Genomic DNA, 288,358 nt, shown 5'->3' on the forward strand with positions numbered 1-288,358 from the left:
CCATCACTAGGACTGTAACATTTCAAGACGACCCACTACTATCTTCTCAGGGCACCAAGGGATGACCTGTGCCAGTGTTGCCCGGATCCCAAGAACAAAGCAACACAAGTGCAACTTATGATCATTTTAGAAAAAAAAAAGACTTGCAGATTTAAAAGTAATGTCATTAGAAAGACATGTGGCTTTACAGACACCATATGAAACAAGTGCTTTGAAAACAAACACGTTCAGGTTTTTCAGCTAGACTGGAGATTTTAATTTTTTTTTAGAAAAACAATTTTCAGGAAAAAACATTACAATTTGGCAGAAGTACTCGGCAAATTCAACTTCATTAGCTTTTAATTTAACAGAACACTCAGAGACTTGATGCACATCACGGGTAACACACAAACAGCAGTTAATTTCGTGCACTTCCATCAAAAGATCAGGGAAATGAAGTACAGACCCTACACTGAAAACATGTTTAAGGAAATATATTTCTCAACACATATACTTCATATTTATATATTTTCAAATATGCTGAAAAGAAATCTGTTTCATTAAAGAAATCCTGAAATGCTAATCAAGAGGATAAAGACCCTTGTACATGTACAACTCCCCTTGTAGGAGCACTGTGCCTTCATAATTAGGGGAGAGACGACAATCTAGGCATCAGCCACTTTAAAAAGAGGTGCTCCAGATTTCAATGAGATACTTGAAACACAAACAGAAAAACACTGTAAACAAAAGGAATGAAAAGACCTCAAAAATAAATGCAAAAAAAGTGAATATGAAAAGCTTGGCAACGAATGATAACACAACAGATACCATTTCTGCACTGAAGACAACCATGCTCTCGGTGATCAACATTTTATATTGAGTGCAGATTAGAATTTCATCATGAAATAAATGCCTGTGAATTTCTAATCGACAGTATTTTAAAAGCATAGTGATTTGTTGCGTTGATCTAGACACAGTGCCTGCTGAGGTTTGTGAGGGATAGTTTTACTACATGGACAACCTACGACAGTGGAACTCCAACTACATTCCAAGTCCAGGCTTCGTTTTGATGAATAGCTGTTTCTGCTGGAGCGTGCAACTGCATTCCTTCGCAATCTCAGCCTTCAATTTCCCACACAAGACCCAAGATGAACATGTGCAATGATCATGAATGGGAAAGGTTGCAGACTTCACACACCATACCTAAAGCAAAATGACCAGGAGATGGGGGAGGTGAGTAAATAAAGAACTACTGTATGTACAAAACCAAAGGTAAAATACAGTTCTGACCAACTTCTCAGGTACATTTCATTTAATTTTCCAATATGGGCATTCCCAAAATATTGCACTAAATAGCAACTCCACGTACTGTAGCACGGAATGCTACGATACACCAATAATGTACAGCAAGGCATGAACAGGAATCAGAACCAGCCCCTACTGGCAGTTGACCTCACTTACAAAAGTACATTCAACTTCTAGCTGTGTTGGATATTCCATGTATACCATGCACAAAAGTGTTTTCAAAAGAAACTTCCATGTCCTACTAATTCGCCATCCACTCAGTCAGCCCCATCCACCTCTTCCTCCCACCTCAAATAATTTCAACGTGCCATCTTTCTCCCCTTTGGTTCCAACTGTATTTCTGCCAGGAAAATAGTTATTATCGACCAAAATTTGTTCCTTGAACAAGAAAAAATACTTCCATGGTCCCCCAAAGTATCCTGCAGACATAAATCCGCTAAATGGCATCAATTCATATAAGACCTAGGTAGTAAGGTAGGAAATAGTACAATAAATATATGTATTCAAACCGGAGTAAATCTGGCATCGGAATACAATTAAAGTTAAGAGTTTATTTGTATAATGGTTTTGTGGACTCAAACCCAAAATCAATCGGTTATGTTTTAATATTTTTTAAAAAAGGTCATTACTGTAGTTTTGAAAGGATTTGCATTATTGACAAATATTTATAGTAAATGGGGAAACATACATAGACTTATATTAACAAAAGTAACAAATCTAATTACAATACTTTCTGTATGAGTAATGTTACAGGCAGCATCTGGCATGAAATGAATCTGTATCAACTAAATCATCAGCTAAGGACAAAACTAGATCAAAAAATGTTATTCATTCAATCAGCACTGTACACAAACTGATATCATCCAATCACCACTGAACAGAAATCATCATCAACTAGTGTTGTACACAAAGCGACATCACCCAATCACCACCAGACAAAAATCAACATTGACCAACCAACGTTGGACATAACCCGACATCATCCAATCACTGCCAACATAAACCAGTATCATCCAATCAGCATTGGCCACAATCTGACATCATCCAATTACCACCAGACACAAACGGACAGCATCCAACCAGCGGACACACACCAATATCTAACCAGCATTAGACAAACAAGCATCATCCAATAAGAGTTGGATTCAAACCTGTATCTTCCAATCAGCGTCAGATGCAAATCAGTATCACCCAACCAGCATTGAACGCAAACCAATAAGGTGCACATTAATTTCTTGGGCCAGAAATGGATCATGGTTTGAGTTCTCATGTCAATACTCTGCTACACGTATTTATCCTCTTGTTTTGCATTTGTTGGCATCTGGAGTGAATGCAGTATTACATTTATAGCTCCATGGGTGAAACACTGGCAGAGACAATAGCACAAAACATTTGGCGTGTGAAATAACACAGAAAACCCAGCCTGCCCCATGTGTCCCTTGTTCCCTGCTCAGGTCCCACACTGTGCACAAACCCACAGTTACAGTAGAAAACACCTTCATGTTGCAAGTTTTCAGTTTCCTCCTCAGTTTAAAGCAATGTGACTGAGGGAAAGAGTTTATGAGTTGTGCTAGGAAACAGCAGTACTCAAAGATGAACCTCCTGTCCTGCAGAAATAAATGAAGAGGGAGAATCATCTGTGGATAACCTCCTTCCAGCTTTAGTTAGGTAATGTGGACCAAGGTTATCAGAACTGGTACCACTTCTTATCTTTACACTTTAACATCATCTGGAAAGAAAAGACAAAAATATTACTTCCAAAGAACAGACTGACAGGAGTTTATCTCTTCTCAGACATACACTTAACTATCAAAGGATCAAGATAGTAAAAGATTGGAACAAACAGATTTACTTCTGACCAGGTTTTCAAAGAATGGATTCAATTAGTACGATCTGATCTGGTTGTGCCAGTTTGAACCAGCAGTATAACCATTAACTGTACAGAGGGGTACTGGGCAGCAAAGCTTCCCTTCTGTCTGCCTTGTGACTTTTTTTCTAGCCTTTCCTTGCTATTGAGATGCCTGCCAACTGCTCCAAAAATCTCAGCAACATTTCTGAACAGAACACAAAAGACAAGCTTCTAGGGCATGTGTAACAAAGAATTGATTCCCTTTCTCAAAAAGTCGAGTTTTCTTATGGTACCAGATGAACTGCAATAACCTTGTCGAGTGCCTTGTGACATTTCATTCAATGGTCTCCCAATGAGTTTTACAAAACTATTCAGGGAATGTTCCAATCTAAAACAAAAGCTCAAACAACAGAGCACATTTACTAAAGGCAACTGATGGTGACACTGAATGCTGGGAGCCTATTTCCACTCTCCATTGAGGCAGGTGACAAATTAATTTTAGGGTAAAACCCATTAGTGGGAATAGGACCAGGAGGGTCTTGTTTTGGAATCACTTGATTGCGGGGCTCGGAATTTGGAAACACTACAATGGGATTCCATAGGTTTGACAGTACTGTGGTGGGAGTTCTGGCACTTCGCAGCATGGGAAGGGAATCCTGAAGTGGATCTTGGAATTTAACTGGACTGGGAGGCTTTGGAGATCTAGCAACAGAGCATGGGGGTGTGGGGGGAGGGAGGTTCCTGCGATTTGAGGGAAAGACAGGTGTGAATTGTTTAGTTTAGTTTAGAGATACAGCACTGAAACAGGCCCTTCGGCCCACCGAGTCTGTGCCGACCATCAACCACCCATTTATACTAATCCTACACTAATCCCATATTCCTACTGCATTCCCACCTGTCCCTATATTTCCCTACCACCTACCTATACTAGGGGCAATTTATAATGGCCAATTTACCTATCAACCTGCAAGTCTTTTGGCTTGTGGGAGGAAACCGGAGCACCTGGAGAAAACCCACGCAGACACGGGGAGAACTTGCAAACTCCACACAGGCAGTACCCAGAATTGAACCCGGGTCGCTGGAGCTGTGAGGCTGCGGTGCTAACCACTGCGCCTCAGCCTCAAAACCTCAGCCTATCCCAAAGCACTTTAAAGCCAATGAATTGCTTTTTGAAGTGTATTCACTGCTGTAAGGAAGGAAAATGCAGCAGCCAATTTGTGCACAGTAAGTAAAATGTCACAAACAACAATATGACCAGATGTTTTAGTGATGTCAATTGAGGGAGAAATATTGGCAGGGATACCAGGAGAATTCCTCTGCTCTTCAAAATAATGTTACGGACTCTTCTATGTTCATCCGAGAGGGCAGAAGGAGCTTCAGTTTAACATCTCATCTAAAAGCATCTCTGACAGTGCAGCACTCCCATAGTATGGCACTTAAATGTCAGCCTGGATGATGTGCTCAAGTCTCTGGAGTGGGACTTGAGTCCACAAACTTTTGACTCAGTGGTTAAGTGTGCCACCACTAAGCCATGACTATTTTGGCTCTGGGAAATGCTGACCCTCTTGAGCATCCTATCTCACTGTGATAATTGCACACTCTTGTGAACAATTAATTTTTCTATTTACAGGTTCATTTATTTCATCACAAATACTGCATATTCTCATAAGGAAAGATCTTGCACTTATAGAGCATTGTAACACACCTGAGGCAAATATAATAGCCAACTTACACACAGAAAAGGCTCACAATCAAACGAACAATTTGTTTTTGGTGCTGCTGATTGAGGGATGAATATTAGCTAGGACACTGGAGAATTCACAGCTTTTCTTTAAATAGTACCTCAGTAGGATATTTTATATCTAGGACAGACAGGACCTCAGTTTAAAGTCTCATCATGAAGATGTAGCACTTCCACAGTACTAAAGTGTTGGCCTTGATTATGGTCCTATGTCCTGGAGTGGGGCTTTAGCCTGCAACCTTCAGAGGTGAATGTGCTAACCACTGAGCCAAGCTGATACCAGTGTTGGTCAGAATGCTCAGATCTGATGGCTTTATGAAAAAGAGCAAAGAATTAAGACTTTAAGAAAACATCTTATCAAATCTTTCAGACAGCTCAAAGAACTTCAAATATAATTGACTGCAGTGTGGTAGTTGCTGTTTTGGCAGCAAAACCAAGTACCTGGACCCACTATTTAAACAGTTTAAGAACAAGTTAAAAGCTTTCTGGAGTATATTTCTTAAAAAGAAAGTTTGAATGGAAAAGTAATGCAAGGAACTTGCCAAAACCAGGAAAAGGTGCTGTACAATTCTCAGTTATTTGGTTGAAAACTACATTCCGTAGGAAGATGTTGGTCTACCAGTAGGCACTGCCATCTTTGATGGATTTCCGAGATTGGCTGCATGAACCTGTTGGTTGTGTCACTGAGCCAGAGCTCTCAGAAGCTCCTGCAGCTCCTTCAGGCTTTGGTGGAGTGCCCTGGAACCTCTTCAGGGACATCATACCCTGCCAGCTGATAGCAGATGACAATATGTTCTAACAATCAGTGTACACGACATTAAATTCCAAAATTCCAAAAACCCCAAATTCTACTCTTATGACACAAACAATGAGGACATTTTCTAAAATTCTTAGTCCTAGTCCATGGTAAAAGGCCAGATTGAGATACTTAAATATTCCTTCTTTGGTGCACAAGATACTGTATATAAAGGGAAGACAAAAACATAGGCCATAGTGACCTCAATTCCCAGTTTATTATCAATGATTTCCCTGGCCCCGATCAGAGGTAGAAACAAAGCTGTTTCACCTAACAGCGATTTTACCTCCATTACAGTCAAATGCCCAAAAGGGAAGCAATGATCAGCTCAGGAAACATTGGGTTTGTTGGAATCAAGGGCTGTGGGTGGGAGATCAAGCTGCCTTTATGAAACAGGTGGTCACTGAATGGGAACAATTGTTTTAAAGGAACACAGAGATATGAAACCCTGTTGCCACAAACATTTTAGTGCAAGCTGGACTGAGGCTTTACTCAGCAAGACAGAGGGAGCCTGACTGACACCACACAACTAAGAAACAAGTCCCTTCTTTTGGCATCACAGAGCAAATCACTAACACTTTAACATAGTTTGTGTAGTTACCCCAATATTTGCATTATTGTGGTTTGTACAAGCTGAGGATTTAACCTTTGAATTAGCACATTTATCCTGTTCATTAGCCTAGGTAAGTAATCTAACACTATTATTAACCTCAAAGACTGCTTTTAAGTACAATGACTAAGTTTGGCAAAGATATCAAATTTCTATGGGAGCAGCGGACATTACATGCTGATGAGTAATAAGTGGCATAAATTAGAAAAGCAGGGGTGGCTTATAATTAAATAAGATGCAGCAAGAAAAGATTTTGACCCATAATTTCTCAGTTTTGTACGGCAGATATTACCAGGGTTAGAGGGATAGTTGGGTGCAAGATGTTGAGACACAGATATCTGAGCACAAAATCGAGGCTGACACTTCAGTATTGAGGAAGTGCTACACTGTCAAGGTGATGCCTTTCGGATTAAACGTTCAACCGAAGCCTGTCTGCCCTCTCAGGTGGAGGTAAAAGAGCCCATGGCACTATTTTGAAGATATTAACATATATTAAAAGGGAGATGGAGACGTAGTGGTAATGGCACTGGACTAGTAATCCAGAGGTCCAAGCTAATGTCCTGGAAACATGGGTTCAAATCCCACCATGACAGCTAGTGGAATTTAAATTCAATTAATTAAGAAATTCAATGAATTAATTAAAAAAATCTGGAATTGAAAACGAGACCCAATAATGGCGCCATGAAACGATCGATTGTCGTAAAAACTCATCTGGTTCACTAATATCCTTTAGGGAAGGAAATCTGCTGTCCTTACCTGGTCTGGCTTACATGAGACTTCAGATGCACAGCAACGTGGTTGACTATTAACTGCCCTCAAATGGCAGTTCAAGGGCAATTAGGGATGGGCGACAAATTTGGCCTGCCAGCAATGCCCACATTCCATGAAAGAATTTTTAAAAAATCCCTCAATCAACACCACTAAAACAGGTTGCTTGCAAATTAGCTGCCACATTTCTTACATTAAACGACAGTGACTACACTTCAAAAAAGTATTTCATTGGCTGAAAAGCAATTTATAAAGCTCTGAGGTCATAAAAGGTGTGATATAAACCCAAGTTCTTTCTTTAAAAAACACAGGTCTAGGGAAGTAATGGACATCATTGGTGTGATCAACTGGGACACTGAATGTAGTTTCCTGCTGTGCACTGATGCAACACAATCAGAACAAACTGTTCTTTATCAATCTGCTTAAAATTAGAAGAGATTTTAAAAGGGATATTAAGTGCACGGCAAACTTCAATTTATGAAGAGAAAGTGTTATTTGCACCACAATATTCAGCTGAATGATGGACCATAATACAATTTACACCATTGCATTATATATTATGAGCAAACAAATAACATTTGCTGCATGGCTTTTCATGATGAAGATACTGTTCTGGATCTTATGCCATTCAGCTATTGAATGTTCAACCAATTATTATGCAGGGATAAGATAACCCAGGGGTACTAGACGGAGAAACCGTGATCCATGGAAAAGGCAACCGGTTTCTTGTGAAAGGTAGGACGAAAGAACTTGCATTTATATAGTGTCAAGTTCTTTTGAAGTGTAGTCACTTTTACAAGTTTTTGTTGCAAGCTAAGGAAACCAGAAGTTAGAGATAACATGAGAAGCCACTTGCTAGAAGTGGAACAGACCAGTGCCTAGTGTAGCTAAATCTGGGTAGATTCGATTCCTTACCTCATGAGCATGTTTAGAGAACGTGTCGGCACTGTATAACATGGCCGCTGTTCGTTCTTCCAGCTCACTCAGTTTCTGCCCTCTTTCGTCGAGTGCTATCCTGGCTCGTGCCAGCTCTCCCGCAACACCAGATGCTGCTCCTTTGACACCTTCAATTCCACCAGTCCCTGGGATATGCTGGGCCAGGCTCCTTGAGGGTTTTCCTGCTGCAGACTCACCAACTGGTATAAAGGAAAAGGAAATATATTGCAGAGAAAGTAAAATAGAGAAATAAGGTTTTGAAAATAATTAAAATTTCAGAAATTAAACTATAATATATTGTAAAGCATATTGCTAGTTTTTAGACTTAAATATCAAAAATGGTTTCTTTCTGCCTACTAAATTGCAGGAGTGTTAGTCCTAGAGAATGAAATGGTTCCCATTTCCGATGTCCACTGCCAAGAAATTCCAAATCAGTTAGAGGATGTGCGAGCTGGAATCACTGGCTACCTTTTCACTCTGCTCCAGCAATGTTCCTTAACACTGGCTTTAGAAAATCAATGGATCACTACACTATTGTAACATTTCCAAATGACACTTTAGTCACCCTATGGGACATTAATGAATGAGACAATATGCTGCCAAATTATAAGCAGTTTTGTGCTACGGATACCTACACCAAGAAATTGGGTTGATATTGCCTAATGCACCAATTTTGGGCCCGTAAAGCTGAGAATTAGGCAAAAGTAGTAAAACTTCTACTCGTCAGAATAGAGTCCATGCCCAAATGTGAAATGGCAACATCCCAAAGTAAATACATCTACCCAATACATCATCTGTTTGGGCAGAACTGGAATAGCCAGCATTCAGATCCAAGTACAATCAAAGCTGGACTCATCACAAGGCCACTCAAATAGAAATCCGAGATGTGAATTGATTGAAATATGAAACAATAAATGGAGAAAGCTCCAGCAGTCAGGGGCACTGACCAGCTGAACTGCCACAGGGAGTAGCAGAACTCCAGGGAAGACTGTTCTGGGTACCCTGTAGTCCATTCCATACATAAATCTATAGTAAAAAAAAATGGAGATACTATGTGCCCAGGGATTGTTGGTGTGCCAGATGTTGCCAGACCTGCTGAGTATTTCCAGCCCTGATTTATTTATTGCTCATTTTGCCAACTCCCAAGTTCTGCCCTTCACAAATTGCAACTTAGCCAAACTTAGCCACATTCTAATACCCTTGTGCTCTTCAACTTTCATTGCCTTTCTATCCCAGGGTTGCCCAACATTTTTGGGCGGAGGGCCGCATTCCAATTTTTGCCTGGCTAGGGGAGCCGGTGAGCAAATTTCAAAAGATAAAGGCATTAAAAATTTATCTTGCCAATAAAAACAAATGTGCATTTTTGTGAAGAAGTTTTAAATGTGAAGACTAATGTATTGACCTACTTGCTCGTCACTATATTGAAAACTGATTTAGTGACCTATCTGGCATTGTTTTTGTTTTATTAAGTAGTCAATCTCTGCCCGCACACTAGATGTAGCGATGCAGAGTATTCTGGATAGATGTCCACCTTTCAGGAGAGACCTCAATCTCTCGTCCCCTTCTCCCCGCGCTGTATATCTCACTCGCTCCCCCCTCTACGACCCTGCGAACTCCTCCATTCCTCTATGTGCACTCCACTCATCCTCAATGACTATATTTCTAAAGTAGTTCAGTGGCTGTGAAGTGCTTTGAGACATCCTGATATTATGTAAGTTTGCGCATAAATACAACTTGTTATTCTATTTCTGCACACATCTGCATTTCCCTTCAGTTTGCTCCATCCTCACTCACACAGCCTTCAGCTGTTTATATCCTACTTCACTGGACACCCTCCAGAAAATTTTCTGCTTTCCTTTTTTGAATGTCTGCTCAAAACTTACCACTTCAATCTTCCTTTCAGTTCCACTATTGGTGGCTGTGTCTTCAACTGCCGAGGCCTAAACTTTGGAATTCCCTCCTTAAAACTCTCTGCCTCTCTGCTGCTCGCTTCTCCTTTAAGACAACTATTTAAAACCTACCTCTTTGCCCAAGCTTTTACTCACCTGCCCTTATGTGGCTCAGCGCCAAAGAAATGGTAGTGAAGCTAAATGATTACTTTGTGTCTGTCTTCACTGAGGAAGATGCAAGAAATCTCCCAGAATTAGAGACACAAGTTACTAGGGAGAATGAGAAATTGAAGGAAATTAGTATTAGTAAGAAGGCTGCATTGGAGAAATTAATGGGGCTGAAGGTTGATAAGTCCCCAGGACCTGATATTCTACATCTCAGTGTTGAGAGATGTAGCTATGGAGATCATGGATGCATTGGTGATCAGCTTCCAAAATTCTATAGGTTCTGGAACAGTTCCTGCAGATTGAAAGGTAGCAAATGTCACCCCACTATTTAAGAACGGAGGGAGAGAGAAAACAGAGAACTACAGACTTGTTACATCAGTAGTAGGGAAAATGTTAGAATCTATTATAAGGGATGTGATAAATGGACACTTGGATAATAATGATCTGATTGGGAATAGTCAACATGGATTTATGAATGGGAAATCATGTTTGAAGAACCTGTTGGAGTTTTTGAGGGTTGCTAACAGAATTGATAAAGGGGAGTTGGTGGATGTAATATACTTGGATTTTTAGAAGGCTTTTGATAAAGTCCCCCACAGGAGGTTGGTTAGCAAAATTAAAGCACATGGGATAGGAGGTAATATACTGGCATGGATTAAGGATTGGTTAACAGGCAGAAAACAGAGAGTAGGAATAAACGGGTCATTCTCGCATTGGCAGGCTGTGACTAGTGCAGTACCACAAGGATCAGTACTTAGGTCCCAGCTGTTTACAAGATATATCAATGATTTGGATGTGGGGACCAAATGGAATATTTCCAAGTTTGCAGAGGACATTAAACTAGGTGGGAATGTGGTTTGTGAGGAGGATGCAAAGCCGCTTCATGAGGATTTGGACAGACTTAGTGAGCGGGCAAGAACATAGCAGATGGAATATGTGGGTGAGGTTATCCATTTTGGTAGGAGGAACAGGTGTGCGGAGCATTTCTTAAATGGTAAGAGATTAGAAAGTGTAGATGTACAAAGGGACCTGGGTGTCCTCATCAATACGTCACTGAAAGAGAACATGCAGGTGAAGCAAGCAATTAAGAAGGCTAATGGTATGTTAGCCTTTATTTCAAGAGGATTGCGGACTGCAGCGGTTCAAGAAGGCAGCTCACCACCATCTTCTCAAGGGCAATTAGGGATGGGCAATAAATGCTGGCCTGGCAAGCGTCACCCACATCCCATGAATGAATAAAAAAAAAATAATTTGAGTACAGGAGTTTCAAAGTCTTGCTTCAATTGTGTAGAACCTTGGTTAGACCGCACCTGGAGTACAATGTGCAGTTCTGGCCCCCTTACCTTAGGAAGGATTTTATTGCCATAAAGGGAGTGCAACAAAGCTTCGCCAGACTTGTTCCTGGGATGGTGGGACTGTCCTACGAAGATAGGTTGGGGAAACTGGGCCTGTATTCTCTGGAGTTTCGAAGAATGAGGTGATCTCATTGAAACCTACAAAATACTTAAAGGGATAGACGCAGGCAAGATGTTACCCCTGGTTGGAGAATCTAGAACCAGGGGACCAAATTTCAACATAAGGGGGAAGCCACTTAGGACTGTGATGCGGAGAAATTTCCTTATTCAGAGGAATTCTCTAGCCCTGAGGGCTGTGGAAGTTCAGTCATTGAGTATGTTTAAAGCAGAGATTGATAGATTTCTAAATACCAATGACATAAAGGGACATGGGGATAGCATGGGAAAAAGGCATTGAAATGGATGATCAACCATGATCATATCGATTGGCAAAGCAGGCTCGATGGGCTGAATGGCCTACTCCTGCTCCTATGTTCCTTCTTGTCCACTGCTCAGTGTGCAGTTGTCGTCCCTCTGTGAAGTGCTTAGTTTGCAATCTTAGTGCTATATTCGACCCCAGGATGAACTTCCGAGCACATATCCATGCCATCACCAAGACTGCCTATTTCCACTTCCATAACATCGCCCAATTCTTCCCCACCCTCAGCTTATCTGCTGCTGAAACCCTCATTCATGCCTTTGTTACCTCTAGACTTGATTATTACAATGCACTCCTGGCTGGCCTCCCATCTTCCACCCTCCATAAACTTAGTCATCCAAAATTCTGCTGCCTGTACCCCAACATTGCATCAAGTCCCATTCACCCATCAGCCAAGCTCACATCCCTCCAAGGCCTCACCCCATTCCATATCTGCAACCTTCTCTACCCAACAACCCTACACAACATCTTCTACGTCTCCAATTGCTCTTGCGTATCCGTGACTTTCATCGTTTCACCATTGGTGGCGGTCTCTTCAGCTGCCAAGGCCTAAGCTCTGCAATTCCCTTCCTAAAACTCTCCGCCTCTCTACTGCTCATTTCTCCTTTAAGATGTTCTTTAAAACCTACCTCTTTGCCCAAGCTCTTGGTCATCTGCCCTTATGCGGCTCAGTGATAACGCTCCTGCAAAGTGACTTGGGGTGTGTTAAAGGCACTATATTTTTATAAATTGTTGTTCCTTTGGGACAATATATTACTCTTGGGACATCTGTTAGTACCACCATGAGGAGGTTGATCAAACATACCCTGACTTTATAATATGTCCGATAACTATCAGAAAACAAACCGACAATGTTGCATTCTTACTTACTTACAAAGTAAGAATGCAACATTGTCGGTTTGTTTTCTGATAGTTATCGGACATATTATAAAGCCAGAGTATGTAAACACACCGAAGGGCAAAGTCTTGTCCCTAAATCAGAAGCAGCCACCCATATTACATATCTCGCCCCTTATTACCTTCGACCTCTCCAAATTTCATCATTTCCTTATTGCCCTGTGTTAATCATTGCCCTCCTATACACGATCCTACATGACTTCCCTTACTCTACAATCTCTTCACTCCCTACACTCTTGTTTTCTGGCCATCTTTGCAGTTCCCTTCAATCTACTCCACCTTTAGTCACAGAACCATCAGCTGCTGAGAACCCAGCCCCTTGTTCTGCTGGAGTTGATTTCGCAAATCACAGGTGGAGCCGATTTTCCACGGGGAGACTATGACATCTATTTTTCCTTTTTGTTCTTATTCATCCTGTTTTTATGCTATAAAACATCTGCAATGAAGCAGCCTGAGAGCAGGTACTTTGCTCACCAACGCTTCTCCAGCTTGCAAGCAAGGATGACACTGAGGCCTTAAACAATCCAGCGAAGGTCTAAGGACTGTGGTCATCCTGTCATTACGATGCTGTACTTACAAAGCTCTTCTCTGTCCAGTGACTGGGCACCACCACCAAACAAGCCTTTAAAGAACCCTCTGTTTGGAGCTTCTGGTGTTTCCACAGGAGTAAACAGTTCTCCTAGCATTTCCTGGAAGAAAGTGAAAGATTATTTATTTAGAAACTTTTTACAAAAACAGAGAACATACATTTGAAAAAACACTGCATTGCTAACTACACTCAGTGTCCTATGATACCACTTCATAGGGAAAAAGACCCTTCAATTCGTACTTGCCGTAATGATTGATCCTCACTCACTGCACACAATGTCTTATCTTGAGGTGAGCCTTTACTACTGAGTGGAGAAAGCAGCTTAGAGCTTTCTGAATCCTATTTGTGCAATGCTAAGTTTGGACTGAGTCCCTGAACACTATTAGTGCAGTGCAAGGCTTGGATCAAGTCCCTGAACAGTAAAATAATGACACGCACATCATATGCTAGTGGGTGGAAGGTGGTCAATGCACCCAGTGAAATACACACTTATAATCACTGTTTTAAGCCTTTCGTGGAGAAGCTTTACTATTTTTCCCAATTGGCTGCCATAATGTCAGGGGGATCAGTGGAGACCTCAAGCAGCATGGCTGCATTTTCCTTTGAAGATACAGTGACCGAATGAGAGAATCCTCTCAGAAAATTCTAGGTATAGTGATGTTGTCAAAACATTTAGCTGGGATTCCAGCTGCCTTGAGCTGACCTATTCGAGAGCCATGCGATCAAATCTCAAAGTAGGCACGAATAAGGCATTGCAGGCGGCAGTTAGCAGTGCCTACCACGGAGAAGGATCTGTGGCATTCAACAGGTGCTTGTAGTGACTGCTGGTCACGAGGCTCAGGTTGATCTAATACTAAGGAGCCCTGCCTAGACCATGATCCCGGATAACATCAGCAGAACAATTAAAACTTGATACGACAGTCCTACGACTAGGAAGACTTGAAAGTATGAATCAGTAAAACACTTCCCTGCAATGAGAAGACAACCGAACACGACCGCAAAAGAAAACGACAGTACAAGATCTGCCTAAATGCAAAGCTATTAAACATCTGAGCTAAAGCACGGCTATTCGACTCGAACAGACCCGACATGTGTCGGATTCGAGTCAGGTCGGGTCTCTCTTCCGGGTCCAGCATTCGGGCTTGGGTCGGGTTGGGCTGGACATGAACAGTGCTGCCTTGCTCCGGGAAGTAATCTTCAAATGAATATTCAGGACGTCAAGGCGGGAAGCGAGCAGTCCGGAATCCGCACTCTGCAGTAAAGCCTGGCTACCCGACCAAACCCAACTACATGTGTCAGGTTCGGGTCGGGCATTTAAAAAAATTCAAGGACTCGGGCCCAGGTCGGGTTGGCTGTTGTCGGGTTGGGCCCAGGTCGGGTTTTAATGTTAAACCTGAGCCAGGCTTTAATCTGAGTGACGGCAGATAATATGAATCGCTGCAAGTTAAACTGGATCTCCATATTACTGCCAGGAGCATGGAGTTGTTGCACATTTTTACGGGGCCTGAGCCAAGGGCCGCCTCTCCTGCTAGACGCTGGTGTCATTGGAGAATTTTGGCTTTTGTATGCAACAACAACAGCAACTTGCAATCAGGGAGCATCTTTAACATAGTCAAATGTCCCAAGATGCTGCATCGGAGCTTTATCAGTCAAAAAATTGACACTGAGCTACAAAAAACGATATTAGGATAGGTCACCAAAAGTTTGGTTAATGAGGTAGCTTTTTCAGAATCATCTTATAGGATGGGGGAGGAGTAGATGCACAGGCACAGGAAGGTTTGGGGAATGATTCCAGAGCTTAGGGCTCAGGCAGCTGAAGGCGAGACCACCAATGGTGTAGTGAAGGAAACTGGAGATGTACAAGCGGCCAGATTTGGAGATTTGTAGGGCAGAAAATCAAGTGCAGAGCTAAGCACTACTTGCTGATGCAGGGCTATTTCTGTATGAATTGGGTTATGGGAGATTTGTGAGCTGACCATTGACACCAGTCATCAGCAGCCTTTATTTTATGAAATGTCTCTCCTCACATCGCAGTGCCTGATAGAAATGCAACAAACTAACTGATTCATAAATCTGGAATGAGGCAGTAGGTGGTGTGGTTATATCATCTGCATATCAAAATCAGAATAATATTTTGAAGGGCACTGTCCAGTATGTATCTGATCCACTTTGATATAGGTAACTGAAGGTGAAGAAACATCATTGAGAACAGGCAATCTAATTTAAAGATGAGCTCCTGCAGCAAGATTTTCACTGTGTGGAAATGCAATGAACATGAATGATCCTCACCTGTAAATTCTCACATGTTCCCTGACTGTAGGTGATGCGCTGGATCTCTGTAGGGGAAACTAGATACAGAGCTTGCCCATTGTTGGTGAAACAGAAAGTGCGAGCTATTCGCATGTCCGTCAGTGGCAAATAATTGACATCCAGCAGTGGCCTTAGGCTTGGCAAGCTTCAAAAGAAAATCAGAATAATCTGGTTAAAAATGTAAGTATTCTATTACATTTCTATGTGTATTATATGCACGTCACATATATCTGCAACATATATGCATCACCTGTCACAGATAGACTATAACTACATACACATCACCTGTCGCAGATACACTGTACTATATACATGTTCTCTATAGCAGCTATCCCACATACACTGTTCTACCAGTACTAGATACACTGTACTATAAACACTACTACCTGCACCAGATGACATATTCCTGACATACATACCCAGCATGCACTAAGAGTCACAGTTAGAAAACCATGGCCATGTATGATTAACGGTGCTTAAAAATAAGGGCTTTCTTATTTCCCATTATGGGTTTCATCACTCATCAAGCTGCAATTGAGGTCACAGTGACAATCATACAAAACACATGATTTCATGTATGAATCTCGAGGCCTTGAATAAAAATAGTGACAACACAGCAATGACTATGGAAGAGAACTCTGTGGGCTCTATATAACACCTTCTCATTACAACAGTTGTTATTCAAGTAGTGCTGTATCACATTATCACGACCATCTGTGGAAAAGCTTATATTTTCAAACTGCAACGAAGAAGATCACTATCTTATAAATCTATTCACTGCAAATCCTAGAAACAGAGAGCATAGGCGACCATTCGGCCAAAATAAGTATCTGGCTATTTGAGTGTCCCTGAACTGATGGAAGATCATCGATATGAAATGTTAATTACGTCCTCTCTCCACAGGCACAGCCTGACCTCTGATTGTATAAAATAAAAACAGAAAATGCTGGAAACAGTCACCTTTGTATTCCATAGAGTTAAATTCGTAATAAGAAAAAAACAGCTTTCCAGTGATACTATCAGAACCACTTAATAATTCACATGATGTAGGTCTAATGAAGAGCGAATTATCAATGTACATTTATATACCTTTCGTATCCTCAGGATTATCCCAAGGTGCCCTAGTACTAACACACCCGAGGTCTCACTTAGTGGTCCAGATCCTACACCGTTCCATTGTTACCACCTTCCCGGCTGAGAGCAGGCAAGTCCCAGGACCCTTCACCAATGAATTACACAGGAAACTAAACCCAATATTCCATCCATCAGTGTTACTAAATCTCAGGTTCCTTTTCTGTACTATTGCAGTATCTTAAAACCCACACCATCCACCTCAACTCTGGTACCTCCTACCTACTAATGTAGTAAGAGATAACAATTAAATACACAGATAAAGGAACTTCCTTGAGGGCCAATCTCACCATAAAGCAACTCTAGGTGATTATGCTTAATAGAATATTCACAGATCTCTGGCGGCGTTGCTCAGTGAAAAACTGTATGCTCTAGGGTGTTATGGCATGTAACACACAAGGCATCATCAGGCTCACTGGTTTATAGGAATTTATGGAATTAGAACTGCTAGAAACTTAGCAGCAGCACAGTCATGATGGACCAAAGAGGCTTGTTCTGTGCTGTAATTTCCAAGAATTTTCCCTTCTGTAAATGCTGAGAGCGGAATGAGAATGTGTATGATTCAGGTCTCCTGTGATACGGGAGCCACTTAACGTGTGCATTGAGGGGGGGGGGGGAAAAAAAATCTGTATTTTAAAAGCATCTTTCAATCCTCAGGCTGTCCCAAAGTGCTTCACAACCAAAAAAGTACTTTTGAAATGCAGTTGCTGTTGTTTTGTAGGAAACACAGCAGCCAATTTACGCACAGCAAGGTCCCACAAACAGCAATGACATAAACAGGTAACCTGTTTTGGCAGTGTTTGTTGAGGGATGATTATTGGTCAACAAGCACTCAATACCACAGTTCAACTCATCGTCCAAAAGATGGCACCACAGCACTGATCATGTGTTTGAAGCCACAAGCTGCTGACTGGAAGGCGAGAATGCTTCAAATGAGCTGAGCTTTAAACCTACTGCACCAAAATCAGTAGCCACCAATACTGTCCAATAAAACTTCTCTGAATAAAAATTTCCAATATTCTTTCAAAAGGTTACCAAGGCCTTAACAGATTTCAGCTCATGGATACTATCACATATCCTGATATAACCAGTCCATTCGCGCTTAAGCAGAATGCGAGTTACCTGAATGTCATGATATGTCCATTGGCACAGAAGCATGCAAGGCAGATGCTTCCATTCAGTCCCACAATATCAGCACGAAGAACAAACGATGTTTCAGTTATGTTGTGTTTATAAATACAGTTTTGGGATGGCAGCGAGATGACCTTTGCCTGTTTTTCTGAACATATCACTGCATATTGGATTTCATTTATCTCCTGGGAGGATGAGGGGGAGACAGATACCGGCCTCAGTTTCCTACATTTATCTTTGTCCTCCTTCTCCTCTTGCACATTTGGTTCTCTCCAGGGTTCGTGTGCTGGGTTGATGAGGCTTCCTGTGGTGTCCAGAAATGCCATTCGCAAAATTGCCCCTTTTAGTCTCAATATAGTCCCTGTATAACATTTTTAAAAATACTGTAAAGGGCAATCGAGCTACATTACGGGAAACAAATTCAGCAACGTACACAGTAAAATTATGATGTTCAGTTACAGAGGCAAGCTACTTTTCTATCACGAAATGCACAAAATAAACTGTCAATCGTACATGACAGCAACAAGAACAGTAAAATACTGCAGATTCTAAAGAATCTCAGCAGGTCGGGTAGCGTCTGTGGAGAGGGGAAGGTAGCGTTACTGTTTCAAACAATTACCTTTGGTCAGGCAAAAAATAACTGACCTGAAACGGTAACCCCAAGTTCCTCTCTCCAAAGATAACTAGTATCCTTGGAAAACTGATAAGGTCACAATTTCCCAATGCTATAGAGCATGAACCTTAAGCAAGATGAGAAAGAGAGAGAGGGAAACCAGGGAATTATAAATCAGTTAGCTTAAAATCAGGAAATTACTAGAGTCTAAAATTAAGAATAGGGTGATGAACATCTTGAAAATTTTTAGCTGATCAGAGAGCCAGTGTGGATTTGTAAAGGTTAGGTCGTGCTTGACAAACCTGATTGAATGTTTTGAAGAGGTAAGTAAAGTAGTGGACAGGATGTTATTTATATGGACTTCCAGAAAACATTTGATAAAATCCCTCATAACAGACTGTTAGCTAAAGTTGAAGCTCATGGAATTGAAGACAAATTATTGACCTGGTTAGGAAATAGGCTGAGCAGCAGGAGACAGTCAGGATAATGGGCAGGTACTCCAATTGGCAGGGTGCGACTAGTGGTGGCCAGCAATGATCTGTGTGAGGGCTTCAACTATTCATTGTATTCATTAATGACTTAGATGATGAGATAAAAAGCCACGTATCCAAATTTGCTGAGTACACAAAGATAGGTGGCACTGTAAACAGTATAGATGGAAGCATAAATTTACAAAGAAATATTGATAGACTAGGTAAAGGGGCAAAACTGTCGCAAATGGATTTCAATGGTGGTTCTCTACTTTGGACCTAAAAAGGACAGAACAGGGTACTTTCTAAATGATGAAAAGCTAGAAACAGTAGAGGTACAAAGAGGCTTGGGCCCAGATACATAGATCATTAAAATGTCATGAACAGGTACAGAAAATAATCAAAAAGGCTAATGGCCTTTATATCTAGAGGACTAGAATACAAGGGGGTGGAAGCCATGCTACAGCTATACAAAAGCCCTGGTTAAACCACATCTGGGTTACTGAAAGCAGTCCTGGATACCCACGTTCCCTTCAAAATTTAGTTGCTGTGCACGGCCAGTTTTTTTTCACAGCATGCTCCCTTTAAACAGGCCATTCAGCCCAATAGATATGTGCCAGTTTTTATGCTCTACAGGAGCCTCCTCCTACCTTAATGACTTGCATTCATATAAGGTCTTTAACATAGCAAAATACCCTAAGGCACTTCATAGCATTAGGCCATTCAATTCTTTTACTCCACAATGTAACACGTGAAGCATGACTGTACAAGTGCTCTTACCACTGGGAGACACGATGACTGGCTGAGTAAGCCTCTGCTCTCCTCCAGGTGGCAGATTCAGTACTATGACCAGTACAGTGCCAAGTGTAGTCCCAACCCACAAACATGGCGAGGTGCACGTGTCCGCCTTTCGGGTGTAGGTCTCACAGAAGTGAAGAGCTGTGATCGCCTCTCGGGACTCCTTGTCGATGCTGGTAACGCTGGAACTGCGGGAACGGCTGAAAGAGTTGTCTCTCACATCTGATTTTGAAACATGAGAAGTAAAAATCCTTCATTCAAATAGACTAGAGCACAAATCAGGATATCAGCAGCTTAAATGATCGGGTCAATTAATAATTCAGAATTAGATATTTTATATTTCAAATAAATTTGTTCCCACTTAGTTGATTTGTTGACATAGAAAGCTATTAGTCAGATTAGTCAATCCACACATGCTGGGAAAACCTGATGGTAGTAAACATGGACCATTGCAACATCAATTCAGTCTCAAAAGGGCTGAAGTCATATTGCTTCTCATCCTCATTCTCCCCAAACAGCTCTCCCTTGATTTTTTATTGAGGGCTGGAAGGACAGAATATTGATGCATAATCTTCCCTGACAATGAGAGTTTAAGGGTTACATAGCTCCTTTTGGTGTCTGGAGTACAACTGGGTCATAAAGTTGTCAATTGATGGCTACTGGTTGGGGTCATTGCCTTTGCCAGTGTATAGGTGGGTCCCTGTTTCTGCTCCTGAGAGGTGATTTAGGAGACAGGGGTTAGGGATTGGGCTGAAGCAGCCTCTGAGAATGGGCTCCAGAGCGTGCAGAATTTTTCCAGTTTAATGCAAAGACACAACGTGACTTGTTCTGATTGGTATACATCCAACAGGTGTTTCACCATGCTTGTGTGGAGGTTGCTCCCTGTCATCGTCGACAGCAACTTTCATTTAAGTAGCAAACAACTTAAGGCTTTTTACAAATAGGCATTAGTTACATTGCAGGGGGGAGGGAAGAGGAGAGACAGACAGACAGGCACACAGAGACAGACAGACACAGACGGGGGAAGAGAGAGAGAGAGAGAGCACCTTTAAAAAAAAACATTTAAAAACAGCCCCGTACAAAGGTGACCAGAGATGCTTGTTTTCCCGGCATGGGGGATGATGGGGGATGACCGAGCTGTGGGGGGGAGGGGCAGCAACACCCCAATCTCTGGTGGACACTTACTCCATTGTATACAGCCTCTTCTGCTGGAGAAGCTACAAGTACCCTTTTCCCCTCAGGCGGTAAAGGCCCACTTCTTTTGCACTTGCCGCTGACCCTGTGAACTTTGGTGTGTGCAGGTCGGTGCACCATACCATCACCACCTCCCCTGCCTCATACTTCCCCAACACTCTGCCACCAACACACCCCCAACCTTGTGGATCCTCAGGACTCTGAAGTTTATGGCCACTGATTCCCCATCAATTCAGATTGAGAAGTGGTGCAGACTGGTAAAGGAGAAAATTGTTAGGGGTGTCCATAGTTAGATATGGATTAGGAAGATCTGACTTCATATGCAGCACCCTTTTGCATTATCAAAAATATTCAGTTGTGCAGTATCTATGCATATTTCCAGTTACACATTGTAGAAAGGAAATTACCATGCATCATTTCATAGGATTTTCAGTGCACAATAATACAGTGCCGTCTAACTATAGGAAATTAGATGAATCTTAACTCACTGACAAATAACTGGAAAAAACTGGAGATTTTTCAGTAAGGACCAATTGGTGATAGAAAATTAATATCCAAAATGAACATGCATGTTGATCAAAGATTGATTTAAAGCCTCAGTCCCATTATCAAGTTTTTCAGAAGCAGAACCTTACTAAAGAAATGTGCGTATAGAGAATTCACACTCCAAACATTGTTTTTAAGCTGCTTCTTTTCTTCATGGTGATGATTAAGGCGTTGGTTTCTGCTCTTTGACCCAAATCCAAGCTCTGTCATTGGCAGAGAGTGAAGAATGGAGGTCAGTGCTATATCTTTAAATGAGCCCCTCCCCGAACAAGTAAAATATAATCACATTTGGATAATAAGTATAACAGATGTTTCTTTCAAGAAGCCCTTTGCGCAGAAGGAAAATACTACCAGTGTACAGTTATACATCCACTGCCACACTGCACCATTACCCTGTAGTTATACACCCGCCACACTGCAAATAAACGAACACTTTTCCATCAATATGTAGTATTTTCAGCACCAACAGTAAACAAATCCTGGGAATCACATGGATAATCTAACTCTCAGAACAAAAAGTGATTGACTTTGTCCTAGAGGTGACTGCAGTCTGATCTGAGAAGCCAATTTAAGTTTTAATGGACCGCTTGCGAACTTTTAAAATTGAATGACTTTAAAGTTACCAGCATTCCCATTCACTGAAGTTAACATTCTAATTCAGCCTATTTCACGGAGCACAGAATAGGCAAGAGTCAGAGATCTGTAGTAGAAAAACACATATCATTCAGTGCTCTTTGAATGACATATTCCAATTTACTTTCTTCACTTCCTTTTGTTGGAACATATTTTAGCTTGAAGATTCTCCCACCTTTTGCTCAATTTCTGTTACCTGGGTCTTTTCATCAGATCAGAGTCCATGTACCCCAGTTCTTTACATTGTGGTTTAACAATTAACCAACAATTAATAAGTGATCAGAGTTTCTAAAAGCCCATCCTTAAAGTTTCCCTGCATTTGCTTTGTTGTCAGAGCATTAACAAAACTATGCAGTTACAGATTGATAGATATTTAACATCAGCCCATTATTAATCAGATAGATAACAGTCAGGAGGTGCTCAGAACACCAGGCTTCATTAGGAAGCGGGCAGACTTTATTTCAGTAGAGACATCTCTCAGGTACAGCAGCGCTGGTCTCTTTTGTTGTGCTATGCCTCTTCTTCTTCTTCTTTTGGGCCTCCTTATCTCGAGAGACAATGGATACGCGCCTGGAGGTGGTCAGTGGTTTGTGAAGCAGCGCCTGGAGTGGCTATAAAGGCCAATTCTGGAGTGACAGGCTCTTCCACAGGTGCTGCAGAGAAATTTGTTTGTTGGGGCCGTTGCACAGTTGGCTCTCCCCTTGCGCCTCTGTCTTTTTTCCTGCCAACTACTAAGTCATGCCTATACTGCCCAATATCTAACACAATAACATAACTCAGGGGTCTAACAGAGATCCCCCTTTGATCTCAGATATTCATGTGTCTCATACATGCCCTTAAAGTGAGGCCCTCCAATCTGTCTGAAGACACACTGACAATCATCAATCCAATGAGGAAAAACTTGTCTTTGTATAATTATATTAAATAATGGATATGCTCCATTTACCCACATTAGTGAGCTTGACTTAAATAACATTTTTAATTGCCCTCCTGCATTCTAACTTTTTAAGTCTGATGAAAACCTGGCTTAGCAATTTCTGTTTAAAAATCTGAACACTGTCTCACTGTTTATACAGTCCACTTGACCCTCGATATTCTTGTGCCTTATTAGTACGTTGGAGAGACAGCTGATGTTCCAGTTGCTCATTATATAAAAAATGGCCACTTAATTTAAAAAAAACACAACAGTCCTGCAAGGATAGTAATGATATCCTTCAATGAAACAAAAGCAGCGAATGCTGTAGCCTACTCGGCTCGTAATGCATTAGAGATACCATGGAGAAGATTATTGTTAGTGCATCAACTTCATCTCCTGAAATTAGACATGGGAGTTTGATTGTCCCCAAATTTCAGAATTCTTGATCCACCACTGTCAACATTACATAGTCACCCTGTAGATATACTACCACTGCAGTGATAGGGACTTGTATTCATTTGCTTATATTTTCATTTTGAAGTTACTTTAAAACCCAGTGCTTTAATCCAGTTTAATGCAGTGCCACCTGTTAATACTGACTGACTGATAATTCACAACCTGAAGCAACCTATTGAAATAAATGTAAACAGACAATGCAGAAAGACTCAAAGGTCAGGCAACATTTGTGGAAAGAGGAAGGTAGGATTAATGCTTCCTATCTCCACTGATGCTGTGTGACCCGCTACATATTATCAGCATTTTCTGTTTAGTTTCAGCACCTGCAGCCTTTTGCTTTTAGTCCTCTTGAAATAAATGCCCTGTTTCAGATATAAAGGTTGTCTTGTCCATAAATAGCTAACATAAGCATATGCTATGACTATCTCGCTGGATAATTCAAATACATAATAATTTAAAATGGCTGGCTGGAATTCTACTTTCAACCTGTAACCCAAGACCTAGGAGGAAGAGTCTGGAATATAACTGACAATTCATGAGCAAGCTGCTGCGCTAACAAAGCCTATAAACTATCCAAACTTTCAGTATAAGCCTTTAATCTTTGGGATTTTGGCAATGAAATGAGCAGAGAATAATGAAACAAAGGTTTCATCTCTCTGGTGGCTATAAGGACCCAAAATGGAGTTAGTTTGGGCACTCTCAATCTACTTCCATATAGTCACAAGTCCACATCGCAAACCAGCCCACACCTCACATGGACATTGTTATGAAGATGCTTCTATATTTTTTCTTAAGTTTTTTTTGAGGACTCATTTAAATAGTGGAGATGGATTCATTGGAAGTCTGAAGATTTTATAGAAGCTGGACTTTGTTTTGCTGTTGACAGTTCATTGAAAGGACACTGATGTTGCTTACAAACAACCTTGCTGGAAGTCATGTTCTTTAAGCTTAATAAACAACAGAAACGTTGGTGACCTGGGGAGGATGTTTCCAGAGAAGCCACATGTCAAGGTTTATGGAGGTCAGGAGGTTGACTTTCTGTTTTGGGGTTTTGGATATTGTTTTCAAGTCAGTTGGGGTGTGAACTGTTTTGAAGAAAGTTGGTTTTGCCTGCCAAGGAAAAAGGAACCACCCAGCTCACCTCTTTACTGCTTTGAAGAAACCCTGCAAAGAACCAGTGTGGGGAAAGCTAAAATCCCTGGTGCTGCATCTCTCCTGAGAAGCTGAAAAACCCTGTGATTCAAGTGTGCTGGCTGAAACCCCTGATACCACATGTCTGCTGGAAAGCCTACCAGATGGTTTCTCAACATCTCCAGAACGAATTGCTTCTGAAAAGATCCCAGCGACCTGTCTCTGTATACCCGGACACCAAACAAAAAAGGACAACTGACATCCTTCCATATCTTCTCTTTTTTTCCTCCAAGAATTAGCAAGTATTTGGCCAAAGTATTTTTTTTGTAACAGACCCCTGCAGAGAGAATTTCTGTATTTTTCAGTGTGTGTGTACAGGGAATTTAAAAAGGGAACTTACATATTTCAATCTGTGTGTTAATGCTTTGCTTTGTTACTGGTTAAGGCTTGTTAGATAATAAACTGATAATTTTGTTGTTCAAAGAAATCTGGTTGGTGTATTTTATTCTGAGATAAAGAGTAGAGTATATGACGGATCGAATCAGTAACTGGGTAAACATTTTTAAAAATATATGTTGCGACCTGCAGGGAAGTGGGACTAGAAAAGACAGTGCACTCCTCCCACCTCGGTCATAACAACATGCTGCTTTGGGAAATGAACAAGTTTACATTGTGGCTTAGGGTGCTTCTGTATCTGGGGTTTGACATCATTATTCAGCACTTTAGAATCATTATTTTGAACTGAGCTAAATGATCTTTTCTGTCTCCTTGACTTCCTAGATCCTTTGTTTCTGTTTGCTCTATACCTGATTCTGGAAGTACTTCCTGTTGATTTCTGATGCCCAAAGTGGAAAGCTGTTCCATTACAGCACTGACATTTCACCTTAACGAGGGGAGAAACAAAACCCTTTTTTTAAAAAAAGTTACTTCTAAGCCTTTCATATCTACAGTATAAAAAATAAAACCTGATTCCAAGGTGAAGATTATTACTTTTCTATGCAAGAACAGAGTAAGCCGTATAAATCTCCAACAGCTGGGCAACCAATAACTACTACATCACAGAAGACATGGCTAATCCTAGATGATAGAAGTGATTATAATATGCAAACATAGAGGGCATTTTGAATGGATGAGAAGGGAGACAAACAGGAAAGTTGAAGGTGAGTGCCTTGTGCATAAGGGACACTGGGATAAGATAGGCAAGCAGGCACTGCAGTAAAATAAAACAATAGTATGAAACTCTCCTGGTACACTGCGTTCAATGAGAAATGGGCCAGGCGAACATCTGGGGTTTGCTAAAGACCTATCAGGCGAATGACTAATCACCTGACAATAATAATAGAAGGGGTAGTGAGGAACATAAGCTAATACTGACATGAGACATTAACCATTCCTTCAACGAGGAATGTCCAAGGGGGAAAGGTGCTGAGCTTATCATAGTACATGACTGCTCCGAACTTTGGGTATCAAAGAGCCCACAAGCAGCAGTGTTTTCTTTAAAGACTTGGTTCCTGTGATTGAACCAAACAGCAGAAGTAGCTGAACCCTTGGTGATGGTAACTTACAACTGGAGTTGGGCAACACAAAGGTGGGTAACCAAGCCATTAGTATATAGCTTCAGGGGTATGAGGACTGAGCTGAGTAGCATGGGTGATGGGTTCCTCTCAAGAACCCATTGGAGGAGGATAAATGATCATTTCCACAAATATGGGGCCTAAATTTCCTTCTGGAGATGGGAAACGAACGCTGGGACGGTTTCCCGGTCCCAATCCTGCCCTGAGGGGAAATAAACAGTTAAAGGCCCCAATTTTCACAGTGGCGGACTGTTAATTGGCCAAAGGGCGAGTTGGGCAGCTAATTAGCGGCGCAGGGGCGGGAACTAAGACAGGACAGAAAGAGTGTGGACCCAATTTAAACCAACCCAGGCAGCCACAACTGTGGCTGGATTACACAAGCAGCAGGAAAGGCAGAGGACTGGAACCTGGAGCAGGGCTGCTCCTGTCTTTACTGATGCTGACCTGGAGGTCCTCAAGGCAGTGAGGGAGAGGAGGGAGGTCCTCTTTCCGGAGGATGGCAGAAGTCCATCCTCCCAGGTCTGGATCAAGAGTGCTGAGACTGAGCAGACAAAGCATGCCCCTGAGGAACTGGGTCCAGCACAGGAAGTAGTTCAATGAATTTATTTGCTCTGGCAAGGTGAATGCAGTGCCAGACCCTCAGGACAAGCCTCTGGGGTGTTCAACCTCCAGCAGACACTCCAGCTGAGGAACCAGAGGACACATGGTGCTCCAGAACATGGAAGGAATGTGTGCCCAGGGTATTTACTGACTGCTCAGCAAGGCTCAGAGCCACAGCGCTGTTGTGAACTTGCCAGCACTGATACATAAGGTTTATGAAGATGAGTCATTGGCATTGGCCATAGAGGCCAGCAGTGCCGTAACTCTCTTTTGTCCTTGCAGGAGAAATGGGCTCATAATGCCCAGGAAAGGGCGCAGACAAAAAGGGTCCCCATCCTTCACATTGTCACCACCATAGAAGAGGGAGATCACCAGGGTTGCTGACCATAAGCAAGATGAGGAAGGCAAGATGGGCACCCCTGGTGGAGAGGGTGAATAGAAACTAGAATGCAGAGATTAAGGGGGCACATTGCACTCTACCTCGCCTGACAGCATGTTAAAGACTCAGGTGCATTGGGAAGCCTCAGCACTGCACAGGATTCTTCTCTCAAAGGCTAGTTCTCATGATCTCTTCTGTCTCCAAAAGGTTCTGATGTCAAGGTGCAAAAACCTATTTATGTACCATCACTAGAGCAGACCACACAGCAAGCGCATCACACACTGCAAGTGCACCCTCCACCAGCTCAGACACAGTCACCTCGGTGGGGCTTCATGCATGCTTAGGTAGGGCAACACTGGGTGATGAGGTAGCGACAAGAGACAGAGGCAGCAGCAGCTGTGGGCAGTCCCCCTTGGCGGATGGAGGACAGGTACAGCCCTGCTCAGTTGGGCACAGATGCACAGCCTTGGGAGTCACAGGAAAGGAGGATCTACTTAGACCAGCAGCAACAGATGTGCTCCCACATGTCAGAGTTCCCTGAGGCAGTGCACAGTCAGGCTAAGAATGGAGGAATCCATTCAGCTCTGGTGCACCACTGTGGCTCAGGGCTTTGAGGTCATGAGCTCCTCCATGGAGAGTGTGGCCAACCTCATGGATGGCCAAAGGCAGCACACAGTGTGCATGCCACACTGTGTAGCCTTGACCAATCAGTGACACTGAGGTGCAGAGATGTCTGGAGGGGATGCCATTGCAACTCAGTTGATGCTCCCCTCCAGTCATCTGAAGCATTAGCCAGGGGCTTAGACAGTCACTGGGCACCATCATCAATGTTCTCCTTGGTCCTGCTGATTGAGGGACCATGTGTGCAGCAGGGCCTAGTGACAGAGGCTGCTCCCAACTTGAGGCCGATGCAGGAGTCACTCCACACCATTTAACAAGTGTCAAATCTTTTGTTTAATCAAATGCAGATAACACCAGTAATTGAAGTACTTATTCATTCACTGAGATTGATCAATAGGTAAACTCTCCCTCTGCTAATCACAAGATTTTGAGGTGTGAAACACCCATTTTATGTTCTCAAACTGCTTTGTGTTACGACTATGTATTTCTGTGAGCCTATGTTAAACATGTCACAGTCAGCTCAAAAGGTGCTTCTTTATGCAATGAGATTGCAGGCCACAATCCAAGGATCAATAAATGATGTGATTATGAAAACATTAAACCAGCTAAAATAATTATATGTTCTGCAATGAAAAGATTTGGGCTGAGACCTCTTATATTTAAGTCACCTTAAGCATCCAACAAAAACGTTTCAGCACAGACAATGTTGAAAGGTTATTGACCTGAAATGTTAACTCTGTTTCTCTCTCCACAGATCCTGCCAGACCTGAGTATTTTCAGCAGTTTCTGTTTTTATTATTTATTTATAATAAAAAGGGTGAATGAATTAAGGTGCATTTATATAGCACCTTTCACACCTTTAGGATGTCCCAACGGAAGTCACAGCCAAAGCATTATTTTTTTGAACTGTTATCAATGCTGCTGTGTAGGAAAACAGAGCCAATTTGCACAGCAAGTTCCCTCAAACAGCAAATGAGATGCAAGATCAGATCATGTGTTGTTCCAAGGAGTTGGCAGAGGATGAATGTTGGCCAAGATACTGGGAGAACTCACTGCTCTTCTTCAAATACCTAAATGAGCCAATGTAAGTCTTAGTCATTTGAAAAACAGCACCCTTGAGAATGCAGCACTCTCTTAGTACTGCAGTTGAGCGTCAACTTAGTGTCTTCCAGGTATGTATCCACCACCAACAACTTTATTTATCTACGCCTATAGCACAGTAAAATGTCCCAAAGCTGTTCACAGGAGTGTTATCAAACAAAATTTGACACCAACACAAAAGCAGATATTAGAACAAAATGACCAAATACTTGGTCAAGGAGGTAGGTCTTAAGCACCTTCTTTGGCCTCCTTATCTCGAGAGACAACGGGTAAGCGCCTGGAGGTGGTCAGTGGTGTGTGCAGCAGCGCCTGGAGTGGCTATAAAGGCCAATTCTAGAGTTACAGACTCTTCCACAGGTGCTGCAGAAAAATGTGTTTGTCGGGGCTGTTACACAGTTGGCTCTCCCCTTGCGCTTCTGTCTTTTTTCCTGCCAACTGCTAAGTCTCTTCGACTCGCCACACTTTAGTCCCACCTTTATGGCTGCCCGCCAACTCCGGCGAACGCTGGCAACTGACTCCCACGACTTGTGATCAATGTCACAGGACTTCATGTCGCGTTTGCAGACGTCTTTAAAGCGGAGACATGGACGGCCGGTGTGTCTGATACCAGTGGCGAGCTCGCTGTACATTGTGTCTTTGGGGATCCTGCCATCTTCCATGCGGCTCACATGGCCAAGCCATCTCAAGCGCCGTTGACTCAGTAGTGTGTATAAGCTGGGGATGTTGGCCGCCTCGAGGACTTCTGTGTTGGAGATACGGTCCTGCCACCTGATGCCAAGTATTCTCCGGAGGCAGCGAAGATGGAGAGAGTTGAGACGTCGCTCTTGGCTGACATACGTTGTCCAGGCCTCGCTGTCATAGAGCAAGGTACTGAGGACACAGGCTTGAAACACACGGACTTATGTGTTCCGTGTCAGTGCGCCATTTTCCCACACTCTCTTGGCCAGTCTGGACATAGCAGTGGAAGCCTTTCCCATGCGATTGTTGATTTCTGCATCGAGAGACAGGTTACTGGTGATAGTTGAGCCTAGGTAGGTGAACTCTTGAACCACTTCCAGAGCGTGGTCACCAATATTGATGGATGGGTCATTTCTGACGTCCTGTCCCATGATGTTCGTTTTCTTGAGGCTGATGGTTAGGCCAAATTCGTTGCAGGCAGCTGCAAACCTGTCGATGAGACTCTGCAGCCACTCTTCAGTGTGAGATGTTAAAGCAGCATCGTCAGCAAAGAGGAGTTCCCTGATGAGGACTTTCCGTACTTTGGACTTCGCTCTTAGACGGGCAAGGTTGAACAACCTGCCATCTGATCTTGTGTGGAGGAAAGTTCCTTCTTCTGAAGACTTGAACGTGTGCGAGAGTAGCAGGGAGAAAAAAATCCCAAAAAGTGTGGGTGCGACAACACAGCCCTGTTTCACGCCACTCAGGATAGGAAAGGGGTCTGATGAGGTGCCGCTATGTTGAATTGTGCCTTTCATATTGTCATGGAATGAGGTGATGATACTTAGTAGATTTGGTGGACATCCAATCTTTTCTAGTAGTCTGAAGAGACCACGTCTGCTGACGAGATCAAAGGCTTTGGTGAGATCAATGAAAGCAATGTTGAGGGGCATCTGTTGTTCGCGGCATTTCTCCTGTATCTGACAAAGGGAGAACAGCATGTCAATGGTCGATCTCTCTGCACGAAAGCCACACTGTGCCTCAGGGTAGACGCGCTCGGCCAGCTTCTGGAGCCTGTTTAAAGCGACTCGAGCAAAGACTTTCCCCACTATGCTGAGCAGTGAGATTCCGCGGTAGTTGTTGCAGTCACCGCGGTCACCTTCGTTTTTATAGACGGTGATGATATTGGCATCGCGCATGTCCTGTGGTACTGCTCTCTCGTCCCAGCACAGGCAAAGCAGTTCATGTAGTGCTGAGAGTATAGCAGGCTTGGCACTCTTGATTATTTCAGGGGCAATGCTGTCCTTTTCCCAGGGGCTTTTCCGCTGGCTAGAGAATCAATGGCATCACTGAGTTCCGATTTTGTTGGCTGTACGTCCAGCTCATCCATGACTGGTAGAGGCTGGGCTGCATTGAGGGCAGTCTCAGTGACATTTTCCCTGGAGAACAGTTCTCGGTAGTGCTCAACCCAGCGGTCCATTTGCTTGCATTGGTCAGTGATTATGTCCCCTGATTTAGATTTGAGGGGGGCAATCTTCCTGATGGCTGGCCCAAAAGCTCTCTTAATGCCATCATACATTTCTCTGATGTTTCCGGTGTCTGAGGCCAGCTGAATATGACTGTATAGGTGTTGCCAGTAGTCATTTGCGCAGCGCCTGGCTGTTCTTTGTGCAGTGCTTCTGGCTGCTTTAAGTGCTACGGATGTTAACTCGCTGGGGGCTTTCTTGTAGTTCAACAGTGCAATGCGCTTAGCGGCTATGACAGGTTCCAGCTCTTCAATATGAGATTGAAACCAGTCTGCATTCCTCTTCGCACGTTTGCCGTAGGTGGTCAAAGCTGACTCATAGATGGCGTCTCTGATGTGGGCCCACTTGGTCTCAGCATCCCGTGGGAGTGTTTTGAAGGGCTGTTAAAAGTGAATTTTAGAAATTTTTGTAACAGCTGTGGATGAGAAATTCTGCTCGCGTTGATGCGCAGGTGGCCCTTCTGCTTGGAATGATGCAACTTCTTTGGTCTGAGTCTAACCTTGCTGCACACCAGGGAGTGGTCGGTGTCGCAGTCTGCACTGTGGAAGCTGCGTGTGATTTGAACACTGTTTAAGGAGGCTCACCTTGTGACGATGAGGTCTAGCTGGTGCCAACGACGCGATCTTGGGTGCCTCCATGTGTGAAAGAACGAGTTGGTGATGTAGAGGTTATGATAGGTACACAGAGGAGGAAAGAGGGGTAGAGAAGTTGAGGAGTTTTGGAAGGGCCATCCAGAGCTTAGGGCCTAGGCACCTGAAGGCATGGCCATCAATGGTGGAGCAATTAAAGTCAGGGATGTGCAAGAGGCAAGAAGTGGCAGAGTGCAGATTTTTGAGTGTTGAAATGCTGGAGGAAATTACAAAGATAGGAAGGAGCAAGGCCCTGGAAGGATTTGAAAACAAAGGACGAAATTTTTTTCAAAAGACATTGCTTAACCAGGAGCCAACGTATGTCAGCAAGCAGAGGGGTGTTGGGTGAATAAGACTTGCTACGAGTTAGGCAAGGGCAGCAGAGATTTGGATGATCTCAAGTTTATGGAGGGTAGTATATGGGAGGCCAGGAGAGCACTGAAATATTCAAGTCTAGAGGTATCAAAAGCACAGATGAGGGTTTCAGCACATGAGCTGAGGCAGGGCGGAATCGGACGGTGTTATGGAGGTAGAAATAGATGGTCTTGGTGATGGCGTAGATGTAGTCAGAAGTTCATCTCAGGGTTAAATACGACACCAAGCTTGCAAATAGTCTGCTTCAGCCTCAGACGGTTTCCAAGGAGAAGGATGGAGTCGGTGGCCAGGGAATAGAGTTGGTGGCTTGGACCGAAAATAATGGCTTCGGTCTTCCCAGTATTTTTAGTTGGAGGAAATTTCTGCTCATCCAGCACTGGCTGTCAGACAGACGGTTTGACAATTTAGAGGAAGTGGAGAAGTTGGAGGAAAAGAATCAGCTGTAGTTCAGTGGGTAGCATATGCACTTCTGATCCGGTGGTCATGGGTTCAAGTTATACTCCAGAGACTGCAAGCACAAAATTAGTGCAGTAATGAGGTGTTATCTTTTGGATGAGACTTTAAACCAACACCCTGTTTGCTTTCCCAGGTGGCATTATTTCAAAGAAAAGCATGGCGTTCTTCCGAATGCCCTGGCTAATATTTATCCCTCAAACAATATCTCAAACAGATGTTTTTTTGTCAATATCTCATTGCTGTCTGTGGGACCTTGTGCACAAAAGGGTTGAACCATCTCGCTATGTTACAACAGTGACTACACTTCCAAAATATTTCCAGGTAAAGCAAGGGCTGATTTTAACTTTTGGCAGCGGTGGAAAACGGGCGATACTGGATTTGCTGTCACCCATTGAACATTCTGCTGGTGTTCCTGTTGCCACTGGTCAGGGATGTGCATGAGGCAGTCTCCTTGTGAAGATGAGTCACTATCAAGCTTACTACACTCCACTGTCTTCATCTGAAGGAAAGTAAACCACTAAATCTATCAAGGTCAATTCATGATTTGTATTCGACTTCTTCTCACCCGTGTTCCTCTTTGTAATTTTGCCGGTCCAGGCTCGGAAACTGCAACTCTGACACCAATATCGTTTCATAATTCAGCCAGTGAGAAGTGCAGATCTTGGACAGTGATGGCTGCATGATAAACAAAGGGCCAGTTTGCCTGGTAAGGGATAGGTGGCATCACAAGACCTCAAAAGCGCCATCTAAAATTTCAATGCTTAATCATTCATAATTTCAGTGATCTGCAGTCAGTGCTATATAGGAAAGATTAAGAAAAGGAGCCAACAGATAGGATGCTGCAGCAGCTGCTGCACATGAAAATAACTGTAAAAGCATTAGAGACTGTTTATAGTGATAGGTACCTGGCAACGTGTGCCAGGAAATCACGGAGGTGGTGTTAGGAAACACAGTGGACCAACAGCAGTAAGAACACAAGCCTCTGTTGGAGAAGGAAGTATTCAATGTGCAGGACTGCGAATATAACGTTGTTTCTGGCAATTGAATTGGAGGTGATGTGATCGAGTGACATAACTGGCAGCTGAGTGACAGATATCAGCAAATCTCACAGACGGAAGAGCGCCCTACAGAGGGACTTAACAACAGGAATAGAATTGCCACTTACTGTGCCCCAAAAAGAAATGAACTCTACAGCATTCAATTTGATCTCAGTATGTTGCTTATGAATGGACTTGGTTTTATTGCTTGGACAGGAAGAGCTGCAAAACTTAGATACTATTTAATTAAATCTGCTGTTGCTCTGGACCTCAGACAGAGGTTACTTGAGTTTATGACATGCGAGGGTAAGATCCTGTGCTGATGCCGTGTGTTAAATGGGCTGTTCTGATTTTCCATCCCCCCCCCATTGATCCTACTCATGAACCTGAAATTACAGGGCGTTCTGACAAGAATTTAAGATCTAGGGTGTATGTAGTGAGATAGTGAGTGACAACACTCTGACTTCATTCCAACCAGAGTTAATGGAATGACGACTTGAAGGACCTGCTTGTCGTAAGGACCCTGAATGAAATGAATTGGGGTAGACTGATCAGGTTTCTACTGGATACAAGCCCATAGCACAAAACGATCTTCAATTTAACAGTAAGTGACACCGAGGTGGTTACAGAAGCACAGCTCGAATGGAATTTGTTACACTAGTGTACTTAGAGATGCCAAACACCCACAATACCTCACTCAAGTAAGTGGCTATTATTACAAGAGAGCCTTGGGACTGTGATTGTTAGGAGGCTATTATGGGCCATTACATCGGAGCACAATCCTCTTCCGAATCGGATGATTGTCCATGTACATTTTCAAACCTGTTCACTTGATAGTGTTCAGCATTGGGAACTCTGACTGATTTCCCCCCTCTATCCCAGGGTCATTCGATAGTGATTGAGAGGGAGAGCTCTGGCTAATTGTCCTTTCATGGCCATGGGCATTTTAAAATTTATTCTCGAGATATGGACATCACTGGCAAGGCTAGCATTTATTGCTCATCCCTAGTTGCCCTGGAGAAGGTAGTGGTGGGCCTTCTTCCTGAACCGCTACAGCCTATTTGCTTAAGGCATTCCCACAATGCTGTTAGGTAGGGAGTCCTAGAAGGGACGACTATATATGTCTAAATCAGGGTGACGTGTGTGATTTGGAGGGAAACTTGGAGGTGATGGAGTTCCCATGTGCCTGTTGCCCTGGGGATTTTGGGTGGTGGAAGTCCTGAGGTTTGCGAGGTACTGCTGAAGCCTTGACTAGTTGCTACAGTGCATTCTGCTAATGCTATGGATGAACCAAAAAATGTGCTGCTCTGTATAGTGCAACTACTCATTGGTTAAACTTACTGAATCATAATGGGAGCCTGTTCTCTTCCTCTTTAAGCTCATTCTCGAATGGTTGGCGCTTACAGCTACATCAATGAAGAGAATTACACCCCTACTATAACCGTGGTAAGGAATGAGGTTTCATTCAAACTACAAGAGCTGTCTAAACTTATGAATCGGTGGATCAACTCCTACTAACCATTTGTTGTTTGCAGTTACACATACACTCACATAAATAAATGTAATCATACAAAGAACATTTCAACACCATGTATTTGTTGGGCTTTGTACTTACCTAAATCAGGCTTCAGTTCAGTCGGCAAGCTTAGTTTCCTTGACATCTTCGCTGAAAAAAACCCCACAGAAAGTTAGGTTTAGGCAACATGATACAAACTAGCACTAAAGTGTGGAGTCATAAACCAATATACTTCCTTCTCGATTCAAGACCACTTAATACATAACACGGGATTAACAGAAGCCAGTATTCCAAAATGACAGTTGCTGTACACATGCTCCTTTTAAGAGTTTGCCATAGAATACAAGGACAGTTCTCAGACATCGTTTTTGAAGCTCACCATAATCCCCCCGCACTGCCCCTCCATGGAATACAAGACAGCTCTAGCAGTAGCATTTGCAACACCAAAAGCAACTTGTAGCCTCTTTAACATTGTTAAACGTGCCAAGACCCTTAACAGGAGCAATTAGCAAAAAAAAATTGTTAACGAGCCAGAGAGATGTCAGGGCAGGTAAGTTTCAAGGAGTGCCTTAAAAGGAAAGAGAGAAGTATAGAGGCAAAGAGGTTGAGGGAAGGAACTCCAGAGCCTGGGGCTTAGACAGCTGAAGACATAGCCACCAAAGGTGGAGTGAAGAAAATCAGAGATGCGCAAGAGGCCAGAACTGGACAAGTGCAGAGATCTCGGAGGTAGGAAGGAGCGAGGTCATCGAGGGATTTGAAAACATGGATGAGAATTCTGAAGCTAAGGCATTGCAGAACCTGGAGCTAACGTAGGTCAGCAAGCATGGGGTGATGTGTGAACAGGACTTGGTGCGAGGCAGCAGAGTTTTGAATGAGCTCAAGTTTACAGAGGGTGCAAGGTGGGAGGCTGGCCAGAAAAGGTAACAAAGACATGGATGAGGGCATCAGCAGATGAGCCAAGGTAGGGGCGAAGACAGGCATTGCTACAGAGGAGAAAGTAGGTGTTCTCGGTGGAAAGGATATGAGACTGGAAGTTCAGCTCTGGGCCAAACAGGACACCAAGACTGCTAATGGTCTGGTTTAGCCTCAGCTAGAGGCCAGAGAGGGAGATGGAGCTGGTGATTAGGGAACAGAGTTTGTGTTGGGGAGCAACTACAATGTTTTTGATCTTCTCCATACTTAATTGCAGGAAATGTCTTCTCATCCAATGCTGAATGTCAGACAAGTAGGTTGGCAAATCGACAATAGTGGAGCGGTTGAGAGGGGTGGTGCTAAGGGTGTCGTCACTGTACATATAGAACTTGATGTTGCGTTTTCAGATGATGCCACCAAGGGACAGCAAGTAGATGAGAAATAGGAGCGGGACATGCACAGACCCTTGGGGGTTATCCAGGTAATGGCGTGGAAGTGGGAAAAGCAGCTATTGCAGGTGATTCTCTGGCTACGACTGAACAGGTAGGAATGGAACCAGGCCATGGCAGGACCAACCAGCTGGACTACACAGGAGAGGCATTAGAGGAGGATGATATGGCCAACCTGTCAAAGACTGCAGATAGGTTAAGGGGATGAGGAGGAATACTTTACCACTGTGACAGTTACACAGAATGTCATGTGACTTTGATGAGGGTTATTTCAGTGCTATGCCACAGGCAGGAACCAGATTGGAAGGATTCAAAAATGGAGTTGCAGGAAAGATGGATGCAGAATTGGGAGGCGACAATACATTCAAGGCGTTTTGAGAGGAAAGGGACGCTGGAGATGAGGTGGCAGTTTGCAAGTAGAGGGGTCGAGGAAATTTTCTTTTGGGTGGGGGAGGGATGACGATGACAGATTTGAAGGAGATGGGGATAGTACCTGAGGAGAGGGGACTGTTAACAGTATCAGCTAACATCGGACCCAGGAAGGGAAGTAGGATGATTCACAGTTTGGCGAGGAAAGGGTCGAGGGAGCAGGAGATGGGTTGCATAAACAAGATGAGCTTGGAGAGGACATTTGAGGAGATAGACGAGTTCAGGACAAGAAGTTGCTTAGCTTGGGGGCTAGGGGAAGCATCAGAGACAGCTGAACAGATGATCTCAATCTTACTGTCCAAGAAATCCAACAATTCCTCACACTTTTTGGGAGGAAAAGGTAGAGGGGGGCAGGGGTGAGTGATTTATGAAGACAGTTTATCATGGAGATGAAATGCCAGGAACTATCTTAGCATTCCACATTGATCCTGGAGTTTTGCAGAGGAGAGCAGGGTCCGAGCAATCAGATCTGGTAATGAATTGCTAAATCAATTGTCCACCATAAAAGTTTAAATATGCATTCCTTAGACTTTAAGGGACTCATCAATTCCCCTCCCATTGGAATACAAAGGCAGTTTTTCCAAGTTGTATTTGGAACTTAACAATCTCCCCATACCATTGAAATACAAGATAAATCTTGCAATTGCATTTGAAACTCACCAAGACCTATTTCCCCTTCCATTGAAATACAAGGTAGCTCTTGCTTTGGTATTTGCAACAAACCATAACCATCATCAATCCCCAATTGGCTAGAGTTGTATATTAATGACATCAATTTTTACATTTAAACCCGAAAAACATGGTGGGCCTAGCCAAGCAGCAATTGTTAAGGTGTCAGCTGTGATTCAGTTGGTAGCACTCATGCCAGAGTCAAAGGTTCGTGGGTTCAGGTCCCACTCCAGAACACAACCTAGACTGGCACTTCAGTGCAGCACTGAGGGATAGCTGCACTGTCTTTCCGATGAACTGTTAAACAGAGTTCCCCGTCTGCCCAATCAGGTGGATGTAAAAGATTCCATGGCACCTTTTGAAGCTGAGTTGTGGTTTTTCCTGGTGTTCTGGCCAGCATTTATCCCTCAACCAGTAACAAAAAAGCAAATTATTCTGTTATTTACCTCATTATTGTCGGGCTTTGCTGTGCATAAATTGGCTGTTTCAATTACCTACATTTCAAAATATTACATTGGTTGCCAAGTGTTTTGGTCCCGAGGACATAAAAGGCACTAGATAAATGCAGATCCTTTCTTTCTTTACTAAATAACATTAAATGGTTTCTTTTGAAATCTCACCTTTTAAAGGGAGTTCTTACCTGACTGACAACACATGTCATACTGTACATATTATACAGGAACTGTAACAGACCATGTGGCAGACAATTGCCATGTGTGTCCTGTTGACTTATATTAACAGAATCCTTAGCCTGGCCATGCCGGTGCCCAGATGCAATCAACATTTAGATCATTCATGGAAGCAATGGCAAATTAGTGAATTGGACAGAAAATCAAGCTAACAGAAAACAAATGATGCTGGCAAATAGAAAAGGCTTTGAGGATGGCTAAAGAACAAGGTTTCCTGCTGTTTAACCAAAAGATATCAAGAAGAAATTGTAATTCAAAATTTTCTGATGACAGCAAGCTATGTTTCGAAGTGACAAATACAAGAATCACGAGAACATAAGAAATAAGAGAAGTAAGCCAAATGGCCCCTCAAGCCTGCGCCGTCATTCAATAAGATCACTGCTGATCTTCCACCTCGACTCCACTTTCCTGTCCTATCCACATTTCCCTCAATTTCCTTACTGTTCAAAAATCTATAGATCTCAATCTTGAATACACTCAACAACTGAGCATCCACAGGTCTCTAGGGTAAAGAATTCCAAAGATTCACAACCGAGTAAAGAAATGTTTCCTCATCTCAGTCCTATGTTCCATCCTAATCCAAGTTACTCTAGTCAGGGGAAAGAGCTTCTTAGCGTCTACTCTGTTAAGCCCTCTAAGAACATAAGAACTCGGAGCAGGAGCAGGCAATTCAGCCCCTCGAGCCTGCTCCGCAATTCAATACGATCATGGCTGATCTCATCTTGGCCTCAACTCCACTTTCCTACCTGTTCTCCATAACCCTTCATCCCATTTCTAATTAAAAATCTATCTCCTCCTTAAATTTACTCAATGTCCCGGCATCCACCGCACTCTGGGGTAGTGAATTCCACAGATTCACGACCCTTTGAGAGAAGTAATTTCTCATCTTGGTTTTAAATCTGCTGCCCCTTATCCTAAAACTATGACCTCTCATTCCAGCCCCACAAGAGGAAACATCCTCTCTACCTCTACTTTCTCAATCCCCCTAATCATCTTATATACCTCAATTAGACCTCCTCTCATTCTTCTAAACTCTAGAGAATAAAGGCCTAAACTGCGCAATCTCTCTTCATAAGGCAAGCCCCCCATTGCTGGAATCAATCTAGTGAACCTCCTCTGAACTGCCTCCAATGTAACTACATCTTTTCTCAAGTAAGGGGACCAAAACTGTACACAATACTCCAGTTGCAGTCTCACTAATGCCTTGTACAGTTGCAGCAACACTTACATACTTTTATACTCTATTCCTTTCGCAATAAATGTCAAAATTCCATTTGCCTTCCTCATCACTTGCTGTACCTGCAAACTAGTTTTCTGCGATTCATGCATGAGGACACCCAGATCCCTCTGCACGAAGCACCCTGAAGTTTCTCTCCATTTAGATAATAATTTGCCTTTCTATTCTTCTGACCAAAATGGGTAACCTTACACTTATCCATGTTAAAAATCCATCTACAAAATTTTGGCCCATTTATCTAACCTATCTACTTCAACGCCAGGAACATCCGGAATAAGGTGGGTGAGCTTGCAGCATGGGTTGGTACCTGGGATCTCGATGTAGTGGCCATTTCGGAGACATGGGTAGAGCAGGGGCAGGAATGGATGTTGCAGGTTCCGGGATTTAGATGTTTCAGTAAGAACAGAGAAGATGGTAAAAGAGGGGGGGGTGTGGCATTGTTAATCAAGGAGAGTATTACAGCTACAGAAAGGACGTTTGAGGACTCGTCTACTGAGGTAGTATGGGCCGAGGTTAGAAACAGGAGAGGTGAGGTCACCCTGTTGGGAGTCTTTTATAGACCTCCAAATAGTTCCAGAGATGTAGAGGAAAGGATAGCGAAGATGATTCTCGACAGGGGCGAGAGTAACAGGGTAGTTGTTATGGGGGACTTTAACTTTCCAAATATCGACTGGAAATACTATAGTTCGAGTACTTTAGATGGGTCAGTTTTTGTCCAGTGTGCGCAGGAGGGTTTTCTGACACAGTATGTAGACAGGCCAACCAGGGGCGATGCCACATTGGATTTGGTACTGGGTAATGAACTCGGCCAGGTGTTAGATTTAGGTGTAGGTGAGCACTTTGGTGATAGTGATCACAATTCGGTTAGGTTTACCTTAGCGATGGGCAAGGACAGGTATATACCGCAGGGCAAGAATTATAGCTGGGGGAAAGGAAATTATGATGCGATTAGGCAAGATTTAGGATGCGTAGGATGGGGAAGGAAACTGCAGGGGATGGGAACAATCGAAATGTGGAGCTTATTCAAAGAGCAGCTACTGCGTGTCCTTGATAAGTATGTACCTGTGAGGCAGGGAGGAAGTTGTCGAGCGAGGGAGCCGTGGTTTACTAAAGAAGTTGAAGCGCTTGTCAAGAGGAAGAAGGAGGCTTATGTTCGGATGAGACGTGAAGGCTCAGTTAGGGCGCTTGAGAGTTACAAGCGAGCCAGGAAGGATCTAAAGGGAGAGATAAGAAGAACAAGGAGAGGACACGAGAAGTCATTGGCGGATAGGATCAGGGAAAACCCTAAGGCTTTCTATAGGTATATCAGGAATAAAAGAATGACTAGAGTTAGATTAGGGCCAATCAAGGATAGTAGTGGGAAGTTGTGTGTGGAATCAGAGGAGATAGGGAAAGCGTTAAATGAATATTTTGCGTCAGTATTTACAGTAGAGAAAGAAAATGTTGTCGAGGAGAATACTGAGATTCAGGCTACTAGGCTAGATGGGATTGAGGTTCACAAGGAGGAGGTGTTATCAATTTTGGAAAGTGTGAAAATAGATAAGTCCCCTAGGCCAGATGGGATTTATCCTAGGATTCTCTGGGAAGCTAGGGAGGAGATTGCAGAGCCTTTGTCCTTGATCATTATGTCGTCATTGTCGACAGGAATAGTGCCGGAAGACTGGAGGATAGCAAATGTTGTCCCCTTGTTCAAGAAGGGGAGTAGAGACAGCCCTGGTAATTATAGACCTGTGAGCCTTACTTCGGTTGTGGGTAAAATGTTGGAAAAGGTTATAAGAGACAGGATTTATAATCATCTTGAAAAGAATAAGTTAATTAGCGATAGTCAGCACGGTTTTGTGAAGGCTAGGTCGTGCCTCACAAACCTTATTGAGTTTTTCGAGAAGGTGACCAAACAGGTGGATGAGGGTAAAGCAGTGGATGTGGTGTATATGGATTTCAGTAAGGCGTTTGATAAGGTTCCCCACGGTAGGCTATTGCAGAAAATACGGAAGTATGGGGTTGAAGGTGATTTAGAGCTTTGGATCAGAAATTGGCTAGCTGAAAGAAGACAGAGGGTGGTGGTTGATGGCAAATGTTCATCCTGGAGTTTAGTTACTAGTGGTGTACCGCAAGGATCTGTTTTGGGGCCACTGCTGTTTGTCATTTTTATAAATGACCTGGAAGAGGGTGTAGAAGGGTGGGTTAGTAAATTTGCGGATGACACTAAGGTCGGTGGAGTTGTGGATAGTGCCGAAGGATGTTGTAGGGTACAGAGGGACATAGATAGGCTGCAGAGCTGGGCTGAGAGATGGCAAATGGAGTTTAATGCGTAAAAGTGCGAGGTGATTCACTTTGGAAGGAGTAACAGGAATGCAGAGTACTGGGCTAATGGGAAGATTCTTGGTAGTGTAGATGAACAGAGAGATCTTGGTGTCCAGGTGCATAAATCCCTGAAGGTTGCTACCCAGGTTAATAGGGCTGTTAAGAAGGCATATGGTGTGTTAGCTTTTATTAGTAGGGGGATCGAGTTTCGGAGCCACGATGTCATGCTGCAGCTGTACAAAACTCTGGTGAGACCGCACCTGGAGTATTGCGTGCAGTTCTGGTCACCGCATTATAGGAAGGATGTGGAAGCTATGGAAAGGGTGCAGAGGAGATTTACTAGGATGTTGCCTGGTATGGAGGGAAGGTCTTACGAGGAAAGGCTGAGGGACTTGAGGTTGTTTTCGTTGGAGAGGAGGAGGAGGAGAGGTGACTTAATAGAGCCCAAAAGAAGAAGAAGAAGATAGGGTGGATAGTGAGAGTCTTTTTCCTCGGATGGTGATGGCAAACACGAGGGGACATAGCTTTAAGTTGAGGGGTGATAGATATACGACAGATATCAGAGGTAGTTTCTTTACTCAGAGTAGTAGGGGCGTGGAACGCCCTGCCTGCAACAGTAGTAGACTCGCCAACTTTAAGGGCATTTAAGTGGTCATTGGATAGACATATGGATGAAAATGGAATAGTGTAGGTCAGATGGTTTCACAGGTCGGCGCAACATCGAGGGCCGAAGGGCCTGTACTGCGCTGTAATGTTCTAATTCTATCCATATCCATTTGTAAATTTCTTCATTGCAACTTACTGTCCCACCTATTTTAGCGTCATGTGCAAATTTGGCTATAGTACCTTCTAACCCTGCATCCAAGTCATTTATATATTTATATAATTTAAGTCATTTATAAGAATTTTCAACGAGATCACCTCTTATTCTTTGAAATTCCCGAGAATATAGACCCATTAATTCGGATCAATTATGTCAACAACAGGTCGATTTTAACATAGATCAATATAATGAACACAGATATAGAAGATATAAAATGTGCCTACACATAAATGTGCATTAGAAAAAGCAGAAAAAGGAATTGGGCGCCACCACGAGTTATTCACTAAAAGTTTCCAATCAATATGAAACATCCCAATAAGGCTAATAATGTACTGGAATGTTATTCAAGCCTTGTATACATCAGTTGGTGAGATCATATGCTATGTATAGTTTTGGGCACCCTAATATCAACATATGTTCACGATGATTCAGAGAAGAGCAATATGCATGATTCTGGAAGTTATGCCTCAATATAAACTAACAAACTGAAACCAGCTTTAGAGAAAAGGATGAAAGGAAATGTGATAATCTAGGGAGTCATTTAATGTATCTGCAGAGAAACTATATAACATTTTTGCATTTCCTGTTCTGTCACACTTCAGCTCACTCAAATTTGTGTCACATCTGCAATTCATTGGCTGAATTTTTTTTAACCTAAATAACCACTGACAAATCACAAGTACACACTATGAATCAACAAGCAGAATGAAAAGCACCAATCGTTACATTTGAAATATCAACGTTGAGGAACCAATCAGTAAAAGTTTGAATCGATCACATTAATGGGATCATTTGAAAATACTTTTCCCCTTCAGCCTGCCAAGATTTATAACAATTAAAAAGATTAAAAACATATTTTGCACATAAATATCTTTCAAAATGCTTTTGTATCAAGTATCTTAGGTTACTTGAAGGTGTCTCTTGTTAACACAATGTAAAACTAACTCCTCTGCCCTTCTTTCTCCCTATAACTCTGTACATAGGAACAGGAGTAGGCCATTCAGCCCCATGAGCCTGTCCCGCCATTCAATTCGATCATAGCTGATCTGTATCTTAATTCCATTTACCCACCTTGGTTCCAAATCCCTTAATACACTGAACTTGCATACATGTATCAAACTCAATTTTTAAATTTTCAATTGCATCTTCCTCCACTTGAAATACTTATGCATTTCCTGTAAAACGCACAACGCTCTCTGCCTCAACCATTATCAAACTACAGATATCCTCAATGGCTTTTTTGTGCTGCAAATTTCTATGGTACAATAGCTCATTTTGTGACTGAAATTCCCAGAATTTCCAAGCTTGGATCAGTCTAATATTCTCACGATCATACGGTGCAGAATTTTTGGATAATTTTGCACACCTGTGCATTCTTCTAACCTTTAGAACTGAACAATCACTGATAAGAAATGTATTTACTACCCCAGTGGCAGAGTCCAAATGCATCTTTGCAGCTGCATAATAATTTTTCAAATCATTTGAAAGCGAAGGGAAGATTAATTTGAGCTTACTTGAGATGCGATTTCAGACCGAATTTGGAAACCTGCACTTTTTTGTTTATATTTAAAAATCTAAGACACTTTCAGCTCTGGTACTTAAGGGAAATAATTTTTCAAGAACTCGCTTCAATGTCCCTTGACAGTAAAATCTGAAGACACTTTTTAAAATTCTTACACTGCTGCTGTGCATCTTGCTTCCACTTCTGCAACACAATTGCAAAACTCTCAAACTCTAGAATTATCCCCTCAGTGTTGCCAAACAAAGAATCTGCTCTGTGCTGCCACACCACAGGATGGTACTTTATTACTTAACTCCAAGCACCTCTCCGAAGTTGTAAAATCTCTAAGAATCCCACTGCAGTACTACCAAACCTTATGTCACCAATCCCCTGACAATGTTCTGCAATTCTTGGACCAGCCACCCAGTGCGACCAAGGCGTTGAACTTTTCCCAGTGGCAACACTTTCGCCAGAGTCAGGTGGTGAGTTTAAGTCCCATGCCAGAGGTGGATAACCCAGTGCAGTACTCAGGGGATCAATTAGGGCAAGACATTAAACAGAGGCCCTGTCTGCTTTCTCAGGTGGACATAAAATATCCCATGGCACTATTCAAAGAATAGCAGGGAGCTCTCACTGATGTCCTGGACAATATTTATCCCTCAATGAACAGCGTTAAAACAGATGATCTGATGATCATCACATTGCTTTCTGTGGGAGTTTGCTGACTGCAAATTGACTGCTTCGTTTCCTGCATTACAATGGCACTAACACTTCAAAAGTACCAAATTGGTTGTAAAGCACTTTGGGACATCCTGAGGTCATAAAAAGCGCTATATAAATTGAAGTTTTTCTTTCTCCCATATCCCAGGAAGCTCACTACCCCACTGTGCTAAATCCCCAAACCCTCCCAGGTGTGTTAAGTTCCAGGACCCCACTTCGATGATGGCAAACTTCAGAATTCCCCTCTTATTATGCTAAGTATCCGAACTCCCAACACAATCCTGTCCCAGTGTTTCCAAATTTCAAGTCCCCATCATGCAATACCATACCCGAAAGAGACGTCCCTTCCTAAATCCACTAATTACATAGCTAGCTTGAAAATGGCACACGCGGCCTATCATCTTACTGTATTTCCTAGGCTTCAAAATGAAAAGGAAATGGATAAAATCAATTACATAATGAAAAAACATAATATTTATTGAGGTCACTAATTTAGTTTTCACAGGAACAATGGACACTTGGATTTTGGCATTCTGCAAGTTGGCTTGGATTGGTTTTGCAGTCTGTGCAATAGGAGGAAAGAGGTACTTCTGTCTGGTTTTGGTTTGATGACTGTTCAAGTTCAGTCCAATACATAAGGAGTTCTAAAAACTTGCTGACATAAAATCTATGCCCTAGCCCAAATTCATCCAAATATTTTGATATGTCGTTGGTTGTCTCCAAAGTTACTGGCCTGAGAAAGTAACCAAGCCAACAAATTCAAATATAAGCAATTATATGTAATTTGCTTTGTTGTGTACGGCAACCAGTTACCTTTTGAATCTGGCGGAGAGTTAGTCAAAGCTAAATATTTAATGCATTAAGCGGAGTTGATCTGAGTGAAGTTCACTCAGAAACTTTCAAGAGCTAGGTCAGATTAGTTCTCACAATGGCAAGAAATGGATGGAAAAAGCCCTTTAAGTGCTATAAAAGAACATTCAATCTGGTTGCCGGTTCATGGCCAGGAATACAGCTACGGACCTATTGTGACTGATATCCCCTTTCAGCTGCTCACCAGCTTGCTTTTCTAGCAGGGATTGTTCAACAGGTCGTAATGCCAAGTAAAGTACACTTTCAACATACAGTTTCAATATTTATGAAAAGTGGTCCAAAAAAACATTATTTCAACATTTATTATGTATAATCCTTCTGAGAAAAATACTTCATGTCTTAAAGGAGAATCATCCCTGTAAAAAAAAAAGTAAAGTAATTCACATTAATGAACACTTCAACGTCCCTTGAGCAGAGAAGATACATTAAACATATAGATTTGGTGATACTGCAAAACCGCCTGTTCATTGAAATGAATGAGCAACAACTTATATTTATATAGCACCTTTACCATATTAAAACCTGCACAGGAGCATGTGAAACAGAAGAGAACAAGCCACATAAGGAGATAATAGGTCAGATAATCAAAAGCTTGGTCAAAGAGGTAGGTTTTAATAAGTGTCTTAAAGGAGGAAAGCGCAGTAGAGGGACGGAGAGGTGCAAGGGAAGAAATTCCAGAGCTTAGGTCCCAGGCAACTGAAGGCGGGCCACCAATGGTGGACTGGACTTGAACAGTCATCAAACCAAAACCAGACAGAAGTACCTCTTTCCTCCTATTGCGCAAATTAAATGGATTAAAATTGGGGATGCTCAAGAGGCCAGAACTAGAGCAGCACAGATATCTGGGAGAGTTTTAGGGCTGGAGGAGATTACAGATAGGGAGGGGCGAGGCCATGGAGTAATCTGAAAAGAAGAATGAACATTTTAAAATCAAGACATTGCTTGAACAGGAGCCAATGTAGGTCAGTGAGCACAGGGGCGATAGGTGAACGGGACTTGGTGGCAGTTAGGACATGGGCAGCAGAGTTTGGATGATCTCAAGTTTACAGAGGGTAGAGGAAATAAGAGCAACAGTAGGCCATTCGGCCCCTTGAGCCTGCTCCCAATTCAACTAGATCATGGCTGATCTTCTACCGCAACTTCATTTTCCCGCACTATCCCCATATATCCCGTGATATCTTTAATATCTAGAAATCTATTGATCTCTGTCTTGAACATACTCAATGACTGAGCCTCCACAGCCCTCTGGGGTAGAGAGTTCCTCTTCATCTTAGTCCTACATGGCCTACCTCTTATTCTGAGACTGTGTCCCCTGGTTCTTGACGCCCCCTCCTGCATGTGGGAGAATGTGGGAAACCAGACAGGAATGCATTGGAATAGTCGAGTCTAGAGGTAACAAAGGCATGAATAAGGGTTTCAGCAGATGAGCTGAGAAGGGTGAAGTCAGGTGATCTTAGGAGGTGGAAATAGGCAGTTTTAGCAATGGCGCAAATATGTGATCAGAAGCTCATCTTGAAGTCAACTATGACACGAAGGCTGCGAACAGACTGGTTTAATCTCAGACTATTGCCAGGGAGAGGGACAGAGTCAGTAAGCAAGGGATTGGAGTTTTGAGTTGGGACCGAAAATAATGGCTTCAAGTCTTCCCAATATTTAATTAGAGGAAATTTCTGCTCATCAAGCACTGGACGTCAGATAAGCAGCCTGACAATTTAGCAAGAGTGGAGCTAGGAGAGGTGGTGGTGAGGTAGAGCAAAATGGATGGTTAATGCTCCTGTTTTACTGACTTTAGACTAAGACACTGTCACCCCTAAAAGAAATATTTCAAGAACTCCAGTTGCTCTTGCTTTATTTTGCAATCTCAGCCTCTTACAACAAACACAGCTATATGACATACCATTTCCTCTAACTAACTGTGAGCAATTCCACAGGAAGTTCAATGGGAGATTCACTAGCATTATATACACAACAATTTTGAAGCGTTATTTTTAAAAAGATAAAACACTATGGAATATACAGATCTGGCCAGCGATGAGATTCCCTGTATTCTCAAGTGACTAATCATTTTATGATTTATACAAGAAATATTACAACTTACCACCACTGATATCCTGAGTGTAAACATAATTATTCAGTCTCCACTTGCATAGCTTATTTACCTGTGAGAACTAAGACTTGTATAAGTACTCAGAAAACTGCATTTTAGTTATTTGTGATTCGTATTTACATTTCTAACTCTATTGATTATTGACACTATAAAGAATTAGTGAAGCTCCCAGCATTGATCATGGGGAGTTAGGGAAGTGTTTTATAAGGTATGGAACATTTATGATCCGATGAAGAATGCATTATTTTTGTGCTATATTATTCAGCAAGATAGGGATACAATGAATGGCAGGTAAGAATAAATGAATGCAAAACACACTGCATATAACAATTTAAATAAATAGAGGATACAATTTTAAAGGGGGTGCAGGAGCATAAGGGGGTATTACGTGCAAAAATAATTGAAGGTGGAAGGCCAGGTTGAGAAAATGGTTCACAAAGCATATGGGATCCTGGGCTTTATAAATTGGGGCATGGAGTACAAAAGCAAAGAATTTATGGTGGACCTTTATACAACACTGATTCGATCTTAAATGGAGTATCGTGTCCACTTCGGAGTACCACACTTCAGAAAAGATATTAAGGCACTAGAGAGGGTGCAGAAAAGATTCACGAGAATGCTTCCAGGGATGAGGGCCTTCAGTTACATGAACAGATTGGAGATGCTGGGGCAGTTCCTGAAGAGAAGATTAGGAGGAGCTTTGGTAGAGGTGTTCAAAACCATGAGAGGTCTGGACAGAGTTGATAGAAAGTAACTGTCTCCATTGACATAAGGATTGAGAACCAGAGGGCATTGATTTAAGCCGATAGACAAAAGCACCAAATGCAACTTGAGAGAAAACCTTTTTACGCAGTGAGCGATTAGGATCTGGAATGCACTGCCTTTGAGTGCGGTGGAGGCAGATTCAATTGTGGCTTTCAAAGGGGAATTGGATAATTAGCTGGAGAGAAAAAATTTGCAGGGCTACAGGGAAAAGGCAGGAGAGTGGGACTAGGTGGGTTGCTCTTGCAGAGCCAGGACAGATATGATGGGCCGAATGGCTTCCTTCTGTGCTCTAAGTATTCTATGATAATGAGATTATAGAAAATATTACATAAACAATGTAAAGTGAATTCCATATCATTTTGAGAGGTTTAGAAATAGGGGAAATGTTGATTATCTTGAAATGTTGAAATCTTTGACTAAGCTTTTGTGCAAATACCTTCCTATGTGGCTTGGTGTCAAATTTTGTCCAATAATGCTCCTGTGAAGTGCCTTGGGATGTTTTATTATGTTAAGGTTGATATATAGATGCAAGTTGTCGTTTTGTTAAAACTGGCTCCCAGCTGATGACCAAGAATTGGCCGGGAGGACCAGAGGAAGACTGGAGGCAGTGGGAGCAGCTTGGGGAGCAGGATTGACGTGCATGCAGAACCAACATTGGCGCATGTAATGATGAGTTGAGGGGGCTGAGAGAGAAAATCACACAAAGAAGTTCAGAAAGGAAGGACATGGAGCCCCTTCATAAGCAAACTATAACTGAAGCTTCTAGTAGATTACCCAGCCTCAGATCAAAAACCATGGTTCACTTCAGAACAGAAAAGGTGAATTGTACACCTAACTGTAATTCTGAAATAAGTAGTTTTTCATGTGTAATTTTAAACTTACTTTGAGTGTTAGAAATTTCTTACTGAGAATACCAAGCAGGTAGAATAAAGTTTGAAGGCATAATGTGTTTGGAATGCTTTGACTGGATCATTTAAATAGCCTCCATCTAGGTTTCTTCTTTATCCGCGAGCGATTAAAAATTTGCTGAAGCAAAATAAGTTTTTATATGACCAAATGAATAGGAGGAAAATTTGGATACATTTATATATTTAGATAAATGTATATATAAAAATGTAGCTAAGGTATGATTGAATTATTGCACAGAAATGTTACAGGGAGTGACTGCACATTATGTGAAAAACTTTAATACATTAAAACTCTCAAGACTTTGTCAACATTTTCCATTATAAATTGCTACATCCATGTTTATAATGGAAACTGCTAATATAAACTTGTCAAGTTTCAATTACATCCTCCCTGCCAATGCAGCACCATTACACGTGAGCAAGTGCAAGAACAATGTGATAAGTTTACATGGCCAGTTTCCAGTACAGATGTGGACAAAGCAATTTATGATAAAAACATAAAAACAACAGACTGTATAAGATGGGGACTGAATTATACCCGTTTCCTGGTCCAATTATCTAACCCTCTAATGCCACTTGAACTCAAGACTACACTTGGTCTTGACTCCCTGTGTGCAATGCCAAAGGAGATCATCTAGAATATATTATTAGAGCCTGAACACTAAGCGCCGCATATCCAGCTGCAGCTTTCCAACAGACATATAGCTACTCACTGGGAAGCAGGAAGTGCTTTTCTGTTACCAGAATTTAACAATTTGGTTGTACTGCTAATTTTTTTACTCTTGCAACAATCAGTGCCCCAAGCCGTACAAGCTCGGAGCTGTGGCCGCTTCAGTTTCTACCAGAGAGATTCTCAGTGGAGGCCAACCACATTTACCATAGAAAGAGCTGAACCTCCCAAGTATCAAGCCATAATAATGTCTATCAATTGAACTGTTAAAATAAACACACATTGAAAATGTTATACCACTTGCGATATAAGAGAACACTCAATATATGCTAATAACTTGTAAAACCAGTAAGGGGAAACCAACAGTTGCATATGATTGCTTTCTACCAGGTATCTGTAAACTCATCTGCCTGCATACATCCTTAAAGAAAATAACATCTTTATTAATAGAATTATTTTGATACAAGAATTAAAACAGCAAGGTCTGGGAGATAAAGCAATTACAAATAGTTTATCTGATAATCAAACCTCTGATTTCAATCCGAGATTAGAGATCCCGATTTAATAAATACAATCAATCACAATCATGCACTGCACTCCCAGATCAGAAACAGCCCAAAGTACTGAGTGTGGATTAGAAAAGCTACCAAGCAAGGTGCTTTGATTGCTCATCTGCATTTTGGTTAGTACTTCAGAAAGAAAAGCATTAGTAAAATAGGGAATTATTACTTCATACCTATATCAGATACTACGGTCTTGGAAAATTTTCTGCTTTTGTTTTTCACTGGAAAAGCATAATATTTTATATGTGAATCAAACAAAAATTAATTCTGGAACAGAAGAAAAATCTGAGAACTGAAATGATATTGCACCATAATAATACTATACCCTTTTCTATAAAGTTAGGCAATTTTTGTTCATCTTCAGAATTGCATGAAGAGGTAGAACCTATACAGGAATATATTGACAATGTATTAAATACAAAACAGCACAAACATTTTACCTCCCTCTAACTTAATCTAGGTTTAAATATGTAAGGCACAACCGTGAGCTCATATCATACAGCCTGTGTCAGGACACTCCAGGGAGATATCCATGATTCTCCACATAGGGATGTACTTGAGTAGTTTAGAAATGAACCCCTCCCCATTTCCTCTCTCTCCCTGCATTATGTACAATACAAGTGCTTAGAACTTAGCTTCAGCGTTAGCACTAGCCAGCTAACATCCAGATACAGTAAATTACCCCTCAAATAAGCAGGGGTCTTTACAAGAAAAACACATGAAAATGAAACAAAAATAGGCTATGTTGAAATTGGTATTTTACCAGGGCATGAGGAATCTTTAATCACACTCACTTACTCCTCTCTTGAAGGCACTGGCTCCTTGCTGGTTAGAGTCCTGCAGGCATCATCTACTAACTCGTCCATTTGCCCATCATTCATGTGGGGACCTCAACAGGGAACATCCCCAACAGCATGTACCTCCAGTTATTTGAGGGGTGTCAGCAGCCAGCTTGATTCTGTCCTCACCTGATGTCTGCACACAAGCAACTTCATCAGAAGGGGCTGACTAACTATCAACAGTCCAGCCATAGGTGAGGTCCATTAACTCAACACAGACTGGGGATCAAACTTGGCTCCCTTGTGATCTGTGGATGGTTAACAGTCTTCACCAGCTCAGGAACAACATTTGTAAATCTAACTGCTTATCTGTAAAAAGGTAAATTTGTTTGTCAACTAAGGTCAGTTATTTTTCTAAATATAAAACTGCCAATAAACCTAAGTTTTCCCTTCCCTCTGCTACCAAATCAACAGCTGCATCAGAAGCAATGGGCGAATACTGTTGAAATTACTCTAAGGCCAATGCTGCTAATCTTGGTTACAGATCCTTGCAGCAAAGACTCTCACCAGGCAGATGCACCCAGGATACAGTAGCGTAATGGTTATGTTACTAGTTGTGTAATTTCAAATACAGCCTGCCCCTTGGCAGTTTGAGAATATGAATTCAGTTCAAAAAAACCCGGAAATAAAAGCTGGTATGAATAACAGTGACCATGAACTGTCAAGTGAACGAGTTCACGAATGTTTTTAGGGAAGGAAGCCTGTTGTCCTTACCAGGTATGGCCTTTATGTGTCCCGAGAATTAAAAAGTAATCTCTGTTGCATTATCTGCCCCATTACGGCACAATAACGTGAGAAGTGATTCCCTATTTGGGAGAGCTCTCTCCATTCACTCTACATCAACACTGAGGAAGAAAAGTTGCAATGTTGCAAATACAGGGCAAGTCGGAAAAAGATTGGTTAACCTGTCATTTCCATTTTCAGAAGCCAGTGGAGCAGTTATGCATTTCTGTCATTTACTATCTTTATTTATTATTTATTTAATGGCAAGAGTTCCAGCAAGACTCAACCCATCATGAACCAGTACACTGAACAGAAATGACATCAATATCAGAAACACCAACCTCCACTGAATCTCAGTAGATTTGAGCCTGGAAGTATAACAGAGTAACATATCCTTTCAGATTAGAGGTGGACTACTGCCTCTGCAGTTACATGCACATACGCTTTTTAAAATTTAGGATTAATCATAATCCAAAATTATGTTGCCAACACACAAGGAAAACTGTTTAGATTCAAACCTAGGCAGTAAAAATGGTTGCAAATTTGCAAAAACACTACAGGGATGGTGAAGGATAGGTAGGAAAGAGCTGGACTGTACAAGCTGGTTTAAGTTTTGTGCAGTGCAACATGCTCCAATACAGCCAAAGCAATATTTATACTTATTTCAGTTGAGACATTCAACAGCATTCCCTTGGTACCATTTAAAGAGCAGGGAAATTCTCCCATTTCCTGACCACTACTTTTTCTTCTTCGACCGACATCCAATGCTTATCTCATTGCTGCAACTCTTTGTGTGCACAAACTGGCTGCCGTGTTTGCCTACATAACAGTAATTCTAGTTCATAAGTACGTCATATGCTGTAAAGTGCATTGGAACGTCCTGAAAATATGAAAAGTGCTGTATAAATCTAAGATCTTTCTTTTAATGTATTGTACTAGCGTTAATCCTTAATACATGGAGAATGAATAAAAAACATTGCACAAAATAATTAATATGTAAGAGGGGATTACGAAGCTGTGGTTCTCAACCAGGATACGAGATAAAGAAAGAACACAGACAAGAAAAAAAGGAAGAACAGCAAGAAACTAGCAAGTGGAACTCAATGACAAAAAAAATTATTTATTCATACTTGGGGATCATCTGCTCCCCTACATAGTGAATCTGAAAATAAGCTATTTTACACTTAATACAGTGCCTGGTCTAGATAATTTGCATCTACAAGTCTTTCAGATGAGATGTTAATCCGAGGCCCCATCTGCTCTCTCAGATGGCTGGGTAAGATTCCATGGCACTATTCAAAGAAGAACAAGGGAGTTCTCCTTGGTGTTGTGGACATATTGATCTCTCAACCAACATCACTAAAACAGGTTATTTGGTCATTATCTCATTGCTGTGTGGGATGCTGCTGTGCACAAAACAATCACTGCATTTCCTACATTACATTGTTGACTACACTTCAAAAGTACTTCATTGGCTGTAAAGCACTTCAAGACTTCTAGAAAAATGCATCAGTACATGACAAATCCTTAAACTGCATTTACTCCCTCATCTCCTAAAGGCATTGACTCCTTCCTGGCTAGAGTCCTGCAAAAGCACATGCTTCCTTTAGGGGAATGAGGATTGAAATTAGTAAAGCTTCTATTTCCATTTTTCTAAATTTGCTGAAGATATTCTGGAGGACTGGAATTTAATGTGTTCTGCAGATGAAAATGCTGAACTTGCATTGTTAAAATACTTTGAACAAGGTGCTATGAAAAAGCACAAGAAAGAATTCCTATACTGGCGAGACCACCAAACTCAAACCAACAAACCCACCAACAGGGGTCTAGCACCACTGTATTTGTAACAAATAAAGGCAACCGGAGAGAGTAAAAGATGAGAGAAGGAACAACTGGCACGGATATGAGATCCAGGAGAATAGAACTACACCAAAAAACTGAAGTAAAATCCAATGCAACTTGATTCTTGGGACCCCAAAAAAAATAAAATCTTTAAAATATTGCAATATTTGAGGATCCTGAAGAATCCAATTCAATACTCCTTTTTCACCTGGTTCCACATACACCTACCCTCTGCTTCCTTTCCTTTTATCGTGATAAGAATCCATCTTCATTTCTTGCCATCAATACCTACTGACTTTAGTCTGTGAAGGATTCTCTCCTGAGGTACTTTATCCAAAGTTTTTGGGAATCTGGGTCCACTACACACACACACACTTTATCAATTGAAAAAATCCTTCACTCAACATGCAAAACAATAATTGTCCTTAAACACCAGCTAATTTCTAAAACTATTACAAAAAAAACAAATATCCTAAAACTTAAGCTGTTGTCAAAAACAACCTGCTATCCCGTCAAAACCTTTGCTACTGCTGCCGTGCTGGTGCATTAATCTATGCCCATTCCAGATAGGCTGCAGTCCAACCCCAGGACTTCCCAGGTCTAACTAGGCCACAATTCCTCCATTTATTTACCTCTTGCAGCTGATGATGGGACAGCAGTTGGGTGTGCACACATAATAGAACAAGTTAGGTTATTCCCAGAGATGGCAAATAAACAAAACCTAGAACCCAAGAGGACACAGACATGCAATGTGTGATATGGATGGAACGCATTATTAAGAAAACAAAAATATTTTGGATTTAGAGATCCGACCAGGCAGACAAGAACTCTGTTGCATCAAGGCCAAACAGTTGATTAGAAATAAGTATTTTCAAATAGGAAAAGATGACCAAAGAAAAACAATCACAACAATATGAAGCCTAAACTTTACAGTGCCTGATAAGTCCTAATAAGGAAACAGCTGGACACCATTACATAAGCAAAATACTGCAGATGCTGGAACCCCTCCCCTTTCAATATTCCAAAAGGAATGCTACCTCCGCAATACCCTGGTCTAATCCTCAGTTACTCCCAACAAATCACTCCCCTTCCTACAACACTTTTTCATGCAAGCGCAGGACACCAGCCCTTTTACCACCTCCTTTCTCACCGTCCAAGGCCCCAAACACTCCTTCCAAGGGAAACAGCAATTTACTTTACTTCTTCCAATTTAGTATACTGTATTTACTGCTCACAATGCGGTCTCCTCCACATCGGGGTGACCGCTTTGCGGAACACCTTTGTTCAGTTGATTTGACCCTGAGCTTCCAGTCACCTGACAATTCTCTACTTTACTCCCAATCTGCCCTCAGCCTCCTGCAGTGTTTTAATGAAGCTCAATGCAAGCTCGAGTAACAGCACCCCATCTTCTGACTCAGCACTTTACAGCTTTCTAGAGTCAACATTGAGTTCACTAATTTTAGATCATATCCTCTGCCCTCATTTTGATTCCTTTTTCTTCACTGGTTTGGTGTTCTTTCTCTTGTTTCTCTTTGCTTTCAGATAGCAGCTATTCATGATGCTGCCACTCACACCTCCTCTAGACACATCTTTTGTTTCTTTACTTGTCCCATTACCACTCCCTTTGGCCTTGCACCATACATTCTTTTGTCATTTAATCTCTCCTGCCCTCCACCTTATCAAAGAGCTTCCCTTTTGTTCTTTTAGTCAGCCTCCTCACTTTCACTCGCTCAAACCTTTACATTTCTAACTTTTCCCAGTTCCATTGAGAAGTCACAGACCTGAAACTTTAACTATGTTTCTCTCTCCACTGGTGCTGTCAGACCTGCTGAGTATTTCCAGCATTTTCTGTTTTTATTATAGCTGGACACCATTGGCAGAGAGAAGACAAGAATTGGTCAGACATCCATGGACACAATACATTCATGGCTGCATATATAGTGACACGACTATTCCCGGCCAGAATCGAGACCATTACGTAATTCCTTCATCACTGCTGTCAGTGACTGGAATTGATTTTATGCACGCAATTATGTCACTATTCCCCCATTCACTGCATTTGCTGGAGAAATTACCATACTTTTATTGGGAGAAGTTGCTGCAGTTTCAAGCAAAATTTCTGTTTGCTGCTGAGGTTTGAAGAGGTTCCCTTTAAATTGACTCAGTAAATAGACTTTGTTTGCTTTGCTGTAAAATACACTGTCTGCAAGTCCTGCCCCACCTCCAACTCATTGTCTGACAGTACTGTCAAAATAACATTTCATTCATAATCTACTTTTTTTCTCGCTCCCAAAAGAAGTAGCCTTTTAGTAAATGGATCAGGTGAAATTAATGAAAGAATAAATAACCTGAACCTGAAGCATTACTTGAACAGCTTAAACCAATTGGTTGCACAGAATTATGTAGGAAAATATATAAAATACACTAACTTTGTGGGTCATAGAAAGCAGACGACAAACAAATTTTAATTAATTTTATTGTAATTTAGGATGAAAACTCTGGGCAAAAACAATGCCTCAGACATTCCCCTCCTCTCCTCCTGTATATATTACTTGTTAATTAAGTTAATAAAGAGAACCCATCAACTGTAGGATACTCTACAAAACATTGCTCATTTTAATACCTCTTGTAGTTAAAAATGTCTTCAAGTAACTTTGTCACATCTCAAATCCACTTGGTAATAGTGCCATGCCATAACATCAGCTGAACAATTTGGTACAGCATCTGGTCACTGATTTTATGACATCACACCACAGCCTGTGGTATATCACCTTCCTATCACAGACCTTCTCTTTTGCTCTTTCCCCCACACTCCCCCCTTTCATTTGCTCAAAACCTACGCTTCACTGGTGTGGTAAATGCTTTGTCATATCGTGAGGAGGTTCAAACTATCTCTGCTGTTTTGCTTACAAAGGGAACCATAAAAGAACCACAGAATCTAGGGATTAATTCAGGGTCACACTGTTGTAAAGTGGTCACTTATGTTGGATTTTTCTTTTGCTCAACGGCAAATCACCATGAATTCAGCTTACCATGAAATGATGTGAAACTAGAATTCTGCCATTTACCTTCATATTACCCCTCAATTATGCACATCATGAAAATGTTAGGTGATGAGGTCTCGTGTAAAATAGTTTCAGTGAGCTCATGTGCACCACTGGATTCTGTCAACAGACAAGCTACTTCCACGTCTGTTCACTGCACCCTGCTCCTTCTCACATCTATTTGGGTAAGTCCCCCATCTTCAATTAATCCAGTTCCGTGAAAACAAAATCACCATAACTCATTGACACACTTACCTGATGTGGGAGACTTGCAGCGTTCATCTAGAGCTGTGGAACCCTCATTGATATCGCAGAGACCTGGTAAAGAAAATCAGCTTGTTACCACAAAGAACACAATGACGAGATAGCTTGCATTTATTTAACTCCTTCAAAGTAGTAAAAAGGCCCAAGTTGCTTCACAGAGGCATAATAAGACAAAAATGGAAAAAACAATGACTCAAGAAAACTCATTAAAATTACTATGGAAATTACTATGGGTCACGAAGAATAAGAATTTTATCAAGGTGCTGTGAGAATAAATGGGATACCTGAGCATCATAATGCCAACAGTTATGGAACATCTCGCTTTTGAGATGGAAAGCAGGTCAGAGAAGCCAGAGGAAATTCATAAGCCTATTACATCTCTTGGAAAAGGTCTCCCAATTTCATTGGAGTAAAATCTTGAAAGCCCCAAGTTAAATATTTTAGCTTTTCTATTCATAAGCCTGCCTAATGGACAGGGAGAACATTGAGTGAATGTACCAGAGGGAGAGACATCGATGAGAGGCTTAATGTACTTAGAGGGGTGAGGTTCCGATCAAAGCCCAGTCTCTCCCAATCAAGCCCATGCTTCCTGGGCATTAACTTAAAGTCTATTCTTGTGGTAAACTCTCGCATTGAAGCCCATCCTGCCAGTAGATTAACTCTTCTATCAAAGCCAACCTTCTTTAGTGCACTAACTATTCCATCAAAGCCCATCCCTCTGGTACATTACTTGTCCTCCTGAAGTCCATCCCTCCAGGACATTAACTCTCCTAAACCCCATGCCTATGGCAGGTAAGACCACTATGGTGGAGTTATGCCCCAATTCAATGGACAGGAAAATCTGCCATCTGCAATAAATGTTATGGCATCACTGAGGTGGCAATCTAGATCATATTTCCCATACACCTCAGAATCCTATGTAGCCACCACTAGCTGGAAATTGGTTTCTTAAAGTTAAAGATTCATGCCATTGTTTAACTTAATTGCATCATTCTGTTTGTAACGAAGACAATCACAGATAACGTTTGACTATCCCAAAGTAAATTATTTGTTCTCCAACACCTTCCATCCATGGAATTGGGTCATACACAAAAGAATATAACAATCCAGGCATTACACAATTCTGCATGGCAGATAATGCTGGGATCTTGCAACTTGGATGGTAGCCATGACCAATAAATAATCTCAATGCTTCTACACTGCACTTTGGGCAGAACACTTAAAAACTCTTTGGAAATTTCAATTCACAGTGAACTCCACGGGGCTAGATATTCAACTTGCTTCCAAGCACAAAACTAGTGTTGCTGATGAGATGTCAGTTAGTAACCACCCAATGTTCATCTCCAGTATCAAAAGAAATGAGAATCAGGCAATTTCTAGAGCAGGCAGCCAATCTATAATGTTAAATTGAAAGTCTAACCCAGTGTGCCAACGATCATTGTAAAGCAATGCTGGAATGTTTGTTTAAAAAAATGCATCTTCAGAACACTTCCAAAATATAGTATGGTGCATTTCCTATTTACTCTGTTGCATTCAGGTTTCTGGCTGTGAAACACACCTTACTCAAAATGGTGTATGCTCCTGGACTTTTCACTCATGCTTTGTGCTGCATGAATTCCTCAATCTCAATCGGCAGGACCTACCAACTGTAAGTCACTTCTACTCTTCTCAAGCAAATAATAAACTGACTAGTATGTGATAAGAAAAGATGCTAAATCCAACTACTTATAGCAGGCTACTATAATCAGTAAAGAAAACAGAATGCTAAGCCAGAGCCAGAAGATTGAGTTATGAGAGAAGATCGGGGAAACCTAGTCGCCTCAGTCTTGAAAGGTGTCTGAGATGGATACCTTATAGAGGTATACCAAATAAAAATAGAATGAACATAATTAAGATGCTAACTCTCTGCAATACTCTAATGACATGCAGTCCTCAGCTGAGGGTGGACACTTGGGCTATAATGATAACTTTAACCCTGGGTCATTGTTCTTTCCACGAGTAATTATTGACCAAAACGGGTGATGTTGCCACTTGGTTTATAACATGATTGACAGCAAACTTGAGCAAAATGTTAATGCTGATTCTCCTAAGTGGAAAATTCTACATTGAAGATTCAGCTGCCTATCTCAAAAACTACTCAACCTACTTACCACAAGTACCCTCTTATACAGCAAAGCTACTCAAGGGTATCTCCAGGCATTATGCAACCAATGCAGGCAGCTGTGACAGATAAACATATTCTTCATAACTTACTGTGTGTGCCAAGATAAAAGAGGCCCTTACAGATTGCACTGATTTCATCGGTTTATGCTACATATAATAACTTCAAAATCCAAACACTACGATAGAAATATGCATCAACAGTGAGATAACTTACTTAGATATGAAGAACGTAGTATTTTCACAGACTCAGAATACAAACTAGAAAGACCACACATGCAAGAAGTCACCGTCAGCATGCCTTAGGATGCAATGGAAAAAAAGAAAGAGCACAACACCAAAATAATCTTTTGGCTATAATAACCTGCAGAACAAAACGTAGAACACAGCAACAGATAATGCAAAAGCAAAATACTGCAGATGCTGGAAATCAAGCAAAAACAGAAAGTGCTAGAAATACTCAGCAGGTCAGGCAGCAACTGTGGACAGAGAAACATTTCAGGTTGCGACCTTTCATCAGAATTAAAAATCACAACCTGAAACATTAACTCTGTTTCTCTCTCCACAGATGCTGCCTGACCTGCTGAGTATTTCCAACAGATAATGTAATCTGTACCCAGAAAAGTAACTAAAATCAGACATCGCTGGGGACTATTTTCTCATGACTTTTTCATGACCCCAAAACTATATTCCTGATATGTAGGAAAATCACATGCTGTTGAAACAGAACTTAAGGCATAAAGATACAAATGTGCTAACAGTCATTCAGAAGAGTGCAATATACTTAACAAAAAAACCTTTAGGCCCTACAAGCTGTATTAGCAGATTAGCCTTCTCGTCAGATGTGTATTTAATGAGAAAATTAAAGGTTTATAATTTAAGTGATTGAATTATAAAAGGGCAGTATAAAATGGAATTAATATAGTGAGGAGGATCTCCACCAAATGCAAGTCGTTTTACAAAATGGCAACTTCTGAAAAACCTCCAAGCAATCAGTGAGTGGGGTACTTCCGATGGGGGAAAGAAATAACAGTGACAGAGAAATTAGACTAAAAACTTAGAGAGACCGAAACCACTGCATCTTAATAGGAGACAAACAAGGCTACAGGAAGAAAGAAAGTGGGATTAGTTTTGGTTTTCTCCAGCAAAGGCCAGTAGACATGTTGGGCCGAATGGCCTCCACTTCTGCTTTGCAAACTTCTATGGTCTATGCGGAGAAGCCAGGTTGCTATAAAGTTGGAGATGAGCTGAAGTTCTCAGCAGCGAATGACGATCCTGACAGCTGAGAAGTCGCAGCCAAGTCTGGACAACGTCATGGGAAGGGAGGATATAGATAGGAGGTGAAATTACGTCCAATCGTAATTGAGATGCAGAGTTTGGGCAGGCGGCAGAGAGACGTGTGGGGTGTGTAACAGGTTGTAATGGAAAGGGGAAATGACAGGGGCCTGGAAAGAGGAGTCAGATCTGGGAGTACCAATGGGGGGTGGGGGTGGGGGGGTGGATGAAGACAGTAAATAGTTGCATGGAATAGGAGTGCAAAATGGTGCTGGTAAAGCCTTGAATTTGAGCCAAAACATGGGTGGGTGAGCAATCAGATGGTGCCGGAGTGGAGCAATCCAGGGACAGCCCGCAGGCTGCACAAGAGTGCAGGCCCTGAGTGCAGTGTATGATGCCTGGTATGTTCCTGCTGCCAGGAAGTATGTAAGATTCTGATAATAAAGGTATAATAATTATAAAATATAATGTTACAATAATTAGAAAATAATCAAACTCCTGGCTATCTAGGATTGCTGGTAATGTACTCAAATCTCGCACTAAGAAATTTGCATATAATAAGCTGCAAGAAATTTGCTAGAATAAATTTTTAAAGAGGAAGAGGTGCAATGGAAAGTAATGACACAGACCTGGTGACACGGGAAATGAGCTGAAAATCTATGTTAGAAAGTACACTGTTTAATAAGGTCAGGAATATTACACCATGAAATCTGCAGGGATGTGTCCCTTTAAGGATCTGAAGTCTAAATCCTGTCAAGTAAACAAGGGATTAAGAGGCTACAGATATTCTGGCTCCAGTATGCGTTCTGAGAGAATTCCTTTGATTCTTTACACCTCCCCTTGAACTTATAAGGGACTCCTGAAATTTGTTAGCACTAGGTGGTTTAGGAATTTGACAGTACTGAAATCTGGTCCTGGGTGTGGCAGCACTATGGTGTGGGGTTCTGGAAATTTGGCAGCACTAGCAGTGAAGAGGAGGAAGACAAGCAGAAGGTCACGACAAACCCAGAGCTGGAATCTCTACTCCCACTTCCTCATCTCTGACCTTCCTCTCCAGGATTTTAAGTGCTTCTTCCTTAAAGGGGCAGATAGGGTGGAGGTAGTGGAGATCCATGCACTTGTCACAGCCCTCTCATTATGGGCTACCTTATCTTTGAAAATGAATGCTAAAAGAGTTAATCTGCTTCAGTTACCATGACATGCAGTAAAACCTCAGTGACAGCATGAAGCTCCTAATGAGGATGACAGTAGATATATGCGGCAAGCAATTACATACCACATAAGCCTTTTAGTGGAGTAAATGCATGCAAAGCTCTGAGTGAACGAACACTTCCAGGTGAAGACTTGCACAATTACCTATTTATTTTTGAACAAATGATAAATGGGTAACTTTATTAAAGGAATAGGAGCATGAGGGTATAATGATAATCAGGTGACTGTATCAAAGGAACGGAGCAAAAGCACAGAGGTAAACAAAGAATAGCAGAGAACACAATAAAGCACGTCTAATAAAGCCGTGTGTTGTTACTATGTATGTGAAACAGATCTGCAAATATGCTTGGTTATTCGGTTAACTTCCTCCCCTAAAGACTCTGCTTGTATCTTTATGAAATGTCAAAATGACCTGAAATGCAATGCAATGTTATCTCTGGGAAGTTAACATTGTTCAATGATCTTCGAAGATGTTTATTCTGCTCCTGCAATCTAAGGCGGCAACAGGTGATTGTGAAATTCCTGCAATAGTGAATCTTTAACACAAGATTTCTCCACTTCAATGTTAATGGTCCCTTCATCCTGAATTTCAACATTTCCCAATCCAAGAACAAAATTAACTCTTCCATACTGAGCGGTTACTGCATACGATCAGAACTTATTCGTATCACATTAAAAATAATTTGATTTCTCTCCAATAGATTCTTTACCCAACATGCTGAAAGGGCAACAGAATATGGAACTGCAAACAATTCAGTACAAGCACTAACTCATTCACCCAACCCTGCCTCACCTCCTCCCTTACCAGTTTCAATCAAACAACCCTGTCTCACCCTATCCCCGGAATCCCTCCAATACCCTACACTAAACCCATTCCAAGTGCTGACCACTCTTTCTGTGAAAAATTCCTTCCTGACATCTGCCCTAAACTCTCTTGTCCCTAGGTTTAACCTATGTTCTCTTGTTGCAATATCTTGGCCTACTTTAAAGTATGTGCTGGAGACTTAACTAACCTTTTCCATCCTACCTCTCCTCAATCCCCTCCTTTAAAAAACTAAGGCACTCCAGGCTCCCCTGTCCTCCTTTATAACTCAGTCCTCTGACACTAAAGGATCAGCCTTGTGCCTCCTCTTTGCAATGCTTCCATGGCTCCAATATTTCTGTGTCTTGTTGATCCAAAGTAAACTCAGTAATCAAGGTCTGTACATAATCAGGACACTGTACAGTCTCAGCACCACATATGCCCCTCATCCGCGCCGACCCAGTGATACAATTCAGCATTTTATTCATTTCATTTATTGCTACTCCACAGCAATGGTAAGCGTTGATTTATGAACAGTTACACATCATTTTCTGTTTTACCTTTAGCTAATTCTGTAGGATCATACAGCACAGAAGGTTGTCATTCAGCCTGTGCTTGCTCTATAAAGAGCTATCCATTTAGTGTCAGATGTCCAAATTTTGCCTTTTCAAGTATACACCACCCAGCATACTTGTTACACCTATATTTTTCCTTCCAGCGTGCGATATCTTGCATACCTGTATTGACTTTCATCTGCCACTGATTTGGGCAATGGCAGATTTTTCTCCCATTTTTCCTAGATTGCTTTGTCCAGTTGACTAAGGCTCCCCAACATCTGCGAATTTGACCAGTTTGCATGGTTTCACAGAATAGTACAGCACAAAAGGAGGCCATTCGACTCAGAGTTTGCACCTTTCCATCACCCCCTACCCACCGTCCCTCTTGCTCAAGATTTCTGATTCCAAATCATAATGCAGATTAGGAATCTTAGAAGCCTCAGCACCAATCCCTGGGGCATTTTACTCAGTTCCTGTTGCAAAATCTACAAGTACCCACTGGCTGATTTCCTTCAGCCAATTCCTTACCCACACCCATTAGCTTTAATTTCAGTTGGAGACTTTCATGATAAATCATTTAATGCACTGTTTTCAGACTAGTTGTTTGATCCTAGCCCCAGTGAATAAAAAGCAGACATTCCCTGAACTCAAGTCTGATGATAATGCTCCCTTTAAGAGACAACCTTTCTTTCACTAGCAGTTGTTGCTCAGCTCTTCATGCTGTCTTACAATATCTGGACATGTGCAATCAGCTCACTGCACTGGGCTTCTGCCTAATTAATGCTTTCACACTAAGGTTCCTTCTTGTGAAGACTGTACCTACATTTGACGAGCACATCAAGTCCATTTTAGCTCCAGCAAGTGTTACAAAAGTAAAAACATCAGTGCTTACCTCCCGAGGTTTGCCGTGTTTTGCGAGGGGACTTAGGTTGTCTCTGGTAAGGATCATTCGACCCGTATAGTTCAATTGTGCCCAGGTTTAGTAATACAGTTTTCTGAATGTAATCAACCATCGCAATGCCATTACAGTTCCCAAACACCAAACTAAAAGGAAGAAAAATGCATTATATTATTAAACAATATCTTCAGTCCGTTAGTAAATCTTACACTCAAATCTACATCCTTCCATGAAAATCCAGTGCTTTACGTGAATGTGTGCCTATAACCAGAATCGGCTAGAAAAGACAATAGAATATATTCTGACAATTCATATCAAAGGCATATCCCTTATTCTACCGTTACCATCAAGCCAAGGGACCAACCCTGCTTCACCAGAAGTGCAAAAGAACATGCCAGCAGCAGCAACAGGCATGCGTAAAAATAAGGTGCCAACTTGGAGAAGACACAACACAAGTGATCCCACAACCAATGGATCAGATCAAAGCTCTGCAGTCCTGCCACATCCAGTTGTGAATAATGGGGGACAATTAAACAACAAATGTGACAAACTGGTCCAATGAATAACCCCATCCTCAATGATGGTAGAACCCATGTTACAACCGAGGCAGGAGGAGTGCACTGTTCATTCTAGTCTCACCTCTCCACAGGTCACAACATATATTTAAATTTTCCCACTTACCAATACAGTCAGTCAGTCAATCACTTACTCTATTTTTCCCCAGAATAAAAGACATGAACCAAGCTTTTTTTAAATAAATAACAAAATTATCTGTTTATAAAACAAGTGTTAACCAGTAATGAAGTAAAGCATAAACACACAGATTGAAATATTAAAGTTCCCTTTTTACCTTAGCCCCTCACACATACAAATACACCGGTTAACCGGAAAAACAAAGCGATTTTTATTTTTAGAGCTCTATTACAGACAAAGAAAACACTTAGGCTGAATATTTGCTCATTCTTGAAGTAACAGATGAGATATGTTGCGTTCCAAAACTGGCATACAGTCTGGCCTCTGAGTACATGTAGACAGGTCACTGGGATCTTTTAGGACAGTTATTTTCAGATGTCGTTGAGAATAAATTCAGCAGGCTTTTCTTCAAAGACAGGAGACTAGATGAGTTGACACAGTGGACTTCTCAGGATTTTTCAGAGCACTGCTGGAAAGCTGAGCTGGGTTGTAGCCTTCTCTCCTCTCCTTGGAAGTTCTCTCCTCTCAACCTTTTGACTGCCATCAATCTTGACCTGTCACTTCTTCATAAACAACTTTGCCAGGTGTCCAAAGTTCTCTGTTGTTTATTGAGCTGGAAGTCAGGTGGTTTGCTGGAAAGGCTTTTCCTCACAAGATCTCTCACTGCCCCTTTTACAAAAACATTTCCAGGGACTGTTTTTCAAAGTCAAGAGGCCTTTACATGACCCACTCTGAAAACCCCAAAGTTTAACATTTCTTCAATCGTTTAAAAATGAATCCTCAAAAAATATAATTAACAAAACAAAGGCATTTTCATAACAACCAGCATATCAGTGCAAAAGACACAGCTGAAGCATTTGCAACCACCTTCAGCCAGAGTGCCAAGTAGATGATCCATCTTGGCCTCCTCCTGAGGTCACCACCATCACAGAAGCCAGTTTTCAGCCAATCCAATTCACTCCATGTGATATCAAGAAATGGCTGAGTGCACTGGCTACAACAAAAGCTATGGGCCCCGATCACATACTGGCTGTAGTGCTGCAGAGCTAGCCGCACTAGCCAAGCTGTTCCAGTAACACTGGCATCTATCCGACAAAGTCGACAATTGCCCAGATACATCCTGTCCACAAAAAGCAGCACAAATCCAATCTGGCCAATTCCCACCCCATCAGCTTACTCTTTAATCATCAGTGAAGTAATGGAAGATATTTTCGACAGCATTAACAAGCTGTACTCAGCCAGGACCACTTGGCTCCCGACCGCATCACAGCCTTGGACAAAAGAGCTGAAACCTAGAGGTGAGCTGAGGTGAGGTAAGTGACTGCCCTTGACATCAAGGCAGCATTTGTCCGAGTGTGACATTAAGGAGTCCTAGAAAAATGGAAGTCAATGGGAATCAGGGAAAAACCCATACACTGGCTGAAATCATACCTAGGTTGTTGGAGGTCAACCACCTCAGCTCCAGGACATCAATGAAGGAGTTCCTCAACCCAGGCCCAACCATCTTCAGCTGCTCTATCAATGACTTTCCCTCCATCAGGAGATCAGAAGTGGGGATGTTCCTTGATGATTGCAGTGTTCAGTTCCATTCACCACTCCTCAGATAACGAAGCAGTCCGTGTCCGCTTGCAGTAAGACCTGGACAACATTCAAGCTTGGGCTGTTAAGTGCCAAGTAACATTTGCGCCACACAAGTGCTAGGCAATGACCATCTCCAATAATAGTCTAACTATGTTCCCTTGGCATTCAACAGCATTACCATCACTGAATCACCATCATCAACATCCTTGGGGTTACCACTGACGAAAAACTTAACTGGACCAGCCACATAAATACTGTGGCTACAAGAGCAAGTCAGAGGCAGGGTATTCTGCGACCAATAAATGTTGACCTTGCCAACGACACCTATATTCCGTAAATGAAGAGACAAAAAATTATACAAGTATGCAGATCACATACAATGACACATATACATACACCTGTTTCCTCAATCAGTGATACATACATGAGAGGTAAGGCCAGCTACAACGAGGCAACATTGGAACCCTTTGAGATCCACAGTGGGGTCAAACAAGGCTGCACTCTGATGCAGACACTCTTGCATATTCTTCTTTTTGCTGCTGTCATATGCCTTCAGTTCATCTACAGAGGGTATCTACTTAAATACCAGTACTGACAAAAAGCTGTTCAGCTTTGCCCACCTGAGATCCAAGACAAAAGAGCACCATGTCATCATTTGAGAGTTGCTCTATGCCAATGATGCATTCCATATCAAGGAACACCTTCAGCAGCAAATGGACAGACTCTCTCACGTCTGTAAAGAGTTCAGTTTGATGATCAACATCAGCAAGACGAACATCACGGTCCAGGATGTTACCATACCACCATCAAAAGGCACTGATAATGTGACACTGGAGATTGTGAATAGCTTTACAAATCTAGGCTCCATAATTACCACCAATCTATCACTTGACACTGAAATCAACACACAAATTGCAAAATCTGCAGCTGTTCTATGTAAGCTGAGTAAGAAAGTGTGGAACATCAACAACCTGTCAGAGAACACCAAAATGCGAGTATACCAAGCCTGTGTCCTCAGTACACTACTCCAAAGTACAGAGACTGGACAATATTTGCTAGGCAGGAGAAAAAGCTGAACAATTTCCACCTTTGCTGTCTCAGACGTATCCTTGACATCACTTGGCAGGACAAGGTCACCAACTCAGGTCCTGGAGCATGTTAACTCCGTCAGCATACACTCATTATTAAGCCAACGACGTCTGCGATGGCTCGGCCACGTTCATCGGATGGCTGATGGCCATATACCCACAGATCTTCTGCATGGTGAATTGGCCACTGGGTCACCACCTGCTGGACAGCTATACCTCTGCTGCAAGGACATCTGCAAGTGAGATATGAAGATGACGGACTGTGACACAGCCAACTAGGAGACAGTTGCCGATGGCCAGGACCTCTCGAGGCTGACTGTTCAGAGGGGCGCCGGAAGAGGTGAGGAGAAATGGAAAGCTCAGTTGGCTGAGAAGGCGAACCAGAGAAAACAGAGACCAGCGAATCCTGCACCTTCCCAGCCCACTGCCTTTATCTGCGGCAAGTGCAACAGAGACTGCCATGCCAGAGTAGACCAAGGCGCAAACTATCATCTCATGAGATGGAAGGTTATCAGTTTTTTTTTCCTGGCAGATACACAAATAACAAGAGAGAGATAAGCAAACACAACACACAAACATCAATCTCCCATCGTGTTGCTCATAGATAACTTGCAGTCTGCAGGAAAAATGAGGTACGAAAATGGAGTTGCGCTTCACCTGGTCTGTTACTTCAAATTTACTACTTAAGAACTATCTGTGTGGAAATTGTCTAAATAGGTACATACAGATCAATCTGAGGTCACTTGTAAACTCTTGAAATCAATTAGAAGGTTCTTGTAGTTGCTTATAACTTCCCGCCTTTAGGGCAGAAGGACTCAGCATGAAACATAGCTTGTTTTGCATCTCTAACCAAGTGCAATACATAACCGTGATCAGAACTTGTCAGATGCTAATGCTCTAGTAGCATGTTAAGTGATGGTAGCCGATCAGCATTGAGGAGCTCCTGGGTCTGGGGTTGGTTGGACTGGTAAGAGCTGGCAAAAAAAGGTACTGGGGTGGGTGGAGAGTAGGAATCCAGACTGCATTTGAGCAGGAGATGCGGAAGCATTCAGGAAAGAAAGCTAAGCCCATTAGTAGCAGAACCCTGGGACTTGGGAAGAGGGTGCAGCAGAGACCAGAGTTGCAGCATGAATTGTGCTTCACCTGGTCTATTTCTTCAAATTTACTTCTTAAGAACTATCTATGGGGAAAATGTCTAAATAGGTAGATACAAGACAATTTCAGGTCAGCCAAAATCAATTAAAAGGTACTTGTGGTTTACAGCATGGAACTCGTTGCTCCTTCAGCCCAGAGGATCATTTGGGAGATGTAGCGCATGCACTGATTTGGATTTGACATGAGTCCATGACAGACCAGCAGGCCATCAGGATACAGATAATTCTTCATTCATTCATTCCAATGCAGGAAGGTCAAGGATGGAAGCTCTGTGAGCAAGACAGCAGCTCCCATGGGAAAAAATGGAAAGAATTGCCCATTTCTACAAACATTATTTCAGCAGTTGGTAGACAGTATTGCCGAGTTTACAGATTAAACTTTGTGATTTGTTTGCGCAATTATTCTGTTTTCATGTGTGTTTTTTTCAGGGGTTTAAAGTGTGAAGAATCAAAATATTTACTGATTTGATTGGGTTTTTTTTAAATGTGCTTTTTGATGAGTTGGTTCTCAGTCACGAAAGTCAACAGCATGTTAGGGGAGATCTTTCTGGTCTTTTACCAAGTGCAGTGGATTTCTGGAGCACAGCAAGTGGGTCAGAGTGCTCATCTGAAAAGGAAGCTGGGGCACAGACCCAGGATAATTTCCCCAATTAACGCTGTGTTTGTATTAACAGACTACATGTATATAATAGCTCATGCAACAAGATACCCCAGGGGCTTTACAACATCAATTTACATTTATATAGTGCCTCTAACACTGCAAGGCATTTCTTAGAAGGGATTACCAAACAAAATTTGACTCCAAGCTACATAAGATATTAGGTCAGATGACCTAAAGCTTGGTCAAAAAGGTAGGTTTTAAGGAGTGTCTTAAAAAGGCGGGGGGGGGGGGGGGGGGGGGGGGGGAGGGGAGGAGGGGAAAAAGAGAGAGAGAGAGAGAGATAGATAGATAAAGCAGCAGTTAGGAGTTAGGTCACAGATCAGCCATAATCTCACTGAATGGCAGAACAGGCCCGATGTGCTAAATGGCCTACCACTGTTGCTATCTAGAGGTTTAGGGAGAGAATTAGAGCTTTGGACCCAGACTGCTGAAGCCACAACCGCCAATGGTGGAGCAAAGAAAATTGGAGATGCACAGAGATCTCAGATGGTTGTAGGGGGTGGAAGAAATTACAGATTTAGGGAGGGGTGAGGATATGGAGGGATTTTAAAAATGATAATTTTAAAATTGAGGCTTTTCTGGATAGGAAGTCAATGTAGGTCAGCAAGCATAGGATTAATGGATGAGCAGGATGAGGTGAAATTTCGGATACAGGCAGCAGAGCTTTGGACGATCTGAAATTTACAGAGGGCACAAGATGGGAGGCTGAAATCGTTGAGTCTAGAGGTAACAAAGACATGAATGAGGGTTTCAGCAGCAAATAAGCTGAGGCAGGGGTGGAGACAGGCTACGTTATGTAGGTGAAAGTAGGTGTTGCTGATGGCACGGATATGGGGTCAGAAATTGAGCTCAGAGTCAAATAGGACACCAAGTCTGCGAACCATCTGGTTCAGCCTCAGACAGTGGCAAGGAAGGGAGATGGAATCGGTGGTTAGGTAATAAAGTTTGTGGCAGGGACCAAAGACACTGGCTTCTGTCCTCCCAATGTTTTTCTGCTCATCCAATACTGGGTGTCAATCAAGCAAAATCAGAGGCAGTGGAAGGGCTGAAAGGGGTGATGAGGTGGAGCTGGGCAGCATCACAGTACATGTGGAATCTGACGCTGTGTTTTCAGATGCTGAAGCCAAGGGGCAGCATGTAGATGAGAAATAGGAGGGGGCCATGGATAGATCCTGGTGCAAAAGCAGGAAGGGAAGCCGTTGCAGGTGATTTACGGGAGGAATAGACTCCAAGCAGAAAGTAAGGAAGAAAATGAGAGAGGGCTTTGAAGGTGTAGACAGAGGGGCCAGGAAGAGAGTACTGCAGTACAGGAGTGAGGTGGGTGAAAGCTCTGTCACTGAGAGGGAAAAGAAAAACATGGTATGCCAGCTACAGACCAAGACAGGGTATGGCAAAGACAGCCTCTGACAGGAACTACAGCAGGAACTAGCTTGATGGTGAGTCAACAGATTACCTCCCCAACCTGCACAAAAAATGGAAAAGTTGATATGTGGAACAATCGGTTAACGCGAGATTTAATGGAAAGAAAGCAGAAAATGTTCTCAACAGTACTGGAATATGTCACATTTTAACCACTAGAATTTAGAAAAAGTATGATGCAGCTTATTGTGCACAGATGACCAGAGTTTTAGTGACAGTAAGGCTGATACTCACAGTCCATATGATGAATTCACTGCCAGGCTGCTTATCTGCTGTGGAGGTTCGCCATTAACCCAAACCAACTGAATCACTACTTCAGCCTGATAGCCTGCCCCTTGTTTTAATGGTGTACTTTTAATTCTGGAGAAGGAAATGCACATTTGTTTAACATGCAACCTTTCAGAATTGCGTGAATTGCAAGTAAATTATTAATGTCTTATACACAATTCTCCATTGATTTAGTTTACACGAAGGGGCACAACCTCCAAATTGCAGCAAGTAATAACACAGTAAGGTTTAAATTTCCTCATCAGCCTTTCTGGGTTTTATCACCTCAAGGTGATGATTCCTTGCTCGGCCGTGGTTCCACAGGCACAGACTGGCCTCAACTACTTTTCCCAAGTCATGTGTGGGAGCCCAAATGGTTACTGCGGGAAGGCGTGGTGTTAGCTGAGCCTGACCCTGATCACACCCAAGGGCCATTCCGAACAGCAGTTGAAAAGAGGGAATCCCGGCTGGATTAAAAGGCTAAATGTAGTAGCCCTATCAAAAGCCCTGGATGGAGGTCAGCTCACTTAGCATAGACCAGGGATTGAATTTGGACCCTTTCTGACTCAGCTACATTTTTAAACTGGCTGATCCATGGTACATTTGCTTTCCAAGTACAAATTGCATGAAGGCTATTCTATGTTACTAGTGAGAGCTACACCAGCAATACTCAAATCATTTAAAGTATGAATTTCTGATTGAAGGAAGCAATTCAGTAATCAGAAAGGTGATTTTTTTTTCAATAAGAAGTTAGCCCTTGGGGTGTGATAGTGTGCATAGTGGTTTTGTTACTGGACTAGTAATCCAGAGAATGTGAACCCAAATCCCACCACTGCAGTTTGAGAATTTAAATTCAGTTTTAAAAATCTGGAATAAAAAACTGGCAACAGTAAAAGTGACTATGAAGCTGTTGGATTGTTGTAAAGATCAACCGGTTCACTAATGTCCTTTGGGGAAGAAAACCTGGAGTCCTTACCTGGGCCGGCCTCAGTGACTCCAGTCTCACAACAACATAGTTGACTCTTAATTGCCCTCTGAGGTGGCCAAGCAGTTGTATCAAACTTTCTATGGGCAACTAGGAGATGGGCAGGAAATGCTGGCCTTGGCAGCAAAGATAACACCCCAAAAACAATTTTTCAAATTCAACACTTTAAAAATGTTTTACAGTAAAAAAAAATGAGCCTGGCCAGAAATGTACAAGCAATATTACAACATACAGCAATATAAATATTGGCATCCCTTTTAACACTTCAATCAGATGATGCACAGGACACACACAGCTTGATAATTCTGAGAACAGCTGCCAGTCCTATTCACTGCACTCCAGCAATGCAAAATATTCATTAATTTACCAAGACTCATTTAATTTTGGCCACTCGTTAGATAAATCTGAAAAGGGAGAGGAAATTATGAAGATGTTGTTTAGCATTTAATCCCAGGTCCAAACGCCAACGACACTATTTTACATATCTGTAAATCCCTTTGACGTTACTTAACTAAAAATGAAAACTCAGAGGATGGCATTGGAAACCGTGTGATTGCCTTGGATTTATATGTATAACCTAACGCAATGAAAATATCACATTAACTGTGAAATTGTTTGATCTCAGCTTGTAAAACTTAGAAACATGATTAAATATCCATCCTATGTGCTGTTAGCAATGGGAATTCACTTCCCATTGCAATGTAGTGACTAATTTTTACAGATTTATTTATACCGTCTATAATAAAGTGCTATTCATAATCACAAAATGAACAGGTTAATTCACAAAGAAAATTCTGTTTCTGATAGAACTAACCTAGCTACAATAATTTGAGCCCACCAGTATTCCCATATTTGATGACTAAAGTAGCACCAATCCAGTAAATTCACGATCACTGCCATTTTGAATGGAGGAAGGGCTTGCACAACCAGTTTTAAAAGGTTCTCATTTCTCAATAGCAAAGTCTGACTTGAGGGATTAACCTTTTAGAAGAAAGTTATCACATCTCATATGGGTGAACCATTTAATTTGAGCTTAATTTGTGATGCGTTATGCTAATGATCAGTGGCAAGAGCTTACTGGCCCAGAATTTCCTAAAAACATGTTCTGTAGGAATGGCACAGTTTCTAAAGGTTTCAGTGATGGCTCCGCAGACGCAATGCAAATGACCCATGGAACTTTCACGTGCCATGAAAGCTAGCATAAAACACACACTTTGTTCTTTGCTGAAATTTATGCACTAGACTGATGGCACGTCAGAAATGCACCATTGCCTTGGCACAAGCTTTCAGGAAATTCTGGGACATTTAGGTTCTTGCCAATGATTATTTACATAATACAACATGAATTAACCTCAAATTAAACTGCTCGTCCATGAGATGATGCCTCCCCTTCTAAGTTAATCACTTCACCATCAGCGACTGTGCCTTCAGCCAAGGCACTAAAGATCTGTAATTCTCTCTCTGCCTCTCTTTCCTCCTTTAGGCACTCCTTAAAACCTATCTGTTTGCCTAAGCTTTTGGTCATCTGCCCTAATATATCATGTGGCTAGGTGTCAAACTTTGCTTGATAACACTCTTGTGAAGTGCCTTGGGACATTTTACTATTCTGAAAGTACTATATAAATACAAATTGCTGATGTTGCAAGTTTAATCCTTTTAAGTCAGACCTACCTACTGAGAAATTAGAATCCTTTAAAACTGACATTTGCAAGTTCATGGATCAAATATTTCATTAAAAAGAGATTTTAAATTTGGAAGCTCTTGCATTTCTACAGTACCTTACACATCCTGAATGAGTTCCAAAGTGCTTTACAGACAAGTCATTACTTCTGAAGTGCAGTCACTGCTAGATGTACAATTTGCATACAGAAAGGCTCCACAAACAACAAACAGGATGAATGACATTTCTTTTTGGCAAACTGGGCCTCTATTTAATACTGAAGACATCATCAACAGTGCAGTACTCCCTCAGTTACGACACTGACGTGTCAGCCTAGATTATGTGCTCAAATCTCTGGAGTGGCACTTCAACCCACAACCTAACTCGGAGGCTACAGCACTATTCAACTGAGCCAAAATGAAACACATGTAACACAATTGTGAGCATGGAAATTACAGTAAAATTGGCATAATATAGGTAAAGAACAACAGAGGTTAGTGATGTGATGGATACTATCACAGCAATTAGCTTTTTTGTTTTGAGGACAACTAACGCTTTTGGCATATTTTACAGTTCATGCTATTTCTACAGTTTCCCAGCTGTGGCTCAGTTGGCAGCACTCTCAAATCAGAAGGTTGGCAGTTGGAGTCCAACTCCAGGACATCAGAACAATTTAGGCTGACGCTCCAGTTCAGTACTGAGAGAGTGCTGCACTGTCAGAGGTGCTGCCTTTCAGATGACTTGTGAAACAGAGGCCCCATCTGCCCTCTCAGGTGGACGTAAAAGATCCTATGGTACTATTTTGAAGAGGAACAGGAGAATCCCCAGTGTCCTTGCCAACATTTATCCCTCATCAAACAACATCACAAAAACATGTCACATTGCTGTTTGTGGTAGTTTGCCGTGAGCAAATTAGCTGCCATGTTTCCTGTATTAAAATAATGACTACACTTCAAAAGTACTTCGTTGACTGTGAAGAGCTATGGGACATCTGGTGGTCATGAAAGGTGCTATATAAACGCAAAACTTTTTTTTGATCTTTACTCTTTTAATCCAGTATCAGGTGAAAAGAAATATAAGCAAGAGGCTCTATATCTCCTGTGTACATCTAAGTGTTAGCTGTGGTGCAGTGGCAGCACTCTCGCCTGTGAGCAAGGAAGTTATGGGCTCAAGTCCTACGCGAGAGGCCATCAGTCCAGTGCAGTACTTAGGAACTGCTGCATCAGAGGTGCGATCTTTCAGATGTGATGCTAAACTGAGGCACTGTCTGCCCTCTCATGTGAATCCCATGGCTTTGAAGAGGAGCAGGGGAGTTCTCCCCATTAGCCCTCAACCAACACCTAAACAGATCAGGCAGCATCTGAGGAGAGAGAGAACCTAAAATAGATCATCTGGTCGTTTATCTCATTGGTGTTTCTGGGCCTTGCTGTATACAAATTGGCTGTTGTGTTTCTTACCTTAAAGCAGTGACCACACTTCAAAAGTACTTAATTGGCTGTAAAATGCCTCTGGATGTCATGAAGACAATATACAAATGCAAGCCTTTTAAAAAAAAAACAATTTTACTGATCAGGTCAGACCCAACTTTCTTTTGTTAATTAATACTCACTTTAGACAGGGCACATTATCACGGAGACCATCTGATGAGGTGCTGCTTGTAGAGGGGTGAGGCTGAGAGTTTGCAGTCTGAGAGTTTGGCCCCTGGCATGATGTCCCCAACGACAGTATTTGATCAGTGTCCGGTGACTCAAGATCATTTATTTCGTAATGCAATCTGATTTCTAGCATCTGAACAGGAGAGAGAATAAAGAAAGAGTGCAACACTATTTCACAGCAGTAACGTACCCACTTAATATCCAGGGACCTAAATGGGTACTTTGATTTGACACAAGGAAACAAGATGGTATTATTAATCTAAATTCAGTTAATTAATATTCATTAACATTCTATCAGGCTAAATAGTCAAAGTACAGATGTCCGAAGGACAAGAATGAGTAAATAATTTAAGTCACATCACAAACAGCACGTAATGGAATGTAGCTTTTGAGGCATCATGATGAAAGGTAACTTAACTCTCCTAATGGTTAGCACAGTTTTAGGCAAGAACAGCAGAGTTCATAACACGAGTTCTAAACTGAGTGACAAAGAACAAAGGCACTGTGCATAAACATTACAACACCTTGGGCTCTCAACTTCTAAACTTAGATCCAGCAAGCTTGAATGCCTAAACTCGAGAGCAAGTCAGTTCCTCATAGGGAATTATCACATTAGTTTACAGTCCTGCAAATACTTCAGGGTAACTATGTACTTCTTTGATGCTCTGTGCCCCATTTTTGACAGCCTGCCATTGGTGCATCTTCAATTTTCAATGCTATTTAACAGTGGTGTTCAAAATTATGAAGGTTTTGGCAGGAGGGTCAGTAACCAGAGGACACATATTTAAGATAATTAGCAAAACAACCAAAGGTTGACATGAGAATTGGTTCTTATGCAAGGAGTTATGATGATCTGGAATGCACTGCCTGAAAGGGTGGTGGAAGTAAATCCAATAGCAAATTCAAAAAGGGAATGGGGCATATACTTAGAATTATAGAATGGTTACAGCCATTTGGCCTGTCATGTCCTTGCTGGCTCTCTGCCAGAGCAATTTAGCTAGTCCTGCTCCCCTTGCCCTTTCCCTGTAGCCCTGCACTTTTTTTTTTTAAAACTTGAAAAGCAAAAAATTGCAGGGCTATGGGGAAGGAATGGGGTGGGGCGGGGAGGTGGAACTATTTGGATAGCTCTTCCAACAGGTCAGCACAAGCACAATGGACTGAATGGCTTCCATCTGTGTTGAATGATTCTATGAACTACCTCCTAATTTCACTGTTAAGACCACTGCAAGGTTACAAGCTGACGCGCATGTGCTCATTATAAATACATTCAACTAATGTTACACCACAGTAAGAATGCAATATCTGCAAGTCACTTTAATAACTGTAGGTCATACCTGGATTGCCTCTGTTGTCACTTCTTGTCTGCTGAATTTGTAAACAATCACATGTGCTGATACTCCTGCCACACAAAGCATTCTGCTTTCAGGACACCACGTGATAATCTGAATGGCATATGGGTCTTCATCCACTATGTCTGTATTTGGTTTTTCCTCCTTATTCCGAGATTTTTCAAATACCTTGGATGTCTTCATCTTATACAAAACTTGTAAAGTTACTAATAAGCAAGGAAAATCAAAATGTGGAGGATAAGAATATTAAATCAAAACTTATAAAGGTAAACCAACAATGTATATTAAATACTGAGCACTTGCTCTTTATGACAAACTATAATAATTTTGGTCCTATTTGGTCCATCATTGAAAAGCCAGTAAATATCAAAAAACCAAACTGTTGCCCCCCAAAAGGCAAGTGCTTGTGCTCTAACCTCCCCCAAATGTTCAAATTTCCCATACTTTAAGCTTTTAAAAAACTGTTCAGCAGTAATGACCGAGGGAGAGTCTCCTGCATAGAAACAACCAGCTGAAGTACGAAGGGTGTGACAGCAAGACAAATTAAACCACTTTCACTTTGGAAGAAACATCAGATCTCAATAATTGAACCAATTTTTGTATGTTACCATAAAACTGTTAAAGGGAAATTTTGACTGTTTAAATTACATGGTCCTCCATATACTATGAGCAAGGACAAAAAACCAGGAGGATTTTTTCCAAAAATATTTTATTGGCACATTCCACAGCTACTACCTCTGAGCGTACCAAGTAATGGTCCGATGACCTATTTGTGGAGTTCTTTTCCCAAATAACCTGAAACTAAACCCATTCGGCTGTACTTGGTTGAGCCTTATGAAGAATTGCTATGAGGACAACCACTATACCCGTGGCAACAAATTTACTTTTCCTGTTCCTCCTTCTCCCTATCTATGGGTCATACTCGCAGAATAAATCCATTTCAGGAGTTAAACCCATCTACAAGTTGCACCAGAAGCTAACACAATGATCTGTTGGCAGTTAAGCCCAGATTCCAGTCTCAGTGCGCCACCGTCCAAGGGTAGGGAGGGTTGTACAACAATCAGCAGCTTATAAACTGAAGATGACTGCGGTTCATTCCTCCGAAATCCTATGAATTTAAACACCATGCTGAGGGGAGCAAAGGCGCAGTGGTAGTGTCACTGAACTAGTAATCCCAGTCTAATGCTCTGGAGACGCGAATTTAAATTCGATTAATTAATAAAAAACAGGAATTGAAAGCTAGTCTCAGTGATGGTGCCATGAAACTATCGATTGCCGCAAAAACCCATCTGGTTCACTAATGTCTTTTAGGGAAGGAAATTTGCCGTCTTTACCTGGTCAGGCCTACATTTGACTCCAGATCCACAGCAACATGGTTGACTCTTAACTGCCCTCTAAAGAGGTCTAGCAAGCCACTCAGTTGTAATGGGCAATTAGGGATGGGCAACAACTGCTGGTCTTACCAGCGACGCCCACATCACATGAAAGAATAAAGTAAACTATGAAAGCACTTTAATTGGGACACAGGACGTCAGGGCTCATCTACAAGAGTGATCTGATACATGGCAGCCAAAAATATCAAAACCAAAAAAAGCTCAGAAACTCAAAGTAACCCAATCGAATTCTTTCTCACTCCTTCTTGGCCTTCCACTTTTATGACAGCAACTTGGAACCTAACTTCTGGCAGATGCAAGCAGGAAAATCGATGGATGTGCATGCCTCATTTTACAACATGCTACTTTTTGGGACCAGAAAGAAAGTGCAATTAAGGCAACTGCAAGTCACTTTTCCCTTTAAATTTTTTTATTAAAATCAGACCCCCCCATAGAATTTCATGACTTTGAGTGATTCTGCTCCCATTGCGCACTTAGCACATAAAAAAACGTAGTTGGAAGCTTTACTCAGATTTTGAGGTAAAAATGCCCTAAGTCAGTCTTTGGAGTCAGACTGAGGCCTCAAAGTTAAAAAAACACAATGAACAATTCAATGAGGAAATGCAATCATGTTGTCAAATATATATTTTTGCATTTAGTTTGATTAAAGCCGTATTATAGACATTAAAAATGTCAGTTACTGAGAAAAAAATGGCAAATTAATCTTTTGCCCCCAAAAGCATTTGAATAATTCAATTGGTTTATCAATTAACCATATATTGGAAATTCCCATAAGGCTATCTATAGGTTTAATCTAATTTAGCATAACACAATCCTGGCTTGCCTGCGTGAAGGGGGATAGGCAAGTTCATCTGAGTCAGTATTATGACTTTGGTTTAACTCTAGAAATACAGTCTTCATATCAACTCCCTTCAATGAGATCCATGAGGGAAGAAAAATAGCATTTTAAGACACAGCAATAACTTGTCCCTTGGAGAACACTTCATCTGATATTTGAAGGAATCTATCTAACTTACTGGCTGAAGCATCCCAGAACTTCAATGATCCATCTGCATGCCTAAAGGCGGTGAGGGAAAAACAGGTTTTAGTTTCTTATTCACTTGCATTTTCTTCAAGCGTTTTAACAGAGGTACCTGAAATGCATATTGGCACTGACACAAAAATTTGTTATAGAATCCTTTCAACCTTTTTGTTGTAAACTTGCCTGTCTACCTTAATTCTTGCTATTATGCAAAAAGTTATATTTTTGAACCTAAATGAGGAAGCCTTACTCCTAAAGAGTGAACAAGTCTAATTTCACTTCAGGATGTCAAGAGCAAGCTTAAACCAAACTGGCCATGTTGTCAGACTGGTTAGGTTCTTGCTCTGGTTCAATTTGTTCTTAGGATGTGGATGCTACTGACAAGGCCACATTTACTGTTCATCTCTAGTTGCCCTGAAAATATGATAATGAGCCCAGTCCTTGTGCTGATGGTGGCTCCACAATGGTGTTAGGAAAGTAATTTTAGGATATTGTTCCAGATACTTAATTCTTTACAACCTGTTAGAGGTGCATAAAAGGTGCACCTGGAGGTGACTGCCAGGAAACTGATTCTGGTAAGGCAGATGATTTGAGGACGGTGATTAACACATGGGAATATGATATTATTGCTATCACAGAGACACGGTTGAGGAAAGGGCAGGACGGTCAGCTCAATATTCCAGGATACAGAATCTTCAGGTAGCGTGACAGGGGCAGGGGGGGGGGGGGGCGGTGGGGGGGATGTAAAAGGAGAGGTGGCATTGCACTATTGATCAAGGAGTCAATTACTGCAGTGAGGAGGGATGATATCTTAAAAGGTTCATCAAATGAGGCCATATGGGTGGACCTTAAAAACAAAAAGGGGGCAATCACTTGGCTGGGAGTGTACTACAGGTCTCCAAATAGTCAGGGAGAGATAGAGGAGCAGATATGTAGGCAAATCTGAGACAGGTGTAAAAATAATAGGGTAATAATAATAGGGGATTTCAACTTCCCCAATATTTTACTGGGATAGTCTGAGTGCAAAAGGCTTAAAGGGGGCAGAATTCAGGGATAGTGACCAAAACTTTGTAAGATTTAAGGTAGTTATGGAAAAGGACAAAGAGGGACCGGAAATAAAGGTACTGAATTGGGAGAAGGCCGATTTCAATATCATAAAACAGGATCTGGCCAAAGTGCACTGGGAGCAGCTACTTGTAGGAAAGTCTACATCAGACCAGTGGGAGTCATTCAAAAAGAAATGAGTGAGAGTTCAGGGACAATGTGTTCCCGTAAAGATGAAAGGTAGGACCAACAAATCCAGGGAATCCTGGATGTCAAGGGATAGTGAGGATTGGAAAAGAAAAAAAAGGAGGCTTATGGCAGATTCAGAGCGCTGAAAACAGCAGAGGCCCAAGAGGAGTATAGAAAGTGTAGGGGGGTACTTAAAAAAAGTAATCAGGAGAGCGAAGAGGGGGCATGAAAAAACACTGGTGGGCAATAGAAAGGAAAATCCCAAGACGTTTTTTAAGTATATTAAGGGCAAGAGGATAACCAGGGAAAGAGTAGGGCCAATTAAGGACCAAAGTGGCAATCTGTGTGTGGAGCCAGAGGACTTAGGTGAGGTTTTCAATGATTACTTTTCATCTGTGTTCACTATACAGAAGGACGATGTAGGTGTAGAGATCAGGGAGGGGGACTGTGATATACTCGCACAAATTAGCATTGAAAGGGAGGAGGTATTAGCGGTTTTAGCGGGCTTAAAAGTGGATAAATCCCCAGGCCCAGATGAGATGTATCCCAAGCTGCTATGTGAGGCAAGGGAGGAGATAGTAGGGGCTCTGACACAAATTTTCAAATCCTCTCTGGCCACAGGAGAGGTACCAGAGGATTGGAGGACAGCGAATGTGGTACCATTATTCAAGAAGGATAGCAGGGATAAACCAGGTAATTACAGGCCGGTGAGTCTAACATCAGTGGTAGGGAAACTACTGGAAAAAATTCTGAGGGACAGGATTAATCTCCACTTGGAGAGGCAGAGATTAATCAAGGATAGTCAGCACGGCTTTGTCAGGGGGAGATCATGTCGAACAAACTTGTTTGAATTTTTCGAGAAGGTGACTAGATGTGTAGATGAGGGTAAAGCAGTTGATGTAGTCTATTTTTTATATAATTTTTTTATTTTAGAGATACAGCACTGAAACAGGCCCTTCGGCCCACCGAGTCTGTGCCGACCATCAACCACCCATTTATACCAATACTACACTAATCCCATATTCCTACCACATCCCCACCTATCCCTATATTTCCCTACCACATACCTATACTAGTGGCAATTTATAATGGCCAATTTACCTACCGACCTGCAAGTCTTTTGGCTTGTGGGAGGAAACCGGAGCACCCGGAGAAAACCCACGCAGATACACGGACTTCAGTAAGGCTTTTGATAAGGTCCCGCATGGGAGATTGGTTAAGAAGGTAAGAGCCCATGGGATCCAGGGCAACTTGGCAAATTGGATCCAAAATTGGCTTAGTGGCAGGATGCAAAGGGTGATGGTCGAGGGTTGTATTTGCGATTGGAAGCCTGTGACCAGTGGTGTACCGCAGGGATCGGTGCTGGTACGCTTGCTGTTTGCAGTGTACATTAAATGATTTAGATGTGAATATAGGAAGTATGATCAGTAAGTTTGCAGATGACACGAAAATTGATGGTGTCGTAAATAGTGAGGAGAAAAGCCTTAGATTACAGGACGATATAGATCCTGTAATCTATATTACAGGTATAGATGGGCGCAGCAGTGGCAAATGGAATTTAATCCTGAGAAGTGTGAGGTGATGCATTTTGGGAGGACTAATAAGGCAAGGGAATATACAATGAATGGTGGGACCCTCGGAAGTACAGAGGGTCAGAGAAACCTTGGTCTACTTGTCCATAGTTCACTGAAGGCAGCAGCACAGGTAGACAAGGCGGTTAGGAAGGCATATGGGATACTTACTTTTATTAGCCGAGACACAGAATATAAGAGCAGGGAGGTTATGATGGAGCTGTATAAAATGGCAGTTAGGTCACAGCTGGAGTACTGTGTACAGTTCTGGGCACCACACTATAGGAAGGATGTGATTGCACTGGAGAGGGTGCAGAGGAGATTCACCAGGATGTTGCCTGGGCTGGAGCATTTCAGCTCTGAAGAGAGACTGGATAGGCTAGGTTTGTTTTCCTTAGAGCAGAGAAGGCTGAGGGGGGACCTGATTGAGGTATACAAAATTATGAGAGGCATAGATAGAGTAGATAGGAAGAAACTTTTTCCCTTAGCGGAGGTGTCAATAACCAGAGGGCATAGAGTTAAGATAAGGGACAGGAAGTTGAGAGGGGATTTGAGGAAAATGTTTTCACCCAGAGGGTGGCTGGAATCTGGAACACACTGCCTGAAGGGGTGGCAGAAGCAGGAACCCTCAACATTTAAGTATTTAGAGGAGCACTTGAAACACCATAGCATAAAAGGCTACGGGCCAGGTGCTGGAAAATGGGATTAGAATAGATAGGTGCCTGATAGCCTGCACGGATACAATGGGCCAAAGGGCCCGTTTCTGTGCTGTATAACTCTATGGTGAATGCTGGAGGTGCAGGAGCCACTGAGCAGGGAATCAAAAATTCAGCTTTTCAATGGTCCAGATCAATTTTTGGTTCAGCAAGTGCTTGTTAACTCTACACACAAGAGAGACTGTCCCATTCGAGAACATCTTGGGACAGAGTTCTAGACAGGGCTGATGGGTAAAACTGTCATTGGTATTTTAAATGGGAACTGGATGAAAAAGAATTTTTAGTAAGTAGGTACTTGGTCCAAATGGCCCATTCTTTCTTCAGAGGTTAGACCACTCTGTCTTGCCAAAATGCATTCAATTGTCTTGAACCTACATGCACGCATTCGCCTTGCCCAGAAACTTATTCCACAAGTCAATCACCATTTAGGCAAAAAGAAATCTTGCCACAGAATTCCTTCCTTTTAATTTGTATCCCGTTACTTAAACCCTTCATCATAGTAACTGTAGCTTAGTTCTGTCAATTACCTGCATATTCTTGGAAACAAATCAAATCATCTCAAAGTCTCCATTTCTCCAAAGAAAGTTAACCCAACCTCCTTAACTTTTCCTAGTTATTTGCATGCCTATTTTCTTGCCCTGTTCAGTTTCTTCTCATGGGCAAAGACCTCCTTCATGGGATTAGGTACAGAACTGCACACACAGGGACTCCACCCACCAAGGCACAATACAGCCTTTTAAGTTAGGAACATAGGAAGGAGCATATGAGGATTAGGCCATTTAGTCCATTGCACCTGCTCTGCCATTCAATTAGATCATGGTTGATCATCCACCTTATCACTTTCACGCACTATCCCCATATCCCTCGATGACATCAGTATTCAGAAATCTATTGATTTCTTTCTTGAACATGCTCGATGATTGAGCTGCCACAGTCCTCTGGGGTAGAGAATTCCAAAGATCTACCACCCTTTGAGTGAAGAAATTCCTCCTCATCGGAGTCTTAAATGGTCTACCCCTTATTTTGAGATCATGTCCCCTGGTTCTAGACTCACCAGCCAAGAGAAACATCCCATCTACATCCATCCTGTCACACCCTGCAAGAATTTTGTAAGTTAGAATGAGATCACCTCTCATTCTTCGAAACTCTAGAAAATACAGGCCCAGTCTCCTCGATCTCTCTTCATAAGACAATCCTGCCATCCCAGGGATTAGTCTGGTGAACTTCTGTTGCACTCCCTCTATGGCAAGTATATTCTTCCTTAGATAAGGAGACCAAACTTTACACAATACTCCAGGTGTAGTTTCACCAATGCTCTATATAATTGCAGCAAGACATCTTTACTCCTGTACTCAAAACCCCTTGCAGTGAAGGGCAACATACCATTTGCTTTCCTAATTGCTTGCTGCACCTGCTGTTAGTGACGCCTGAACAAGGACACCCAGGTCCCTTTGGACATCAACTCTTCCCAACCTCACCATTTAAGAAATACTCTGTCTTTGTGTTTTTTCCACCAAAGTGGATAACTTCACACTTATTCACATTATATTCCAACTGCCATGTTCTTGCCCACTCACTGAGCCTGTCCAAGTCCCCTTGAAGCCTCCTTGCATCCTCCTCACAGCATTCACACCTAGTTTTGTGTCATCAGCAAATTTGAAAATATTACATTTGGGCCCCCACATCCAAATCATTTACATAGATTGTGAACAGCTGTGGCCCTAGCACTGATCCTTGTAACAACCTGCCATCCTGAGAATGACCCATTTATTCCTACTCTGTTTTCTGTCTGTTAACCATCTGGACATCGTCCAGAGCGTCCGCGGCCACGGAGTGCGGTAAGTCCAGTGCAGAGAGGAAGGAGCAGCGGAACCCTAGGGTAATAAGACATAGTACAGAGGGGAAGCATTGAGGAAAAACCCCGAACACATAAAAAGCCACGACCCGGCCCCAGGTGACTCCATCGAGGAACGGCTCCTTGGCCACAACTTCAAAGCACCCACGGGAGATGTGCGGCTCGTAGTGAATCTGCAGCGCAATGTTGGTGAATTCCTGCTGGTACTGGTGCCAGAGGCTGTCGCCCACCTCGCAGAGGACGAGGATGAGCTTTCCCGGGGTAGATGGTGGGAACTGATGAAATGTTTTATTACCTGCACCCCCGTCCCCCCCACTTCGCAGCTCCCCCCTCCCAGCTCACCCCACCGCACCCTCTTCCCCCACCCCCCTCGCAACCCCTTCCCAGATCCCCCCCTCGCACCATCTTCCCCCTGCACCTCCTTCCCCTGCACCCCCCCCACCCCACTACAGCCCACTTCCCAGCTCCCCCTCTCACCCCCTTCCCTCCACCCCTCCCCCTTGCACCCCCTCCTCCCACCGGCATCCACCTATCCCTGAGCAGGGGCCCTAACAACCCCACTGCCTTGTGGGCGTCTCGGGAGCGTCCAAGGCTAAGGGAGTAAACCCCAACAGAAAATCCAGAGCAGAACCCCGTAGGCGGTCATGTGTCACCTTTGGCATGTTTCCGGCAGTTCCTGCAGCCATACCGGTGCCAAACATCGCGCTCTGCACTCCTTTGGACCCCATCAGAAAGACCGAGAAGGGGGTTTTGACCCCCTTGGGCAACTCAAAACCTCCATACATTCGCCCAGGCATGCGCCATGGAGAGGTCACTCCATAGTCGCCTCACAGCGACTAAAACAACGCAGAAGGCAGCAGTTACGGGTTATAAGCCCAGCTCAATTGGCGTAGAGATTGGGCACCACGGGTTGCCTTTGACGGTGGGAGAGGTCATCGCATCTCACTGGAGACCTACCGCCTGCCTCAAACCGGGCAGCCCCCGGTTAATAAGGTTCTGTCCCGCCACAGTCCACCTGCTTCAATGGGTGCTTGGAGCTCAGGGTCATTGCCCGAAAAGCGGACTGCAACACCGCACCAAACAGCACGAGAAAAGGAAAGAAGGTACCAGCCCTTCGTTTTGCAAGCTGGAACATCAGGACTGTGTGTCCTGGCCTGTCGGAAGACCTTACACAAATCAATGATTCTCGGAAGACCGCCATCATTAACAATGAGCTCAGTAGACTCAATGTGGACATTGCAGCACTTCAGGAGACAAGCCTCCCTGCGAGCGGATCTCTAAGAGAGCAAGACTACACCTTCTTCTGGCAGGGTAGGAATCCTGAAGAACCAAGACAGCATGGAGTGGGCTTCGCCATCAGAAACTCCTTGCTCAGCATGATACAGCCATCTTTAAATGGGTCAGAATGCATACTGTCCATCCGACTGCTCATTGCCTCTGGTCCAGTACACCGACTCAGCAGCTATGCTCCAACACTCTGCTCCCCACCTGAAGTTAAAGACCATTTCTACGAGGAACTCCATAATATCATCAGTAGCATCCCCAATACATAACAACTGTTCCTACTGGGGAGTTGAATGCCAGGGTTGGGGCCGACCATGACTCATGGCCCTCCTGCCTTGGGCGCTATGGCATTGGAAGGATGAATGAGAATGGACAGAGACTGCTTGAGTTGTGTACCTAGCACAACCTCTGCATCACCAACTCGTTCTTTCACACCAAACCCTGTCACCAGGTTTCTTGGAGGCACACAAGATCACGTCGTTGGCACCAGTTGGACTTCATTGTCACAAGGCGAGCCTCCTTAAACAGTGTTCAAATCACACGCAGCTTCCACAGTGCGGACTACGACACCGAATCAAACCAAAGAAGCTGCATCACTCCAAACAGAAGGGCTACCCGCGCATCAACACAAGCAGAATTTCTTATCCACAGCTATTACAAAAATTTCTAAATTCACTTGAAAAAGCCCTTCAAAACACTCCTACAGGGGATGCAGAGACCAAGTGGGCCCACATCAGAGACGCCATCTATGAGTCAGCTATGACTACCTATGGCAAACGTGTGAAGCAGAATGCAGATTGGTTTCAATCTCATTTTGAAGAGCTGGAACCTGTCATAGCTGCTAAGCGCATTGCACTGTTGAACTACAAGAAAGCCCCCAGCGAGTTAACATCCGTAGCACTTAAAACAGCCAGAAGCGCTGCGCAAATGACTACTGGCAACACCTATGCAGTCATATTCAGCTGGCCTCAGACACCGGAAACATCAGAGGAATGCATGATGGCAATAAGAGAGCTTTTGGGCCAACCATCAAGAAGATCGCCCCCTTCAAATCTAAATCAGGGGACACAATCACTGACCAACGCAAGCAAATGGACCGCTGGGTTGAGCACTACCTAGAACTGTACTCCAGGGAGAATGTTGTCACTGAGACCGCCCTCAATGCAGCCCAGCCTCTGCCAGTCATGGATGAGCTGGACGTACAGCCAACAAAATTGGAACTCAGCGATGCCACTGATTCTCTAGCCAGCGGAAAAGCCCCTGGGAAGGACGGCATTATCCCTGAAATAATCAAGAGTGCTAAGCCTGCTATACTGTCCGCACTCTACGAACTACTTTGCCTATGCTGGGACGAGGGAGCAGTACCACAGGACATGCGCGATGCCAATATCACCCTCTATAAAAACAAAGGTGACCGCTGTGACTGCAACAACTACTGTGGAATCTCCCTGCTCAGCATAGTGGGGAAAGTCTTCGCTCGAGTCACTTTAAACAGGCTCCAGAAGCTGGCTGAGCATGTCGACCCTGAAGTACAGTGTGGCTTTCGAGCAGAGAGATCGACCATTGACATGCTGTTCTCCCTTCGCCAGCTACAGGAGATATGTCGCAAACAGATGCCCCTCTACATTGCTTTCATTGATCTCACCAAAGCCTCTGACTTCATCAGACTACTAGAAAAGATCGGATGTCCACCAAAGCTACTCAGTATCATCACCTCATTCCACGACAATATGAAAGGCACAATTCAGCATAGCGGCACCTCATCAAACCTCTTTCCTATCCTGAGTGGCGTGAAACGGCTGTGTTCTCGCACCTATGCTGCTTGGGATTTTCTTCTCCCTGCTGCTCTCACATGCGTTCAAGTCTTCAGAAGGAGGAATTTTCCTCCACACAAGATCAGGTGGCAGGTTGTTCAACCTTGCCCGTCTTAGAGCGAAGACCAAAGTACGGAAAGTCCTCATCAGGGAACTCCTCTTTGCTGACGATGCTGCATTAACATCTCACACTGAAGAGTGGCTGCAGAGTCTCATCGACAGGTTTGCGGCTGCCTGCAACGAATTTGGCCTAACCATCAGCCTCAAGAAAACGATCATCATGGGACAGGACGTCAGAAATGCTTCATCCATCAATACCGGCGACCACGCTCTGGAAGTGGTTCAAGAGTTCACCTACCTAGGCTTAACTATCACCAGTAACCTGTCTCTCGATGCAAAAATCTCATTTATTGCCAAAAAATCTAACTTTCACTATTATGTAGATTAGAAACAACATGGGTTTCTGCTCCACTCAATTATCCTTCTTGCTCCGATATTGTGCCAGTCAAGTTTTCTGTATTTCCATATTTTTAAACCAGGTTCTCACCAATCCATATTCTAACTTCGAAAAGGCGTTTGATGCGGTGTCACACAACCAACTTGTGAACAAAGTTACAGCTCATGGAATAAAAGGGACAACAGCAACATGGGTATAAAATTGGCTGAGTGACAGGAAACAGAGGAGTGGTTAATGGATGTTTTTCAGGCTGGAAGAAGGTTTGTAGTGGAGTTCCCCAGGGTCAGTGTTGGGACCCTTGCTTTTCCTGATATATATTAATGACTTAGACCTTGGTGTACAGGGCACAGTTTTAAAGTTTGCAGATGATATGAAACTTGGAAGCATTGTGAACTGTGAGGAGGATAGTGTAGAACTTCAAAAGGACATAGACAAGTTGGTGGAATGGGCGGACAAGTGGCAGATGAAGTTCAATGTGGAGAAATGTGAAGTTATTCATTTTGGTAAGAAGAACATGGAGAGACAATATAAAATAAAGGGTACAACTCTAAAGGGGGTGCAGGAGCAGAGGGACCTGGGGGCATATGTGCGTAAGTCACTGAAGGTGGCAGGACAGGCTGAGAGAGCAGTTAATAAAGCATACTGTATCCTGGGCATAGAGTACAAGAGCAAGAAGGTTATGTTGAACTTGTATAAGACACTAGTTTGACCTTAGCTAGAGTATTGCGCCCAATTCTGGGCGCCACACTTTCGGAAGACTGTGAAGGCATTGGAGAGAGAGCACAGGAAAGATTCATGACAATGGTTCCAGGGATGAGGAACTTCAGTTATGAAGCTAAGTTGGAGAAGTTAGGACTGTTTTCCTTGGAGAAAAGAAGGCTGAGAAGAGATTTAATAGAGGTATTCAAAATCATGGGGGATCTGTAAAGAGTAGAGAAACAGTTTCAATGCATGAAACGACTGAAAACGAGAGGGCACAGATTTAAAGTAACTGGTAAAAGAAGCAGAAGCGACATGCAGAAAAATTTATTCATACAGCGAGTGGTTAAGTTCAGAAATGCGCTGCCTGTGTGTGGGGTGCAGGCAAATACAACTGAAGCATTCAAAAGGGAATAAGACTGTTATCTGCAAAGGAAGAATGTGCAGGGTTACGGAGAGAAGGCAGGGGAATGGCTCTAAGTGAATTGCTCATTCGGAGAGCCGGTGTGGACATGATGGGCTGAATGACCTCCTTCTGCACTGTAACAACTCTGATTCTGTAATATGGATTCTGGCGGCTTTTAGTTCAATTAGAATTATTCATGCAAGGCTTTGCCAAAGGTCTTCTGAAAAAATAAATAACCCACATAATATCAACTTTGCAACATTTCTAAACTAGAAGAGGTTTCTTAGCCTCCTGCTTCACCTTTCAAATCAACGTTGGCGGTTTCATTGACTCCTCCACCCTGCTCTTACAATTGATTCTGTTTTTCTCATTACTGATGTTAGGCTATTGGACTGCATTTGCCGAAGGCAGCCTTGTTGCTTTTAAATACACTCCCCACCTTCAAGCGCATATGGTGCTGTACGAAGGTGACCCCCACTTACACCCTAGAGCTCTAACCTCCTTTCTAATTACTTTTATTGCTCTTATACTGAAATAACATTTTTCTTTAAATCTCTCAAACAACTCAGAAGCTTTTAAGGGAAAATCAGGTGACCAAGAGAATACCCTGCTTTTCTTCAAGGATTATTAACTCAATACAGCAAAAGACTGGCAGATGACATTTCAAACAGCACCTCTGACAATGCAGCACTGCCTCGGTCAAGTGTCAGTTTGAAATGTGTGCTCATATGTCGAAGTTGGGCTTGAACCCACAACTTTACGACTCAGAGGTGACAGTGCTACCTGGCGAGCCAAGCTGCTGCGCATAGATGAGAGAGGAGACTGCTACGAACTAAAAATGAAAGGAGGTGAGCCAATTAAGTTTAGCACTGAATCCTGGGAGAGAATGAAAAGGCCGAAATGTGAAACTGTTAAGGTGGCAGAAGAGCTAAAAATTCCTAACTTCCTTCGGTGTCCTTGCTCCATTTCCTTGTCGTCCAGCAATTTGTTTTCCCTTCCTTATTCCCATTTTAAATGACATTCATCGATTTTGATAACTGTTCCTTCAGAGTTCACTTTTCCCTCCTGGATATGTATTTATCAACAAATATATTTCAGCAAAATATCTAGTTAGCTGAGTTCATCCTTCATTCCTTTGATTTGTCTTACAAATGGAAGAGCAGAGGAAAGGTGGGCGCTCTACACCAAGAAAAAATTCAATAACTGTAAATTCACCCTGGGTAGTAAGGGGATGAAAATATATCTTTTATGTGCAATCATATAAATAACTGGGAAAAAGGAAGAATGCACCCAAGAGGGGAATGCTTTAAATCAATTTTGGAGGTTGAGCTAAGTTACATATAAAAATAATTACAAACAAGAGGTTTTAGCAAGGGAAGAACAAGCTTAGTTGTAACTCAAGTGAACAAAGTGAAATAGTAGTACAAATATTATACACAAAGCCACCATTTTTCACTATCAATAAGGTATGTAACAACATTACCTTGCTTCAGTCACATAATATATCGCTCCAGTAAAGTGGCTGTATTACAGAGTGATGGGTGAACTTCTGCCATGTTTAGGCTGCAACGGGATCTTGGCAAACACCAAATCCATACTGTGTACCCCAAACTACCCTTGTGCAATGCCCCAGAGATATTTTTGTACTGCTGTATATAAGTCTGTGGCTTATTGGCTTAAAGTTCCCCAGAAAAAACACAAAAAAATTTCAGTCTCTGGGCATATCTCTGAGAGCGACGGGGAACAATGGGAGCAGAGCGGGGGGAAAGAGGAGCCCAGGAGAGCACACCAGAGAGTGCTGCAGGAAACAGCGGGAGCGGAGCATGAAGAGCCTAGGAGAGAGCGCGAGAGTTCACAGACAGGGAAACAGCAGGAGCAGAGTGGGACTAGCCGCTACCCGTCTGTAGGTTCAGAGCCGGCGCTTGGAAAGAAAAATCGAGGTCTGACAAGCAGGTAAGCGACTGGTTGGTGAGTATTTATTTATCTTAGCTAAACTAGGGAATAAACTGATGAGTCTTATCTTTCTTTTTTTAAAAGCAAGGTTGATTACTACTAGTAAGATGTATGAGGTATTACTAATATAATAAGGTTTATTAGCATTAGTAAGATTTATTACTAGCAGTAAGGTTTATTAGTATTAGTAAAGGTTTATTAGTAGTAATAAGGAAGGTTTATTAATAGTAGCAAGGTTATTAACTAACAGAGAAATGGCAGGGCTGCTCCAACCTTTACAGCGCACACTGTGCCACGACAGAACTCCAGGACACTTCTCGTGTCCTAGGTACCATATGTTCAGGAAGTGTCGTTAGTTGCAGCAGTTTCAGCTCCGAGTTTCAGAACTTGAGCAACAGTTGGCATCACTGCAGAGCATCAGTGAGGTTGACAGCTTTGTGGATAGCACATTTATAGATGTGGTCACCCCGCAGCTTAAGAGTATGCAGGCAGCGAGGGAATGGGTGACTGCCAGACAGTCAAGAAGAAACAGGCAGGTAATGCAGGAGACCCCTGAATGCATCTAACCCTCCAACTGGTATTCAGTTTTGAATACTGAGGGAAGTGATGGTTCATCTGGGGAAGTGCAACCAGAGCCAAGACCGAGAGAGAAAGCGAGAGTTTACTGACCAGTGGGAAATAGCAGGAGCAGAGCAGAGTTAGCTGCCGCTAGTCTGTAGGTTCAGAGCCAGCATTCGAAAAGAAAAATTCGGAAAGAAAAAATCACAGGGAAGCAGGTAGGTGACTAGCTGGTGATTATTTCCTATTTATCTTATTTAAACGAGACCATGGTATCACAGCTGGCTCAGCTGCACAGGGGGGCACAAAGAATACTGGAAGAGCAACAGTGATAGGAGATTTGATAGTCAGAGGAACAGACAGACGTTTCTGAGGCAGCAGATGCGAATCCAGGATGGTGTGTTGCGTCCCTGGTACCAGGGTCAAGGATGCTACTGAACAGCTGAAAAGCACCCTGAGGGGGGAGGCCGAACAGCCAGCTGTCATGGTCCACATTGCTACCAATGACATCGGTAGGAAGAGGGATGTGGTCCTGCAGAAAGAGTTTAGTGACTTAGGTAAGAAATTAACAAACAGGATCTCAAAAGTAGCAATCTTTGGATTACTCTCAGTACCATGCACAAGTAAATATAGAACTAGGAGAACCGTGCAGATGAATGCATGGCTAGAAATATGGTGCAGGAGGGAGGGCTTTAGATTCCTGAGACACTGGGACCAGTTCTAGAGAAGGTAGAACCTGTATGGGCCAGACAGGGTGCACCTGAACAGAGCTGGGCCAAATTTCCTTGCAAGGCGGTTTGCTAGTGCTATTGGGGAGGGTTTAAACTAACTTGGCAAGGGTGTGGGAACTAGGAGAAAATATCAGAGAGGAGTACCAAGGTGCACAGAATACTATAAGATAGATAGCACTAGAGTAGGCAGTAGTAAATTATTAGATGGGGTCAGAATAAGGGAAAACATAATGAAGTTTAAATCAGGGTTAATGTGCATGTATGTGAATGCACAGAGTGTTATTAATAAGATTGGTGAGTTACAGGCACAGATTGACATGTGGAAATATGATGTTATGGCTATAACAGACCTGGGTCAAAGAAGAGCAGGACTGGGTGTGAAATATTCCAGGATACAAGGTGTTCAGGAAAGACAAAAAAGGGGGAGGAGTGGCAGTATTGATTAAGGAGAGCATTGCTGTGCTGGAGAGAGGGGATTATCCCTGAGGGGTCAAGGATGGAATCTATTTGGCTAGAGTTAAAGAACAAAAAATGTGCAATTACATTGTTCAGTGTAGTCTATAGGCCACCAACTAGTGGAAATGAAGAAGAACAAGTTTGCAAGGAAATTACAGAGAGATGCAAGAAATATAGAGTAGTTATACAGGGAGACATTAATTATCTAAATGTAGACTGGGATAGTAGTCGTGTAAAGGGCAAAGAGGAGCAAGAGTTCTTAAAGCGTGTTCAGGAAAATTTTCTATAACAGTGTGCTTCCAGTCCAAGAGGGGAGGCACTGCTGGACTTGGTTCTTGGGAATGAGATAGGCCAAGTGGATCAAATGTCAGAACATTTAGGGGACAGTGATCATTGTATCATAAGGTTTAGGTTGGTTATGGAAAAGAACGAAGAACAATCTAGAGTTAAGAATAATTAAATGGAGGAAACCCAACTTCAAAGGGTAGAATGGACTGGGCTGAATAAATTGGAATCAAAAAGGTTGGAAGGAAACACAGTAGCTGAACAATGGGCTACCTTCAAAGAGATAGTGTGGGCACAGTCAAGGTATATTCCCTTGAAGGGGAAAGGTAGGGCAAATAAATCCAGAGCTCCCTGGATGACAAAAGAGATAGAGAAGAAAAAGTGTGCTTATGACAGATGTAAGGTAGATAATACAGTGGAGAACCAGACTGAATATAGAAGGTTCAGAGGGGAAATGAAAAGGCAAATAAGAAAAGCAAAGAGAGAGTAAGAAAAGAGATTGGCAGCTAACATAAAAGGGAATCCCAAAGTCTTCTACAGGCATATAAATAGTAAAGGGTGGTAAAAGGTGGAGTAGGGCCAATTAGGGACCGAAAGGGGGATTTACGCATGGAGACAAGGGAAATAGCAGAGGTATTTAATTAATACTTTTGCATCTTTCTTTACCAAGGAAGATGATGCTACCCAGGCCCAGTGAAAGAGGAGGTAATTCATACACTAGAAGGACTTAAAATTGATGAGGAGACGGTATTAGATAGGGTGTCTATATTTAAAGTTGATAAAGCACCAGGGTTGGATGAGATGCATCCAAGGATACTGAGGGAAGTGAGAGTGGAAATTGCACAGGAACTGGCCATAATTTTTCAGTCTTCCTTAGACTCAGGGGTGGTGCCAGAAGACTGGAGAATTGCAACTGTTACACCCTTGTTCAAAAAAGGATGTCGGGATAAGCCCAGAATCTACAGGCCGGCCAGTTTAACTTCAGTGGAGAAGCAACTTCTAGAAACAATATTCAGGACCAAATTAAGTCACACGGACAAATGTGGGTTAATTAAGGAAAGCCAGCACAGATTTGTTAAGGGAAAATCATGTTTAACTAACTTGCTGAAGAGGGAACAGAGAGGGTTGATGAGGGCAATGCAGTTGATGTGGTGTACATGAACTTCCAAAAGGCATCTAATACAGTGCCGCACAACAGACTTGTGAGCAAAATTATAGCTCATGGAATAAAAACGACAGTAGCAACATGGATACGAAATTGGCTGACTGACAGGAAAGGGGGGGTAGTGGTTAATGGATGTTCTTCGGGCTGGAAGAAGATTTGTAGTGGAGTTCCCAGGGTCACTGCTAGGACCCTTGCTCTTCCGGATATGTATTAATGAGCTCAACTTTGGTGTACAGGGCACAATTTCAAAGTTTGCAGATGATACAAAACTTTTAACAATGGTGAACTGTGAGGAGGATGGTGCAGAACTTCAAAAGGATATAGACTTGTTGGTGGAATCAGCATACAAGTGACAGATGAAGTTCAATGCAGAGAAATGTGGTAGGAAGAACATGAAGCAACAATATAACAGAAAGGGTACAACTCTAAAGGGGGTGCAAGAACAGAGGGACCTGGGGGTATATATGCATAAGTCATTGAAGGTGGCAGCACAGATTAAGCAGGTGGTTAATAAAGCATACAGTATCCTGGGCTTTATTAATAGGGGCATAGAGTATAAGAGTAAGGAGGTTATGTTAAATCTGTATAAGACACTAGATCGACCTCAGCTGGAGTACTGCGTCCAGTTCTGGTCACCACACTTTAGGAAAGATGTGAAGGCACTGGAGAGAGAACAGAAAACATTCACGAGAATAGTGCAGACACGATGGGCTGAATGGCCTCCTTCTGCTGTTATGCAGAATCGTACATTATGATTGGGGGCTCTGACTGGAGCAGTCGGTCATAACATATTAATTGGGTGGTCACTCGAGATTTGAATCACATATTAATTGGTTTCTCGACTGGGATTTGAATCATACCTTAATTGGGGGCTCGCTCACAGTTGAATCATATTTAAATCGGTGGCTCGTGTCTGGGATTAGAATCAGACTCATCTGAGGGGCTCGCATTTGGAATCATATTAAATACGCGTTCTGATTTGACATTTAAATTGGGGTCTTGCGTTTGGCATCACATTAATTGCTCTCGAGTCTGGGATCATATCAATTGGAAACTCTATTGTTGGGATCTAAATCTAATGTCAATTACAAAGAAATTAAGAGAGCCAGGTCTCTTGTATAATAAGGTACAGTCTATACCATTGCAATGGCATTAATGGTTGGAGCAGAGCTTTTGGGAAAGCAGAATGTTTCCCCGAATGACTTGATAACGTTAACGAAGAACAAATTAAAAGAATTGGCAGCGAAATTGGGGTTGGATTTGAAATCAGATGCTAAAAAAGTAGAGACAATTGACATAACAGCCGAACATCTGGAATTAGTAGAAGATGATGATGATACAGATGAAAGGCAATACGAGGAACAAGGAAGGGAATATGAGAGACATGAAGGTAGTAGGTCCAATAGTGATGAAGCGGTATACGCTAGGATTCCGTTAGAAACGAGAACACTTGAGGCAGAAAAAGAGTTAAGAGAACTTGAATTGGAAAAAGAGGAAAGAGAGAGAGAGCATTTCAGAGAGAAAGTGAAAGAGAAGAGAGGGAATTTAAGTTAAAAGAGATTGAACTTAGACAAAAGGGTAGACTTGAATCCAGGGAAAATTCGGGTCAGGAAGAATCTGAATTTAGATCAGGACCCAGCGAGAAGTTGTTTAAATTTATACAGGCTTGTCCTAAGTTCGAGGAAAGGGACGTAGAGACATTTTTCATATATTTTGAAAAAATAGCCAAACAGCTGAAATGGCCGAAAGAAAGCTGGACACTGCTTCTTCAGGGCAGATTGGTAGGCAGAGCTCATGAAGCTTATGCCATGCTTTCTGAAAAAAGACTTCTGCAGACAATGAGATGGCAAAAAAGGCTACTCTCGCTGTGTATGAGTTAGTCCCTAAAGTTTACTGTCAGAAGTTTAGGAATTTACAGAGATTGGCTGGGCAGACATATTTAGAATTTGAGAGGGTGAAGCAAATTAATTTTAACCGTTGGATACGGGCATAAAAGATAGAAACCACATATGAGGACCTTCGAGAATTGATTCTGTTAGAAGAGTTTAAAAATTCCATTCCTTCAGTAGTGAGAACTCATATGTATAAACTGAAAGTTTTGAAAGCTTGGCAAGCAGCAGAGATTGCTAATGATTTTGAGCTTGTGAATAAGCTAACCTATTTTGTCCGTCACCCCCATAAACCACAGAAGGATAGAAAGTGGGAGAATGAAAGGAAGGCAAGTAGCCAGGGACAAGAAGGAACAGCTGGGAATGCTTCAGGATCACCTCCTCAGGTCAGAAAGGAAGGTGCTGAGGGTAGAAGTGAGGTTTGCAACCCAAAGTGTTATCATTGCAACAAAACGGGTCATCTTCGTTCAGAGTGCTGGAAATTGCGAGGTAAACCCAAAGGACTTACTGGGGTATGCAAAGTTAGTGCAGAGGAAAAGCCTGACTGAGAGCATAGCAGACCAGGCTATAGCTTGAACGACAGCTGTGAATGTGAAACCAGATACTAAAGCTAAAAGGAGTGCAGAGGTTAAGAATAAAATACCTGAGAGTTATAATGAATTTTTGTCAAAGGGGAGAGTAACTCTGTATCCTGTAAGTGAGGCAGGAAAATCTATTATACTCAGGGACACAGGTGCAACCCAAACACTCTTGCTGGGGTAAGATATATGGTTTCAACCAGAGAGCGCCTTGAACGCTAAAGTTTTAGTTAATGGAATTTGCAGGGAGTGTATACCCATACCTTTGTATAAAGTACACCTAGAGAGAGAGTGACTTAATATCTAGGATTGTTACTGTAGGTGTTGTCCACAGTTTACCAGTAAAGGGAATTGGTCTACTCGTAGGAAATGATTTGGTTGGATCAAAAGTATCAGTTTCTCCTATGGTTACAGAGGAACCATGTGAAATTAAGGAAATGAAGCAATTACAGGAACAAGTTCCGGGAATATTTCCTGCGTGTGTAGTTACCCGAGCAATGGCTAAACAGAATCCATTGTCGGAGCTAAAAGGGGCACCACAAATAGGATAGCCAAGCATGTGAAATCTTATTTGGGGATTTAGATAATCCAAATGAGATGTTTAACAGATTGTCTATCATTGCAGCACAGCAAGCTGATCCAGAGATATACCGAATGGCACAAGCGGCTCTGTCAGAAGCCGAGGCAAAAGGAGTTCCAGAAGGCTATTTATATGGCAGACGGGGTTTTGAGGAGGAAATGGAGAGCACCTCATAGGCCTGCCGATGAAGACTGGACAGTTGTTGAACAGATAGTGGTACCACCAAAATACTGACAAGGATTATTAAGGTTAGCACACGACATTCCTTTTACAGGACATAGGGGAATTTGGAAGACCAAATCACACATAAGCAAACATTATTACTGGCCAGGTCTTACAAAGGATGTGAGACAATTTTGTCGAACATGCCACACCTGTCAAATGTTGGGAAAACCACAACCTACCATAAAACTAGGGGATGAAATATTAGTGTTGTTACCATTGCAGGGAGAACCATTAAAAGTGCGGGTCAGTGGTCCATATAGAGTAATCAAAAGAGTGGGTAAGGTAATTACTTGATTGACACCCCTGATCGTCAGAAGAACAACCGGTTGTGAGACATTAATATGCTCAAACCATACTGCTGCAGGGAAGAGGATAAGCCACTGCAGGTATGTCAGGTAATCGAGAAGGAAAAGGATAGTGAGGATGAGGCAGAAGTAGATTTAGGAAATTCTCCAATTGAATCTCCACCTATCCGATTAGCAAATACAGAACGGCTAGGAAAATTAAACAATAGGCTTTTACACTTGGAGGCAAAACAGCGTGAAGTCCTAACCAGGATTTTCACAACATTTCAAAAAGTTTGTAGGGATAAGCCAGGATGTACAATCTTAGCCACACATGATGTGGGTATAGGGGAACGATTCCTTTAATACAACGTCCTTGTCACTCGGGTCTAGACAGACAGGGCCAAGTGGAAGCAGAGGTAGAATGCATGATGAAGGGCAACTTAGTTGAACCTTGTCCAGACAGCTGGAATTCGCAGATGGTCTTGATAACTAAACCTGGTGGGTTAGCTCAAACTTGCATAGACTCTAGAAAAGTCACTGTGGTAAAGAAAGCAGACTCCTACCCAAATTTTCATTTAAAGGACTGTATGGACAGAGTAGGCAACACAATGCGTCTTAAAGAGACAGATGTGTTGGAGGGATACTGTCAAATTCCTTTGACACCCAGGGTATGAAAAAAATCAGCTTCTGTTACACCGGACAGGGTTTTCCAGCATCAAGCGATGCCACATAGAGGCCTGCTACCTGACCCGAACCCGATGACACGTGTTGGGTTCAGGCCCATCTTCAGGGTACGGCTTTCGGGCTCGGGTTAGGTCGGGCCGAGTCCGGGTCGAGTCGGGTCGGACATATATGCTAAGTGCTCTGCTGGTAAATATTGAAATTTTAAAAAAAACTTTTCGGGAAGAATGCAGTGTGCCTTTAAGGCTGGAAAAAGAGCTGTACTGCTTTAAGGCAGCAAGCTCTAAATACTGAGTCAAAGAATGCATTCTCGTTGCCTTGGATACAGCCAGAGACTGCGATTCAAAGAGTGCATTCTCGTTACCTTGGATACAGCCACTCAGACTGAGCATCGAGAGACACATTTGTTACAATTTAATTTTGAACTGGCTTATAGTGCAAACAGCCTGTTCTAACTGAGGACAGAGACAGACAGCTGTGTGTTCGCACCTGAAAGAAGAGCTCTCTGCCCATTTAAACTGAAGGAAGAGAATTTAGTCTGTTTATTTATTATTCTCTCTCAAAATTCTAAAAAATCAAGCCAAAACAGAGATCTCTAAAAACTTAAAATGAAGGAAGGAAAGTTAGACTGTGACAATCTTTCATCCCTCAAAAATTCTAAAGCCAGATTGATTCTATTAGATTAGATTTTAGATTAGAGATACAGCACTGAAACAGGCCCTTCGGCCCACCGAGTCTGTGCCGAACATCAACCACCCATTTATACTAATCCTGCACTAATCCCATATTCCCACCAAACATCCCCACCTGTCCCTATATTTCCCTACCACCTACCTATACTAGTGACAATTTATAATGGCCAATTTACCTATCAACCTGCAAGTCTTTTGGCTTGTGGGAGGAAACCGGAACACCCGGAGAAAACCCACGCAGACACAGGGAGAACTTGCAAATTCCACACAGGCAGTACCCGGAATCGAACCCGGGTCCCTGGAGCTGTGAGGCTACAGTGCTAACCACTGCGCCATTATTGAAAGTGATTGCGAGCTGTTGATGCAGTCATCGCTGGAAGAAAGGGGAGTTTGAAACTCCGGGTGTTGGACCGTTTTCCTTTCCTCATCGGACCCTGGAAGATTGCGCGTGGACTTTAACCAGAGGATTGTTCATCGGGAAGTGTAAATTTGCAAGAACTCCAATTTTTCTATTTTAAATGTTGTTTATATCTTCGTAGTGTTTAAGAATTTAGTTTCCCTAATTAAACAGTTAATTTGTTGATTTAAGGACACCTGGTTTGGTTAGCCTCCTTTGGGGGGTTAATACATGGTACAATTTGACTGGATCTTTCTTTAATTTGGAAAGTTTAAGATGATATGTTAGGCAATCTGTGAAGGGACGGGATTGAATTAACAGTGTGTTTCTCCCACCACAATCAGAATCATAAATTTTGATTGGGGGCTTTGACTAGAGTGGTCGGTCATAGCACTGTGCTGTAACAATTCTGAGATTCTGACAAATGTATTTCCAAATATTTCACTGGCCATGAACTGCTCCCTCAACCTGAGCATTCCCTTGCTATAGGTTTCACCTTAGACTCACAATAAGTAATGCCACAGGTGGTCTGCTATTGCATAATTTCATACCACAACCTCTGTCATTATCAAATCATATATTCCTAACATGAACAGTACATTGGTAGGTCTGATCATATATTTCATACACAGTCACTCTTTCACAATTGAAGACTATAGATTTTGAACTTTGCTGGGTTCAACCTTACCAGCGAAAGCTGTATAGATTCAGTAATTTTTGAAGTTACATTCCAATCATGCAAGGAAAACTAATTTGATAAAGGTATATCGTGATTTACTTTTCAATGGAATAATCACCAACATACCATGTACACTTTTATTGGTCTCAAGCTGATTGCAAGTAACATACAAATATATGTAACTTATCTGCTTCGGGCCTTTTTTTTAAAAAAAAGTATGCTTTATACTCAAAAGACAGAATAGTACTCAACATACTTAATATAACTTAAAAGGATAATGTAAGGCATATCTTGAGCAAGACTGACAGAGACAGAATGTTCCTTACTTACCCTGTAATAATTATCTCTGGGTAGCTCTGAGTGCCTAAACCCCAATTACCTCCGTTGATGGGCCATTCCTAGAAAATGTAATAAAAGTAAATGATAGGCACAAAAATATATTTTCTTTTGAATAAGATGCTCTTGCCACCAATCATACCATCCAGAAATTCAGCTAACCATTTAGAGTAGTCTTAGTGGGCAAGAGAGCTACACTCCTACATAAATCTCTCACCAATAACTGCCTATGACCTCGGAGAGCCAACTGCATAAATAATGGCAGCTTTGTTTCCAAACACAAGATCAAATATAAGCAACGGATCAAATAAAACAGGATTCAATAAGAGGATCTCTACAAACCAGCTCTTTGCTTAAAGGAGATTAGCAAAGGTCAATTCCTCCACAATTAAGTTTCCCAATTACAGCTTGGCATCTTCAGGAACATTCAAATTCTCTGCTTTGCCCTCTATCTTCAAGTAGTACACAAATAAAACATCTACAAACATGGTAGGAGGGCTGGAGTCCCCAAAATCTCAGTCAAGAAATAAAACTACTCTGAAGACACCCATGACTGAAACGTAATCATAGAAGTCTGCAGCTCAGGAGGAGGCCATTCACCCCATTTGATAAGGTGCTGCATAAGAGGCTTGTTACAAAAATGATTATGTCGAAAAGAGATAAGTAAAATGAAGCGCTGGAGACACAACAGATGGTCATTGCATTAATGCTGCAAGGATAGATATCTGTTCCTGCTTATAGAACTTATGTCATTGATATCTGCCAAGAAGCTATGTATTGCTCAAACACCCTTTTTCTCTCCAAATGGAAGCCATAAATGGATTAGGTGTAAATGTTCTATGCTATTTTAAGCCATACAATTTAAAGAGCAACCTAATTTTAGGAACAAATCGTTTAGCAAAGAAGAGAAGCTCTGAATATGTGAACTGTGAAGATGACAGTAATAATACCAGAAATGTACAGAGGTGTGCCTATTCACATAAGCAGCAGGATCAAAGAGGTCACAGTGAGCAGAGAGACACTATTCTCCCAAGAGGAACAATTTAATGGTACACGATACTCTAAACATGCGTGTGAGAGATTGAAAATACAGGGGAAATGTAGAGCAGTACAAACTATGAGGCTTTTACATTTCAAAAGACAAATTCAAAACCTTTTTACTGTATCCTTGCCGTTTCTGCTTTGCCCCAACAGAATAAAGTGCAGGAATTAAGTCAACAGGGCAGTCAGCAAAATACTCGCAGCAGGTAACAGGCGATTCATGTATATCCAAAGGGTATGGGTTCTCAAATATAGGATAGCTGGAAGACAAAAAAAAGCATCAACGAGTTTTAAAATAAATAGTGGCAACAAACTATTCATTAAAAGGAAAAAGTTAACTTCTGAAAAGTCCTACTATTGTAGGAGGAGTCAATTAACTTAAGTCACGAATTGGACAAAACAGGGTGCCCAGTAAATACCCCATAACACCCAGTTAAGCTAGAAAGAAGCATATTGTCAAGAATTTGCCCACAGATGATTGAGGTGTACCATTTTTTTTGCATTAATTATTCCTTTAACAAAATACATGGGTATTGTACCCAGTTCCAACCATTTCTATCGAGTTTCAGTGAGGCCTACAAAGTCCAAGATCACTTATGAGGCAGTTACATCAAAATATCCAGCTCTCAGCTGAACAATGGGTAGAAAATGAAGTCCATATTGCTGCATGAAATGTGACATCAAACCCATCACGTCAAATGATCATAATGAAATACGGCTGTTCAAAATTGGGAAAATCCCCCAACCAAGGATAAAGTCTGCAATGAAGGAGCTGCATCAGTTTGGATGTTATGTTTTTGTTAAAAGCCAGCAGGTTAGGTGGGGCTGAGTGTCATGGTGAGACAGTGGGTATATTGCACCACGGGATATGGTTAATATCCAAAAAGGAATATGATAGCTAATGGCCTTTGATTGCTCTAAAGTATTCTGTATTTAACTCCCATTTAAAGTTAAAAATGACTTTTTTCTCGAAAAGACATCTCCTTGCTCGAGTCCCCATTTCCTCAGGCCCTTAAGTTACCTCGGTCAGGCACCTCTTTTTGAGGAGCAATCATCTACAATCCTGCCATTACTGATTAAAAAGTTACTGTAAGGTGCGATGATCAGATATGGCAGGAATATGTATGTGCTTTGATTGAATGATTTTAATTTCAACTGAACTGCAATTATGTTGGCCCAGATTACTGCAAACGTCAGTTCCAGCACGAGTCTTACCCATTTTGTCCAAGATCTACAACTACTAAGTCCTTTTCCAGAAGGACAACAACTGCATACGGCTCCTGAAAATCTGCAGAAAATATGAAAAATAAATCGAACAAGTCAGAAATACATGCATACAACCTGAATGGTAAACTGGTCTTCAGACGAATTGGGCTTTTACAGCGCAGTGTAAATATTTGGGAATTTTAACAATTTCTAATGCACAGAAAAAACATCAAATACTAATTCTGTAATTTTTCACTAAAAGTAGAAAAGAATAGCCCTCATCAACTTATCTCCCCACTCCACAATTCTCCAGTATTCCAAACTTTTTTTTAGATTTAGAGCTACAGCACTGAAACAGGCCGTTCGGCCCACCGAGTCTGTGCCGACCATCAACCACCCATTTATACTAATCCTACACTAATCCCATATTCCCCTACCACCTACCTATACTAGGGGCAATTTATTATGGCCAATTTACCTATCAACCTGCAAGTCTTTTGGCTGTGGGAGGAAACCGGAGCACCCGGAGGAAACCCACGCAGACACGGAGAACTTGCAAACTCTGCACAGGCAGTACCCAGAATTGAACCCGGGTCACTGGAGCTGTGTGGCTGCGGTGCTAACCACTGCGCCACCCAAACTTTGAATTGTGATAAGTCGGGGAGTGCAGGTGGTCAAAAGAGCATGCAGTTCAGCCACAGTGGGAAAAATTGGGACTTAAATATTGACACTTTCATTGATATATTTTACTGTATTTTGAGTTTAATACTATTTTAATTGACTTGATTTTATCACTTCAATATTAAGCAGTATTTGAAGTTGCGTATTTGGCTCTTGGTGAGATTGTGAAGGGAAAAAAGAATGTTTGCAGTTGGACATACGTTTTGCTTCTACAGTTAATACATTTGTGAAATAAGACTTTTATTCTTACAAAGGTTTGGTGCTGGTGGGAGTTCCAGCGAACACCATCTACATTTGTTTAAAAATTAGGTACAAAGGAGTGTCAGTGCAGGAAACCCTCGATGTATGGAGAATGCAATTTGAGGGCCATCCTGGATTTTTTTTATTCGTTTGTGGGATGTGGGTGTCGCCCATCCCTAACTGCCCTTGAGAAGGTGGTGGTGAGCCGTCTTCTTGAACCCCTGCGGTCCCTGAGATGTAGGTACACCTACAGTGCTGTTAGGAAGGGAAGTCCACGATTTTGACCCAGTGACAGTGAAGGAACAGTGATATAGTTCCAAGTCAGGATGGTGTGTGGCTTGGAGGGGAACCTGCAGGCGATGGTGTTCCCATGCATCTGCTGTCCTTGTCCTTCCAGAAAGTAGAGGTCGTGGGTTTGGAAGGTGCTGTCAAAGAAGCCTTGGTGAGTTGCTGCCGTGCATCTTGTAGATGGTACACACTGCTGCCATTATGCTTTGATGGTGAAGGGAGTGAATGTTTGTGAATGGGGTGCCAATCAAGTGGGCAGCTCTGTCCTGGATGGTATCGAGCTTCTTGAGTGTTATTGGAGGTCCATGCATCCAAACAAGTGGAAAGTATTCCATCAAACTCCTGACTTGTGCCTTGCAGATGGTGGACCAGCATTGGGAGATAGGAGGCAAGTTACTCGCCACAGAATTCCTAGCCTCTGACCTTCTCTTGTAGCCACAGCATTTATGTGGCTGGTCCAGTTCAGTTTTAGGTCACTGGCAACCCTAACGATGTTGATAGTGGGGGATTCAGCGATGGCAATGCCATTGAACATCAAGGGTAGATGGTTAGATTCTCTCGTTTGAGATGGTCATTGCCTGGCACTTAAGTGGCAAGTAACATTCATGCCACTCATCAGCCCAAGCTTGGAAGTTGTCCATGTCTTGCTGCATCTGGACACAGGTTGCTTCAGTATCAGAGTTGTCACGAACGGTGCTGAACATTGTGCAATCAGCAGCAAACATCCCCACTTCTGACTTTATGATGGAGGGAAGGTTATTGATGAAGCAGCTGAAGATGGTTGGGCCTAGGACACTACCCTGAGGAACTCCTGCAGTGATGTCCTGGGACTGAGATGATAGAGCACAACCACAACCATCTTCCTTTCTGCCAGGTATGACTACAACCAGTGGAGAGTTCTCCCCTTGATTCCCATTGACTCTAGTTTTGCTAGGGCTCCTTGATGCCATACTCAGTCAAATGCTGCCTTGATGTCAAGGGTAGTCACTCTCACCTCACTTCTGGAGTTCAGCTCTTTTGTCCATGTTTGGACCAAGGCTACAATGAGGTCTGGAGCTGTGGCCCTGACGGAACCCAAACAGAGCATCAGGGAGTAGGTTATTGTTGAGCAAGTGCCGCTTGATAGCACTGTCGATGACCCCTTCCATTACTTTGTTAATGATCGAGAGTAGACCGATAGGGTGATAATTGGCCGGGCTGGATTTGTCCTGCTTTTTGTGGGCAATTTTCAACACTGCCAGGTAGATGCCAGTGTTGTAGCTGTACTGGAACAGCTTGGCAAAGGGCACGGCTAGTTCTGGAGCACAAGTCTTCAATACTTCAATAGGGCAGCACAGTGGCGCAGTGGTTAGCACCGCAGCCTCACAGCTCCAGCGACCCGGGTTCAATTCTGGGTACTGCCTGTGTGGAGTTTGCAAGTTCTCCCTGTGTCTGCGTGGGTTTTCTCCGGGTGCTCCGGTTTCCTCCCACAAGCCAAAAGACTTGCAGGGTGGTAGGTAAATTGGCCATTATAAATTGCCCCTAGTATAGGTAGGTGGTAGGGAAATATAGGGACAGGTGGGGATGTGGTAGGAATATGGGATTAGTGTAGGATTAGTGTAAATGGGTGGTTGATGGTCGGCACAGACTCGGTGGGCCGAAGGGCCTGTTTCAGTGCTGTATCTCTAAAACTAAAACTACTATTGCCAGAATGTTGTCAGGGCCCATTTCCTTGGCAGTTTTCAGTGCCTTCAGCCATTTCTAGATATCATGTGGAGTGAATCGGATTGGCTGAAGACTGGCATGTGAGATGCTGGGGACCTCAGGAGGAGGCCGAGATAGATCATCCACTCAGCATTTCTGGCTGAAGAGGGATGCAAATGCTTCAGCCTTGCCTTTTGCACTGATGTGCTGCGCTCCCCTATCATTAAGGATGGGGATATTTGTGCAGCCTCCTCCTCATGTTGGTTGTTTAATTGTCCACCATTTCCAACTGGATGTGGAAGGACTGCAGAGCTTAGATCAGATCTGTTGGCTGTGGGATCGCTTAGCCCTGTCTATGCTCAGTGTAACCGGGGCAGCACATTTGCAATGAAATGTCAGAACACTGAGCTGGAGAAGACCTCTGCTCAAGGAGCAATTGGCTGCACTGCAGCATAGATGTCTTCACTGTTTTCCCCTCTCAGTCTCTGCATGAGCAACTTCTCATGCTCGGTGATTTTAATCTCCATCTCAACTCATCATGCTCTCTCTCCTCTATGTTCACTGCCCTCCCACCTTTCCTTAATCTCTCCCTCCATATGAACCTCCCTACCCACATTCACAACCACCTCCTTGGCCTTGCTACTCCCATCATGTTAATCACAGATAAGGCCATCTCTGTTCACTTCCTCGTATCACGCTCTATCCATATTCCCTTCTACTTCCCAATCCTGCTTATTTCTGTGTCCATCTCTGGAAAAAAAAAACCGCCCAATTCACTTAGAATTGCACTTTCAAAATCCCAACTGTCTAGCCGTTGACTGGACTACATAAAGCACAATCAGGCCTTCCTCACATCCACTAAAACTATTCGCTATTCCAGGATCAACCTGGAATACAAAGATAACAGTCTTCTTAAACACTTCTCCCCCACACCCCCCGCCTCCTCCACCTCACCTCCAACAATAATTGCGAGGAGCACCAAGATTGAGACCACACATTCAGCTACCTCTCCGACTTCCCTCCCTTTCTGTAGCCCACCGCGTTAAACGTCCTCGAAGGTTGTCCCCACCCCTGCCCTTTATTGCATCTTTCTCTTGTTTCTCTTCCATCTCCCCTCATGCCCTCGAGTTCATCATATCCATGGGACCCACCTACTGCTCCCTCGATCCTACCCCCAATAAACTGACCATCCAAATTCCCTTCCTGGCCCCCATGTTAGCGAACGATCCTCTCCCCTCAGGTACTGTCCTCCTCTCATTCAAATCTGCCATCACCTGCTCCTCAAAAAAACAATTTTGATCCCTCTCCTTGCAAACTACCAACCCAGCTCCAATTTTCCTTTCCAAAGTCCTTGACTGTGCTGCTGCCTCCCAAATCCGCATCCATCTTTCCCAGAACTTCACGTTTGAATCCCTCGAATCAGGTTTCCACCCTGACACAGTACCAAAACATCTCCAATAAAAGTCACAAATGACATCCTGCAATTGCGACGGTGCTAAACTATCCCTCCCTCATCCTTCTTCAACCTGTCTGTAGCCTTTGACCACGCCAGCTTCCTCCAACGCCTTTCTACTTTTGTCAGCTGGGTGGTCGTCCAGCTCCACTTTTATCTACACAGTTGTAGCCAGAGAAACACCTGTAATAGTTTCTCTTTCCTGTTCCTGCACTGTTACCTTTGGTGTCCCCCAAGGATGTATCCTTGGCCCCTTATTTCTCTTATTTCTTGACTACATTAAAAAAAATGTACATGACCTTCTGATCAATGAACTCAATGAGTAGAATCAGAGTGCTGCAGTATAGCTCATGCTTGAAACCATTACTTTATGAACCAGGTGAAAACACTTTCCAAGACTGGTGAATCTAGGAATCTTTAGTTAACTGTAATAGCTAAAATACTGTACACATATCCAGTAATGCACTTACTTGAACTTCAGAGAGAACAAACCCGATGGGAATGATTCATAGGCAGTAATCTGATTCAGAGTTTGAGTAAAACAAGAGCAAAACGTCAGCACAGTATAACTGGCTGCTGAACCCTAAGGTGGCTTTTACTGAATTATGGGTATTTTTTTAAGTTACAAGCTGCTCTTAATGCAGGTACTGATAGCCAACAAATTCTTGTGTCATTGACGGGAGTTAACAGTTTAACCAGGGTGAGGGGATCACCATTGGGAGATGCCCGCACACTGCAATGGCTTTGGCCATGGCGAGGGGCACTCCCCTCAAGATGCTCCTTGGTCAGGTAGCTGGAGAAGTGTAGCCCACAAACATCTGCACACATGTCAATCAGCCCACCAAAAAGTAAACTTGGCTCTTGCAGAAGTTGCCTGTTACCAACAAGGCAACCATGCCAATTTAGACCCGAGCATGCTCACAAATGAATTATAATTTCAACCAGTGAAACAAACACTGTCTTTAGTGCTACCATAGGTAGATTATCCATTTGTCTTTGCCCCAAACTTAGCAATGAATGAATAGATTGCAATGAACTGCAAGTTCATCTGAAGGGAGAGAATTTATTTTGCAATTAATAATCTCAGGCAAAGCTACCCGTCCTTTATGATGTCAGCCGTAGCTCAGTGGTAGAACTATCAGGTTTCAGTCAGAGGTCATGTGTTTAAGCCCAACTCCAGAGACTTGAGCACATAATCTAGTCTGATACTCCAGTGCATTACAGTTGGAATGCTGCACTGTCGGAGGCGCCATCTTTCAGATGGGATGTCAAACCAAAGCCCACCTGACCCCTCAGGTGAACATAAATGATCACAGCACTACTAGAAGAATAGCAAGGCAGCTCTCCCTGATATGACCAATATTTATCCCTCAAGCCAGATCACTAAAATCAGCTTATCAGTTGATATCTCATTGATATCTGTATGAGTTGCTGTGTATAAAATGACTCCTGCCTTTCCCTACAACAGTGACAACACTTCAAAAAGTATGTATTGGTTCCAAAGTGTTTTGGGACATCCTCGGACTGCGAAAGGCACTACAGAAATGTAACTCCTTTACTTTCCTACATGAGTAGCTTGCATCTAGAATGTGCCATCAATTTGGATTCAGTTGCCATGTGTATACATTAAATGTGATTGATTTTTATTTTCGGGATTGGTTGGAAAAGGAGTGCAGAATACAAAGTTGTCGCAGCTGGTACAAACTAGTATCAGGAAAAACCTACCACTAGGATATGGCGTTTCACAGAGGGTGAGAAAATCAACAATTGGATAGTCCATTTCAAGTACTGCAGTGCTCTTCCCATGCATCACTGTTAAGCACGGTCTTCTGCCTACAGTATCATAGGACAAACCTCCTGAGAAAATGATGAAAGGATCTCTGGAAACAAAAATTATAATTATTAGTTTGAAACAAATTATGCCTTTAAGATTTTATTTTCTTTGCTAGTAATAGGAAACAGTGAAATCGCAAACTAATATTTTTGTGCAATCAGTAGCTAATAGCTACTGGAATGCCCCACTTTCAAAACAAGAAATGTGCACGTACCAGAATCCTTTTGACTCTGGAGTATGCATCACTTGAAATATGGACTGAATACCACAAACTGCAAAGTCAGGACAACACTGTTCATACAGCCATTTATACAAGAGGTCAAAACTATGTAACTATTAATTTTGCTCAGTCCCCTCTCCTTTCTCCCCATTAAGTTCCCCACAGGTGAACAGCTGTTGATGAGAGTATTACTTTTATTTTGGCTAGAATTTTTTAAATCTCAAAAACACCGAAAGACACATCATTTGACTCAAAACACAAGCAGCATTTGCACAATTTATCATGGTTTGCCCATGACAGTCAATACCTACAAATTACTACTAGATTGCCATTCTAACAATTGTATCACTAGTATTGAAGTGCCCAAGGCCTGATATGTCATTCAATTTAGAAACAAATTAACCCCAACAGAAGAATGAACAGGAGGCAAATCTGACTTGGCATTTCTAAGCAAACAAGGGAAACACTCAGATTTTCCAGTACTCAAATGCCAGTCAGGCAATGATTTAATCACACACATCCACATGTTAACAAAAGATGATACTGCAGAGGCCACAATGAAATCTACAAATTCTCTCCTTCTGTGAGCTACCACTACATTGATGGAACAGCGAGTTATTGGTAGCTGACTTTTTTTTTTATTTGTTCATGGAATAAGAGCATCACTGGAAAGGCCAGCATTTATTGCCCATCCCTAATTGCCCTTGAGGTGGTGGTGGTGTGCCACCTTCTTGAACTGCTGCAGTCCATGTGATATAGGTACACACACAGTGCTGTTCAGAAGGGAGTTTCAGGATTCTGACCCAGCAATGGCGAGTAACGGCAATGTAGTTCCAAATCAGGATGGTGAGTGGCTTGGAGGGGAACTTGCAGGTGGTGCTCCCTTGCGTCTGCCGCCCTTGGCCTACTAGGTGGTTGAAGTCGCGGGTTTGGAACATAGAAAGTAGGAGAAGTAGGCCATTCAGCCCCTGGAGCCTGCTCTGCCATTCAACTAGGTCATTGCCTCAATGCCATTTTCCCGCACCATCCCCATATCCCTTGATACCTTTAATATTTAGAAATTGATCAATTTCTATCTTGAACATACTCAATGATGGCAGTGCATCAACTACACAGTGCACACTGCTACCGCTGTATGACGATGGCGGAGGGATGAATGTTTACTGTGATGGTTGGGCTGCTGACCAAATCTTGAATGTTGTTAGACTTCTTGACTGTTGTCTCATCCACGCAACTGGAGAGTATTCCATCACACCTCTGATTTGTTCCTTGTAGAAGGTGGCAGGATTTGGGGAGTCAGGAGGCGTGTTCCTAACCTGCTCTAGTCGCCACAGCATATATATGACTGGTCCAGTTAAATTTTTGGTCAATGGTAACTCCCAGTTGACAGCTGGCGGCTGTATACCAACACAATGAATAGCTCCCTCACCTTATCTGTGGATGTAGGATGAATTAAATATCGTTCTCTGTTTGACTTGGCTTTATATCAGGATGACAATAGTGTGCTCTATACACGTTACTTATTGTGCAGGTAAAGAGATGGCAAAGAAGAATAGGGGACAAAACATTTAAATGTTCATTAATTTACCTTTTTGCACACATACTTTTCAAATATTTCACACTGAACTCAAATTTCTCCACAAACCCAACATGGACTTTGACACCGAATATTTCCAAGGACTTGAAGAAGCTGTGGCTAAGAGCACATGCTACTGTTGGAGAAAGCCCTGACGTCCAATAATTGTTGGGAAAGACAAAATGGAAAACTCTTACCTTTCTTCAGCACTAACGACTCAAAGTATAGAACGTTCACAGAAATGTTTTGGAAGAGCAGACTCAACACATACCCGGATTTACACGTTCTATATTCCACTTTTAGTATGGGTTTGCAGGGCTCCGGTTTTTTGCCATCTTTTGGCAGCTTTCCTGAAAGCAAAGTTTTGAATAACTGTCATGTTGATTAGTGCAGCCTGCTCCCCAAATCCAATGTGTACAATGAAAACACTATGCTCTTATGCAAGAACATGCACAGCTCCATACTGAAATCTAGCACAGCTAATGCACTGCAGCATTTGGTCATCCTTTCTTGTTAAGGAGGAATTAATTCCATCTGGGGAGTTGGTCATTCTATTTGAGAGCAAGACCCAAGAACTATTACTAAGCACAGTTTAACAGAGAATAAATAGTCGCTTGGTAGTACAGAACTTGAGTATTGCTGCAAAAAGAGAGATATGCTGTTGAAGCTTTTCGTCTTGCACTCATCAGGACAGGCAAAAGAATGCCAAATTTTGAAGGGAGCAATAATTTATGCTGCATAGAAAAGGGTGCTGACTGGTTGGCAAATAGACTCTGGGTGAGGCGTTGCCACAGAGAATACACCAGGGAACTATTGTCCCCCATGTTTTTGTTTAATTCAAATAAAAGACGAAAAGCCTGGACATGTTCCTTTTGACTGTAGAGGACATGTCCCTGTGCATGAATAGATGTAGCATCTAGCAAGCGTAAGTGAGCAACATTGCGAGCCCGACTGATAACCTTAAATTGGTTGCTAGCGTAATTCTGAGCACACTTGGGTCTGTTCAGTAAGTGCTGTTCAATCGCAGAATCTAACATTTGACATTGTGTTCTGAGTTTTGCGAGTATGGGCTGGTTGAGCATGGACAGTACCCTGCCTATTGCTAACAGCAGAGGGATGTGCTGTTTGATATGATCTGCCAGTCATTGCGACATATGGCCTACGTACCTGGCATCGCACCAGCACCGAAATTCATATAACCACATTACTCATTTATGTGGTAGGCAGAACATCTTTTTGGCTTGATGGCAGCATCCTGTTCGCGGAAAACATGTGTTGCTACTGCATAGCAGCAGTGTGAAACGGCTAGCTTCAGCTGTTGCTCAAATTTTTGAGATACCTTACCGTTCAGGGTAATTTGAGGTAGACTGGGCACTTTTCAGGTCCGAACGTGACGGCCTTTGTCCCATTTGTGAGTATGCGCGAAACACGATGAGCAATGACATGATTGGGGTAGCCATTAACCTGCAGGACAGCTTTGATGCACCCTACCTTGGCGTCAAGCTTGTATGGTGAGCAAATGGCTCAATCCCTATTTACCAGATTACCGATACTCAAGCTTATGCTTGCTAGAAGCTATATATATTCATACGCAGGGACCTGTCCTCAGCAGGCAAAAGGAACATGTCCAGGCTTTGCACCTTTTTTAATTAAACAAAAGTGTGGTGGACAATAATTCCCAGGTGCATTCTCTGTGGCAACACCTCAACCAAAATATACTTGCCAACCAATCAGCACCTTTTTCTCATGCAATATAAACTGTTGCTCCCTTTGAAATTTGGCATTCTTATAACTACCCTGATAAATGCAACATGAAAAGCTTTGACAGCTTTTTTCAGCAATACTCAAAATAGGGAATAGGAACAAATCTCTTTGTCTGATTTCCTAGCTGAGTAGGACCCATTGGGAGAGGTTACAGCTCATTCCATTCATGCAGTGCTCATATCCTAGGCCAATGTGCAGGGAGCTAGGTCCTTTTGAGGCCATCTGCAAAGTAGTATGCATGCTGTTACTGAGCATTGTTTTCTTGATTTGGCAGCTCAGGACAACATGCGCTGTGGCCAAGGAACTGCTGTTTTCCATCATGTTGTGACTCAACGTTTGCTCTGCAATATAGGCTATATTTAGGTTCTGGAAAAACAGGAAGGACACCCTAGGCTAGATTACAGTCCACACAACCAGAAATGCACATGCAACTCAAAGATAGAAACACAGCAAGCTGTAACCTATTAAAAGACTTAGTGTGAAAGAAAAATGAAGAGCTCATAAACATTGTACCAGTTAGAAACATCAACCAACAGGTCTAGACAGGCAATAAGCACAGATACCCAACCTCAATGAACTTAGGGGAAAGGTTTTTGTTTAAATTGAAGCTTCCAGCAACAGTCCTTTGAATAAGTTGAAGATGTTTTATAAACACAAAGAGCAAGAGGGTAACTAAGGAAAGAAGGCGGCCGATTAGAGACCAAAAAGATAACTGGTTTGTGGAGGGCTGAAGATGTGGGCACAGTCCTTACTGTGTACTTTGAGTCTGTCTTCACAAAAGAGGGTGACGATACAGAGATTGTAGCTAAGGAGTGTGAAATATTGGATCGGATAAACATTGTGAGGGAGGAACATTTGTTTTTTATTCGTTCACGGGATATGGGCATCGCTGGCAAAGCTAGCATTTATTGCCCATCCCTAATTGTCCTTCAGAAGGTTGTGATGAGCCACCTTCCTGAACTACTGCAGTTCATCTGGTGCAGGTAATCCCACAGTGATGTTAGGAAGGGAGTTCTAGGACTTTGATCCAGCAACAGTGAAGGAAGAGCAATATAGTTCCAAGTCAGGATAGTGTGTGGCTTGGAGGAGAACTTACAGGTAGTGGTGTTCCCATGCGTCTGTTGCCCTTGTCCTTCTAGGTCAGGGTTGCCCAACCTTTTCGCATGGGGGGGGGGCCACATTGCAACTTTTGTCTGACATGGGGGGGCCGATGAGACAATTTTGCAAAGATAAAGGCATTCAAATGTATTTTACTATTCATCAAAACAACAAAACTGCATTTCTGTGAAAAAGCTTTAAATGAGAAGAAAAATTTATTGACTTACTTTCTGGTCACTAATTTAGTGAGATACCTGGCAATGTTTTGCTTGCACACTTCTTGTAGTGATGCGGAGTATTCTGGATAGATGTAATTTGGTCAGAAGTGATCTTGATCACTCTCTGTGCACCCCCACCCCCCACCCCCACTCTCTCACTCGCTCTGACAGTTGCAGAGAGCGGCAGCACTCAGCAGTGGCGGATAATTTTTTTTAAAAGTCTCAAGTCAGTTTCACAGCTGACAGATCCTTATCCTCCCCAGGTGTCCGTGACTGGAGATGAGAAATTCCGCATTGTCAGACCGGCTTTTAAAAAAAGATCACAAGTCAGTTTCACAGTTGACAGATCCTGACATCGGTAACAGCAGTTTCTGAACTTCGAATGGATTCAGAGTTTTTTTTCAAAGGTCGCTGGAAAACCCCAAATCTGTTCGAAGTTCAGAAACTGCTGTTCCAAATGTCAGGATCTGTCAGCTGTGAAACGGACTTGCAATCTTTTTTAAAAGCCAGTCTGACAATGCGGAATTTCTCATCTCCAGTCACAAACCCCTGGGGAGGATGAGGAACAGCCCCGAGTACAGTTTACACCCACAGACCAGGTCGAAACCTTTGGTGGGCCAGATCCTGGACCGCAGACCATATGTTGGACAATCATGTTCTAGATGGTAGAGGTCGCGGGTTTGGAAGGTGCTGTCCAAGGAGCCTTGGTAAGTTGCTATTGTGCATCTTGTAGATCACACTGCTGCCACTCTGCATCAGTGGTGGAGGGAGTGAATGGTGAAGGTAATGGATGGAGCGATCAAGTAGACGGCTTTGTCCTGGATGAGGTCGAGCTTCTCGAGTGTTGTTGGAACTGCACCCATCCAGGCAAGTGGAGAGTATTCCATCACACTCCTGACCTGTGCCTTGTAGATGGCTTTGGGGATTCAGGTGGTAAGTTACTCGCCTCAGAACTCCTAGTCTCTGACCTGCTCTTGTAGTCACAGTATTTATATACGGCTGGTCCAGTTCTGCTTCTGGTCAATGGTAACCCCCAGGATTTAGCATCTTTGAGAGGATAAATCATCAGGCCAGGATAACGTGCATCTCAGGCTGCTAACAGAAGCAAGGGAGGGAATAGTGGGGATTCTGACCACCATTTTCCAATGCGCTCTGGCTACAGGCATGATGCTGGAGACTGGAGGACTGCTGATGTTGTACCATTGTTTGAAAAAAGAGCAAGGGATAGACCGAGTAATTATAGGCAGTCAGTCTAACCTCGGTGCTGAGCAAATTATTGTAAAAATTCTGAGGGACAGTATAAAAGTAAATTATTTAGAAAGGCACAAATTAATCAAGGGCAACCAGCATGGACGTCCAGAGAAAGTTGTGTCTGACTAACTTAATTGAATTTTTTAAGGAGGCAACGATGAGGGCAGCGAGTTTGATGGAGTCGTCATGGATTTCAGCAAAACTTTTGACAAGGTTCCACATGGCAGACAGGTCAGAAAAGTAAGAGCCCTTGGGATCCAAGGACAAGTGGGATCCAAAATTGGTTCAGTGGCAGGAAACAAAGGGTAATGGTCAACGGATGTTTGAGGCTTGGAAAGCTAATTTCTAGTAGAGCTCTGCAGGGCTCAATATTAGGTCCCTTGCTTTTCGTGTTATATATCAAATGATTTAGACTTAAATGTTGGGGGCATGAAGAAATTTGCAGATGATACAAATGAGGTGTCTGTTTGATATTGAGGAAGAATGCTGTAGATTGCAGGAAGATATCAATGGACTGGTCAGGTGCACAGAAAAGTGGCAAATGGAAATTAATCCAACGAAATGTGGGGTAATGCTTTTTGGGAGGGCAAATGAGTCATGGGAATATGGGATCCTATGTTTTATAAATAGAGGCATAAAGTACAAAAGCAAGGAAGTTATGATAAAACTTTATAAAACACTGGTTGGGTCTCAACTGGAGTATTATGTCCAATTCTGGGCATCATACTTTAGGAAGGATGTAAAGGCTTTCGAAAGGGTGCAGAAAAGATTTACAAGAATGATTTTGGGGTAAGGAATTTTAGTTACAAGGATAGACTGGAGAAGCTGGGGTTTTCTCCTTCGGGAAGATTGAAAGGAGATTCGATAGAAGTGTTCAAAATCACGAGGGGCCTGGACAGAGTAGATAGGGAGAAACTGCTCCCATTGGCAGAAGGGTCTGTAACCAGAGGACACTGATTTACAGTGAATGGCATAAGAACAAAAGACGACACGAGGAAAAACTTTTTTTTTTTAAACGCAGCGAGTGGTTAGGATCTGGAATGCACTGCCTGAGAGTGTGGAGGAGGCAGATTTGAGTGCTATGATCCAAAGGGAACTGTATAATTATCTGAAGAGAAAAAATTTGCAGGGCTACGGGAAAAAGTTGGGGGAAGTGGATCTAGCCGAGTTGCCATCAGAGACCTAGCATGGACACAACTGGATTGGAGAATTTTAGCTAAGATTGGATAGGCTGGGGTTGTTTTCTTTGGAACAAAGGAGGCCAAGGAGAGAATTAATTGAGGTGTCTAAAATTATATCGGGCCTAGGTAGAGTGCAGAGTGGATAGAAAGAACATATTTCCCTTAGCAGAGAGGTCAATAACAAGGGGGCATAGATTTCAAGTCATTGGCGGAAGGATTAGAGGCGAGTTGAGGGGAAACGTTTTCACGCAGAGGGTAATGGGGGTTTGGAACACACTGTCTGAAAGGGTGGTAGACGCAGAAACCCTCATCACATTTAAAAAATACTTGGATATGCACTTGAAATGCCATAACCTATTGGGCTCCAGACCAAGAACTAGAAGGTAGGATTAGGCTGGATAGCTCTTTTTTGGCTGCCACAGACACAACAGGCCAAAAGGCCTCCTTCTGTGTCATATATTTCCTATGCTCCTATGTCAGTAATACACATAAGGGGTTATAACCACATAAACAGGCTTACACTTACCATGTGGTGTAATAATCTGTGCAGGTCTGATAGGAGATTTTACATTCCAGATAGTAAGGCTGCCATCTGAATGGCTGCAAACAAACTGTTTTCCTTCATGATGCCAAGCCACAGAATGGATAGCCTGCATAAAAGAAACTTTGTACTCGTAAAGTGAATACTGCAACATTAACAAGAAAGAATGATGTTAATGACCATAATTATCTGCATCAATTTTGCATTTGCTCAGCTCAAAAAGAAACACTGAGTAACAACTTAATGCTAACAAAGAAGTTTAAATGTCTGAACTACTGGACCCTAATAGACCAGCATATGGGCAGCTGGAAACAGAGAAACAAGCTACCTTTCTCAGTACATGTTCCATCCCATCTCCATAACCTCCTCCAGCCACATGAACTCTGGCATCTCAAGCAACCCCCATGCCTTTTGCCTTGCCATTGGCGGCTGTGCCTTCAGCTGTCTAAATCTGCCAGCCTCTCTCCTCCTACAAGATCCTTCTTAAAACCTACCTCCTTGACCACGCTTTTGGTCACTCGCCCTAATAGCTCCTTTTTTGGCTCGATGTCAATTTCTGACATATTACGCCCCTGTAAAGATGTTTTACTATGTTAATGGTGCTACTGTGTAGATGCAAGTCATTGGGGTAAGGGGCAGGGGGGAATGGGTTGCAACAGAGAGTCTTACACTCAATTTTAATACTCCTATGAATATTTTTAAGAACCTTGGAAAGTTGCCAGTTTATTAATGGTAATGCTTTGAAAGGCATGAAATCGAATAAAACATTGGAGTAATACTCAAACTGACTTTTTCCTTTTGATTATATCCAAGTATATCATCTCCCTTATTAGAACAATTGGTATGTCTAAATGAAAATGATTGTGCCCAATGTACAATGGCAGGCAGTGAAGACCATAATTGAGGAAGCAGAGATTAGAATGGTACATATAGTGTTGAGACACATTAGTGCACTCCAGCAGTGCAGAGCGAAATTGATCGAAAATATGACCAGAAATACTGTAACACTATTTTATTCTCCTCAAAATTGGTTGCTGTAATGTTACTGCATCAGAAACCAGTAGCAATAGCTGAGATTTAATATCTTACGATGACAGAAGCATTGCAACATGCCACAGTTATGTTGCTGCCAATGAGTTCCTGCTTCTATGTCATTCTCTAACAGTGTCGTTCTATCTCTGCCTCTCAGAGGAGGGGGGAAATGTTTGAGGGGAATAGAGGAATGGTGGGAAATGGGCATGGCAGAGGAGGGAGGGGCTCGAACTCACCTTGTGCAGTGTGCCTGCTCTAAGCAGCTCCATAAAAGACAAAGTATTCAGAACAAAGACCTGGTGGACACTGAGTGCAAACTGAGCCATGGCCTAGTGGACCCAGGGGATAGACGAAGGAGGAGGAAGAGAACTAAGCGGCTCCAGAGCAGTCACACTGGGACAAACAGCATACTGCAGAGAATGGACAACTGAAACTGTGCAGCTGTGGAAGACCACAAGAGACCAAAAACAAGCCTCGGAATTGGAAAAATGTTATTAAAAATATATGCTGATGTATAAAACACTGATTAAAATGGAAAGTCTCAATGGCTGGACGACGCAAAGTACTATCTGGTTCTGCTCGGCTCAAAACTGCCGTCCCAGGACCATCCTAAAATGCGATGACAGTCCCGGTCTCTTTTCTCCACTCCAAACAGTCTTCTTCAATCCCTCTCCCATGACCTCCATCCTTACCTAAAACAAGTGCAAAGAGCTCATGGACATCTTTGTTTCTAAGATTAAGACCACCTGATCAGCTGCCTCCGCGACTTCCCTCCCTCCCGTAGCCCACAAGGCGAAACTTCCTCTAAATTCCTCCCTGCCTAGCCTGGAACTCGCATGATTTTCTCATTTATCTATCTTCCCTCATGCCCTCTCCGAGCTCATCTTGTCCATGAAACCCACCTCCTGCTCCCTCAACCCTATTCCTACTGAACAGCTGACCACCCAACACCCCCTCCTGGTTCCCATGTATTAACGGTTCTCTCTCTTCAGGTACTGTCCTCCTGTCTTTCAAATCTGCTGTCATCATCCCTCCTCTCAAAGAAAACCACCACTGACCCCACTTTCCTTGCAAACTACCACCCCTTCTCCAACCTCCTTTTCCTTTCCTTGAATGCGTTGTCACTTCCCAATTCCATGCCCATCTTTCCTGGAACACCATGCTGAATCCCTCCAATCAGGTTTCTGCCCCTGTCACAGTACTCAAACTGCTCTCATGAAAGTCACAAATAACATCCTACATGACTGTGACTAGGTTAAGCTATCTCTCCTGTTTGCAACCTTTGACATGGTTGACCAAACCATCTTGGAGGTAATACATTAGCATTGCTAGAAGATTGGTAAACAGACAGGAAGCAGGCAGTGGGCATAAAAGGGGCTTTTCAAGTTGTCAGGCAGCGAATAGTGGGGTGCTGCAAAGATCAGTGTGGGGGCCTCAGCTATTTACAATCTATATTAATGACTTGGATGAACAGACAGAGAGTAATGTATCTAAGTTTGCTGATGATACAAAGTTCGGTGAAAAGGTAAGCTGTGGGGAGGACAGAGAGGCTGCAGAGAGATATAGACAGGTTAAGTGAGTGGGCAACAAGATGGCAAATGGAGTATAATGTAGGGAAGTGTGAAGTTGTTCACTTTGGTTGTAAAAATAGAAAAGCAGAATATTTTTTAAAAAGGTGTGAAACTGGCAAGTGTTGATGTTCAGAGAGACTTGGGGGTACTCGTACAAGGAATACACAAAGTTAACATGCAGGTGCAGCAGGCTATTAGGAAGGCAAATGGCATGTTGGCCTTTATTGCAAGGGGTTTGGAGTACAGGAATAAAGTAGTCTTACTAAAATTGTACAGGGCTTTGGTGAGACCGCACCTGGAATACTGTGTGCAGTTTTAGTCTCCACATTTAAGAAAGGATATACTTGCACTGGAGGCAGTGCAGCGAAGATTTACTAAATTGGTCACTGGGATGAGAGGGTTGTCCTATGATGAGAGACTGAGTAAATCAGTCCTATATTCTCTGGAGTTTAGAAGAATGAGGGGCAATCTAATTGAGACAAACAACATTCTGAAAGGGCTCGATAGGGTAGAAGCTGAGAGATTGCCCGACCAGCAGAAACAATCTAGAATGTCGGGGCACAGTCTCAGGATAAGGGGCTGATCATTCAGGACTGAGAGGAGGAGAAATTACTACACTCAAAGGGTTGTGAATTGTTTGGAATTCTCTACCCCAGATGGTTGTGGATGCTCCATAGTTGAATACATTTAAGGCTGGAATAGATAAGATTTTTGGTCTCACAGGGAATCAAGGGATATGGGGAGCAGACAGGAAAACGGAATTGAAGCCCAAGATCAGCCATGATCGTGTTGAATGGCAGAGCAAGCTTGATGGATCATATGGTTTACTTCTGCGCCTATTTCTTCTGTTGTGTTCTCTGTGCCTCCAATTATGCAGAGACAACTATATGCATGCCCATCAGGACTTCTGTAACCACCCAGGCCTGGGCCAAATCCATCAAATGAATTATTTTTAACAATGCAGGTTTGCCTCCATAGAAAGAGGTTATTCAAAGTTGAACAGAACTGGAATGGTCTACCCTGATATTTATTGGCCCATTTTCTCTTGTAAGACCAGATGTGGTTACTTGATCCTGCACTGTTGTCAACTTTGCCAGTCTTCCTTCAACCTTCCCTGAAATCTTGGACAACATTCAAATAAAGCATCTCTACAAACACTGTTAAAGGCAAGGACATCCTATGTTCAATAAATTTGATGTTTGGCATTGAGGTTCAAAATTTCTGCTGTTAAAGTAATTCTTGGTGCAAGAATTAGTTCCTCATGTGTCTGAGAGGAACATGCATGTGACTGCTGCTATGATCACTGAAAAGAATCGAAAAGATGTCTTCAACTAGGCAGACATAAGGATAGTTTGCAGACTTACTCATGTGAAGGAAATGTAAACTTCCCAAATATCGAACAAGACTGGAAGGAATGCTACTCACCAATTATTCAATTCATGTGAATGTATTTGCATTCTGTTACAAGCATGTTTACCTCATCGTAGCTGTATCTGTACTCTCCTTTCTTTGACTTAAGGTCCCACAATACCAGAGTTCCAGATTCGAAACCAATTAAAAGCTGCAAGAGACAGAAAAGGAGAAAAGATGGGCCAACACTATAACTAACAAAAGTCCACCTCCAGTCCCTCGTTGAGCAAGTACATCATCGCAAAGACTAGGATCAAACCCTCACCCCAGCCACAGGAACACCTGGAGCATTGTATTCACCCCCAGTGCCCCCAGGCCAGCAGAGGTTCTAAGCACCTGAGGTTACCTCTAGATTACTATGCTGCCATACCAAGTTGCCAATGTACAGGCGAGGACAGACTGGGCCCTTGGACTGCCAATGTTCACTGCACAGGCCTACAGAATGAAGCATCAGCTGGCATCTTCTGAAGGGACCAAACCACAAATATAACACTAAAAGCCATTGAAAAATGGTCTCTGTCACTCTGCCAAACCCACCTCCAATAAAAGTTTTCTTGCTTTCTCTCCAACATATATGGTTAATATTAAAGGAGGTGAATGGGTATTGCACCTGGTTTTCAAACAGCATCTTAACTCCCATTTAGTTTCAACTCCAACCAAATGAGTTGAACAAACAGACACCAATGTTGAGATGCTATATTGGCAAAAACTGCCCTGCTCAGTGTGTTGTGTACTGAAAAAAAAATTCAGGATTACAAGGATACAGATAATTTGGAAATGAGGGAAGCTGAAATGATTTCCCATGAAGGATACAAAATTAAATTGTGCCGCTTTAATGGATAAGCACACGAAGGATATACTTAACAGCAGAGTTGGCTATCAATGACAATAATTTCAGTGATTAGACAAGAAATATATGCATGGTCAATTACTGATGACGGAAACAACTGGTGTAAACTTCATATACTGAAGTAGAACTGTGAATCAAAATTAATTAGCATAATGTACAACTGCTTTTTAGTGCACCATTAAAAGCCTGACTAAAGAGGAGCCTGGATCTAGCTGTTAATCTGAAGAGTGCTCATAATTCAGCAGTGGAACCTTTGGGAACAGTGGCCACAATCTGATTTAATGAGACAACCTGGATAGGAACAGCAATAAAGGGGAGAGGCAACAATTTATTACTTTAAAAAGGCAATTTTAAATTTAAAGACAATCACCTAGGAATTCTGCCATGGAATGTTTCAGTTAAGGAAGAATGGAACGTTCTTCAGCAATAAAGCAGTTTCCACTCATACAACAAATAGCGGCTGTGTACATATTAAAAGGCTGAGTAAACCCCTAGATCTAGCCATTCCCTCCCTGTGATAAACCAAAAACCCGGAAAGTTAACTCTGTTTCTTTCTCCATAGATGCTGCCAGACCTAGAGTATTTCCAGCATTTTCTGTTTTTACCCCAACTTGTCAAACAGGTTCACTAACTCATGAACGTTTATCTACCTTCTCATGGCAATGTAATCTTTAAGCACTGTAATAGTACATGCTCAAAAAAACACAGTCCAAGCTATCAAATAGCACTTTCTCTGTTTAAAAATAAAAGACTCACTCCACAGAAAGGTTGGTAGGCATGTCCCCTAATTAGAAAAATTAGAATTCTAAGAAAAATGGGTGAGTAGGGGGAAATTTAAGAAAATCCGAGTACTTTATTTCCCTCAAGATGGACAGCGATAGATTTTTGTTCAGTAAAGGTAGCAAGAAATATGGAGCTAAGGGCAGGTAAATTGAGTTAAGGTACAGATCAGCCATAATCTAATTGAATGTCTGAGCGGGTTTGAGGGGATGAATGACCTACTCCTGTTCCTATGTCCTTGAGAGTATTTTCTAGAGCTAACAGAAATATGACTTTCAGCTGTAGTTCAAAAATTGTGGAGGACTGAGGTCAGTGTGGCAGAGCTAATGGACTAGTTAAAAGGGATGAATGAGAATTAGGTTCCCTGCATCTGATGGTCCTGCACCCTTGGGTGTTGAGGGAGATTTAAGGTATTGGCTTTCATTACAAAAAAGGTGCTGAGGTATCTCAGGATTGGAAGCAGGCTCACACTACCGAAACGTAAACTTAGTGCCAGAAACTGCCCTGATTTTGAATAGAAAGAGTCTCCTTTCCGTCTAATAGCAATTGCGGATCCCAAGTGAAATTAATTAAAACTGTGGATTCCCTGTATAAAGCTGCCAATGCAAGTGAGTCCTCATAAGCTTGGTCTATGTAGAAAATAGCAATCATTATGACTACATATGCCATTAGTCATTGGGACTCATTACTTTACCCTTACCTGCAAGAGCACAAAAATGGTTTGAAAAATCAGGAACCAGGTGAAAGAAAGGAGGCAACAAAACAGGTGGCTCTAAGAAATACCAACGTTCGGGGTGTTCCAGCACCAGACCACTTTCTGTGGGATATGGGGGGAATAACTGCCTACAAGATGTTCTGTGTCATGATAATAAAACATTTAATGGTGGCCTCCGATGCAACCCTGCTCTCATACAGGCCAGAATCTGCTCCATCCCAGAGCACCAGCTGAGTTTTGCCCCAGAAAAAACAGACATGTATTTATACTGTGCCTTTCACCACCTCAGTAGGTCCCAAAGCGCTTTACAGGCAATGAAGTCCAGTCATTGTTGTAGTATAGGAAGCATGGCAGCCAACATGTGTACAGCAAGCTCCCACAAACAGCAATGTGACAAATGACCAAGTCGGTTTGTGATGTTGGCTGATTGATAAATATTGGCCAGCGATACCAGGGAGAATTCCTTTACTCTTCGTCGAACAGTGCTGTGCAATCTTTTAGGTCCACCTTAGAGAGCAGGCAGGGCCTCAGTTTAACATTTCATCTGAAGAGGAGAACAGTGGTTTGCAATTCCTGCTAGGCCTGAAGGGTTGGCCAGTGAAAATACACTGTGACACGACGTCATTATACAAAAAACATTACCAGTTAGGTATGTTTCCTCCCTCTGCATATCATGTCCTCTTCACAACTAACTAAGGTGGCACCTCAGGATGGGAGGCGCTTTGCGGGACACAAGCACTCCAGCTACGAGGGCTGACTTGCTAAACGAAGCACCTGTCACACTCACTGCCAGCTAAGTTCAAATATAATATTTGCTAAAGGTGTGTGGATTACCTCGTGTAGCCATATTAGTTTACATAGCTTGCAGTAACTCAAAATACTTTCAATAAACAACCTGCCGAGCTGCTGTTCAGTGACAGGCATACCAAACACCACAACGAGAGGAACAAACATTCATGAAACTGATGGAGTAATTCAGTAGCAGCCAAATAGCATATTAGATCCCTACATCCATCTCCAATGGAACTTTAACTCCAACTTATAACGGGGAGGATCAAAGGAAGGAATCCATTTCCTGGTCTAAATGAAAGTTGATACAACCTTAGGCAGGAAGGCTGTGCACTAAATACATGATTGATGCACCAAATTAGAAAGCTAATTGATCAGCATGTGCCCAAAGTGAATAACAGTGCAGTCTACCAGAACAGGTAAAGATTGACGAGAGGTTAGGAGATTTTTATTAAAAATGTGTTGTTGAAGCATGAGTGGCTTTGCCACTGGCAACATTTGTGGCAGGGTCAATTGCATTTTGTAAGGGAAAATTGAACAGTTGAAGTTAAACAAGATAAAAAAACTGGGGAAATCAAAAGGCTGTGTAGTAGTATTGGATTGCTCCAGCAAAGGGCATCACAAACATGATGGACCAAATAGACTCAATTCAACGCTGTAAAGGACTACAGCTTGAAGTGGGGGTGAGTTCCAGTATACTCTCTAGTGGGAGGGGGATGCTCCATTATACTTTGGGGGTGTATGATTTAATCAAATTATGCAACATGAATACAAAGTACCCGGCATGGGCTGGGTTTGTGTGTGAATTTGTGGCATCAACTTCAGTACACCAAATGCCATTCGTTCCTCATATACCAGTGGTGATTTGATTTTACTTGATTTTACAGTGCCGTATACATCCTGTTAGTCAGAAGTCAGCAATTTAGCCCCTTCAATGGTTTGTCCAGCTTCAGCAGCTTAGCTGTATGGACAGGATGGCACCAATTTTGCTGATCTCACTTCAGCCAGCATTACATTGGCTTCAATGCACCTAGGTTCACAAGAGGGCAAAAAAAAAATGCATCAACTCATCTTGCTGCTAGTCACAAAAACCTCTAAAATTGACCTCAGGAATTATTAGCTTGGATAAAAGTGTGTGTCTTTATGACTTACATGGTTTTCTTAAGAACTGTATGGAAAATGAAGTGTTTTCCTGAACCATTACATCTATATTTTTATATACATATTATGTAAACATAAATAAAAAGCACAGCTGTTCAGTAGTCCTAACTGGTCTCAGTTTGAATCATTTTCTGAAATAAAAGAACTTAGTAGGTTTCTCTTTCTTCTCTTTGGCCTCCTTGTCTCGAGAGACAATGGGTAAGCGCCTGGAGGTGGTCAGTGGTTTGTGAAGCAGCGCCTGGAGTGGCTATAAAGGCCAATTCTAGAGTGGCAGACACCTCCACAGGTGCTGCAGATAAAATTGGTTGTAGGGGCTGTTACATAGTTGGCTCTCCCCTTGCGCTTCTGTCTTTTTTCCTGCCAACTGCTAAGTCTCTTCGACTCGCCACACTTTGGTCCCGCCTTTATGGCTGCCCGCCAGCTCTGGCGATCACTGGCAACTGACTCCCACGACTTGTGATCAATGTCACAGCACTTCATGTCGCGTTTGCAGACGTCTTTAAAGCGGAGACATGGACGGCCGGTGGGTCTGATACCAGCGACAAGCTTGCTGTACAATGTATCCTTGGGGATCCTGCCATCTTCCATGCGGCTCACATGGCCAAGCCATCTCAAGCGCCGCTGGCTCAGTAGGGTGTATATGCTGGGGATGTTGGCCGCCTCGAGGACTTCGGTGTTGGAGATACGGTCCTGCCACCTGATGCCAAGGATTCTCCGGAGGCAGCGAAGATGGAATGAATTGAGATGTCGCTCTTGGCTGACGTACGTTGTCCAGGCCTCGCTGCCATAGAGCAAGGTACGGAGGACACAGGCTTGATGCACTTGGACTTTTGTGTTTCGTGTCAGTGCGCCATTTTCCCACACTCTCTTGGCCAGAATTTGGTTAGGCCAAATTCATTGCAGGAAGCCGCAATCCTGTCGACGAGTCTCTGCAGACACTCTTCAGTGTGAGATGTTAATGCAGCAACGTCAGCAAAGAGGAGTTCCCTGATGAGGACTTTCCGTACTTTGGTCTTCACTCTAAGACGGGCAAGGTTGAACAACCTGCCATCTGATCTTGTGTGGAGGAAAATTCCTTCTCCTGAAGACTTGAACGCATTTGAGAGCAGCAGGGAGAAGGTGATTCCAAACAGTGTAGGTGCGAGAACACAGCCCTGTTTCACGCCACTCAGGATAGGAAAGGGGACTGATGAGGTGCCGCTATGCTGAATTGTGCCTTTCATATTGTCATGGAATGAGGTGATGATACTGTGTAGCTTTGGTGGACATCCGATCTTTGCTAGTAGTCTGAAGAGACCACGTCTGCTGACGAGGTCAAAGGCTTTGATGAGATCAATGAAAGCAACGTAGAGGGGCATCTGTTGTTCGTGGCACTTCTCCTGTAGCTGGCGAAGGGAAAACAGCATGTCACACTGTGCCTCAGGGTAGACATGCTCAGCCAGCTTCTGGAGATTGTTTAAAGCGACTCGAGCGAAGACTTTCCCCACTATGCTGAGCAAAGAGATTCCACGGTAGTTGTTGCAGTCACCGCGGTCACCTTGGTTTTTATAGAGGGTGGTGATATTGGCATCACGCATGTCCTGTGGTACTGCTCCCTCATCCCAGCACAGGCAAATCAGTTTGTAGAGTGCCTGCTCGAAAGCCACACTGTGCCTCAGGGTAGACATGCTCAGCCAGCTTCTGGAGATTGTTTAAAGCGACTCGAGCGAAGACTTTCCCCACTATGCTGAGCAAAGAGATTCCACGGTAGTTGTTGCAGTCACCGCGGTCACCTTGGTTTTGAGAGAGGGTGGTGATATTGGCATCACGCATGTCCTGTGGTACTGCTCCCTCATCCCAGCACAGGCAAAGCAGTTTGTAGAGTGCTGAAAGTATAGCAGGCTTGGCACTCTTGATTATTTCAGTGGTAATGCCGTCCTTCCCAGAGGCTTTTCCACTGGCTAGAGAATCAATGGCATCACTGAGTTCCGATTTTGTTGGCTGTTCGTCCAGCTCATCCATGACTGGCAGAGACTGGGCTGCATTGAGGGCAGTCTCAGTGACAACATGCTCCCTGAAGTACAGTTCTAGGTAGTGCTCCACCCAGCAGTCCATTTGCTTGCGTTGGTCAGTGATTGTGTCCCCTGATTTAGACTTGAGGGGGGGGCGATCTTCCTGACGGTTGGCCCAAAAGCTCTCTTAATGCCATCATACATTTCTCTGATGTTTCCGGTGTCGGAGGCTAGCTGAATATGACTGCATAGGTGTTGCCAGTAGTCATTTGCGCAGCGCCTGGCTGTTTTTTGTGCAGCGATTCTGGCTGCTTTAAGTGCTACGAATGTTAACTCGCTGGGGGCTTTCTTGTCGTTCAACAGTGCAATGCGCTTAGCGGCTATGACAGGTTCCAGCTCTTCAAAGTGAGATTGAAACCAGTCTGCATTCTGCTTTACACGTTTGCCATAGGTGGTCATTGCTGACTCATAGATGGCGCCTCTGATGTGGGCCCACTTAGTCTCTGCATCCCCTGTAGGAGTGTTTTGAAGGGCTTTTTCAAGTGAATTTCGAACCTTATGTAACAGCTGTGGATAAGAAATTATGCTAGTGTTGATGCGCAGGGGGCCCTTCTGCTTGGAGTGATGCAGCTTCTTTGGTTTGAGTCTAACCTTGCACACCAAGGAGTGGTCGGTGTCGCAGTCCGCACCGTGGAAGCTGCGTGTGATTTGAACACTATTTAAGGAGGCTCGCCTTGTGACGATGAGGTCCAGCTGGTGCCAACGACCTGATCTTGGGTGCCTCCAAGAAACCTGGTCACAGGGTTCAGTGTGAAAGAACGAGTTGGTGATGCAGAGGTTGTGCTAGGTACACAACTCAAGCAGTCTCTGTCCATTCTCATTCATCCTTCCAATGCCATAGCGCCCAAGGTAGGAGGGCCATGAGTCATGGTCGGCCCCAACCCTGGCTTTAAAGTCCCCCAGCAGGAACAGATGTTCTGTATTGGGGATGCTACTAATGATATTATGGAGTTCCTCGTAGAACTGGTCTTTATCTTCATGTGGGGAGCAGAGTGTTGGAGCATAGATGCTGAATAGGTGTACTGGACCTGAGGCGGTGAAGAGTCAGATGGACAGTATGCGTTCTGAGCCATTTGAAGGTGGCTCGATCATGCTGAACAAAGAGTTTCTGATGGCGAAGCCCACTCCATGCTGTCTTGGTTCTTCAGGATCCCGACACTGTCAGAAGGTGGTGTAGTCTTGCTCTGTTAGGGATCCGCTCGCAGGGAAGCGTGTCTCCTGAAGTGCTGCAATGTCCACATTGAGCTTGTTGTTAATGACGGCGGTCAAATCGTTGATTTGTGTAAGGTCTTCCGACAGGCCAGGACACATAGTTCTGATGTTCCAGCTTGCAAAACGAAAGGCTGGTACCTTCTTTCCTTTTTTTGTCGTGGGAAGGGGGTGCAGGAGGAGGGGGGGAGGGGTGCAAGGGGGAGTGGTGCGGGGGGAGGGGATGGAGGGAAGGGGGTGCGAGGTGGGCTGCAGGGGGGTAGGCGATGGGGTGCAGGGGGAGTGTGAGGGGAAGATGGTGCGAAGGGGAGGGGGTGCATGGGAAGGGGGTGCGAGGGGGGAGCTGGTAAAGGGTATCTAGGGTGTTACGATGGCGTCCCCCACATATACAGCCTCGGTATAGTCGGCTGCCAGACCTTTGAAGATCTTTGAGATCAAGATTGGCATCTTGTTTTCCCTGCTTCCCTTGATGCTGATCCCCAGGCCCCCAACTTGGTGCTTGATGACCCTGACGTTTCGTTTCTTGTTGCTGATGGTCTCGGGGATTTGTTCCGGGAGCTCGGTCTAGGCATTGCAGATCCCGGTAGCTTTCAGACCTAGGGATCCCGGCTGAGGACTCTGCAAGCCGGCTCTGTTGGTGAGATCATTCCAGGCGGCGGGGTCCCCTGGCTGCTCGCAGCTCAGAATGTGATTCTCCTGGTTCAGAGTGGCCAGCACATGGTGCCAGCTGTCCCTGACTAAAACTTCCAACAGCCAGCTTCTCTGCAGCCTACTGACTAACGCCATCTTACTCACTATATTAATCTAACCTTTTCTCCCACAGATGTTGGTGGACTTGCTGTATATTTCAGCATATGCAGCACTGGCAAGTTACTTGACCAACATTCTAGCCAGGTTAGTAAGAAAAGCTGCAGACTAAGTTAGCTGAATAGTAGTTTCAGTTCAAACTTAAGATCACAATGTTCTGAAGTCCATCCTCCAGATTGTATTCAAACCATTTGAAAAACATACACAAAGGAAATACTCTTTATCCATGAAGTTTGCCCTTAAAGGATTAGTTTGCAATAAAAATTTATATATGCAACAGTTTTGAAGTTGTTTAAAATCATCTCGCTTCTCTCCCACAGACAGCTTATTTACGTCAAAAACAAAAACCTCTATTGACTCTACCTAAATATACATTTGAAATCCATCTATTAGCTTTCTGAAGAAACAAATGGAGCCACAAGCCTCTAAATTAACCGGAGGACAGAAAAGGTACAGAGGAATCCAGTAGCAGCAAGGTCAGGAACATTGAGGCCCTGTCAATTTTAACAGCAGGGCCTCATTTAAGTAACTTTTCACTGACTCCCGGCTAACACCCAGCCAGATTGACAGCCTGTACTGGTAAATTTAGCAGGAGACACTTAAGAATGATCTCCATCAGTCAGTGGAAGGAGGGCTTTGCAGGATATCTGAGGAGGGGTGGGTGGATGAGGGGGAGGCCCATGGACTCCTCAAGGGGCCTGGGGGAAGGTACTCCTGTTCCTCCTGGCCAACAAGGAACACTAAAAGGAGCAGATTTTTAATATTTACCTTGGCCAGTCATTGCCTTCTCCTACTTTGAATGTGCTGCCAGGCAACTAAAAGGGCAGGACTTTCCCTGATGTTCAATTAATTCTATGTCATGGCGGCGATTGTGCCTCAACTTTCAAATGCTAACTAGGCTTCTACCTGCTTTTTGCAGAAGCATGGTCAATGGCCTGATTTAGGGCAGTAAAAATTCAAACAGCCAGGAAAACAGCAGGTTGGAGTCAGGAGGTAGAATTTTAAATTTTAACCCCTCCCTTGCACCATTCCCACTCGGCAGGGGAGGGTTAAAATAAGCCCCAGTCAGTCAGAGGCTGAAGATAACTGTGCGCCTAGTTAAGTTGACAAACAACCCCATCCACTTTGGGAAGCTTGCTCCGACTTCAATACTGAAAGTCTTGTGTGCAGCACAGTAATGATTCCCCGTCACTCTCATCTACATCTGAATTTATTCCAACTGCGGCAAATTTATTCCATCACACCCCACTAGATCATTATTCTCACATTTGACGCTCAGCCCTGATTTCAAATTAATCGAGTGGGAAGTGACTGAAAATACATTGAATTGAACATTTCCATGAGGTGTAAATCTAGAAAAGTCGAAACCACGGTTGTTGATCATTTATTTACATTTTCTGCCTCCTGCAACTGATTCTTCCTACAAACATAAAGCAATCTTAAAATACTGAGTATCCCTGTAGGGACATACAGATTCCACATTGTTTCCAACTTGTTAACTGAATTGTCCAGGGCTCAACCTAACTCTACCTGAACTCTCAACATTTCCAGCATGGAGAACAATTACACCTTTCGCCTTAATTGGGCTGTTCTTACAAGTATACTCTGACTCACTGTGAGCACTATTCCAGAAAGTTCACCAATTAAGATCTAAAACATACATTTTTGGTCCAAAAGTCTAATGCAGAACTAAATTTATTCCAAGTCAAATCATATTTCATCCAACTGACTGATGTGAACTATAATTACTCTTGCAAATTTTAGAAATTTCAAATCGCTCAAAACACTTACAAATGCTGTTCATTATTTTCTTCCAATTTGCCTGGGAACTATGATGATAAAATGAGATATTTATTTTAAAAAGATGCTTAAAAATACATATTTCACCAAACTTAACTGTGTGGCCTTTGATGGCCTAATCTTCTTGGAAGACATGGAGTGATATTCTAGGCCACAAATTTGAATCTTCTTGTTGAAGGGAGTCTACAGTGTACACAGCAGGGATTTCTCAGTACAAGTGAAGAGTTAGGTCTGTGATGACTTTTTAAAAAATGATTTAAAAGGAAGCTACAGAGTGAATTTTCAGCTAAAAGTTATCAACCGTGTTAATTTTGCAGATCGCAAATTATGAGACACATGCACGCATTCATAAAGCATTGCTAATCATTTTAAAATTCGAAGTATCTGTTAAACAGAATATTTTAGTTAATAGAATATTTAATTTCATTATGATCAGTGTCTTTGCTCCCTCTCCCTGTCAAACAAAAACCCAATGGAATTGAATTCTGAAAGCTTTTCTGGTAAACATTTCATAAAGACGAGGCTAATTACAGTCAGCTGTGCACTGGTTACATTTTCAGATCAAAAACATTATAATTCATGTAGCTGTGTGGGTAAGGGAAAACAAATGAAGGAAATGCTACATTTTCTTTGAACAAAGTGCTGCCAAACTAATGGGCAGCACAGTGGCGCAGTGGTTAGCACCGCAGCCTCACAGCTCCAGGGACCCGGGTTCGATTCTGGGTACTGCCTGTGTGGAGTTTGCAAGTTCTCCGTGTGTCTGCGTGGGTTTTCCCCGGGTGCTCCGGTTTCCTCCCACAGCCAAAGACTTGCAGGTGATAGGTAAATTGGCCATTGTAAATTGCCCCTAGTGTAGGTAGGTGATAGGGAAAGGGATTACTGTAGGGTTAGAATAAATGGGTGGTTGTTGGTTGGCACAGACTCAGTGGGCCGAAGGGCCTGTTTCAGTGCTGTATCTCTAAATTAAAAAAAAAATAAAAACTCCAGAACCTCCTCCTCTCTCCCGACACTACCCAGACCCCTCTTCTCAAATACTATAAACTCCTGAACACCTTTCCACCCCAGTGTTGCTTAATATCAGAAACCTACTACCAGTTTAGTCCAAGTACAAATCTCAAACATATATAAAGCTTGCATGTATTGTCTGTCACATTTTTCTAAATGCTAATTTTGTGCCACACTTCACTTTTCTTTCTACAAAGATAAATAAAGGGAACTATTTGCATTCTAGAGAAACTTGCCCCTAACAGAAAATACCTGTTTGGTGTAGGCGGCAGGAGTCTGTTTAGTAGCCAATTAGTGTTCAATTAATCTGAGGAGATCACAAAAAAAATCTGTAGCCTTAAGTGGCAGAATGACATAGTTTGTTACTTGGTGTAGCAACCCCATCCTTATAAAATAGCCATGCAAGATCAGCTAGTTTTACATAAAGAATACAATATGCTTTGTAATATTACACTATGTTTTATCAGGAGTACACATACAGTTCATTATGGCAGGCAGCCATAAAGGCGGGGCTAAAGTGTGGCGAGTCGAAGAGACTTAGCAGTTGGCAGGAAAAAAGACAAAAGCGCAAGGGGAGAGCCAACTGTGTAACAGCCCCGACAAACACATTTTTCTGCAGCACCTGTGGAAGAGTCTGTAACTCTAGAATTGGCCTTTATAGCCACTCCAGGCGCTGCTCCACATACCACTAACCCCCTCCAGGCGCTTACCCATTGTCTCTCGAGATAAGGAGGCCAAAGAAGACACATACAGTTCAAGGATTTCAGCCCAAAACACAACTGAACCTCCAATGACCAGGCACTGAGCACCAGAATAGGATATTTTCAGAGCTGGACTAAGAGATCTTCAGCGTCACACTGAGTCGAGATATTTTTGGGCAGTCCAGTCAGAGACATAACCAGGCTAGAATTAGATTAGATTGTCAGGTCATGTGGGGCCATGCCTTGCCAGGATACTTTTAGGCCGGGTAAGGATGACTTCTTTATAGTTTTTTGAAAACACTTGCCAATGACTGACTATGTTCTATTAATGGATAAAAAATATCCTATTACTTCATTAAACTCCACAGTGGCTAGAATAAAGTAGGTTGGCAGGCTATTTAAAGATGTGAAGGGGGAAAAACAGCCATAGGAACAAAAAAGTAGTACTGGCGACATAGATGCAGGACATTGCAGGGAGAAAAATAGCAATTTCCCAATTTGTAGAACTGGACAGAATTGATAAGGCTGTGCAAGATTTACATAGAACGGAAAATTAGATAAAGAACTTGCATTTATATAGCACTGCTCACATTCTACAGACACTCCAAAGTGCTTTACAGTCTATTAATAACTTCATTTGAAGAGTAGTCACTGTTGTACTGTCGGTAAAAACAGCAGCCAATTTGCACACAAAGTCCCACAAACAGCAATAAGACAAATGACCACTTAATCTGTTTTTGGTGGTTTTGATGCAGGGACAAATGTTGGCAAGGACACCAAGAGAACTTCTCTATTTTCCTTCGAATAGTGTCACCTGAATAGGCAGACAGGACGTCAATTTAACTTTTTAAAAAGATGACATCTTCACAATGTAGCGCTGAGAGGTTTTTCTAATTTTTAGATTACAATTCCCAGCCAATTCAACTAATTTCAGGCTATTCTCACTAGCAACACCCTCTACATTTATTTCTTCCATCGCTTCACAAGATTTACAACATGCTAACAACCAGTAATTTATACATCAAATTGAATATGTGCATTGGGCTGGTTTTGCAGGTGGTATTAAAAAATCCTTGCAGGAACCGTGCCAAAGACTCGCAGAGACTTGCGCTTCTGTAAAGAAAGTGACTGGGACATTAGAAGCTCATTGGCACACTTTTGCCACAAGTCTATTGCTACAGGTGGCTTTGAATGTTTACGAATCAGTGATCTCACACATTTGTGTGGTACTACCTGAAATCTTGCAAAAAAGCCATCACTGGGATAGCTGTAATTCCAACTCCAAGCTTCACAGGTTACATGTGAACACTTGCACACTGTGAAAACCTGGTTGTCTTAGCCTGTGTGAAGGCAGTACAGACATGACAACACAGCTGTGAAATTAATTATTTATGGATAAACACTCATTGCAGAGGTGAGTGATGGTCAGTATCTGATAGCCTAATCCCCTTTCTCTACGTGTTAGCTGGCCCGCTGTTCTCCAAGGTTCTTTCCTTAAAGATAGATTTCCGAGTTTAGGTGCTGTGTCAATATTTTTGAAGTGTTGAAGAGGAAATGAATTGGGAGTCCAATACACAGTCCTTCTTGGAAGGTACTTCCTTCTCCTCCTCACTTTCGATATGTGTTTGAGGGTTCCAATTCCAGCCTCTTGCACATCTCCATAGAACCATAGAAAAATTACTGCACAGAAGGAGGCCATTCAGCCCGTCGTGTCCATACCGGCTGAAAAAATGAGCTGCCCAATCTAATCCCACCTTCCAGCAACTGGTCCATAGCCTTGCCGGTTACAGCATTTCAGGTGCATGTCCAGGTACCTTTTAGAAGAATTGAGGGTTTCTGCCTCCACCACCATTCCTGGCAGTGAATTCCAGGCACCCACCACCCTCTGGGTGAAAAAGTTTTTCCTCATGTCCCCTCTAATCCTTCGACCAATCACCTTAAATCTGTGCCCCCTGGTAATTGACCTCTCTGCTAGGGGAAACTGGTCCTTCCTGTCTACGTTATCTAGGCTCCTCATAATCTTGTACATCTTTATTAAGTCACCCCTCAGCCTCCTCTGTTGTCAGGAAAACAACCCTAGCCGATCCAATCTTTTCTCACAGCTGCAACTTTCGAGCCCTAGCAACATTCTTGTAAATCTCCTCTGTACTCTCTCCAGAGCAATGATGCCATTTCTGTAATATGGTGACCAGAACTGTACACAATACCCCAACTGTGGACGAACCAGCATTTTATACAGTTCCAGCATTACATCCTTGCTTTTGAATTCTATACCTCGGCCAATAAAGGAAAGCATTCCATATGCCTTCTTCACCACTCTATCCACCTGTCCTACCACCTTCAGGGACCTGTGAACATGCACTCCAAAGTCTCTCTTCTTCTACCCCTCTCGATATCCTTCCATTTATTGTGTATTCCCTTGCTTTTTTGCCCTCCTCAAATGCATTACTTCACAATTATCTGGATTGAATTCCATTTGGCACGTTTCCACCAACTCCATTCCACTATTGGCAGCCATGTCTTTAGCCGTTTAGGCCCTAATCTCTGGAATTCCCTCCCTAAACCTCCCTGCCCCTCTCTCTTTTAAGAAACTCCTTAAAACATATCTCTTTGAACAGATTTTTGGCTCCCAATCCTAATATCCCTCTCAATGGATAACTCATCAACTATTGTTTGATAACACTCCTATGAAGCACCTTGGGCCATTTTACTATGTTAAAGGTGCTATATAAATGCAAGTTGTTGTTTATGGGTGTATTATTAGGGGTCTTTTCCACCTGTGATATTTCTTTCAAAACCAATAACAAAAATGGCAGGTTGCTTCTTTATGCTAAGTTTTAACACTTCTGGTCCACTGCTTCCTAGTTTCATGAAAGTTTGGACAGATTTTGAGGCCTGTGATTTAACAGAAAATACTGGAAACAGTTTGTTGACTAACACAGAAGGAGCAGCTTTTAAAATTCAAAAGCAGTGGTAACACAAGACTCAAAAACTTTGAAATATTAACTTAAAGCAACAATACAATGCTTTTGCAAAAAGAATTCTCAAATGGTGCACAGCAAACACTTGACTGATGCAAACAGAAAGAAGAATATGGGCTAGAAAATTTGAATCAAGTATGTAGATTAACGTGTAAATGAGGCAGTACTGATGATATTTTCATATAGATCCAGGTAAAGAGAAATGGGACATATCTTTCTGAAAACAATGAACAATGTAAGGCATTGCACCATGAGCTTCCAGAACAAACTACATATCACAAGGAATGCAAAATTAACTGAATCATTTAAAACGCAAATAGACATATCCCCAATATAAAAAGGATTACTTTTGGTTAGAATATAGTCCAAGAACAAGATGGATTGGACAGAAATGAGAGTAGGATGTTCAGTAACTTCAGTATCAATGGTAAAGCAGATGAAAAATCCTTCAACTCCCACGACAGTTTTCCCACATTATTTTGCCATCGAGGCTTATTTTAAGTAGTTATCCATTATGTGAGTCACATATACCTTGCCTTCATCCATGGGGTTGTCACTGATGTGGACAATCAGTCCTGGGTGGGTTTTTGATGATCTGCAATTAAAACATTCATTTAGCTATAAAAGGAAGGGGAAAATCATGATCGTGCAAAGCTTTCAAACAGTATAGAAAATGGCTATTACATTACAACGTGCTCAAGCAGCAACTATTGACAGTGGCAACTTCATTCAACAAGTTTCTCAAGCTGAAAGAATCCCAATTACTAATTTATTCAGCTGCCAATACTGAGCTGCTGAATTAAACTACATTACATGGCATGCATTAAACATCCTTACCCTACTCATCCCATAATTGCAGGTTTAACTATACTTGATATGAGCATCACCATAGCTACAGGCCATCAGATCACCAGCCAAATTTGTAAGACTTTTAATGCCCATGAGAATACAATTATTTAAACTAGTTATACCTTTAGGTAAATTTTTAATTTATTCAAAAATATTCAACTAACCTAACGCAAGATTATAAAGAGTCTGTGTCAAAACAAGGGCAGACTGTAGTCCAACTGACCTGCCATCCGGACTGAGAATGGACACCAAATGGACCAGCCGGGGAGCCATCAGCCCAGCCAACTGGTGCCAATCACACAAAAACTTGTAATTGCAAGAACAACCTGCATTTATGTAGCACATTTAACACAGAAAAATATCACAAGGCACTTCAGAGCACTAAATGGAAAAGGACATTGAGGAAGAAATTAGAAACAGTTTGGTCAAAGAGGTTGGTTTGAAAGAGGCCATTAAAGGAGGAGAGGGAGGTACAGATGCTAAGAGGGAAAATTCCAAAGCATGGGTCCAATTTGGTTTGGGCAAAAGGAGGAAGAGAAATCCATAAGAGGCTTGAGTCAGAGTAACAGAGGGGAAGGGGAGTATTTTTAGTATTGGAGGAGATTAGAGATCGGGAGGGACATAGCTATGATGATATTCAAAAGAGGATGAGAATTTTATATGTATAACATTGGGGGAACATGAGCCAATGTAGGTCAGCAAAGACAGGGTGATAGATAATCGGGACTTAATGCAGGACAGAAAAACAAAGAAACAAAGAAAATTACAGCACAGGAACAGGCCCTTCGGCCCTCCAAGCCTGCGCCGATCCAGATCCTCTATCTAAACATGTCGCCTATTTTCTGAGGGTCTGTATCTCCTTGCTTCCTGCCCATTCATGTATCTGTCTAGATACATCTTAAAAGACGCTATCGTACCCGCGTCTACCATCTCCGCTGGTAACACATTCCAGGCACCCATCACCCACTGCGTAAAGAACTTTCCACGCATATCCCCCCTAAACTTTTCCCCTCTCACTTTGAACTCGTGACCCCTAGTAATTGAATCCCCCACTCTGGGAAAAAGCTTCTTGCTATCCACCCTGTCTTTACCTCTCATGATTTTGTACACCTCAATCAGGTCCCCCCTCAACCTCCATTTTTCTAATGAAAATAATCCTAATCTACTCAACCTCTCTTCATAGCTAGCGCCCTCCGTACCAGGCAACATCCTGGTGAACCTCCTCTGCACCCTCTCCAAAGCATCCACATCCTTTTGGTAATGTGGCGACCAGAACTGCACGCAGTATTCCAAATGTGGCCAAACCAAAGTCCTATACAACTGTAACATGACCTGCCAACTCTTGTACTCAATACATCGTCCGATGAAGGAAAGCATGCCGTTTGCCTTCTTGACCACTCTATTGACCTGCGTTGCCACCTTCAGGGAACAATGGACCTGAACACCCAAATCTCTCTGTACATCAATTTTCCCCAGGACTTTTCCATTTACTGACAGGATACCTACAAATGAGTTTTGGCCAAACTGGAGTTCATGGAGGGTGGAGGATGAAGAGTAAGCAAGCCTGTAAGTGATAACAACATGGATGAGGGTTTCAGTGCCAAATGGACTGAGATAGGGATGGAGGTTGTCTTTATGATGGAGAGAATATGAAGCTGGAAGCTTGGTTCAATGCCAAAACAGGGTGCACAGGTTGTGAAAAGTCCAGTTTGGTCTGAGGGATCAACCAGGGAGGAGGGTGGAGTTGACGGCAAGGGTATAGAGCTGGATATCATCGGAATATAAGTGGAAGCAGTGTCAGTTAAGGATGTGGCGAAGGCAAAGTATGGAGTTGAGATGGAAGAGGAGGAGGAGGAGCCTTGAATGGATCCATCGGTAGAGATATTGTGACTAAGATCAGATAAGTAATAGCACAACCAAACTGTGCTAGACAACAGAGGAGGGGGATTGGAGGAGGATGGTACAGTCAACTGTGTCAAAGGATGCAGAGAGGTCGGGTAGGCATAATGCAGCATTATCAGTCATACACAATGTAATTCATAACTTTGGTTCTGGACATCTCAGTGCTGCATAAGGGATTGCAAAGCTTCGGGAAAAGAGCTGCAGGAGAGATGGGCACAGGTCAGGGAAGTGACAACAGGTTCAAGGACATTGGAAAGGAGTGCCTTGTAGACCAAATAGGTTGCTAGTAACTGGAATTCTAGTGCTTTACAAGTTGTAGTTCCTGTAAATCTGGGCAGTGTTCCTCATGAAAACATATAAATATGAAAACTACAGTCCAAAAAAGCATGAAAGCAAGGGAGGAACCCAAGAACACATCAAAGACGCTATCTATTTCTTTTGATTGTTCTGGCTGAGACAAGATCTTATTCGTCTATGTAGCTTACTAAAAATCTATGATCTTGCATGCACCCATTGTGTCACACAAAATCAATAAATAATCTACACTTCTTTTGACCACCATTTTCCTTTCTTCAGATCAGTGTGCATAGCTAAAGCATTTATAACCATAAAGTGCTACAATTTGCAAAAATTAATCGGCCATTTAACATTAGGAATACCTGCGAGATGTTTCCCACATAGCTATTAAAAATCGAGCCTCAGTCAGAAGGGCTAAGGATATCAAGGGATATGGAACTAAGGCAGGTAAATGGAATTGAGGTAGCCATGATGTAATTGAATGGCGGAACAGGCTCAAGGGGCCGAATGGCCTATCCTTTACTCCTACATCAATGACGTTTATGTTGGGGTTCAAAAGATACTTGGAAAACGGCATTTTCATGAGGTAGCAGAAAACAAGAACATTCATTGGTCCATAATAGCTGCCATGGACCCATGCAATCGCCAAAATAAATTTGACTGCACAAGATAGCCATTTTGGATGTTGCACCTATGAGCGTTATTTTTAAACTTATTTCCCCATCTCAACAGACTTCCTGCTTACTTCGCAAAGAAGTTGGATAATTGGCATGACTTGTCCAACCAAAATGTCGGCAAAGTTTTAACTCAAGTCATTAAAGAAAACATTGGCACACAGCTGAGCTTCTAAACAAAGGCCCAATCATTTGTGCAACCAGACCCTTTTCCGTCTGAGTTCTTGCAACTGGCTATTCCTTTTAACATCTCAGCCATCTAAAACCAGCATTATCTAATATACCTTGCAAAATTTTCACTAATTGCACACATCCACACTGGAGGAAGACACAAAACTACAGTACAGAAGATTGGGGGGCATCGAATTGAGATGTTCAAGATTATTGAAGGATTTTAGAGGGCACAGAGAGAAACTATTTTCTCTGGTAAGGTGGGGGAGTCCAGAACAAGGGTGCATAACTGTAAAATTAAAGCTAGGCCAGTCAGGCGTAATGGCTGGAAGCACGGATTCATACAAAAGAACTCTCTTCCCCCAAAATGCTGTTGAGGCTAGGTTCAATGAAAATGTCAAAACTGAGGTAGGTAGATTTTTGTATGACTATTAAGGGTTATAGAACCAATGCAGATACATGGAATTGAGGTACAAATAAGCCATGATCTAACTGAATGGCAGAATACCCTATTCCTGTTCCTATAAATTGAACAGATTTAATAGTGAATAGTTAAGTAGACAGGAGCAAAGACAAACAAAGGATTTACAGTGACATACAAGCTATTCCTCCTCAGATGTATAGAAAACAGCTCATACATTTTCCGCACTAAAACTGGAATTGAAACAGGGTCCCGGACTATAATTTTACATGTCATTCACTGCTAGCTTTTCAAAGAGCTCCCCTGGCCTTCTCTCACTGACAGTTTCAGTACAGCCTCTGCCTTCCTGAAATGCACTTGTAATACCCTTTGAAGTTTGATCAGAAAAAAGAAAATAAGAAATGTGTCCAAAACTCAGAGTTGCCAATTAAAACATCAATTTTAAAGGATATATGTATTTGAACTTTTTGGCTTAACTCCCAGCAACACCGCTGCCACCTCATCATTATGGGAACACACTAACCCATTTCTAACACTTTGGATAAGCCGTGAGGCATTTCTTCATCTAACAACAATGATACTGGTAAAGATTTGTGTATGAAAGCCTTCCTGAACCACATCACAAACACTTTGTCCACTGTGTATTAGCCAAACTGCATTCCTTTAATTGCAACTGGTTTTAACCATGTATGTACGTAATAAGAAATAAAAGCTAATTGACAAAAATAATTAATATTTGCCCCAACGGGTTAAGACATCTATACTGGGGCCAAGCTTGACAAAAGTTGTTGATCATCTACTTGAAAATAAGCACATAAATTATCCTGCTTAATACTTTGCACTACAAGAATGAAGCACTCACAGTTCGATGGCTTTATTCCACATAATAACGTATCCTGAGAGTGTGAAAGACTCCACATTGACAATATGTACATTGCCTCTTTCTGTGCCAACATACAACCATTTACTCTGGAAGGGCAGATGGCAAAATGTTATCCTGTAGAGAAGAAAAAAATGTTGCATGAAAACATTATCCATATATTGTATTCATAAATTTAATGAAAGAATATTCATTTAAAACAAGTCCTGAATATATTTTAAATAAAATATGGATTTATTGATCGGGGATGTAGTGTTGGTTGTGGTACTGGACTAGCAACTTAGGTTGAAAGTTCATAGTCCAAGGCCAGCTGTGAAATTAAATTCAATAAATGATAATTTGACCATAAGAGCGATTGTAAAACCCCAGCTGGTTTAAAGGCCTGCTACCTGACCCGAACCAGACGACATGTGTCGGGTTCGGGTCTCAATTCTAGGTCCAGCATTCGGGCTCAGGTCGGGCCGGGTCGGACATGCTCTATCACTGGTAAGTGGCTCCACTGTTATTGTAATTTTTGGACTAGAAAGGTAGTTTTGTTAGTTATTTTAAGCTCGTGCAGATCAGCAACAAAGTGAAAAATGGAAAGTAAGTTAACCGATGGTCGGGCATAGGAAAAAATGGAAGGACTCGGGCCGGGTCCGATGTTGTTTTGTCGGGCTCGGGCCAGGTTTTTTTTTTGCAGACCCAACCCTTCAGGCAAATGAACCTGCGATCCCATTCAGTCTGACTTACACGTGGCTCTGTTCTCAGAAGCAGACCAGCAAACCACTTAGTCACAGAAACCATTCCTACCTTCAAGAAAGTAGCCGGCTACCAATTCCTCACAGTAACCAGAGATGTTACCCAAATCCCCAGAATACTTTAAAAAAAAAAAAGAGCACTGTTGACTCAAAACATTATAAATTGTACATTCCATTGGGACAAGGCTTCATCCCATTTTGATCAAAATTTACTGCAGAGCAAAAAAACATCCAGGGCCAGAATTCCAGTTAGAATAAAGGAGAAAGCCCTGTACGAATCTCACATTGACCATTCCTGACTGTTGCTCAATACGGGATTGTTTGGCTAAATAACAGCACTAAAGAAACTTTGATTTTTAAAACAAGTGTAGTAAAATGCATCTAAAAAATTGACAAACACAATGCGATTATTTGTCCCCCCCAAATGCACATTTATGGTTTGTATCAGTACTGTAAAGTTCATTAATGTCCTTACATCATGCAGCTGATCTATTCAAAGTTTATATATTTGCAGTCAACAGTCTCCTATCTATTTAATGCAGTCCAACATTTAAAAGACCACCCATAGGACACTCATTTCAACTACATAGTTGACATGTAATTCCCATTGAGTAAAGAGCTTGCAGATAAAATGTTGTTGCCCTGGTTAAAACCCAGACTAGTCAACAGAATCTCCCTTTGTACAAGTTACCAAAATGCTTAAACTTAAATTGGATGAGTTCATATTTTGGGAAAGAAATTTTCTGCAAGTCCAAATAAATGTAAAATTGCACAGTAGAAATATCCGACCCATTATTGATAAGTGAGTAGACTTCTGTGGCAAGGAGCTGGCCACCTTAAAGAAAGTTTAGTTAGACCTTTGAGAGGGGTAAGGGTTTTCATGTGACAAAGAGAGGTCAACTAGACTGGTTGGAAAGGATTGATATCTCTGATCAACTTAATTGCAATTCGCTGAATCCCATACACTCTTAACTCTACAGTACCCGTCAGATGATACCTCCAGCTCCTGAGCATTGTGAACCTTTCCTCTAGTGCACTAGGTTAATCTGTATCATGTGAAAGGCAAACTTTGAAATTGCTGACCAATGTGTTACAACAAAAGCTGGGCAATGAAGGCTGCTGTTCAACAGATATTTTAGTGGAATCTGCAAAGTGTTTCATTCTTCGTGCTCAGGAAAATCAGAACTGTCTGTCTAACTTCAGCCTCAGAACCCACTGACAGTCAATAATTGCCCTTCTTCGTTTACTACCACAAAATGATATTTGATTTTATTAATGATTCCCCTAAAAACCAAGGTTGTTGATAATTAAGATCAAGATGATAATCTTATGGCCGATCTTTTCCCCAGTGCTACTATATTTTGATGTAATCAAGTCCAGATGATTAGTTATTCTTTCTACTACCACGGTTTTGTTATCCACAACTACATTGGCTCTTCAGTGCTCATGGGAATTCCATGGCTACCTTGGCTCTTGAATCCTCACTGGTTATCCACAGCTACCTTGTCCCTTCAATGCTCAGTTTCGTTGTCCACGTCTACTTTGACTGTTCCATGCTCACTGTCTTGCCATGGTTTTTATTTGCCATTCCTAAATAATCATTTGGCTCAACGTCATTCTCCAGTTCCCAGGTCTCCAAATTTTACAACTGTTTATTGATGTTCATTGTAGCACAAGTCATTTGACTTTTTTTTTGTAAAAAGGCTTGCATGATGATCAGTGCTGCGCAAATCTCAACACAGTTCCACAACTCTCTTCACATTATTGGCCACTTTGTTCAGCCATGAATTATATTCATCATATATAATTTCTAGATGGTCATCCTTTAACAACCATGTACTGCTACTACGTCACCCGCAGTTCCTCCTCATATCGGAGTATAAATTTGTCAATTCCCTGTTGAGAGATTGGTACACTTGTAACTGTATTTCAAAAACAGCATTAATGCGCAGATTTTAAAATATTTTCCCCAGGAAAGGTTATTTTCCTTTGTTGCAATTCAAGTGATTCACCCAAGTGTCTGTGGATAAGCCAATTTACAGTTCTACAGCACTCTTCAGATAGATAAACAAATCAGGAGAAAGAAAGGAAGAAGGCACAATGTAAAAGGGCCTTGTTATGAACGCTGGACTTAATATGGGGAATGGTAGCATAGTGGTCATGCTACTGGGCTAGGAATCAGGAGATCTAGACAAATAATCTAGAGACACGAATTCAAATATTATGACAGCAGTGTGAGAATTTAAATTCAGTTAAACAAACAAACCTGGAATAAAAAGTTAGCATCAGTAATGGTGATCATGAAACTAATGGATTGTTGTAAAAACCCAAATTGTTCATTACTACCCTTTAAGGAAGGAAATCCGCCCTCCATGTCTGGTCCAACCTACAGCAGACTGCAGACCCACAGCAACGTAATTGATTCTTACCTGCCCTCCGAAATGACCTAGCAAGACACTCAGTTGAATCTAACAAATGGTGTGCAGACTGCAAGCTGAGTATGGAGATTTGAGTTTGGTGAGTGGAGATTTTAAGTGTTGTTATAAAAGTCTGGTCTGCAGATAGCATTTAACTGGGCTTTACCCTCTAGATAAAGTAGAGTTAAGAAAGTAAACTCAGTTTCTTACAGTCTGAGGCAGGGATTAACAGGCTCTACTGCAGAATAGCTGATTAGTTAAGTAGCTGACCAGTCAAATATGGCTGCGGCAGTTTCAGCTTCAAAAGGTATAAATACAGAGGTCTGGGTGCAGCTTGCAAACGGAGTGCAAATTGTAAGCTGAGTGTGCAGATTCTATTTTGGTGAGTGGTGAGTTCAGTGAAGGGGGGAGGAGATGCTCCATTTTTCTACTTTTTTAACCCTCCAGTATTTGGTTCTTGCTCCGGTGCAGTGGAAGGAGCTGTTTGGTGAGTACCTGGTAAGCTATTCCACTTATAATAAATAGTCTATAAAGTTAAGGGATGGCAGGACAGCTCTGCCGAGTGGAACATACAGCCTGTGGCACATGGGAAGGTATGGACGCCAGAGCATGGCTACCCGACCCGAACCAGACGACGTGTCAGGTTTGGGTCGCTCTGCCGGGTCCAGCATTAGGGCTCGGGTCAGGTCAGACACACTATCACCACCTCCAGTATGTGACTCCAATGTTAATATACATTTTGGACTTGAAAGGTTGTTTAGTTACAGTTTTTTTAAGCTTGTGCAGATAAGCAACAAAGTGAAAAAAGGAAGCTAAGTTAACTGACGGTTGGGTTGGGCGCGCGAGAAATGAAAGGACTTGGACCAGATGCGGTTCTGTTGGGCTTGGGTCGGGTTTCATTGGCAGACACGAGCCGGCCTTTAACGGACGCACCAAGTGTCCGAGACAAACATATTTGCAGGAAGTGTCACCAGCTGAAGAAGCTTGAGCTCCGGGTTTCGGAACTCGAGTGGCGGCTGAAGTCACTTTTGTGCATTAGCGAGGCGGAGGATTACGTGGATAGCACGTTTAGGGAGGTGGTCACACCACAGGTTAGGAGCATGCAGGCAGGTAGGGCATTGGTGACCGCCAGGCAGTCTAAGAGAACCAGGCAGGTAGCGCAGGAGTCTCCTACGATCTCACTCGCTAATCGGTTTTCCTCTTTGGATATTGGTGAGGGTGATAGTTCCTCAGAGGTGTGCAGTCAGAGCCAAGTTTGTGGCACAGCTGCTCAGGAGGGGAGGAAGAGGAGTGGAAGAGCAGTAGTGATAGGGGATTCATTAGTTAGGGGAACAGACAGACGTTTCTGCAGCAGTAAAGGTGACTCCAGGATGGTGTGTTGCCTCCCTGGTGCCAGGGTCAACGAAGTCATGGAACAGCGGCAGGACATTCTTCTGGGGGAGGGTGAACAGCCAGCCGTCATGGTCCACATTGGTATCAATGACATAGGTAAGAAGGGGATGAGGTCCTGAAAGCAGACTTTAGGGAACTAGGAAGGAGATTAAAAAGCAAGACCTCAAAAGCAGTAATCTCAGGATTACTCCCAGTCCCACATGCAAGTGAGCATAGGAATAGGAGAATTTAGTGATTGAACATGTGGCTGGAGAACTAGTGTAGGAGGGAGGGCATCACATTTCTGAGACATTGGGACTGGCTCTGGGGCAGGTGGGACCTGTACAAGATGGAGAGCTTACATTTTAGCAGGATTGGGACGAATATCCTTACAGGGAGATTTGCTAGTGTTGTTGGGGAGGGTTTAAACTAAATTGTCAGGGGAGAGAGAACCTTAGAGTGAACTCAGATTGGAGGGAAGCAAAATTGGTAACTTGTCAGGGGCATGGGAACCAGGAGCAAGTATCAGAGAGGAATAGAATACTGGGGGAGAAAGACAGCATGAGAGTAGGGAATAGCATGTTATCAGGTGGGGTCAGAGTAAGGGAGAAAGTAATCAAGTCTGAATCAGGGTTAATGTGCATGTATGTGAATGTACAGAGTGTGGTTAATAAGACTGGTGAGATACAGGCGCAGATTGCAATGTGGAAATATGATGTGCCTACAACAGAGATCTGGCTCAAAGAAAGGCAGGACTGGTTGTTAAATATTCCTTGATACAAGGTGTTCAGGAAAGATAGGAAAGGGAAAAAAGGGGGTAGGGGTGGCAGTATTGATTAAGGAGAACACTGCAGTGCTGGAGAAAAAGGATGTCCCAGAGGGGTTGAGGACAGAATTTGGCTAGAGCTAAGGAACAAAAAAGGTGCAGTTATATTGCTCGATGTTGTCTATAGGCCACCAGCTTGTGGAAAGGACGTGGAGGAACAAATTTGCAAGGAAATTACAGAGAGGTGCAAAAATTATAGGGTAGTTATAATGGGGGACTTTAATTATCCAAATATAGACTGGGATTGTAGCAGTGTAAAGGGCAAGAGTTCCTAGAGTGTATTCAGGAAAATTTTCTACAACAGTATGTAGCTAGTCCAACGAGAAAGGAGACACTCTTAGACTTGGTTCTTGGGAACGAGATGGGCCAAGTGGATCAAGTATCAGTAGGACAGCATTTAGGGGATCATTGTGCCATAAGGTTTAGGCTGACTGCGGAAAAGGACAAAGAGCAATCCAGGGTAAGAATAATTAACTGGAGGAAGGCTAACTTCAATGGGGTAAAAATGGAGCTGGGCCGAATAAATTGGAGTCAAAAGCTGGCAGGAAAACCGGTAGATGAACAATGGGCTACCTTCAAAGAAGAGATAGTTCAGGCACAGTCAAGGTATGTTCCCTCAAAGGGGAAAAGTAGGGCAAACAAATCCAGAGCTCCCTGGATGACAAAAGAGATCGACATTAAGATAAAGAAGAAAGAGTGTGCTTATGACAGATGCCAGGTAGAAAATACAATTGAGAAGCAGGCTGAATATAGAAGGTCCAGAGGGGAAGTGAAAAAGCAAATAAGAGAAGCAAAGAGAGAGCATTAAAGGAAATCCCAAAGTTTTCTATTGGCATATAAATAGTAAAAAGGTGGCAAAAAGGAGTGGGGCCGATTAGGGAGCAGAAAAGGGATTTACACATGGAGGTAGAGGGCATAGCTGAGGTATTAAATGAATACTTTGCAGCTATCTTTACCAAGGAAGAAGATGCAACCCAGGCAATGTTGAAAGAGGGGATCAGTCAGACACCAGAGGGGTTTAAAATTGATAAAGAGGAAATATTAGATAGGGTGTCTGTACTTAAAGTGGATAAAGCACCAGGACTGGATGAGATGCATCCAAGTCTAGAGGGACGGTAGGGTGGAAATCGCTGAAGCTCTGGCCATAATTTTTCAGTCTTCCTTAGACTTGGGGGCTGTGCCAGAGACTGGAAAATTGCAAATGTTACACCTTTGTTCTAAAAAGGGTGTAAAGATAAGCCCAGCCACTACAGGCTAGTCAGTTTAACTTCGATGGTGTGACAACGTCTGGAAAAAATAATTTGGGACAAAAATCAATAATCTCATGGACAAACTCGTGTTAAGTAAGGAAAGCCAGCATAGATTTATTAAGGGAAAATCATCTTTAACTAACTTGGAGTTTTTTGAGGAGGTAACAGAGTGTTGAGGAGGGCATTGCTGTTGATGTGTAGTACAGGGGCTTTCAAAAGGTGTTTGATACAGTGCCACACAACAAACTCGTGAGCAAACTTGTAGCTCATGGAATAAAAGGGACGGTAGCACAATGGATACGAAATTGGCTGAGTGACAGGAAACAGTCATGATTAATGAATGTTTCTCGGGCTGGATGAAGGTTTGTAGTTGAGTTCCCGAGGGATCAGTGTTGGGACCCTTGCTTTTCCTGATGTATATTAATGACCTAGACCTTCATGTACAGGGCACAATTCCAAAGTCTGCAGATGATACAAAACTTGGAAGCATTGTGAACTGTGAGGAAGATAGTGTAGAACTTCAAAAGGACATAGACAAGTTGTTGGAATGGGCAGACAGGTAGCAGATGAAGTTCAATGCGGAAAAATGTGAAGTGATTCATTTTGGTAGGAAGAACATGGAGAGACTATAGAAAATAAAGGGTACAATTCTAAAGGGGGTGCAGGAGCAGAGGGACCTAGGTGTATATGTGCACAAGGCATTGAATGTGGCAGGACAGGTTGAGAGAAGGGTTAATAAAGCATACAGTATCCTGGGCTTTATTAATGGGGGTATAGAGTACAAGAGCAAGGAAGTTATGTTGAACTTGTTTTAGACACTAATTCAACCTCAGCTGGTGTATTGTGTCCAGTTCTGGGCGCCGCACTTCAGGAAAGATGTGAGGGCATTGGAGAGAGTACAGAAAAGATTCATGAGAATAGTTCCAGGGATGAGGAATTTCAGTTATGAAGATAGATTGGAGAAGTTAGGACTGTTTTCCTTGGAGGAGAAGGCCGAGAGGTGACTTGGTAGAGGTATTCAAACTCATGGGGGGCTTGGACAGAGTAGAAACTGTTCCCACTCGTGAAATGATCGAGAATGAGAGGGCACAGATTTAAAGTATTTGGTAGAGAAGCAAAAGTGACATGAGGAAAAACTTTTTCATGCAGCGAGTGGTTAAGGTCTGGAATGCACTGCCTTAGAATGTGGTGGAGGCAGGTTCAATGGAGGCATTCAAAAGGGACTTAGACAGTTATATGAAAAGGAAGAATGTGCAGGATTATGGGGAGAAGGCAGGGAATGGAACTGAAGGAGTTGCTCTTTCAGAGAGCCAGCGCAAACATGATGGGCCGAATGGCTTCCTTCTGCACTGTAATAATTGTGATTGTAGCAAGGTTACATTTTAAAAACTGATCTTTAATGCAGCATAAAATGGACATTCAGAGGCAAAATGTGACCTCATATTAAATCTGCCCAGAGACAAGCCAGGGTGGTTATCATGAGAACAAGGAAGCCAGATCAAAGGCCCTTTTGAAAGCAGGGCGCAAGGTTTTAACAGCTAAAGGAGCATGGCTTTTGTTCTCCCAAACTCTCAGATTGGAAACAGGGAGCTGAGACACTAAATTGCAGATTTGAGTTGCAATTTTTAACTCCTGAAAACAAAGGAAGCCCCAGGTGGTTTTGCTACGGCAAGACTTATGGTCTCTGAAAATTGTCAAAGGCAAACAACTATTGACTTTTGATCCAGATAAATTGAAGAGACGTTCCTTGGTCTGGAGACTGAAAGGAAGAAACAAGAACGGGCAGAGCGAGAGAGAGAGAAAGAAAGAAACACCAGCGGGCTGTTTCTGAGAAAACAGCTGCTCTCAGATCCCTGATACAGCAAAAGGCTGCTAAGACTTGAACCTGGTTTGAAGGCCTCAGGTTCGCAGAGGAGAAAAGACAAACGGGGTCACCAGAGATTTCCTTATTACCCGAAGTCCAGTCGAATGTGCTCGGAAAAAGTGAGCAAAGAGAACGTTAGCTTGAAAAAGATACTGGGAGATCCAGCCCATTCTAGCTGGGAGGAGTTTGGGACTTTTAACGTCAAGGATACCTTTTCCCTGAGAGCACTCTAACATAAATGTGGTGTGGGGCTTTCGAGTGTGTTAATACATTAATGAGAAATACCTTTCTCTAATTTAATTAGCTACTTATTAAGTACTGTTTGGTTAATGTTGATTTTTAGTTTAGTTGTTATAGTAAGTGTCTTAAAACTTGAAATCTTGTCTTATGATTCTTTAATTGGTCACTGGGAAGTTCGTATCCATTAATGGTCTCTATGGAGGTCATAAAAGTAGGATGGGAAATGAAAAGGCGTAAGGACTGAGCAAGGGAGGTCCAGAGGGTGGGAGCGTAGCAATGGCTGATGAAAAGCAGAGTGAGGGAGGATACATATGTCACTGTCTCAGAGCAACAGATAAGCAAAGGGACATAGAGATAAAGGAGATCGCACATGTAAAGAAGAACTTGCATTTATACAGCACCTTTCCCATGCTCATCACATTCCAAAGTATTTTAAAGCCAGTTAAGTACTTTTGGAATGTAGTCACAGTTGTAATGTAGTAAACGCAGTAGCCAACTGGCATACGGAAAGGTCACACAAGCAGGAATGAAATAAATGACTCGATCATGAGGGATAAATGTTGGCCAGAACACTGTGGAGACTCCCCAGTGCTTCTTCAAATTGTGTGGTGGGATCTTTTACCCAAGACGACAGATGGAGCCTTGTTTCACGTCTCATCCGAAAAATGACACCTCTGAAGCACAGCCTAGATTTTGTGCTCGTTTTTGGAATGGAGCTTGAACCCATGACCTTCTGACTCAGAGGCAAGACTGACAGCTAAGCCAATTTGTAGGGACCTGAAGAGATGTGGATTTTGAAGTTCCTTCCCTGGAACACAGGAAGTCACTGGTCATTGTTGTGAATGCTGAACCTTGTAATCTGATTGTATTTTTAAAATTGTGATTTTTTATAAAAGTTAAGATGGAGTCTGGAAGGGCAAATGACCTCACCTCCACTCTGTGAAAGGACAAGACAGCAATTGTAGTTACCAGGATAACAGAGAACACAGATCAACTGACTTTCTTTTGAAGAACAGAGACTGCAGTGCTAACACCTGAAGAACAATGGGTTTCATCCTCCCAGATTTTGAGGTCATAAAACAAGGCGCCAGTAATTCGGTAAATGTAAACATACCAGGCAGTGTTTGCACCTGGGAACAATGGAGAGGCCCAAGTGGCTTTGTGAAAAGAGACTTCTGGACTTTGCACATGGGATCAGTACAATAAGCTGTTGACTTTTGAGTCCAGATAAATTTAACAGACTTTCTGAAGGCAAACAGGCTGTAAGAGAAGAAACTCAGGGGTAGCAGTATCAAGACAGGCTGTAAAAGAGACCGAGAGCCAGGTGGAAGAAATGAAGACAACCAGCAGTGGCAGCGAGAGAGACCGAGAGAGTCACCTGCTCTCTGAAGATATACAGCGAAAGACTGCGAAGACTTGAACCAGTTTTGAAAGTTGACGTTTGCAGGAAAGGTAGAAAAAACAGCTGCATCACCTGAAATCACATTATTCACAGATAGCTGGTTGAAAGTGTTCGGAAGAAGTCAGCAAAGAGGACATCGATTTCAGAAAGGTCTGAGAGATCTAAACCATTGCAACTGGGAGGAATTTGGGACTTTTAACCACAATGGATCTCGCCATAAAAAAGGACTGTGACATACATACAAGTGTGGTGTGAGGTTTACAAGCATTTTAAGAAGTAAAGAAAATACCTATGTAACTGAGGTATCAGCTACTTACAAAGTACTATCTGGTTAATAGTGATTTGTTTTAGTTTAGTTGTAATAAGTCTTAAAATGTGAAAATCTTGTCGCATAATTCTTTAAATTGGTCTGAGGGGGGGGGGTTCATGTTGTGTATTCTTCACATTAACAATCTCACCGAGGTCATAACATCACGAGGATGAAAGTATGGACTCAGATGAAAGATCACTGACCTAAAACATGAACTATTTCTCTCTCTGCAGATGCTGCCTAACCTGAGTATTTCCAGCATTTTCTGTTTTAATTTCACATTTCCAGCATCTACAGTATTCTGTTTTTGTATGAAGCATTCAGTATGAATCAGAATGCAGCCATAGTGATGACTTGCATTTTATGAAGTAGGAAGAGATGATGGAAGAGACTTTCGGAAGTGGGGGGAGAGAAAGAGGTGCACAATGCTTCTGAGATGAAACGAAGTCGGCACAGTAACAGAAGAAATGTAGGGAAGTAAGCTGAATTCAAAAGTTGAGCAGTAAGTCAAGATGAAGCTAGAGGCATTAGGTGGTTGAAGGACCCAAAGAGAATTGCGTTGGCTCCATCAACATTTAGCTGGCAACAGTTTTGGATCCTCCAACCTTTAATGTTGGACTGGTCGCTGGAAAGAGTGGCAACACTCCTGAAGTCAATACAGAAGATCGCTGTATCCACACCAAATAATGTCAGCAGGGATCGCATGCAACTACTGAAGAACAAAGAGCCAAGAATGCAGCCCTGAGATACATCAGTGCTGACTCAGCAAACACATAAAAAGAAGCCAGGAGGGTGCAATGTGACAAACATGGACATTTGGAGGATGGAGCGATCGATGCTGAAGGCAGAGGAGGAGGGAAGAGTGAACTAGATTGGAAATAAAAGGCAGGATATCTACATTACTTCACATCTTTCAAACTAGTATAGAACGCCAAAGTTCACAGTATTTTAAGTGAGCCATTTTTAGAATTTCATTTCCCACACATTGCTGCCTTGCGTCTAATTTACATTATTTGGTGAGCACTCTCCCAATTCCCTAGAAAACCACAAAAAAAACCATAAAAAAATGAACAGATTCCAATAACTCAGCACATAGCAATTACACAACCTCCAGGAAGCAAAAGCACATTCCCGGTTAAACAACAAGGGTGAAATTGCGGAAACCCTGGCCACAATCCTCACGAGGACTGTGTTACACACCTGTCTGAAAAAAGTAGAGGGGGATAAACCTGGCAACTACTAGCCAGTCAGCCTAACATCGGTGGTGGGGAAAGTTTGAGACAATAATCTAGGACAAAATTAATTAGCACCTGGAAAAGTATGAGCTAATAAATTAGTCACCACCAGATTTGTCACAAGTGGTTCTAATAGAATAAATAAGCAGAAGCTGTTTCCTGTGGCTGAAGGGTCAGTCACCGGGACACAGAGTTAAGGGGATTAGCAGAAAAAACAGAGGTGACATAAGGAAACTCTTTTCTTCAAACAAAGCAGGTTATGATGATCTGGAACGCACTGCTTGAAAGGATGGTAAAAGCAGATTCAGTAGCAACTTTCAAAAGGGAACTAGATAAATATTTAAAAAGGGAAACATTGCAGGGCTATAGAGAAAATAGCAGGGGAGTGGGACTAATTGGAAAGCTCTTTCAAACAACTGGCACCAGCACAATGGGCTGAATAGCCTCTTTCAGTGCTCTATGATTCTATGAAGTTAAAACCCCAGTAGAGGGTAAACACGAGTCCAAAAATTGAGAGCTATAAGTACACAATGAATTAGGAAACAGATCAAGGAACAATCATGAACTTTCATTCTTCATCAAGACGATGGCCTGGATTTTGTTTTTTTTTTTAAATGCTCGAATAGCTACCTTGTAAGTGGTAAGGTTGGCACTAGTAAGGTTTTAGTTAGTATAATTTAGTAATAATTACTAATTAATTAGAATTTTACTATTTGGACAGAGAGAAAGGCTGTGAGTTGTGTGTGAGGGATTTTACTGACTAGGGGAAGGAGGTGCTCTTTGGTCTCTTTCTTTTTTGCTTTTTCAGCCTCCACGGTACAGCAGAAGAAGCTGATTGGCAAGTAATTGGTAAGTTATTCTACTTATTACAATAGCAAAAATAAAAAACTGTTTTTGTAAAGCTAAGGTATGGTAGAGCAGCTCAGCCAAGTGGAATGTGCCTCCTGTAGTACGTGGGAAGTCATGGACGCACCATGTGTCCTTGACAAACATATCTGCAGGAAATGTCACCGGCTGCAGAAGCTTGAGCTCCGGGTTTCTCAACTTGAGTGGTGACTGTAGTCACTGTGGTGCATCCGTGAGGCAGAGAACTATGTGGATAGCATGTTTCAGGAGGTAGTCACCCTGGAGCTTAACAGAGCGCATGCAGAGGGGGACTGGGTGGCTGCCAAACAGACAAGGTCAAGGCAGTAGTGCAGCAGTCCCCGGAGGGCATCCCACTTTCTAACCGGTATTCAGTTCTGAGTACCAATGGGAGAGGGGTTCCTCTGGAGAGTGCAGCGAGTGTCATGACCAGAGCCCCATGGGTGGCTCAGCTGTGCAAGGAGGGAGGAGAAAAGACAAGAGAGCAATAGTGGTAGGGGATTCTATAGTTAGGGGAACAGATAGGCGTTTCTGTGGTCACAAACGTGATTCCAGGATGGTATGTTGCCTCCCTGGTGCAAGGATCATGGATATCATTGAGCGGCTACAGAGCATTCTGGAGGGTGAGGGTGCACAGCCAGACGTCAAGGTCCACATTGGTACCAAAGATATAGGAAAAAAGAGGGATGAGGTCCTGCAGACTGAGTTTAGGGAGTTAGGAAAGAGATTAACAAGCAGGACCTCAAGTGTAGCAATCTCTGGATTACTGCCAAGGCCACATGCTCGTGAGTATAGAAATAGTGGAATACAGCAGATGAAAGCATGGCTCAAGAGATGGTGCAGGAGGAAGGGCTTCAGATTTCTGGGCCATTGGGACCGGTTCTGGGGAAGGTAGGACCTGTACAAACTGGACAATCTACACCTGAGCAGGACTGGGACAAATATCCTTGCAGGAAGGTTTGCTAGTGCTGTTGCGGATGGTTTAAACTAGTTTGCCAATTTGAGGCCAGGGAACAGAAGACAGAAAATTAGTGAGTGACTCGGAAAGACAGAAGAAGTAAAGGTTAAAAAGTGTACATCACAGGAATTTGGCAGTGTTAAAAGGCACTGATTTAAATGCAAGGAGTATAGTGAATAAAGTCGATGAGCTGAGGGCACAGATAGACACGTGGCAACATGGTATTGTTGCTATAACGGAAATTTGGCTTAAGGTGGCGCAAGAATGGCAGCTCAACATCCCTGGATATAGAGTTTTCAGGCGGGATAGAGAAGGGGATAAAAAAGGAGGGGGTGTAGCATTATTGATTGAGGAATCAATAACAGTTGTGAGGAGGGATGATATGCTAAATGAATCAGCAAATGAGGCCATATGGGTGAGGACCAGAAATAAAGGGGCAGCCACACTACTAGAAGTGTAGTATAGACCCCCAAATAGTGAGAGGGAGATGGAGGAATAAAAACTATAGGGCAATAATAGTTGGGGATTTCAACTACCCTAATATCTACTGGGATACAAACAGTGTGAAGGACACAGAGGTCACAAAATTCTTGAACTGCATTCAAGAGAACTTTTTAAGCCAGCATGCAACAAGCCCAACGAGAGGGGGTGCAATTCTAGATTTAGTCTTTGGTAACGAAGCTGGGCAAGTAGATGAAGTAACAGTGGGTGACCAATTTGGAGATGGTTTGGAGATCATAATACAGTTAGTTTTAGCATAATCATGGAAAAGGACAAAGATAAGACAGGAGTTAAAGTTCTAAATAGGGGAAGGCAAATTTTACAAAACTGAGAGGTGATCTGGCAAAAGTGGACAGGACACAGCCACTGGAAGGAAAATCAGTGGCAAACCAATGGGAGGCATTCAAAAGCGAGATTCTACAGAAAAAGTGTAGGCATGTCCCGACAAAGTTAAAGGGTGGTACAGCCAAATCTAGAGCCCCCGGTTATCTAGAGGCTTACAGGATATATTGAAGCAGAAAAAGAAAGCTTATGACGATCACAAAAAAATAATACTTTAGAAAGCCTAGAGGAGTATAGAAAGTGCAGAGGTGAAGTAAAAAAGGAAATTAGAAAAGCTAAGAGAGGACATGAAAAAATATTGGCAAGTAAAATCAAGGAAAACCTAAAGATGTTTTATCAGTACATTCAGAGCAAGAGGATAACTAAGGAACGGGTTGAGCCTATCAGAGATGTACAAGGGAACTTGCATGTGGATGCAGATGATGTGGGCAGGGTTCTTAATGAATATTTTGCCTGTCTTCACAAAGGAGAGGAATGATGCAGACATTGCAGAAAAAGAGTGTGCAATATTAAATACAATTAACAAAATGAGAGGAAGTACTAGAGGGTCTGACATCCTTGAAAGTGAATAAATCACCAGGGCCAGATGGATTGCATCCCAAGTTGTTAAAGGAAGCCAGGGAGGAAATAACGCATGCGCTGAGGATCATCTTCAAATCCTCACTGGATACGGGCGAGGTGCCAGAGGATTGGAGGTCTGCGAAGGTTATACTATTGTTTAAAAAGGGTGCGAGGGATAGGCCAAATAATTATAGGCTGGTCAGTCTGACCTCGGTGGTGGATAAATTAGAATCAATTCTGAGGGACAGGATAAACTCCCACTTAGAAAGGCACGGACTGATCAGGGATGGTCAGTATGGATTTGTTAAGGGAAGGTTATGTCTTACTAACTTATTTGAATTCTTTGAGGAAGGAGGATTGATGAGGGTTGTGCTGTGGATGCGGACTATATGGATTTTAGCAAGGTATTTGACAAGATCCCGCATGGCAGACTGGTCAGTAAAACGAAAGCTCATGGGATACAGAGGAATGTGGCAGGTTGGATACAAAATTGGCTCAGTGACAGGAAGCAAAGGGTAGTAGTCAACGGATGTTTTTGTGAATGGAAAGCTGTTTCCAGTGGTGTTCCACAGGGCTCAGTGTTGGGTCCCTTGCTGTTTGTGGTATATATTAATGATTTGGACTTGAATGTGGGAGGCATGATTGGGAAATTTGATAACACAAAATTGATTATGTAGCTGATAGTGAAGAGGATGGCTGTAGACTCCAGAATTATATCAATGGTTTGATGGAGTGGGCAGAAAAGTGGCAAATGGAATTCAATCTGGACAAGTGTGAGGTAATGCACTTGGGGAGGGCAAATAAAGCGAGGGAATACACAATAAACGGGAGGATATTGAGAGGGGTAGAAGAAGTGAGACACCTTGGAGTGCATGCCCACAGGTCCCTAAAGGTGGCAGAACAGGTAGATAAAGTGGTGAAGGCATATGGAATGCTTTCCTTTATTGACCGAGGTATAGAATACAAAAGCAGGAGCTGTATAAAACGCTGGTTCGGCCACAGTTGGAGTATTGCATACAGTTCTGGTCGCCACATTACAGTAAGGTCATAGTTGCTCTGGAGAGTGCAGAGGAACTTTACAAGAATGTTGCTAGGGCTTGAAAGTTGCAGCTGTGAGGAAAGATTGGATAGGCTAGGGTTGTTTGCCTTAGAACAGAGGAGGCTAAGGGGTGACGCAACTGAGGTGTACAAAATTATGAGGGGCCTAGATAGACAGGAAGGACCTGTTTCCCCTAGCAGAGAGGTCAATTACCAGGGGGCACAGATTTAAGGTGATTGGTAGAAGAATTGGAGGGGACATGAGGAAAAACTATTTTCACCCAGAGGGTAGTGAGTGTCTGGAATTCACTGCCAGGAATGGTGGAGACAGAAACCCTCAAATCTTTTAAAAGGTACCTGGATATGCACCTGAAGTGCTGTAACCTGCAAGACTATGGGCCAGATGCTGGAAGGTGGAATTAGATTGGGCAGCTAGTTTTCGGCCGGCACAGACACGATGGGCTGAATAGCCTCCTTCTATGCTGTAATGTTTCTATGGTTCTATGGAGCATATCTGACAGCATCTTCCAGAGTCCGCACAGGCACAGTTAACGGCGGAAATCCAGACGGTGCCATTGGAGATATTCTGCTCCTCCACAGGATGCGCTGTTACAATCTTTGCCAATAGACTCGGCACTAAAAGCAATTTGATGACTTGAATTTGGGGTCTTTGACCACTTATTACCCCATTGAGGATGCCAGAAAGAGTTAGGGCTGGTGCATTCAGGAGTAGTGAATGATGGTGTGATAAGTCACAATTATTGCCTCACATCATCTCCACTCTGAAAACTTGATTTTACAGTTGTTGAACCTCAATCCTTCGGAAGTTAATTAGTGTTGGAGATTTAAAGAATTTTTTTTTAATTTTCTGTGTCTTTTTTCTCTTTTAATTCCATCTACGTTTCTCAATTATTTTGCTTTTTGTACATGATTTTAATCTAATTTATAGTTCCTGCTTTAAACTGCATGTCTCAGTGAGACCCTTCAAACCAATCGGATGAAGAGCCTTGCAGTTTCTTGCCCTGTTCGCACACACCAGATTCCCTGTAGAGGGCACCACACTAGATCAGATGCCCAATGGCAGCAAGTTTCCACTCAAAAGCATGCAAAAAAATTTGTATGCAGCTTCAGTGGGGTGAATGGTGAGCGTCGTTTCTTCACCGCTGACCACAAAATCTGAAAAAATGCTGGGATATGCTGACAACTGCACTTAGTTTTAATATGCTTAATTTGAACAGAACAACCATAAAAAAATGGCTTGCTCATTTTATTTGGATAGTTTAATCCAAATTACTGGACCTGCAAGAGTCATGCACAAGTCCACTGAAATTATGCTAAGGCTTCAGATTAAACTAGTCAGGCCACAACTGGGCTATTATGTTTTATTCAGCATACCACACAAAATATATATATGGACAGATTTGTTTCTCTTAAGTGCATATATAAACATATAATTATCTCCTCCTTTAAGACAATCCTTAAAACCTATTGCCTGACATCTCATGTGGCTTGGTGTCAAATTTTGTTCAACAACTCTCCTTTGAAGTGCCTTGGGAGTTTTTACAACACTATTGGTGCTATATAAATGTAAGCTGCTGTTAGACATGTTTACATATATGTGCACACATTCTTCAGAATAAAATAGCGACTGGTCAATCTCCAGTGATGTGGCATTCAAGGATTCCACATCAAGGACAGGGGGGTGCGAATTAGGAGAGGAGGGCAAGGGGAGAGGGAGAAAAGAAGGAAAGGGTGATGGGGCAGAGCCACAGTGGGATGGGGAAGGGGTGCCTTCACACTTTTCATGACTGAGAACTGACAAGATTTCAAAAGTTGAACAGCTTTCCATTGTCTTTCCTCACGATGAGCTCAGAACTGTAGGGCAGGGTTTTCTTCAAATAAAGCAAAAACTTTTTCAGAGACATTTTTACTCAGATATTGCTATTCTTTAGAATAGTTATTGACATGATCATTGATAATTTTGCTCCTACAAGATGGCCTATACTTAAATGAGTAGGCATGACATTCTGAAAGATAGTTATAAAACTGCACCGAATACACGTACCGGCAGTTGGGTCAGGCTTGGTGCAGTGAGTTCTTGTCAACCTTGGAGGCTCACCACCGCCTTCACAAGGGCAATTAGGGATATGCTCACATCCCATGAATGTAAAGAAAAAACATTGACGGAAGCACTGCAACAATTTTATACACACGACATCTTTGGTCATTAATATTTTACAACACATCCTAATGGAATATTGCACAGGCAGACGCAATTTCAAAGTTATGTTTTTGAGGGGTTAGGATAGAAATTATTTCAGCTTTCAAGCAAGTAGGAACAGAGAATGGATTCCTTTGCCCACTGAGAACAGAATGAGCCAGCAGAAAGTCAATAGGCCTGGACAAAATAAGATGAGATTTTCATCTTTTGTCCTAAGTTTTTTTGTGATTACCTGCAACGACTACAGAACACAACACTTTCCCAAATCACAGACAGAAGTATCTTTTCAGACCCTGTGAGCATATTTTCAATGTCCGAGTAAGCATAATTCTGTCATCCAATTTGCAGTCACTTGAAATCAGCGTTTCCCAAATGGTCTTACCAATCATAAAACAACTTACATTTACACAGAGCCTATAATGAAGAAACACATCCCAAGGTGCTTCACAGAAGTGTTAACAAGATAGTGCTTCACAGAAGTGTTAACAAGATAAAACAGATGCTGCATTGTTGATTGAAACCGGAGGGGAGGGGACTGAGAGCCAAAGGAGACAGTTAAGGGAAGACTTTGTGATGGAGAGGATATTGTGTGCTGATTCCATTCTACATACTATAGAATTTGTATAGAAGCATACATCAATAAAAGTATATAAAGAATAAAAGGCACTTAAATAAGGTCTAACTGACCTAGCATTATAAAGCTAGCTATCAAAATAATGGCTCAATTAATCGATCACTTTAGAAACTTAAACTGCTCATTCCACGCGACTCAATGGGGAGCACTCTCGCCTAAGTCAGAAAGTCATGAGTTCAAGCCCCACTCCAGCGATCTGGGCAGATAATTGAGGCCAGGGGTCTGAAACCTGCAGCTCCAGAGCTGTATGTAGCTCTTTAACATCTCATATGCGGCTCACAATCTTTTCCAGTCGTTTCACATCAAAATAAAGAAAGCCGGAAAAAAATTAAACCAAGAAAAGTAAGAGCCATGTTTTTATTGTGGGGATAAAAAGCTAATTATTCTGCACTTTACAGTTTTAAATGATTATTTTAATTAAAAACATTATCGTTCTCTAAATAAACATGTTCAAGTGGTATAGCTATACAAGGTTATAGTTAATAAGAACATAAGAAATAGGAGCAGGAGTAGGCAATTCAGCCCCTCGAGCCTGCTCTGCCATTCAGTAGATCATGGTCGATCTGATTGGAGTTGAGGCCACACTTTCCCACCTGCTCCCCATAACCCTTGACTCCCTTGTAGATCAAACAACTGTCTAACTCAGCCTTGAATATATTCAATGACCCAACCTCCACTACTCTCTGGTGTAGAGTTCCAAGGATTAACACCCTCAGAAAAGAAATACCTCCTCATCTCCATCTTAAATGGGAGACCCTTTATTCTGAAACTGTGCCCCCAAGTTCCAGATTCCCCCTTGAGGGGGGACATCCGCTCAGCATCTATCCTGTCAAGCACCCCTCAGAATCTCAAATGTTTCAATAAGATCATTGCATCCAGTTCTGGTCACCACCTTTCAGGAAGGATATGAGGGTCCTTGAGAGGGTGCAGATTTACCAGAATGATTCCCGAGATGGGAGCATTTAATTACAAAGTTATGTTGGGAAAAACTGTGGTTGTTCTCCTTAGAACAATGGAAGTTGAGTGGAAATTTAATAGAAATGTACAGGATTATGACAGGCTTAGATAGGTTAGACAAGGAAAAACTGTTCCCATTAATAATGGTACAAGGACTAGGGGACACAGATTGAAAGTTTTGGGCAAGAGATACAGGGCAAATATGAGGAAGAACTTTGTAAAGCAACGGATGATAATGACATGGAACTCGCTGCCCACAAGTGTGGTGGAAGCGGAGACATTCAATGACTTCAAAAGAAAACTGGATGGCCACTTGAAGGAAATAGAATTGCAGGGCTGCAGGGATCGAACGGGGGAGTGGGACTGATTGAACAGCTCCATAGAGAGCCAGCACAGACTTGATGGGCCAAATGGCCTCCTTTTGTGCCATAAATGACTCTGTGGCTCTCTATGATCACCTCTCATTCTTCTAAATGCCAATGAGTATAGGCCCAACTTGCGAAACATTCCTAATAAGAGATCCCATTCATCCCAGGAATCAACCTAGTGAACCTTCTCTGAACTGCCTCCAATGCAAGTATATCCTCCCTTAAATAAGACCAAAATTGTACGTAGTGTTCTAGGTGTGGTCTCACCAACGCCCTGTACAGGTGCAACAACACTTCCCTATTTTTATACGCCATCCCCCTTGCAATAAAGGCCAACATTCCATTGACCTTCCCAATTATTTGCAATACCTGCATGCTAATCTTTTGAGATTTATCTACATGGGCACCCAGATCCCTCTGCATCACAGCATTCTGTATTTTCTCTCTATTTAAATATTTTGCTTTTCTATTATTCCCACCAAAGTGGACCTCACATTTTCCCACATTATGATCCATCTGCTTCATTTTTGCCCACTCACTTAACCTATCTATATCTCTTTGCAGACTTTGTCCTCCTCAACTTGCTTTCCCACCTATATTTGTATCAGCAGCAAATCTGGCTATAATACACTCTGTCCCTTCATCCAAGTCATTAATATTGATTATCATTGAGATCCCAGCACTGGTCCCTCTGGCACCCCAACCTGAAAATGACCTATTTATCCCTACTCTCTGTTTCCTATTAACCATCCAATCCTCTATCTATGCCTCAACACCATGAGCTCTTATCTTGCACAGTAAACTTTTATGTGGCACCTTATCAAATGCCTTTGGTTCAAGGAACAGGTTTTATGGTTGTAACCCTTATTGTTTCTAATATAGCTGAGATGATAAATTATTCTAAATGTGCTATTAGAAGCTACCTTATCATGAAAATCAATAGCTGAAAAAATTGTCTTAATTCTACACACTTAAAGTTTGTTTTAAAGATACCTGACAAAATTATAGTTAAAACGTCACATATTAATTCAGAGTTAGGTCTATTTTAATTTTTTTTTCTATTGATACATAAATTCAATACATATATTTTAGTATATATGCAAATAATGCATTTTACCAGGGACATCTGACAATTTGCCAAGTACTTGGTTTGGAAATGCAGAATTTTCGTCTTGCGGCTCCCAATAGATTTTATTTTGGATAAATGTTTTTTTGAAAAGGCTCTTCAGGTAAAAAAGGTTGCCGACCCCTGATCTAGGGTGACACTCCTAGTGCAGTACCAAGGGAGTGTGGCACTACTGGAGATGCAATCTTTCAGATAAAACATTCAAGCCTGTCTGTTCTGACAGATGTAAAAGATCCCATGGTACCGTGTTTACAAAAAGCAAGACCACTCTGTATGCTGCCTAGCATTCATCCCTCAGACAAAAGCACCAAAACAAATTAACTGGTCATTCATCTCATTTATGGTCTGAGAGTCCCTGATGTGTACTGCTTTGCTTGGTGAACGCGAACTACATTTCAAAAGGACTTTGAGACACTGAGAACGTAATGAGGTTATATAGTCATTTAAGTTCCTTGGAGGCCTCCAAGATCATATTCCGGTCCAGAGTCCGCTCCATCGAGCAGGATGAGACGTGCTCGCGTTACTTCTTCCAAAAGGTACACAGAGAGAGCTCTGTTATCAGCAGCCTGAAGGAAGAAGATGGCTCGGTAACGTCTTCGCAGTCCGACATACTAAGGATCAGCAAATCCTTTTATGCTGGGCTGTATGACGCGAAGCCCACAGACAGCAGAGCCTCCCAGTCCTTCCTGTCATCTATCACAGAGGTCTTAGATGACAGCAGGAGGGAGAGATTGGACAAGCCGCTAACTCTGGACGAGCTGACAAAGGCCGTCGAGTCCTTCGAGACGAGTAAAACTCCCGGGAGCGACGGCTTACCGGTCGAGTTGTACTCGGCCCTGTGGGACTGGGTCGGCCCGGACCTGCTGGAAGTATACGAGAGTATGCTCCTGGCCGGCAGCATGTCAGAATCCATGAGGAAAGGCATCATCACCCTCATTTACAAGCGGAAGGGGGAAAGGGCAGAAATCAGAAATTGGCGGCCCATCTCACTGCTTAATGTTGACTACAAGATTCTGTCCAAAGTCATAGCCAGTCGAGTCAAGTCTGCTCTGGAGTTGGTGATCCACCCCGATCAGACCTGTACTGTACCCGGCAGGAAGATCTCTGATAGTCTCGCGCTACTCAGGGATACGATCGCCTACGTACGGGACAGGAGGGTGGACACCTGCCTCATCAGCCTGGACCAGGAGAAGGCTTTTGACAGGATATCGCACACCTACATGATGGACGTGCTTTCCAAAATGGGGTTTGGGGAGGCAATCTGCAATCGGATCCAACTGCTCTACACAAACATCAGTAGCGCAGTCTCAATCAACGGGTGGGAATCGCAAAGTTTCCCGATCAAATCTGGAGTCAGACAGGGCTGTCCTCTCTCCCCGGTCTTGTTTGTTTGCTGTATTGAACCCTTTGCCGAGTCTATTAGGAGGGATGCGAGCATAAGAGGGGTGACGATCCCAGGCAGCAGAGGCACTCAGGTCAAAACCTCCCTGTACATGGATGACGTCGCCGTCTTCTGCTCGGATCCGCTGTCCGTGCGCAGACTGATGAGCATCTGCGACCAGTTCGAACTGGCCTCGGGAGCCAAAGTTAACCACGGCAAGAGCGAGGCCATGTGCTTTGGCAACTGGGCTGACCGATCCTTTGTCCCCTTCACCGTCAGGTCAGATTACCTGAAGGTGCTGGGGATATGGTTCGGAAGGGCCGGGGCGTGCACCAAAACATGGGAGGTGCGAGTAGCCAAGGTACGACAAAAGTTGGGCATGTGGGAGCAGCGATCTCTCTCCATTGTGACTAAGAACCTGGTCATCAGGTGCGAGGCGCTCACGTTGTTGCTCTACGTGGCGCAGGTCTGGCCCATACCCCACTCCTGCGCCGTGGCAGTCACCCGAGCCATTTTCCGCTTCATCTGGGGATCTAAAATGGACCGGGTCCGGAGGGACACGATGTTCAAATCTCTGGACAAGGGCGGGAAAAATGTACCCAACGTGGCCCTCATCCTGATGACCACCTTCGTGTGCGGCTGCATCAAGCTGTGTGTAGATCTCCAGTATGCAAACTCCAAGTGTCACTACGTGCTGAGGTTCTATCTGTCCCCGGTGTTGCGAAGGATGGGCCTGATCACATTGCCGCGGAACGCTCCATGCAGTTGGGCCGTGCCGTACCACCTATCCTTCGTGGAGCAGTTTCTGCGGGAAAACACCTTTGACCACCGGTCCATCAGGCAGTGGTCTGCACGGAATGTCCTCAAGGCCCTACGGGAAAAGGAGACTGTGGATCCTGTCGGATGGTCCCCCGAGCAGACCGTCAAAGTCATTTGGCGGAATGCCTCATCACCAGAACTTTCAAACAAGCACCAAGACGTAGCTTGGCTGGTGGTGAGAAGGGCCCTCCCAGTCAGATCCTTCATGCACACCCGAAGTCTCGCCCCCTCCGCACAATGCCCCCGCGGTGGCTGTGGCGGGGAAGAGACGGTCGCCCACCTCCTCCTGGAATGTGTCTCCGCAAAGCAGGTGTGGAAAGAGATGCAGTGGTTTTTGTCGAGGTTCATCCCAAGCAGCTCTGTAACACAGGAGTCTGTGCTCTACGGGCTGTTCCCAGGGACGCACACCGAGACAAACATCAACTGCTGCTGGAGGACTATCAATTTGGTGAAAGACGCCCTTTGGTCTGCCCGAAACTTGCTGGTCTTCCAGCGCAAAGAGTTGTCCACCACCAAATGTTGCAGACTGGCACATTCCAAGGTCCAGGACTACATGCTGAGGGACGCACTAAAGCTTGGGGCAGCCGCAGCAAAGGCTCAATGGGGAAAGACCACAGTGTAAGGTGCCCCCACCAAGCTGAACTGAGGGGCTGGATCCATGGGAAACCCCTCGAACTGTATCATTAATATTTTCATTTGCTGTAAATGTAAAATTGTAATTGGCATGACAATTGTGAAATGGAAGGGTTGTGAAGAAACTCATGAGGGCGGCACAGTGGCGCAGTGGTTAGCACCGCAGCCTCACAGCTCCAGGGACCCGGGTTCGATTCTGGGTACTGCCTGTGCGGAGTTTGCAAGTTCTCCCTGTGACTGCGTGGGTTTTCGCCGGGTGCTCCGATTTCCTCCCACAGCCAAAGACTTGCAGGCGATAGGTAAATTGGCCATTGTAAATTGCCCCTAGTGTAGGTAGGTGTTAGGGAATATGGGATTACTTTCGGGTTAGTATAAATGGGTGGTTGTTGGTCGGCACAGACTCGGTGGGCCAAAGGGCCTGTTTCAGTGCTGTATCTCTAAAAAAAAAAAGTATTGAAGGAAACTGATCTCCCTTGCAATGTTAGTATTTTTTGGTGCTGTTTGACAATGTAATTTTTACAGATTTTTATGAATAAAGTATATTTTGGAAAAAAAAAATTAAGTTCCTTTGCCTGCATTCACTTAAGCAGGTTAAGTTAAAGACAGCTCAAAGTCCAGGTTGAAAAACAGGTTACGTAGTTTTATTGGTTTAGGCAAGTAAGAAAAAGCATGAGCATAATCTTGCAAGAGTTCTTGTAGGAGGAGTAACCAGGCTCACCATGTAACCTGAGAGGCGGGAGCAGCCCTGCACCCCAAGAGATAACAGACGCTTTTGCTCAATTAACTACACAAAATTCATATAATGACATTTTCCAAAGGAAAGCCTGGTGTACATGGTACATAAATCATCTATCACTGAATGAAGTGCAAATTCCGTAACCTCCACCTAAGCAGCCAGAATGCAATTAGTTTTTTTTTTAATGTACCCTTATACAGTTTATGTAAAAAAAAACAGGCCTGTCAAGTTGAGTGTGGAATAAAACCTATTTGGACTTCCTGCTCAACAGATGTTAATTAATGGTTTCTACATAATAAGGTAGCCACAAATAGGAACTGTAAATGAAGTCTCCCTCCACTGAAAGGCGTCAAAAAAAGAATTGCAGATATTTTCTTAAAAGTTGAGAAGAACCTCTAATAAATTAGACTGTATAATCATAAGACTATAGCATCAGAAGCTGAACAGACACATAGTGTTCTTCACTGAAATAGAAACATACTTACTGTGCCTTAAAATATGCTGATGCCCTGCCTACCCCTGCAATCTCCTCCAAGCCCCCAACCTGCTGAGATATCTGTGCTCCTCTAATTCTAGTCTCTTGAACATCTCCAATTTTAATCATTCCCCCATTGGTGGTTGTGCCTTCAGCTGCCAAGGTCCTAAGCTCTAGAACTCCCTTCCTAAACCTTACCACCTTTAAGATACTCCTTAAAGCCTATTTCTTTGACCAAGCTTTTGCTCATCGGCCCAATATCTCCTGTGGCTCTGTGTCAAATATTGCTTTATAATGCTCTTGAGGATGTTTTATTATATTAAAGGCACTACATAAGTTGCTGTTGATTTTTTGTTGCTCATGACACCAAGTCGTACAGCCAAGTTATAACAATACAAATTGACAGCACTGAAGGAGTTCTGAGGAAACCAACAGGCTAAGTAAGGGTCATATGTTTACAATCGGAAGCAGGTTATTTTATCTCCATTAAAGCCAGGTTTGGAATTCTCAAGTCAATTAGCAAATAGACAAAAATGCTTTAGAGAAAATTCTGAGAAAAGTAGAACAGAGGAGACCCTGCAACTTCAGCCTAAAGAAATGAGGAGGGGTCTCCAAGTTGAACTTGTTTTCACTGAAGATTATACTGAGACAAGACACAATCCAGATGTTTACACTGTAGATGAAGGAAGATTACCACAGAATGAGGGGGCACAGAACCAACTTGGCAGATTGCAAGATATTCTTCCCACTCCAGGATTCCCTAGAGAAACAAATACCTATTCATCACCACAAGGGTCTGACCATTATTCATCCCTCAACCGAAACCACCAGAATAAATTAAGAGAGATCCCACTACGCACTGCTTTGCTTGCTTAGTGAACACTAACTACGTTTCAGAAGTAATCCATCAATTTTAAGGGCTTTGAGACACTGAGGCTCTACAGTCATTTAGGTTAATTCTTCCCACATTCACTTAAGCAGATAAGGGAAACTCTACTGAAAGTCCAGGTAGAAAAACAGATTCAGCATTTCTATCAGTTCTGGCAAGTAAGAAAAAGCCTCAGCATAATCTTGAAGGAGTTCTTGTCGAAGAAGTAACTTGCCCCATGCAAAATGCAGCTAGTAACCTGGAAGGTTCAGTCAATAACTATGAGTATTCATATCATTTTCTTATGGGTTCAGATAAAAATGTCAGGTTTCTCTTCTTGGGTAATTAAGTAAACTGGACTATGTCATATAGCCTGTTAAAAGCAGCGGGCTCAAATGGTTGGCTAGCCTTTTCTAGTTCCATACCTCATGTCGTTACACCAAATTGCTTGTTGGACATAACTGCAAAAGGCTGTGTAAAGACTTTCTCGCATTTGCAATAACACGTTAAAAATAATAAAGTTTCAAATTAACATTGATCTGCTTAACGAAAACCCATCAGCTTTGCTAAGACCACAGCCTCAGGGGATAATTGAGATATCTGCGCAGTAAACTGCAACAATTCAATCAAGGATGTCCTCTTACAAAATAGCATTTACTTCAGAATCATGTACCACTGAACAGCCCAGGATACCAACAATCAGTGCAACACTATTAAACAGTGAACCGCCCAGGGTACCAGTAATCAATACATCATCACCCAATGAACAGCCCAGGGTACCAGCAATCAATAGAACCACGAACCTAGGTGAATTTTTTGAGGAGGTCCACTAACATGGTGAATAGGGGAGTGCCTATGAATGCTGTCTATATGTAATTCCAGAAGGCATTTGACAAGGGTCCGCACAAGAGATTCATAGAAAAAAAAATAAGAGAGCACATTGATATGGAGGTAACCTTATGATGTGGGATGATAATTGATTGGGAGGCTGGAGACAGAGAAAAGAGGGGGTTCATTCTTTGATTAGTGGGATGTGACAAGTGGTGATTCCCCAGGGACCTGTACTAAGACTTCAGCTTTTCATCACACACATTAGAGATCTGGATGTAGGAATGGACGGTTGTTCAAGTTTACTTATGGCACTAAATTAGGAAGAAAAATTGTACAGGGGAAGCAGAAAGTTACAAAGGGACAAAGGCAGATTAAGCAAGTGGGCAAAACTGTGGCAGATGGAGCAGGGAAGTGTGAAGTCATCCAATTTGGATTCAAAGACAAATCAGAATATTTTATTAATGCAAGAGGCTAGAAACTGTGCAGGAACAAAGCGATTTGGGCTTCCAAAGTACACAAAAGACTAAATACTAGCACATGGGTACAAAAAGGCGAATGGAATGTTGGCCTTTATCTCAAGGGGGTAGGAATATAAACTTGAGGAAGTGATGCTTCAGTCAAACAGAGTCTTGGTCAGGCCCCATCTGGAGGACTCAGGAAAGAGATATCAGCCTTGCAGAGAGTACAATGTAGATCCAGGGCTTAAAGGGTTAAGTTATGAAATCAGGTTATATAAACTTGGGTTGTATTCCCATGAGTTTAGAAGGCTGAAGGATGATCAATTGAGTTGCTTAATATTATAAAAGGATTCAATAAGAGTCGATAACAGAAAAGCAATCTCCTCTGGTGGGGTAATTCAAAACAAGTGGGCGCAACTTTAAAATTAGACCCATGTCATTTAGGAGTGAAATCAGGGAGCACCTTTTCACAAAGGGTAGCGGAAATTTGGAATTCTGTCTCCCAAAAAGGCTGCGGATTCTGGGTCAATTGAAATGTTCAAGACTGAGATCAACAAACCTTTTAATCAAGGCTGGTAAAATGGAGTTGAGGTACACATCAGCCATGATCTAATTAAACAGCGAAACAGGCTTGAAGAGGTTGAATTATTTATTCCGGTTCCTAAATTCCTATGCTCTATCTGCTCTAGTAAGCGGCTCATCTCTGATTCTTTTTCGCAGTTATCTCAAGCGCGCTCTATACTCAGCCACTTCACTGACTGGTGACCTCCTTCATTCTTCATCCAACACTACCCACTCTTTTGTTCATTATTTCACTTAAGATTCTTCAACTTCTCTCCTTGCAAAGAGTTAGAAACAGGAGTAGGCCATTTAACCCTTCCAGCTTGTTCCGATATTCAGTGAGATCATGGCTGCTAACTCAATATACGTGCCTTTGTCCCATATCCCTTAATACCTGTGGATAACAAAGATCTTTCAATCTCAGATTTAAAATTTACAATTGGTTAGCATCAGTTACCATTTGCGGAAGAGATCCAACTTATTACCACACTTTGTGTGCATGTTTCCAAATTTCACTCTTGAAAGGTCTGGCTCTAATCATTAGACTCTGCCTCCAGCCCCAGACTCCCCAACCAGCAGAAATAGTTTCTCTCTACTTAGTCCCCTTAATACCTTGAAAACTCCAAACAAATCGCCCCTTAACCTTCTAAATTTCAGGGAATACAATCCTAATTTGTGTAATCTTGCCTTGTAACGTAACTCTGAGTCCAGGTAACATTCCCTCCAAGGCCAAAAAATACTTTCTCAGATATGGTGCCCAGAACAGCTCTCAGTACTCCAGGTGCAGTCTAACTAGGGCTTTGTATAGATGTAGCATAACTTCTACTCCCTTGTCTCTTAATCCTCTAGATAGAAAGGTCAGCATTCCATTAGCCTTTTGATTATTTTCTGTAAACTGTTCCTGTCTTTTCAATGATCTATGTACCTGAATCCCCATTGTTTCTAGTTTGGTCATTTAGAAAATATTCTTTTCTTACCTTTTTAGATCCAAAGTGGATGACCTCACATTTACCTACATGAAAATCCATTTGCCACAGTTTTGCCCACTCACTCAATCTATCAATACCTCTTTGCAATTTTATGTTTCCATCGGCACTGCTTACCAATGCAGCCTATCTTTGTGTCATTGGCAAAATTTGGGCATGTCGCTTTCCATCCCATTATCAAAGTAGTTAATAAATATGGTGAATAACTGCAGCCCCCAACACAGATCCTTGAGGAACTTCACTGATCACATTGTGACAATTAGAGTACCTGCCCATTATCCTGACTCTGTCTCCTTCTGCTCAGCCAATTTCGTAACCCAATCAATAATTCCACAGGCTTCAAGTTTAGCGAACAGTCTCTAATGAGGGACTTTATCAAATGCTTTCTGGAAGTCCATATACATAACATCCACGGATATTCCTCTGTCCACTACTTTACTCACCTCTTCAAAATATTCAATCAGGTTTATCAGGCATGACCTACCATTTACAAAGCCATGCTGGCGCTCTCTGCTCAGCTGAAGATTTAAGGTTTTCAGTCATGCTATCCTTAATTATGGACTCTAGCAATTTCCGACAACAGATGTTAGGCTAACTGGTCTGCAATTTCCTGGAATAAAAATAGGAAATGCTGGAAATACTCAGCAGGCTTGGGCTGCATCTGTGGAGAGAGAAACAGTTAACTTTTTGTGTCGGTGACCTTTCATCAGAACCATCCACTTGAAATGTTAACTCTGTTTCTCTCCCCACAGATGCTGCGAAACCTATGTATTGAGCATTTTCTGTTTTTATTTCAGATTTCCAGAATCTGCAGTATTTTGCTGGTGTATTAATTTCTAATTCCCTGGTTTCCCTCTGGCACCTTTCTTAAATAATGGAAAGACATGCACAATTTTCCAATCTAAAGAACGAACCCAAGTCAAGAATACTTTGGAAGATCATAGTTAGGACATCTGCAATGTTTTCACCTACTTCCTTTAAAACCCTGAATAGAAACTATCTGGTCTTGAGGTTTTGTCACTCGATGTCATATGTGATCTCAAGATGAGCTTCTGACCTCGCAGCCAAGCCATCACGAAGATCATTTATTTCGACCTACGTAACCATCCTGCCTCCATTCATCTGCTGATGATACCCCCATGCGTTCCTTAATTATATCTAGACTTGACCATTCTAACACAATCCTGACCGGCCTCAGACATTCTGCCTTCCATAAACGTGTCATCCAAAACTCCACTGCTAGTGCCCTTACTTGCACCAAGTCCCATTCACCTATCACCACTGTGTTCACTGACCTACACAGGCTCCCGGTCAAGCAACATCCTGATTTAAAAATTCTCATCCTAGTCTTCAAGTCCCTCCATGGCCTCACCTCTCCCTTTCTTTATAATCTCCTCCAGTCACACAAGCATCCAAGATATTGGTGCTCTTCTAATTCTGGCCTCTTGAATATCCCCAATTTTAAATCGGTCTATAACTGGTGGCAGTGCCATCATCCGTCTACACCCTAAGCTCTGGAATTCCATCCCTAAACCTCTCTGCCTTTGTCCCTCTTTCTTCCTTTAAGATGCTCCTTAACACCCACCTCTTTGACCAAGCTTTTGGTCATCTGCCCTAATATCTTAATATGCCTTAAGTGGCTGGGTGTCATATTTTGCTTTATAATGCTCCCGTTAAGCATCTTGGGACATTTTATTACATTAAAAATGCTATATAAATATAAGTTTTCGTTCAGTACCATTATTTTCTTTATTACTGATCTTTTGTTTGTACTGAATATTGAATTGAGGACAGGTACTCAATTTGTTTCCTTGCAATTTCCAGCATGCTGCCCTCTTCCTCGACTGTAAATACTTTTGCAAAGTAATTATTCAGCATGTCTGCCATTTCCTTATTTTCATTGGTAATATCACTGTTCACTTTTCAAGGGGCCCACATTGCTCCTAGCCACCCTCTTTTTCCTAACAATTGCAAAAATTGTGTTTGCTTTGATCTCTTTTGCAGGTTTCTTTTCATACTCCATTTTTGTAGCTCTTACTATCTATTTTCTCACCTTTGCTGTTCTTTGTATCTTTCCAATTCGCCAGGATCTGTGCTATTTTAGCATACTGTTTCTTTTAGTTTTATGCTGTCTCTTACCTCTTTAGTTGTCCATGGCTGTCTTTTTTTGGCAAGTAGAGCTCTTGCCTGCCCCTTAACGTGCACAACTTCCACCCCTCTCATTGAACTGATTCAATTGCTGCATCATAATCTTCTCCATGGTCTTCAAATCTTTTCAAAGACAACTTAATGTCTTTCAAGTTTAACCAATGGCTCCCCCCTCCTCCTTGGGCCCTCCATCATCCCACTGACATTATTGTCCTCACTAATGTCTTGGGCCTCAACAGAGCTCCCATTTCTTCTCCATTTTTAAAGCCGCCTCTAAGAAACTCCATTTGCTCTTTCACGTCAAATGTTTCCTCAGAAATAACATTTTATTCTCTCAACCCAAAAGGCCCAAATCCAAAGATTAGATTATTTCTATACATCAGAGACTCGCACCCAAAGAAAGACATCAGATGACATGTTTCTGTTGCCAAATAAATAGTACTTTGGTTTGCGTGTTACAATTCAGGTTTCTCCAGATAGTTTCTCTCATTAGTCCCATGTTTCCTGTGTATTGAAGCGAAACGTTGTGCGTAATCTGGGACACCATGCTCTGGATTACATGCAGGATTTCTGTCAGTGCCCTCTTCACTTCAGAATGAAATCACCATAGACACTTCAGCAACAGATTAAACTACCAAACAGATCTATTCATAGATAATCACTTAGAGAAACAAAGAGAAAAAGTGAGTTATTGAGGTCAGTCCCAATAACACAGCAGCTTCAAAAAGATTAGTGAAAGGATTCAGTAGACCAATGCGTAAGTGCAGTTCCTCTGACTGACTTTCTTTACAGAACTTTCCAAAAAATGATGGATGGACACTTTTTGGAAGGGGAGCAGCTATCCAATACCGACCAGTTATTTTCTTTCACAATTACATAGGCAGTCCTATCTACAGAGCTGCGTCTGGTCTCAGATACCAGGTTAAAACAGTAACTAAAGTGTACATCAAAAAGGTCAGATACTTATACAAGTAATAAATAGAAAATACTGACAATACTCGGGTCAAGCAGCATCTGTGAAGAGAGAAACAGAGTTACATTTCAGGTTGTTGACCTTTCATCTTAATTATTTCTCTCTGCACAGGTGCTGCCCGAGTACTTACAGCATTTTCTGTTTTAATTTCGGATTTCCAGCATCTGCAGTATTTTGCTTTTTGTCCTATATAAATTAGACATTTTGAGATGTCAGTCTGCATGACAAAGACACTTCATTCCCAAAGGATCACAAGCTCCATTATACATGCACAACAGCAGGCCAATGGCATTTGACAAATGCTATCTATAGTAGGGTTAACCTGATTAGATTAGCTCACCAACTGTTTATCGTTCCTAGCACTTGGATGTGCTCGATCATTTTACCCAGAATTAATAGTTAACCCAGAAATACACGTTATCAACTGTACTGACTCAACTTTTAAGCCTTAAAGACTTTGTCAAGAGCCAAAAAAATCAAAGCCATTCTCCCAGCATGCTGCTGAAGATTATATATTTCCTAAATGAACCTATATTTTAAAAAAAAGAGCACCAGGGATGAGGGACTTCAGTTAAGTTGAGAGACGAGAGTTGCTGGGATTGTACACCTTAGAGCAGAGAAGATTCAGGGGAGCTTTAAGAGAGATGTTCACAATTATAAGAGGTTTTGACAGAGTAAATAAGGGGAAACTGTTTCCACTGGCAGGAGGGTGTGGGATGAGAGCCCACACTACCTGAATGCCTCAATGTCCTGGACAGCCTGTGGGACACATGAGAACCAATGCGCAATGAGCTAAAACAGCTTTGTGCTCAATAGGGGACTATAAGCCATGAACTGTGCAAGGGGGCACATGGAAAGAGGACATCCATAAAGGAATAATGGAAGTCTGAAAGGAGGTGCTCAGCTATGTCTTTAATGGTTTAAAATTAAGCTCATTTGATCACTGGCATCCATAAGGAGCTGTAATTAGTGACATGACCATGGTAATGGGATGACTGAAAGGAATTGAGAAGGACAGATGTGTTTTAGCTGTGTGCATGTATCTTTAACTATAACTTATTGCTTATATTGTCTCTTGTTTTCTATGCATCTTTGTTTTGCTTATTTTAGCTTCACTGCATTTAATTGGCTATGCTATCACTGTGATTTATTGATAATATGCATAAATAGTCATGATCAAAAGGGGAAAACTGGTATTTAAGTGCAAACTAATTGCTGTTCGTGGGCACTCATACTGGAATCGTGAAATGTGATGTCTCAATAAAGACCTGATCTTGCATTGTTACAACTGCACTTGTCTGTACTCAGGTGTTTAAAGTAACAAAATGAATTGGAACAAGAAAGCAGTCCAAGAGGATCAGTAACCAGAAAACACAGGTTGAAGATAATTGGCAAAAGAACCAAGGGCAGAGGAGGAAAATTTTTTTTAATGTAGTAAATTATGAACTGGAATGCACTGCCTGAAAGTATGGCAGAAGCAGATTCCATAGTAACTTTCAAAGAGGAATTGGATACATAATTAAAAAGAAAAACATTGCAGAACTATGGGATGAGGGCTGGGGGTGAAACTAATTAGGTGGCTTTCTCAAAGAGCCAGCTTAGGCACAATGGGCTGAATGACCTCCTATCTGCATGATTCTATGACTTTAAACCACATATTAGTAGAAAAAGTCATTAAATCACTGACAAAGCTACATTTTTGGCTCAAATGCTCCTCTAAATTTTTTTATCTGTTCTATTCTTCCCTGTTTGTCTTACATTCCCCCCTCCCACCCCATTTCCTGCTGTGTTGTAAATCGACATTCACTGCAGAGTCCAATACTCCTTATTGATTTTTCTCAACTTCAAAATAAACTTCTTTGCTTCCATAAGTCTTTCATTTTGCAATCTTCGAACTTAAGGATAAAAAGGTTTTGGAGCAACCTAGTCATAATGTTCCCAATTTATCTTATTGTTACCACCATTTCAACTTTGACAGAGCCTACACTACAAGTCTAACATTTCATTCATTCCTTATGCTCCCATGCATTTCTAATTTTTTTAAATATTTGTTCATGGAATGTGAGCATCACTGGCAAGACCAGCATTTATTGCCCATCCTTAATTCCCCTTGAGAAAGTGGTGGTGAGTAGCCTTCTTGAACTGCTGCAGTCCAGGTGGTGTAGGTTCACCCACAGTGCTATTAAGGAGGGAGTTCCAGGATTTTGACTGAGTTACAGTGAAGGAATGGCAGTGATACAGTTCCAAGTCAGGATGGCGCACGACTTGGAGGGTGGCGCTCCATGCGTCTATTGCACTTTTTCTTCTAGGTGGTAGAGGTCATGGGTTTGGAAGATGCTGTCGAATGAGCCTTGGTGAGTTCCTGCTGTGCATCTTGTAGATGATACACATTGCTGCCACTGGGCGCTGATGGTGGAAGGAGCAAATGTTTAAAATGGTGGATGGGGCGCCGAGCAAGCGAGCTGCATTGTCTTGGATGCTGTCTTCAGTGTTGTTGATGCACTCATTCAGGCAAGAGGAAAGTATTCCGCCATGCTCCAGACACGAGAACACCACCACCTGCGAGTTCCCCTCCAAGCCACACACCATCCTGACTTGGAACTATATCACCATTCCTTCACTGTCACTGGGTCAAAAACCTCGAACTCCCCAACAGCACATGAACTTCAACAGTTCAAGGCGGCAGCTCACCACCGCCTTCATGAGGACTATTAGGGATGGGCAATATATGCTGGTCTTTTCAGCAATGGCCATATCCTGAGAATGAGTTCTACAGTAAGCTGGGCTGACTGGCCATTTAGGTTTCATTTCAGTGTTGAGTGTAGTGCTCCTTAAACCATATGATTAATGCATCCAATTTCTCAAAGTTTATATAATCAAATGATACTTAGTCATCGCTCCCTGAGGACTAAGCAGATCAACTTCCCCTTCAAGTTCCTGCACTTCACCTCATTCTGATCTTGCAAGCAACAAAATTACTTACTGCTTCCTGCTGATTATTTGTTCTCTGATCTGAAGTGTTATGTAATATTTTTGAGGAACATGACAAACTTTGGCAGTTTCCAACCTTCTGCAATGGCAGTTCAAATTGAGTCATAAGAATAATAATTTAATCAGATCCTTGTGTTACATTATAGTGACATCAATTGCTGCAGTTAGGAGATAATGAGGGCACAATGAGGGCCAAGTTCAATTCAGTTATCAAACAAGCCACATCAGATAATATGTTAAACCATGACTTTCATCTATCATGTGTTAGTTGGCCCCCAACTCCCTACTGGTGCCCAGGGATAAAGGAAGCCCCTACCACCCAACCAAGTTTGTGTTAGATCTCACTGAAGTTAGTTCCAAGAGTTTGCTTTTCTGTTCCTCTCCCTTCTTCTGCTGCTTCTTGGGCTACCAACAGAGCATTCATTAGTAAGTCCAAGCTTAGCTATGGTTGCCAACCCTCTAGTGTTGCCCTAGAGTCTCCAGGCATGATCAATCATTCTCCTGGACACTGCTGTGAGCAACCTGGGAGGAGAAATATCATAGGGACATAAAAATTATGTACCTTTTTCATTTTCTTTTAAATGCTTTTGCTTATAAATTATAAAATGTTGGGAGATGGGGGGGAAATATTTAACTGGGTAGGGTGGTTAGGCGTGGAAAGTCATGTGATAAAACCTCCAGGAATGTGCGCCGAGTTGGCGACCCTACATTTAGCAGGACAGAAATCTTGTTTTGTTCTTGAGTGGTACATTTTCTAAATGGTCAATAATCAGCTGACTCACTCGAGTTCTCTGACAGCTGTTTGCTCCTTTCATCACACATGGCAATACTGAGTTCTGCTTGGAAGGCTGCAAAAGTCAACCCAGTCCCAGCACAGTGGGACCAAAAAGAGGGAGGCAATTAGATCAAGCATAGGGCAAGCTGAAGGAATGGGACAGACAAAGGAAAAGAAGCCAAAATGGACTGAGTGACAGCAAATGGAGGAAAAACCAAGAATTAAGACATGAAGAGCAGAGCAAGAGACCCAGTTTTCAAGAAAAAATTATGGCTCCCGCACCTGACGCTCAGTGGTTGCCTGAAGACAGCCAGTCTTGTAGCAGTTCCACATTTTGAAGATTGGAACAAACAGTTTACTCAGAGTTAGCTAAATTACTTTGTCATTTCAGCTCCCATTTGAAACTATATACATAGGTGTGAATGCTAAGTACCAATATTTATCTCTAGCATTCCTGAATTTAGTCATCCAGTACTTGGTACAAGTTCCAGTCAGTACCAGTACTCTGAACAGCAAAGCACTAAGGGACATGGCCTGGAGCTTGGCACCAGTGCTTGGGATACAGTCTAGTGTTCGGGAAACAGTCTGCTACTTGATCAGATGCTCCGGATATGGTGCAATACTTTGCAAATGTGCTCTGGACCAGTCTGTTACCTGGCCCCTTACCTCAGACCCAGCCTCTTACCCAGGAACCAATCCCTTAGCCGGGATGCCATCTGTAACTTGTGATCTGCACTCAGAATACACAGTCTGTTTCTCTGGCTCGGTGCCCAGGTTATAGTCTATGACTCAGGATCAGCACTCAGGATACAGTCGGTTACTCAGGATTAGTACTCATGAACAATACTTGGGATACCCTCTGGTACAAAGAATTAGAGCTCAGGATATGGTCTGCACCTGGGATGAGCACTTGAGAAATGGCATATTATTCAGGATACAGTCTGGTATGGGGATCCTTAGTCAGAATACAATGTTACTCATGATCAGTACTTGGATTACAGTCTGGTACTTGGGATATGCTCTGATATTCCAATGGCTCTCAAACTTTTATGGTTGAACGATCCCTTTTCAAATGGAATAGCTTTCACTGACCCTCCCTTCTAAATTATACCATATTATACTCATAATATGAACGCTCTGCATGTAGAATGTTTTAATGATGCTTTTAAGAAGAGGTTTTTACTTACTGATATATCAGTGAGATGGGTGTTCCTGCTTCTCACTGCAGAGTGTGCCTATCCTTGGTGTGATGTTTGACAATGACAATTGCAAATCATTCTTCAATTGCAGATAGAACCTGTACTTTGTCTTCCTTGCTGCCATAGCAGAAAATAACGTTTCACAAATTTATATTGTCGGGAAAGATAGCAACACCATAATTGATACTTTTACCAATTCTGGGTGCTCCACAACAACAGATGGTGAAAACTGGGAAGGTGTTTGTCCCTGAAATTTAATTTTCAGCAAGTGGTTACAGAGCGGTTCCACCAGTGCCTCTTCTGTTTTTCCACTTAAGCAACAAGATGACAGAGCAAACGCTGAAAATGTTGAAAGATTTGCTTTTTATCAGGCATTACATGAATGAACTGGTGAGGAAATATTTAAGTTACTAGATAATTTCATGGAATCAGATTCGCTTAATGGGAGAACTGTGGATTGCTGTTTGCTCAGATGGTGCTACAGGTAGGCAATAGGAGTGGTGCTGCTGCAAGAATAAGAGCCATAAACCCATTTTCTCAAGCCAAACACAGTGAATGTAAACTAATAATTGCGCTGCACTACCAACATAAGTTGTCTTAACAAGCTGCAGTGCAAACTGCACACATTTACTAAGCCTTTTTGTTAATTGGCATTTTATATCTCTTGAATGTTCCTCAATTCTTCTAAAAACTGTGGTATTAGAAAGTGGCAAGGTTTTGAAATTTTGTTCTGCATCTTCACTCATCACTTGGCAGCTGCAACAATCATCTCCTCTCCAATATTATGGGGTTTTCGTAATCCGAAACACTGTTAAGGAGGTTATTTTTAGGGCCTTTTCCAGAACCAATATTACATGTCATTTGGGTTTTCTGACCCTTGCATTGTTCTTTTTTTCATTCACGAAATCTTTCGATTTATCTTTATATTTCGGATGCTTTGTTGTGAGGTGTTGCTTTAATTTTGTGGGTTTCATTACGTCATTGGATAAAATTTGTAAGCACACAACACATTGCATCCATCCATCACTGAGCTCCATAAATCTGAATTCAAGATAACTCTCCTCATACTTGGTGTTACTTGTTTGTTTCTTGGTATATTCTTTGATATGCGGAATACAGTCCATGACACAAAGGCAGTGCTCAGGGCCAGGCGACCAGATACAGTCTGTTACTCAGTATCGGCGCTCAGGAAACAGTCTGGCACTCGGTATCAGTACTCAGGATATGGTTTGATGTTCAGTACCAGTGCTCAGGATCACTACTCAGGTTATGACCCAGTACTCTGGATCCATAAACAAATATCATATGCAAATTTTGGCAACCAGCATAATTAACACCATATAAACTTCTTAAATCGAAGGGCTTTGTTACAGATTTCTTCAAACTACCTAAATATTTTTTTGAAATTGGAAATAATCAGCTTAAACGTTTGCGTTCTTGCGGCAGGACATTTTTTTTTACAGTCACACCATAATCAGAAAAAAGACACCTAAAAACATAGCTTAATACCTCTGGGTCAACAAAGAGAGGTGGAAGAAAGGAAGCACGTACGGGGGGCGGGGGGTGGGGGGGGGTGGCGGAAGAGAGAGAGAGAGAGCACTCGCGCCTGTGCAGCAGAGTGAGACAGAGACAGATTGACGATTTCCACTGACTATGCTGTCTGGGTCCGAATTTGACACCTGTATTGGTCACCACAGCCATAGAAAACTGGAATCCTCACAGAACCCATTTCTAAACCATAGTTACCTTAACTAACAGACATGACAAAGTAAAACACAGAAATATCGAGTATACTTGCTGTAAGTTGCATATTACACAGCATCGAACAGATGCACTACCAATTTGGAAGACTGCTGGATGATAAATGCTCATCCTTTATTGGAGTTATAGTGTAGAACAAGTAATTAGTCATCTCTTTTCTGTCAGGATGGAATTATTATATCGTATTTACAGCACAGAAACAGGCCATTCACCCCAATAGGTCTGTGCTAATATTCATGCTCCAGACAAGCCTCCTCCCACCTTACTTCATCGCACCCTACCAACTTCCATTCTCCCTCATGTACTTATCTAGCTTCTGCTTAAATACATCTCTGCCATTTGGTAGCAAATTTCACATTCTAACCACTCTAAGTCAAGACGTTTCTCCTGAATTCCTTATTGGGTTTATTAGTGACTACCTTATATTTATGCCCCTAGTTTTGGACTCAGCCACATTTGGAAACTTATCGACATCTACCCTATCAAACCCCTTCATAATATAAAGATCTCTATTAGGTCACCTCTCAGCCTTCTTTTTTTCTAGAGTCTTTCCTGCAGGTTCTAATCCCTTGGTGTTTTTTCCCCTCTATCTCAAACATGCACTTATCCCACAGTTTATATTGTATTTATTGAAATAAGACTATAGTACACTGTGAGAAGTACCAGCTGACTATCACTATTCTGGTTTTCCTGCAAATCAACGGCAAACCACCATGTAAGGCTGGTAAACCATGCCCAGCAGAGTGAGACTATCCTTTGAAAACTGGACTGGCTCTGAAATAGGAATTTATCTTGTTTACAGAAATAATGGTGTGTGAAGTAACATCTAAGGATAGCTACATTTACACCACATTAAGGCTTCAAATCCTAACTGAACACACAAAGATAGACAAATGCAGGCCAGTCAGTTTAACATCAGTGATGGTCAAGGTTTTAGAAATAATCAGAAAAAAGTCAGCAGGCACTTGGAGATATTGGAGTTAATTGAGGAGAGCAGCATGGAATTGTAAAATTAGTCAAACCATGCTTGACTAATCTAATTGACTTTTAGATGAAGTAAAAGAGAAGGTTGATGAAGGAAAAGCAATGGATGTTGTATGTATGGATTTTAAGAAAGTGTTTGACAAAGTACCACATAAAAGGCTGGTTAACAAAATTGAGGCTCATGGAATAGGAGGGCTAGTGTCAGCTTGGATAAGAAAATTGGCTTATGGACAGAAAACAGTGAGTCATGACAAATGGTTGTTTTTCAGACTGGAGGGTGGTAGACAGAGGTGCTCCCCAAGGTTCAGCGCTAGAATCACTGCTTTTTTTGCTATGTTTAAATGACTTGGACATTGGAATACAGAGTAAAATTTCAAAATTTGCCACCGATACCAAACTTGGAGATGCGGCAGACAGTGAGGATGGTACCGATCGATTGCAACAGGACATAGACAGGCCAGCAGAATAGGCAGGCAAGTGGCAAATGGAATTTAATACAGAGAAGTACGAGGTGATGCATTTTAGCAGAAGGGATAGGGAGATAGAGCATGGCTACCCGACATGTACTTATCTAGCTTCTGCTTAAATACATCTCTGCCATTTGGTAGCTAATTTCAGGTCGGGTCGGGTTGTTCTTCCGGGTCCGCCATTCAGGCTAAAGGCCTGCTCGGGTCTGCAAATGAGACCCGACCCCGTCAGAACCCCCCATCCGACCCTGAGCCAACCTGGCCCGAGTCCTTCCATTTTTTCTCACTCCCGACACAACCCAACCATCAGTTAACTTACCTTCCGTTTTTCACTTTGTTCCTTACCTGCACAAACTGAAAATAACTGTAACAAAACCACCTTTAAAGTCCAAAAAGTAAATTAACATTAGAGTTACTTACCTGAGGTTGTGAGAGAGCGTGTCCAATCCGGCCCAGCCCGAGCCCAAATGCTGGACCCGGAAGTGCGACCCGACCCAAACCCGACATGTCGTTGGGTCCCGTTGGGTTCGGGTCGGGTAGCAGGCCTTTAATTTGGGCTCAGGTTGGGTCGGACACAGTGACAGCCCGGACGTCAAGGCGGGAAACACTCCGCAGTAGTCTGCAGTGAGCGATTCCATCCGAGGTACAGCTCAACCTCTTCAATAAAGCTGATTACATTCCGGTGGTTGGGTCAAGCGCGGGAAAAAAATGAAAGGACTCGGGCCGGGTCGGGCTTGGGTCGGATGTGGTTCTGTCGGGCTCGGGTCGGGTTTCATTTGCAGACCCGAGCAGGCCTTTATAGGGAGAGGCAATATATACTTAATTGCACAGTTCTAAAATGTGTACAGGGACAGAGGAATCTGGGTTTCATTTGCACAAATCTTTCAAGGTGACAGGACATACTGAGAGAGTGGTTAGCAAAGCATAGCGGATCTTGGGCTTCATAGAGGTATTGAGTACAAAAGCTAAGAAGTTATGCTGAACCTGTACAAAGCTCTGGTTAGGCCACAACTAGAGTATTGCGCCCAGTCCTGGTCATCACACTTCAGGAAGGATGTGAAGGACCTTGAGAGGGTGCAGAGGAGATTTACCAGAATCATTGCAGGGTGAGGGATTTTTGCTACAAGGTTAGCTTGGAGAAGCTCAGGTTGTTCTCCTTGAAGCAAAGGAGGTTGAGGGGAAATTTGATCAGAGGTGCACAAGATTATGACTGGTTGAGATAAAACAGACAAAGAAAAGCTGTTCCTATTAGCTGATGGTACAAGGACAAGGAGACAGGTTTTGGACAAGAGATGCAGTGGGGGAGAGAATTACTTATACGCAGCGAGTGGTAATGACCTGGAACTCGCTGCCTATGAGGGTGGTGGAAGCGGAGATGATGATGATTTCAAAAGGAAATTGGACGGGCATTTGAAAATGAACTTGCAGGGTTATGGGGATAGAGTAGGAGAATGGGACTGATTGGTTACAGAGAGTCAGCATGGACTCGATGGGCTAAATAGACTCCTTTTGTGCTGTAATGACACTGACTTCAAGAACGAAACCTATAGGCCCATGCATGTGCCAAGCAGATCACTTCACAACTATATAAAGCACAGCCAAAAGACTTTGTTTTTAAAGTTTATCACATGCAGCATTGACAGCAAGAATTTAACTAATGTTCACTCGAGGATCGAAGCTTGTAGCAAATTTGTTCTGGGAAAGGCCTTGTAGCTCGGTCAGTATTTCAATGCAGGTAACTAAATTCAAAGACATACTTAAGTGACACTAGATCTGCAGTTATGTAGCACAAATGTACATTAAAGTCCAAACATTCAAATCAAGGTTACTCTTATCCAACATAAATGTGTATTCTTATTGGATATCATATTCAGCTACCCTCCTTTTCTGCTTTCCAGTTTGAGGAAAAGCATCAATCTTTCAACTTTGCGGCTTCCAGATGCCTCCCTAAATTTAACCAATGAATGATTGAGCCACAACTTCAGGGCAACGAGGAAAGAAAACCTGATGCGGAGGACACAGGCATAAAACCTCAACTTTCACTGAATTATTTTATGACAAGGTTTGAAAGAGTGCAAAATGTGTTCAGGATTCCATGTAACCACATTTATGTACAAATAACATTCTCTGATACGGATGGGATTAACTCTGGATATTTATAGTGAATTCCCATCATGCAAAATTAAAGAAACAGTAGTAAGAAGTATTTATCTGTGGGGAGGGAATGCTTGTGGTTTAGAGTGTGTGGTTCAAGACTACCTGCAGTCACTGTAATCTGAAGGCTGCACTGTTGATAAATGCCTTCAAAAGAGCAGGGAAAGCAATACAATCCAACCACAACTTTAAAGTTTATGACCTCCTGTGCTCACAATAATTAGACATCGTTGCATTACAGACATCCTGCTTTCCTGTATACACCAGCTACATTCCCACAAGAGAGATAGAGATCTTTGCTTTGTTATTTTCTGCCCCCCCCCCACCCCCCCAGTCCCAATGGAATAGACACCATCTGCGGCCGAGGGAGCTATCTGCTTTCATGCCACTCAGATATGTGTCTCGCAGCACGCAAGTGTGGCCTGGGGATGACTTTTCCTCCCAATTCTGCCTCCTCGCCCTCTGAGAAGAAGTTGTGCAGCTCTTCTTTACCTTGGACAAGGAACCTTGTGTGAGAGGGCAAGATTCACAAGCTCCAGCAAGGAATGAGGTTTGGGACTAATTTAATGGAGGTGCTTTAAAAAAGACTGTGTACCCAGATATTCAGAAACAGAAGGAAACAGTTCAGCCCATCATGCCTGTGCCACCTCTTTGAAAGAGCTATCCAATTAGACCTTTGCTCTTTCCCCATAGTCCTGTCTAATATCCCTTTTCAAGTATATATCCAATTCTCTCTGGAAAGTAACAATTAAATCTGTTTCAAGCACCCTTTCAGGCAGTGCATTCCAGATCATTATAAGATACATAAAAACATTTCTCCTCATCTCCCCTCTGATAATTGAACTAATTACCTTAAATGTGTCCTCTGGTTACTGATCCTCCTGCCAGTGAACACAGTTCATGATGAAATAAACTGCAAAATACCAACCTACAACCATTGCAATAAACGTTCAAATTGGTTTTCAATACCTAGCCATTGTATAAAATGAACACCACTACATTATAGAAACCCAGAAAAGATTCTATTGGCAAAAGTCACTCTACCTTTCTTTGTTGAATTTAAGAGAATGGAGTATGGCAGGCCTTTTCTGACGTAGATTCCAGAGATGTAAAGTATCATCTGCCAAGGCACTCACAAGGGCTCCCTGCAGGAGAGTGAAAATACATTACACCTTTCAACAAACAAACACACAAAAAGGCCAGAAGACCATCAAGTCTGCCCTGTTCAGACTGCCTGCTGATCACTCACCCTCTAACCTTGCAATCTCCTGGGAAAGGCAAAAAGGGAACAAAAAAGTTAGTAACTTAGAAGAGACTCCGGGGAATTCCTCTTGCAAAGTAATCGAGGGAGGATCCAGTCTCCCACAGCTCATCATAACCGCAGCAAAGCAGCAACTTACTCCTAGAATCGGAAACATCCTCTTCGCTCAAGAACTAGTCAAACTCCATTTTCACAAGTCTAGGCAGTATGCCCTTGAGGGAGCAGGCATCTAATCTAACTTCAAATAACCTAATCAGACTGCACACAATCTCTTCTTCATTCCACAAACTTTAGTCATATCCCCTCTGAGCCTGTTCCTCCAAAGTAAATTCGCTTTTTTTATTCATTGTGGGATGTGGGCATCACTGGCAAGGCCAGCATTTATTGCCCATCCATAATTGCCTTTGAACTGAGTGGCTTGCTAGGCCAGTTCAGAGCACTGTGGGTCTGGAGTCACATGTAGGCCAAACCAGGTATGGATGGCAGATTCCTTCTCTAAAAGGACATTAGTGAACCAGATGGGTTTTTACAACAATTGACAATGGTCTCATGGCCACCATTAGACTAGCTTTTTTAATTCCACATTTTATTAATTGAATTCAAATTTCACCATCTGCTGTGGTGGGATTCAAACCTTTGTCCCCAGAGCATTAGCCTCAGCTCGGTATTACTAATCCAGTGACATTACCACTACGCCACCGCCTCCCCTAGTCTGTCACATTTTTTCCTCAAAGTCAAGCTTTACCTTGAGAAAAAAAAAAATAGGAAACACAAACAGAAGCTCGGAAAAGGTACCTGTAGGATGTTGCCTGGAGAAGGAAGATGACAATACAAATTTAATGACCTAAGCATTCTCCACATACTGAACCAGTTCTTGCCCATAGGAGGTAATGGACTGTGGATTAGTACCCTTCCTAATTCAGCAGCCAAGTGGTCAAGAAGGTTCTGGCCTTCTGACTGAGCAAGAAGGCCCTTATGCCATGGCTCAACTAGTAGCACTCTTGCCTCTGGAATCAGCAGGTTGTGGATTCAAGTCCTGCTCCAGAGACTTGAGTACATAATCCAGGCTGACACTCCTGTTCAGTACTGAGGGAGTGATGCACTACTGGAGGTGCCAGCTTCGAGATGAAACAGGATAAGTGTTCATGCAGTTGGGGGTAATATATTAGCATGGATGGAGGATTGGTTAATTGACAGTAAGCAGAGCGTAGGGATAAACAGTGTATTTTAACATTGGCAGGCTGCAACGAGTGGAGTGACACAAGGATAGGCGCTAGGGCCTCAGCTATCTACAGTCTATATTAACGGCTTAGACAAAGAGACATAGAATAACGTATCAGAGTTTGCTGACAAAGCTAGGTGGGAATGTAAACTATGAAGAGGACGCAAAAAGGCTGCAGAGAGATTTAGACAGGTTAAGTGAGTGGGCAACAAGGTGGAGTATAAGGTGGGGAAGTGTGAGGTTATTCACTTTGGTAGTAAGAACAGAAAAGCATAAGTTTTTTTTTTAAAAAGGAGTGAAACTTTGAATTGATATTCAGATAGACTTGCATGCACAAAGAACACAAAGTTACCATGCAAATACAGAAAGCAATTAGAAAGGCCTTTGGTCTTTATTGCAAGGGAATTGGGGTACAAGAATAAGGAAGTCTTGTTACAGTTGTATAGGGCATTGGTAAGACCACACCTGGAGTACTGTGTGCAGTTTTGGTTTCCTTACCCAAGGAAGGATATACTTGCATTGGAGGTGGTACAGCGAAGGTTCACCAGATTGGCTCCCAGTATGAGAGGGTTGTTATATGATGAGAGGCTGAGCAAACTGGGTCTAAACTCTCCACAGTTTAGAAGAATGAGAGGTGATCGCATTGAAACAAAAAGATTCTGAAGGGGCTTGACAAGGTAGACACAGAGGTTAAAAGCAAAATACTGCGGATGCTGGAAATCTGAAATAAAAACAAGAAATGCTGGAACCACTCAGCAGGTCCAGCAGCATTTGTGAAAAGAGAAGCAGAGTTAACGTTTCGGGTCAGTGACCCTTCCCTTGGCTGAGGAATCCAGAACACGGGGTAGCAAGAGGCAAACACAGTCTCAGGATAAGGGGTTGACCATTTAGGACTAAGATGAGGAGAAATTTCTTCACTCAGTGGATTGTGAATCTTTGCAATTGTCTACCCCAGAGGTTGTGGATGCTCCATCGTTGAGCATATTTAAGACTGAGGCTGACAAATTTTTGGTCTCTCATGGAATCAAGGGATACTGGGAGTGGGCAGGAAAGTGGAGTTGAGGCACAAGATCAGCTATGATCATACGGAATGGCGCAGCAAGCTCGAGGGGCCACATGGTCGACTCCTGCTCCTATTTATGTTCTTAAACCTCTCAGATGGATGTAAAAGATCCCATGGTACCATTTCAAAGAAAAGCAGGAGCGCTCTCCAGTGTCCAGGCCAATATTTATTCCCCCAAATCAACATCAGTAAAAATAGATTACCTGGTCATTCGGTATTGATGTTTGCAAATTGGTTGCCACATTTCTTACAACAGTCACTATACTTCAAAAGTACTTCATTGCCTGTAAAGTGCTTTGGGACTTTGAGGCACTGAAAGGCACTATATAAATGAAAGTTCTTTTATTTTATTTTCTTCTGTATGATGGTGATTAAGGCTAATATTTCCAGTGAATTCCTTATTTATACATTTTGCAGATTCCTGGAGATAACCGAGGGAGGCAAAGTAATGCATAAAGCAAACTTCAACTCCAAGACATTAGATCGTGCAATGTCCAGGCTGCCTCAGCTCCTGGGCGAGTACTTAGAAATGCAACTGCTCATCTCTGCTTGACCAATACTCAAACAGAAAATGGATTACTTTGGGGTGCAGTCACTGACCGTTCAGAGACGTCTGTTGTATTTAACCCTAGATTTTTAGTACTTGTATGCAGTTTGATTTAATCAATGCTTTTTGGGCGTAGTCTGTATGTTAAATACATACACTCTCTTACTCAGGTGTAGGCACTACTTCAAAAGGCTGATGAGTAAGCACAGTTTAGATGGACTACCCAAACAAGTAATTAGCACTGATCACCACGCCATCATTTATGTCTGCAAATATGCCTGTGCAATTATCCCAGCAGGGCACCTTGGTTGTCTACCAAAATGATGGGTGAACTGCTGTGTTGATTTACTGCAATGGTACCTTGGAAGGTTTCAGCCATGGCTCAGTGGTAGCACTCTCACACTTCGAGTCAGAAAGTTGTGGGTTCAACTCCCACTTGAACAAAATCTAGGCTAACACTCCAGTGCAGTACTGTATCAAGGGAGGTGCTATCTTCTGGATAGAATGTTAATTCGAGGCCCTGTCTGCCCTTTCAGATGGGTGTAAAAAATCCTATGGTGATTCTCGGAAGAGGAGTGGAGTTTTTCCTGGCGTCCCAGGAAATATTTATCCCTCAAAAGCTTTTGCTTTTATGACAGCATTATAATGGCTCTCAAGGTGAGGCCCTGTGCCTAAATTTTGAATCGCTGTTACTTCCTGATTCTGTTAATCAGTTATCAGATGGGCAGAGCTCTCATCTGAGGAGCAGCATTAAGGCAGCATGATCAGAAGTTCATGCATTTCACTTTGCTCAATCAAATCGATGCAATCTAACCCCTAAAAAAAAAGGGAAATTAGAGATGGAGCAGCTGTAGGATGGGGCGGATAGTAAAAGATGGACTTTCTGAGGAAGGGAGAGATGACTGTAGTTTTGAAAGAGAGCCAGTTCTCGAGCCAAGAGGATCATTAACGATGTCAGTAAGCGTGAAGGCTAGGAGGGATCCAAGAGGTGGGTTGTGAAAAGGGAAGCTTAAAAGATTAGCGAGAGATGAGAAAAGTAAAGGACAGTAACAGGGAATCAGAGCCGGAATAAGTGGCAGGGGAAGAACAGGGAGTCAGAAGTAGTTATGGTAGTTGCAAAAGTAGCTGCATGAATGCTTTCTGTCTTAAGAGGCAAAGTAATCCATGAGATCTTCACATGTGTCATTGGAGGGGAGGAAGGAGGAGGAAAGGAATTTCATGAGAGACAGTCACATAGGAAAGGAACCCTGGGTTTAAATAACTAGACGAAATGATCGCAGACAGAAAATGCACTTTCCTCAAAGCATGCAACAGCCAAATTTAACAAGAAATTTTTCCATCAGGCAACAGTGGGAGAATGGCTCAGAACACTACTGTGAGCAGAGGGATAACACCAAGCTCTCAAAAAGGGTAAGTACTGTAGCTGTTTTCATCCTTGTATGATGTACTTGATCATACATGGAGATAGGAGAGATGGGAAATAAAGACTTTTTCGAAAAGTAAACAATCATTATGGCATGAAGGAATTTTATGGATCTCACCCACACAAAGTTTTTGGAGAGAATGTTGAACAGCTGAGTACTTATTGCATTGCCAGGCGCTAAATCACAATGAACTACTACATACTCTGCATCATTGAACCTTTGAAATGCAAAGAAGGCAGGCTTGCCATTTACACACCTTAAGTTCCAGGAAACATTTTTTGTTAAGTTATGAAATAAGATTCTGTAGACCATAAATTTGGACAGTATAGTGTGCAGGGCTAACAGATTACACATTATGTCCAATGCACCCATAGTTCTGTACATTTAAAAGTAAATAGAAAATCCCAATTCAGTTCAACTTCTGTTGTAGTAAATACAATGGGGGAACATACAATCCATAATACATCACAAATTAAAAGAATATTGTAAAAATTACTTCCGTTCATTCACAGCAGCATTTTTAAAAATAAATTTATATATTTAACACAAAAAACATCAATTCAATCCTGTTGGTTAGGTTTATGATTCTTTTACCTAAGCTATATAATTTAAAAATCTATTTTAAAGACTGTGACCAAAATTCCAATTAAAAATTAATCTTGTCTAATGCATTTCAAAACCACACAGGGTTAAAAAGATGAAAGAAACATTCTGAACTTTTTCAGTTCCTCTGAAACCCCCGAACAAAACCCCAAAACAACTAACCTCATTAATCAAAAACTGCAGTTGGATCACTCCTGCAGCACTGTCATGCTGGCAGTAACACTCCACCCCTGGTCGTCCAAAGCTGAGAATTCACATGGTTAAGGAAAGTTAGCGTTGCTCAGCCATCCAAACTCAGGATAAACTTGCTGAGCCATCAGATAAACTACAGTTCTTACCACACACGCAAACTCTGCAACAGTGGTTTCAATAGCATGAGATTTACACTACACACCTCCTACACAAAGTCAAAGTTACATGGACTCTCAGCCACGAGCTCCGATGGCATGGGTCTCGATGATTGGGGTAAAAATTGGCTTTACCCAATGTTGATTTCTTTTCCTTTCATTTTTTTTCTTCTTTTTAAACTCTGAGCAGAAGGCAATTCAGATGTAAACCCCTGCCCCACCCTGTGAATTCAGTTTTATTTTGACATAATAAAGGAAAATCACGAAACCTGCAGTAAAAGTTAATATTCCAGAGATAAATTATCCGATGGAATCCTATCCAAACTCTGACATATCTATATCTCTTCTGTATCCTGCTGTTCATCTCCAGTTTTTTCATCATTTTTTAAATTTTCCCAATATAGGGGTTCAGCAGACAGCAGCTGGAAGCAACTAAATAAATAGATGCATTTTTTTAAGCTTGTTGCTCACAAAATAGCCTTGAACTTGGAGTTCGATTTCTGGTACTAACTATTGTCTCACTCGAATGTAATGACTAGTTTGTTCATGACTGCACAGATTTGCTTAATATATAGAATCTCATGAATGAAAGCTTTTAAAAAAAAAATCACATGCTTAATAATAAGGATATATGGCGGAGATAGCTGTAATACTGTTAAGCAACATTTTTACTATGGCAGTTTAAGATGCAAGTAATTGTTTTCCTTTCCCAAAAAATCATTCCAATTATCTGCTACATCATGTCAGCTTTGCTCAGTGGGTAGTACTCATGCCCTTAGAAGGTCATGGGTTCAAGCTTCACTGCAGTCCTTTAGCGCACAATCTTACACAATCATATTGACGCAGTACTGAGGGATACTGCAGTGTTTGAGGTGCCATCTTTTGGATGAGAAGTTAAACTGAGGTACCGTCTACCTGCTCCAGAAGACATAAAAGACCCCACTGTTCTCAAGGACAAGCAGGAGAGTTTGCTTTATGCCTTTATCCCTAAACTGTCAAATAGGTTATCTGGACATTTGTATCATTGCTGCTTGTGTGACCTTGCTGCAAATTGGCTGTCGTATTTGCCTACATTGCAAATGTTCCCTCTCATCCAATGTTTTACAAAAAATTATACAATCACAGCCACTGCATTTCCTTTATCTGTTCTTTGTCAATTCAATGAAGAACTCTCTAAGGTTGCTTAAGCACAGCCTGCTTTTAAGAAATCCATGTTGACCAGCCCTGATTAACTTGTTTTTCCAAATGCTTATTGGCTTCATCTTTTATTGTAGACTCCAGTAATTTACCAATAACCAAAATGAGACTAACTGGCTTGTAATTTCCTGACTTATCCTTGAACTCGCTCTTTGAAGAGGGGAATCACATTTACCACCCTCCAGCCATCTGTCAGTTTTCCTTCCCACAGAATTTTAGAAAATTATCAGAGCCTCTGCTATTTCGTTCCAACTGTTCCAAACCCTGATGGTGGTTCTACAATCCTATTAACCACCTTATCTGTGATAACTGAAGGAAAGTAATTTAGTACTTCTGCCTTTCCCTCACTCTTCACAATGTCACCTCCATCTTTTAGTGGCCCAAGTTGCCACTACCTCAACTATCCTTACCAGAAATGCTCCTATTTAACAGCTCTTAATTCTTTTTGTTCATTTTTACAGCTACCCTCTCGTCTTGCCTAATCTCTCTGCAGTTTTCCTGTATATTCTTCATATTCCTCCCAGCTTTTTTTATTACCTGCCTAAAGTGCTAAATGCCTTAGTTTAAAACTTTAATATTTCAATATTGAATCCCACCCTTTGATACACATCCTGTTCTTCATTGCTGGAATACACTTGATTTGTACTCTTTTCATTTCCTGTTTAAAAGAAGAAAAAAAGACTTGCATTTATATAGCACTTTTCACAACATTAAGGCATCCCAAAGTACTCCACAACTAATTATGTACTTTTGCTGCATCAAACGCAGCTCACTTGGTAGCACTCTCACCTCCGAGTCAAAGCTTTGAACACATCAAAGACCTGACGAACAGCAATGAGATTTTGGTTGCCAGATAAACATTGGCCAGAACATCGGGAAGAACTCCTCTGCCCTTCTTTGAATAGCACTAAGGGATCTTTTACATCTACCCTTGGGGGCAGATTGGGCCTCATTTTAACATCTCATTTGAAAGACAGTGCAGTGCTCCCTCAGTATTGCACTGAAATGTCAGCCCAGATCCATCTGCTCAAGTCTCTGGAGTGGAGCTTGAACCCACGACCTTGGACTCAGATGATGGTGCTACCACTGAGCTAAGGCTGATATCAAAGATTTTCCACTAATGTTCGGTTCTGTGATAAATTTTCTTTCCAGTTAATCTGAGCACAGTACTTTACGAATCAGATTATAAAATGCTTTTTTCAGTCAAGTACTCTTTTTCATTCTTCCATTGAACCTCAATAAGTGATTTCTGCTTCCCAAATGTTGCCCTACTTTTAAGTCACCTGCTAGCATCCCTCATCACCTGGAGCTTCTTTCAATCTTTCTTCCTCCTCATTACTGAAATCCTAAAACGGACTTGCACTGGAAAACAGCCACTCACAGAATCGTTACAGTGCAGAAGGAGTCCATTTGGCCTATCGTGTCCGCACTGGCTCTCTGAAAGAGCAATTCCTTCAGTTCCATTCCCCTGCCTTCGCCCTGTAACCCTGCACATTCTTCCTTTTCATATAACAGTCTAATTCCCTTTTGAATGCTTCCATTGAACCTGCTTCCACCACAGTCTCAGGCAGCGCATTCCAGACATTAACCACTCACTGTGTGAAAATGGTTTTCATGTCACTTTTGCTTCTCTTACCAAATACTTTAAATCTGTGCCCTCTCGTTCTCGATCCTTTTACGAGTGGGAACAGTTTCTCTCTATCTACTCTGTCCAGACCACTCATGATTTTGAATACCTCTATCAAAACACCACTCAGCTCTTTCTTCCTCTCCATTAGTTCAAATCCTCTCCAACATCTAGTTTACTTCCTTCTGAGGATATTGGACCTAGCTCTATATTGTCAATATGGCTCATTGCAGTTGCTATACTCTGCATGCAAATGGATGTGCAAATATATCACCACCACAGGAAATGTGTGGCCATATTACACTTCTTCTAACTACTTAATCACTTGCTGTTTGAACATTTGGTGACCTTAGTCCAATTTCCTGCCTTCTCTCAACATACCTGACCTACACCACCTGAAGATACATCATCCAGTGTGGCCATTCTTAATGCATGAGCCAAGACTATGCATATTGGAACATAATTCAATGTTGGTTAAATGATTTGCAAATTTATCCAAAAAACCCATCAAACCCACTTTGCTTCACACCAATACACTCACCCATATTTCAATAAACAGTAACTTACTAGTCATGAAAAAAGCGTCAGTACAATTTTTTAAACTGTCAAAACCTTTGAAAAGTATCGATTCATCTTCCTTTCACAACCATTGGTTGACCCTGAACAAATCACCTTCTCCGGAACGCTGTTCTAACCCAATAGTGCAAGATTCCTTTTCTAATCTCTCACCTTACTTCAATCTTGTAAATGTTGTACTCATGTCCTCTGGTCCTGTGTTTGTTCTTACTTAAAAAGGTTGCTTACTTGAGCCTTTGCTGTACTTTCAGATCAGATCCTCAGTCAGCCTTCTTTTCTGCAGCTGGGAAAAGTTTAATAGCTTCACCTTTTCTTAACAATCTCCTAACCCCAAGAATCATTGCTGACAATTCTCTCAAGCTTTTCTACTGCATCTATTTCCATTTTGAATCTGTGCATTATACTCCAGATCGGTGTTCACCACTGATCTGCACCAAGCTCATATAACTTCTTCTGATATGTAATCCAGTGCCCTCTAGATGTAGTCCAATAGCCAGTTTGCCTCACTGTTAACTGCTTCACGCCGACCAGATCAAAGATCACTTGCAAATCCTCTCCCCTTCAGTCAATATCAGTGGGAATCTTTTTGATGTCATCCTTCCCTGGTGTTTTAATGGTGTTGTCCCTTCAAAGGGAAGCACTTGCAAAACAGTGAGGTTGAGCCTTTCACATCAGTGGAATATTTTATTTGATTCTTGTGATTTTTCTGCTCTCATTTTTTTGTTTAAGTAACAGTAATGGACAAATAATCCTCCCTGGAATTTTAGGGTTCCATCCCTTTTATTAAAAAAAATGTGGGAAGAACATATGATAGGATCTGTGTTTATCTCAATCACACCAGCCCATCTTAAAATAAAGTCCTTTTGTGTTACACTATTATCTGTTTCCATACATGCGACCGTACATTTTTCCAAGTTAAAATCCAACTGCCCTACCACAGGCCATTAGTCCAAGACTCTCTGAAAACACACAGCCTGTTGACTCATTCCCAGCTCACATAGCTTTGCAACACCATTTAACATTAGTAGTCTGCAAAGGTCCAAGAACAATTATGGGTGAAAGTCCATTGGTGATTTCTCCTGGACAGATCACCTTCCATTCAATTCCAACTTCAGTCTTCTACTGCCAATTCAATTAATTCATACATCATCTATTCCATAACTCTAAACTTTTCTGTTCTCCCATGAGGAACTTTGTCCAACACCATTTGACAATCTAAGTGAACCACATCTACTGGATTGCCTGACACACCAGCTTAGTTGCCCCCCTCATTGAATGGTAGTAGGTTTGTAAGGCATGGCCTATTGCTGCCAAACTGTGCTGACGGTTCTCAGCACTTATCCCATCTGATCCAGGAGCATTATGGATAATTAATCCTTCCATTTTCCACACAGCACATCCTTTACTAACTTCTGTAGGTGACAATTTCACCCAGATGACTGTAATTGGAATTTATTTGTCATCTTTTGTGAAACCTGATGTGAAGAGCCCATACACTATATTTGCCATACCCTGATCATTTGGAACAGTTTTACCTATCCTTCAATAAACACACCGTAATTTTTAAATGCATCTCATGTCAACATTAGTTTTTCCATGGTGAATTGGGTGAGGCTGTATTACATAATGACAGGAGCATGATACCATGTAGCATGAAATGTATGAGATAAAATAGTAGTGCTGCACCTAATATGTACTGTATTATATAATGCTGGGCCATCAATTTAAAATCAATGCTGAGAGAGGAGACATTTCTTTACCCTGAGGGTTGTTGGAGCATGAATACTTTAGCACAGAGAGTGGCTGAATTAGCCTGTTGTACCTTTCAAGAGAAAGATACAGAGCAATGGGGAGCGCACAAGGCAGTAGGATTAGATTTGGTCTGCACAAGCAAAAAGCCAGTACAGACATTATGGGCCAAATGGCCTCCTTTAGTACTGTAAACTGCTACGGTTCTACCATTCCCAGGAGTGTTATACCACACAGCAGTGTGAAGCATTATATTGTGTAATGCACTATTACATAATAGTGTTATATTGTGCAACACAGTGAATTACACTGTGCAGTGTATTATAACATAATACGGAAACGTTATACCGTGTAACTCAAGGTATTAGATACAAGAGCATTACATGGTACGTTATAATAATAAACGGTGTTATACTGTGTAACACAGTGTATATTATTATTCAATATGGAGCATTATACAGTGTAATACACATGGGATTAGTGAAGGTGGCTGGAATATTGCAGAAATGACGAAGACTGATTTGTCCAAACACTGAGGGAAGGTTCACTGGATGGCTGGACTGTGGGAACATTGAGGAAAAGGCAGTCACTGGAAGTACCAAGATGCATCGAATTTTGTTTGGTCCGGGCTGGCCTGCCCTGGAAACAATGAATAGACACCAGCTAGGAGTACAGGTAGAGATGACATGTGCAGGCAGAGGTAACTGGGGTAAAAGAGCAGAAGTATGTAGGCAAAGGTATTTACCTGTGAAGACACTTCACAATCTCAATTGTTACAGTGCAGAAGGCAGCCATTCGGCCCATCGTGTCGGCACCGGCTCTCCAAAAGAGCAATTCACTCTGTTCCATTCCGCCTACTCCTCATAACCCTGCACATTTTTTCTTCTCATATAACAGTCTAATTCCCTTTTCAATGCTTCAATTGAACCTGCCTCCACCACACTCTCAGGTAGTGCATTCCAGACCTTAACCACTCGCTGCATGAAAAAGTTTTTCCTTAAGTCGCTTTTGCTCCTCTTACCAAATACTTTAAATCTGTGCCCCCTCATTCTCCATCCTTTCACAAGTGGGAACAGCTTCTCCCTATCTACTCTGTCCAGGCCCCTCATGATTTTGATTAGATCTATCAAATCACCTCTCAGCTTTCTCTTCTCCAAGGAAAACAGTCCTAACTTCTCCAATATATCTTGATAACTTAAGTTCCTGTAACCATTCTCGTGACTCTTTTCTGTACTCTCTCCAATGCCCTCACATCTTTCCTAAAGTGCGACGCCCAAAACTGGACGCAGTACTCCAGCTGAGGTCGAGCTAGTGTCTTATACAAGTTCAACATAACTTCCTTGCTCTTGTACTCTAAGCCCCTATTAATAAAGCCCAGGATACTGTATGCTTTATTAACTGCTCTCACAACCTGTCCTGCCACCTTCAATGAGTTTTGCACATATACACCCAGGTCCCTCTGGTCCTGCACGCCGATTAAAATTGTATCCTTTATTTTCTATTGTCTCTCCATGTTCTTCCTACCAAAATGAATCATTTCACATTTCTGTGCACTGAACTTCATCTGTCACCTGTCTGCCCATTCCACCAACTTGTCTATGTCCTTTTGAAGTTCTACACTATACTCCTCACAGTTCACAATGCTTCCAAGTTTCGTATCATCTGCAAACTTTGAAAATGTGCCCTGCACATTTTTAAATGGAGAGTGTGCCAGAGAGGAGAGAGCAGGAATAAGTGCTGTCATTGCAGCTCTTGGGAAGAGCCAGGGGAAATATCAAGGGGAGATGCTGGCGCAGTGGTAATGTCACTGGACTAGTAATTCAGAAGCCCAGGCCTAATGCCTTGGAGACACAGGTTCAAATCCCACCATGTCAGCTGGTGGAATTTAAATACAAATAATTAAAAATCTGTAATTGAAAGCTAGTTTCAGTAATGGTACCATGAAACTATCATTGATTGTTTTTCTGCTGTCCTTACCTGGTCTGGCCTATATGTGACTCCAGACCCACAGCAACGTGGTTGACTCTTAAATGCCTAAATGCCCTCTGAAATGGCCTAGCAAGCCACTCAGTTCAAGGGCAATTTGGGATGGGCAGCAAATGCTGGCCTTGCCAGCGACACCCACATCCCATGAATGTATACAAAAAAAAACAATTTCAGTGCAAAATCCTGGAGGTCTAAGTAAAATACGTTGTTTCCATATTTTAAGCCACCTTCGCTCACAGCAAACTTTTGCAACATAAATATCAAACTCTCAGCCTTTCTCTTGCCCAATGTTTCCCTCTCCTCTGCCCATGCTTCTTTTTCCTCGACTGACTGACTGTGTCTCTCTCGCCTCACTTACTTTATTGTCGTGTTCCTCTCTCTCCCTCACCTCATGAGTCTGAGCTTCTCTTTCCCTTCATGTGCAATGCTCTCCCACTCCCTTTGTGTCTCTCTCCATTTCATATGCCTTTCCCTCCACTCCATGCAAGTCTCTCTCCCCCTTCACTTCATGTGACTCACTCTCTCGATCTCTCCTCTCCAACTTTGTCTACATCTCTCTCTCTCTCCCACACCTCCCACCATTAATCAGAGTGCCAAGCACTGGATCAATTAATGGGAAAGAAAATCAAAGAATGGAGGTTTCAGAATCCTGGGACAGAGGCAAATAGGCCCAGACTGAGTGAGGACGGCAGGTTTCCATCCCTTAACGGCATTAGTAAACCAGCTGGGTTTTAACAATTCAACAGTTTCATGACCACTTTTACTGATTCCAGCTTCTTATTCCCAGATACTTTTAAACTGAATTCACATTTGCAAACTGCCTTGGTCATAGAGTCATTTATGGCACAGAAGGAAGCCATTCTGACCGTCAAATGTATGCCGGCTCTCTACAGAACTGTTCAGTCAGTCCCAATCCCCCGCTCGATCCCCGTAGCCCTGCAAGTCTATTTCCTTCAAGTCGTCATCCAATTTTCTTTTCAAGTCATTGAATGTCTCCACTTCCACCAGCCTCGTGGGCGAGTTCCAGGTCACTACTACCTGTTGCTTAAAAAAGCGCTTCTTCATATTCCCCCTGCATCTCTTGACCAAAACTTTCAATCTGTCCCCTAGTCATTGTACTATCAGTTAATGGGAAATTTTTCCTTGTCTAACTTATCTAAGCTTGTCATAATTTTGAACATTTCTATTAAATCTCCCCTCAATCTCCTTTGTTCGAAGGAGAACAACCCCAGTTTTTCCCAACCTAACCTTGTAACTAAAATCCTCCATCCCTGGCATCATTCTGGATCTTCACATCTTTCCTGAAGTGTGGTGACCAGAACTGGACGCAATACTCCAGTTGGGGCTTAACCAGAGCTTTATAACGGCTCAGCATAACTTCCCTGTTTTTGTACTCGCCTCTGTTTATGAAGCCCAAGATCTAATATGCTTTACTAACCACTCTCTCAATATGTCCTGCCACCTTCAAAGATTGATGCACATGCACCACCAGGTTCCTCTGTTCCTGCACATTCCTTAGAACTGTGCTATTAAGTATATATTGCCTCTCTCTAATCCTTCTGCCAAATTGCATCACCTCACACTTGTCAGTATTAAATTCCATCTGCCGCGGCATAGAATATAAGAGCAGGGAGGTTATGATGGAGCTGTATAAAACGCTAGTTAGGCCACAGCTGGAGTACTGTGTACAGTTCTGGGCACCACACTAGAGGAAGGATGTGATTGCACTAGAGAGGGTGCAGAGGAGATTCACCAGGATGTTGCCTGGGCTGGAGCGTTTCAGCTATGAAGAGAGACTGAAAAGGCTAGGGCTGTTTTCCTTGGAGCAGAGAAAGCTGAGGGGGGACATGATTGAGGTATACAAAATGATGAGGGGCATTGATAGATTAGATAGGAAGAAACTTTTTCCCTTAGCGGAGGGGTCAATAACCAGGGGGCATAGATTTAAGGTAAGGGGCAGGAGGTTTAGAGGGAATTTGAGAAATAAAGTTTCCGCCCAGAGAGTGGTTGGAATCTGGAACGCACTGCCTGAAGAGGTGGTAGAGGCAGGAACCATCACAACATTTAGGAAGTATTTAGATGAGCACTTGAAACGCCATAGCATACAAGGCTACGGCCCAAGTGCTGGAAAATGGGATGAGAATAGAAAGGTGCTTGATGGCCGGCACAGACACGATGGGCCGAAGGACCTGTTTCTGTGCTGTATGACTCTATGACTTCTCTGCCCATTCTGCTAGCTTGTCTATGTCCTGTTGCAGGTGGTTCATATCCACACTGTTTGCCACACCTCCAAGCTTAGCGTCATTAGCAAATTTTGAGATTCTACTCTGCATTCCAAGATCAAGTCATTTATATACGGCAAAAAAGTGGTCCCTTGAAGAACATCACTGTCTACCATCCTCCAGTCTGAAAAACAACCATTTACTACGACTTAATTAAAAGCAAAATACTGCGGATGCTGGAAGTCTACGAGAAGGGTCACTGACCCGAAACGTTAACTCTGCTTCTCTTTCCACAGATGCTGCCAGACCTGCTGAGTGAATCCGGCATTTCTTGTTTTCATTTACTACGACTTGCTGTTTTCTGTCCTTATGCCAATTTTTTATCCAATTGGACACTGACCCTATTCCATGAGCCTCAATTTTGTTAACTAGTCTTTTGTGGTACCTTATCAAACGCTTTCTTAAAATCCATACAAACATCCACTGCATTCCCTTCATCAACTTTCTCTGTTACTTCATCAAAAAATGCAATTAGTCAAGCCTGATCTGCCTTTTACAAATCCATGCTGGCTATCCTTAATTAACTCGAACCTCTCCAAGTGTATGTTGATTCTTTCCCTGATTATTTCTAAACCCTTTCCCACCACTGATGTTAAACTAACCGACGTGTAGTTGCTAGGACTATCCTTACACCCTTTCTCAAGTGTGCCACATTTGCCACTCTCCAATCCTCTGGCACTTCCCCTGTAACCAGTGGAGATAGGAAGATTATGGCAAGCCCTTCCTCTATCTCCATCCCTTCCTTTAGCAACCTGGAATGCAAGCCATCTGGATCAGGTGACTTATCTACCTTAAATATAGCCAGCCTTTTTCAGTACCACCCCCCTCAATTGTTACCTTCTCCATTGCCTCTACTGTCTTCACTTGTACCAATATTTTGTCAGATTCCACTTCCTTAGTGAACGCAGGTACAAAGCACTCATTAAGCATATTAGCCTTGCCCTGCACCTCTATTCCACTTCTTACTACCCGCTTACTATTTAAATGCCAGATGATGATTTTGGATTTCCTTTTATGTTGAATGCCATTCTATTCTCATATACTCTCTTTGCCAGTCTAATTTTCCTCTTCACCTCCCCTCTCAGCTTATTGTATATGGCCTGGTTCTCACTTGAAGAATTCACCTGATATGCATCATAAACGCTTTTTGCGACTTCACAATTTCTATCTCTCGTCAGCCAAGGAGCCGTGTTATTGATTCCCTCAACTTTCGCCCCAAAATTTGAACTCTCAATCCACCAGTCCAGTAACAACCACACTACCGTACCCTTAATTTACACTATGAGGAGGAAGAATAAATAATGTTCAGAACTAAGTCAAATTTGAAGAGGCTCTAGTGCTCTGGATAAATATGAATAAAAGTAGCGGAGTTTAGAGGTACGTTTAAGAATATTGACATCACTAGAATACAGAATCAAGGCTGATGTTAGATAACGGCCAAGAGCTGGAGACAGGTAGAAGAGATGCATCATCAATAAGGAATGTCACAGAAACTACAGATAGGGTGCAAGGGATGAACTTGAATCAACAGACAGAAATCAGAGATTACAGCACAAAGCGGTATTAACACAAACCCCATTTGCCTTCTATACTCTTCAAACCCTTAACCAATTCCCTTTTCAATTATGTTATAATCCCAGTCTCAATAGCATCTTTTGATAAAATATTCCCTATTCCAATACAAAGTGAATCCAGACAATGCAGCAGCCCGCTGACGTCATCAGTGCACTCCAGGCTGTGCACATGTACAAACGGTCTCCTGCAGTGAGATGATGCGCATAGCCTACATCTTGCCTTGCCAGAACTAACTGGGACATGTGCAGGAAGATGCTCTCGTTCTGCAGCCACTGACTCTAGGCCTCTCGCTCCTCTTTCCCCCCACCCCACATAACCCCCCGCTCACCACCCCCAGGCTTTCCAGCTGCTCGCTCCCTGCCCAGCCCACTCACTCCCCGCTTTGCAGCCATTCGCTCCCCGCTTCCCACCCCCCATCCCTCCAGACGCTAGGTCTAGGCTACTCGCTGCACCCAAAGAAGCAAAGTGGGCAGCGAGGAGCGACGTGACGATGTAGGAGCGAGTAGCCGAGAGGAGGGAAGCTGCGTGTCCCGCAGCCTAGAACGAGCATCTGGAGGGATGGGTGGGGGAGGGGGGAGGGAGCAGGGATCAAGCAGTTGGAAAGCGGGAGTGGGGTTGGAAGCGGGGAGTGAGCAGCCGGAGAGTGGGATGGCACTAAAACCTCACAGAACAGCCATGTCGGAAGTGCTGTCCTTCTGATGAGACTTTAAACAGTGCAATGTTCTGAGTATCAAACATGGCCATTGTGTGCTGAAGTTAAAGTTGTTTTTCTGTGATAAATTGAGTAGTGCCATCTTTAATAATGTGGTCTCCTCTACACTGGGGAGACCAAACACAGACTGGGTGACCGCTTTGCGGAACACCTCCGCTCAGTCTGAAAGCATGACCCCGAGCTTCCGGCTGCTGGCATTTCAACACAACCCCCTGCTCTCATGCCCACATCTCTGTCCTGCGATTGCTGCAGTGTTCCAGTGAACATCAATGCAAGCTCGAGGAACATCTCATTTACCGATTAGGCATGCTACAGCCTGCCAGACTGAACATTGAGTTCAATAATTTCAGAGCATGACGGGCCCCCATTTTACTTTTATTTTTAGTTATTTTTTCTTTTTTGTGTTAATTTTATTTTAGTTTGTTCAGTTTGTTTCTACTGTATCTACCTAGTTTTTTTTCATGTTTGTGCTTGTGGCTGTTCAGTTTTCAGTCCATTAACACCCTATCTGTACTAATGCTTTGTCTTTCAGCACACCATTAACATATTGTTTGCCTGTGCTCCATGACCTTCTGGTCAGCTATTCTGTGATCTTGTTCTATCAACACCTTCTCTTTTGCTATCTCTTGCCCCACCTATGCTTTACTTGCTTAAAATCTTTTACATTTCTTATATCTGCCAGTTCTGAAGAAGGGTCACTGACCTGAAATGTTAACTCTGCTTCTCTCTCCACAGATGCTGCCAGACCTGCTGAGTATTTCCAGCGTTTCTTGTTTTTATTTCAGATTTCCAGCATCCGCACTAATTTGCTTTTATTTTAGTGCCATCTTTAATCCTGGCGGCTGCCTGAACGTCGCAGACAGTGACCTTTCAGTGGAACAGGCTGCATCCGCACATGCGCTAGTACAGCGCCACCTAATGGTTGTGTTGTCAGCAAAAGCAGCCATTCCAATAACTGAAAACATTGCTAATTTTCCGTTTATTCTTGTGACCTCTTGTTACCAACTTGACAACCATTGGAAGCAATCTTTCACTATTTACCCTCTCAACAAGTTTCATCATTTTGAAACCCATTAGATTCTCTCCATCCTTAACCTTCACTTCACTGTTCCAGTGAAAAAGTCGGATTTTTTAAGCCTTTGGAACCATTCTAGTGAATTTTCAGGGTACCCTTTCTGTAACTTTACAATGGAGTGCCCAGAACTGAACACACTACTCCTAACTGTGCCTTAACTAATGTCTTCAGCAACTCAGTATCACTGCATTTCTTTTATATATAAAACTCTGATCTCCTATTGTCTTTTTTACAGCCATTTTTACCTGCCTCTCGCCGCAGATCCCTCTGCTCCACCACTTCATGCCCCTACTTAATATTCAACAACAATGTAGATCACTATCCTGTCCAGCAGATTCCTTTCAGCATGCTGCAACTGTTCCAATTCTCCACATAATACAAGTTGCCTCCTCCATCTCTAGGTGGCCCCTCTACTCTTTTTTGATTATCCCTTTACTTATATGCTCAGAAAATCTCTTACCTATTGTGTGTCATGCTGACCAGTTGTTTTTCATATCACATCTCAGCCTTTCTGGTTTCTCCCTTTTTCCCTTCCCATCAACAATTCTCACTTTTCTTCAGTATTATTCCACTACATTGATCATGTGCCTCTTTAATGATAATTTTTGCCCTAGCCTATTAATCCACGGACATTGTGCTTTTACTCAATCAAAACCTATTTAATCTGTACCATACACATCTCATATTTAAATATCTTCCACTGCGGGTTCACTCTTTGATCTGCCATTTCATTTTTCCAAACAATTAACCTGGGTTTGGTCCTTTTCCATCCCACTAAAATTAGCTCATTTCCCGTCCAACCTGTTTATCCTGAATAAAAGCAAAATACTGCTGATGGTGGAAATCTGAATCAAAATCCAAAAGTTATTGAGTTCATTAACTCCAAAACATGACCAGCCTTTTTTAAATATTTTATTGTCCAAGGACAGCTTTGTTATTTAATCTCTCCTATCAAACACCTTCCCCTTTGTTCTGTCCCCCACCCCCTCACTTGTTTAAAACCTAATTCTTTTCTAACCTTTGCCAGTTCTGATGAAAGGTCACAGACCTGAAACGTTAACTCTGTCTCTCTCTCCACAGATGCTGCCAGACCTGCTGAGTATTTCCATACTTTCTGTTTACCTTGAACGCCTCTTTTTCCTTATTTTCAGTTTGACTCCAATCAGGTTATGGTCACTGCATCCCAAATGTTTTTCTGTCTTCTAGTCCCGACTCACTTCTTCAGTTAGCTTTGTTACCCAAAAGAAAACCTCATACTGCACCTCGATGCTGCTCCCACTATTAGGTAATCTGTAACTCACCACTAATTTGGTAACAGATCCCTTTTGACTCAACTCAGATTCATAACAATCAATAAAAACTCTCTTCTCTAGGTCTGCAATTCACCAAGATCTGAATGATAAGAGCAACAAAGTATGAATTGGCAACAACTACAGTCTGTCAACACAAAGTAAGCAGGTGGATGGGGAGCTGTTCAATCTAAGGAAGGCTGCAAAAAATGGTCACATGCTAATTAAAGAGTTTCAACATACTGGAGGTTGAAGAGACAGATGAGGGGGTGATCAGAGAGGGGTGTCATCCAAGAGTAAGAGGTAAAAAAAATACACACGGATTTTCTGACATAACCCCTAAAGCAAGTGGCTGGAGCCAAGGTTGTGTTGAGTTGGCACTTGGTGACCCAACAGAACTAGTGGGTGCCTGGAGGCAAGTGACTGTCCATGATCTGGTGACTGGAGAATCATTAAAATGTCACTTTGGAGTTTTGCAGAAACTGAATTAGGAAACCAGACCTCAAAAGAAAAATGGAATGACTTCAAGTCATTAACCAGGACAGGGAAAACGGGATAAAAATGAAAATCGTAGCTAAAACTAGAGCAGTGGTTTACTAAGATTGGATAGAACCTTAAAAAAAAGTGCTTTATAAATGATAAAAGGAAACAAAAAAATGGAGAGAATCATGACTCATACAGAAGCCCAAGTATTGAAAAAGTGAAAGAAACAAAAAAAAAATCAAAGAACAGGGAGTCTACTGAAGGATAAATTGCGTAAAACTACTCTAAGTCATCAGGATATGACAGATAGACTGAATGGGTTCTTCACTTCAGGTTTTACAAACTCCAGCACATATAGAAGCACAGGCAGACATTAGTAAAGGATGTCCTGTGCAGAAGATAGGATTAAATGTCCATTAGCCTCCCAGGCCAGATGGGCTTACTCCTTGAAATTAATGATGCTTTGACTAATATTTTTCTGAACTGCAGATAGTCATGTTGAAATATTCAAAATAAGAGAAAGACACAAATTATAGTTAGGTTAATTTCATATTGGGAACAACATTTCGAAGGACTGCTGTAAACGAATAGCTAGAGCACAGGTACTCTAGGAAGCATTCAGCATGAATTAGCAGTAATAGGCCAAGCCTTACATGCCTACTGATATTCATTGAGGAAGTAACTGAATAGAAATTTTGCCTATTTGGATTGATTGGACATGAAACAGAAGAGAGGGTGGTGATAAATGGAAAACAAACTGTGCCAAGTCTGAGATTACCTATTTGGCCCAGGAAGAATTTCAGATTAATTTATATAATTATATCACTGTGAAGTTTAATCCTGCATAGCAAGGGGTTAACTCACATCTGATTCATGCACTGGGGGGTGGGTGGGAGAGCATAGTTTAGGTTGTTGGTCAATAAGCCAATCCTCGACAGAGCATTGAAGAGCCAAAGATTGAGCTTTCTAGCTCACACTCGCTTACAATGGAAAGGCAGTCTGCCCGCAGTTTGAATGAAACGGTGAGACAGAGAACTTTTTTTCAGAAGGTAGTGCCAGCCAGTTCAGAGAATACTATTTTGTAACGTGAAGCTGGACCTAACTTACCATAATTTATTTTTGGATGTTACTGGAGTGATAGGAAAGAGATAGAATTTCAATGAAAACTCTTATTCTCCGTTATATATTTTGATTTTTAAAAAGTTTGTTAGTTTACAACTGGCCTGTAACTAGAATGCTTAATAATCCGCTTTCCAGAAGCTAGGCAAATGCAAATGGGGCACATGAGCGATCACAGAACCCAATACACACAATGAGGGATCTTACGGTCACATTCCCTAGGTTATATCAAGAAGTAACCAGATACTGGGAAGTACAAATACACCCCTGATCATAGGGGATGCAGGGTCCATTTACAGGGATAACCAATGAAAGCAACAGAGTATCTAGTGCAGACCCAAAACTGGTAACATTCGGCCAGAGAGAAAGTGAATAGTGTACTTCCACAAGAATCTGTGTATGGACCCTTGTTCACAATATTAGTGAATGAAACAGTATTAAGTGCGTTGTTGATACAAAACTACATGAGCAAATAAAAAGGAGAAAGATTATATGTGGAGCACTTGGACAAATTTTACTGGTTGAGATGGGGCAAATCGATTAAAATGCTGAACACGAAAGCATCCTCTTTAATCGCCACTGGCAAACTTAAAAGCAGAATTTGGGAGTCATCAATCTATGTTAATTAATGTACTAAAATCAGTACGTCAAGCACACTTGAGCATCACACTCCAGACATCACACTTTGTTACAGATGCAAATGCCAGGTCCTTGATACACAGCTTGAAATTGATGAGCATATTCCAATCTGCAAAGTTCTTTGACCAAACAACAATGGCTCTTGTCTAAAGGGACACAGATCCACAGAATACAATGTGCGTTGCAGAATCTAACATCTGTACGAAACAGCACATCATCCAACTGTGAACCATACATCTCTTATGGAGATCTCTGCACTCCTCCAATTCTGGTCTCTTACACATCCCCGACTCCCTTCACTCCCCCACTGGTGGCTATGCCTTCAGCCAAGGCCCTAAGCTCTAGAATGCCCTTCCCTAAATCTCCTTGCCTTTCTTTCACCCTTTAAGATGATCCTCAAAACCTACCTCTGACCAAGATTTAGATCATCTGCCCGAATATCTCCCGATTTGGCTCGGTGTCAAGTTTTTGTTTTATAATGCTCCTGTGAAGTACATTAGGATGTTTTACTAGTTAAAGGTGCTAAAGAGGTACAAGTTTTTGTTGCTGTAGTATACATTACAAATCCTAGTTACACAACATATGACACTCCAGTGCAGTACTGAGGGAGTGCTGCACTGCCAGAGGTGCCATTTTTTGAATGAAATTTTAAACTGAGGCACCATCTACCCTCTTGGACAGATATAAAAGATCCATGGCACTATTTTGAACAAGAGCAGGAATTCTCTTTGATACCCTGATCAATATTTATCCTGTAGTTAATACCTAAAAAGACAGATTATCTGCATTATCACATCGCTGTTTGTGAGACCTAATGGTGTGCAAATTGGCTGCTGCGTTTCCCTACATTACAATAGTGACTATAGTTCAAAAAAATTCAGTGAGCTGTAAAGCACTTGGGGACGTCCCAAGGTCGTGAGAGGTGCAATATAAATGCCAAGTTCTTTCTTTTTGTGCTAAAAGGAGATGGGAGGGTGTTAAACTGGTATAGTCAATGAAAGGCACTTTTATCTTATACACTTTAGTTCCCTATCCCAACATTTATTTCTACTTTAAATTCTCTTCCTCCTCGTGATCATTCTTCAACCCCTATTTATCTATAATTCAAGATGTGTCACCTCCTACAAGACAATTACAGATGAGGAAAGCCATTGACCCATGGGTAATTCATCCATCCAGAAATACCCACTGATCAGAAGCTAATTACAGAACTCTTCACTTCTAACTTGAATAAGGTTTCATTTCCTTCCTCCACATTAACATCTGTTCCTGCCCTGTTCAACCCAATTTCCTCAACAATTTGATGCACTCCCAAAAAGCGTGGCAGATATTTACAAACACTACTTGATTAGCTGGGCAGCTACTATTAGTCACAAGAGCGAGCAGAGGTTGAGAAATTTATTTCTGCAAGAAATTAAGAGCAAGGAATAATTTGCAGAGCGACTGAGACACAGACTAAAGCATATTTTCCAGGAAAATATGAATATTCAAAGCAGAGGAAGATACAGTGCCATGAGAGAGGCCAAGGCAGTGAGATTAGATTTGGATTGCAGAGAGATATAATGGCTTGAATGGCTTCCTTCTGTGCTACAAACTTTCTACTTCAAAAATTCTATTCACATCTTTCAAAAGATCAAGAATGACAGAGTACACAGGTTTAAGTCCCTCTGCTTTATCTTCCTGCTATGTCATCCTACCTTTCAGTAATTCTTCCCCAAGTCTTCAACTGCCAAGTAAAAAAACACGAGTGGCCTCTAAACACTAGACCATCCCCAGCCTTTTCCATATTTACAACCATGGCCTTGCAAACATATGACCAGCCAAAAATCTCACCATTGCAGGGACGTCCTGCAATTACTTGCTGTCACACAGCACCTTTAAAAGTACAAAAACTCCTAAGGTGCCTTACAAAGTTGCAGCAAGAGAAAATGAAGGTGACAGATGCACAAATAACTGCTCCAGCAGCTGAGGTGGGCAATGCTGCAGAAATGAATATATGTGGCGTTGTTGAAGAATAGGATTTTGGGTTTGAATTTCAACTCAAAGTTGAACATCACACAGATTGCAAATTGGGCCTCTACAGCCCAGGTTTGTAGATGAGGAGGGAGTTGGAGTGAATAGCAAGAAAACAAGGGCTTTGGTTTTCGTGATATTCATTGAAGGAAGTTGCAACTCATTCACGATGATGCCGGACAGGCAATCTGATTGCAGAGAGGTGATCATGGGGTTGAGAAATGTAGAGGTGGTCAAACTGGGTGTGATCAGCAAAGATATGGAAAATGATGGTGTGACATAACAGGAAGCCCATTTGGACAGACTCAAACAGGGGGTTTCAGGAGAGATGAACAGAGTGCTGGGAGGTAATGACATGCTTACTTTTTCTTTGCTCCCCAAAGATGTTCTGACTGTTCCTTGTAGCATCCTTATGCTAATCAATGCATGGATCCTATTTGATAGCATTATTTCCAAGCTTGTCTTTATGCCCAGTCATTATTGTTGTCAAATCCTTGCCTGCTCTCTATCCTCTCCATTAACAGCATTTCCCACTGAACATGCTCTTCATGTATTTTTCTGGTCCCAATTCCTAGGTATGCATCACATATGAACCTTTCAGAGTATCGCATCACTGGACAGACAAACCCTATGTCCCCAATTCCAGTACACAACAACTGCAACTCCTTGATTACCAGATATTCACAATAGGCCTGTCTGAACTCCAAGTCTAGTATACACAAATCTCTGCTCCTATTTAGCAGTGGTGGATTGGTAATGTCACTAACCTAGTAATTCTGAGGCCCAACCTAATGCCCTGGGGACAAGGGTTCAAATCCCACCACAGTAGCTGGTGGAATTTAAATATAATTAATTAATAAAAATCTGTAATGGTTCCATGAAACTATCAATTGTCGTAAAAACCCATCTGGTCACGAATGTCCTTCAGGGACGGAAATCTGCCTGGTCTGGCCTACATGTGACTCCAGACCAACAGTAATTTGGTTGACTCTTAACTGCCCTCTGAAATGGCCTAGCAAGCCACTCAGTTGTCAAGGCCAATTATGGATGGGGCAACAAATACTGGCCTTTCCAGCGATGCCCACATCCCATGAAAGAATAAAAAAATTCACTTTCACAATCCTGATCTACAAGTATGTGCAAACTGCTGAGAATCTTGAAATATCCTTTAAGCTTAAAATCATCTGGTTATTCACAACGCTCTTGGGTAGCACTTGGCACCCCTCCCACTTAGGCTGTCACAGTACATTCCAACTCACCGTTCCTTTGCTGTTGGGCATTTTCTTGCTGATTGATGGGAAGTAGGTGCAACCTTCACCAGGTGGCGGAGAAAGCAAAAAAGAGGGTGGGAGCAAGGGAGGGAAAGTAACAAACGAAGGAAGAGTAGGAGAGCAAGAGAAAAAGAGATGCAGGATCATCCGACGTGCTTGTGCACCTCATAGCAGCCAGATCCAAACCTTAGCAAAAACTTGGCAACACACACTCTCATCTCCATAGTCTTTGGACTGGTGAGGCAGGGGGTGAAGAGGAGTTGAAGGATCAGTAAGAAGGGAGAAAAAAAGTGAAGGAAACAAAAGGGACTTTATAAAGCAAAAACAGAACATGCTGGCCATACTAATATACGTCAGGCCTCTCCTACATTTAAATCGGGTTTATTATTTCTCCTACCATCACCATTAAATCAGCACCTAAAATATCAAAGCCTATTTAAACCAGATCTGTAGAGGTACTGTGTATTGAATGTTATTTTAATTTGCATAATCCTGCTTCACTCTTCCCCCAAAATAGCTTCAGTTAACATTGAAGGTTGATGATTTTAATAGTTTATCCCGATATTAAACTGAATTTTCTCCATGTAATTCTAACACTATAATTAAAACTGAATTTTAAAAAGCGAAAGCATGGTGGACAGTCCGAAGTGCAAAGAGAGGTGTTAGCTACTGGTCAGCCTGGACAGGTATCCTCCTAGTCTGTAATAAATAACTCATCTGGATGGTGCTACGTTAGCCAAGGACAACAGGGAAAGAACTGAAAATGGCCCATGTTCCCAAGGTAGGATGAAACATGCACAACATGCTTATGATTGCTATCCAAACATTTACTGGAAAGTATGCATGTACTGTCTTGCGTCACGACAGGGCTGTCAACAGTCACAATCCATGCTCGTTCTGGAAAAAAAGTATACCAAAGGCTGCCTCGATCTCCAAAATTGTGGCCTGGAGAGGGCCAGCGCCCCTGGGCCTCGAGCCTGTCGCCTCTGAGATCCAAAGTCCATGCACCTGGGACCCAAGCATCCCACGCCTGAAAGCCCAATGAGACTCTGCAACCCTGAGCCCTGAATCCCTAGGAATCAGTGGCCCAATGGCACTAAAACGCAGCAAAAGTCAATGCCCCCAGGTCCCACACCCAGTGACTCCAAACCTCAGTGAGAGTCAACAACTCTGGTCCCAAACCCCAGCAAGCATCAGTGCACAAAAGGCCTGAACTCGAGTGCTTCTGGTCCAGGCGAGAGTTAGTGCCCCCCACACCCCCCCCACCCACCCCGCAAGTCCCAAACCCCATGCCCCCAAACCTTGGTCGCAATCAGTGCCCCCTCAGGAAAAGAGAAAAGGCAAAGTGGGAAGCCAGACTTTATTTTAAATCATGTTACTCCTAAATGAGGCAGTTGACTAGTTCAGAAAGTGCTGGAAATACTCAGCAGGTCTGGCAGCATGTGTGGAAAGAGAAAGAGTTAACGTTTCAGGTCTGTGCCCCTTCATCAGAACCATTGTATATCCCCCGACCTATACTAGGGGCAATTTATAATGGCCAATTTACCTATCAACCTGCAAGTCTTTTGGTGGTGGGAGGAAACCGGAGCACCCGGAGGAAACCCACGCAGACACAGGGAGAACTTGCAAACTCCACACAGGCAGTACCCAGAATTGAACCCGGGTCGCTGGAGCTGTGAGGCTGCGGTGCTAACCACTGCGCCGCGGGGCTCAACAGGGTAGATGTTGAGAAGATGTTTCCACTAGTGGGGGAATCTCAAACTAGGAGACATAATTACAGAATAAGGGGGCACACATTTAAAACTGAGATGCGAAGGAATTTCTTCTCTCAGAGGGTGGTGAATGTTTGGGATTCTCTGCCTCAGAGAGTTGTGGAGGCTAGGTCACTAAATGTATTTAAGGAGGAGGTAGATAGATTTTTGAAATCTCGGGGAGTCGAGGTTTAGGCAGAGCAGGCCCGAAAGAGAAGTTGAGGACTGGGACAGATCAGCCATGATCTTATTGAATGGCAGGGCAGGCTTGAGGGGCTGAATGGTCTACTCCTGCTCCTATTTCTTATGTTCTTATGCTATTCCAGCATCCGCAGCATTTTGCTTTTATTTAGTTGGCTAATTCATTTGCCTTAGTGTGGAGTACCTTCTTTTAAGAATAAAAACCCAACAGTTGTGGAACTGTTTTGGCCACTTCACGGAGAGCCAGTAGAAAGGGAACCTGGATCAGATTAAAAATCAAGATCATCAGAAGAAAATAGTTGGCGTCAACTGGTCGTGAAGGAGGAGAGAGAAACCATCTGACATGCAGTGAATGTGGGAAAAATATATCACAAATTAAATCAAGAAAGGTTACTTTACTAAGCAAACAAAATTAGTGATGAGGAACAATCTCGGAACTAAGCAATGGGAATAGAGGACAAACAAAAGACACTGAATGACTTTAGTTTTAGACAGGCTAGGATGAATAATTTGCTCAACATTGGAAATTTCCAAAGAATAAATGACCTTTTTTTATACACAGGTAGTGGGTGCTCTTGAAAAAGAGCATCATAAAATTAACTGAGTTTTTTCTTGTTAGGAGTTGAATCATGTGGGTGGGGATGGTTTCAGTTTTAAATATTAAAAAGCGATAAGATCTATGATATGGATTTTTCAATCACAGAAGATATCAGAAAAATCCTAAGAGTGCAAGTATTGATTGCACATGGAGCCAAGATGCTCAGTGTCATAACTAAACTTTGGCCAACACATCAGGACGCCGAAAATGACAACTCTGTAATGGCCAATAAAATGCCTTGCATTTATACAGTCCCTTTAACAACAACAACCTGCATTTATATAGCATCTTTAAAGTCGTGAAACATCCTGAGGCGCTTCACAGGAGCATTGGCAAACAAAATTTGACACCACACAGAGATATTAGGACAGATGACTGAAAGCTTGGTCAAAAATGTAGGTTCTAAGGAGTGTCTTAAAGTTAGAGAGGTAGAGGCGGAGAGTTTTAGGGAGGGAATTCCAGAGTTCAGGACTCAGCAGCTGAAGAAACGGCCACCAATGGTGGAGCAATTAAAACCGAGGATCCTCAAGAAGCCAGAATTAGGGGAGTGCAGATATATCAGAAGGTTGTGGGGCTGCAGGAGGTTACACAGAAAAGGAGTGGTGAGGCCATGAAGGGATTTGAAAACATGGATGAGAATTTTTAAATTTAGGCGTTGCTTAACTGGGAACCAACGTAGGTCAGCGAGCACTCTGGTGATGGGTGAACTCGACTTGGTGCAAGTTAGGTTATGGGCAGTAGAGTTTTGGACAACGTCACATTTACGGACAGTAGAACATGGGAGGTTAAAAGGCATGGATGGTGGTTTCAGCAACAAATGAACTGGGGCAGAGCCGGAGCCAGGCATTGCTTCAGAGGTGGAAATAGACCGTCCTGGTGATGGCGAGGATAGGTGGTCGAAACCTCATCACAGGGTCAAATATGATAGGGTGCAAAAAGTCTGGTTCAGCCTCAGACAGTTGCCAGGGAGAGGAATAAAGTCAGCTGCTAAGGAGTGCAGTTTGCAGTGGGGCAGAAGACAACGGCTTTGGTCTTCCCAATATTTAATTGGAGGCAATTTCTGCTCATCCAATACTGAATGTCAGACAAGCAGTCTGACAATTTAGAGACAATGGAGGAGTTGAAAGAAGTGGTGGAGGAAGAGCTGGCTGTTGGTAGCATGCTTGCGTTACCTGGCATTGTAATGATGTTGATGAGGGGCAGTATATAATGATGCAGTAAAATGTCCCAAGCCACTTCACAGGAGTTATCAAACAAAAACTGACACCAAGCCACATAAGGAGAAATAAGGACAGGTTACCAAAAACATAGTCAAAGAAGTAAGTTTGACAAAGCTTCTCAAATGAGGAGAGAGGTAGAAAAGCAGAGATACAAAAGCAGAGGGGTTTCGGGAGGGATTTCCAGAACTTCAGGCCTTGGCAGCTAAAAACACAGCCATCAATGGTGCAGTGATGAAAGTCAGGGATGCACAAGAGGCCAGAATTGGAGGAGCACAGAAATCTGAGTCATTTGTAGGGCTCAAGGATGTTACAGGTGTAGGGAGGGGCAAGCCCATGAATGAGATTTTTAAAAATTGAGTTCAGCAAGTAGAGGTGTTGGGTGCATGGGACTTCGTGCGAGTTAGGATACCGGCAGCAATAAACAGGTTTCTGAATTAATTTATTGCTGATCCTGTTCCTCATTACGCCACTCTCACACCCCTAGTTCCCATTTAACTACACAACCAACACACAAACTGATGTGCTACCAGTTTAGTAAAAAAAAGTATGGTCAATGACAGATATTGTATGACTGACAACCAGGATCAACGGCCAAGAAAATGAATTCAAACTACACTAAGGTTTCAATAATCCCAAAATACAATTCACACTTTAAAAAACTGGAATGCACAGCAACATTCCACTAACATAGGCCATCTTCATGCTGTAAATGTAAATGCACCAATAGCACAACATTTGGGGTACATTATGTAAAACCACATCAGAGGAGAAAGATTGTGAATAAATTCTGCAGTCACAGGTGCAATGTTTTGTCACTTTTTAAAAATAAAAATGAGATGGCAAACAAAGCAATGCACGCACAGTTGTAAAATATAACAAGCTACAATGCACATGTTCCATGGAGGGGGGCAGCTGTATCCAGTCAGATGGATAGATAGATAATGAAGCAAAAAGCATGTGACCAACCAGAACTGAACTGTCAGAGCTTGTATATGCACAATACGGAACATGCAAAAGACACAGGCCCCACAGCTTAAAGTCTGATAATTAGAATCCATAATAAATGCAACATGAGCAAATCGCAGACTAATTGCTACACAACAGATTAGCATGGAACTAACAGAAAGACACAATGAAAAGCCAAATGGCAAGGAATTACCTCCACTGACTGATAAACCAAAAAGGGTATCGCCTGCACATCTTCATTGTTGTACCAGGAGAAAAGTAGCATGTCAATGGTCCATGCACCATTCAAAGCCATCACCATGCCAAGGAGGCAGGGGGCACATCGTGCCTGGCCAGCCTTTCCAGTGGGGTAGAGCAAGGTGCCAAGGACATTGCATGCGGCAGATGGAGCTCGACATTATTTCCTCCAAAAGCGGTTAAAGGATACAGTCGCAAAGATCCAGATTGGGTTCCAATCGCCAGGATTTTCTGCACTGGATCGAAAGCCATGGCTGAAGGCTGATATGGAAATCCATGACGAACCGTCTGACACAAGCAGCAGCAGAAAAACCCAGGTACAAGAGGGAGAAAATGGAAATTAATAGGCTACAGAGACAGCAAAATCCAGGATACAAGTGGGAGATGGGGACTGACAGGAGTAAGATGGGGATGGACGGGACAGGGTGGGAGACAGGGACTGAGGCGGGGCAACAGGAGGAGCGGGAGCTGGATGCGGGAGCTGACGGGGTGGGGGTGGGAGAAGAGAGCAGGGGGCGGGAGACGGGAACCGACGGGGGAGGGGGGCGGGAGACGGGAACCGACAGGGGAGGGGGGGCCGGAGAGGGGAACTGACTCGGGAGAGAGGATGCAGACCGGAATTGACGGGGAAAAAGGTGATGGAGACAGGAACTGACCAGGGACAGGGGATAATGTGCAGCTTGCATTGAGGATTAACAGCAATACATGTGGATTGTGAAATGGTTTCCAAAGGGCGGGTGTTGGGTGGGGGCTGCGAGGCGGGACTGCCAAGGGGTTGGGGGGGGGGGGGGAAAGAGAGAAAGAGAGCTGGCCCCGCGGCAGCACTGCCAGGGGAGAGGGGGGCTGGCCCCGCAGCGGGACTGCCAAGCGGTGGGGGTGAGGGGGGAGAAAAGGACTGCCAAGCGGTGGTGGGGGGAGAAAGAGAGCTGGCCCCACGGCGGCACTGCCGGGGGGAGGGGGGCTGGCCCCGCGGCAGGACTGGCAGGGGAGGGGGATGGCTGCCAAGGGAGGAGGGCTGGCAGCTGACAGGAGAGTGGGTTTGATGGGGCCAGAGTGGAGAGAACTGACTGGAGGGAGTGGGGGCGGGGAGGAGATGATAGGGAGGGGCGAAGGGTGAGGTGTAGGTGGTTGTGGAGCGGGGCGGGGCTGACAGAGGGGGAGGGTCTTAGTCACCAACAAAATATACGGTGCCAACTGGGACAGGCGGCCCTGGGCCCTCTAAATGCTGTATCACCCGGGGGCCCGGGCTGGGCCGCCTCCCCTTCTTCCCAACCATCCAGTAGCAGTGGCCTGACCCGGGGGCCGGGGTTGTGTATGCTGGGGTTGTGGTGGGAGGGGAAGCCGCACTCACTTTGCAGAGCTGGAAGTGGTCGGAGCAGAGAGTCTCGACGATGTCACTGTCCGGCGGCCGCTGGCCGGGCTGGGACGAGGAGGACGAAGCGGCCGCCGCCGCCGTCAGGCCGTCCAGTACCTTCCTGATGTTGAACTTCTTCATGGTGCCGCTGCCCGCCTCACATGTCAGGGCGGCCGGCCCCGGTGTCAGGCCGCGGGGTGAGGTGGGCTCCTGGCCTCCCAGCTCCGGCTGTTCCCCCTCCCCGGCTCCTGGTTCCGCGGCTCCGGCTCCCCCCCTCTCTCTCTCTCTCTCTGCCTGGAATCGCTCCGCTCCCCAGGACGCGGAAACGCAGCCACCGGCCCCACCGCAACACCGCGCATGCGCACACGCCGCGCCCCCGCCACACACACCCGGATGTCAATGAGCACCTGAGGCAGGGAAGCAGCAACAGGATTAACACTAATCCTAGCATTGATATGCACAGCACCACTAATACTAATAGCATCAGCAGCACTAATACTAACAGCAGCATTAATAAGGACAGTAGAACTAACTGCCACTGCAGCATTTAAAGGAACTGCAGAGGAATAAGAATATTTACAGCATTAATAGGAACAAAAGGACCCACAATAATACCAGCACTAATAGGATAAATTGGGCTAATAGTAATACCAGCATTAGGATGAACAGCAGGACTCGGAACAAAACTGCCTACATCCACCTTCTTAACATGACCTGTCTCTGACCCTGCCACAGCTCATCTGCTGCTGAAACCCTCACCTGTGGCTTCGTTCCCTCTCGACTTTGCTATTCCAATGCTGCCCTGCTGGCCTCCCACTTTCCAATTACCGTTCACTCGTCGCCCCTCTGCTCGCTGACCTACATTGGCTCCCGGTCCAGCAATGCCTTAGTTTTGAAAATTTTTATCCTTGTTTTCAAATTGCTCCATGGCCACACTTCACCCTATCCCTGAAACCTCTTCCAGCCCTACAACCCTTCAACATCACTGCGCTCTTCCAATTCTGGCCAGTTGTTCACCACTGATTTAATTTCTGCGCATTAGTGGCCATACCTTTAGCTGCCTAGGCCCTAAGCTCTAGAATATCTTCCCTAAATCTCTTCAGCTCTCTAGCACTCTCTCTTCCTTTAGAAGGCTTTAAGGAGCCTATCTCATATGTCCTAATATCTCCTTATGTGGCCCGGTGTCATATTTTCTTTGATAACACTCCTGTAAAACACCTTGCATTGTTTTACTATGCAAAAGGTGCAATATAAATGCAAGTTGTTGTTACTGGAATACCAGTAATAGGCAAATAGACACAGCAGGATTAATTGTAACAGTAGCGTTCAGAAGAACAGCAGGACTAAGAGTAATGACAATTATTAGGAGCAGGAGGAATATTAATACCTTTATTAATAGGAACAGCTGGATTAATAGTAATAACCACTTTAATATGAGCAGTAGGACTCTAACACTAAACCTAATAAGGACCAACTGGAATAACAGAAATATCAGCATTAATAGGAACTGCATAATTAATAGTAATGCTAGCATTATTGGGCAATGCTGAACTAACAACTATTCCAGAATTAACACAAGCACTAGGACTGGTAGTAATATCAGCATTAATAGGAATTGCTGAACTAACAGTGATAGCAGCAATATTAGAGACTGTAAGATTAATAGTAGTACCAGAGCTAAAAGGTTAACTGTTTCTTTCTCCACAGATGCTGCCAGACCTGCTGAGTATTTCCAGCATTTTATGTATTATTTCGAAAGTGCTTCTATATTTTTTCTTAAGTGTATGTTTTGAGCACATTTTTAAATTGTGAAGATGGATTCATTGGAAGGCGGAAGATTTCATAGAAGCTGGATTTTGCTTTGTTGTTGACAGTTCATTGAAAGGACACTGACAGGTTCTTGGAAGTCATGTGCTTTAAGAAATAAACAACAGAAACCTTGGTGACCTGGGGAAGATGTTTACAGAGAAGTGACAGGTCAAGATTTATAGTGGTCAGGAGGCTTGATTCTTGAGATATTGTTTTTGGTTTTGCTTTGGACAGTGTGTTGGGGTGTGAACTCTTTTGAAGAGAGTTGGAGAAAACCAGCCAAGAGAGCTGTCACCATCAGCTCACCCTCTTCCATCTCTTTGAGAACTTCCTGAGAATCAAGTGTGAGAAATAGAGAAACTGATGCTACCTTTCTACTGAAAAGCCTGCCAAACTGATCCTCAACATCACCTGAAAAGAACTGCTCTAGAAAGATGCCTGTGACAGCCGTCTACGCATATTTGGGACGCCAGACCAAAAAGAGACACTTGACATCTTTCCATATCTTTTTTGTTCTTCAAGAATTAGTAAGTGTTTGGCCAAAGTATTCTTTTTTGTCTTTTTTTTGTAACAGACCTCTGCAGAGAGAATTTCTGTATTTTTTTTCAGTGTGTGTGTGAGTTTGTGTGTGGGGAATTTAAAAAGGGAACTTTCATATTTCAATCTGTGTGTTAATGCTTTCTTTCATTACTCTTTAAGCCTTGTTCTATAATAAATGGATAATTTTGTTGTATATTAAAGAAACCTGGTTGGTGTATTTTATCTGGGATAAAGAGTAGAGTATATGATTGACTGCATCGGTAACTGGGTAAACATTTTAAAAAATATATGTTGTGACCTGTGGAGAAATGGAACTAGAAAAGACAGTGCACTCTTCCTGCCTCGGTAGTGACAGTATTTATATTAGAAATATCAGCATTATTGGGTCAGCCAGCCTAACAGTAATAGGAGCATTAAGGGATCGGTGCTGATAGCGCTGTTGTTCTTCATTTACATATATGGGAATTGGAAGTACAGTATCAAAATTTGCAGATTTTGTGGGTATAGTTAGTACTGAGGAAAACTGTGATAAAGACGATATTAGCAAACCGCAGAATGCACATCTAAATAGCAAATTAATATCAATATAAATAAATGGGAGATGGCAAATTTTGGAAGGAAGAATAAGGGGGCCACATTGTCCTTGGAAAATAAGACGGGTAAAGGTGCAAAGGGTTCTAGATTACAGGTACACAGATTATTAAAAGTAGTAATGCAGGCTAACAAAGCCATTAAAAATGCAAACAAGGCATTGGGGTTCACTTCTAGAGAAATAGAAGTCAAAGGCAGAGAAGTTTTATGAAACTTTTATAGAGACTTGGTTAGACCTTATTTTGAGTACCATGCACAATACTGGTCTCCATATTACAAAGAACAGTACAGCACAGGACCAGGCCATTCGGCCCTCCAAGCCTGCGCCGATCTTGATGCCTGTCTAAACTAGAACATTCTGCACTTCCGAGGACCGTATCCCTCTATTCCCATCCTATTCATGTATTTGTCAAGATGCCTCTTAAACATCGCTATCGTACCTGCTTCCACCACCTCCCCCGGCAGCAAGTTCCAGGCACTCACCACCCTCTGTGTAAAGAACTTGCCTCGCCCATCCCTTCTAAACTTTGTCCCTTGCACCTTAAACCTATGTCCCCTAGTAACTGACTCTTCCACCCTGGGAAAAAGCTTCTGACTATCCACTCTGTCCATGCCGCTCATAACTTTGTAAACCTCTATCATGTTGCCCCTCCACCTCTGTCGTTCCAGTGAAAACAATCCGAGTTTATCCAACCTCTCCTCATAGCTAATGCCCTCCAGACCAGGCGACATCCTGGTAAACCTCTTCTGTACCCTCTCCAAAGCCTCCACATCCTTCTGGTTGTGTGGCGACCAGATTTGCACGCAATATCCTAAGTGTGGCCTAACTAAGTTCTGTACAGCTGCAGCGTGACTTGCCAATTTTTATACTCTGTACCCCGACCGATGAAGGCAAGCATGCCGTATGCCTTCTTGACTACCTTATCCAACTGCGTTGCCACTTTCAGTGACCTGTGGACCTGTACGCCCAGATCTCTCTGCCTGTCAATACTCCTAAGGGTTCTGCCATTTACTGTATACTTCCCACCTGCATTAGATCTTCCAAAATGCATTACCTCACATTTGTCCGGATTAAACTCCATCTGCCATTTCTCCGCCCAAGTCTCCAACCGATCTATATCCTGCTGTATCCTCTGACAATTCTCATCACTATCCGCAACTCCACCAACCTTTGTGTCGTCTGCAAACGTACTAATCAGACCAGCTACATTTTTCTCCAAATCATTTATATATACTACAAACAGCAAAGGTCCCAGCACTGATCCCTGCAGAACACCACTAGTCACAGCCCTCCGTTCAGAAAAGCACCCTTCCACTGCTACCCTCTGTCTTCTATGACCGAGCCAGTTCTGTATCCATCTTGCTAGCTCACCTCTGATCCCGTGTGACTTCACCTTTTGTACCAGTCTGCCATGAGGGACCTTGTCAAAGGCTTTACTGAAGTCTATATAGACAACATCCACTGCCCTTCCTTCATCAATCACCTTTGTCACTTCCTCAAAAAACTCAATCAAGTCAGTGAGACATGATCTCCCCTTCACAAAACCATGCTGTCTCTCGCTAATAAGTTTGTTTGTTTCCAAATGGGAGTAAATCCTGTCCCGAAGAATCCTCTCTAATAATTCCCCTACCACTGACGTAAGGCTCACCGACCTATAATTTCCTGGATTATCCTTGCTACCCTTCTTAAACAAAGGAACAACATTGGCTATTCTCCAGTCCTCTGGGACCTCACCTGTAGCCAACGAGGATACAAAGATTTCTGTCAAGGCCCCAGCAATTTCTTTCCTTGCCTCCCTCAGTATTCTGGGGTAGATCGCAAAGGCCCTGGGGACTTATCTACCCTAATGCTTTGCAAGATGCCCAACACCTCCTTCTTTTTGATAACGACATGACCGAGACTATCTACACTCCCTTCCCTAGACTCATCATCCACCAAGTCCTTCTCTTTGGTGAATACTGATTACAAAAAGAATATAGTAGCACTGAAGAAGGTGTATAAAGGATTTGCAAGGATGATACCAGAACCTAGAGGTTACAACTACCTGGGACTCCTTTCTCTAGAGAAAAGAAAGCTAAGAGGTGACCACATGAAGGTTTTTAAAATTATGCAGATGTTCGATAGGGTAGATAGTGCAGCTGTTCCCACTTGTGAGGAAGTTTTTTTTTATTCATTCATGGGATGTGGGCAGCGCGGTCAACGCCAGCATTTATTGCCCATCCCTAATTGCCCTTGAGAAAGTAGTAGTAAGTCACTTTCTTGAACTACTGCTGTGTTTGTAGTGTAGTTACAACCACAGTGCTGTTAAGGAGATAGTTCCAGGAATTTAGCCTAGCAATATTGAAGGAACGGCAATACAAGTTCCAAGTCAGGATGGTGTGTAACTTGGAGGGGAACTTGCAGGTAGTGGTTTTCCCATGCGCCTGCTGCCATTGATCATCTAGGTGGTAGAGGTCACAGGTTTGGAAGGTACTGTTGAAAGTGCTGTCCAAAACTAATGGCCATAAAATATGAGATATTCATTCAATCCAATAAGGATTTACCTTACCTTCAAGAGTGGAGAGCAGTCGAACCTGTGTGGAAACACCGAGAACTGGGAGCAGATAAATCCAGCGTGAGGCTTGGGGCCTTCACTTACCTTCAGGAGCGGACAGCAGTCGGACCTCCTCAAGCGCGCGGAGTTTTGAAAAAAAAGCCAACAGTGACGTCACAGAAAAGCTGCAAGGTGATTGGTTGGAGAGTCACTGCTGTTAGGGAATAACTCTAATTAGCTGGGTTAGTAAGTAAAGGGAAAGGTTACAGTATTTTTCAATATAGTAGTTAGTGTTTTTAGGGAATCAAGGTCTCTAGTGTAAATAATCAAATTGTTGGGTAATTTAAGGGGATAAATAAAGGTAGGTCATTGCAGGGCAGCTCGGCTATGTGGAGTGCTCCTACTGTGCAATGTGGGAAGTCAGGGACACTTGCAGTGTCCAGGGCGAACACATGTGCAGGAAGTGTCTCCAGCTGCAGCTACTCAAAATCCATGTTTCGGATCTGGAGCGGCAGCTGGAGACATTGTGGGGCATCCGCGAGGCTGAGATCATCGTGGATAGCACATACAAAGAGGTGGTCACACCGCAGGTAAAGACTGCTCAGACAGAAATGGAATGGGTGACCACCAGGCAGAGGAAAAGAACTAAGCAGGTAGTGCAGGAGTCCCTGGGTCCATCTCCCTTTCTAACAGATTTTCCACTTTGGATACTGTCCGGGGTGATAGTTTCTCAGGGGAATACAGCAAGAGCCAAGTCTATGGCACCAAGGGTAGCTCAGCTGCACAGGAGGGGAGGAAAAGGAGTGGGAGAGCTATAGTGATAGGGGATTTTATCGTAAGGGGTAAAGATAGGCGTTTCTGTGGCCGCAAACGTGACTCCAGGATGATATGTTGCCTCCCTGGTGCTAGGGTCAAGGATGCCATGGAGCGGCTGCAGGACATTCTGAAGGGGGAGGGTGAACAGTCAGAGGTCGTGGTACACATTGGTACCAACGACATAAGTAGAAAGAGAGCTGAGGTCCTGCAACAAGAATTTAGGGAGCTTGGTAGCAGATTAAAAAGCAGGACACCAAAGGTTGTAATCTCTGGATTACTCCCGGTGTCACATTCTAGTGAGTAGAGGAATAGCAGGATAGAGCAGATGAATACGTGGCTGAGGAGATGGTGCAGGAGGGAGGACTTTAGTTTCCTGGATCACTGGGACTGTTTCTGGCAAAGGTGGGACCTGTACAAGTTGGACGGGTTGCACCTGAACCGGAACGGGACCAACATCCTTGCTGGGAGGTTTGCTAGTGCTGTTGGGGGGGGTGGAGGGGGTTAAACTAATTTGGCAGGGGGATGGGATACAGAGTGGAGGTACAGTAAGGGGTGATGCACAGGCAAATATAGAAGAGAAACAGAGTCAGTCTGGAAGGCAGAGCAAATATAGACCTGTTAAGGCACAAGTGAAAAATGCAAGGCTGGATTGCATCTATTTTAATGCATGGAGTCTTACTAGTAAGGCAGATGAATCGAGGACATTGATTAGCACATGGGATTATGATATTATTGCTATCACAGACATGGTTGAGAGAGGGACAGGACTGGCAGCTCAATATTCCAGGGTATAGAGTCTTCAGGCGTGACACAGGCAGGGATAAAAGAGGAGGTGGTATTGCACTGTTGATCAAGGAGTCAATTATTGCAGTAAGGAGGATGATATCTTCGAAGGTTCCTCAAATGAGGCCATATGGGAAGAACTTAAAAACAAAAAGGAGGCAATCACTTGGCTGGGAGTGTACTACAGACCCCCGAACAGTCAGGGAGAGATAGAGGAGCAGATACATAGGCAAATCTCAGAGAGGTGTAAAAATAATAGGGTAATAATAGTAGGGGATTTCAACTTCCCTAATATCAACTGGGTTAGTTTTAGTGCAAAAGGCTTAAAGGGGGCGGAATTCTTAAAATGCATACAGGAGAGCTTTTTGAGCCAGTACGTAGAAAGTCCTACAAGAGAAGGGGCGGTACTGGACGTAATCCTAGGGAATGAAGCCAGACAAGTGGTGGAAGTGTCAGTGGGGGAGCATTTCGGGAATAGTGACTATGACTTTGTAAGATTTAAGGTAGTTATTGAAAAGGACAAAGACGGATCGGAAATGAAATCACTGAATTGGGGGAGGGGCGATTTCAGTATGATAAAACAGGATCTGGCCAAAGTGGACTGGGAGCAGCTACTTGTAGGAAAGTCTGCATCAGATCAGTGGGAGTCATTCAAAGAGGAAACAGTGAGAGTTCAGAGCCAACATGTACCTGTTAAGGTGAAAGGTAGGACCAACAAGTCCAGGGAACCCTGGATGTCAAGGGATATAGAGGATTGGATCAGGAAAAAGAAGGAGGCTTATGGCAGATTCAGAGCACTGAAAACAGCGGAGGCCCTAGAGGAGTATAGAAAGTGTAGGGGGGGTACTTTAAAAAGTAATTAGGAGAGCGAAGAGGGGACATGAAAAAACACTGGTGGGCAAGATAAAGGAAAATTCTAAGGCATTTTATAAGTATATTAAGGGCAAGAGGATAACCAGGGAAAGAGTAGGGCCCATTAGGGACCAAAGTGGCAATCTGTGTGTGGAGCCAGGGGATATAGGTGAGGTTTTAAATGGTTACTTTTCATCTGTGTTCACTATGGAGAAGCTGTAGAGATCAGGGAGGGGGATTGTGATATACTTGAACATATTAGCATTGAAATGGAGGAAGTATTAGCTGTTTTAGCGGGCTTAAAAGTGGATAAATCCCCAGGCCCAGATGAGATGTATCCTAGGCTGTTATGTGAGGCAAGGGAGGAGATAGCAGGGGCTCTGACACAAATTTTCAAATCCTCTCTGGCCACAGGAGAGGTACCAGAGGACTGGAGGACAGCAAATGTGGTACCATTATTCAAGAAGGGTAGCAGGGATATACCAGGTAATTACAGGTTGGTCAGTCTAACATCAGTGGTTGGGAAACTATTGGAAAAAATTCTGAGGGACAGGATTAATCTCCACTTGGAGAGGCAGAGATTAATCAGGGATAGTCAGCATGGCTTTGTCAAGGGGAGATCGTGTCTAACTAACTTGATTGAACTTTTCGAGGAGGTGACTTGATGTGTAGATGAGGGTAAAGCAGTCGATGTAGTCTACATGGACTTCAGTAAGGCTTTTGATGAGGTCCTGCATGGAAGATTGATTAAGAAGGTAAGAGCCCATGGGATCCAGGGCAATTTGGCAGGAGGCAGAGGGTGATGGTCAAGAGTTGTTTCTGCGAGTAGAAGGCTGTGACCAGTGGTGTACCACTGGGATTGGTGCTGGGACCCTTGCTGTTTGTAGTGTACATTAATGATTTAGACGTGAATATCGGAGATATGATAAGTAAGTTCGCAGATGACACAAAAATTGGTGGTGTCGTAAATAGTGAGGAGGAAAGCCTTAGATTACAGGACGTTATAGATGGGCTGGTAAGATGGGCGGAGCAGTGGCAAATGGAATTTAATCCTGAGAAGTGTGAGGTGATGCATTTTGGGAGGACTAACAAGGCAAGGGAATATACAATGGATGGTCGGACCTTAGGAAGTACAGAAGGTCAGTGGGACCTTGGTGTACTTGTCCATAGATCACTGAAGGCAGCAGCACAGGTAGGTAAGGTGGTTAGGAAGACATATGGGATACTTGCCTTTATTAGCCAAGGCATAGAATATAAGAGCTGGGAGGTTATGACGGAGCTGTATAAAACGCTAGTTAGGCCAGAGCTGGAGTACTCTGTACACTTCTGGGCACCATACTATAGGAAGGATGTGATTGCACTGGAGAGGGTGCAGAGGAGATTCACCAGGATGTTGCCTGGGCTGGAGCGTTTCAGCTATGAAGAGAGACTGAAAAGGCTAGGGTTGTTTTCCTTAGAGCAGAGAAGGCTGAGGGGGGACATGATTGAGGTATACAAAATGATGAGGGGCATTGATAGGTTAGATAGGAAGAAACTTTTTCCCTTCATGGAGGAGTCAATAACCAGGGGGCATAGATTTAAGGTAAGGGGAAGAAGGTTTAGAGGGGATTTGAGGAATAAAGTTTTCACCCAGAGGGTGGTTGGAATCTGGAACGCACTACCTGAAGAGGTGGTAGAGGCAGGAACCCTCACAACATTGAAGAAGTATTTAGATGAGCACTTGGAGCGCCATAGCATACAAGGCTACGGGCCAAGTGCTGTAAAATGGGATTAGAATAGGTAGGTGCTTGATGGCCGGCACAGACACGATGGGGCGAAGGGCCTGTTTCTGTGCTGTATGAATCTCTGACTCTATGACTCTAAGGAATTCAGAAGAAACCTCTTTACTCAGAGTGACGCAAATGTGGAACGAACTAGCATATAGAGCGGTTGATGCGAAGAGCATAAATGCATTTAAGGAGAAGCTAAATATGTACATATGTTACAACCGACCGCTCCTGTCAAAGCCCTCAATCAGAAAATACGATTCTGATTGTGGTGGGACCAACGCACTGTTAATTCTTTCCTGTCGTTCCACGGGATCAGCTAATATATCATTTAAAAACTTCCAAATTAAAGAAAGACCCAGCCAAATTGTACCATCTATCAACCCCCGAATGAGGCTAACCAAACCAGGTGTCTTTAAATCAACGAATTAACTCTTTAATTAGAAGAACTAAATTCTTAAACACTATGAAGATATAAACAGCATTTAAAATAGAAAAAATTAAAGTCCTTGCAAATTTACAGTCCAATGTTGCTCGAAGTCCTCACAGGATGTTGTTTGAGGTCACCAGAATGTTGTTCGAAGTCCAGCAAATTTCAACAATTAACGACTTGCAAACACTTTCAACAGAATCAATCTGACTTTAGAGTTTTTTGAGGGACTAAAAGATTGTCACAGTCTAACTTCCCTTTCTTCAATTTAAATTACCAGAGATCTCTGTCTTGGCTTGACTTTTTAGAATTTCGAGAGATAATAATTAAACAGACAAAAATCCTATTTCCTTCAGTTTAAATGGTTGAGAGCTCTTTTTCAGTGCTGATACCACAGCTGTCTGTGTCTTCTGTCTGTCTGTGTGTTCTGTTAGGACAAACTATCTCCATTAAAAGCCAGTTCAAACTGAATGGAAACAAATGTATCACATCAGGTTCACTCCCAGTGGCTGTTTCCATGGTATCGAGAATGTACCCTTTGAATCGCAGTCTCCAAATGGCTGTTTCTAAGGCAATGAAAATGCACCTTCCTATAACTCTTAAGGCTTGTCGGCTCTTAAAGCAATGCTGATCCCTTGCAAGCCTTAAAGGCAAACTGCATATTCTGAAAAAAAAACTACAGGACCATGACACCTCCGCCCCTAGCGGAATGAAACGCCATTCCTGAAATGCGTTTCATTACAATGGGTAAAAATAAATACAAATTGAAAAAAACGCGAACACATTTTATTTCATGCATTACAGATATACACATTTCTAAAAAAAAATGTTTGCACTACAGCAACAAGTTCTGCCAAAACATTTCAGCTTTAAATTTTCAAAAGGTTGTTCCAATTAACCCATTTTAAATTTCCAAGCATAGTCTTCCAATTGTTTTGTGTTTTCCTTCCATGTGTCCCTATTGTCCATCACCTCAGCCAGGTGAGCTACACAGCTAGGAGTACTGACCACTACTGTGTTCACTATTCTCTGAGAAGTTTCTTGAGTACCCTTTAACCTATGTGGCATCACTGGACACTGGAAAACCCTGTCCGGTGTAACAGGAGCTAATTTTTCTTACCCTGGGGTGTCAAAGGAATTTGACAGTATCCTTCCAACACATCTGTCTCTTTAAGACACATTGTATTGCCCACTCTGTCTATACAGTTCTTTAAATGAGAATTTGGGTAGGAGTCTGCCATTTTTACCACAGTGACTTTTCTAGAGTCTATGCAAGTTTGAGCCATTCCACCATCTGCAAATTCCAGCTGTCCTGACTGGGTTCATCTAAGCTACCCTTCAGCATGCATTGTACCTCTGCTTCCACTTGGGCCTGTCTGTCTGGACCTAAGCAACAAGGATGTTGTTTTAAAGGAATGGCTTCCCCTATACCCACATCATGTGTGGCTAAGGTTGTACATCCTGGCTTATCCCTACAAACTTTTTGAAACGTTGTGAAAACCCTGGTTAGGACTTCACGTTGTTTTGCCTCTAAGTGTAAAAGCCTATTGTTTAATTTTCCTAGCCATTCTGCATTCGCTAATGGGATAGTTGGAGGTTCAATCTGAGAATTTCCTAGGCCTACTTCTGCCTCATCCTCACTATCCTTTTCCTTCTCCACTGTCCCGATTACCTGACATACCTGTACTGGCTTATCCTCCTCCCTGCGGTAATATGGTTTGAGTAAATTAATGTGACACAACCGGTTCTTCATCCGGCGATCAGGGGTGTCAATCAAGTAATCTACCTTACCCACTCGTTTGATCATTCTATATGGGCTACTGAACCATGCTTTTAATAGTTCTCCCTGTGATGGTAACAACAATAATACCTCATCCCCTGGTTTTATGGTAGGTTGTGGTTTTCCCACCGTTTGACAGGTGTGGTATGCCCTACAAAATTGTCTCACATCCTTTGTAAGACCTGACCAGTCATAATGTTTGCTTATGTGTGATTTGGTCTTCCAAATTCCCCTATGTCCTGTAAAAGGAATGTCATGTGCTAACCTTAATAATCCTTGTTGATATTTAAGTGGTACACTATCTGTTCAACAACTGTTCAGTCTTCGTCAGCAGGTCTATGAGGTGGTCCCCATTTCCTCCTCAAAACTCCATAAGCCATATAATAGCCTTCCGGAACTCCTTTCACCTCAACTTCTGACAGAGCCGTCTGTGCTATTTGGTAGATCTCTGGATCAGCTTGCTGTGCTGCAATGATAGGGGATCTGTTAAACATCTCATTTGGATTATCTAATCCCCAAATAAGGTTTCGGATGCCTGATTATCTATTTGTGGTGCTCCTTTTACCTCCCGACAATGGATCCTGTTTAGACATTGCTCGGGTAACTACACATGCAGGAAATAGTCTCTGAACTTGCTCCTGTAATTGCTCTGTTTCCTTAATTTCACATGGTTCCTCATTAACCATAGGAGAAACTGACATTTTTGATCCTGCCAAATCATTTCCTTGGAGTCGATCAATTCCCTTTACTGGTAAACTGTGGACAACACCTAGAGTTACTACCTCAGTTATTAAGTCACTCTCTAGGCATGCTTTATACAAAGGTACGGGTATACACAGCCCGCCAATTCCATTAACTAAAACGTTAGCGTTCAAGGTGCTCTCTGCTGGAAACCTCATATCTTTCCCCAGTAAGAGTGTTTGGGTTGCTCCTGTATCCCTTAGTATAATGATAGGTTTTCCTGTCTCACTTAGAGGATACGGAGTTACTCTCCCCTTTGACAAAAAAACCATTATAACTCTCAGGTATTTTATTCTTAACCTCTGCACTCCTCTTAGTTTTAGTATCTGGTTTCACATTCACAGCTGTCGTTAAAGCTATCGCCTGGTCTGCTACACTCTCACTCAGAGTCTTTTCCTCTGCACTAACTTTGCATACCCCAACAAGTCCTATGGGTTTATCTCGCAATTTCCAGCACTCTGAACGAAGATGACCCGTTTTGTGACAATGATAACACTTTGGCTTGCGAACCTCACTTCTACCCTCAGCAACTTCCTTTCTGATCTGAGGAGGTGATCCTGAGGCATTCCCAGCTGTTCCTTCTTGTCCCTGGCTACTTGCCTTCCTTTCACTCTCCCACTTTCTATCCTTCTCGGGTTTATGGAGGTGACGGACAAAATAAGTTGGCTTATTCACAAGCTCAAAATCATCAGCAATCTCTGCTGCTTCTCTAGCTTTCAACACATTCAGGTTATCTATATGAGTTCTCACTACTGAAGGAATGGAGCTTTTAAACTCTTCTAAGAGAATTAATTCTCAAAAGTTTTCATATGTGGTTTCTATCTTTAATGCCCGTATCCAATGGTCAAAATTCATTTGCTTCATCCTCTCAGATTCTAAATATGTCTGCCCAGCCAATCTCTGTAAGTTCCTAAACCTCTGGCGGTAAGCTTCAGGGACTAACTCATACACAGAGGGAATAGCATTTTTTGCCATCTCATAATCTGCAGAAGCCTCTTCAGAAAGCATGGCATAAGCTTCATGAGCTCTGCCTACCAGCCTGCCCTGAATAAGCAATGTCTAGCTTTCTTTCGGCCATTTCAGCTGTTTGGCTATTTTTTCAAAAGATATGAAAAATGCCTCTATGTCCCTTGCCTCGAACCTAGGAAGAGACTGTATAAATTTAAACAACTTCTCGCTGGGTCCTGATCTAAATTCAGATTCCTCCTGACCCGAATTTCCCCTGGATTTAAGACTACCCCTTTGTCTTAGTTCCATCTCTTTTAACTTAAATTCCCTCTCTTCTCTTTCACTCTCTCTCTGAAGTTCAAGTTTTCTTATTTCTAACTGAATCCTAGCCAAAACCACTGCATCACTCTCGGACCCATTACCTTCATGTCTCTCGTATTCTCTTTCTTGTTCCTCGTATTGCCCTTCATCTGTATCATCAACATCTTCTTCTACCAATTCCAGATGTTCAGCTATTATGTCAATTACCTCTGATTTTTTGGCACCTGATTTCAATTCCAACCCCAATTTCGCTGCCAATTCTTTTAATTTGTTCTTGGTTAAAGTTATCAAGTCACTCAGGGAAACATTCTGCTTTCCCAAAAACTCTGCTACAACCATTAATGACATAACAATGGTATAGACTGTACCTTATTATACAAGAGACTAATTTCTTTGTAATTGGTGTCAGATTTAGATCCCAACAATCAAGTTTCGAACTGATAAGATCCCAGACTCGAGAGCAATTAATCTGATGCCAAACGCAAGATCCCAATTTAAATATGTTATCCCAGAGACAAGTAATTTCTATGATTCCAAATGTAAGCCCTCCAAATTTATCTGATTCTGATCCCAGACGCGAGCCACCGAATTAAGTATGATTCAACTGCGAGTGAGCCCCCAATTAAGATATGATTCAAATCCAGAAATCCAATTAATATGTTATTCAAATCCCAGGACGAGCCCCCAATAAATACGTTACTAACGAGCGCTCCTGTCAAAGTCCCCAGTCAAAATATACGATTCTGATTGTGGTGGGACCAACGCACTGTTAATTCAATCCAGTCGTTCCACGGGATCGGCTAACATATCATTTAAAAGCTTCCAAATTAAAGAAAGACCCAGCCAAATTGTACTATCTATTAACCCCCGAATGAAGCTAACCAAACCAGGTGACTTTAAATCAACAAGTTAACTCTTTAATTAGAAGGACTAAATTCGTAAAATACTATGAAGATATAAACAACATTTAAAATAGAAAAAATTAGAGTCCTTGCAAATTTACAGTCCAATGTTGCTCGAAGTCCTCACAGGATGTTGTTTGAGGTCACCAGCAGAATGTTGTTCGAAGTCCAGCAAATTTCAACAATTAACGACTTGCAAACACTTTCAACAGAATCAATCTGACTTTAGAGTTTTTTGAGGGACTAAAAGATTGTCACAGTCTAACTTCCCTTTCTTCAATTTAAATTACCAGAGATCTCTGTCTTGGTTTGACTTTTTAGAATTTCGAGAGATAATAATTAAACAGACAAAAATCCTATTTCCTTCAGTTTAAATGGTTGAGAGCTCTTTTTCAGTGCTGATGCCACAGCTGTCTGTGTCTTCTGTCTGTCTGTGTCTTCTGTTAGGACAAACTGTCTCCACCAAAAGCCAGTTCAAACTGAATGGAAACAAATGTTTCACATCAGGCTCACTCCCAGTGGCTATTTCAATGGTATCGAGAATGCACCGTTTGAATCGCAGTCTCCAAATGGCTGTTTCTAAGGCAATGAAAACGCACCTTCCTATAACTCCTAAGGCTTGTTGGCTCTTAAAGCAATACTGATCCCTTGCAAGCCTTAAAGGCAAACTGCATATTCCGAAAAAAAACTACAGGACCATGACAACATGAAGGAGAAGGGAATAGAATGATATGCTGATAGAGTTATTTTTAAATTTTTTTTTTAGAGCTACAGCCCTGAAACAGGCCCTTCGGCCCACCGAGTCTGTGCCGACCAACAACCACCCATTTATACTAACCCTACAGTAATCCCATATTCCCTACCACCTACCTACACTAGGGGCAATTTACAATGGCCAATTTACCTATCACCTGCAAGTCTTTGGCTGTGGGAGGAAACCGGAGCACCCGGCGGAAACCCATGCGGTCACAGGGAGAACTTGCAAACTCCGCACAGGCAGTACCCAGAATGTCAATCTATGTAATAATATTGTTATGAAAGTGATTTTTTTTTGTTTAAAAATATATTTTTTTAAAGTAATTTATAGTTAAGTTTAATAAATGTTGGACCACTGTATTTTTAATAAGAGAGCCATCGAGAGGACATTGGGGGAGCAGAATTGGAAATAATGATGCTGGTTGTCACATGGCTCGGGCTAGTCTTGGAGCAGAAACCCTGGTAACAGGGGCAGAGAAGTGACAAGCACTCCTTTTATTGGACATGCCCAGTAGCAGCAGAGCACCTGGAAGGGAAGAAAACTGACACATTTTCTGGTTGTGTGTCAGTGTGTGTGTGTTTTACCTTCTGGAAGGAGATAAAGTCAAGTCAGCTGAAGTGTCAAGGAAGGAGAAAAGGCTACAACCCAGCTCACTTTCCAGAAATTCCATAAAAGACCCTGTGAAGTCCACTGTATCGATTTGTCTCATCTCCTGTCTCTGAGGAGGACCTTCTAGAGTTGCTTCTCGGCACTGCCTGAAGAGAACTGTTCTAGGGGGATTTTGGTGGCCTGTCTGCATGTGCTCGGAGGTTGGACTGTGTGCCAGTTTTGGTGCAGTGTATCTCATCTGCTGTTTTCTTCAGGAGTGGGCAAGTGATCTGTCCAGGTGTTTTTTGTATGTAACAGAGCTTTGATCCAAAAACCCCTTTTTATTTTTTTGGTTAACCAATATACATTTTTGTGTGTGTGTGTGAATGTGAGATGCTAAGGTAAAAAAGGGAACTTTAAAATTTAATGTTGTGACTTTAAAAATTTTAATCTGTGTGTTTGTTTTAATTCTGTTACGATCAGGTGAGAAATGTGTCTAGGGGTCTTTTGCTGTCTTTACCTGGTCTTAGTGTAACAGAGATTAATTTTAAACATACTGTGTTTTGAGCTCCCCTTTTTTGTGAATCCTTGTTCACAGTTTTCCAATTATAAGACAAAGAAACCAATTGACACAGGCTTTCTCAGGTTTACAGAAAAAAGATGAAATTTTATTAAAACTTAAAACTTAAACTCTAATACGGTTCAGACCTAAGGATATACGACGTGCCCATGCTAGCATGCACATGCGATATACACATGCAGATAGGAATAGAAAAGAGAAGGTGGAACAGTTTGAGGCAATATCTTATTACGGTGCTTCAAACTCATGGTTTAGTCCTTTTTGTAAGTGGTCTTGCTTTTGTCGGGGCCCAGTGTTCTTCTTAAACCTTGCTCACGTAGGAGACTTTTCTCTCTTTGCGTTTCATGTGTTTTCACAAGATTCAGTTCTGTGGAAAGGAGATGAGACAGGCAGACATGAGAGGAGGTCATTCTTGCTTCAGTTCCAGGAGAGATCTTTACTCCATGAGCACATGGTTTTGTCTCAGTTCAAAATTCTTTGTTGGATGTTCAAATTCTCTGCAACAGCCGTTAATCATGTGGCTAAAACTGGTCTGATCATTTTTTCTGTGTATTGGGGAAGCAACGACTGGGTCCCCATTGTTCCAACACTGTTAGTACTATGCAAATGTCCTTCAGGTCTGGGGCTTGCAATTTTAAGTTTTAATGTTCATGTGGCAAAATAATGTGTGCCTCAGTCTTGGTAGGTGGGGGGGGGGGGGGGGGGGGAGGTTTGCCTGACACTTCATTACTAGTTAAGACTTGTTTTGTAAAAAACTGCTCATTTTGTTGTTCAATAAAGAAACCTGGTTAGTGTGTTATATTCTGGGAAAAATAGTGTATCTGATTAACTGTTTCAGTGAGTGGGAACATTTTAAATAGTATATGTGACCTGTGGAGAAATGGGACTGAATTAACAGTGCACTCCTCCCGCCTCGGGCATAACATATTTAATTGGGGGTCTCTTTCTGGGATAAACCCAACGCTGATGATGTACAGTTGTAAAGTGGGTAATAATAATTGAAAAAGGAAAGATCAAAAGAACCAGGTTTCTTTCTGTCTTTCACAGTTGCTGTGACTTTTCTGGGGAAGGAGAATGTATCCCTGAGCGATTTGAGATTTTAACCAAGGTTAAAATAAAGGATTTGGCAGACCTGTTAGCATGAGAGTTAAAATCAGGTGCTAAGAAAGTAGACATAATTGAAGTAATGGCACACTATTTGAAATTGGAAGAAGAAGAAGAAGAAGAAAGCAAACCGGGGGTAGTGCAGTTGAATTAGTTAAAATTCAGTTACAGATGAGGCAGATTGAACTTGACAAGGAAAAAGAAAAGAAATAGCAATAAGAAAACTTGAGCAGGAAAAAGAAATAGAAAAGCTTAAATTTAAGTTTGAAAAAGAAGTGACAAAGCAAAAACTTGAGTTTGAGGGAAAAGAAAGGGAAAGAGAAAGGGAATGCTAGATTAGAAAGTTGGAATTAAGTCAAAAGAGTGGTCTTGACTTCAGTGAAAATTCTGGTGGAGAAAGATCTGTCTCCAGCTCGGGACCCAGTGGAGACCTGTTGAAATTTGTGGAAGCACCCCTGAAATTTGCAGAAAGGGATGTAGAGGCATTCTTCATTGCTTTTGAAAAGATAGCCAAACAGATGAAGTGGCAAAGAAAAGCTGGGCACTGCTTATGCAAAGCAGGTTGATGGGCACAGCTCATGCTTTCTGAGGAGGCTTCTGCAGGTTGAGTTGGCAAAAAAGGCTGTTTTCGCTGCGTATGAGTCAGTCTCTGAAGCTTACCTAGAGATGTTTCAGAACCTCTGGAGACAGCCTGGGCAGACTTGTATAGAATTTAGGAGGGGTAAAGCAAATTAATTCTGTTCGTTGGATACGGGCAGTAAAGATGGAAGCCATGTATAAGAACCTTAGCAAACTAATTCTGGAAGAATTTAAAAATTCACTCCCTCAGTTAGTAAGAACCCATGTAGAGAACCAGAAGGTTTCAACAGGTAGCAGAAATTGCTGATGATTGTGAGCTTGTGTATAAGGCCAAACCCTTTGTCTATCACCCCCATAAATCCAAGAAGGATAGAAGTTGAGAGGGGGCAAGGAAGGCAAGTAGCCGGGGACAAGAAGGGACAGCTGGGAATGCCTCGGGATCGCCTCCTTAGGCCAGAAAGGAAGGTGCTGTGAGTGAAAGTGAGGTCCGCAAGCCTAAATGTTACCATTGTCACAAGGTGGGATATCTGCGTGCAGAATGCTGGAAGTTTCAGGGTAAACCCATGGGACTTATTGGGGATACACAAAGCCAATGCAGTGAAAGGGGCCCTAACCGAGAGTACAGCAGATCAGGCTGTAGCTCTGACTGCAGATGTAAGTCCAAGTACAAAAAACACTGTGAGTGCAGGGGTTGTGAATAAGATACGTGAGAGTTATAGGGAATTCTTGTTGAAAGGAAAAGTAACTCCTTATTCCTCAAGTGAGGCAGGCAAACCTATAGTTATACTTAGAGATACAGGAGCCACCCAAACTCTTTGCTGGGGCAAGGCATAACATTTCCACTAGAGAGCACACTGAACACTAAGGTTTTAGTGAATGGTATTGGCGGGCAGTATATACCTGTACCTTTGCATCAGGTGCACCTAGAGTGTGACCTAATGTCTGGAACGGTAACTGTAGGAGTTGTCCATAGCATGCCCGTGGATGGAGTTGACCTACTCCCGTGGAACGATTTGGCCAGAGCGAAAGTAGTAGTTTCTCCAGTAGTCACAGAAAAAACAAGCGAAGTTAAAGAGACAGAAGTTACAGGAAAAGGTTCCAGGAATGTTTCCCTCATGTGTAGTAACCCGAGCAATGGCTAAAAAGTTCCATTGTCAGAGGTACAATTGGCACCACTGTCAGATAGCCAAATATCTGAAACTTTTTTTGGGGATGTGGATAATCCAAAGGAAATGTTTAATAAGTCTTCTCTGATCACGGATCAACAAGCTGATCCAGAGTTAAATAAAGTGGCACAATCAGCTCTAACAGAAGCTGAGGCAAAAGGAGTTCCAGAAGGCTATTATATTGAAAATGGGATTCTGATGAGGGAGTGAAGATCCCCTCACAGACTTGTGGACGAAAACTGGATGGTTGTTCATTGGATAGCGGTACCACCAAAGTATCGCCAGGAACTATTAAGGTTAGTGCATGGGATTCCTATAGCAGGACATGTGGGAATCTGAAAAACCAAAGCTCATACAAGTTAAAATTTTTACTGGCCAGGTTTTTCCAAGGACATGGTGCAGTTTTGTAAAACATGCCATACGTGCCAGATTATGGGAAAACCACAAGCTGCCATAAAACCAGCACCTCTAATTCCCATACCAGTTATTGGGGAACCATTTACGAGGGTGTTTGTAGACTATGTAGGACTCTTATCGAAAACAAAAGCAGGACACCAATATATACTCACTTATCATGGATATGGCTACTCGGTTCCCAGAGGCCATTCCCTTGAGAACAATTTCTGCTCGGGTAGTGGTAGAGAGGTTAACCTAATTCTTCACTATATATGCATTACTGATTGAGGTTCACTCGGATCAAGGTTCCAATTTTAAGTCTAAATTTTTTCAGGAAGTTAGGATAACTTAGGTAGAACTTAGGTAAAGTCTTCAGCATACCATTGACAGACACAGGGAGCTTTAGAAAGGTACCAAAAAACTCTCAAAATAATGATCAGGGCATACTGTCATGAATATCCCCATGATTGGGATAAAGGGCTAGAATTTCTTTTGTTTTCCATTAGGGATTGTTGCCACTAGGATCTACAGGTTTTAGTCCTTTTGAATTAGTTTATGGACATGAGGTAAGAGGTCCTCTAAAACTAATTGAAGAAAGGTTTTTGGAGCAGAGGAATGGATCCTCTGTGCTAGATTATTGTATCTGTGTTCCGGAAATGGCTTACGAGAGCTTGCAAAGTGGCTCAGAAACACCTTAAAGATTCCCAAACAACTATGAAAAGATCGGCAGACAAGCATGCTAAGACCCGAACCTTTCGGCCAGGGATTGAACTGTTAATGTTGATGCCTTTACAGGGGTGAACTGTTGAAAGCACGGTTCAGTGGTCCATATAAAATGATCAAGAGAATTAGTGAAGTAAATTATTTGATTGACACCCCATATCGCCAGAAGGAGAATTGACTGTGTCATATCAATATGTCAAAACAATATTATTGCCGGGAGGAGGATAAGCAAACACAGGTATGTCAGGTAGTAGGGACAGTGAAGGATGAAAAGGATATTGAGGATAAGGCAGTAGGAGGCCTAGACAATTCTCAAATTGAACCTCCTACTATCAGGTTAGCTAATACCGAATTGGCATAGAGATTGGACACTATGCTTTCATATTTAGATGCAAACCAATGAAAAGGCCTAACAAGGCTACTAACAGCATTTAAAAGAGGCCGGAGGGATAAGCTGGGATGTACAACCTTAGCCACACATGATGTGGATATAGGGGAATCCGTTCCTATAAACAACATCCTTACCACTTAGTCTAAAGAAACAGGCCCAGGTAAAAGCAGAGGTCCAATACATGCTGGAGAACCACCTAATAGAACCCAGTCAAAGCAGCTGGAGTTCACCAGCAGTATTAATGCCTAAATCTGATGGTTCAACCAGACTTTGCATAGACTACAGAAAGGTTAATGCATTAACAAAGACAGACTCCTACACAGTTCCTCGCTTGGAACAACTTGGGGGGGTGGGGTGGGGGGGCGTTCTGTTTGGAAGGTTGCAATCAGCTAATTTGGTGATAGTCTTTGTGGAAAAATGTAAAAACCAGAATGCCAGACTATTCTTATGGAGTTTACTATTACAACCATATCACTTGAATATTGTCCACATTGCAGGCAAAAATAATGTTATTGCAGATGCTTTATTGAAAATCTAACTTTGTTCAAGTTATTTGAATGAAAAGAGGGTACAGAGCAGAATTTTATTGACTCAAAGATGAGAGTGATTGAGTATGAGTGTGAAAATGTGTTTTCTATTTTTCCCACACTTTGTAATGAAACACATTTAAAAATGGTGTTTCATTCCTCCAAGTGTGGAGGTGTTATGAAAGTGATTGTTTTTTTGTTAAAAATTTTATTTAAAGGAATTTATAGTTAAGCTTAATAAATGTTGGACCAGGATTTTTTTTTAAAAAGAGAACAATCAAGACAACACTAAGGGAGCCGGATTGGCAACAATGTTGCTGGTTGCCACATGGTTTGGGTTAGGCTTGGAGCAGAAACCCTGGTAACAGGGGCAGAGAAGTGACAAGCGCTCCTTTGATTGAACAAGCCCAGTAGCAGCAGAGTACATGGAAGGGCAGAAAACTGACAAGCTTTCTGGTTGTGTGTCAGTGTATGTGTGTTTTACCTTCTAGATGGAGATAAAGTCAAGTCGGCTGAAGTGTCAAGGAAGGAGAAAAGGCTTCAACCCAGTTCACTTTCCAGTAATTCCATAAAAACCCTGTGATGTGCACCGCATCGATTCATCTCGTCCCCTATCTCTGAGGAGGGCCTGTCACAGTTGCTTCTCGGCACCGCCTGAAGAGAATTGTTCTGGGGGATCTCGGTGGCCTGTCTGCATGTGCTCAGAGGTTGGACTGTATGTCAGTTTTGGTGCAGCATGGGTCAGTGGAGTGGGCAAGTGATCTGCCCAGGTGTTTTTTGTATGTAACAGAGCTTTGATCCAAAAAACCCTTTCTTTTTTGGTAAACCGGTATACATATACGTGTATGTGCGTGAGTGTGAGATGCTAAGGTAAAAAAGGGAACTTTAAAATTTAATGTTGGGACTTTAAAAATTTTAATCTGTGTGTTTCTGTTTTACTTCATTACTAGTTAAGACTTGTTTTATCATAAACTGATAATTTTGTTTTTCAGTAAAGAAACCTGGTTAGTGTGTTTTTTATAGATATAGCTCTTGGGACGAAAGGGATCAAAGGATATGGGGGGAAAGCAGGAACAGGTTATTGAGTTGGATGATCAGCCATGATCATAATGAATGGCAGAGCAGGCTCGAAGGGCCAAATGGCCTACTCCTGCTCCTATTTTCTATGTTTCTATGTTTCCCCTGTGAAAAATAGTGTATATGATTGCCTGTATTAGTAAGTAGGAAAACTTTAAATAATATGTTGTGACCTGTGGAGATGTGGGACTGAATTAACAGTGCACTCCTCCCACCTTGCTCGTAACAATATCATCTAGACTAATAATAATAGCAAAATTAATAGGAGCAGCTGAACTAATTGTAGCAGCAGCATTAACAAGAACAGCAGGAAAAATAGCAATACCAGCTTTGATAGAGACAGCTAGGCTAAGAGTAATACCAGCTTTAATATGAGCAAAGGGAATCAGGAGTACCATAATTAACTGGGGTAATATAATACCAGCATTAATAGGATCAGCAGAGCTAATACTGGTAATAATAGGAAGAACAGGAGTTAGTAATACCAGATTTAATAAGAAGATTGGGATTTACAGTAATACCAACATTAATAGGATCAACAGAGTGAAGGGTATGTTACAACCAGGGGTCTAGGGTTCCCTTTCAGCCTTCACCTGGTCTTACTGTAACAGGGTTTAATTTTAAACACACCATGTTCTTAGCTTCCCCTTGGTGAATCATTGTTCATCGCTTTCCAATTATAAGGCAAAGAAACCAGCACAAACAGGTTTTCTTAGCTTTAAAGAAGAAAGATTGAAATTTATTAAACTTGAACTTAAACTCTAATTCGGTTGACGCCTACGGATACACGACGCGCCAATGCTAGCATGCATACACGATGTACACATGCAAATAGAGACAGAAAAGAGCAGAAGAAAAAATAAAGTGAAAAGTTTGAGGCCATATCTGAAGAGTTTTTGTTACGGTTCTTTGTGCGCACTGTAGAGTCCTTGATTGTAGGTAGTTCTTGCTTTTCGTTGGGGCCCAGTATTCTTCTTAAACCTTGTTCACTGTAGGGACTTTTCTCTCTTGGGGTTCATGTGTCTTCAGTGGATTCAGAGGCTTGTGAGAAAGAGATGGGAGCAGATAGGAGAGATCTTTTTAGTCCAGGAGTAAACAGTCTTTCTGAGTTCAAACTCTCTGTAACCAGTTCAAAAGAAAATCCTGGAACAGCCTGTTAGTCATGTGACTAGCTGGTCTAACCAGCCCTGGCCCCTGTATCCTCCTTAGCAGGCCCTGGAATGTGCTTCCTCACCTTCAATGTCTGTTAGTATGTAAATGTTTTTTTCCAGCCATGGCTGATCTGTTTAACAAGTCATTTCCTTGCTCCAACAACAGTTAAAAAGTCAATGTTCATGACAAAATTGATGTGCCTCATTCTTGTCAGGTGGGGGCCTAGCATGACAAGTAATATCAGCATTGATAGGAATGACAGAACTAATAGTTATACCATCACTATTTGCAGCAGCAGGACTAGAGGAAACACCAGCATAAATAGGCTCAGGCAGACTAACAGTAACAGCAGAATTAAAAGGAGCACCAGGTTAATAGGATCAGCTGGAATGATAGTAATACTAACAATAATCGGAAGAACAGGACTCATTAATGCCAGAATTAATCAGTAGAACTAGACTAATGTTAATATCCACATTTATAGGAACAGCAGGACTAATTGTATGCCGCTGAAATCGGCGGTGGCCATAAACAATGGTGGCCCAAGCAGGCAGGTGGCACTTCGTAGAGCCGCCGCGATATTAGATGCAGCGGGTCATTTAAATGTCCAGAGCAGACCGCTCCCCCCCCCCCGCATCGATGACATAGAGGGGGTGGGCAGTCCGTCCCCAGCAATGATGTCAGACACCACTGCGCAGGCGACAACACCATTTTTAAAGGGCTTCAGGCCCTACATTTAAAATTGAAAGGGACATTTTTAATTAAACATTAAATAACTTGATTCTGACCCTCTCCCACCAACACCTCCCCCAATAACCATAGAATTAAGAACGTACCCTCTCCCCCTCCCAAAACACTTACCTGGTGCACCTGACCTTTCCCCCGCACCCCCCCAAAGTTCATAAACTCAAAATTTACCCCTTCCCACCATCCCCTAGACCAATAAAATTAGTTTTCCCCACTCCCCCAACCCCCGCACTGAGAAACATACCTGCTCCCCCCCTCCCCACCAGTGTTCTGCCTCGGATCACTGGATGGAGATCTGGAGGCGTGGGATTGTCGGCCACCAGCACCAATATGGCACTGGAACGGACGGCGGGAGTGGGTAAGTACTTAATTCATTTATTTAAATAAATTTAACTATCCAAATTTGGTTCCCGTTGCCGAGTGGCAGGGGGGCCGCCACGAGGCCTCGCCGCTTCCAGCAATATTGGGCCGGGCCGTCCTGGCGTTGAGGCCCGTGGCAGCCCTCTGCCAGAGGCATTTTCCAGCCAACCCTGCCTTGATCCCCGATGTCAGGGGGGCTGTAAAATCCAGCCCATCTTCTCTACATCTACCCTATCAAAACCTTTCATTATCTTAAAGACCTCTATCAGATCACACCTCAGTCTTCCCTTTACTAAAGAAATGCACACCAGTCTGTTCAAACCTTCCTGATAGGTATAACCTCTCAGTTCTGGTAGCATTCCAGTAAATCCTTTCACACATTCTCCAACATCTGTATGCCCTTTATACAATAGAGAGACCGGAACTGTTCAAACTACTCCAAATGTGGTCTAACCAAGATTCCATTGAAGTTTAACATAACTTCTCTGCTTTTTAATTCTATCCCTCAAAAATAAATCCCAATGCTTTGTTTGCTTTTCTTATAGCCTTAATAACCTGTGTTGCTATTTGTATTCATTTGTGTATCAGAAGCTCCAGATCTCTCTGTTCCTCTGCCCTATGTTACACACTTACTTTCCAAGGTGTATATGACTTTCTTATTCTTCCTACCAAAATGTACGACCTCATTTTTATCTATGGGAAGTTCATTTGATAATTACATGCCCAATCTGCAAGTTTATTAATGTCTCCCTGTATTTTGTTACAGTCCCCCTCTGTATTAACTACACACTCAATTTTGTGTTATCCACTAATTTTGAATTTGTACTTCTGATTCCTGAGTCCAAATTGTTTCTGTAAATGGTGAACAACAGTGATCCCAGCAACGATCCTTGTGGAACACCACTTCACACTATTTGCCAATCTGAGCAATTATCTTTAACCCCTACTGTCTGTTTTCTACTTTGTAGACGGTTTGTTATCCATTCTGACACTTGTCCCCTGACTTGACATATTTGACCTTAGCCATCAGTCCACTATGTGGTAACTTATCAAAGGCTTTTTGGAAATCCAACTATATTACTTCTACTGCAATGCCCAGCTGACTACTTTATATTATATTTTCGGTTAATAAGGAGGGAAATTTAACATTCTGATGCGCTCGAAGCAGGTTGGTGTGGCCGGGGGTTAGGGGTGCAGGGTGGTGGAGGTTATGCCCAGTAGTGTGCGGAGAACTCAAAAGTCTAGATTTCCCTGGATGGTGTGGAGGTATAACTTACAGCATGCTTTTTTCATCTTTGATAGGTTCCCTGCCTGGACGTCTGCCTGATTGGCAGGCTTGGCTTCCAGTCAGGTGGGGAGCACACAGGAGGAGGCCACACACCAGGTGGGTCCAGTTCTCAACCTTTAAGGTGGTGGTGGGGGAGTGAGGTTCTGATCCCAAGGTGAGGTTCCAATCCCTGACTCCAAGGAGGACAATTCCTGATCTTGGGGTGGGGGTGTGGTCTGATCCCAGGGGATGGAGCATCTGATCCCTGATCCCAAGGGCAGTCCAATCCCCAGGGGTGGGTGGGGGGGGGAGGTCCAATCCCTCACCCCAGTAGGTGGTGAATTGTGGTCTGATCATGGGATGGGGTGGGAATGCCCAATCTCTGACCCAGGAGCATCTGATCATGGGGCAGGGGACTGGTGGTTACGATCCCAAGGGGGTCTGATGCCTGACAGGGTGGGGGATCCAAATCCTGACTCCAGGCGGCCTCTGATCCCAAGGGAGAAATGATCCCCAACTCTGGGGGAGTCCAATCCCTGACTCTGGAGTGGGGTGTCCAATCTCTGACCCTGGGAGTAGTCTGATCCCAAAGGGGGCCCAATTTCCGATCTTCGGGGTTGCAATTTCAAGGGGGGGGTTCCAATCTCTGACCTGGGTGGGGTGCCAATTCCAAGAGATGGTCTGATCCCTGGCCCTGGGGTGGGAAGTGGTAGGGGTCTGATCCCGTGGGTTCCATTCCCTGATCCCGGGGTGGGGGCGGGGGGTCAGTGGTGGTGTTGGTATCTGGTCACTGATCCTGGGAGTGGAGGTCCAATTCCTGAGGGGATGGGGTTGTATCAGCTGGGGGGGGAGAAATGTGTGGGGGGGGGTGGGGGGGGGCTCTGATGGTGGGGAGCTTGGGGTCTGGAAGGATGTACTCCTGTTCCTCCTGGCCCACAAGAATTGCTCCCTGAGGCTGTCCTCGCCTCACTGTAGATGCTGCAGTTCCTGAGGACCAAAAAACCTGACAGGCCACAGTTAAACCTACAAATTAAGATAAATCTGAGGCTTCCAGCCTCATTAACCTGTTTAAAATGTCATCCCACCTCCTGGGAGCAGGTTGGCTGCCTGCTCCTTGTCCCACTTGAGTTAAATCTGGAAGTCAGCAGGTTGGAACCGGCTTCTGACAGGTTTCCATTTTTTGCCCATTTAACCCCCCACCCAATCCAATGTGCTCAATCATGTTAAAATTCCCTCTCTATGTTTTTCTGTTACATCTTTCAATAAGATTCCATTATCTTTCCTAACACCACTGTTAAGCTCGTTGATCTATGGTTCTCTGGATTTGTTCTATCTCCCTTTGTATATAAAGAAATCACATTAGCTGTCCACCAGTGCTCTGGCACTATTCTCTTTCTCATTAATTCTTATATATATGTAATAGTGCCTCTGATATATCTCCCCTAATTCTTTCTAATATGCGCAGATGCAATCCATCCAGATCAGGGGGGTTTTATCCTCTCTAAGTTTGAAAAGTTTATCAATTATCTCCAAATGGCAAGGTTACGCTTGACCAACATGATTAAATTATTTGAAGAAATAACAGAAATAAGAGCAATGCAGTAAATGTAATATATTTGGATTTTCAAAAAGCCTTTGATAAGGTACCACATTCTTGACTCATGACTAAGGTCAGAATATGTGGTTTCAGGGGACAAGTAGGACTAATAGTATTAACAGCATTAATAAGAGCAGCTGGACTAATAGTAACACCAGTATTAATTGGAAAAGCAGTGTAAATATTAACGTTAACAGAATTAGCGGAACTAACAGTAATCATAGAACCATGGAATGATAGAACAACAAAAACAACTTGTATTTATCTAGTGCCTTTGAAGAAATAAAATGTCCCAAGGTGCTTCACAGCAGCAACATTTGACACTAAGCCATATAAGCTGATGTTAGGGCAGATGGTCAAATTCTTGGTCAAAGAGGTAGGTTTTAAGGAGCGTCTTAAAGGAGGACGGAGAGGTAAAGAGCTGAAGAGGTTTAGCAAGAGCTTAGAACCTAGGCAGCTGAAGGCATGGCCACCAATGGTGGAGCAATTAAAAATTGGGGATGGTCAAGAGCCGAGAATCAGATGAGCACAGATATAGAATTATAGCGGCACAGAGTAAGGCCATTCGGCCCATCAGGTTCATGCCAGCTCTTTCAATCCAATAAGTCCTATTCCTCGGCTCTGTCCCTGTAGCCCTGGAATTTTATTTCCCTCAAGCACCCATCCAATTTCCTTTTGAAATCATTCATTGTCTCTGCTTCTACCACCCTCATAGGCAGTGAGTTTCAGGTCATTGTGGGGCTGGAGGAGATTACAGAGATAGGAAGGGATGAGGCCATGGAGGGATTCGAAAACAAGGATGAGAATTTTAAAGCCAATGTGTTGGTTGAAGTCAAACCATGTATTAGTTTGACTTCAACCCATCTAGAGTAATAATCAATGACATTGAGGAAAATCTTCCCTTTATATTCAAACGGGTCCATTCCCAGGCGCTCCCATGGCCTGGAGGGAAGCGAAACGTCAGTAGCTTTCTGGAGTCCTGTCTGATAGTAGCACATGTGGTACAATTGGAGATCATGTCCTCAATCTCCTTGGAAATCCCTGACCACCATACCGAGTTCCTTACTCTTGCTTGACACTTAGTGATTCCTAAGTCCCCTTTGTGAAGTTTCTCTAGGATGTCCAATCATAAAGCCCTAGGAATAATTAGTCTTTCATCATAAACTAGTAAGTCGTCGAGAATAGTAAGATGGCTTCATTGCTCATAATACTTTCGCAGGATTGGGTTATTTGGCATATATTCTGGCCAACCTTCTTGGAAAAACTGTCTTACTTTTTTGCAGACTTCATCCTCTTTCTCTAGGTTTCTAATTTGATGTAATCTTTGAGCAGTTGCCGGAAAATCTTCGGTTATAGCTGAAACAAAGACTTCCACTTCCTCAAAGAATGAGACATCTCCCAGCTCAGGTCGATCACTTGATGCTCTTGATAATGCGTCAACTGTCACCTGATGCTTCCCTGGAACGTATTCAGTTGTTGTGTTCTATCTCATAAGCCGTAGTCGAAATCTCTGTACCCTTGGGTGTAATTTTACTAACTCCTTGGAATTCAGCAACATTACTAATGGCTTGTGGTCAGTTTCGATCTTGAACTTGAGGCCCAGTACATAGTTCAAAAATCTTCTGCATGCCAATGTTGCTGCTAATGCTTCCTTTTCAATTATTGCGTACCTTTTTCTGTCTCTGACAGCAAACAAGAGGCAAAGTACACCGGTCTGCATTGTCCATCTTTTTGAACTTGGAACAGGACTACACCTAATCATGTTGACGGCGTGTCTGCTTCAATAATTGTCATGAATGGCTATGCTGAATGATGATTTTTAATTCATCGGTTGGAAACCTAAATTAAACTTTGAAAAAGTAATCTGGAAACCTAAATTAAACTTTTAGAAAAGAAAGCAGCTAAGATGGCCACCGCAATTTGCATTGAAATACTTCACATTGCAAGGTATCGAGGTGGAGATGCATGTCTGAATAGCCCTCACCCAGAACAATGGCTTGAGCAGTTTAAATGCTACCTGGTATCGCCTTTATTAGCAAGACATACAAAGCCATCTTGGAACATTTCTTCTTGAGTTTCTTTTGAACACATCAGACAAGTTTCTGAGTTTACCAGTGCAGGACCCAAGTGGTCTGTCTCTCTCTCTCTCCAGGCGACACTGTAAGTTTTGAACCCTGTCTGTGGGCTGCAAAACATCCAAGTCTATCATTGCTGCAGACAGAGATTCCAGGGAGAAAACCATCTACATCACTGTCTCAAAGAAAATGCTGAACCAGGTGGCCACCTCTACCAGACAGAAACTTCCGGACCTCGAGCTCATCTGGAAGACCACTGAATTACCAGATGCCACAGACTGTAAGTCCAACCAATCTATTCTTCATCGCTCTGTAACCTAAGTGTGTGTGTGTGTGTGTGTGTGTGTGTGTGTGTGTGTGTGTGTGTGTGTGTGTGTGTGTGTGTGTGTGTGTGTGTGTGTGTGTGTGTGTGTGTGTGTGTGTGTGTGTGTGTGTGTGTGTAAGTTGGAGTGTAATTTATTATTTTTACTTACATTGGGTTTTGATTTTAAGTACAATAAACTAATCTCTTTCCTGTTTAAACTCAAGAAAACCTGTCCGATTGGTTCTTTTATGATCATAGCACCTATAAGGGTTAAACACTCACTGAATTGGTAAGCACATTCACTGATTAAAAGAAATAAACCCTCTTGCGATCAAACAAGGAAAGGGACAAGAAGGGAGACTTTCAACCCCTCCTCACCTGACCGTAACATAATGGTCACTAGTTTCGGATCATAATATGCCAAAACCTCTGGTGAAGTCAGCATTTCTTTGATCATCTCAAAAGAACCTTTCTGGCCATCTCCCCAGCACCAGGCATTGCTGTTCTTTAGCAGTTGTCGTAGAAGCTCGTTAATAGTTGCTAGATTAGGTAGAAATTTCCCTACCTGGTTAACCATACCCATGAATTGCTGTAGATTAGTTGTAGTCCTTGGCCTTGGGAAATCTTTCATTGCCTTCATCTTCTGTGGATTTATCGTGATTCCAGATCCATCAATTATGTGGCCAAGGAACCTCACTGTCGACTAAGAGAATAAATACTTCTCATTTAATGTGAGCCCTGCCTCTTGTAATCTGTGTAATTCCACTCTTACCCTTGCATCATCCTCTTCTTGGTTTGCTCCATGAATCAGAAAATCATCCATGTGGCAGAGATTCCCTTCAACCCTTCTAGGATTGTTGACATCATCAGCTGGAATATCTCTGGTGCCAATGCAATACCGAGTGGCAATCTGTTGAATCACATTCTGCCGAAGGGCGTGATAAAACTGGTTGACAATTTAGACTCCTCATCGAAAGGTAACTGCCAGAACCCACTGGTTGCATCCAAATTTGTGAATATGGAGCTTTTTCCCAATTTGGTAAGGCTGTTGCAGACTGATACCATCAGGTGGATTTCTCTCTCTACCGCTTTATTGAGTTGGGTAAGGTCCATACAAATCCTAATAGACCCGTTTCGTTTCCTTAATGGGACCATCCCAGAGCACCACCTAGTGGGTTTTGTCACTGAGGAGATGACTCCTCGGTTTAGCATGGCATCAATTTCCTTCTTCACCATTTCTCGGAGCGGGTGTGGGACCTTTCTTGGTGTTAACAAACATACTGGTTCTGCCTCTTTATTGAGGGTAATATGGAACTCCATTTTTAATTTTCCTACGCCCTCAAATAGGTTGGGGAATTCCTTTCTAAAATTGCTGAACTGTTTTTTGTGTCCCTTGTCTTTCACCCTGCAAAACAGCTGTAAAGCTAGGCATGCTTATTTATGAAGGAGCAAACAGACTTGGGTCCTATTAATATATAGGTTTTCCGGGATCGTGTTGCTTCTGAGTGTTAAGGTTGTCTGTATTTCTCCCAAAATCTTCAACTGAATCCTTCCTGGCCCATTTAATTTTTTGTTGGTTTTCCTAAGCCTTTTAGTTCCTCAATCAAATTGTTTGATCACGTAGGAGACTTTTCTCTCTTTGAGGTTCACATGTTTTCAGAAGATTCAGTTCTGTGGAAAAGAGATGGAGGCAGGCAGGTCTGGAGAGGAGGTTCTGTTCCAACCGGGAGCACACGGCTTTCCTATTTTAAACGCTGTTTTTCTCCAATTTAAAACTCTCAGTTCAAGCCTCTGCAACAGCCAGTTAGTCATGTGACTAAAACTGGTCTGACCAATTCTTCTGTGTATTGGGGAAGCAACGACTGTGTCTCCATTGTTCCAACATGGTCTGTTACTATGGAAATGTCTTTCCAGTCAGTGACTTGCAATTTTAAGTTTTAATGTTCATGTGGTGCTATCATGTGTTCCTCAGTCTTGGCAGGTGGGGGGTTTGCCTGACACCATTTCAAATAAGAAAGAATTTAACCATCTCCCCTTGACATTCAATCGCATTACGATCACTGAATCCCCCACTATCAACATCCTAGGGGCTACCATTGACCAGAAACTGAACTGAGATAGCCATATAAATACCATGGCTACAACAGCAGGTCAGAGGCTAGGAATCCTGTGGCGAGTAACTCACCTCCTGACTCACCAAAGCCTGTCCACCATCTACAAGGCGCAAGTCAGGAGTGTGATGGAATACTCTCCACTTGCCTGGATGGGTGCAGCTTCAACAACACTCAAGAAGCTCGACATCATCCAGGACAAAGCAACCCACTTGATTGACACGCGTCGACAAACATTCACTCCCTTCACCACCGATGCACAGTGGTAGCAATGTGTACCATCTACAAGATGCACTGCAGCAACGCACCAAGGCTACTCAGGCAGCACCTTCCAAACCCGCAACCTCTATCAACTAGAAGGACAAGGGAAGCAGATGTTTGGGAACACCACCACCTGCAAGTTCCCCTCTAAGCCATCCACACAATCCTGACTTGGAGCTATATCACCGTTCCTTCACTGTCGCTGGGTCAAAATCCTGGAACTCCCTTCCTAACAGCATTGTGGGTATACCTACCCCACATGGACTGCAATGGTTCAAGAAGGCAGCTCACCACCACCTTCTCAAGGGCAATTAGGGATGGGCAATAAATGCTGGCCTGGCCAGCGACGCCCATATTCCATGAAACAAATAAAAAAAAAGTGAATCCCTAGTTAATGCCCACCACCTGAATATAATTAAACACAATTAACAGCCTTAATGATGGTGCAGATGTGTGGTCAGAATCATCTTGGGGTCAAATATGACACCAAGTTTGCGAGCAGTCTGGTTTAGCCTCAGGCATTTGCCAGGGAGAGGGATGAAGTCACTAGTTAGGGAACAGAGTTTGTTGCAGGGATTGGAGACAGTGGCTTCGGTTTTCCCAATGTTTAATTGGAGGAAATTTCTGCTACAGTACAGAAGCTGGCTCTTAGATAGAGCTATCCAATTAATCCCAATTCTCCGCTCTTTCTCCGTAGCCCTGTTAATCTTTTCCCATCAAGTATTTATCCACTTCTCTTTCGCATTCCAGATCACAACATCCCACTGTGTAAATAAATGGTTCCTCATGTTGTCTCCGGTTCTTTTGCCAAACACCTTAAATCTGTGTCCTCTGGTTACCAAACCTTCTGCCACTGGAAAAAGTTTCTCCTTATTTGCTCTATCAAAACCATTCATGATTTTGAACATCTCTGTCAATTCTCCTCTTAGCCTTCTATGCTCAAAGGAGAATAATCTTAGCTTCTCCAGTCTGTCCACATAAATGAAGTCCCTCATCCCTGGTAGCATTATAGTAAATCTCTCTGTGCCCACTCCAAAACTTTGGCATCCTTCCTAAAGTGTGGTTCCCAGAAATGAAATCAATGTTCCAGCTGAGGGTTAATCAGTGTTTTATAAAGGTTTAGCATGACGTCCTTGCTTTTGTATTCTATTCTTCTTTTCGGAAAGGCAAGGATCTCACTTGCTTTTTCAACAGCCTTCTCGATTTGTCCTGCCTGCTTGAAAGATATACCAGCATTAATAGGAACAGCAGAACTAACAGCATAAATAGGATAAATTGGACTACTTGTAATACCAGCATTGCCTGGAACAACAGTTAATAGAAATAGGAGCTGCAATGGGAACAGTAGGACTAATAGTAACAGCAGTATTAATAGGGACAGCAGTACAACTAGTAATAACAGCCTAAATAGGAACATCTGAGATGAATTGCTAAGCTTTAATATTAAACAGATAGGTTAATAAAGGGTGAATAGAATCATGGATAAGTTGTGGATAAGTAAGTGAAAGATGGATGCTAGTTGCAGGCAAGAACATGTGATAGAGCAGAACTGTGTATGGAAACCATGATCTGTCATAACTTAGTTGGAATGTTGTAAACAGGAGGAGGGGGACTGGTATCTCTGCTGAAGGCTGGAATAATGGGTCTTTCAAAGGGACCAACAACCATCAAGGATGCTTCATGGCTCCAGTGTAAAAAAATACCCTTTTTGCGTTACAACAACTGTACCCGATAACTGCCCCACCAGTTAAAGTAGATAATGTAAGGATTTACCTGAACTAATGGCAGTTGCAGTATCAAAAGGAGCAACAGGACTAATAGTAATAGCAGCATTAATAGGATAAGTTGGAGTAATGATAATACCAGCATTAATAGAAACAACCATACTAATCGTAATACCAGTTGGACTAACAGTAATACCAGCATTAATGGGGACGCCAACCTAAAATAATATCAGCATTAATAGGATCAACAGGAGTAATACTGAGTAGCATTAATGAAATCAGTTGGACTAACATAAATATTAGAATGATACAAAACAGAAGGAGGCCATTTGGCCCAATGTCCTGTGCCAGCTCTTCACTAGTGCTCTCCAATTAATCCCACACCCCTGCTCTTTCCCCATAGCCCTATTAATCGTTTCCTTTCAAATGTTTATCCAACTCACTTTTAAATGTTACTATCGAATCTGCTTCCATCACCCTCTCGTGCAGTGCATTGCACATCACAGCATCTCCTCAGCTGGGATTTACGGGCCCCCCCCCCCGAGGCGGAATCAGAGGCGGAGGGGCACGAAGAAATGTGACTGGTGGCAGGGGGGCGGCGGAGGGCCTGTTGTCACCCCGTAACCCAGCAATCTTTCCGGGGCAGGATAGGCCGATGACGACCTTCCCACCCAGAGGCAAATTGAGGACCTTAAGTGGCCAATTAAGGGCCAGGTAAGGGTCTCTTCCCACCACCACTGGGATCCTACCAGCAGCAGGGGTGGGGTGGGGGTGGGTGGCCTCCGCTGTGTGGGGAGAATGCCTTTTAAAACGAGGCGTCCTCCCTGTGGGCTTGGGGAGGTGTCCCTCCTCCGTGGGCAATTCATGGCCCATGGAGGATACCCACTGGGAACAACTTTATCCCCCAGGATCCCTCTCCCTTTAGACTGAACAACCACGCCCCCTCAACCTCCCCCCACTCTCCGGGGCCTTCTGGACTGGCCCCAGCGACCTTGCCTCACCTGCCTGTTCTCCGTGGTCCGAGGCCTCTGCATTACCGGCAGTGGCCACTGCGCCTGGTTTAAAGTCTTTAAACGGATCGGAATCCCACCTCCTAAAACTGTGACACAAAAAGGCTGGAGGATCGCTCCGGGGGTGGGGTGGGGTTTGCAGAGGCGAGGTTCACCCCACCTTTACGGCCCGACGCTGGGAGCCCCATTTCCAGCACAAAATCCAGCCCAGGTATAAAAAATTGTTTCCTCATGTTGTCTCTGGTTCTTTTCTCAATCACCTTATATCTGTGTCTTCGGGATCAAATGAGGGTCCCGAACTCGCGCAAGACCGGCTTAGTGATATTCCTGGAAGTGGCCTCTAATTGGCATCCACTTCAAACATCTTTGTGCCATCAGTGCCACTAATGGTCAATGCTACAGAGTGTTGCATGCATTGGGCTGAATTTAGTGAGTCCGTTGCAGGTCTTGGTGACGGACCCAGAAATAGGCGTTGTTGCCATTTGTCATGTGGGTAGCTGCCCACCGCGATCCTATGGTGGGCAGCTGGAGGCGCGGGGCGCTCTCCCCCTATCATGTGGTGGGGACGGGAGGCAAGACACCGAATACGGCGTCAGATGACTCTGGAGCAGGTGCTGGCACTGTATTTAAAGGCTTGCCAGCCCTGTTCGCATTGCTTCCTTGCATACATTTGCTGCTAGCTTCTCCAGACTGAGATCGGTTTTGCCCTGACTCTCGACCCCTAAAACCCCCGAGGCAGACTCCGCACGATGGTTATCTGGATAGCCATTTAGAGAACCTCACAGAGGGCACTACTTTCAGATTGGTTTGCTGTATATAGAGCTAAGGTTTAGCTGACCGAAGGGCGTAATTTGTGGTTGCTGGGGTTGGACTGCTGGTACAGCAAGTCCTGCTGCTCCAGCATTGACATAAGACTGAGCCAGTGCATGTCTGCATTTATTATAATGAATTCTTAATTGTCTATAATCTTGTCAAAGATTCTGATCATTTATTTCATTATGAGCTCGCCACCTTAGCTGGAATCCACGGCCCCCAGGAACCCCTGCAGTGATGTCACATCCAGCCGTGAATGGTGGTGAATGGTGATGGGCAATTGAACAACTAACTGGAGGAGGTGGCTCCACAAATATCCCCATCCTCAATGATGGGGGAGCCCAGCACATCAGTGCGAAAGATAAGGCTGAAGCATTTGCAACAATCTTCAGCCAGAAATGCCGTGTTGATGATCCATCTCGGCCTCCTCCTGAAGTCCCCAGCATTACAGATGCCAGACTTCAGCCAATTCGATTCACTCTGCGTGATATCAAGAAACGACTGAAGGCACTGGATACTGCAAAGGCTATGGGCCCTGACAATATTCCGGCAATAGTACTGAAGACCTGTGCCCCAGAACTTGCCACACCCCTAGCCAAGCTGTTCCAGTACAGCTACAACACTGGCATCTACCCTGCAATGTGGAAAATTGCCCAGGTATGTCCTGTACACAAAAAGCAGGACAAGTCCAACCCGGCCAATTACCGCCCCATCAGCCTACTCTCAATCATCAGTAAAGTGATGGAAGGTGTCATCAACAGTGCCATCAAGCAGCACTTGCTTAGCAATAACCTGCTCAGTGACGCTCAGTTTGGGTTCTGCCAGGGCCACTCAGTTCCTGACCTCATTACAGCCTTGGTTCAAACATGGACAAAAGAGCTGAACACAAGAGGTGAGGTGAGAGTGACTGCCTTTGATATCAAGGCAGCATTTGACCGAGTATAGCATCAAGGATCCCTAGCAAAACTGAAGTCAATGGGAATCAGGGGGAAAACACTGTGCTGGTTGGAGTCATACCTAGCGCAAAGGAAGATGGTTGTGGTTGTTGAAGGTCAATCATCTGAGCTCCAAGACATCACTGCAGGAGTTCCTAAGGATAGTGTCCTAGGCACAACCATCTTCAGCTGCTTCATCAATGACTTTCCTTCAATCATAAGGTCAGAAGTGGGGATGTTCGCTGATGATTGCACAATTTTCAGCACATTTGTGACTCCTCAGATACTGAAGCAGTCTGTGTAGAAATGCAGCATGACCTGGACAATATCCAGGCTTGGGCTGATAAGTGGCAAGTAACATTCGCGCCACACAAGTGCCAGGCAATGATCAACTCCAACAAGAGAGAATCTAACCATCTCCCATTATCAACATGCTAGGGGCTACCATTGACCAGAAACTGAACTGGAGTAGCGATATAAATACTGTGGCTACAAGAGCAGGTCAGAGGCTAGGAATCCTGCGGCGAGTAACTCACCTCCTGATTCCCCAAAGTCTGTCCACCATCTATAAGGCACAAGTCAGAAGTGTGATGGAATACTCTGCACTTGCCTGGATGGGTGCAGCTCCAACAACACTCAAGAAGCTCGACACCATCCAAGACAAAGCAGCCCGCTTGATTGGCACCCCATCTACAAACATTCACTCCCTCCACCGCTGACGCACAGTGGCAGCAATGTGTACCATCTACAAGATGCACTGCAGCAACGCACCAAGGCTCCTTAGACAGCACCTTCCAAACCCGTGACCTCTACCAACTAGAAGGACAAGGGCAGCAAATGCATGGGAACACCACCACCTGCAAGTTCCCCTCCAAGTCCCACACCATCCTGACTTGGAACTATATCGTCGTTCCTTCACTGTCACTGGGTCAAAATCCTGGAACTCCCTTCCTAACACTGTGGGTGTACCTACCCCACATGGATTGTAGCAGTTCAAGAAGGAAGCTCACCACCACCTTCTCAAGGGCAATTAGGGATGGGCAATAAAGGCCTGGCCAGCGAGGCTCACATCCCATGAATGAATAAAAAAAAAATGCAGCTTCAGGTCCTATGAACCGGCCATGGTTTCCTCCCCCTTGTCGGGTGCCATTCACTAGGCCTCCCAATTGTGCAGGTATGCACCTTATCATTAATTTTGTGGGTCTGGAGTATTAGTTTGATTATCCCATTTGATATTTGTTTCCCCTGGTTCTGGGGATCAAGATCAATTGTGCCATGGGTTCTAATGGCTCCATCGGCATCAAAGCCTTCTATTTCAAAGATTATAACTTGATCTTGTGGAGGTATTGGGATAGGATTATTTGCCTGGAGAGCCAGCATAGAATCAATGGACTGAATAGCCTCCTTCTGTACTGTAAATGACTCTATGACTCTGACAAAGCAATTGTTTAGATTTCCTAATGGAAAGACTTGGCCAATTCTGACAGGGTTTGCCATTTTCTCATTAGAATTTAAGATAATCTTTATAAGAAATTTCAAAACCTTAATTTTATATTGAGGGAGTTCTGATTTAACTTCTACAAGTCCTGATCAGCGATTTGTTGTCTCTGGATATTTAAATCAAGGTCTTAATACCATTGTCAGTAAAACATTCCTTCTATACTTAATAATCTTATAGATATATTTAGATATAAATATAAGTATAGGTTTCTGTGTCGACTCGGAAACACTTATTGGGCGCCAACTGTAGTGAATCCTAGTCCCTTTTTGGGGCTATCCCAGATCAGATGAACTTCTCAGATGATCACTCTCACTTAAGGTTGAGAAAGGTAGATCCTAAAGACACTTGAATGGGTCTGAAGGACTGATCTAACTCTTCCCAAGGGAAAGCAACCAGCTGAGAATTTTACTGTCCTCCAGATTGCCTTTTTAATAAGTTTCAGCCAGATTATAATAACCCAGATATTATAAGGGTCTGGGAATCTTCCTCAGTAATGTACCTCCCCACCAAAGAGTGTATGGAGATGGGTTCATGAGTTGGTGATACAGAAGACTGTGTGAGACAAAATAATTTATAAATTATATAACAGTTTATAAAAGAACCAAACATGCAATTCACAGTTGATGAGACAGTCAATCACAACATTAATAGTTCTAGGAAAAGAAACAAAGTATAATCTTGTTTCTAGTAGAGAATCCAATTTTTAAATCTAAATATATTGTTCTGGTAAATATTTAAGATATCCATCAATCGTTAAATGACCATTTAGCTTAAATCCCCATGTAGAAAGCTACTGAGTTCAGTGAGATACCTCTGTCCCAGTTAAAGGAAAACTATTGTCACCTCACCCCAATAGCTGTACTTTTACCATGAGACACGTCGGAGCAAGTCCAACAAATCTAAAAATCCGCTGTGTGGTTCCAATATTTATACTGTTTCCAAGTTGCATAACTTGGAGGGCGGCACAGTGGCGCAGTGGTTAGCACCGCAGCCTCACAGCTCCAGCGACCCGGGTTCAATTCTGGGTACTGCTTGTGTGGAGTTTGCAAGTTCTCCCTGTGTCTGCGTGGGTTTCCTCCGGGTGCTCCGGTTTCCTCCCACATGCCAAGGACTTGCTGGTTGATAGGTTAATTGGCCTTTATAAATTGCCCCTAGTATAGGTAGGTGGTAGGGAAATATAGGGACAGGTGGGGATGTGGTAGTAATATGGAATTAGTGTAGGATTAGTATAAAATGGGTGGTTGATGGTCGGCCCAGACTCGGTGGGCCGAAGGGCCTGTTTCAGTGCTGTATCTCTAAACTAAACTAATTTTTTTTACGTATGGGATGTTACCTCTGTTACGACTAGGTGAGCGATGTGTCTAGGGGTCTGTTACTATCTTCACCTGGTCTTATTGTAATAGGGTTTAATTCTAAACACAGTGTGTTTTGAGCTCCCCCTTTGTGAATCCTTCTTCACATTTTTCCAATTATAAGACAATTCACACAGGCTTTCTCAGGTTTAAAGAAGAAAGATGAAATTTTATTACAACTTAAACTCTGATGCGGTTAACGCCTACAGATATATGACGCGCCCATGCTAGCATGCACACACGATACACACATGAAAATAGGGACAGAAAAGAGCAGAAGAAATGATAAGGTGGAACAGTTTGAGGCAATATCTTGTTACTGTTTCTTGAACTCGCTGTAGTCCTTGATTGAAAATATGGTCTTGGGTTTCGTTGGAGCCCAGTATTCATCTTAAACTTTGTTCACATAGGAGACTGTTTTTTCTTTGAGTTTATGTGTCTTCACAAGATTCAATTCTGTGGGAAAGAGATGGAGGCAGACCGACAGGAGAGGAGATGTTCTCAATCCATGAGCACATGGCGTTCTGAGTTCAAATCCTTTGTTGGAAGTTCAAATTCAAAAATTCCAGCCAGCTAGTCATGTGACTAAAACTGGTTTGACCACTTCTGTGTATTGGGAAGCAACTACTGGGTCCCCATTATTTCAACATCGTCTGGTACTATGCAAATGTCCTTCCAGTCAGGGCTTGCAATTTTAAGTTTTTGTTCATGTGGTGAAATAATGTGTGCCTCAGTCTTGGCAGGTGGCGGTTTGTCTGACACTTCATTTGCAGGTAGGTTTATTCCCCCTTAATTTCCCAGCTAAGGCTCTATGACTGTTAATTTCTAGTTAAAATCCACCTTCTTTGATTTCTAAGAAGAGTTAGGCTAGCAGCAAGCTGTGAGTCTCTTGTCGTGGTCAATTTCCATTAGTCACCTAACTGTTTCAAGATTATAATTCAGTTTTTTGGGTTTGGTCACTTTTTTCAAGAATTCAGTTGACTATGGTTTAGGGCTATCCGCATAAGATCATCTTATCAACTATTACACTGTGGTAGCTTACGTGACTGTTTGTAAAACCGTGTTATCAATGTTTTACCATATGATGAGGTTTGTGACTTTAGGAGTGAATCTTCCTTATCAGAAACTGCCTCTATGTTCTGAGATGAGGCAAGCCCTTCAACATAGAGGCATGTCAGAGGCATTCCCATGAAAGTTTTTAACCTTTTACGGCTGAATTCCTTCACAGAAAATGGTGAATCCTGGCTTTCAAACAGGCTAATCTTACAAGCATAACATCCATTTAGAGCCCGCATTCATCCTTTGGCAAAATAACTTCTTAAAATACTATCCACTATATAAAAATAAGCACCATAGACCCTAACCAATAAACTAAATACTTATCTGTAACTTAATTCGCTGCTCCTCCTTGTGTTGTGACGCCCTGTTAGATTTTTTCTTTATTCCAGACTCACCGCTTCCTCTCTTGCCACTTTATACTCGGTCAGGTCTCTTATCTAGCTCCGCTTTGTTTTGTGTAATAACTATTGTGCTGCACCTTATCAAATGCTTTTTCAAAAGTCTATTTTGGTTCCCCCTTATCCACATTACTAGTTACAACCTCAAAAAACCTGGGCCAACTCCCTAAACCAACTCATCCACTGTATCTTTCACCACCTCTTTCAAAACCCTAGGGAGTTGGCCCAGGTTCAGAAGATTTTTTGGCTTTTGGTCAACAAGAACAACAATTTATATCGTGCCTTTAACATAATAAAATTCCATAAGGCATCGACTCAGTGGTGCTATGGCTATGTGATCGGAAGCAATTGCAGAGTCAAATATGACACCAAAGTAGCGAGCAGTCTGATTCAGGCTTAGACAGTTGCAAGGAAGAGGGATGGAGTTGATGGCTAGGGTGTGGAGTTTGTTGTGGGATCGAAGGCAATGGGCTGAATTTTACAACCCCCCCTGACGACAGGAGCCATGGCAGGGCAGGCTGGAAAATGCCTCCGGCAGAGGCCTGCCATGGGCCTCGACACCAGGAAGGCCCGGCCCAATATTGCCAGCAGCGCGAGGCCTCATGGCGGCCCCCCCCCCCCCCGTTGCTTGGCGACAGGAGCAAAAGTTACATATTTAAATAAATTTAAATAAAGGAATTAATTATCATCTCACCTCCGCCTTCCATCCCGCTGCGATATTGGTGCTGGCGGCCGGCACTCCCGTGCCTTTGGATCCCTGTCCGGGGATCTAAGGCGGAACGCTGGTGGGGAGGGGGGAGCAGGTAAGTTTTTCAGTGCGGGTTGGGGGACCGGGGTCAAACAAATCTCATTGGTTTAGGGGATGGTGGGAATGGTTAGAGTTTAAAGTTTATGCACAAGAAATGCTGGAACCACTCAGCAGGTCTGGCAGCATCTGTGAAAAGAGAAGCAGAGTTAACGTTTCGGGTCCGATGAAGGGTCACTGACCCGAAACGTTAACTCTGCCTCTCTTTTCACAGATGCTGCCAGACCTGCTGAGTGGTTCCAGCATTTCTTGTTTTTATTTCAGATTTCCAGCATCCGCAGTATTTTGCTTTTATTAAAGTTTATGCACTTGGGGGGAAGATTAGGTGGGCGGGGAAGTGTTTTGTGGGGGAGAGGACATACATTGCATGGTTATTGGGGGGGTGGGAGTGGGGTAAATTAAATGCTTTAAACGTTTTTTGTAACCTATTTCTTTACATAGTGAAATTAATGTAAGGGCTCGAAGCCCTTTAAAAATGGCATCAGCACCTGCGCAAACGCTGCTGACGCCATTGACAGTGACGACTGCCCACCCCCTCTATGTCATCGGGGTGGGCAGTCCACCTGGACGTTTAAATGAGCTGCAGCGGCTCCATGACGTGTGATCCATGTGGCTGGACCACCATTGTTTACATCCGTCATCGACTTCGGCAGCAGCAATGTAAAATGCAGCCCAATGGCTTTGGTCTTCCCAAAATTTAGTTGGAGAAAATTTCTGCTCATCCAGTACTGGATGTCAAACAAACAGTTTAGAGACAGTGGAGGTGTTGAGAGAAGTGGTGGTGAGGTAGAGCTGGGTGTTACCAGTGTACATTTGGAAACTGATTTTTGGACGATGTCACCAAGAGTTGTTACGACCTCAGTAGAGATAGCGAACTTTAAAGCAAGAGATATGAACTTCCCGGTGACCAATGAATCACACGATAAGATTTCAAATTATAAGTCTTTTACTGTAACAACTAAACTAAAAATCAACATTAACTAAACAGTACTTCATAGGTAGCTAATACACTAAATTATGGAGGAAGGTATTTCCCATTAACTTATTAATACACTCGAAAATCCTGCACCATATTTATACGTTACACAGTGTTCTCAGAGAAAAAGGTGTCCTTGCAGTCAAGACCCAAACTCCTCCCAGCTGCAATGAGTTGGATCTCCCAGTGTCCTTCTCAAAGCCAATGTCCACTTCTTCTGAGCACATTCAACTGAACGTCCGTTAATAAGGCAATCTCTGGTAACCCTGTTGGTCTATTTTCCTTTGCAAATCTTAGCCTTCAAACTGGGTTCAAATCTTAGCAGCCTTTTGCTGTATCAGTGCTCTGAGAGCAGATGTTGCCCCAGAAATAGCCCACGGGTCTCTCGTGTTAGGCTGCACAGCTGTCTGCTGATCTTTGTTTCTTCCTTTCAGCCCCCAGACCTAGGAAAGCCTCTTGAATTTATCCCGATCAAACGTCAACAGACGTTTGCCTTTGACAGTTCTCAGAGACCATAAGTTTGACCAGAACAAAATCACCTCGGCCTTCTTTTATTTCCAGGTGTTAAAAATTGCAGCTCAAATCTGCATTTTAGAGCCCCTGACTCCCTGTTTACAATCTGTGAGTCTGGGAGAGTGAAACCCATTGTCCTTCAGGTGTTACAACCTTGCACCCTACTTTCAAAAGGATCTTTGTTCTGGGTTCCTTATTCTCCTGGTAACTAAGACCCATAGCTTGTCTTTGGGTAGATTTTGTATGAAGTTATATGTTTCCTCTGAATGTCCATTTTACACTGCATTAAAGATCACAGTTTTTAAAACATAACCGTAGTACAAAGTCTTGCATTCATAACAGAATCAACATATAGATGAGAAATAGGAGGGGCCAAGGATAGATCCTTGGGGGACATCAGAGTTAATGGTTCAGGAGCAGGAAGAAAAGCCTTTACAGGGAATTCTCTGTCTGTGGATAGGTAAGAATGGAACCAGGCAAAGGTAGTCCCACCCAGCTGGACAACTTTGGAGAGGCATTGGAGGACAATGATGTGGTCAACCATTAATTTCTCCAGTACTATTTCTTTACTAATAGGAACATCCTTACGTTTGTCATTTCACCAGGCCTTTGGTTCCCCACCATATCTGGAAAGTTTTTTTGTGATTTCTACTATGACAACTGAAAGTATTCATTTAATATCTCTGCCATTTTCTTATTCCCCATTATAATGTCTCCTGTCTCTGCCTCTAAGTGACCCACATTTACTATCGTTAATCTCTTCCTTTTTACTCAATTTTGGAAGGTTTCACTATCTGTTTTTCTTTTTCTAGCCAGCTTACTTTCATATGCTATTTTCTATTTTTTAACAATTTCTTGGTCATCATTTGTTGAATCTTAAATCCTCCCTATCCTCATGCTTACTACTCTTTTTGGCAACATTATAAGCCTCTTCCTTTAATCTAATACTATCTTCAACTTCACTTGTTAGCCACGGTTGGACGACTTTCCCCATGAGGCTGTTGTGAATTATGAATTGATTCTTTGAATTTTTGTCATTGCCTATATACCATTGTATCTTTTAATAAAGGTTCCCAACCTACCTTAGCCAACTCGCCCCTCATAACTACATGGTTTGCTTTGTTCAGATTTAAGACCCTGGTTTCAGACTTAACTAAATCACTCTCAAACTTGTTATGATGTTTTAATTTTTGTGCTAAAATCTTCAACTTCTGTGTGTTTTAAAAAACTGAAAGAAAGGATTTTCAGTGGGCTTGGACACCTGTAAATAGCTGGAATTTTTGGATGTTGACTTTGTATACCATAATAGGAAAGCAAGCAGTTGCAAGGAAGCCAGTCAGGGGTTTGACCTCCTCTAGGCAACACTTTGAATGACAGTTGAGACATTGTGATCGGCAGGAAGGCATTTTGCTTTCACTTTGGACTTATAAAAACCAGAGTTGGACGTAAAACAAGCGTTTGAAACTTAGACCTGACCTGCCTGAAGACTGGAGAAAAAGATCTGTCTCTGTAAAGGAGACTTGCATCTCTTAAAAATAAATCCTGTATTTGAAAGGTGGCAGATTCCTATTGTCTCCTGTCTCTGAAGAATTCCTACATCCAGTGTGGTTCATGTTGCCTTCTGTGTTTTGGGAAATCCTGGAACTTGAACAAAGCTTCTACTGCTGTGCTGCTGTTGTGAGTCCTGAGCAAACCGGTTGCTGCACCCCTGCTGAAAGACCTGTATGATGCCTGTTGTGGTGGAATTGCCTATCTGTCAAAGACTGTTCATCAAACTCGCCTGGAGAACTTTGAGTGGCATCTGACTATTCGACTCTGGGACACCTCACCATACTGGAAACATTCTAGCAGAATGTGATAAACTGATTCATTTTTAATTATTCCTTCTATTCCTAAGAAACAGCTATAAACCAAAATCCTTTTCCCCAGTTAACCATTTTATTTTAATGTATCTGTATGTTCATGAGAGCTAAGGAACTAAGGAGCTTTTCATATGTGTAGAGTTATCCCATTAGCAGTTAAGACTTATTATTTCTTTTCTAATAAATAGTTAATGTTGTTGTGGTTTGAAAATACCTGGTTTGGTGTGCTTTACTCTGGGGGAAAAGTAGAGTGTTTAATTTGGCTATTCTTTGGTAGGTGGGAAACTTTCTAGATATGCTGTGACCTGTGGAGTAGTGGTACTGAATTAACACTGTATTTCTCCCGCCTTGGTCATAACAAACTCAAATAGAAAATTTTATCATACTATCTTCCCCCGAGGCTTCTTAACTATGAGGTGATTAACCCTGTATCATCGATCAAATCTAAATCCAAAATAGCCTGTTCTCTTGTTGGTTCCTTAACAGAAAACTATTTTGCATGCATTCCATGAAGTTTTCCTCCACAGTATTACTGCAAATTTGGTTTGCCCAATCTATATGGAGATTAAATCCCCCATGATTATGGTATTACCCTTGTTATATGCACCTCTAATTTACTGATTTATACTCTTCTCAGCACTACAACCATTGTTAGGGGGCCTATAGATTACTCCACCAATGTTTTCTGCCCCTTGTTTTTCTTATCTCCATCCAAGATGATTCTACAACTTGATTTTCTGAGGTTAGATCCCTTCCCTTTATTATTTTTATCCCATCCTTTATTATCAGGGCTACCACCCCTTGCTTTCCATTTTGCATATCTCTTCTAAATGTCCAGAATCTTGGAATATTTAATTCCCAACCTTGGTCACTGTGCAACAATGTTTCTGTAATAATGATTGGATCAAATACTTAAATTTCTATCTGTGCTATTAATTAATCTATTTTGTTGCAAATACTTCAAGCACTTAAACTTAATGCCCTTAGCTTTAATTATTTTCTATTTTTTCCTGATGTCACCACAGTCACTAATGTTGTGCTCTCTTGCCGCTTTGTACTGGACTGGATCTCCACTCTCTCTCTTTATACTGGACCGGGTCTCAAACCTCTCTTGCTTTGTACTGGGACGGGTCTCCACTCTCTCTCTTTATACTGGTCTGGGTCTCCACTCTCTCTCTTTATACTGGACTGGGTCTCCACTGTCACGCTTTCACTGGACTGGGTCTCCACTCTCTTTTTACTGGACTGGGTCTCCACTCTCACGCTTTACACTGGACTGGGTCTCCACTCTCTTGCTTTATACTGGACTGGGTCTCCACTCTCTTGCTTTATACTGGACTGGGTCTCCACTCTCTCTCTTTATACTGGTCTGGTTCTCCACTCTCTTGCTTTATACTGGACTGGGTCTCCACTCTCTTGCTTTATACTGGACTGGGTCTCCACTCTCTCTCTTTATACTGGACTGGGTCTCCACTCTCACGCTTTATACTGGTTTGGGTTTCCACTCCCTTGCTTTATACTGGTCTGGGTTTCCACTCCCTTGCTTTATACTGGACTGGGTCTCCACTCTCTCTCTTTATACTGGTCTGGGTTTCCACTCCCTTGCTTTATACTGGACTGGGTCTCCACTGTCACGCTTTACATTGGACTGGGTCTCCACTCTCTCTCTCGCTTTATACTGGGACAGGTCTTCACTCTTTCACATTAATCCTGGACTGGGTCTCTACTCCCTCTATTTATACTGGGCCAGGTCTCCACTCTCTGTCTTTATACTGGACTGGGTCTCCATTCTCCCTCACTTTGTACTGGGCTGGGTCTCCACTCTCTCGCTTTATACTGAACTGGGTCTCCACTCTCTTGCTTTATACTGGACTGGGTCTCCACTCTCACGCTTTACACTGGACTGGGTCTCCACTCTCTTGCTTTATACTGAACTGGGTCTCCACTCTCTTGCTTTATACTGGACTGGGTCACCACTCTCTCTCTTTATACTGGTCTGGGTCTCCACTCTCTTGCTTTACACTGGACTGGGTCTCCACTCTCTTGCTTTATACTGGACTGGGTCTCCACTCTCTCTCTTTATACTGGACTGGGTCTCCACTCTCTTGCTTTATACTGGTCTGGGTCTCCACTCTCTTGCTTTACACTGGACTGGGTCTCCACTCTCACGCTTTACACTGGACTGGGTCTCCACTCTCTTGCTTTACACTGGACTGGGTCTCCACTCTCACGCTTTACACTGGACTGGGTCTCCACTCTCTTGCTTTATACTGGACTGGGTCTCCACTCTCACGCTTTATACTGGACTGGGTCTCCACTCTCTTGCTTTATACTGGACTGGGTCTCCACTCTCACGCTTTATACTGGACTGGGTCTCCACTCCCATGCTTTACACTGGACTGGGTCTCCACTCTCTTGCTTTATACTGGACTGGGTCTCCACTCTCTCTCTTTATACTGAACTGGGTCTCCACTCTCACGCTTTACACTGGACTGGGTCTCCACTCTCTTGCTTTATACTGAACTGGGTCTCCACTCTTGCTTTATACTGGACTGGGTCTCCACTCTCTCTCTTTATACTGGACTGGGTCTCCACTCTCACGCTTTACACTGGACTGGGTCTCCACTCTCTTGCTTTATACTGAACTGGGTCTCCACTCTCTTGCTTTATACTGGACTGGGTCTCCACTCTCACGCTTTACACTGGACTGGGTCTCCACTCTCTTGCTTTATACTGAACTGGGTCTCCACTCTCTTGCTTTATACTGGACTGGGTCTTCACTCTCTCTCTTTATACTGGTCTGGGTCTCCACTCTCTTGCTTTATACTGGACTGGGTCTCCACTCTCTTGCTTTATACTGGACTGGGTCTCCACTCTCTCTCTTTATACTGGTCTGGTTCTCCACTCTCTTGCTTTATACTGGACTGGGTCTCCACTCTCTTGCTTTATACTGGACTGGGTCTCCACTCTCTCTCTTTATACTGGACTGGGTCTCCACTCTCACGCTTTATACTGGTCTGGGTTTCCACTCCCTTGCTTTATACTGGTCTGGGTTTCCACTCCCTTGCTTTATACTGGACTGGGTCTCCACTCTCTCTCTTTATACTGGTCTGGGTTTCCACTCCCTTGCTTTATACTGGACTGGGTCTCCACTGTCACGCTTTACATTGGACTGGGTCTCCACTCTCTCTCTCGCTTTATACTGGGACAGGTCTTCACTCTTTCACTTTAATCCTGGACTGGGTCTCTACTCCCTCTATTTATACTGGGCCAGGTCTCCACTCTCTGTCTTTATACTGGACTGGGTCTCCATTCTCCCTCACTTTGTACTGGGCTGGGTCTCCACTCTCTCTCTCTTTATACTGGGACAGGTCTTCACTCTCTCTCTTTATACAGGACTGGGTCTCCACTCGCTCTCGCTTTATACTGGGACAGGTCTTCACTCTTTCACTTTAATCCTGGACTGGGTCTCTATTCCCTCTATTTATACTGGGCCAGGTCTCCACTCTCTCTCTTTATACTGGGCCAGGTCTCCACTCTCTCTCTTTATACTGGGCCAGGTCTCCACTCTCTCTCTTTATACTGGGCCGGGTCTCCATTCTCTCTCTCTTTATACTGGGCCGGGTCTCCATTCTCTCTCTCTTTATACTGGGCCGGGTCTCCATTTTCTCTCGCTTTGTACTGGGCCGGGTCTCCACTCTCTCTTGCTTTATACAGGACTGGGTCTCCACTCTCTCTCGCTTTATACTGGGCCGGGTCTCCACTCTCTCGCTTTATACTGGGCCGGGTCTCCTGTCTCTCTCGCTTTATACTGGGCCGGGTCTCCACTCTCTTGCTTTATACTGGGCCGGGTCTCCATTCTCTCTTGCTTTGCACTGGGCCGGGACTCCACTCTCTCGCTTTATACTGGGCCGGGTCTCCACTCTCTCTTGCTTTATACTGGATTGGGTCTCCAGTCTCTCGCTTTATACTGGGCCGGGTCTCCACTCTCTCGCTTTATACTGGGCTGGGTCTCCACTCTCTCTTGCTTTATACTGAGCCAGGACTCCACTCTCCTTTTAATACTGGACTGGGTCTCCACTCCCTCCCACTTTATACTAGGCTGGGTCTCCACCTCTCGCTTTACACTAGACCAGGTCTCCTCTCTTTCTCGCTTTATACTGGGCTGTGTCTCCACTCTCTTTCGCTTTACATTGAGCCAGGTCTCCACTCTCTATCTATGCTGGACTGGGTCTCCACCCTCTCTTGTTTCTGTTACAACCAGGTGAGAAAGAGGTCTAGGGTTCCCTTTTAGCCTTCACCTGGTCTTACTGTAACAGGGTTTTATTTTTAAACACACTGTTTTCAGCTCCCCCTTGGTGAATCCTTGTTCACTCACTGCTTTCCAAGTATAAACCAAAGAAACCAGCTCAAAACAGGCTTTCTTAGGTTCACAGAAGAAAAGTTGAAATTTATTGAACTTAAACTCTATTTCAGTTAACGTCTACGTATACACAACGTGCCCAAGCGAGCATGCATACATGATACACACATGCAAATAGACACAGAAAAGAGACAGCACAGTGGCACAGTGGTTAGCACCACAGCCTCACAGCTCCAGCAACCCGGGTTCAATTCAGGGTACTGCCAGTGTTGAGTTTGCAAGTTCTCCCTGTGTCTGCGTGGGTTTCCTCCGGGTGCACCAGTTTCCTCCCACATGCCAAAGACTTGCAGGTTGACAGGTAAATTGGCCATTATAAATTGCCCCTAGTATAGGTAGGTGGTAGGGAAATATAGGGACAGGTGGGGATGTGGTAGGAATATGGAATTAGTGTAGGATTAGTATAAATGGGTGGTTGATGGTCAGCACAGACTCGGTGGGCCGAAGGGCCTGTTTCAAAGAACAAAGAACAAAGAAAATTACAGTACAGGAACAGGCCCTTCGGCCCTCCAAGCCTGCGCCGATCCAGATCCTCTATCTAAACCTGTCGCCTATTTTCTAAGGGTCTGTATCTCTTTGCTTCCTGCCCATTCATGTATCTGTCTCGATACATCTTAAAAGACTCTATCGTGCCCGCGTCTACCACCTCCGCTGGCAACGCGTTCCAGGCACCCACCACCCTCTGCGTAAAGAACTTTCCACTCATATCCCCCCTAAACTTTTCCCCTCTCACTTTGAACTCGTGACCCCTAGTAATTGAATCCCCCACTCTGGGAAAAAGCTTCTTGCTATCCACCCTGTCTATACCTCTCATGATTTTGTACACCTCAATCAGGTCCCCCCTCAACCTCCGTCTTTCTAATGAAAATAATCCTAATCTACTCAACCTCTCTTCATAGCTGGCGCCCTCCATACCAGGCAACATCCTGGTGAACCTCCTCTGCACCCTCTCCAAAGCATCTACATCCTTTTGGTAATGTGGCGACCAGAACTGCACGCAGTATTCCAAATGTGGCCAAACTAAAGTCTTATACAACTGTAACATGACCTGCCAACTCTTGTACGCAATACCCTGTCCGATGAAGAAAAGCATGCCGTATGCCTTCTTGACCACTCTATTGACTTGCGTTGCCCCCTTCAGGGAACAATGGACCTGAACACCCAAATCTCTCTGTACATCAATTTTCCCCAGGACTTTTCCATTTATTGTATAGTTCACTCTTGAATTGGATCTTCCAAAATGCATCACCTCACATTTGCCCGGATTGAACTCCATCTGCCATTTCTCTGCCCAACTCTCCAATCTATCTATATTCTGCTGTATTCTCTGACAGTCCCCTTCACTATCTGCTACTCCACCAATCTTAGTGTCGTCTGCAAACTTGCTAATCAGACCACCTATACTTTCCTCCAAATCATTTATGTATATCACAAACAACAGTGGTCCCAGCACGGATCCCTGTGGAACACCACTGGTCACACGTCTCCATTTTGAGAAACTCCCTTCCACTGCTACTCTCTGTCTCCTGTTGCCCAGCCAGTTCTTTATCCATCTAGCTAGTACACCCTGGACCCCATGCGACTTCACTTACTCCATCAACCTACCATGGGGAACCTTATCAAACGCCTTACTGAAGTCCATGTATATGACATCTACAGCCCTTCCCTCATCAATCAACTTTGTCACTTCCTCAAAGAATTCTATTAAGTTGGTAAGACATGACCTTCCCTGCACAAAACCATGTTGCCTATCACTGATAAGCCCATTTTCTTCCAAATGGGAATAGATCCTATCCCTCAGTATCTTCTCCAGCAGCTTCCCTACCACTGACGTCAGGCTCACCGGTCTATAATTACCTGGATTATCCCTGCTACCCTTCTTAAACAAGGGGACAACATTAGCAATTCTCCAGTCCTCTGGGACCTCACCCGTGTTTAAGGATGCTGCAAAGATATCTGTTAAGGCCCCAGCTATTTCCTCTCTCGCTTCCCTCAGTAACCTGGGATAGATCCCATCCGGACCTGGGGACTTGTCCACCTTAATGCCTTTTAGAATATCCAACACTTCCTCCCTCCTTATGCCGACTTGACCTAGAGTAATCAAACATCTATCCCTAACCTCAACATCCGTCATGTCCCTCTCCTCGGTGAATACCAATGCAAAGTACTCGTTTAGAATCTCACCCATTTTCTCTGACTCCATGCATAATTTTCCTCCTTTGTCCTTGAGTGGGCCAATCCTTTCTCTAGTTACCCTCTTGCTCCTTATATATGAATAAAAGGCTTTGGGATTTTCCTTAACCCTGTTTGCTAAAGATATTTCATGACCCCTTTTAGACCTCTTAATTCCTCGTTTCAGATTGGTCCTACATTCCCCATATTCTTCCAAAGCTTCGTCTTTCTTCAGCCGCCTAGACCTTATGTATGCTTCCTTTTTCCTCTTAGCTAGTTTCACAATTTCACCTGTCATCCATGGTTCCCTAATCTTGCCATTTCTATCCCTCATTTTCACAGGAACATGTCTCTCCTGCACGCTAATCAACCTCTCTTTAAAAGCCTCCCACATATCAAATGTGGATTTATCTTCAAACAGCTGCTCCCAATCTACATTCCCCAGCTCCTGCCGAATTTTGGTATCGTTGGCCTTCCCCCAATTTAGCACTCTTCCTTGAGGACCACTCTCGTCTTTGTCCATGAGTATTCTAAAACTTACGGAATTGTGATCACTATTCCCAAAGTAGTCCCCTACTGAAACTTCAACCACCTGGCCGGGCTCATTCCCCAACACCAGGTCCAGTATGGCCCCTCCCGAGTTGGACTATTTACATACTGCTCTAGAAAACCCTCCTGGATGCTCCTTACAAATTCTGCTCCATCTAGACCTCTAATACTAAGTGAATCCCAGTCAATGTTGGGAAAATTAAAATCTCCTATCACCACCACCACCCTGTTGCTCCTACATCTTTCCATAATCTGTTTACATATTTGTACCTCTATCTCACGCTCGCTGTTGGGAGGCCTGTAGTACAGCCCCAACATTGTTACCGCACCCTTCCTATTTCTGAGTTCTGCCCATATTGCCTCACTGCTCGAGTCCTCCATAGTGCCCTCCTTCAGCACAGCTGTGATATCCTCTTTGACCAGTAATGCAACTCCTCCACCCCTTTTACCTCCCTCTCTATCCCGCCTGAAGCATCGATATCCTGGGATATTTAGTTGCCAATCGTGCCCTTCCCTCAACCAAGTCTCAGTAATAGCAATAACATCATACTCCCAGGTACTAATCCAAGCCCTAAGTTCATCTGCCTTACCTACTGCACTTCTTGCATTAAAACAAATGCACCTCAGACCACCAGTCCCTTTGCGTTCATCATCTGCTCCCTGCCTACTCTTCCCCTTAGTCACGCTGACTTCATTATCTAGTTCCTTACAGGCTTTAGTTACTACCTCCTCACTGTCCACTGACCTCCTCATTTGGTTCCCATCCCCCTGCCACATTAGTTTAAACCCTCCCAACAGCGTTAGCAAAAGCACCCCCAAGGACATTGGTTCCAGTCCAGCCCAGGTGTAGACCGTCCAATTTGTAATAGTCCCATCTCCCCCAGAACCGGTCCCAATGTCCCAAAAATCTGAACCCCTCCCTCCTGCACCATCTCTCAAGCCACGCATTCATCCTGACTATTCTTTCATTTCTACACTGACTAGCACGTGGCACTGGTAGCAATCCTGAGATTACTACCTCTGAGGTCCTACATTTTAACTTGACTCCTAACTCCCTAAATTCTGCTTGTAGGACCTCATCCCGTTTTTTACCTATATCATTGGTGCCTATGTGCACAACGACAACTGGCTGTTCACCCTCCCCCTTCAGAATGTTCTGCAGCCGATCTGAGACATCCCTGACCCGTGCACCTGGGAGGCAACATACCATTCGGGAGTCTCGTTTTTGACCACAGAACCGCCTATCTACTCCCCTTACCAATCGAATCCCCTATGACTATAGCCCTTCCACTCTTTTTCCCGCCCTTCTGAACAGCAGAGCCAGCCACGGTGCCATGAACCTGGCTACTGCTGCCTTCCCCTGGTGAGCCATCTCCCTCAACAGTATCCAAAACGGTATACCTGTTTTGGAGGGAGTTGACCACAGGGGACACCTGTGCTGCCTTCCTGCTCTTTCTCTGCCTTTTGGTCACCCATTTCCTTTCTCCCTCAGCAATCCTAATCTGCGGTGTGACCAATTCGCTAAACGTGCTATCCACGACCTCCTCAGCATCGCGGATGCTCCAAAGTGAGTCCATCCGCAGCTCCAGAGCCGTCATGCGGTCTAACAAGAGCTGCAGCTGGACACACTTCCAGCATGTGAAGGAGTCAGGGACATCAGCAATTTCCCTGAGCTCCCACATTGAGCAAGAGGAGCATAACACGGGTCTGAGATCTCCTGCCATTTTTAATCTTAAGCTTAACTTAGTCTTAACTTAGATAAATGAAAAAGGAACGAAAAGTTTTTACCAATCACACGGAAAAAAAAAGAAATAGAAAAAGCCTTACCTTATCTACACACCACCGAGTCCTTTTTTTTTGGTTAAAGGAGGAGGGCGGGTGGGAGACACTACAGGTGTAGTGTCTCGGGTTCAGCCGCTGCCCAAATATATAGGACTTACTTACCCAGCTGCCACCTCGCTCTCCCTGTCGCCGCTGCAAAAAGAAATGACCAAAACAACAAGGTAAGTTTATATAAGTTGAAACTCACTTACCCAGCTGCCACCTCGCTCTCCCTGTCGCCGCTGCAAAAAGTTTCAGTGCTGTATCTCGCTAAACTAAAAAAAATAATAATAAAGTGGAAAGGTTTGAGGCAATATCTGAAGAGTTTTGTTATGACTCTTCGGGCTCACTGTAGAGTCCTTGATTGTAGGTAGATCTTCCTTTTCGTTGGGGCCCAGTATTCTTCTTAAATCTTGTTCGCTGTAGGAGACTTTTTTCTCTTGGGGTTCATGGGCCTTCAGTGGATTCAGAGGCTTGTGAGAAAGAGATGGAAGCAGACAGGAGAGAGATCTTCTCAGTTCAGGAGCAAACAGACTTTCTGAGTTCAAACTTTTTGTTTAATTCAGAAAAACCCCAGGTTGCCAAGCAGGTTAGTCATGTGACTAGCTGGTCTGACCACGTCTTGGATTATATCACCTAAGCAGTCTCTAGAATGCTCCTCTTACACGCAATACCTGGTGATCAAGGTCCATTGTGGGTTGAATGTGTCAGGGAATGGTCCTTAGTCCTTCCAATCACCGTCTGTTAATATGCAAATTTATTTTCCAGCCACAACTGATCTGTTTAACAAGTCCTTTCTTCACTCCAGTAACTGTTTAAAATCAATGTCCATGACAAAATTAATGTGCCTCATTCTTGGTAGGTGGGGGCCTAGCATGCCACTTTAAACTGAGCCGGGTCTCCACTTTTTCTTTCTCTTTGTACTGGACTGGGTCTCCACTTGCTGGCTTGATACTGTACTGGGTCTCCATTCTCTCTATTTACACTTAGCTGGGTCTTCACACTCTCTCCTTATACTGGGCCACCACTCTTTCACTTTACACTGAGTCGGGTCTCCACTCTCTCTCACTTTATAGTGGGCCAGGCCTCCACTCTCTCTCTCTCTCTCTTTACACTGAATTGGGTCTCCACTCTCTCACTCTCTCTTTATAATGGGCTGGATCTCCACACTCTCTCGCTTTACACTTAGCTGTGGTCTCCACTCTCTCTCTCACTTTATATTGAGCCACATACCCACTCTCTCTTGCTTTACACTGAGCCAGGTCTCAATTCAGTCTTTCTCTTTGTACTGGACTGGGTCTCCACTCTCGCTTTACACAGAGCCGGGTCTCCACTCTTCATTGCTTTACACTGGGCCGAGTCTCCACTCTGTCTTTGTATTGGGTTGGGTCTCTACTCTCTCTCTTGCTTTATACTGTATCGGGTCTCCACTCTCTCTCACTTTACACTGAGCCAGGCCTTCACTCTCTCACTTTACATTGGATCGGGTCTCCACTCTCGCTTTGCACAGAGCCAGTTCTCCACTCTCACTCTCACTTTATACTGTACCGAGTCTCCACACTCTCTCCTTATACTAGACTAGGTTTCAACTGTCTCGCACTTTATTCTGGTCTGGGCCTCCGCTCTCTCACTTTATACTGGTAGCTCCAGTGCTATCATCCACACTGATACCAGTATTAATAAGAATACAGTATTACTGGTCATAGCTGTACTGATATCAGTACTGACACTGATATTGTTACTAACACTAGTAGCAGTATCAATAGGAAAAGCAGTACAAACATCATTGCCAGTAATAAAATCAGTACAAATATTGATGCCAGCATTACTAGGAATAGCTACATTTAATCCAGAACTAGCACTAACACTAGTATGAAGATTCATAAGAATAGCACTACTGACTCGTATACCAGTAATAAAAGGAATAACATTCCTCTTACTAATATCAGTTTTAGTCCAGATACTTGTTCCAGGATTAATAGGCATGACAGTACTAACACAAATGTCAGTATTAATGGACTACCAGTATGAACACTGGTACCAATACTAACACTGAGAACATTACTAACACTGAGGGCAGCACTCATGGCAACAGTAGTATTAACGTTATTCCCAATACCACTACTAACAGGAATAACAGTACTAATATCGGAACACGGATACTCACAGGGATACAGAGTAAAATCACTGATGTCAATATTAACACTAACACCAATACCAACAGTAACACTAATCCACATTAAAAAGGGAAGAATTACTCACATTTATATATCACCTTTAATTTAAGTACTTTTTGAAGTACTTACTACTTTACTTACGGTTGTAATGCAGGAAATATGGCAGCAGATTTGCACACAGTAAGTTCTCACAAGCAGCAATGAAATAAATGACTGCATAATCTGGTTTTTTTTTGGTGCTGTTAGTTGAGGAATAAATATTGGATGGGAGAACTCCCCTGCTGTTCTTCGAAGAGTGCCAAGTCTACCTGAGAGGGCATACAGGGCGTTAGTCTAATGTCTCAGCTGAAAGACGGCACCTCCGACAGTGCAGCATTCCCTCAGTATTACACTGGGCTATCAGTCTAGATTTTGTGTTGAAGTCTCTGCACTAGGAAGCGAACACCAATACCAGCAGTAAGACCAACGCTAACACTAGTATCTGTATTAATGCTGGCACCAGCTCTAACACTAAGAATGGTAGTGGCACTGACACTGGAACTAATACTATTACCAGTGCTCCTGCAAACATTGTAGCCATTTTAGTACCAGTAGCAGCTCTCAGACTGATCCCAGTACTAGTACTAATAACAGTATTAACACTAGTTCCAGTACAAAACCAATAGGGATGAGGGATTTTAGTTACATGGAAAGACTAGAGAAGCTTGAATTGTTCCCCTTAGAGCAGAAAATGTTAATGGGAGATTTAATAGAACAGTTCAAAATTATGAGGGGTATTGAGAGAGTAACTAGAAAAAACTGTTTCCATTGGCAGAAACAGTGGATAAATTTAAGATAATCGGCAAAAGAACCAGAGGTGACATAAGAAAACACTTTTTAACTCAGTAAGATTTTATCATCTGGAATGCACTACCTGAAAGGGTGGTGGAAGCAGATTCAACAGTAATTTTAAAAAAAGAATTGGAGAAGTACTTGAAACAGAGGTGCTCGTAGAGTTATGAAAACAGAGCGAGTGAACGGGACTAAATGGGATAGCTTTTCCAAAGAGATAGGATAGGCACAATGGGCTGAATGACCTCCTTCTATACTGTATGATTCCGTTATCTATATTGACACTAGTACCAATATTAACACTAATACTGTACCTGAACTAAAATGGAAACTATCTCTAACACTAATCAAGTGCCATTACTAATACTGATACCAACTCTAACACAAATACCAGTACAGACATTAGCACCACTCCAACATTGGTAGCAGAAGTAATACAACTAATAGCTGATGAAAAAGAATCATCTTGGATTTGTGAAAGATAGCTCTTACTTGACTAACCTACTTCAATTTTTTAAGATCACAAGCATAGTGAATAGGGAAGTATCTATCGAATGTTGTCTATAGGGAATTACAGAAGCCTTCTGATAAGGTTCCGCACAAGACACTATTAGCAAATATGAGAGTGCAAAGAATTACAGGTAACCTTATGACATGAGCCGGAAAGTGGTTCGTAGGTAGGAGATAGAGAAGAGGGATAAAGAGTTCTTTCTCTGATTGGCAGGACAAGTGATGCCCCCCAAGGCTCTGTTCTGGGGCCTCAGCTTTCCATCATATATGTCAATGATTTGAATGAAGCAACAGAGAGTTGCCTATTCAAGTTTCCCATGAAATTAAGTTTGGAGGTGCAATAAGTTGTGTAGGTGGAAAGAGGAAGTTTTAAAAGGATATAGACAGACAATTGAGTGGGAAAAACTATGACAGATTAAAGTTCACTGTGGGGAAGTATGAGTTATCCATTTTGGATCCTAGAAAGACAACTCAGAATATCTTCTTATGGTGAGGGACTAGGAGCTGTGAAGGAGAAAAGGGATTTGGATGTCTGTGTACATAAATCACTAAAAGCTAGTGCATAAGTACAAAAGCTAATTAAAAAGCTTAATGGAAGGTTTGTCTTTAGCTCAAGGTGATTGGAGTTTCAACAGTGAGCAAGTTATGCTGCAGTTGTACAGAGTCTTAGGGACCATCTGGAGTAGAACAAAGAACAAAGAACAAAGAAAATTACAGCACAGGAACAAGCCCTTCGGCCCTCCAAGCCTGCGCCGATCCAGATCCTCTATCTAAACATGTCGCCTATTTTCTAAGGGTCTGTATCTCTTTGCTTCCTGCCCATTCATGTATCTGTCTAGATACATCTTACAAGACTCTATCGTGCCCGCGTCTACCATCTCCGCTGGCAACGCGTTCCAGGCACCCACCACCCTCTGCGTAAAGAACTTTCCATGCATATCCGCCCTAAACTTTTCCCCTCTCACTTTGAACTCGTGACCCCTAGTAATTGAATCCCCCACTCTGGGAAAAAGCTTCTTGCTATCCACCCTGTCTATACCTCTCATGATTTTGTACACCTCAATCAGGTCCCCCCTCAACCTTCGTCTTTCTAATGAAAATAATCCTAATCTACTCAACCTCTCTTCATAGCTGGCGCCCTCCATACCAGGCAACATCCTGGTGAACCTCCTCTGCACCCTCTCCAAAGCATCTACATCCTTTTGGTAATGTGGCGACCAGAACTGCATGCAGTATTCCAAATGTGGCCGAACCAAACTCTTATACAACTGTAACATGACCTGCCAACTCTTGTACGCAATACCCCGTCCGATGAAGGAAAGCATGCCGTATGCCTTCTTGACCACTCTATTGACCTGCGTTGCCCCCTTCAGGGAACAATGGACCTGAACACCCAAATCTCTCTGTACATCAATTTTCCCCAGGACTTTTCCATTTATTGTATAGTTCACTCTTGAAGTGGATCTTCCAAAATGCATCACCTCACATTTGCCCGGATTGAACTCCATCTGCCATTTCTCTGCCCAACTCTCCAATCTATCTATATTCTGCTGTATTCTCTGACAGTCCCCTTCACTATCTGCTACTCCACCAATCTTAGTGTCGTCTGCAAACTTGCTAATCAGACCACCTATACTTTCCTCCAAATCATTTATGTATATCACAAACAACAGTGGTCCCAGCACGGATCCCTGTGGAACACCACTGGTCACACGTCTCCATTTTGAGAAACTCCCTTCCACTGCTAATCTCTGTCTCCTGTTGCCCAGCCAGTTCTTTATCCATCTAGCTAGTACACCCTGGACCCCGTGCGACTTCACTTTCTCCATCAACCTACCATGGGGAACCTTATCAAACACCTTACTGAAGTCCATGTATATGACATCTACAGCCCTTCCCTCATCAATCAACTTTGTCACTTCCTCAAAGAATTCTATTAAGTTGGTAAGACATGACCTTCCCCGCACAAAACCATGTTGCCTATCACTGATGGTTTTGTGCAGGGAAGGTCATGTCTTACCAACTTAATAGAATTCTTTGAGGAAGTGACAAAGTTGATTGATGAGGGAAGGGCTGTAGATGTCATATACATGGACTTCAGTAAGGTGTTTGATAAGCTGATCACTGATAAGCCCATTTTCTTCCAAATGGAAATAGATCCTATCCCTCAGTATCTTCTCCAGCAGCTTCCCTACCACTGACGTCAGGCTCACCGGTCTATAATTACCTGGATTATCCCTGCTACCCTTCTTAAACAAGGGGACAACATTAACAATTCTCCAGTCCTCCGGGACCTCACCCGTGTTTAAGGATGCTGCAAAGATATCTGTTAAGGCCCCAGCTATTTCCTCTCTCACTTCCCTCAGTAACCTGGGATAGATCCCATCTGGACCTGGGGACTTGTCCACCTTAATGCCTTTTAGAATACCCAACACTTACTCCCTCCTTATGCCGACTTGACCTAGAGTAATCAAACATCTATCCCTAACCTCAACATCTGTCATGTCCCTCTCCTCGGTGAATACCGATGCAAAGTACTCGTTTAGAATCTCACCCATTTTCTCTGACTCCACGCATAATTTTCCTCCTTTGTCCTTGAGTGGGCCAATCCTTTCTCTAGTTACCCTCTTGCTCCTTATATATGAATAAAAGGCTTTGGGATTTTCCTTAACCCTGTTTGCTAAAGATATTTCATGACCCCTTTTAGCCCTCTTAATTCCTCGTTTCAGATTGGTCCTACATTCCCCATATTCTTCCAAAGCTTCGTCTTTCTTCAGCCGCCTAGACCTTATGTATGCTTCCTTTTTCCTCTTAGCTAGTTTCACAATTTCACCTGTCATCCATGGTTCCCTAATCTTGCCATTTCTATCCGTCATTTTCACAGGAACATGTCTCTCCTGCACGCTAATCAACCTCTCTTTAAAAGCCTCCCACATATCAAATGTTTGTTCTGTTTGGACACTGCACCTCAGGAAAGATATATCGGCCTTAGAAGTGGATGCAGTGCAGTTTCACTTGAAAGACACCAGGGTTTATAGGGTTAAATTATGAGGACAGTTTGCATAAACCTGGCTTGTATTTTCTTGAATTTAGAGGGTGATCATATCAAGGTATTTAAAATGATTAAGGGATTCGATAAATGTAGATATGGAGAGACTATTTCTTCTGTTGAAGAATCTAGGACTGGGGCCACAATCTTAAAATTAGAGCTAGGCCATTTAAGTGTGAAATCAGGAAGCACACCTTCGCAAAAGAGTACTGGAAATCTGGAACTATGCCCCACAAAAAGCTGTTGTAGCTAGGTCAATTGGAGCTTTCAAGACTGATAGATTTTTATGAGGTAAGGGTATCAAAAGATAGGAACCAAGGTGTGTATATGGAGTTGAGGTGCAGATCAGCCAGGACCTAACTGAATGGTGGAATGTGTTCAAGAGGATGAATGGCTTGTATCTGTCTTTATGTTCCTATGCTATCACTGGTAGCAGCACTCACAATAATATCAGCAAAACACTGATATTGGCATGAAACCTCATCCCAGAACTAACGCTTATATAATTATCAACAGAAGAAAATAGCTGAAGCCTGGCATGGCAGATGGTGGAAGCTGAATATTGTTTGAAATTAAAATTTATTTTAAATCTCCCACCAGCACAGTGCAATTGTTTGCTCTGAAATTGACTGCAGTAAGCCAAGGCATGCCTCTTATTTCAGAATCCCTCCCCTCCCCCAGCTCTTTAGCAACGTTGGACACCAGGAATGTAATTGCATCCCGGATACCCAATCGTTGCTAAAAGATGTTAATACACCATGACACTTCCCCCTAAATTTGCATGTTTGGGCAGATGTTTCAACATACATTGCCACTTTCAGCAAAATGGTCCAGAAATGGCTGCTGGTTTCAGGGAGACAGCAGAATGTGTCCTGTCACATTCCCTCCTCCTGATGTTGCCAAAATGGACAGAGAAAATTAGAGTTTGGGCTCTTCTGTCATCAGTATTACCAATTGTTATAAAGCAATACATTATTAGACAATTCTGTTAGAGAGTTAAATTTGGGTTTGCTCTCAAAGACAAAAGCTCCAACCTTGTTGTTCTTAACGCCAGTTCTACCTGGTAGAAATTGTGTTTTTGTAGCTATAAACTGGGTCATCCTTTAGAGAAACAGACCCCATTATCACAAAGTGCTCATTTAGCACCCAATCTTTGGGAGAAAAAAAGATGAGAGGGAGGGAGTGCTGCTGGTTTTGCACCTGTAGTTGCCAAGACTTCTTCAGCAGCACCTCTCAATTGTGTGACCTCCACCACCTAGAAGGACAATAGCAGCAGATGCATGCAAACTCCACCACCTCCAGGTTCCTCTCCAGATCACACACTGTCCCAACTTGGAACCATATTGCCATTCCTTAATGGTTGCTGGGTCAAAATCCAGAACTCCCTACCTAATAGCACTGGGGGAGCACTTTCACTGCACGGACTGCAGTGGCTCAAGGAGGAGGATCAACATCACCTTTTTCAGGGAAACTATGGGAGACCAGTTAATGCCAGTATTGCCCAACATCCCAGGAATGAGCAAATAAAAGGATAACTTAGAGCTAAAACATGACTGGGGTAGGATCATGCTCCTCTACCCTTTATCAAATCAAGGAAATTATGTTCCAGTTTACTTTTGAGATAACTATCAGAGTTTAGCAGAAACAAGTGATGTGATACACATGCAAAACAAAAGGCAGTTATACAACCTCTGCCACAAATGAAAGGAAACAGGGTGAATTTCCACAGGAGTTCTCTCACTAGAGAGCCTCAGCAACTCTGGGAAAATGGCAGTCATAGTGGAGGAACGGGATAGGCCCCCCCTGTGGAAACACACTGAACAGTTCATTGGAAAATCATTACATTGGCTTTCACTATGTCTCAAGTAAGTAAGCTTATTATTAACAAAACATTAGGCGTCACCTAGCTCTGGAAATATTATGACTTGATGTTTGAAGCTAGATTTTCTGCTGCTGATGTAGGTTTAAATGTTGATTTTAGATAGATTCAAATGGAAGTTTGCACTCAGCTTTCCTATAGCAATTCATTACCATAGGAACATTAGGAACAGGAGTAGGCCATTCAGCCCCAAGAATCTGCTCCGCCAATTAGGTCATGGCTGCACAGAGGTTGTGAACTGGATCTGGAAACCTGCGGAGCTGGCACCAGAGAAAATGACCATGAAAAGTAGCTGGATTGTTGTAAAAATCTAACTAGTTCACTAATGTCCTCCAGGGAAGGGAATCTGTCACTCCCTGCCTCATCTGGGCATACAGGTGACTCCAGTCCCACAATATGCAGTTGATTCTTAATGTCCTCTGAAGTGACCTAGCAAGCCACTCAGTTGTAAAACAAATCACAATGAGATTCATTAATAAGCAAAGATGTTTGGATGGACTATCAGTAATGACCCAAGCATCAGATCAGGAGAACACTAAGGTGATCTGCAGAGCTTGGTGATCCTCAGAGCATGTGAGAAAGAGCAAGTGTAGCTGGAACTGGAAGAAAGGCTTGACACCCTGGAGCTGCAGAACTCAGGGATTTAGAAAAAAATAAGGAAGACTTGCATTTCCACAGCATCCTTCACAACCTCAAGACATCCCAAAACTCTTTACAGATAATGAGGCTCTTAATAAGAATAGTCACTGTTATAATGTAGTAGACACGCCAGTCAATTAACAGCAAGGTCCTACAAATAGCAATGAAATAAGTGACCAGATCTGGGGCTAGAAATTTTTGGCTTTAAGGGTTGTGATTCATGATCTCACCCATGCAGATCAAGGTGAGGACGACACAATTTTTGTTTATCCAGCTCACCTGCGTGATTTCCGCTTGGTCCCAGTGGCTCCAGCACTGCTTCTCTGTCCTCCAAGCTGCCTGTGGTCTCTGCGCACAGCCGGAGGCCCCAGCAGCGTGGTATGACAATCACATGATCCAAGCAGCCTGCTCCTCTTAAAGGCTCACAGCCTATTAAAGGGAGGCTGCACATGCAATCATGCCTGACAGAAAATGCGTTTTCAACATTGGAAGGCTGTCTCAGCAGGTAAGGGAGAAGGCTCCCCCACTTAATGACGCCACACTGGATGCTCCACTGACTGAGGTGCAATCCAGGAGGGAGGCAATGTTTCCCTGAATGGGAAAGAAGCCCTCTAGACTCCCCCTGAAGAAGGAAAGGGAGCACGTCACCTGGGAGGTGAATGCCTGCCATCTGGTACCATGGAAGTGGCAAAAATGTAGGAAGAAATACAATGACCTCACACGGGTGGTCAAGGTGAGTGAATGCCTCCTCACAGTACATCTCTTACCCACCACACCAACAACCTCTCACTCTGCTTAATGCATCACAGCCCCATCACTCATCCACCTTCACTTCCTGGCACTCAGGCCTCACACCTAACTTTCACACACTGCACCTCATCCACACACATCTACCAATGCTGCCCGCATAACACCCACCTCTTCCTGCCTCTGCACACCTGCAGCTATGCCACTATGGCAGGCACGTCACTGAAGCATAGTGCCACACAATCACTGATGCTCTGCCCTCTCTCTGGCAGGAGAAGGTTGCCCATAACACGAGGGGGAGGCAGAAGACCAGGGGGGTGGGGGAGGGAACTCCACGAGTTCATTGTCTAAGCCCCCTGGAGGTGATGGTGCAGTGCAGCAGAGGCTATCCAGGATGATATCCCCTTTTCAACTGCCTCCTCACTCTCATCCTGAGATGTGGCATCACGTAAGTGGTGGCTGAAGATGGTGTGACCATGGAACTTTTGCTTTTCTCCCCAACCCCTTTCCCTCATCCCAACCCCTCCCCCCCACCCCCCCATTCTGTTTCTATACTTTCAGATACAGAGGAGCTGCTGCCTGAACAGCCTCAGCAGAGGCAGGAGGAAGATGAAGAGCTACCTTAGGAAATCAATGAGAATGCACCATCACTTGCAGCCACCAGCTCGGATACTGGCACTGTGAGGACATTAGAGGGTGGTATAGACTCACGGTCACATGGTGAGTCACCAGCATGAATGGGGTGCAGCCAAGCCAGAGGGAAAGGGCAGCTTGTGTGCCAGCACTCCTCAGGGCGAGATCTCAGTTAAGTTCTGCTGCTGGGTACTCAGATGAGGACTTTCATGGGCGGACAACAGGCGAACGCTGGTGAGCATGCACACAGATACTTGGAGGATTGAAGGTCTGCCAGACAGCCTCCTGTCACCATCTAGGAGCATGGAGGAGTCGGGCTCCAACATGGCCAGGCAATTGCTAAGAGCTTGAAGCCCATCTTTTCCATTGTGGAAATAGTATCATAAGAACATAAGAATATAAGAAATAGGAGTAGGAGTAGGCAATTCATCCCCTCAAGCCTGTCCCGCCATTCTATAAGATCATGGCTGATCTGTCCCAGGCCTCAACTCCTCTTTCGGGCCTGCTCCGCCTAACCCTCGACTCCCCGAGATTTCAAAAATCTATCTACCTCCTCCTTAAATACATTTAGTGACCAAGCCTCCACAACTCTCTGAGGCAGAGAATTCCAGAGATTCACCACCCTCTGAGAGAAGAAATTCCTTCTCATCTCAGTTTTAAATGTGTGACCCCTTTTTCTGTAATTGTGTTCCCTCGTTTGAGATTCCCCACAAATAGAAACATCTTCTCAACATCTACCCTGTCAAGCCCCCTTCATGAGAGCACTGGTGGACTGATCCCCATGAATTTGAGGTATACGGGCACTTTTCAGGGCCGTAAATGACGGCCTTAGACCCATTCATAAGTTTGTGTGATATACAGTGAGTCTACCTCAAATTACCCTGGAAGGGTAATGTATCCCAAAAATTTGAGCAACAGGTAAAGCTAGCTGTTTCACACTGCTACTATGCAGTAGCAACACATGTGGTGTTCACCACTAACAGGAATCTGCCGTTAAGCCAAAAAGACATCCTGCCTATCACACATATGAGTAATGTGATATATGAATTTCAATGCCAGTGTGATGCTAGGTATATAGGCCGTACGTTCCAAAGACTGGCGGATCGTATCAAACAACATGTCCCCTCCACTGTTCACAGCAGGCAAGGTACAGGCTGTACCCAAGCAGCCCGGACTTGCAAAACGCAAAACACAGTGTCCAACATGAGATGTGATTCCGCGTTTGGACAACATTTGCTAAATAATCCTCAGGGTGCTAAGAATTATACTGACAACCAATTTAAGATTGTCCGTAGGGCTCGCAGTGTGGTGCATTTGCATGTACTGGAAGCTACATATATTAATACACAGGGCTCTGTTCTTTGCAGACAGAAAGAACATGTACACACATTGCGCCTGTTTCAGCTGAACAAAATAAGTGACAGCCATTTGCTGGTTCATTCCTCAGGGCAATGCCTTGACCAATCAGAGTTAAGCTGCCTGGTTTAAATTTCAAACAAAGCTTGGCAGGTAATTATCAATCACTGTAAACTGATGCATTCTCCATGGCAACATCTCTACCAATTAGAGCTCACTTGCCAACCAATCAGCACTCTCTTCTCATTCAGTATAAGTTGTTTTCCCTTACATTGGTTATTCATGCGTATTTTCCTGATGAGTGCAAGATGAAAAGCTTCGACAACATGTCTCTATTTTCAGCAATTCTCAAGATTGTTAGGATTGCTGAGGTGTCGCCCTGTGGGAGTGACAGTGGCTTCATAGTGCATGAACCTGCTGTCCTCTCTCAGGATGACAGTGCCGTGCTTCCACCACTGCCACTCCACCAGTGCCCTCACTGTTGCCTCTAAGCCAGCCAACCCAGACTGCTTATGCCGGGGTCGTGCAGTCCAAAGCCAGGCCTTCTAGGCTCAGAGTTGCTTGAAGGTGTCTTTCAAGTCCATCTGCAGTCTCTCCCAGTAAAAGTCAGCAGCTTTCCACCAGCCATGTTGCAGCTACAGGCGTAGCACTGTGTAGGAGCACAAGAACAGGCAAAGACAAGAAAGGTGCTAAGGGAATGAACAAGGGTGAATAGTTCAATGTGAAGGTTTTTGTTGATGGCTTTTATTGTTGAATGTTGGCCAAGGGACTTTGTGGTGGAGAGTCTGAAATATATGTGACGATGGGGAATGCAGGGGGGAGCTGGGTCCATGTTGGGATGGGGAAGTTTGTTTCAAGTGAAGTGGAGCCTCACAATCCGCACTGTCTAACTGCGTCCTGTTGCACGGGGTCCATGTTGCCTCCTCCTCTTCCTCCCCCTCCTGCACTTCCTCTGCCTCCTCCTGAGGTAGCCTCGGATAGCAGGAAGTATTGACTGCACTCTCATAATGGTTAGGTTGTGAAAGATGAAGCGTACCACCACAAACTCTGGCCCATGCTGCAGAGATCCCCCCGAAGGGTAAAGGAGGCAAAATCATTGTTTCAGAAGGTCGATTGCCTGCTTCACAATGTTTATGAGTGGCTCCCTGGCTTTTATTAAACACATGCTCTTCTTCGGTGGTGGGATGGTGGAAGGGGATCATCAGCTGTGTGTAGAGGTGATAGCTCTTGTCCCCAAGCAGCCAGCCTCCTGAGGTAGAATAGGATGAAGTCCCTTCACCTTGCGTATATGGCCTCCGTCTCTTCTCAGATCAGCCGGTTAGGCTGTGTAATATTAGGATACCATTCATTCAGAGTGTTCCGGTGCCATGCGGACTGCGCAGGAAGTAGCTGTGGCATATCCCAATCTCACAAAGCAGTGCAGGGTCTCTGTTGTGGCACTACAAGCAGCACCGCGTCAACCAATTTCACACCCCATCTGTTTTAGATGTTGTTTGAAGAATAAATGTTGGCCAGGACACCAGGAGAAATAAAATATTTGGAGAGGTGACTAAAAGCCGAAGAGGTAGGTTTGAAGGCATGTCTTAAAGAACGAGAGAGAGGCGAACAAGTTTAAGGAGGGAATTTCAGAGCTGAGGGTTCAGACAGCTGGGAAGAGCCCCCAACAATCAGGAAGGAGGGAGCTACAGATCTGGGCTTGATCGGAGAGAGGGGACTGATCTTGCTCCTCCTGATCTACGAGTACTATTAAAAGCACTGACCTTCTACAGCTGGCAGGTCCCAGCTCCATTTGACTGCTATGTTTCCCAAGCCCTGGAAAACCCAACTGGCAGCAGCTAAATTTAAATCAAACTTACAATTGCATAAGAGTTAACGTTTCGGGTCAGTGACCCTTCTTCGAAGAAGGGTCACTGACCCGAAACGTTAACTCTGCTTCTCTTTCCACAGATGCTGCCAGACCTGCTGAGTGAATCCAGCATTTCTTGTTTTTGTTTCAGATTTCCAGCATCCGCAGTATTTTGCTTTTATTACAATTGCATAAGGTCGGGTTGGGGATGCAGCCCCTGTTTTGAAAGTTTTAAGCCCTTCCCCACATCCCCCCTCCTTCCCGTCATGGGAATGTTAATATCAAGGCCAGTTGATCTTCCCAATGCTTAACTGGAGGCAAATTGTGGCCCATCAGGACTGGATGTCGGATGAGCATCTGACAAGACGGAGGAATGGAGGGTTCAAGAGAGATGGTAGTGAGGTAGATCTGAGTGCTATTAGCATACATGTGGTGCCTAACATCATGTGTTTGGTTGATGACACTGAAGGGCAGCATATAGATGATAATTAAGAGGGGTCAAGGATGGATACCTGCGGCAATCCAGAGGTAATGGTGCAGGAGCAGGAAGATATGCCACTGTAGGTGATTCTCTGACTAAGACTGGATAGGTAATGGTGGAACCAGGTAAGGGCAGTCCAACTCAGCGGGGCAATGAAGGTGAGGCATTAGAGGAGGATGGTATGATCAACCATGTCAATGGCTGCAGAGCCAATGAGAAGAATGACGAGGGATAGTTTACTACTGAAACGGTTACAGAGGATGTCATTTGTTACATCGATTAGGGTCATGTCAGTGCTGTGGTGGGGTGTAAAGCTTCTGGGAGAGGTTCACATATGAAACTGTGGGCTAGATGGGCACAAATTTGGGAGAAGACAAGACAATAAAGGACCTTTGAGAGGAAAAGGAGGTTGGAGATGAGGTGCTGGTTTGCAAGGACAGAGGCGTCAAGGGTTTACTTTTTTTTTCTTCGGCCTCCTTATCTCGAGAGACAATGGGTAAGCGCCTGGAGGTGGTCAGTGGTTTGTGGAGCGGCGCCTGGAGTGGCTATAAAGGCCAATTCTAGAGCGACAGACTCTTCCACAGGTGCTGCAGAAAAATTTGTTTGTCGGGGCTGTTACACAGTTGGCTGTCCCCTTGCGCTTCTGTCTGTTTTCCTGCCAACTACTAAGTCTCTTCAACTCGCCACACTTTAATCCCGCCTTTATGACTGCCCGCCAGCTCTGGCGAACGCTGGCAACTGACCCCACGACTTGTGATCAATGTCACAGGACTTCATGTCGCGTTTGCAGACGTCTTTAAAGCGGAGACATGGATGGCCGGTGGGTCTGATACCAGTGGCGAGCTCGCTGTACAATGTGTCTTTGGGGATCCTGCCATCATCCATGCGGCTCACATGGCCAAGCCATCTCAAGCGCCGCTGACTCAGTAGTGTGTATTTGCTGGGGATGTTGGCCGCCTCGAGGACTTCGGTGTTGGAGATACGGTCCTGCCACCTGATGCCAAGTATTCTCCGGAGGCAGCGAAGATGGAATGAATTGAGACGTCACTCTTGGCTGACATACGTTGTCCAGGCCTCGCTGCCATAGAGCAAGGTACTGAGGACACAGGCTTGATACACTCGGACTTTTGTGTTCCGTGTCAGTGCGCCATTTTCCCACACTCTCTTGGCCAGTCTGGACATAGCAGTGGAAGCCTTTCCCATGCGATTGTTGATTTCTGCATCTAGAGACAGGTTACTGGTGATAGTTGAGCCTAGGTAGGTGAACTCTTGAACCACTTCCAGAACGTGGTCACCAATATTGATGGATGGAGCATTACTGACGTCCTGTCCCATGATGTTCGTTTTCTTGAGGCTGATGGTTAGGCCAAATTCGTTGCAGGTAGCCGCAAACCTGTCGATGAGACTCTGCAGACACTCTTCTGTGTGAGATGTTAAAGCAGCATCGTCAGCAAAGAGGAGTTCCCTGATGAGGACTTTCCGTACTTTGGACTTCGCTCTTAGACGGGCAAGGTTGAACAACCTGCCCCCTGATCTTGTGTGGAGGAAAGTTCCTTCCCCTGAAGACTTGAACGCATGTGAGAGCAGCAGGGAGAAAAAGTCCCAAAAGGTGTGGGTGCGAGAACACAGCCCTGTTTCACGCCACTCAGGATAGGAAAGGGGTCTGATGAGGTGCAGCTATGTTGAATTGTGCCTTTCATATTGTCATGGAATGAGGTGATGATACTGAGTAGCTTTGGTGGACTTCCAATCTTTTCTAGTAGTCTGAAGAGACCACGTCTGCTGACGAGGTCAAAGGCTTTGGTGAGATCAATGAAAGCAATGTAGAGGGGCATCTGTTGTTCGCGGCATTTCTCCTGTATCTGACAAAGGGAGAACAGCATGTCAATGGTCGATCTCTCTGCTCGAAAGCCACACTGTGCCTCAGGGTAGACGCGCTTGGCCAGCTTCTGGAGCCTGTTTAAAGTGACTCGAGCAAAGACTTTCCCCACTATGCTGAGCAGGGAGATTCCACTGTAGTTGTTGCAGTCACCGCGGTCACCTTTGTTTTTATAGAGGGTGATGATATTGGCATCGTGCATGTCCTGAGGTACTGCTCCCTCGTCCCAGCACAGGCAAAGCAGTTCATGGAGTGCTGAGAGTATAGCAGGCTTGGTACTCTTGATTATTTCAGGGGTAATGCCGTCCTTCCCAGGGGCTTTTCCGCTGGCTAGGGAATCAATGGCATCACTGAGTTCCGATTTTGTTGGCTGCACGTCCAGCTCATCCATGACTGGTGGAGGCTGGGCTGCATTGAGGGCAGACTCAGTGACAACATTTTCCCTGGAGTACAGTTCTAGGTAGTGCTCAACCCAGCGGTCCATTTGCTTGCGTTGGTCAATGATTATGTCCCCTGATTTAGATTTGAGCGGGGCGATCTTCTTGATGGTTGGCCCAAAAGCTCTCTTAATGCCATCATACATTCTTCTGATGTTTCCGGTGTCTGAGGCCAGCTGAATATGACTGCATAGGTGTTGCCAGTAGTCATTTGCACAGCGCCTGGCTGTTCTCTGTGCAGTGCTTCTGGCTGCTTTAAGTGCTACGGATGCTAACTCGCTGGGGGCTTTCTTGTAGTTCAACAGTGCAATGCGTTTAGTGGCTATGACAGGTTCCAACTCTTCAGTATGAGATTGAAACCAGTCTGCATCCCTCTTCGCACGTTTGCCGTAGGTGGTCAAAGCTGACTCATAGATGGCGTCTCTGATGTGGGCCCACTTGGTCTCAGCATCCCCTGTGGGAGTGTTTTGAAGGGCTGTTACAAGTGAATTTAGAAATTTTTGTAACAGCTGTGGATGATAAATTCTGCTCGTGTTGATGCGCGGGTGGCCCTTCTGCTTGGAATGATGCAACTTCTTTGGTCTGAGTCTAACCTTGCTGCACACCAGGGAGTGGTCGGTGTCGCAGTCCGCACTGTGGAAGCTGCGTGTGATTTGAACACTGTTTAAGGAGGCTCGCCTTGTGACGATGAAGTCCAACTGGTGCCAACGACGCGATCTTGTGTGCCTCCATGAATCCTGGTGACAGGGTTTAGTGTGAAAGAACGAGTTGGTGATGCAGAGGTTATGATAGGTACACAACTCAAGCAGTCTCTGCCCATTCTCATTCATCCTTCCAACGCCATAGCGCCCAAGGCAGGAGGGCCATGAGTCATGGTCGGCTCCAACCCTGGCATTAAAGTCCCCCAGCAGGAACAGATGTTCTGTATTGGGGATGCTACTAATGATATTGTGGAGTTCCTCGTAAAACTGGTCTTTATCTTCAGGTGGGGAGCAGAGTGTTGGAGCATAGATGCTGAGTACGTGTACTGGGCCAGAGGTGGTGAGCAGTCGGATGGACAGTATGCGTTCCGAGCCATTTGAGGGAGGCTCTATCATGCTGAGCAAGGAGTTTCTGATGGCGAAGCCCACTCCATGCTGTCTTGGTTCATCAGGATCCCTACCCTGCCAGAAGAAGGTGTAGTATTGCTCATAAGGTCATAAGAACATAATATCTCGGAGAAGGAGTAGACCATACGGCCCCTCGAGCCTGCTCTGCCATTCAATATGATCATGGCTAATCTTCTGCCTCAACTCCACTTTCCCACCCACACCCTTGATTCCCTGAGAGATCAAAAATCTGTCTATCTCAGCCTTAAATATATTCAATGATGGGGCATCCACAACTCTCTGGGGTAGAGAATTCCAAAGATTCACAATCCACTGAGCGAAGAAATTTCTCCTCATCTCAGGCCTAAATGATCGGGCTCTTATCCTGAGAT

The 288,358-nt window shown here is 43.0% G+C and overlaps 1 protein-coding gene across 4 annotated transcripts; it reads right to left on the reverse strand.

Annotated features, from left to right (window-relative positions):
• Nucleotides 1-232: 232 nt before the first annotated feature.
• Nucleotides 233-216,265, reverse strand: stxbp5a (syntaxin binding protein 5a (tomosyn)). Of its 4 annotated transcripts, XM_068044509.1 has the most exons (29): nucleotides 215,927-216,265; nucleotides 214,766-214,863; nucleotides 189,825-189,906; nucleotides 184,587-184,687; nucleotides 141,100-141,234; nucleotides 136,455-136,518; nucleotides 121,142-121,225; nucleotides 117,047-117,170; nucleotides 111,280-111,358; nucleotides 109,104-109,258; nucleotides 103,043-103,115; nucleotides 101,940-102,087; nucleotides 100,781-100,848; nucleotides 79,255-79,295; nucleotides 76,830-77,050; nucleotides 75,450-75,628; nucleotides 71,163-71,288; nucleotides 64,327-64,478; nucleotides 57,420-57,482; nucleotides 51,042-51,101; nucleotides 50,890-50,937; nucleotides 35,200-35,250; nucleotides 21,583-21,696; nucleotides 19,736-19,975; nucleotides 17,864-18,233; nucleotides 15,590-15,755; nucleotides 13,289-13,400; nucleotides 7,964-8,184; nucleotides 233-3,013 (listed from the first exon to the last, which is right to left on the reverse strand). In XM_068044509.1, the coding sequence occupies exons 1-29, from the start codon at nucleotides 216,068-216,070 to the stop codon at nucleotides 2,972-2,974; spliced, it is 3,561 nt and encodes a 1,186-aa protein (XP_067900610.1). In that variant the 5' UTR covers nucleotides 216,071-216,265; the 3' UTR covers nucleotides 233-2,971. The 4 variants fall into 4 exon arrangements, with proteins under 4 accessions (XP_067900610.1, XP_067900612.1, XP_067900611.1 ...); XM_068044511.1 differs by lacking the exon at nucleotides 21,583-21,696; XM_068044510.1 differs by lacking the exons at nucleotides 50,890-50,937; nucleotides 51,042-51,101.
• Nucleotides 216,266-288,358: the final 72,093 nt, after the last annotated feature.

The sequence above is a fragment of the Heterodontus francisci genome, chromosome 13 (assembly GCF_036365525.1).
Source record: "Heterodontus francisci isolate sHetFra1 chromosome 13, sHetFra1.hap1, whole genome shotgun sequence".
NCBI classification, from domain to species: domain Eukaryota; kingdom Metazoa; phylum Chordata; class Chondrichthyes; order Heterodontiformes; family Heterodontidae; genus Heterodontus; species Heterodontus francisci.

Bases quoted from the DNA above. Each gene is read 5' to 3' on its own strand.
- stxbp5a (XM_068044509.1), bottom strand. From the start codon at position 216,070: ATGAAGAAGTTCAACATCAGGAAGGTACTGGACGGCCTGACGGCGGCG. The intron at 111,359-117,046 runs GTAAGTGTAAGC...CTTTGCTTTCAG, and splicing joins ACAGATTATTACACCACATG to GAAAGCTGCCAAAAGATGGC. The intron at 77,051-79,254 runs GTAAGTTAGATA...CTTGCTTATTAG, and splicing joins GTTCTGGGATGCTTCAGCCA to TAACTTTACAAGTTTTGTAT.